This window comes from Schistocerca piceifrons, chromosome 8 (assembly GCF_021461385.2).
Source record: "Schistocerca piceifrons isolate TAMUIC-IGC-003096 chromosome 8, iqSchPice1.1, whole genome shotgun sequence".
NCBI classification, from domain to species: domain Eukaryota; kingdom Metazoa; phylum Arthropoda; class Insecta; order Orthoptera; family Acrididae; genus Schistocerca; species Schistocerca piceifrons.
The window spans coordinates 312,472,729-312,741,572 of NC_060145.1; the positions used below are offsets into that span (position 1 = coordinate 312,472,729).

At 40.7% G+C, this 268,844-nt stretch overlaps 1 protein-coding gene across 1 annotated transcript; it reads left to right on the forward strand.

The window, feature by feature from the left end:
• The first annotated feature begins 55,300 nt into the window (after positions 1-55,300).
• LOC124711790 lies at positions 55,301-225,501 on the forward strand. The gene is made up of 13 exons (XM_047242009.1): positions 55,301-55,473; positions 95,061-95,330; positions 103,188-103,430; positions 127,617-127,819; positions 131,075-131,354; positions 141,232-141,363; positions 155,191-155,456; positions 163,896-164,103; positions 169,037-169,174; positions 196,507-196,653; positions 203,055-203,265; positions 204,690-204,805; positions 224,863-225,501. The coding sequence occupies exons 1-13, from the start codon at positions 55,372-55,374 to the stop codon at positions 225,019-225,021; spliced, it is 2,475 nt and encodes an 824-aa protein (XP_047097965.1). The 5' UTR covers positions 55,301-55,371; the 3' UTR covers positions 225,022-225,501.
• The last annotated feature ends 43,343 nt before the right edge of the window (positions 225,502-268,844 follow it).

Consider the following 268,844-nt stretch of genomic DNA (forward strand, 5'->3'; position numbering starts at 1 on the left):
CAGCTGAAACACTTCATGCTCATAGTTCTTTACAAATTTATTTAAGAAACTTAGCTAAAATATAACGATATAAATATGAAGGAAAGAAAACCTGTAGTGCTCTGAACAATCGTGAAGCAAAAGTTTCAATGTATAGTTTCCTTAAAAGAAATAATACTATAGCAAGTTTCTTTTCATATTTTAACATAAATTTTCATTTTATTTTAGTTAGGCATCAGCATATAAACCTATTTCAATGATCCTTTCAGAATTGTTCTAATAATTTAGCACTTATTAAAAGACATCTTCATTACACCATGAGCTGCAGTAGAGTTGTTTTATTTGCCAAAACCGGTTTTCAGGTTTGTAACTCATAATCAGTGGCATAGTATGCACTTCTACCACAATGACATACTTGTCAGTTAGTGCAACAGGATCTGAAATATGCCTTGTAAGAAAGTACACAGTTTGTTGTATCCATTATTGCTGTCAAATTTTAGACAATTACAATTCTTGATAATGACTGACATAACAAATATGAACGATGACCTTTTTTCGAGAATTGTCACTGCCTCAAATTGACAGTAATAATGTACATGACAAACTGTGTACTGTGTTACAGGACATATTTCAGAGCCTGTCGTATTAACCGACAAGCATGTCATTGTCACAGAAGTGCACAATATGCCACTGATGGTGCGTTATAAATCTAACAACAGGTTTTAGCAAATAAAATAATTCTGGTGCATCTCATGGTGTATCTCTTAATAAATATCTGAAAGCTGCACAGCACCAAGCATTCAAGATATTTATATAATTTAACATTATTTTGGTACTTCAGTCCATATACTTCTATTCATTCATTACAGTGGTCACATATAACTTTGTAATTACTTAATATCAGTCTATGCTCACATTACAGCATGTATCGTTTTATAAAGGATTTTTCCTTTCTCCATAAAAATATTTCTACAGCTCTCACTGTGCATAATGATGTTTGCTCCATTTTAAGTAAAATACTCCATTATTAGTTCAGTTGAATATATCTTTCTGTCCAAAAACGTTGTTCAGAGCGATTCTGTTGTATATAAACTTTCTCACTAACAAATTAATTCTTGAGATTCATTGACATAATGTGTGCATTTAAACGAGCTGAAGGAAGTCGACCTATTATAATAAAGACAACAATTTGTTTACTATCATAAAATAACAATATAGTTCTGGTGTTAATATGAAGTAGTCTTACAATACACAGATGATAAACGGGTATTCATTGGACAAATATATTATACTAGAACTGACATGTGATTACATTTTCATGCAGTTTGGGTGCATACATCCTGAGAAATCAGTACCCAGAACAACCACCTCTGGCCATAATAACGGCCTTGATACACCTGGGCATTGAGTCAAACAGAGTTTGGATGGCGTGTACAGGTACAGCTGCCCATGCAGCTTCAACACGATACCACAGTTCATCATTATTACTGGCGTATTGTGACGAGGCAATTGCTCGGCCACCATTGACGAGACGTTTTCAATTGGTGAGAGATATGGAGGATGTGCTGGCCAGGGCGGCAGTCGAACATTTTCTGTATCCAGAAAGGCCCGTACAGGACCTGCAACATCCGGTCTTGCGTTATCCTGCTGAAATGTAGGGTTTCGCAGGGATCGTAACACATCTGAAATGTAACGTCCACTGTTCAAAATGCCGTCAATGTGAACAAGAGGTGACAGAGACGTGTAACCAATGGCACCCCATACCATCACGCCGGGAGATGCGCCAGTATGGCGATGACGAATACACGCTTCCAATGTCCGTTCACCGCGATGTCGCTAAACACGGATGCGACCATCATGATGCTGTAAACAGAACCTGGATTCATCCGAAAAAATGACGTTTTGCCATTCGTGTACCCAGGTTCGTCGTTGAGTACACCATCGCAGGAGCTCCTGTCTGTGACGCAGCGTCAAGGGTAACCGCAGCCATGGTCTCCGAGCTAATAGTCCATGCTGCTGCAAACGTCGTCGAACTGTTTGTGCAGATGGTTGTCTTCTTGGAAACGTCCCCATCTTTTGACTCAGGGATCGAGATGTGGCTGCACGATCCGTTACAGCCATGCGCATAAGATGCCTGTCATCTCGACTGCTAGTGATGCGAGGCCGTTGGGATCCAGCACGGCATTCCGTATTACCCTCCTGAACCCACCGATTCCATATTCTGCTAACAATCATTGGATCTCGACCAACGCGAGCAGCAATGTCGCGATATGATAAACCGCAATCGCGATAGCTACAATCCGACGTCGGAAATGTGATGGTACGCATTTCTCCTCCTTACACGAGGCACCACAACAACGTTGCACCAGGCAACGCTGTTTGTGTATGAGAAATCGGTTGGAAACTTTCCTCATGTCAGCACGTTGTAGGTGTCGCCACCGGCTCGAACCCTGTGTGAATGCTCTGAAAAGCTAATCATTTGCATATCACAGCATCTTCCTCCTGTCGGTTAAATTTCGCGTCTGTAGCACGTCATCTTCGTGGCGTAGCAATTTTAATGGCCAGTAGTGTAGAATGAGACATTCACTTTGTTTCAGCAGGGCGTGTGCTATATTTAGGATGTATTCTGTTTCACAAGTGTTTCTTTATGATAAAGGTTTGCACTATGTCATTTGAGTCATTAATTATTTATATTAGGACCAGATATGTCTCTTTATATTCAACTGATGCTTTGGAGGGTAAAATATATTCTTGCGTAAATTACATGTGGTACAAGGTATGACTTGGAAACCATTGGCATATACAATAATGAAAGTCATTCTAGGATTCTGGTATCAACAAACTTCCATCAGGAAAATGTCTTCAAGACGATAAGCAGCCGGTTGAAGTGGTGATGATGAAAGAGAGATGGTGATGGTGATGATGATGGCCAAAACAACAGTAATTGTCCCTCTGTGACAGCCAAATATTCTGGAGCCATGGAATCATGAATCATTTCTGGCCTTATGATGTCACCATCGCTCAGTGATCATAATTATCATAATGCAATTCTTATGTGATGTAGGTGACTTCCTGCATGTCAGAGGATTCTAAGACAAACGTTGGCATGGATTAAAATCAAGTGTGATTTGCCTAATGAAGCCACAAACGCCTATTGTTCCTCTACTGGGAATCCAATTAGCGATCGTGATGGCTCCCCAACTGTGTGGCGAACCATGTACACATTACCCTTTAACACTAATAGTGGTACATCACCTTGTCCTCAGCAGCTCTGAGCATGCAAAACTCTAACATGTATGTTTTTGAATGAGGCATGGGTGTCCAAAACCCAGTTGAAACCCTTGGATTGAACGTTAATCATCGAGCTGATCTCTCATATTACTTAATTGCAAGAACTTGTGGAGGTGACAAACATGAGTATCCGTCCATCACACTATCATGCATTCCCTATGACTCTCCACCACCACCAACAACCAGCCCCACCAGAAATCCCACCTCTCACTGCTTGAAAATTATATTCCTGGATGCAACGTAATGTTTTGTTATCTGAATATTATTCTCTGTTTTAGGTAAAGTCTTTTGGTGAATAGATATTGCAAAAAGGATTACCACTACTAGATAACTCAAAAATCCCAATCCTTTAAGTGTTCCACAAGTAGCAAAACAGTTATAAAGCTTGCAGGTTGCTCTCGGACACATTCCCTTTCCTCTTGACATTACTGCACACCAGGAGTCGTTTAAGAGAACTATTTGGGGTCACAAAGTAGAGAACTACAAATACACTTGGAGGTAAGGGATTTCGCAGCTCACATTATTGAAAAACTTGATAACTCATTGAGAAATCGAAAAATTTTCACGGTAAATGATAACAGCCAGACAGTCGCAGGATAAAGATTTATTGAAATCCTTGACCACGGTTTCGGTATACCTAAATTTACCTGCATCAGAAGCAAAAATACACCTGGCTGTTATCATTTACTGTGAAGATATTCAACAGTTGCTGCTTTAGCCATGTTTAAAATTTTGAAATCGAAAAATGGTAAAGCAACAGACTCTGATGGTATGGAAGAAGAACAAATTAAACATTTCTGCGCTAAAACAAAACGCCTTCCTTCCATAAAATTTCCCATGCCAATTTTCACCTATATGATGCACCGACATCCTCTTCGACACTTACATTAGTAGCTCAGTGTCATAATCACAGGCGTCAATGTGTCCTGTGCAATATGGTATTATATCTCATCACATGACACAGAGACGGCGACAGTACAGATCGTTTGTAAGTGCAGCATCACGTGGAGAATACCCAGTTGTTGCTTATCTGTGTGACCAAATTACCACAATTTTTTGGAGTGGTACATACTCATGTGTTGCAGTCTCGTTTGAAATAATTAATCACTGTATATTACACTGCTCAATAATCACATTATGAGAGCCGTTCTCGCGCTTATTGCCACTATTTTCTTGGACAATTCAATTAGAAGAGTTGAAGTTTTACTTGTTCTCTACACCCAGTATCTCCATTTAGCTTAGCTGCTAATTTAATAGTCAGAAAAAAAGCAGAATATCTTCTCACGAAATATCAATCACCAACTTTTTCCTCTGAATGCGAGAAAATTTAGTTGGAGCCGACCTTCATAGGCAGAAACGATCATCATAATAAAATAAGGGAAATCAGAGCTCGCACAGAATGGTACGGGTATTCGTTTTTTCCGCACACTGTTCGAGATTGGTATAACAGAGTGTTATTCTGAAGGTGATTCGATGAACACTGTGGCAGGCACTTAAGTGTGATTTGCAGAGTATCCATGTAAATGTAGCTGTAGAAATACACTCCTGGAAATTGAAATAAGAACACCGTGAATTCATTGTCCCAGGAAGGGGAAACTTTATTGACACATTCCTGGGGTCAGATACATCACATGATCACACTGACAGAACCACAGGCACATAGACACAGGCAACAGAGCATGCACAATGTCGGCACTAGTACAGTGTATATCCACCTTTCGCAGCAATGCAGGCTGCTATTCTCCCATGGAGACGATCGTAGAGATGCTGGATGTAGTCCTGTGGAACGGCTTGCCATGCAATTTCCACCTGGCGCCTCAGTTGGACCAGCGTTCGTGCTGGACGTGCAGACCGCGTGAGACGACGCTTCATCCAGTCCCAAACATGCTCAATGGGGGACAGATCCGGAGATCTTGCTGGCCAGGGTAGTTGACTTACACCTTCTAGAGCACGTTGGGTGGCACGGGATACATGCGGACGTGCATTGTCCTGTTGGAACAGCAAGTTCCCTTGCCGGTCTAGGAATGGTAGAACGATGGGTTCGATGACGGTTTGGATGTACCGTGCACTATTCAGTGTCCCCTCGACGACCACCAGTGGTGTACGGCCAGTGTAGGAGATCGCTCCCCACACCATGATGCCGGGTGTTGGCCCTGTGTGCCTCGGTCGTATGCATTCCTGATTGTGGCGCTCACCTGCACGGCGCCAAACACGCATACGACCATCATTGGCACCAAGGCAGAAGCGACTCTCATCGCTGAAGACGACACGTCTCCATTCGTCCCTCCATTCACGCCTGTCGCGACACCACTGGAGGCGGGCTGCACGATGTTGGGGCGTGAGCGGAAGACGGCGTAACGGTGTGCAGGACTGTAGCCCAGCTTCATGGAGACGGTTGCGAATGGTCCTCGCCGATACCCCAGGAGCAACAGTGTCCCTAATTTGCTGGGAAGTGGCGGTGCGGTCCCCTACGGCACTGCGTAGGATCCTACGGTCTTGGCGTGCATCCGTGCGTCGCTGCGGTCTGGTCCCAGGTCGACGGGCACGTGCACCTTCCGCCGACCACTGGCGACAACATCGATGTACTGTGGAGACCTCACGCCCCACGTGTTGAGCAATTCGGCGGTACGTCCACCCGGCCTCCCGCATGCCCACTATACGCCCTCGCTCAAAGTCCGTCAACTGCACATACGGTTCACGTCCACGCTGTCGCGGTATGCTACCAGTGTTAAAGACTGCGATGGAGCTCCGTATGCCACGGCAAACTGGCTGACACTGACGGCGGCGGTGCACAAATGCTGCGCAGCTAGCGCCATTCGACGGCCAACACCGCGGTTCCTGGTGTGTCCGCTGTGCCGTGCGTGTGATCATTGCTTGTACAGCCCTCTCGCAGTGTCCGGAGCAAGTATGGTGGGTCTGACACACCGGTGTCAATGTGTTCTTTTTTCCATTTCCAGGAGTGTAGATCGAACTTTATCATGTCCTCTTGTTTCATTCTATTGCGAGATTAAATCTTTGTGAGACATGCAACATATTTTTCACGCGTGACTGGGCGACCCTAGAGAGCCTCCATATAGAGACAGAGCTTCCAATGTACGTTAGACCACAGATAATATGCACAGTGCGTCGCTATTTCTCTGCCGGGATTGGCGCGGAAATCTGTCGTTTGTTGACTGTCACAAAGCATGGATTTGACACTCGCATCACAGGGGAAATTCTGGCTTACTATTTAGTGTATGGGTAGAGTAAATTAAGGTCTGACATCATGCAGTGAATTAGTCATTTATTCAGTGTCCCAGAAAAAGTGGGAATCTACTAGGAAAAAACTGACTTTCATCTGAGTTATTTAGCATATCCTGAAACCATTTCAGAGTGTCATGCTTGGATATTCATTGTTGTCGTTAGTAGTGTTTGAGCATAATGTAATATTTTTCGTTCGCAGTATAACACATATATTTTAGATGAGACCTTGTGGGTCCAGTGACTATGTACTTTACCGGAAAATTCCAGAAAATATCCTTCTGTAATGATGTTTGGAAAGGCTAGATAATGAAAGCACAGTGGAGCAATTTTGTAGTTGCTGTTTTATTAGGAATACTCGCATTTTCATACAGTTCGTAATTAAACATAAAAGGCTATGATCCAGGATTTATTAATTGACATTTCAGTTCGACTTAAGCAATTCAAATAAAAGTAAAAAAAATATGATAAAGATAATCTTGAAAGCTACTCACAAAGCCATGTTCGACATTACCACTTATGAATGGAATTTTTATATTCAATACTGCTCTGAAATTTTCGAACTCAGTTTTTTCTTCCTCAGACAAGAAATGTGTAGATATGGCCTGTTAGCCAGGGTTTCTAGGAAAAAAGGTTCCTGTATTTACAGAGGATGTAATATGCAAAAAATGTTCCTATCATCATTGGTCACAGATCTTGTATCTTCAGAGCTGTGGCCTGCATGTTTACAAAGAACGTATCCCACACACTGAGCACTTTGGCGCGAGACAACTGCGGAGACAATGAACGTATTAGACATTTTTGCATCATAACGTTATTGCATTTATATTAAGCACGCACCCAACACAAAGACATGGTGTATTCCACAGCATGCTACAGAATGTGGGTATATTATTTCCATCTGGTGTATCAGTAACGTTCTTGTAGTGAATTTTTTGTTGTAACACAGCGTAATAATACTGTAATTTGTTTCCGATTTCGTTACTGGACGTGCAGCTCTCAATATAAACCTACTATTCAACACAGGAGATGGCAGATGTTCTCTTCTGTTATAGTCAAGCAGATGGAAGCAGGCTACAGGCATGTAACCTGTATGCTGCACAACAACCACAATGGCGTATACCATCTGCAACGATGGTTAGTAGCCTGCTCCAGAGACTTTTGGAAATGAGATCCCATACACTACGAACCTGGAATAGTGGCAGACCTTGAATAACTCTCACACCTGATGTGGAGCAATGGATATTAGAACATATGGAGGACAACCCTGGAACGACTGTCTTAAAGAGTAGCTACTGAGGAAAGTGTTGCTAAGTGTGTTATTTGGACAGTCTTCCACAAACATTCGCTCTATCCCTAACATGTGCAGCAAAGTCAAAGTTCTACTGCCAAACGATTGTAGTTCTGGCACTGGTTTCTCCAAATGTGCGCTCATGATCTGTAGTTCATGGCGAAGGTATTGCTTACTGATGAGGTGAGCTGCAAGGCAGACGTTATTGTTAATTACCATAATATGCACATATGGGCAAATTCCAATCTGCATGTACTATGAGAGAGACCAGAGCAGCACACATTCAGTGTCAAATCTGGACTGGTATCCATGATGACAGATTGCTAGTTTCCTACATTCCACACAACACAGTGAATGGCGCTAGGTATTGTCACTTCCTTCAGAACCAGTTACCTGTGTTGCCAGAGAATGTACCATTACATGAATGACTGAAAATGCTCTACATTCATGATGAGGCACAAGCCCATTTGCAGCTTTGCATGAGATGATATCTAACACGAGATGTTTCAGGGTTCATGGAATGGCCACTGAGGGCCTATACCTGGGTCTGCACGTTCTCCTGACCTTAGCCCCATGGACTTTTGGCTTTGGGACATATAAAGACTTTGGTGTCTATCCCCATGAATGATGTGGATGCACTACAAGAATCCATATTTAATACCTGTTAAGCTATCTGGCCACTACCTGTAATGTTCCAATGATACATGACTCCATGAGACATAGATGGAAGATGACGCTGCAGTGGCTGTCAGTCACATCGAACATTTGTTGAGTGACATGGTGATTGGAGACAGTAGTGGCAGTAGACCATAGCTCCAAAGATATGAGCTTTATAGCCTATGTTTGTTCTTTTGTTGTGTACTGTGTCCTTAGTAAATACTGGAACCTTTTTTTCTGGACGCTGTAGACTGAAATCGTTTGCCAAAATGATTTGTTCAGCAAATGAATATTTATTTACAATAAATACTACAGAGGCATTAAACAAGAAATGCTAAAAACAAGTGCTGACAACTTGCCACAGATCTACTGTGTAATGCACTAAAATACGTCACTCACTTCCTCTTGACTGGGCATTTCAGAAATCAGCAAGGAGGGGAAAATTTTCAACATGAGTTCCCATTGACAAATTTATGTTGAGTGTAGTAGAAATCATGGCCATATGCTCTCTTTGCCACATAACATGAAACTTCAAATTAAAAGCATCAGTGAAGAATTGCATGAATCAACGAACTACGCAGTGTGTAGCTTCTAGGTAGCTTAGAGTTTTGACATACTGTTTTCTTCATTGCCATGCTATGTAGTTATCTAACCACATGGCGGCCTTCATTAACAGTATTGAATTATATGCATTGGCTCATAGACCCACAGTATGAGAAAAAATGCACATGATGAGTGGTTGCTGCTCAACCGACACAGACTATTTTTCGAGGCTGGAAGCACAACACTGTGCGGACGTTGAGAAATCACAAAACTTCAGAGAGCAGCTGACACAATATGTTTGACAATTTCTCTTCGAACCAATGGCTGCAGCAAAACGGAACACAGTTCATTTGGGCAGTGATTGGTTTAGTTGATAGAGAGAATAATGACCACTAACCACTGTAGATATATTAAAAATTTGAATTTATAATTATTTGTGAAATCGATTAAAAATTCTGAAAACTGAATTTGACATTGTATTGTAATAATACTAAGCACCGCATAAAATTTTACTTGTTCATTTTGAATATCTAAAGCATACTGTGGGATAACATTGAAAGGGTACAGTACCGCCCGACACTGAAAATAGGTACAACATACTTCATTAATTCTTGTCAGAACATCACATTTTTTTGGTAAAATAACTCAATTTCAATTAATACAGCGAAGCCGGATACAGTGTGGGAAAGAATGACAATTTATTTATTTAATTGATCACATGTGCACTCCCACAAAGTAAATCCCTACATCCAGTTTGGTGAGATCTGTGAAATGAATGAATGTAAGGTCGTCTGCTAACCGCAGATAGTGAATGTGAATATATGATCATCTTTGAGACGATCCTTTGGCCACCTTTGGTGGGACCAAAGAGATGAAATTTACTTGAGCTTTGAGCACCTGAAATGTGGCTGACCAATACGGTAGCAAGGTGCTCCCCCACTTCAGCAGAGGTGCGAGAGGACCTGAAGAACGGCCATGTTTCAGCACTCTGCCGCTGGATCTTGTGCTGTTAAGACCTGTCTTAGTTGTGCTCCATTAAGACAAAAGAGTGGAGACATCGTATGCATGTGGAATATGTAAGAGTAGTTTGAAATAATAATTTCTCTATTCCAGGAACTTTGTGGGGAGAATTAAATGTCAGGCAGGTAATATTAATGGGATCGTAGTAATCTTCAGAAGTGACCAACGGTCACAATGAAACCACATGTAGCAATAAGTTGAAACACTTCCATGTGCTTAAGTTAAGCTGAATTACTAGCGTGTGTACAATAAGTTGAAATATTTAAGAAATAGCGTGTGTACCATAAGTTGAAATATTTAAGAAATGGCGTGTGCAGGACTTGAAATTAGAGACGAGTACTTCCACGTGGTGAGTACTGTGTGAGTCTCAAACTGTGTATGAGACAAAGGATAAAGAGAAGTACTCGTCCATGGTATCAGTTGAGGAGTCGCGTGTGTGATGAATATGTTCTTAATATTACTTTGCGTGATATGATTCCGTGTGATGCTAGATTCAAACTCTGAGAGAGAAGCAAGGTGAGTCGGCCGTCTATCCAGCAACACCACTTGGCTTGCATTGCACAGGAAGACGTGCATATATCTCCAGAGTTCATAGTAGGAAAGTAGAATTATAAAGTGGGGCAGTGTCGTGTGAAACTGGGATAAATACTAATTGAAGTGGGAAAGCTGAAAGTGATAGTGTTGTGACTATTTATTGTATTGTATTCCATGTTTTAGTGTGGTGTATGTCATGTAATTTGGGTATGTGTGGTCTGCATGGGAGAGTAGCAAGGTAGTTTCAAAAGATTAGTGGGTTATGCTTGTTCCTTCGGTACCTCTCGGTCTGGAAGAAAGTTTCGTGATGATGATTGTGAGAGTCGAAGTGTGAGGTATAATAAAAGATCCACCATCCTATCCAGAAAGTGCACTGTAGCGTTAAATAATTACGAGACCATAAGATAGAGATTCACAAATGTAAAGCCATGCCCACTGGGCGGAATTTCTCATGTGTTATTGTTGTAGGTTATAGAATTTGTGTGTTTAGGTTATAGAATTTATCGGAATAAATAAGATAGTGAAAAGAAAAAGATTGGTGGCCTTTTCCTTCGAATTGTATGTTGTCATGATATCCAGAATTTATAATGTGTGCGCCATTCATATTCAGTGCGATGGCCACGTGTTGATAAAAGCCGTTAAATAAAAAAAAGAAAATGTGGTATTGCCAGTGCGTAGTGAACAGTCAAAGATCTGTAAATTACTGATAGTGAGATGTGCGTTTCCGTTGCGTATTATTCATACAGGAGGATAATTTGTAACTTAATTGTGAGTACGAGAGTTCATGTTACTCGATAAATAAGAATGAATCCACTCGCTTGGCAGACCACTCATCTTGCAGGCCTGACTGCTTGATGCCACAGTATGAGCAAGGCATGTGGGTGCCTCTTATAATTTCGACCCAGCCAGGATTTTGCTGTTAGTGTTTGCTGTTAAGATTTTTTTTGATGGAATATATAGCGCTAAGAAGTAAAATTTTTTTGTTTGCAATTTCTTTCTGGATTGGTGAGGATCTTTTATTTTTTTTATGTAATCGCTTGCTACGTCATCTAAGGTTGGAAGATCGTTGTATAATTTTTTTTTGCGTAATGTCCGTAGTAACTAGGTCGCAGTCGAAAAGTGTAGTCACCATGGAGAATAGTGATTCTGGCGTGAACGTAGCAGTGTGGCAGGAAGTAGCTGTCGACCATGGGTTAATGAGCGAGAATGGTAAACACTCGGAAGGGGCTGAATTGTTCAGCGGACCGCGGCTAGGTGATCCTTTATGCGGCGGGCTTTGTCCACAAACGGGGGCTTTTCCCGACGACGCGGGCGAGCCGGGACTAGGTCAGGTATGCAGTGAAAGTGAAGCTACCCTTGGCGTAGCTACGGTTTCTCAGGCGAACGAGGTGAGCGCACCGAAAGTAGCAAATGACAATGTGCTACTGCAGTTTTTACATAGGATGGATAGAGATAATAAGGAGAGAGATAGGGAGAATAAGGAAAGATTGGAAGCGATAGATAGGGAGACTAAGGAAAGATTGGAGGAAAATAAGGAAAGATTGGAAGCGATGGATAGAGATAATAAGGAAAGATTGGAGGCAATGGATAAGGGAAATAAAGAGGCTATGAGGAATCTACACACAGTTATTGATGAGCGTCTGTCTGCAGTTAATAATCGGTTAGATGAGGGGGAGAAGAATCTGGATGCGGTGAAGCAAGTATGTGATGCCGTGAAAGAAAAAGCCAATAATTTGGAGGTACGAATAAGTGCAATAGAGAGCGATATTATAGAACGTAGGGACATGTTGCCGGATGAACGAATCAAAGAGATAGTGGAGGACTTACTTGAAGATAAACAAGGGGCATTAGACAGCGTGGAAGCTCAAGTCACCCGGCAGGAAGTGGCGCTAAATAAACACAGGGATGAAGTTGCGGAGGTAGTGGTCAGAATGAATACGATTAGCGCAGATGTAGAAAAGATCAGTATAAGAGGCGAAACAGATTCTGACAGTACGCAGCGAGAGGTTTACCCGACCAGGAGGAAATACAATCACTATTACAGTTTAAAGAGGCACAATTAGAAACAAATAGGAAACATAGGGAAGAACTGGCACAGTTGCAATTAGCGTGTAGAAGCGAAGGTGAAACACCACCAGGTAGACTGCAGAGGAAGAGTGAGATAAATTCAAAAAACGAAAATAGGCAGAAAGAGGAAGACGAACTCAGAGAGCTAGAAGAACGGTTGTGTCGGATAAAACAGGTGGCTAACCCAACTGGGTATAGTCCAAGGTCAGAAAACATAAATGCAGAAGAAGAATGTAGGAGGCACTTCGTGTCAGTACAAACGTACACTTGTTTTCCGGATCCTGATAATTACCAACATCCATGCCTGTGGCTGTCTCAATTTCAAGATTCATTACCTTCATCGTGGGGACCGCTTCTCAAAATGAAGTTTGTGTGTAACAATTTGAGGGACGAGGCTAGAGCGAAAATGCAGGAAGCTATTAAAGACTGTAGTAGCTACAAGATATTTTGTGACAAGTTTTTAAATGAATTCTGGTCGAAAAGTATAAGCAGGACCAGGTTAAGCAAAGCATATTGAAGATGCCAAATTGTAACGAAGGTGGTATAAGAGATCCAGTGTCGTGCTATCAGGAAATGCTGAGACGAAATAGGTATTTGGATGTGCCATACGAAACTGGGGAGCTCATTAGGATCTGTATAACGAAGTTGCCAGTGAAATTGCGCAGAGATATAGCGATAGCACGCAGAGGCTTAGACGATTCCGCTTCATTTCAGCACTTGTTACAAGAACTGGGTAATGAGAGCAATATTGTGAACGGCGACACGACTCATAGGTCAGACAGAGTCGAGGATAGGAACGGCAGAAACTATCAGAATGACAGGAGAGCATGGAATCAGAGGAATGACGGAAGTGGAAGATGGCGAGGAAATAGGGGGCAGAATTCATGGGGATATCGACCGGCAAACCGGGAAAATAGAAGATGGGACAGAGATGGAAGAAGAAGGGAAAATGAAAATGATGGGCGAAGAGAGGATAGGCAGTCATTGGGTTCACGACAGGACAATCACTGTCACAATGACGGAGGGACAAGAAGGTGACTACATGATAGGCAGGTACAAACCAGGACTATTAATGATGTAAATATTAGGTATATCGATTACGGAAAACTAAGGGAGAATCTGTTAGAGGAGGTAGGAGATGTGGGGAGTGAAGTCCACCCAATAATTAGCGTAGAAATAAATAATATAATCGTACCTTGTGTCATCGACACAGGCAGTGTAATGAGTATTTTGAGGGAAGATGTGTTTAAGTGTTGTAGTCTTACAAAACCATGGCCAACGTTGCCATTGCAAAGGACAACAGTGAGAGGGGCAGTTACAGGAAAGGGAATTGAGGTGAAGTTACAAGCGCAGGTAGACTTTGTGTGCCAGGCGAAGAGGTTTAGTACAGTGTTCATGATTGTGTCATCTCTAACTGTTGAAGGGATATTAGGCGTTAATTTTTTGAACCAATATAAAGCAGTCGTTAACATGAGAAATGGTTCGATGGAGTTGAAACGAGATTCGGAGGAAATTACATTAAGATTCGACGATTGCTTATATGCTAAAGATAACACACACTTAGTATTATGTCTGGCGGTAAAGTCCGGTAGACAGACACAGAATACGGGGTTCGAACAAGAGAAGAAGGAAATTCATAAATGTTCGGAGGAGGAGATCAGGGAGAAAATCTGGCATTTACGTGGGACCACGGCCTACGGGGAATTGCAGAAAATTTTATACGAGAATAGAAAGGTATTTAAACATGAAATTTTGTGTATAGATTCAAGATCAAGCCTCATAAACAGTTTAGGGCCCAAGTGTACTCGATACCTGTTGTGTACAAAGAAAGAGTGGAAGCTGAGATCGAAAGCATGCTACAACAAGGGATTATCGAACCAGCATCCAGTCCATACAACAGCCCTTTAGTTTGTGTTGAAAAAAAGGATGGGTCAATTAGATTAGTTTTGGACGCAAGAAGGATTAATAAGATAATAGAACCAGAGACAGATCGGCCGCTGACACTTCACGAATTGCTACAAAAGTTCCACGGGATCAGAGTTCTCAGCTCAGTTGATTTGAGAATGAGTTTCTGGCAGGTGGAGTTAGATAGGGGGTGTAGAAAATACACTGCTTTCTTGTGCTACGGGAAATCGTATCAATTCCGGAAACTACCATTTGGGTTAAATGTATCATCCGTGGCATTTATCAGAGCGCTAAATACTGTCGTTCCTAATGAAATAAAAGATAAGGTAACACAGTACGTGGATGGTGTCCTGATAGCCGAAAGAAGCTGGGAAGACCACAATAGAACGTTAAGCGTATTGCTCGGTGCACTGGAGAGACATGGGGTAACCGTGAATTTGGGAAAGTCAGAATTTGGACGAAAAGAAATCGAGTTTCTAGGTCACATTGTGACACCAGAGGGAATAAGACCAAATCTAAACAAACTCGAAGCAATCAGAGATTTTCCGGTGCCGAGAACAAAACGTCAGCTACGAGGTTATTTAGGATTAATCAATTTTTACAGGAGGTTCATTAAGATTGGGGGTGCAACGACACCCAGACTATGTCAGCTGACTGGAAAGAAAACGGTATGGAATTGGGACCCTGTCGTGCAGGAAGAATATGAGGCGTTAAAGAAGGCACTGCTATCGGCACCTCTTCTCGGGCATCCAGACCTAGGGAAAGAGTTTTGTATGGCCACGGACAGTTCCCGTAGTGGACTTGGGGTAACATTGTTCCAAGAGCAACAGCACGGAGGAGAAGTAATACAACAACCGATTGCATTTGCGAGCCGAGTGCTTAGCAAAGCTGAGAGAAATTACACGGTAACTGAGCTTGAAGCTTTGGCAATAGTATGAGGTTTTAGTAAGTTTAGATACTATTTGTATGGGAGGCATACTAAAATATATACTGACCACAAGTCACTACAGTTTCTGATGTCGGCCAAACTTAACTATAGACGACTCGCTAGGTGGGCACTCTATTTACAGGAGTTTCCGTTTTCGGTCATGTATATTCCTGGGCCACACAATATAGTGGCAGATGCGTTGTCAAGGAACCCAGTAGGTCATGGTCAATGCTTTGATGAGGAGGTAAACGAGAACAGATATGACATATTGTATATGCAGGGCGTGCCGTTCGAGAAATACACAGGGGCGGTACTCACAAATATCGCGAAAGAGCAGGATAAAGACGCGTCATGGAGAATGGTGAAGGACAGAGTTAGAGCGAACTTAGATGCCAATATAGCGCGCTTTTATACAATTCAGAACAGGGTCCTTTTCTACCGTAGAAATCCGAACACACAGGACTGGGTGTTGTGTATACCAAATGAAATAGTCAGCAAGTTGATCTGGTACACGCACCTAAGTTACGGGCATTACGGGGCAAACAAATGCTGTAAGAAGTTAAGGGAATCAGTTTATTTCATTAGTATGGAAAGGAGGATCAAGAACGTGCTTGGTAGTTGCAAATTGTGCCAGAAGGCAAAATCGTTAACTATCTCATGCAAAGCACCACTTTTTCCGATAGTGCCAGGTAGATTGAGGGAATTCGGAGCAACAGATTTGTTTGGCCCGCTACCTAAGTCAGTGCAAGGATATAGATATGTTTTAGTAGCAGTGGAATTGTTGTCAAAGTATGTGACTTTTACCGCATTGAAACGTGCGACGGGAAGGACAGTAGCAGCAGCAATCGTTAAAAACTTTTTGCGAGAAGTAGGAACTGTAGAAAAGTTCATAGCTGACAATGGACCACAATATAGATCCAGACAATGGCTAACCACATTGAAGAGAAGAAGGATAAAACCGGTGTTCATATCCCGATACCATGCTGCAAGTAACCCCAGTGAAAGAGTGGTAAAAGAACTGGGAAAGTTGTGTAAGATCTATTGCCATAGGCAACATAGAAGTTGGAGTATTTTTCTCAAAGATTTTCAGGACATCCTCAATGAGCTACCACATGGAGCAACTGGTTTATCACCAATTACGGTACTAAAGAATGAACCACCACCAGATCGAGTCAGGGAGCTGGTAGATTTTCCGCGATCAGGAAAGCAGAGGCACACAGAAATTGTCAAGGTTGCGATAGAGCGTATTAAGAAAGCAGCTAAGGATAGGCAGGAGAAGCAGAAAGGAAAGATCCGTAAGATCGAATTGGCAGTAGGAGACAAGGTTCTAATTAAAACTCATCGATTATCAAAGAAGCACAGATTCCTAACTAGCAAATTCTTTGCTGTGTATAGTGGACCATTCAGAGTGAGGCGGATTGTCCATGAAAATGTTGTACTGATTGAGACGATCAAGGGAAAACAGTCTCGTGGGCTTCATCACATTTCTAACATCAAATTATGGAAAAGTTAAGGATAGATCGAAAGAAGGCAATTTATGGTAGATAGTCAGTGTATTTATTTGTGGTGTGTAACGTTGTGCAGGGTCAAACCGAACATGAGAATTTTCAGGTGGGATGTCATGAAGTATGACGGAATAGACTGGGCGAATGAGTCATGAACAGGAGTCGACAGAGTGGTGTATGTACGTATTTTTTGTCATATGAATAAGGATCAAGCAGAAACGACGTGATGATTAATGAGTGGATAAAGATGGTAGATAGAGAAGCGACGTGATAAATAGTAGTGGATAAAGGTGATATTTAAGGAGAGAAGCGACCTGAAGCAGTGTGATTAATAAAGAGAGATTCGACGTGATGAAACAGTGGCAAATAAAGGTGAGTAGAACTAATAATGTGGAGATGTCTTAGAGGTATGTTACAGAGAGGCCTGCGTATGCTGCAATCGAGATTGATGCGAACGGCGAAGGAAGACCAGGAAATGATGGAGTAATCGACGGATGGAAAGCCGAAATACGAATGAAGAGATGAGGACAACTGCACAACGTGAAGGGACACAAAGGGAGCATGAGATCCAGATGGTGAACGTTGTGGAATACTGATGTAAGATGTAGTATAAGTGTAAATCTAATTCTTACCATAACATTTGCTATATGAAAAAAATAATTTTTGTTGTTGTTGTTGTTGAGGCCTGGTACCAGTATAACTAATCAAAACGGTACCAAGAATGTGTACAGTTATTTTGCAGGATGAATAATTTGTGTATTTTTTGTTCGTAGATGGAATGTCGCAATTCTAAGTTGATATTTAGCAGGATGAATAATCGGTAAAGTGAATGCAGATGTAAGCCGATGGAGAGAGGTGCCAGAGTGAAAGGACGAATTCGGAGGCTGCAAAGCTATCTCCGAAACAGCTTCATGTGTTATGTGGTTGAGTATAAGGGAGCAAAGGTATGGTATGTTGTCGTGAGTGTGGTGGTGTTAAGGTTAGCTGACTTCTAGACCTATTCTGTTAGTGTATTAATTGATTGAATGAGAAGGAAAATGTGATGTCTGGTGAGTGAGAGTCGTAGAGTAGTGTGATCAATGCGCACACTCCTGTAAAGGGGATGCTACCGATCCATAACTAAAACATTATTGTGTTTTATTGTTTGATGTGGTTGAACCTCGATGGCAGGTCAGGACCTGACATGTGGATGGGACATACATGTCCTAGAAATTCTGTTATATATAATAAAATGTAAAATATATAAAGAGATACTAATTTCAGTCTGTCACAAGCACAAGGGTGCATTGTATGTTGTAGATTTAGAGTCATCAGTTTCTAAAATGTTTATTGTGTTAGGATGTTAAAGTAGTTTAATATTTGATAACATGTGGTAGGTAATTGTGAGCTGTGTAGATTATTTATTATTTTTTTGTTAGAACACTTTCAAGAGGTATTAATTTCAGTCTGTCACAAGCACGAAGGTTCACTGTATATTGTAGTTTTAGAATCAACAGGTTCTAATGTTTTCACTGTGATAGTATGATATAATAGTCTACTATTTGATATTGTAATTATGAGCTTTATAGATTGTTTCTTATTCCTTTTTTTTCTTTTGACACTTTCACGTTTTGTATGAGGGACGACAGGTACAATCAATAGCACAAGTGTGGTTTGTATATAGAAAAGAGATAAATGTTGATGTTGTATGTGTAGAAAACTAGGGTGTATGAGTTTATGTTTTTTAGAACAAAGATTCTTTTATTACCAATATATCTAATAGATGATACATGTTATCAATGAGTATTTAAATACTGTAAGAATATCCTTTTGTCTGTAATGTTGCGAGATGCACGGAAGGGTCTGACTGATTGGGTGTCGTAGCGCTGAGGTGCTCATGCAGAACGCGCCCGTACCTGCATAAGAAGGCGGGAGGCCGAGCTGACATCGCCATGGGAGAGGCGACAGAACCGCAGCACTCCCCACTCCACTGCCGGATGGGGTACACTCCACGCGCCCGCTACAGCAGGTCAACGGCCTGGGGCGACACGCACGTACCACTGGCCATTCATAAGTTCTGCCACCCTTACGACTGGGGAAAGTATCCCGCGGAGGCAACAGCGGGTGGTTTCTTCTGCTCAACGGCTCGCGCGGCGGCGCCACGGCAGAATGAACGACGTGCAGCAGAGTCCGGCGAGCATTTTTTACCAGCAACTATTAACTAGTACTGGACTGTGGAGCAGTGAAACAAGATGACTGCTGGTATGTCTCCATAAGGTGGAAAGTGAAGGACTGGTGTTTCCATGTTGTGAGTGGTGGAAAAGATTTTGTCTTTAGCAGACAGGACGATGGCTTTGTTTCATCTTGACCACTGAACGGTGGGATCCATAAGCTTTTGGCAGTGACTTGTTAAGTGTGCTTTGCGAATTGCATGTGGGACGCTTGGTATACTTAAAGAGGACAGTTGTCGTTTGGTGACTAATTATTGTATGAACGCAAGAAACTAAAGTGGGACATTGACATTTGCATTTGTAGTAGGAGACATTTCTTTAATTGGTGCGGGAATAAGTGCTGTTTATTGGAACTTACGACTTTTAATTACACCGTGAACTGAAAGGACAGAACCGTGGGTAATAGTAGTTATAGGGCCATTTCAGGACGACCAGATTCGTGTGGATGGTACTCTGAGAGTGACTATGACATTTGTGTTTAATGTGAGATACAGTTTACTGTTCAGTGCGTGTTCAAAATGCCAATTTGAGTGACCTAAAGACTTTCATCCGGATAACCATGGGAGAGCTTTGACACCGAGACAGTGTTTCTAGGAAACCTGTCAGCAACTTTTTTGACCCCAAGAAAATCACAGAATGAAATGATTCCATGTGACTCGCAAGATAGGGAATAATGTATATGTACTTGTAATTATGTAAATTTTTTTTATATGTTTCATTCCTGAAGGGACAGCAAGTGTAATTGTATTTCATTAACATTTGTGTTTAGAATAGTTAGTGTTTTTTTTTGTTCTGGGTTACCAGTTCACGTAGCATGTTTATTAGAATATTTGGTACAATGATGCATTAATTATTAGCCAGTGGCGTAATACTAACGTAACGGCTCTTGTTGCATTGGTCAGTAAGGTTGTCACAGGGGACAAGAGTTTGCATTGCACAACAAATATCGGAATTAACTGATGCATTTTGATGTCGTGGACAGTAATAATCTTGTTGGTGTGTTGACTGAAGCCACTTATTTGCATTATCACAGTGGTGATATTTCACATTAAAGTGTAACGAAGGCTAGTCGAAATGCAAGTTCTTGTCGTCTAAATGTGTAACAACAGAGAAATGAGCAGTAGAGTAAGATACGAGAGCTACTGGTGGATTCAAGCACTTATTGCTAACTATTTATTGCGTGTATTGGTTAAAGTTGATGGACTGACTAGCTCAGCAGCAGGTATTTGTACTGGTGGACAAGGATAAGGTTAAACTCACAGCCGAGTAGTGGTGGCAATTGCTTAAGTGATGATAGTTAACGAGGTATGACATGATGTCTTAGGTTGACTATATTACATAACCAGTATGTAACTTGTGGTATATTTCATTGTTTTTTCTTCTCAGTTTTATTTCTCTGTAGGTTTGATGTATATTTTAGAGTACTGATATGGAGCCTGACTTCTACGTGTAACTAGTGTACGCAATTTTTTTCTTTTGTTGATTTTGTTTTGTATTTAGACATTGCCGTGTAAAGATTATTACAATGCAATTTATGAATGTCAGATTACTTGTTCTGTGTTTGGACGGTGAGCTATTTAAAATTTCATGAGTACAATTAGTATTTTTTTTATTTGTCATTGAATTAGTGAAGTTTGGATTACTCATAAAAATAACGAAGATCCCAGTAACTAAGAAAATTTTTGTCTCACCATTAATTTTTATTTGTGTGATGTAATGTTTTATTTGGCATTTGGATTGTTGTTTGTTCTAATACAGTTTTCTTAAAAAAAGTGAACGGCCATGTTTCAGCACTCTGCCGCTGGATCTTGTGCTGTTAAGACCTGTCTTAGTTGTGCTCCATTAAGACAAAAGAGTGGAGACATGGTATGCATGTGGAATATTTAAGAGTAGTTTGAAATAATAATTTCTCTATTCCAGGAACTTTTGTGGGGAGAATTAAATGTCAGGCAGGTAATATTAATGGGATCGTAGTAATCTTCAGAAGTGACCAACGGTCACAATGAAACCACATGTAGCAATAAGTTGAAACACTTCCATGTGCTTAAGTTAAGCTGAATTACTAGCGTGTGTACAATAAGTTGAAATATTTAAGAAATAGCGTGTGTACCATAAGTTGAAATATTTAAGAAATGGCGTGTGCAGGACTTGAAATTAGAGACGAGTACTTCCATGTGGTGAGTACTGTGTGAGTCTCAAACTGTGTATGAGACAAAGGATAAAGAGAAGTACTCGTCCATGGTATCAGTTGAGGAGTCGCGTGTGTGATGAATATGTTCTTAATATTACTTTGAGTGATATGATTCCGTGTGATGCTAGATTCAAACTCTGAGAGAGAAGCAAGGTGAGTCGGCCGTCTATCCAGCAACGCCACTTGGCTTGCATTGCACAGGAAGACGTGCATATATCTCCAGAGTTCATAGTAGGAAAGTAGAATTATAAAGTGGGGCAGTGTCGTGTGAAACTGGGATAAATACTAATTGAAGTGGGAAAGCTGAAAGTGATAGTGTTGTGACTATTTATTGTATTGTATTCCATGTTTTAGTGTGGTGTATGTCATGTAATTTGGGTATGTGTGGTCTGCATGGGAGAGTAGCAAGGTAGTTTCAAAAGATTAGTGGGTTATGCTTGTTCCTTCGGTACCGCTCGGTCTGGAAGAAAGTTTCGTGATGATGATTGTGAGAGTCGAAGTGTGAGGTATAATAAAAGATCCACCATCCTATCCAGAAAGTGCACTGTAGCGTTAAATAATTACGAGACTATAAGATAGAGATTCACCAATGTAAAGCCATGCCCACTGGGCGGAATTTCTCATGTGTTATTGTTGTAGGTTATAGAATTTGTGTGTTTAGGTTATAGAATTTATCGGAATAAATAAGATAGTGAAAAGAAAAAGATTGGTGGCCTTTTCCTTCGAATTGTATGTTGTCATGATATCCAGAATTTATAATGTGTGCGCCATTCATATTCAGTGCGATGGCCACGTGTTGATAAAAGCCGTTAAATAAGAAAAAGAAAATGTGGTATTGCCAGTGCGTAGTGAACAGTCAAAGATCTGTAAATTACTGATAGTGAGATGTGCGTTTCCGTTGCGTATTATTCATACAGGAGGATAATTTGTAACTTAATTGTGAGTACGAGAGTTCATGTTACTCGATAAATAAGAATGAATCCACTCGCTTGGCAGACCACTCATCTTGCAGGCCTGACTGCTTGATGCCACAGTATGAGCAAGGCATGTGGGTGCCTCTCAACATAAGAGTGTGTGTTTTACCCTCCTTAAGACAACTAGTCAAGTCTGCTTCTCGCATTCAGCAGGAGATATGAGTTTTAATGCCAGACTGGCACTAAGTTTCATTAATCGAGACACCTTAATTTTAAGAACATTGAACAAAAAATAGTCCCTACTTGTAGACACCGCGTTAATACCCTCTAACAACACCTCTAAACTTGATAATGGCCTGAATTCCGTGGAAAGGAGTCCATATGCTTCTCCTCGTATGCTGTATTCAGCTGAAGCCACTCACTGATGATGAGGTCCCACAGCACTACCAAACTACGGAGCCACACTGATTTGTTGCATTGCCCCATTGTTCGAAACAGTCATAGGTATTCCCCAGAGAATTAAGACAGAGTGATATCGTGAGTCGAACGAGGTGTGTGCTACGGTCACCTAGGAACAAAAACTTGCTTCCCTGTGAACATGGTTGCGGCCATCTTCGTGGATGGAAATGTGGAAGGAAGACCAACACTTGGTTCCCAGAGAATATTTGAATAAACATCATGGTTCATGTTCCCAGTAACCTGAATGAATGTACCCAACTCATGATAAGAAAAACACATCCAAAACATTAGAAAATGAAGTGTGGTGTGCACTTCACCCAACACACACAGTGGGCCAGCCCTGCATTTATTCGAAATGAGGAAAGCTTGCCACACCTCGGACGAGACTACATGATCCAGTTCGTTTTCTGGGTTATTTGGCACATAGCAGCCATGCAGCTTCATGTGCTGCTGTGAGAAATGGTCCTTTGCATGTTACGCGACTTCACATGTGCATTGGATGTAGTTCCTTCACGTTGCTATGATGAACCTGCGTTCACTGACAGAACGAATTACTGCTGGGCAGGAAACTGACCGTTGTTGACAAGGAGTCATAACCATCCCAGAAAGCCACGTACATTACCAAGCCACGTACTGGATTTGAATGGGGTGGAGGGGGAGGGGGACGGGGAGGGCAACCCAGGTTCGCAACCGCATGGCGGATTAACGACGATGAGCAGAATTCCGACCTAAGGGATGTGGGTTTCAGATGTTTGCCACATCCGACTAGGTGAATACCCGCCTGATACCCATGTCCTGCATTAGGTACACGTTTTGCAAACATCACCACACTTTCACATGAATAACACTAGATACAGTCAGATGGGGCACATACTATTCATCGGGCAGTACAGGAAAGATATCCAGCCCCACATCTTACGCCACTAACATTGCCATATCCCTGTTAATATTCCAACCGCTTGAAGGTAGAGGATCAAGGCCAGGAAGAGAACAAGGATGTCAATGAGTCTCACAGGTTTCCAGTGTTAGTTGGGAAGGATTTATTACCAACACTATTCTTACACCGTGTTACATATCTGCGAGAAGTGCATCAGTTATTCTAGGCACAATGGACAATCGCATTGATACACCGACAAATCGGGCAACTTCATTCACGGCGCAGTCGCAGCAACGACCATACGGATAGCCGGTCTTGGTCGTTCTGTCACGTCTCGTGCTTCCCTCTCCACACGTCTTACAACGCTAATCCCGTACATACACGCCACTTCACTCAGATTTCTTACAGCAACGGTTGACCATGAGACGACCGCCTGGTACCTGTTCGATATGAAACACCTATTTTCGGGTCAGTATCAGTTAGCATGTCTGAATTTGAAATTTACTACGAAAATGTTTGTAGTGGAGCGACTCTCCTGTCCACCATCTATCATCCCTGTTATCTAACCCCTAAGTATGCTGAATGTGGTTTCTTTCACAGGTAATAAAACATGCGTATGGTTACACAGGATCTAAATATTTTATTTCCCTGGAGACCATGATGAGTTCGTAACCTTGGGGAAACAATGAACTGACGATCCCTCTGAAGCGATGAAATTCTGTGAAAGGGGAGATTTGAATTCGGTTCAATACTCGCTAGCTGCCTCTTCTGTCAGTGCGCACCTTCAACTTGACTTTGTAATCATTGAAATAAAATCACGTAATGGCCAATTGCAGAATTGCCAACAATGCAAAACGCGGAAGTTTCAATATTAGTGGAGTGTCTGCATTTGACAGTGCCTATAAATTTCGATGAATGTAGCCGACTCTGGTGACGCTTTATAGCCTTATTGAATAATGAACTGTATTCTGAAATTTCGAACATGATACCACCACAGCTATAATATTTACTGGAAACAAACGGAAATTTATGCCAGATGGGCACTTGGCGCTTTACGTGAGCGGTCACCATTTTTTCATGTTGCCATGAGGAAGCAGAGCAGTTACCTACAGGCTGGTACAGATAGGATGGGTAAGAGTCTAAATCCGAGACTTGGCCACTTCTTGAATCTGAACCATCTCATCTTACTTTCTTTCCTTCAACTCCCAATCTGGAATTTAATGTTAACACAAAATTTTTCTGTAGTAGAGAAGACATTGTAAATGATTTCGATGATACAAATCACAATAATATGAAATAAAAAGCAAGCACACTTACTTCGAGCATCCGTCTTCCAGCAGAGGGGCGAACTCAAAACATCCAAAGACAAATAAGAAAATGCAAATTGTTACTGTCATAGTATCTGTACAGCCACCCCACAATCGAAGGAAATCAAAATAATGATGTAAACATATCCTACACACCATCCCATCCATGCTACCCATCTGGCAGCAAGTCGATATCCAGCTCGCCTCATGTCAACGTCCACTACGGGGATCGTCGCCCAATGCCCAGTACACCCCAGCTGTGAGGGTGGTTTACAAAAACACTACGAAAATAATTTCTGAAGACTTGCTGACAGCGAGGAGCTCGCCCAAGTGAGCTATATTTGTCTTCGAGACGTTGCCAATAGTTAAGATCCATCTTGCCATCATCACGGAATAAGTTGTAATTGCACATGGCTTTAAAGTACTTGGGAGCAGAGTCTTCATGATCAGGAAGGACGTAACATCCGAGCATAGGAGAAGCCGGGATTAGTCCTGCAAAATGGAACGTGAAGGTAGCAGATCTTCTGTACTAATATTCATATGTCAGACACCAATCCACGTGTTAAACGGTGTCTATCAGTGTATGGGAGATGGCACTGTGGGCAGAGGGGAGAATCTGTCAGCCTGATAGCGTGCAACCTGTGTCTCGTTGTGTCTTTCCAGTTAACAATATGGTACCACACTGCTTGTATCCGTGTAGGGAGGAAGGGCCACTGCTGTACGCTACAGGCCATATTGTTACCGGGCTTATACACTCAATCACTTAGCAAGTGATGATTCTCAGCCATAAGTGATGAATGTCTCTCGCCTTCAGAGCTCGAGTGGTGGGGAAATTGGGCTACACATATCTATATTTGATTATAAATACCGAGATGTGGGAAAAGAGGGAGTGATGTGAGTGATCGAAACAGGTGGCAGGATGAATGCTGGCATCAGTTCACTAACAGACAGCCAGTAAGTGAATTATGTTGACAGGTCCACAGTTTCTCCATTGTGCACAAAGGTAAGACTGCAGCCCTCATACACACATTAATAATTGCCAGTCCACCGTCGCATGGAGTGAGGTTGAGGGTGTCATAGCGGAATTTAAGAAGGAAACCAGCAGTAACGTAATATTCAAATTCCATGTGCAGTCTGCATGCTGTTGCTGCTGGTAGAGGGAGAACCTGACCATGTGTATCAACTCAGTCGCGACGTGAAGATTTAAGTACCCAGCACAATGTAGTAGAGCCATGTGCCAAAGTAGTTTCTGGCAAACTTCCGTGCGTATCGCCTGCAGTAGTCATCTATAGTTCATGGTAGCTGGGTGACACACGTCCTGTGTAAATGCAATGCCCAAATGTCTGATCACATCCACCTGTAGGAGAGGCGCCATGCATCCCTCCTGGAGGCCCTTTCCAGTATGCATTGCTGCAGTATTGGTTATATTCATGTGACTCCTCGGCACTAACTGATATCACTTGAACCATTCAAGCATGAAGTGCACCTCGTCACCTGATTTGGCGAGCAGTTAAATGTCGTCAGCATTCTTTCTGCTATGGAAGGTGTGGGCCCTCGATGTAGTACCGGAGAATCTGCATTTCAGCTCTCACATGAGCGGTTCCCGTGAGATCACGTAAAAAATTATGGAGAGTGGACGTTTTTGTCAAAACAAATGCCACATTGGCAAAGAACACGCTGTACATTCATTTACTAGTAAATGGAATGATGCTCCGCATAAGAGGCGTAAAACTTAGTCGAGGAAGTTAGGCGGAATGCCCTTTCGGGCCAGATCTGAAGTCACGAACATGTGGTGAACTCTGTCGAAAGCGTGGTCGACGTCAGTTGAGATCATACCAGCTCGAAGGCACCAGGATGAGGGGAGAGCTATGAAATCATTCGCAAGTGGCTGTTTGCACATTGGTCTCTCCTTCCTTTGTCGTTTGGTCTAGTTAAATGATTACTGGAAGGGTCTTCCTTATAAACACCACCAAAAGACAGGTGAAGATCTCATAATCCGAATTTAATACTGTAATCGGATGGTTGTCCTCGATCGTCCAACCTCTTGAACGCTTGTGTATCAGGATGATCAGTCGATCACCGAAGGCTAAAACCGGAAGATGTCAGCTCTTGGTACATGATGATACAACGTGGCATCGTCAGAGTGTGGAAAGTCCGGCAGAATCCGAACAGCAGTCCGTATCTGGCCTGGGCGACTTGTAATGCATACTCTTGTCTATCGTATCCTCAACGCCGTCCTGCGAAATCTCCGCTAAAAGCGACGATCGTGCTGTGTCCTCGAGCGTGAGCGACACGTGCTGCAAAATATGCTTACCATCCTCCTCGTCTACATTTTCCTGCTGGCAAAGTCGTCTATAATGGTCTCAAAGGCGTCCACAACGGCTGCCTATGTTGTTAAAGATGAACAATCCGGCAAAAGGAGGTCCGCGATTAGCTGTCGTTGAGATCGATAGATACCAAATGCGATGTGGCGCATAGATGGGATTTTGCCGCTCGTTCTGTCTTGATGCTGTGACCACACAACGGCTCCTACCGGTTTTCGCAGCGTAAGAGGAAATATTCTGTCTTTAATTCAGTGGCTTCTTTTGGTCTGACAGTGGTTGACATGCGAGTTCATTTAGCACTGTGTAATAAAAGCCCCAGTTATGACGATTGCATGCAGCGACGTCCTTTCCATATTGTATTAGCAACCAACAGAAGGCCGGTTTTGCACATTCCATTCACCATGCCAACATCGAAGGGTATCGTGAAAGACGTCATTCACAGTTCACCCAAGCGCCTGCAACAAACTGAAGGCATTCTGGGTCATGGTGGTGTGCTTCATTCACCACACAGATCCTACAGCTGTCCTTTACGTGTTGTGGCTAGACTGTGACTATGCATGTGAAGGTGCTGTGGTGTCTGAGAAGCCAAGCGGCCATCGTTCACCATCCAACACGCCCAACACAAGATCATAAGAGAGGTAGGTGCTGTCAAGACGCCTGACCGATGTTGATCGCCCATAAGATCCAAACACACACACACACAGACGGCTGGCAAAGTGACTGGTAAAAATATGTGTGTCCAGGGTAGTCACCGATCGGAAGCAGGTCTCGCATTACCATTTGACGTTCTTGCCAAGGTCAAAAACGTGGAACCAGGTCTTCAGAGTGGATTACATATCTGAAATAGACGCCATTGTTACATTGATCGTATCGACCAAGAAAGAGGAGAGCAATTTTCTCTGAGAAAATTTGTGATCTTTCGCGGCACTTAGCGGTTTTTTATGAGTATAAACGTCAATAATACTTACACTTGGCTCCGTGATCGTCAGCCCCCCGGCTGACGGGAGGTAAGTCGCATTCTCGATATGAATAGCGTCATGCACTAGTATCGCCATACCGTTGCCAATCTCATCGTCCAGTACATATGTCACATAACAACAGAAGTCGGGATGGGATGCTAAGTATATTTCTTGCAAAAAACAGAGTCAATATCTGACACACGAAGCATCTCTCGCAGCAGATGGACCTTCGGAACTGTTTCAATCCTATTAGGATTAATTGCAGCAAGACAATAAGCCTGCTATTGAACTATAGGACCAAGTTATTCATTAGGTCGGAAACGACTAATGAGTATCAAGCTGTAGCCAACACAAACGCCTTGGTTGGAACCGTTCTTGAAGTGTCGGCGCCAACGCCGCATGTCCTGCCGGCGCAACTTGCGCGACGTCATCATCCCTCCCCCCATCACGTGCCATTGAAACAGGCCACGGAATGGGAATGGGTGCCCGCATTCCTACAAAAGGGGGAGGGAGGGGGGTGGTACCCTTCTCTCGTATTGATGTCTGATCACTCAGATGCGAGCACATACAAAACTTGCTTAGTCCCTTTCCACTTTCCTTCACTGGAGCCGGCGGTGGCTGTCTCTGTGGGTGCACTGCCCTGGCGGCTTAAGTCATCCTGTGGCTAATTATGAAGTTTGCCCTGTACCTCAGCTTCCAGCACACAGGGGATCGATGCTTTCAGGCGTGCCCTTCTGCGTCAGATGAGGGCAGTGACTCACGACGCTTTGTCACAAAGGCCGCAGTCTGGAAACTCATCATCTGTCGATAGGGACGGCGTTGTTTGTGTCAAGTCCACGACATATGCAACGTGCGTTTCATCTTCCCACCGCATCAGAGGATGCCATGATGGGTTATCACAGAGCGTCCGATGTCATGATGAATTGGTAGCAGTCGTGAGGACGGCAAAGTAAGTCACGGGAAGTAGTGTCGGCTGCAACGGTGGCTCCATATCCACCAGCGGTAATGTGTGATTCGGCACTGGATGCATTCTGATTGGAGGTGCATCTCGTTCCCACATTCAGAACTAGTGTTTAGTTGTCAGTCGTCAGTGACGATGGTACGGTAGCTGCTGATATAGAGATATGACGGAACAAGCCTTTAGGTTCGATTCTGACCTGTCACACTCCATTCATGACATGCTATGTTCGGGATTAAGTCATTCTTTCCACGATATGACTATGAATTATGCCATAGAGATGAAGTGCCGACTCGACGTCTTCTGCTGGGAGTTCAAATGGCAGTTCCAGCAGCCTCACTGTGCAGAGTCCCAAACGAGCATGGTCGATGTCTAGAGTACCTACATTGTCATCAGCGTGGCAGAAACAGAGGCCTTGTTTCGTCTCCCAAATGGTCGGTTTCATTTTGGGTCGTTGATGATCTTTGCATAGACAATACTGCTGACGATGGATAAATGTTTGCCGATGACGTCAACCACCGGGTTTCTTACCTCTTCCCGTAAAAATAGTACTATTTTGAGTGCTTCTGGTCGAGAAAATTCGTTCCAGGATTTAAATTTCAGCGTCGATTTTTTCTACTGGTTACCCTTGCTGACTTATATGCTTAGGCTGGCTCGAGCGAAACGGGTGATTACTGAGTACACAAAATAAGCGCTCACTCTGCGGCGAGGACATAAAAAGCACATCTGAACCTCAGCATCGTCAAAGGCAAAGTGTACCACTTCGGCTATCAGAGCATGTTTCTCAAACAGACTCGAAATTCCGCATGTCCCAGAGCATAGTTTTCATGGTGCGCGCACAATTACGAGATTCAGACACAGAGAGAGACATATTTCGTTTTCTCGTCAAGGCGCCCTGGCCTTCACTTGAAGTACGTCAAGTGTCGTCTGTATTTGACAGTGTCTTTAAAGTTCTATGCAATGATACTTCAAACATAGATGCATGTCCAAAGGAAGAGACTATGCTGACTATTAATGGCTGAACTAAATCATGAAATGTACTTGTAAATTGTGGATACAGTAGCATCACAGGTATATATCTTACTGGAAACAGGTGAACATATATGCCAGCCTGGAACTCGAGCCCAGAGTTCCTGCTTCATGTGAACGATCTCCGTAACCATTCGGCTATTCGAGCATGCTTCACTATTAAACCTAAACTTCCATATGTCGCAGTTTATACTTCCCATATTGTCAGCTCTAATATCTGAGTCTGACACAGGCTTACTTAGTTTTCTCGACAAGGTGCCTTGGCTTTGGCATGAAATACATTAGTTCAGTGTCGGTACTTGAACATGTCTGTAAAGTTTGATGAAGTGTTCCTTCAGGCATGCATGTACGATGGAAGGAACAGACTCTGCTGACAATTTATAGTGGTATAAAATCATGACATGCACTTGCAAATAGGAATGTGGTACTGCCGTAGCTATAAAACTTAGTGAAAAGAAATGTAAACATGTGCCGGGTCTGAATACGAACCTCGATTTCCCACTTTACGCGACAGGTTGAGGTGACCACTCGGGAGAGCTGGAAATCCCAGTTCGAGTTGATCTGTGGTGGTCACTGGACGGCTGACATCGCCGTTTGTTCTCTGTTGGGGAGTGCCTTAGAGCAACACATTCTCTTTGTCTTTCTTTTCTCCTGTCTCTTGAATTTGAATTGAATTTATTGAAAGCTTTCAGGTTTCAAACTCTCAGTCTGCAACCTCGCAGGTAGATCGTATTCCCGTGACGTGTTGGCCCTCTTTCGTCGAAGTGAGAAAGTTTCCTTGTTAAAAATGGTTTTTGTCTTACTTCATGTACGTGCTTAAATGAAGACAAATGCAAATTTCTCGACCTATGCGGCTTTGAAGACGCCGTTATTTCTTGGACACGTTTTGTTGATCGATATTCATCTCTGGGGTTGTCGCCAATTGTTGAGCATAAAAGATGGAGGCTTCAAATTCGAAATCTGTTAGTGATAAATTTCTGGGTACCGTACTGGAACACGAACGACGCTTGCTTACCGTTTCGAAGGGAGTACGAATATTGGATACCTATATTTTGGCAATGGGTATTACACTGAAGAGCCAAATGAACTAAGGAACTGGTGCACCTGCGTAACATCGTGTAGGACCCCCGCGAGCACGCAGAAGAGCCGCAACACAACGTGGCATGGATTCGAGTAATGTCTGAAGTAGTGCTGGAGGGAACTGACTACATGAATCCTGCAGGACTGTCCATAAATCCGTAAGAGTACGAGGGGTTATAGATCTCTTCTGAGCAGCACATTGCAAGGCGTCCTAGATATGCTCAATAACGTTTATGTCTGGAGAATCTGGTGGCCAGAGGAAGTGTTTAAACTCAGAAGAGTGTTCCTGGACCCATTCTGTAGCAATTTTGGACGTATGGGGTGTCACATTGACCTGCTGGAATTGTCAAGTCCGTCGGAATGCACAATGGACATGAATGGATGTAGGTGATCAGACAGGATGCTTATGTACGTATCAGGGGTTCCATATGACTCCATCCCACACCATTACAGAGCCTCCACCAGCTTGAGCAGTTCCCTGCTGACATGCAGGATCCATGGGTTCACGCTGTTGTCTCCATACCCGTAGACGTCCACCCGCTTGATACAATTTGAAACGAGACTCGTCCGACCAGGCAACATATTTCCAGTCATCAACAGTCCAATGTCGGTGTTGACGGGTCTAGGCGAGGCGTAAAGCTTTGTGTCGTACAGTAATCAAGGGTACACGAGTGGGCCTTCGGCCCGAAAGCCCATATCGATGATGTTTCGTTACATGGTTGTTGATGACCCAGCATTGAAATCTGCAGCAATTTGCGGACGTTTGCACTTCTGTCACGCTGAACGTTTCCCTTAAGTAGTAATTTGTCCCGTTCTTGCAGGATCTTTTTCCGGCCGCTGCGATTTCGGAGGTTTGATGTTTTACCGTATTCTACATCTACATCTACATACATACTCCGCAATCCACCATACGGTGCGTGGCGGAGTGTACCTCGTACCACAACTAGCATCTTCTCTCCCTGTTCCACTCCCAAACAGAACGAGGGAAAAATGACTGCCTATATGCCTCTGTACGAGCCCTAATCTCTCTTATGTTATCTTTGTGGTCTTTCCGCGAAATGTAAGTTGGCTGCAGTAAAATTATACTGTAGTCAGCTTCAAATGCTGTTTCTCTAAATCTCCTCAGTAGCGATTCACGAAAAGAACGCCTCCTTTCCTCTAAAGACTCCCACCCGAGTTCCTGAAGCATTTCCGTAACAATCGCGCGATGATCAAACCTACCAGTAACAAATCTAGCAGCCCGCCTCTGAATTGCTTCTATGTCCTCCCTCAATCCGACCTGATAGGGATGCCAAACGCTCGAGCAGTACTCAAGAATAGGTCGTATTAGTGTTTTATAAGCGGTCTCCTTTACAGATGAACCACATCTTCCCAAAATTCTACCAATGAACCGAAGACGACTATCCGCCTTCCCCACAACTGCCATTACATGCTTGTCCCACTTCATATCGCTCTGCCATGTTACGCCCAAATATTTAATCGACGTGACGGTGTCAAGCGCTACACTACTAATTGAGTATTCAAACATTACAGGATTCTTTTTCCTACTCATCTGCATTAATTTACATGTATCTATATTTAGAGTTAGCTGCCATTCTTTACACCAGTCCGAGCGAGGTGGCGCAGTGGTTAGCACACTGGACTCGCATTCGGGAGGACGACGGTTCAATCCCGTCTCCGGCCATCCGGATTTAGGTTTTCCGTGATTTCCCTAAATCGCTTCAGGCAAATGCCGGGATGGTTCCTTTGAAAGGGCACGGCCGAGTTCCTTCCCCATCCTTCCCTCACCTGAGCTTGCGCTCCGTCTCTAATGACCTCGTTGTCGACGGGACGTTAAACACTAATTTCCTCCTCCTCCTCCTCCTTTACACCAGTCACAAATCCTATCAAAGTCACCTTGTATCCTCCTACAGTCACTCAACGACGACACCTTCCCGTACACCACAGCATCATCAGCAAACAGCCGCACAGTGCTATCCACCCTATCCAAAAGATCATTTATGTAGATAGAAAACAACAGCGGACCTACCACACTTCCCTGGGGCACTCCAGATGATACCCTCACCTCCGATGAACACTCACCATCGAGGACAAAGTACTAGGTTCTATTACTTAAGAAGTCTTCGAGCCACTCACATACTTGGGAACCAATCCCATATTCTCGTACCTTAGTTAGGAGTCTGCAGTGGGGCACCGAGTCAAACGCTTTCCGGAAGTCAAGGAATATGGCATACCCTTCATCCATGGTTCGCAAGATATCATGCGAAAAAAGGGCGAGTTGCGTTTCCTGATAGTCACTGTACATTCATGAAATGGTCGCACGGGAAAATCTGCACTTGATCGCTACGTTGGCGATACTATGTCCCGTCGCTGGAGCGCCGACTCTAACACCGCGTTCAAACTCACTTAAATCGTGATAACCTGCCATTGTAGCAGCAGTAACCGATCTAATAACTGCGCGAGGCACTTGTATTATATAGGCGTTGCCGAACGCAGCGTCGTATTGTGCCTGTTTACATATCACTCTATTTGAATAGGCGTGCCTATACCAATTTCTTTGGCGCTTCAGTGTATAAGGGGTGATCAAATAATTCCGTTTGAGGGTCGTTCCATTTGAGCGTTTATGGAATGTAGCGAGATCCCAGTGCAGGTATATAAGCACCAACATATAGGCAAGGGATTGATGTGGCATTCGTGCTTTTTCGAAGTGCGTGCGTTAAATGCAAAACGAGAATTATGGCGACGTTATTACCAAATGCATGCAGACAGAATCAATGTGCCGGAGGTAAAACTAGTAGATATCCTTCGGAGAATGAACAACTTTTCATCCATCGTCCCTTCGTCCCAAGAAGTTCTAGAGTCAGCCATTTGCTGTTCTTCGAGTACCAAGGCTCGTTGCTTAATGGTTTTACGGAAACCGTTGTCTCAATCATTGGGTAACGGTAGGAGTCAACACTAGAGAAATTACGGCGTGCAATTAAGGCGAAACGTTCTGGAAAACTACGGAAAGGAGTGCTGTTGCTTAGTGATAACACGCATCCCAACACAGCAAATATCAAAAGTTAGAATTTACGTCAGCTCAAGTGGGAGACACATGAACACTCGCCCCTTACGATTATCACGCCTCCAGTCTCATAAAAAAGGCCTCGAAAGGTCGAGGATTTCTGTCGGACGAGGATGTGCAGTAGTCAGTTACGGACTTCATCACGCAGCAGTATACGGTGTTTACCAAACGAGTATCCTCATCCCGGTGTGTCGGTGAGATGATTGCATCAATGCTCATGGCGATTTTGACTAATCAGTATACCGATTCTGGGCTGTACAGGCTTTGAAAGGCAACTTTTTGATCGCTTCTTATAATGTTCACCCCTCATTTTTCTTTCCGAACTCTTTTATGAAACCTAATTTCATATGTTGTAGCTTAGTTTTCGATACACTTTGGCCCACAGTTAGACTGCCATCTAGACTGTTTCAGTCATCTCTTCACGCACTCTGCTGCTTACTGTCTTGCCCATGTAACGTTCATAGATTAATTTTCGCAAAGAAGGTCTTTCATCTTGCAGTTGTTTAAGTTTTACGATGCAGCCATTGGTTTACTCCCCTACCATACTTGAAGCAACTAAAACTTTCTGTCATCGAAAGCCATGAGAGACCGCACAGACTTCCTGAATATGGCCCATTGCGAAAACCCACTCGTGGCGGTATCGCCGCGTTTGAGAACTGCAAATAAGATCTTGAAGGTCTTGTCCACACTAACATACATGTGGGTTTTCCAGAATTGATTGCAAATTCCTTGACCCGTCTCTAAAATACATTCGTGTGTGGCCCAGTTGGCGGCAGATTTTTCGAAGTTTTTGGCTAAGAAAGCAGTCTCGTGTGCGTGGAGACACGTCAGCAATTATTTATGAAATTTGGCCGAGATAGTAATGCCTTATTTTTGTGTATTTGTGTGTATAATTTTTTTTCTGTGCAGCCACAGGTCACGGCAAAACTGTTTTATCATGAGAAGTTTCGTGGTAGGTCTACTTTCTTCCCAATTAAGTGAATGTGCTTCGTAGTGTGTGGTCCTAAATGCTGCATGTTTGTGTGTGGTGAATTGGCATAACGAGTTGTCTATTTTTGCTGTTTGTTGATGATTTTAATAGCAATGAAGTTTATGCTTTTGTCGTCCTCATCTTAAACGATGAATATCTTGTTTTTAAGAAATTTTTATTATGTAAGAAACTCTTGCGTCTTGTCTCTTGTGCCGTCGTGCAGTAACAATTTATCATCAAAATACCTCAAGTAATAGGCTGTTTTACAATGGAGCTTGTTTACTTCTTCAAAGATTATTTTCTAAATGACTCAGAAATATATCTGCCAGGAAGGTTGATATACTAGCGCACATAGCAAGACCCTCTTTCTGCTAGTAACATCCCCATTAAAAGTAAGCTAATTATGCAACAATATTACTTGCATAATGTCGGTCACTTCTCATATTTCTTTTTATGTCTTACTCAGCTTTAGAAAAAGATAGTGTTTTCCGTTTTCATTACGTACGTTTCTCCAGATGTGCCTACTATTGTTGGAGTTGGTATATTTTCAATTCTAGCGGTTAGATCTTCCATTAGGAAAATCGATTTTTATTCAAGCTGTTTAAAATCACTCGTAAACGTTTGTAAAAGACCTTGAAGTCAATTTTGCCTTGATGTGGGGCATTAGTTGCTATTATTCTTTGGATTCCTCTTGTACCATTAGTTCTTTCCAGCACAATGCGTTTGTTTGCGTTTCATAGTCCAATATTTTATCTTACTATTTTCTAGGAATGTTCCTGCTTCACTCCTCTGTAGATTACAGTGTAGTCATCTACATATTAAATTCCACATATTTTTTCTTTTTTTCTATAATTTCTGAGGAATCTATTTCCTTTTCTTTCAAATGTTTAGATAATACGACTTCCTTAAGATCAATTCCTCTATTGTACTAATGGCAAATTTTCCAAGCTTCATTAAATCATTCTCTCTGGTTCCTATGTCTTAACCATATAGTATCCCGGTAATCCGTCTTGTTCCCGAGACTAGACTGAATACTGCAAGTACGTTTATTGACTCCCTGAATGGGGTACTGGCCCATCGCAGTAAGACTGGGGAGGGATTGCCATCTCTGCCACAATTCGTAACTACCAATAGTGAGTATGGTACAGCATCTCCTCTGTACCGGATGTTATGGTTACACCGCCAATGCTCAGTCGTCAGAGGCTCGCCTTCTTAGCAGGATGCACCAACACTTTAAAAATTTTCTATGTTGTTTCATGAGTTGATGTATTTTTAAATATTTTAGTTACATCAATAGAAACTTAATTAGCACCTACAGAAATTTCAACATCTGTAATTTTAGTATCATAATCATTTGTGGTCTTTATTGAGAATGACTTAAGTCTATTATTGCTTCAGAATTTGATTCAGTAAGTGTGGAATTATGAAGATATCTGCATTTTGGGATTTAAAGGTAGGATTAATTGGATAATGAGGTATATGGATTTTCGTCTGAACTCTCACATTTGAGTCAGTGGGGTCCATTATAATACATGTTCTTGCTTTTTGTTCTTTCGACAGGAAATTACATTTATCAATCTTCTTCCTGGTTTTCCTCTGGAATTCTACTGTTGGATTTTATTCAAGTGAGTTATGTGGTTTTCAATCTAGGAAGTGAATGTGCAAGTGATATATTCATCCATGATCATAACTGCTCAATAATTACTTACTCATGCCACCACTGTAGCCAAATGGTGAGCTTTGTTACCTTTGAAGCAAAAAAACAGGGTTGGTTTCCAGGTACTCCTCAGGTGTTTTCTGATGTTGGAAGAGGTGTCACGTGATGCCAGACTAGTATCTGGCAATACCAGGATTAGCTACTGAAAACAACGACAGAAGGGATTGGCAATATACTGATCACATGTTACATGAACATAGATTGCTGTTTGTTCTGACCTATAGGCATCATTCGACTAGACAGAACACGCCTTAGGCCTAAACTCTAAGTCTTAGGCCTAACCTCCAAGTAGTGTTTACGTTTTACGTTTCCTTAGTCAGCTGTCGCAATCATGCAATTATTCAGTTTCATGATTACGCTTTGTAGAAGTTTCCTCTCTTGAGAGTCAACTTTATGGTTTCCTTTAGAGTTATGTGTGTCCTTATGAATGATTTTATTTACATTCTTGGTAAGACAATCTATTCAGAGCTATTTACGTCTACTGAGTTAGCTAACTTCTTAGTATGATGAAGTTTTGTAGGTTACTATAGCTTAATCTTGGTCTTACAGTGTGCTTTAGCCACTTCCCGAGTAATACATGTCCTTTTCACTAAAAGATTTTGCTAGACTTTATTATCTTAGTAATTTTTAAGAAATATATCAAATTTAGTTCATTACATGTGTAATATTGTTTTATAACATTAAAACATAGAAGAAGCTTCATCTATAGTCGTCTTGAATTATATTACGAGGTTGGTTTGAAAAGTTCTTGGAACGGAATAGAAAAAAGGTACTTACATCACTGAAACTTTTTTTAATTTTTCAATGTAGTCTCCTTGTAGATTAATACACTTGGTCCAACGGTGTTCCAATGCCTTGGTTCCATCTCGAAAGTGAGTTTCCTCCAGGCCTGCAAAATAGTTGTCAACTCCAGCTATCAAATCTTTGTTTGAAGTGAATCTTCGTCCACCAAGAACAATTTTCAGTTTTGGGAAGAGACTGAAGTCTGACGAAGCCATATCAGGTGAATAAGGTGGATGTAGCAACAATTAATACCTTAGTTTGTGTAATTCTGCCATGGCGACGGCACGCTGTTTTTGATCCATCATCAAGGCTCGCGGCGTCCAGCTTGCAGATAATTTTTTCATTTCTAATTCTTCAATTAAAATGTGTTATACCCTTTCAGATGACATCTGGCAAGCGTGAGGAATTTCACACACTTTCAATTGGCCACTCTGCATGACCATTCTTTGCACTTTTGCAATGATTTCTGGAGTACAGACACACCTTGGCCGACCACTGCGCAGATCATCATCTAAGCTCTCAAGACCAAATTTAAATGCATTTATCTACTTGGCAACACTTGAATATGAAGGAGCAGAGTCTCCAAGAGTATTCTGGTAATCGGAATTAATGTCCTTCACTTTCATACCTGCTCGAATCTCGATTTTTTCCATCTTCGCAAATCACTACGCGGGAACAACAACAAAGCCATGTCACTGCCACAGTTCCCTTCCAAGAGCACTGACGTGGCACGTGTTTACAGGCAACAGTCCAATGAATATCATATGAACAACTCGTTGCGCTAGTGCTGACCTCTAGTGGTGATTCCGAGAACTTTTCAAACCACTCTCGTATATCTGTGAAGTGATTTGAAGTGTACAAACATGAGTGCTTCTTGACTGATGTGATGTGCAATTGTGACATGAATTAATCGAGATTTTCTGGCATTGGCTCTTTTTGCAAGTATTTCACTGTTTTGCATCCCATTTTCCGTCGTTCGATCCACGAACTTCGGAATTTAACACCTAACTTTCTCACAACATGAACGTACATTTTGCGTCACTTCACTCAAGGGCAAACGTAAATGATGTGTTAAGCGATTTCCACCCAAATAATGGACTAACAGGAGCCTAAATATATTGTGTGACTTTTAAAGCAGAAAATTTTCTGTTGCTCAAGGTGTTAATACTTACTTTGAGACGTATTAGTACATCGACAAATGGTATGAAATAAATGATAGGTAAATGTGGGCTAGATTTGGGTCTGAATACCATCTGACATTTGTATGTAAAAATTTAGAACTTGAATAACACAAAATGTTTTAATAATGATTGAAAAAGAATACTGTTTAAGGTCATTGAGATACCACTGCAGGTAAAGAAGAAGCAGGAAGTAAAGTAGGTGAAAAAGTTTTGTGAAGTTACTGTACCATATTTAAAATTAATTGTAATTTACTTTCTAATAAAGTAATATGTAATTCGTGTAACAATGTACTGTGTAATACTTAAAAATCATGAAAGAAATTTGTGGATGTGGAATAGACGAGGAGATGCAGAAGGAATTCTAATAGATAAATAACAGTAAGACATACCTTTCGATACTTTTAGATACTAAAATATTTCCATGGGTAGATGGGGACCATGACCACAGTTTATTGGTTATGAACTGTAGATTAAAACTGAAAAAAACTGTAGACATACAGGATATTAACGAGATGGGACATGAATCAGTTGAAAGATGCAGAGGTTGTTGAGAGATTCAAGGAGAGCATCAGATAACGAATGACTGCAACAGGGGCAAAGAACGCTATAAAAGACGAATTAGTAACCTTGAGAGACGTATTAGTGAAGGCAGAAAATAATCAAATAGACAAAAAGACAAACCCAGTAAAAAACTATGTGTAATACACGAAATATTGAATGTAATTGACGCAATGAGAAAATGTAAAACTGGAGCAAATAAAGCAAGCACACGGAAACTGAGATATCTAACAAAATGAGTTTGGTAGAAAGTGCTAATTAATGTAGATGCAGGATTGGCTTTAAGAGTAATGCAAGGGTCTAGGAGCATGCATAAGTAGGAGAAATACAAATGTGATTAAACACGCTGAGTGCAACGCTGTCTACAAGCTGTACAGAAACAAGACAGCAATCGAAGGACATGAAAGGGAAATAGTGATTGAATAAGGAATGAGGCAGTTTTGTAGCCTATCCCCATACGTTATTCATTCTGTGTGCTGACTAGCCAATTAAAAAAACTAGGAGAAATTTTAAAAAGGAATTTAAGTTTAGGGAGAAGAATAGTTTTGCCAGTGGCATTTTAATTCTGTCACAGACAGTTGAAGACATAGAAGAGCACTTGATGGAATGAATTGTGTCTTGGAAAGAGGTTGGAAGAAGAAAAAAATTCAATTACAGATGGTGGAACATAATCGGTTTAAATCATGTGAGACTGAAGAAGAGCAAATGAGATACTAAAAGAAACAGATGCGTTTTGCAGTTTGGGAAGCAAAATAACTGATTATTGCTGAAGTGTGAGAATTTAATATGAAAACTGGCGATAGCACGAAAAGCAATTCTGAAAAAGATAAAACTGTTAACATGTAATATAGATTTAATTTTTACGAACTATTTTGTGAAACTATTCATCTGGAATAGAAACATGGACGAAAAGCATTTCAAACATGAAAAGAATACAACCATTTGAAATATGGTACTGTTGCACAATTTCAGTAAAGAAGCATGCAGTTGATATGACACATCGTGAGGCATGAAGAAATCAACAAGATAGTAATAGAAGGATGTGTGGGGTGCTAACACTGTAGAGAGATACCACTTTTTGAATACAGTCAGAAGGTTCAAATGGATGTACGTCACAGCAGTTTCTCGCAGATGAGGAGGCTTGCACAGCATAGAATAATATGGAGAGCTGCACCACACCAGTTTTCCGACTAAAGACCACAAAAACGACTACGACGACAATGAACTTTTCTGACTGGCGAAACACTATGACAACACACAATTCATTCTGCTTGTGATCGATCTGACTTTCTATCTTTTTAAACTAATGGTCTGTACGTATGTTAGACAGACTGACTCTGAAATCATCCTGGTCATTATGATGCGTCTGATTTTGTCAAAATTCAGTCCTATGCACCACGTTATATTGACTAATAATTTTCTTTGACTAATAAGTTTGGCATAGTTTTGATCAACACACTAATCATAAACCACAATGAACCACTTAACTAGTTGAAATCCATGTATCATAATTTTCAAAAGAGCAACCAAAAAGGACTGTGTGCGACATGCTTTCTCATAGTATTATTGACTATAACGTGCATATTTGATTGAAGAAACAGCCTACGAATCTGTCCCTGTTGCCTATTCCCATTTAGCTATGGGTCCCACATTGTTATATCAGTTTTGGCAGCGTAATGAAATTAATTTTGTTGCCAGATGCCCTTCCTGTCATCGTTACTCAACCTGGGAAGACACCTGTGTACTCCATCTGTCTGTGTCTAGTGCAGACCTCATATTCAAGTATGCTGACATTTCCGAAGTGTTTGCGTAGCATGTAAATGTGATGAGATGTGGGTACCAGCCCAGTCTTTACATTGCTGGATGTGGAAAACACCTAAAACCCAAATCCCAGCTGCTGACTCACCAGTTCTCGTCATTAATCCGCGAAGCTATCAGAGGCTGACACGTCTCGCTATATCTCAGAAGCTGATGTTTTATTGCTCTCAGCTATCCTGGCAGGTAAAGACTTATTACCAATGTTAATTTTTACGAAATGCTTGGAATTACATTTTACCTATTAACAATGAGAATAAGGTCTTATTCTCTGGTTGTTTTGTACCCTTACGCAAAACAAAAGCAACTTAGGTATCATTTAAAGTGACAATGATTCAGAAAGGTAATTTCACTCAAGACTTGCATTACAGTGTTCCTATGTTGGCACTAAACTGTATGAAAGATGCTGGAACAGCTCTATGAGAGTCGAATGCAAAAAAAACTATAAGCTCTATGAGAGTCGAACGCAAAAAAACTATCAGCAGCCAACGAATAACACCTGAATCACATTTTACCTCATCAGTTTTTTCCTCCGTGTCGCTTTTGTTTATCACCAGGTTTCCTAGTGGCTATCAGCGAGTAAGGCCTGTGCGACGTCTTATATCATTAACCTCTTCCACTGCATCGCTTTCGCTCACCACCAAGTTTTGAAGCCTGCCACCACACAACACCTGAGCCACGTCGTACCTCGTCCGACTCCTTACCTTTATGTCCATCTTCTTCACGCTGCTCCTCATCTGCCACCACTTCCAGCAGCCGGCGTTCACAGGGCGCTATGTCTCCTGTTCCCTCCTGTAGCGGCGGTTGCTCGAAACCCGCACCTGTAAAAGAATAAATGTGCCAGTTGAAGATATGATATTTGCACTACTTAAGAATCACATGTTATAAGCTACGCTTCTAATATTTAGAGTTTTAGGCATCTAAGTATATGCACATCTTATTCGTCTGGTAACCCGAGCAGATACGCAGGATATGCGCGAGATACTTTTTAAACTGATCCGCTATCCTCTGTGTCGCTCTGTCCACTACTACGTTACTTCACAGAGTCATTTGCACAATGTCTTAAACCAATCCGTTTCTGCCACTATGACGCTGACATACCGCTTATACAGGGTGTCCACAATGAGACTCCAACATTTTAATATCCTGTATCTTTCTCATTTCAGATGGTGGACCTGTGAATCCTGAAGGGGCAGACATAGCAACTCAACAAGTTTGTGGTGTGCAAATTTGATACGCCAGGTGGCCGTAGTGGAACTGCAATCAATTGTTTTAACAAAATAGGGGATACGAAGGAGCGTGCACAAGTAGTCTGGTGGTATGCAGAGACAAAATCGGAGACCCAAGTGCAAAGAAACTTTCGTCGAGTTTACAACAAAGTGTCCCCGTCGTTCAAGACTGTAAAGAAGTGGTGCGATCAGTTTCTGGCTACTGGGAGTGTTGCGAAAGGGTATGGTGGTGGTAAGCCTGGGATCAGCGAACATCATGTGGAACAAGTACGGCGGTCATTCGAACAAGTCCACAGAAGTCAGTGCGACAGGCAGCACGAGAACTTCGTATGAGGCGTTCAACAGTGCACAAAGTGCTTCATCAGCGATTACGTTTGTACGCATATAAAGTGCAGGTTGTGCAGGAAATCAAGCCTGATGATCGACCAAAGCGAGAAGAATTTGCATGGGTCATTTTAGATCGCATTGCCGCCGTCGGGACATTTTTATCACGCGTAATGTTTACTGACGAGGCAACCTTTCACGTGTCAGGGGCTGTCAATCGTCACAATGTGCGCGTCTGGGGGTCCGAAAATCCACATGCAACTAGGGAACACATGGGCGACAGTCCGACAGTTAATGTGTGGTGTGGTTTGATGATAACTCGCATTGTTAGGCCGTTTTTCTTTCAGGAGGCGACTATGGATGGAGCCATCTACCTGGATATGTTGGAACAATTTGCCGTGCCACAGATAACAGACCTGCAGCCAAATGTGATGTTTCAACAGGACGGTGTACCACCCCATTGGAGCCTTGATGTCCGAAAATTTTTAAATGACACATTCCCGCAACGATGGACTGGTCGTGGAGGTCCAATTCCTTGTCCGCCACGTTCGCCCGACATAACTCCCCTCGATTTTTTCTTGTGGGGTTATGTGAAAGACCGGGTATACGCTACACCAGTAAAGGACCTACAAGACTTGAAACAGCGCATAAGAATTGTCATCAACTCTGCCACAGAACAGATGCTCCGCAAGACATGGCACGAAATCGATTATAGACTTGATATTCTTCGCGCTACCCGTGGCGCCCATGTTCAAGTGTACTGAGCCGTCAACCTGTGTATGAAAATTTGATGAGCTGCTGTATGATTTCCCTGTATTTGTTCGTCAATAAATTGCGTTTCCTCTCAGCTTTTATGGGTTCAAATGCTGGAGTCTCACTGTGGACACCCTGTATATCACTCTCACTTACTTTTTCTCGCACAGTGCCTGTCATATACTATATCTTCCTCAAACACAAGAACAAAATTTACACAGATACATGACAATTTATTTCTCTTTGAATTATAGATACTTGTGATATAGTTAACTAGATCAGTTCTACCAGAGTGTTAATATCCGTTTTCATGTCAGTCGTCTCATTACAGTATCACATGACAAGTAACTTGGTGCCAATTAGCTCTTTATCTGGTATATCGCTAACGATAGGCCTGTTTTGTAGTTGTCTGATGTCAGTATGCAAATTAATGACCATGTATAGCTGCTACCATTTCGGTTTTAACCATTTAACTCACATTAAACAACGTATGTAATCCATTAACGAAGAAATGAAGGAATAGTGGTATTAGTATTATCCTGAGAATGGACACAGAGAAACAAAGCATTGGAATACACCACAATTACGAACAGCAGCTTCCCTGTCTTGTTCGAAAACTCGTTATTGTCCCTCCTTCAAAATCCTCTAGGTCGTATAGAGACAATGTCCCTCCACAAATTTCGTAATGACATCACTCACTTCCACAACTCAAAAATGTCTATAATACGTCACAATTTGAGCTTGCTGTTCACAATGACACAAAGAAATTCTAAAATCTTCATGATGCACGAAATGTTACATAATTTTCTGCGGTCTAAAATTATTTAGTACCACTAGAATTCATTATACGATAAAGTTGTACTCCTGTCGAGCTGCGGGTACTTACAGTAATATTCTGGCAAACCTGACCAGTCGCCATCCCATGGATTCTCGTTCTTTTCCACAGGATACGTGACTCCATTGGAGCAGTGAGTTGAGCTTAGAAATCCCTCCAGATCATCCCTGGAGTAAGAGTGTATCAGTGGTACAGAGCGACATTCCTCTGGGCCTCCTCCTGTTCACAAACATTAAAATAATATGTCAGATTCAAAACAATAAGCTGTTTATAAGCAAACTTCAGTGGCGTGTGTAAAACCGTAAGATTATATCTAGGACTAGACATATTCTCCTGAAGCACTATTTCTAATGCAAATGCACGCAGAACATTACTCAGACGACAACCCAGACAAAGATGAATGAATGTTAAAGACGACACTCACACTTTCAAGCTGATTATACGCATAGTTTTGAAGCTAGTAAACTTGGAACTAACAACCCAGCAACTGTCATATCTGTGTACAGGCCACTGTAACGTGAATCAAAAAACCGTAATTTTGCCAAACACTGTTACCAAAACTGTAGAAAATGAAAAAAAACACCTCAATTGAATCAAGAGTAGTCGGAAACGCACGAAATAAAGTATGTGAACATGGATAGACAGTCAATAGATGGACCTAAAGAAAGGCAGAGAGGTACAATGTGGGTGTGAAATTCATATGCTACATATATACATTTATGTTCACTCATATTTCTCTGCATGACTTTAGATGCACAACGACGCAATTGCTCACCGAAGACCTCCCTATATGTGTTGCTAATTCATATCCAGTGCAGCTATTCTAATAAACTAACGGTCTTCATGAGCGTTCACGTCCATGTAAATACAAGGTAATATCTTCGTAACAGAACTAACTGAAAATTTCTACCTCTCATTAAATTGTTATCGGCGTTGTTATTTTGCTTCATGAGACGCAAATGTAGATCACTAGCATCTTCCTTTTAGGTGCCACAGACTCACGTAAATGAAGTACAACAACGACATCACATGCAACTAGTGCCAAATAAAAAAAAAGGTGATGAATCGCTGTATGTCTCTGGGATAAGTGTAATATCGTTGGATGATAAGTGAAAAACGTGCGCCGTACTGTGTCTGGACCTGCTAAATGCTAAGCAGCTGCTGGACACCTGCTCTAGCGATGTTGTCTTGCTATTCGTGACAGTATCAAATGTCGTACACACATAACTCGACGTACAGACATAAGTAGCTATTATGCACATAATTCTGAGCTCAAATGGATATTTGGCTTACCTTAGAGTACTTGCTCCAGCAGAAGATGTACTTCTCCAGCGTTCGGAGTCGAAGCGCACTCGGATCGAACGATATCGCATTGGCCATCATGAACCAACTGACAGAGATCGTTTCCTCGGAAATGAACTTATCGATCGTCAACTGTCTTCCACTGTTGCGTGCACTGTGGCATAACGTGGGTGCTATGTGCATCTGATTCAACGAGAACACACGCCATGCGAGTACTGGTTTGGTACCTGCTAGAACAGTGTTCTGATGTGGAACGTTAACAAGAGGTAGTTATTTCACTGAATTGTTGGTGTGATCAGTAATTACGTAATTTTTGAGGATTCGCAGAGTTTTGCTCTTAAGCCAGCACCTGGTTCAGCCACATTACTTTGAAACCGTATTAGAATAAGTGAGAGGTTATAAGACGCTGTATTTTAGTTATATGGAGAAACTTATCCAGCGAATATAGTGATTCGGGATACAAATACAATGGCACTGACCGTCGAGTGCAGTATCGCAATGAAACTTCCTGATTTTATTGTTCGTAATAACTAATTCACATAATTTCCAAAGCTATTTTGACATAGTTGGCTCTTAGATATGAAAAGGAAACCATAGTGATGCTGTGTATATCGAACAGCCTTTAACTCCTAATCGCTATGCAAAACAGAGAAAATATTAAACTACTCGTAATATGCCTGCATCAACTGTTCACCTGTACACTGATGTATGACCCACTAGCATCAAGCGAAAGTACAGACAAATGCTCTAGAAATTATTTAAGGAATCTGCGTAAATAATCCCAAGCTTATCTTACTTCAGATGATAATACAGGTCAAACATAGACTCTCCATTTATTCGTCGAAATGTTTTAATTATTACATTATTAATTAATTATTAGGCTGCAGCTGTCAACATGGAAGACCACCAGTCTCATAAACAGCATCTAGCAGTGAGGGAAATAGTTAGGAGACTAAGTTGGGATGGTTGTCACTCCATGTTCGAGCTGAGAACTGGGAAGACTACTCCCCAGCTAATGAAAAATTCTGCATGAACTTATAGCAGGCACTGACACACTTGAGAATTCTTTGAACCGTATGTTGTATGTGGCACACAGGAGTGTTTATGTCTAAACAACTCAATTTCACGCAAAACCCAGTTGAAAATTAAATAGGAAATATTTCTTCCGAGTCTAATCCAGTGCTTATCTCAAGAGGACAGTATATTTTAAAGTCAGTTGAGGGAATAAGCTGTGGTTGAATGTGGAATTTGGTGATGGGGCGTTTGCGGGAAGGCACGGGTTCTCTGTATCAGCGGACAGACTAACATACATGGAAGATGACACCAGAGAAATTCGAGACTCGTGGCTGAGTTCATGACGGGTCCCGGAGTAAAACAGTTAGTGCGATATAAGGCATGTCAATGAGCCGTTGCGAGCCAGGAGTTGTCTAGCAAAAGTGCCCAGAAAGCAGAATTGCGTCGAACCTGAGACATTTACCCAGTAGCGATTGTTTACGTGATTTATCTTCCGGCTTTATCATGGCGTTGATAGTTTGACAGGATGAACGTTTAGACAATTTAGCTTTTAAAAGGCTGTACCAGTTTGTTGATTCAGTAACGATAACAGTATCATTGTGTTGTAATTAACCTTTGCAGTTAGCGTCCGCCGTTATCCTCACGTCATTATTACCTTTGATAGGATCTTGTATCTATTTCGCGTTTTAACCGAGTGTCATTGGATTAATTAGATAATCCAGTTGGTATCATCAAACGAATCCACTAAATTAGTTTGTAATAAACAGTAATAAAAATTAATTTTCGCGCACATTATAGTCTCGGCAGTTAAGGTAGCACCTACAGCATATTTTAGAATTTGCGCTATCTGTTCAGTGATTCCCATTATCACAAGACAGCTCTAACAGACAAGCTGAGTGACGGTGCCATGGTATGATTTCCGATAAGAAGTGTAGTGGTGAGACAGACAAGGCCACGTGTCTGTGCTTCTACTGCCTGCAGATTGTAACAATAGCATCTATCATAAGTACCTGCATCTTGTTAATCTAGCTGAGAATACCTGGGTAGCCGACGTCTGACATTTGGTGTTATGTTCTCGGATAACAGTACCATATCCCTTCCCAGCTGCAACCTGCGGATGCCTTAGCCATCGGAATAGTGACGTCACAGTTCACTGTGGTCAGACTGTTTAATTGTTGTGACATATGTGGTTGGGGTTCAGCAGCGTGTGTTTGCCATTTACAAACTGGATGAGGCGCTCGGAGCGGCCACCGAGGCATGTACAAGTAGAGTGGAAATCTGACCAGGAAACTTCGTTACGCACAGGACTTCCGTCGTAGCAGGTGTTGTATTAAGAATGGACTCGATTAGGTTTGGACACATGGACAGCTATTAAGTCTTCATACAGTACTCGGTCTGCGAGTTAATTAATATATTTTCCAGTTATTATTGATGAACATCTCTAATAGTGTCTGAGTCATCATCTGGGTCTCCCTGCCTATATCGCAAAGGACATAGCGAGTGTTTTTCTTATGAGGTGATCTAATACTCGGAGTTCCCATTATGTGCCGATTATGAGATCGTGACGGAATTACCGCCTGCGAAGCTCTCATTAAACTCCAATGACTTGTCAGTTTTCGATGAGATCGTCGTCCCTCCATACTTGAATCTGGTATTTGTGGCTGATAAAATACTCTCCCTATGTAATCCAAAGACGGTATTCTTGTAATGCAAATTTTGGGAGATAGCCTGCATAAATTTTATTTCTTCCTTTCTGAAGGAATGAAAAGGGCATGTATGCTTTTTGTGAAATGAGTAATGTATCTAAATGAAGGAAATGTACTATTTGCAAGTATCATTAGCACAGATCTATGGGTGTAAGGTATGAACTTTTAATGCGAAAACCGTCATAAAACTGAAGTACGAACACTAAGTAACGAAGAGGTGCGTGTAGGGGTTTAATAGCAATGACACGAAAAGTAACAAATGTATCAGGGAGCATATTGTACAGGTGTGAAGGATGTACTTAACATGCACACGAACTATGAATTGGGATTGCTGGAGCTAACGTTTAGAGGTGACCTGTATTAAGCAGTGAATTTTAAATGGCTGATAATGATCTGAAGCAATTGTTTGTAATCAACGTAGCAAATATTGCTGAAATCACAATTCGTATCATGTTGAGTGTACGACATCTAGAATCATCAGGCCTTCCTGTTATGTCGAGGAATGTTTGATGTGTTAGGACACAAATCGATTAATCTCACTGACTGACCTGCATGGCTTCATGCTTCAGAGGTTTTCCGCAGCTTTCGAGTGGAAATGTTACTGGGTAAACCAGTTGACTGTCCGATCTAGTCAGCTGATTTTAAATAACTTTATGGTATCATTAATAACGTTATCCTACTATAAGGTAGATTTTATTCTTGTGTTAATTGAACTTGTTGTCCTCATTGACTACCCAGTCATTGGTGATACATCAGTCTTCATTGTCCTCTCTTCGGTTTGTTTCCACCTCAATTGGAGACAACCGACTATCGTGGCTGTTACAGGGTAATAAAAAATCCCGCTGTGAAGATAAGTTGTGTCCGACGCCGTAATTCGCACTTATGTCGGTGTTTGGGGACATGGTGCTGTGGATACCGTCTCAAAGCAGAAACAATCACAACATTCAGAAGAGGGAACGTTCGAGAAGTCTCCCGAGAGGTTAAGGGAGTGTTGTAGAATTATTCGCTGAAACTGGAGCAAAGTATTTCTCTTCACTTTCATATCGTTGCAGAAGAGCTTCCACAGTTATACTAATTCATTTACATTATTTCTTTTGTTTATATCTAAAATAATGATCAAAGTCATTTCAATAAAGATATAAAAATAAAAGAAATTTACTGCATATAACAGGATTCGAAACCACTACCCTCTCCATTAGACCACGCAGCTAGACTAGGTAGCTCATATCTTTTAAAGTTATTGAGCATTACACAAAATTCCGTACTTTTTTCATCAAATATTCGCAAATTATGATCCACCAGGGTGAATGGAGGCAGCTTGCGATACCTGGGTTCTTAACATACATCACTGTATATTTGATTTCAAAAAGTCGATCTCATCGCTGGAGGCCTCTCCTTGTAAGTGAAAAAGTCAGCTCAAATGAAGGAGAATAATACAGTTCTTTATAATGTTATTTGGTGCTTTGGGAAACAAATTAACTGATCAGGTGAACAGGCCCTAAGTATCTTCTTGTGAGAAGTCATGTATCATATTTTATCTATATCAAAAGCTTTTCAGTTATTTAACAAATAACATTTATTTATAAGGTAAAAGAAAAACGAGACTCATAAATTGTAAACAATGTAACCATGCCTGTTGTGCCAAAGATACCTTTGTACAGTTAGTAATGGGTTCTCTCACACATTGTGGCGAAGTGGATTAGTGATGTCGCCACATCAATCCCCTTCTTTTTGAAACAAGGTTCCCTCCACTATATGGGGGAACTTGAACTTGATTTGTCAAGTGTTGCTTCTGTCATGCAGCTGTTACTTTGGTGTCTTCGTTTGGTGCCAAGGGTTCAGCGAAATTGTCTGCAGAAGCAGCTTCCATGTTGGAGTTCGATATTGTGGGATAAATAAGGAGTGCACCCTCATTGGTGTACATGGGTTTCAGCTGCTCTATTTAGACTGTATCTTGTTTGCTGCTCTGTTCAGCTCTGAAATTATGACTTCGTCTTTCGATTGCCTTGTAGGGTTCAAAGTTCGGCAAAACGAGGGCGCACTGTATCATCCCTGAGCCACATGTGGGACGTTTTCTGACAGGACGTTTTCTGACAGGGATAGTAGGCTCAGTGTTCCTCATCTGATTCTAACCTGTTGCACAAACTGTGTACATAGCTCAGGGATAACTGACTGTGTGCGTGCTGACATGATTAATTTTCTTGGATTCCTCAGCTACTCACAGTAGCCCAATTATGTGAGAGAGCATTGTGTGATCTCCTTCACTGTTGTTCTTATTCCGAATAGGACTAGGGGCAGTGCTTGGGACAACGATGTTGAGCTGCATATTAGGTCAGTTTCTAGCATGTGGTGAAACCATTCTACCATTTTGCTGGTAGCTAGATGGTAGCTTGTAATGTGGAGATGGTTGCAGCTGTGCAGTAGTAAAATATAGTTCTCAGATTTCCTCCCCTATCTGTAGTTATGTCTTGTGAAACACCAGACTTGGAGAACCATGCATGCAGTAGCAGCCTCAGGACAGATTCAATAGATATCATTTGTACTGTGATGACTTCTGGAGCCAGTAAAACGACCAATAATCGTGAACAAATAACATTGTTTGTTGAAGTACTGTAATAGCCCTATGATGTCCACATATATGTGCAAAACCTTGCCAGTGGCGTCGGGAAGCGAGACATAGGTACGAAGACATGCCTTGTTATTACTGTCTTATTATGCTGGCATATCAAGCACCCGCATGCCAATGCGCTAGAATCATTTTGCAGTCTCGGCCACAGAACTTTGGTGGAGACTAATTGGGCTGTTCTTCAGATCCCTGGGTGTGCTCGTTATGCAGTGTGTTGTAAACTGCATGAAGAAATTGCTCTGGTATGTAGGGTCGCTGCTTTCCTATCAACATGTCACATCAAATTACGTCCAGCACATTGATGTCTGCCACATATCTGAGCTGCGTTGCCTTTCAGTGCTCTTGTAAGGGACAACACAAGAGGGATCTTCTTGTTGCTTCTATGGTAACTTGCCCCATGAATGGAGTTTAAACTGGCACAGTTCCAAGATAGGCAATCCGTGACGATGTTGTCTTTTCCTACAATATGATGCACACCACTGTGAATGGTGTAATGGACTCCACCTTCCTGCACTGACATGGTGCATGAGGTCTGTTTCGTTGAAAGATAGCTACTAGTGACTTACCGCCATAAAAACTGCAAAGTGTTTGCCATCAATAGATGAGTGGAAATACTTGTTAGATAAGGGAATAACAAGCCACTTGTGGTCAATAGCACTGTGCTGTTACTGCTGTTGAGTCAAGTTCTCAGAGCAAAATGCGAATGACTGCCATTCCCGTCAACGTTTTATTGTGGAGCTGATCCCACTGCTGTTTATCTGGCATCTGTCATTAACGCCAAAGGGGCGCTCAATTCATGGTTGTTTCAGCAGCATCGCCAGAGATAGATGCTCCTTTAGATCATGGAAGCTGCTTTGTCATCTGGAGTCCACAGTATTTTACGATTTCCTATAGTACTTTTGCCAGCAAGCAATGCTGTGAGTGGCTCTTGGATGGCAGCTAGTATAGGAAAGTGATGCTGGTAATAGTTCATCATATCTAGGACAACGTGAAGCATATTGTAAGTTGTGCAAAGGGGCATATGTTGCATTGCTTTGACTCATTAGAGAAGAGGTGACAAGACTGCCGGGAAGGCCAAATATACCAGGAACTTTATGTTTTTCCAATATGCACTTTGTTTCGTTAATAATTATTATACAGTACTCTCGTAGGCAATAGTAAAGCTGCTGCAGGTGTTCAACATGCTGTTCTAATGAAGTAGAGAATACTAGAATCTCATCCATATAGCAAGATGTGAATGGTAATTCTCGAAGCACCTCATGCATGAACGTTGCCAAGTTTGAATGGCATTACCGAGGCCAAATGGCATATAATTGTACTCAGGCAAGCTGAATGGTGTGACCACTACTCTTTCTGTTATGTCAGATGGAACTATGGAAGTTTGGGAAAACGCCTTGGTGCAGCCTATCACTCTGAATATTTTGGCATTGCTAATCACACTGTAAAAATCATTCATGTCAGGTGCAAGGCAGCATCCTGGAATTGTGGATGCATTGAGTGCCTTATAGTCTCTACATACTCTCCAATAATTATCTAATATTCTTAAAAACCATGTAGACTGAGAGGCCCATGGGCTATCAGATCTGGCCACAATACCTGCATTCAGAAGTTAGTCAAACTCTTTTCCTCCAGGGAGCAGCTTCATGGCCTCAATGTAACAGATTGACTCTGTGTCATATGGATGTGCTGGTGACTACTGTGTGAGCATTTTATGGTGTTGGTGAGTGCTGGAAAGTTTTAAAGCAGATTACGAAAAACTGACTCCTCAGGTAGTGCTACGACATTTCCTACAGCACACGAATAATTATGACTCATGGGGCTCTTCTTGTCCGTTGCAGATGTGTGCACCCTGCATGGTCACAGGTACAGAATCATATCAATATACAATGCTTTAGAAGTGCTGGTAATTTTCGTGTGAAAAGCCATAGGACATCACGCTGCAGTGGACCTGATTCAGAAGATGTGGTAGGCAATGTCTTCTGGCTACTGGTACCAATCGTCAGTTGACTAGGTCGGGCAAAAGTGGATTGTTATGTAAAAAGTTTGCTCCAATTATAACAACAGGTATGTCTGCAAGAACAAAGGTCCATGTGGTATGAAAGTTTGAACCCAGGAATTCTGGAGTTGTTGGCCACAGTAAGTACATGTTGCAGTGTTGCTGTCACTGAATCACTGGTTCTTCTCGGATAGACACTCATTTCTAAACCCATGTTAATAAAAAAACTCTTGAACTGATGACTGGCCCTGCAAGATCAATCAGTGTGTTTGCTTAATTGCAGATAGCGTGGCATTTGGATGTTCTGATCCGAGCATCTGTACTGTTGCTGACAGACATCAGCACTCTTTAACTCTGGTCTTCGAAATTATGGGTGGTTGCAGGGCTGGGTGTATTGATGAGCAGAGTTACTGATATTCTTATGGCTCCAGCACCATTGTTGTGGTGAGTTTCGTGGGATGCCATTTTTACGTTTTTTCCAACTGTGACTTTGAAGCTGTTGTTTGTGTGTAGCCGCTTGCACGCTGAGTTTTGCCACTTGTGCCACGAGTTGCTCCGTGGTGTGTTTGGTCGATCCATGTTGCTGGTGTGAAGTATTTATGTATGTTCCAGGATCAGTGACGTCAGTTTACAGAACTAAGCACGTTTTGGGCTCTCTGTCTTGGCTCTTGTTGATTCTTGCACATGAGGAAACTTCACTTAAGCTGTTTGCAATGTTGTCTGCCTTCTTTGCTAAGTATGTTTTACGTTTGTGCTGCAGTGATGGCGCTGATGTTGAATGGAGGTTTATGAAATGTTAATATACATAAGGGTTATTCAGTTAGAGGTTCAGGGCCTGCTAATGTACCAAGAACTTTGAGTAATTGTGGCAGAGTCTTACCACCAATATATTCACCTGCGAAAAATTTTTGTAATCACAGCTCTGGCAACAATTTGTAACACTGTATGAAAGTTTCCATTAGCCCAGCGTAACTTTGTTGTGACACCTTTATTTTATTTTTCTGTCACTCCTAAATCAAGATGCGAAACCATGATATTAAGTCTATCAATTTTTGGGACCTGGCGCTATTAAAATATGTGTTCAGCGTGTGTGCACCAGAGCTGAGGTCACTTCAGCCAGAACACAGGAAGACTACACTGCATGTATGTACTCCAATCATATACATTTTCATCTACCCTTCCGTTTTGCAGTGGATGAATAATTGTGGGTCGTGATCCTAGATCGAGCAGTAAGTATTGTTCCCTCTTGCTTTCAGTTTGGGGTGATTGTGTCGACGAATCCATTCCTCACAATGATTTGTTCACACTGTTACCCTTTATTTCTCTCTCTCAGGGTCATCACTGTGGGAACTCGTATATTATATTTTATCCATATAAAATAACTGTTCAGTTATTTAACAAATAACATTTATTTGTAGACACACAAGGTAAACAGGAACGTGGATATACAACTCTTGTTTGTTCATATGCAACATGCTCCACAAAACCTTTTTGTATGCATTATTGTGTGTAGTGTACTGTTTGTGTTGTCTTATGATAATGAAAGAAGGGAAAGGGGGAAATCTCATGCTGGCACATAGCACCAAAGGGGCCACCAAGCTTAACGTCCCCATCCAACAGACGGTTTGGCGTCAACAGTGTCACTGCACTCACTTTATGAGACAATGCGGAGAGGTTTGGTATTAAAAACAGGTCATTGATGCAAAGCCTGGTGGTTATGAACTTTATGCTGTTACCTCTCCTCCCCTTGCCAACCAAATACTGGCAGTAAAAATTTTCCCACCACCAGGATACGAGGGTTATCCCGGGGTCGAACACCATCATACAAGCGTGAAGCGTGCGTGAGCGATCTCGGGCTTCTCGGCGAAGGAAGCAGGTGACAAAAACCCACTGGTAATAATTAAGCGCCGACTGCGGCAAAGATACGCCTGTATAGTCTGTGATGAGTTCACTCACTTATTGTGACGAAGAGACTTAATGATGTCACCACGTCGTTTATAAAAGGAAAAGCAAACGTATTTAAGCTCGGTTTTTGCTTGAAGTTAACCCAGAATTCGGTTCACATAGTTTTTTTCTTGTAATGTAGCTTGTCACCATCTTCTGTTGATCGATACGAGCGTTAGTCGAACATCTTTCTGTGTTCTTTGATGTACGTCATATTTGGTGTCAATTTTGAATGTGTTTACTGGTCGTTTCATGTTAAGAGGTTTATTGTTTGCGTGAGACGAAAATGGATAAATGTCAACACATGAAGGCATTTGTGTCTAATGCAATTCACTATCTTAGGTTTCAAAATGACGGGAAAATAAGTTTACTTCAAAGACACTTACAGGTAAGGCGATCTGCTTGTCATGAACTGTTATGCCTCTACTCCTATTGTATAGTATTTGAGATATTTGCCAATCTTTGTCGATAACATCACATTCAGGCCTTAGCTGTTGGTAACTCGTATCCTAATTTTTTTGTGTACCTAAGCGAATTTCGCGTTGGGATGATTTTAGCTATGAATGAAAACACCATATTGAACAGGTGTTTACTGGTCGTAAAATGAAGTATCAGCTATTCCGATCTTGTTTATGATCGCAAGAGGGAAAATGGTCTGTAGGGAAGTATTCTCTTCTCGATATAATAGTTGTAGAAGTTTGAAGAAGATTCGTAATCCATCATTAAGTAAAGGCCTACGTTTAATGGAAGCTAAGAAATGATCCAAGTCACAATCAAACTCAGATTGATGGTGTTCGTTGAAAATGCCATCAGGCTCAAACTGTATTGAATTTAGTCAAGAGACGACAACCAGTCTTGAATATATTTGTGAAATAACTGGAATCGATTGAAGTCAGAAAAATGTAATGTGTTGCTTAATGAGCTTCGCCGGATCTGATTATCGTATTGAAATGTAGGCCAAAGTTCAAGAAGCAAGAACGTGTTAGCACTTATTTAACCTTGGTAACAACCAACTTATTGTGGTGATTGACTTCAGAATAATGCAACAGCAAGTAGCGGCTGTGAAGACATAGGTAAAAGAGCAGTTACGATGTGCTGCAGTTGAACTTTACGAAGTTACCATTCTTCATGGTCCAGCATCGCAAAAAATTCTGATTATACATTAACTGTCAACATGTGAGAGCAGCTATATTATACTGACTTTGCTGCGACCAATTCACATATTTCTGTTTGAACATTAGGTCCTATTATAAATGAACTGCCCAACCTCGTGGGCGGTCACCACCAGTGTGTAATTTATGTTAGCTTAACTACCAAGCTACATAAAATGCGATGTAGCTCAAAATGGTCAATTTCAAGAGCTGTTTTACTATCACTGTTACTTTTTGTGCTACCTTGTTATCTCCCAACTTTACCACACCACTAGGTTATCTTAAATGTGTGTATTCCCCACAACAAATCCTTCAGTCTTGCCACAATCGTGCTTAGACTCTACCCTCCATATGTCCCAGTCGCCAGCTAGTGTCATTATCATCACATCATCCGTGCCCCATTGCAAAGTTCTGTCAGTTTAATATATTATTAATAACATTTTCTTGTTCCCTGTTCAAATTGTGGCATCCTTAACTCTTTCTGCAGTCTGTCATCTTAGCAGTCAAAAGGCTGCTACGCATCTTCCTCTCCTTCCCCTACGCTTCCCTCCAATGAACAAACTAAATAAATTATCTCAGCACTGAAGACAATAGAACCCACACACTCGTTTGCTTCTTCACACTGTCTTCTTACGTTGGCTGGCACAGCCACCTCATATTGCACTTACTGGGAAACGATGATTGGCTTTCTGACACTTATTGCATCGTCCTGAGGCATGAGGGAGTGTGTTATAGCATACTTGCAAAGCTTCTAACAAAAAACCTCAAGCCACTCATTACTTCATCAGTTAAAACAATTGTGCCCTTGTTATTTTGTATAAATATTTCTAGTTTTTCCAGTGAGTCCAATTTCTTTCCTTGTTGTAGTGTATGTAATACAGATCTTGAGCCATTTCAGAAAGTGGAGGTCAAGCAATATGGACACGGGTGGTTATTGATCTGTCAAAATTGTTCACTTCAGAAGAATCTTTGTAATCATTACATCTTATTTTAAAACTCATCTCTGCCTGTACTATATATTTAGCTTCAAATGCCATTCTCATGTATTGTGTATGGTTTCATCATTAGGAAGACATTTATTTTATTTATTTATTTATTGTCTTTTTTTGCATAGGCCTCATCAACATTTTCTACATTATAAAAAGATAATTAACTATGTCATCAGTAGCCACACTTCTTTCTACATATCACAATTGCCTCCAGCAGTAACAGCTTCACTGTAACTACCTTCAGGCATACTAAAAATGAGTATATCAGTAGCTCATTAACAACAACATCACTTAAATGAGCAGCAGTATCATAAAAATTATTTTCTTCTCATGAAATTGTAGACCTTTGGTCTGTGTCAACATGCAACTTGGCCACCGTTACTTTAAGTATTTCACATCCATCTACATTTTGTAATAACTGCAAATACTCGCCTACTTTTCCTATGTCACATTTTTATTGTGCTTTCTCCTTTGATTATAATAAAAGTCATGTCAAATCATTCCGTTCGTGCAAAATGTTATCCACAAAGAACATTTCTTCACTTCAGGACTGGCTCTTACCTGTTTTCACATTTCTCATTGTCCATCCTATATTCATAGCCTTAGTCATTCAAACCTAGACCCCCAGTGGGATGACTACTTGCTTCTTCTCTTATATGATTTGCATGGTCCCCCTCTTGTAGCTCGCTGTTGCATTTGTCTGTTGGCATAGTCCATATCAGTTTAGGCAGGCTAGGAGAAAATCTTACCCTCACAGTCTCGGATGTTATTGAATTTAGCATATTTTAAAATGAAGTTCTAAGGAAGGAACATGTATTTTTTTTTTGCTTTCACCAACAAAATTTCTGCTCCGAGATACAGCCCTCCAAAGATGACACTGCGCATACCATTTTTAAGATGTGAATTTTGGAAAAATTTTAAAACAGTTCTAGATTTTTTTATTTGAAAGATAATCACTTTGTGATTACAAAGAAATCCTCCATTTGGACTCATTTGTCAAATTCTTTTACTATAGCATTCCCCCTGCGGGTTTGGGGGTTAGAATAGACCTGTGGTATTCCTGCCTGCCTTAACAGGTGACTAAAAGGAGTCTCACATGTTTTGGCCTTAATGTGATGGTCCCCTGTCGGGTTTGACCTCCATCTTTCTAAATTTTCCTGAAGAGTGAGCCAACTGGGGAAGGGCGCCTTACACGGTGCATTGTGTCTATCGTGCATTGAGGTCTTTAGCCCACTTTCTTGTCATCACATTGCAGTCCTGCTCATTCTCCATCTCTTGGGCAAGGGCACCTTCCTGGGTGCGTTTTCCACCATGCATTATACAATGTCGTGTTTTGCGCAGACAATGACCATGGACTTCTTAGCACCTCATATCCAGCACAGTAGCCAGTCTGTTGTGGTGGGGCCACCATGTACCCTGTTGGTTGTAGCCCCCTGACAACAAAGGCATCACTCTGCTGATACCTGCTCCGTTAACTCACCACGTATGCCATGGAGTAGATGCCCATCTCCCTGGGGCATTGGGATTCCCGGCAATGGCCATTCTGCCAGGTGACCCTTGCTGAGGCTGGGTGGCGCCCGTGGGGAGGGCCCTTGGTCAGAGTGGGTGGCATCAGGGCAGATGACACGCCATGAAGCATAGTACGTCATCTCTTGCTGGTGGTTCGCTGCCAGCAGCCTCTAAGCGTGCAAAGTCTTAACTTCAATGCTGAGAAATATGACCCCAAATCGTCCATCTCCCTGGCCACACCATGGGAGGAATGCCAGGCTAAGGATAGCAGTGAAGCTTATTCGCCCCAGTACCTCGTATGTACGAGAGTTGATGGGGAATATTTCATGTCCATGAAGCTTCAGTTTTCTATGGAACATGTAGAGGACAAGCTTTCGGAAGGTGGAGGGCTTTTCCAAAATGTGCTCTGGGTGAGTCTTGATAAAAACAGCATCCAATGCCCAGTCATGGGCATTACTCGCTTGTGACAAGTTGGGAGATGTTTCTGTTACCATCACACCCCATAAGAGCTTAAATACGGTCCAGGGTATTATATTCCACAGGGACCTTCTTTTGCAATCTGGCGACGTGCTGCGCACCAGTTTAGAGCGGCGAGGTGTTCATTTAATCAGGCGCATCTATGGGGGTCCGAGGGATAATCAGGTAGCCACAGGTGCCTTCATCTTGACCTTCGAGGGTGACACATTGCCTGAGAAGGTCAATTTGATGGTCTACCGCTGTGATGTCAAGCCATATATACCTCCCCTGATGTGATGCTATAAGTGCTGGAAGTTCGGCCTTATGTCTTCCTGCTGTACTTCAAGTGTCGCATGTCATAATTGTGGACGTCCATCTCATCCCAATACTCCATGTTCCCTGCCTCCCATCTGTGTCAACTGCAGAGAGCATCATTCAACTTGCTTGCCAGACTGCAGGATTTTACAGAAAGAGAGGAAAATCCTGTAATAAAAGAGCCTGGACTGACTGACCTACACTGAGGCTAAGAGGAAATTTGAATGCCTACATCCTGTGGCTATGACCTCCTCTTACGCCACTGCTACGAGAACAGTTGTTGCCCCATCAGTTCCTCGCATTCCTGTTGCTGCCTCTAACAACCGTAAGACTACACCCGCCCCCTTGACGGTGGGGGGCACTTCCCTCTTTGTTGCTTCCGCATCTCCTACATCGGGAGCAACGGCCTCCAACCATCGGGGCTATCAGTCCCCACTTCTGAGCCAGAGAAGTGTAAGTCTTCTTTCGCTTCTCTCTCTAGGAAAGGGTCCCTTGCGTCACTCCCTTTCCAGGTTTCTGCTAGTGGGAAAGATGACACCCACCAGTGCCTGAAGAGAGCAAAAGCAGCTGGTCGTAGGGCTTCACACTCATTCTCAGTCATGGGAGCTGAATCAGTGAAGTCCTCCCAGCCAGGGAGACCCAAGGAGCAGTGAGAGAAATCCAAAAAGAAGGTTCCCAAGACCAAGGGAATTGCGGTGGCACCCACACCCCCGCTACCTACAAGCTCTGAGGATGAGGTGGAGATTCTGGCATTCGCTGAGGACCTAGATCTCGCCGGATCCTCAGACACAATGGATATAGACTGCTCGGGCAAAAAGTCAGTGGCAGCAGGTGACCCTGAGGCGTAAACTGCCTCATTGAATGTTCCATGCCTTCCCAGTCTCACGATGACATCATCCTCCAGTGGGCTTGAGGCGGTTGTTTCCACTGTGTGGCTGAGCTATGGCAACCGTTAAGCTTTACGCCTGCTTTCTGCATTGCCCTCCAGGAGACCTGGTTCCCAGCAGTGCGGACCCCTGCCCTCCGCAGCTATAAGTGATACTGCAGGAACCGTAGCAACTATAATCGTTTATGTCCTAAACTCAGTTTGTAGTGAACCTTGTGCCCCTTCAAACACCTCATGAAGCTATGGCTGTCAGAATAAGGACGATGCAGGAAATAACTGTCTGTAATGTATATCTTTCTCCAGATGGTGCAGTGCTCCTGAACATATTGGCTGCACTGACTGATCAACTCCCTAAACCTTTCCTACTTTTGGGAGATTTTAATGCCCATAACGCCTTGTTGGGTGGCACCGTGCTTCCTGGACGAGGCAAAGATGTTGAAACTTTGCTCTCTCAGTTCGACCTCTGCCTCTTAAATACTGGGGCTGCAACACATTTCAGTGTGGCTCATGGTAGTTACTCGGCCATTGATTTATCAGTTTGCAGCCCAAAACTTCTCCCATCTATTCACTGGAGAGCACATGATGACCCGTGTGGTAATAACCACTTCCCCATCTCCTTGTCACTGCCCCAGCATCAGGCCCATGGATGCCAGCCCAGATGGGCCTTAAACAAGGTGGACTAGGAAACTTTCATCTCTACTGTCACCATTGAATCTCCCCCACACAGTAACATTGATGTGATGGTTGAGCAGGTGACTACAGCAATCATTTCTGTGGCAGATAACACGATCCCTCGCTCTTTAGGGTGCCCCTGGTGAAAGGCAGCCCCTTGTTGGTCGCTGGAAGTCCCTGATGCGATTAAGGATCATCGTCGAGCTCTACAGCAGCATCCTTCCCTGGAGCACCTCATAGCCTTTAAACGTCTCTGTGCCTGCGTTCACCAACTTATCAAATGACGGAAACAGGTGTGTTGCTCGAGATATATCTTGAGCCTTGTGTACCATATGTCATCTTCCCAAGTTTGAACAAAGATCAAATGTGTTTTCAGTTACCAGACGCCAACAGGTGTTCCCAGTGTTAAAATAAATGACGTGTTATCTACTGACAAAAACGCGATTGCCGAGCACTTTGCTGAGCACTGAGATTGTGCCTCTGCGTCGGAGAAATACACCGCCCCCCCCCCCCCCCCCTCCCCGCCCATGCCACAGTGAATCCTATAACGCCCCATTTACAGAGTGGGAGCTCCTCAGTGCCCCTGCACATTGCCGTGACGCAGCTCCTGGGCCAGACTGGATCCACTGTCGGATGATTAAGCATCTCTCATCTGACTACAAGCGACATCTCCTCGTCATCTTCAACCGGATCTGGTGCGATGGCGTCTTTCCATCGCAGTGGCAGGAGAGCACCATCATTCTGTTGCTCAAACCTGGTAAAAACCTGCTTGATGTGGATAGCTATTGGCCCATCAGCTTCACTAATGTTCTTTGTAAGCTGCTGAAACGTATAGTGTGTCAGCGGTTGGGTTGGGTCCTGGAGTCACGTGGCCTACTGGCCCCATGTCATGGCAGCTTCCGCCAGGGCCACTCTACCACTGATAATCTTGTGTCCCTAGAGTCTGCCATCTGAACAGCCTTTTCCAGATGCCAACACCTGGTTGCCGTCTTTTTTGATTTACGAAAAGCGTATGACATGACCTGGTGACATCATATCCTTGCCACATTATACGATTTGGGTCTTCAAGGCTTGCTCCTGATTTTTATCCAAAATTTCCTGTCGCTTCATACTTTCCATGTCCAAGTTGGTGCCTCTCATAGTACCCCCCCATATCCAGGAGAATGGGGTCTCGCAGGGCTCTGTATTGAGTGTGTCTGCATTTTTAGTGGCTTTTAATGGTCTAGCAGCAGCTGTAGGTCCGTCTGTCTTACCTTCTCTGTTTGCAGACGACTTGTGCACTTCGTACTGCTCCACCAGTACTGGTGTTGCTGAGTGGCGCCTACAGGGAGCCATCGAAAAGGCGCAGTCATGGACTCTAGCCTTCAGTTTCCAGTTGTCGGCTGCAAAGTCTTGTGTCATTCACTTGTCGGTGTCGTATTGTTCATCCAGAACCAGAACTTTACCTTGATGATGATCCACTCATTGTAGTGGAGACATATCGATTCTTAGGACTGGTTTTCGATGCCCGATTGACTTGGTTTCCTCACCTTCGTCAGCTTAAGCGGAAGTGCTGGCAGCACCTTGATGCCCTCCACTGCCAGAGCAGCACCAATTGGGGTGCAGATCGCTCTAAGCTGCTACATCTCTACAGAGCCCATGTTCAATCCTGCCTTGACTATGGGAGTCTGGTTTATGGTTTGGCGATGCCCTCAGAATTGCATTTCTTTGACCAAGTGCACCACTGTGGCGTTTGACTAGCAACAGGAGCTCTTAGGACGAGTCTGGTGACCAGTATCCTAGTGGAGACCAGAGTCCCTTCATTACAGGTTAGGTGTGCACAACTGCTTGCCAGTTACGTTGCACACATTCGTAATTCTCCTGCACATCCGAATCACCGTCTCCTTTTCCCACCCATGGTGGTTCATCTCCTGCTTCGGCGGCCCACATCAGGGCTTCCAATTGCAGTTTGGTTCCAATCCCTTCTTTTCGAAATGGAGTCCTTGCTTTTACCACCTATACTTGAGGTCCATTCACATATACCTCCATGATGTACACCTAGGCCACAGCTTCGCCTGGACCTTTCACATGGCCATAAGGACTCAGTTCACCCGGCGACTCTCTGCTGCCACTTTCTCTTGATTCTTGACATGTACTGAGGCCACAAAGTGACTTACACCGATGACTCAGTGGCTGATGGTTACATTGGCTTCGCGTATGTCCATGGAGGACATATTGAACAGCATTCCTTGCCCGATGGCTGCAGTGTTTTCAGTGGCGAGCTGTGGTGGCTGTATCTCGTGTTCTTGAGCACATCTGTTCATGCCCTGGAGAATCGTTTCTTCTGTGTACTGACTCCTTGAGCAACCTACAAGCTATCAACAAGTGCTACCCTTGTCATCCTTTGGTAGCTACCATCCAGGAGTCCATATATGTCCTGGAAACGTCCCTGGAACCGTCCAGTCGTCCAGTGGTGTTTGTCTGGACCCCAGGTCACACCGGAATCCCAGGCAAAGAACTTGCCGACAGGCTGCCCAAACAGGCTATGTGGAAACCACTTATGGAAATCGGCTTCTCTGCAACTGATCTTGGTTCAGTACTACGCTGCAAGGTTTTGCGGCGTTGGGAGACAAAATGGCATAACCTCAGCATGCAAAACAAACTGCATGCCATTAAGGAGACTACGAATGTGAGGCCTCTCACAGGGACTCTGTGGTTCTCTGCTGGCTCCACATTGGCCCCGCTTGGGTGACACACTGCTACCTCCTGCTCCATGATGGCTCACCTCACCTCACCTCAGTGTCAGTCCGGCGACAGTGGCCCTTATCTTGGTGAGCGGTCCTTCTTTGGCTGCCGTGTGACAGACTCTTCAGTTATCTGACTCATTGCCATTAATTTTAGCCGACAACGCCTCATCAGCTAATTTAGTTTTACATTTTACACGTGATGGTGGGTTTTATCATTCTATATAAGTTATAGCGCATGTCCTTTGTCCCTTTGTGTTCTCCACTCTAATGCTTTTAGGGTGGATGTTTTGTGGTCGGCCAGCCACGGTCATCTGCTCTCTTGTTTTTACCCCTTCTACCTGTTCCTTGCTTCTCTCTCTGGTTCTCTTTTCCTGTTTTGTCCATAGTAGTTTTGGTTGTCCTGTTGTTCTTCTGGTTCTTCCTTTTTCATGTTACTGTGCTGTAGGTCTCCTTTCTTTTCTTCTTTCCCTTGTGTAATTATTTTACCAGGAACAAGGGACCAATGACCATGCAGTTTGGTCTGCCCTCTACCTTTTTTGAACCAACCCACCAACTATAGCATTTTGAACTTTTTTTTATAATTTATGAAAAAATATTTTTTCAAAATGCCAATCCATAAAATTTTGTTTCCAGTTGATTAGTGTCATATAGTTCTACATTCTCTGAAAAGGAGAGTTTCGACTTCTAGGTTTTATAAACAATTGCCATGCATACAACTTGTTTTATTAGCACATTATTACATAATAGGCTCATAAAAATCAAAACGTAGCCTTACATAATTTTAGTTTTGAAAGATGAGTAAGAGACTCATTTTACAAGCATTTTAAATGGTTCCAGAATGTATGTGAAAGGTCCAAAGACTTAAGAGTTTCAATTTAGACATTTTCTGTGCACTCTGTTTTGTACTGAAATTAGCCAGTCAAAAAATGTGTTCCACTGCTTCAGTATCTTCCTTTGATATAGAGTGATGCCTTCCTGTTGAACCAATAGGACCTGGAGCACTTACGATCTCCAAAAACATTGTGAATGGGAAGTGAGCACTGATAGTGTTGTTGCTGTCCTTCAGCTGGAAACCTATATCCAGCAGCTGGTCCATCATATGGTAGCATAAAGTTCATTACAATTTCGTTTAACTCATAACTGGTGTATATAATCTCTCCAATCCACCAGTCAGTCATATACACACGCCACAAACATCCCCCTTCTCAGGGTGTGAATCTGAATATTATCATGCTGTTTCTGAGATGTTGGCTGAACAAACGAAATTTCTTCTTTCTTGCTCTTTTACAGTGGGTGCAATGTGAGTTCACCCATCACTTTGAGTCCAAAAACGTGTCTTCTGAATTTCTTTCAAAGGAGTAGTTTGTTTGGACCATTCTTCTTTTTTCTGCTCACAGAAATCTTTGATTTCCTCTTTGGACAAAAGAATGAGGGCTGTGGATGTGCAAGATTTCATAACTCTTGTAAAATCCTCAGCATTCTGAATGACAGCCACATTTGGTATTAAAAGACCATGCATTGTAGCGTGGTGCTTCAGCAGGCCTCCTACATGATCACAAGGTCCCTTCCTGTGACCAGTAGCACTGTATACCCAGTCAGTTGCCACAAGCGACGTAATTCAAACAGCTGGTAACAATTTTTAAAATGACTAGGAGCACCATCAGACATGATGATGATCTTCTCTGCCTCTGTTTGCAGTTGAATTTTGCGTACTGCTAGCAAAGCATGTGCTGAGTCACGTCCTGTGTCACCACTTATAACTGCAACACTTGTGGTGTTGTTTTGAAAATATGTCACTGCTGTAAAATTGAAACTTGGTCGTTACTCCAATAATACCCTTGTATTTCTTGTGGGAGAATGACAGACCAGTTCTCAGCAAAATCACAGTGAAGCACTAGACATAGTTCTTCAGCCTGTACACACCCTTTCACTTCTGCAATGTATGTTGTTGCAATTTCTTCAGATGCTGGTGTGTTACTGCTTTCACTGACCATTTACCAAGTTCATCAATGAAACTGTCAAAGGCAACAGTTTTCTTAATTACTTTACCTCCCATGTTGCATATGTAATTTCTGCAGAGTGATCTGCTACATCTTCCATGCAAAGTGTCTTTAAAGACAGTCCTCACTTTACAGGGCAGTCACCACATTCTTGAAACAAAAAAGGTCTCTCACTTTTAGTTACAGACTACTAATGACTTCACACGCCCAACCATGGTGTCGTATGTCACGTGCTCCAATAAGTTCTTCAAAGTTACCACACATAGTTCAAAATTTGCGCAGTACACACACAAACAGACATCTCTAGGTGGGTATGGAACTACTCACTTAGGTTATAGTGCATAAAATTTTGATCTTCCAATATGTGAAGTTGTATAGTCACTCTTATAAATTGCAAAAGTTTCTGTAATATTGCGAGTCGTGTAACTCTTCACTTTCACAACTTTTTGATCTTCAACTGTTACAGTTATAGTGTCTTTTTTGTTGGCATTCTGGCAAGAACAGTCTCATTTATCTTCCAGATAAAATGACTGCACTATTTGAACTTGAGCTGCTTCTACAGGATGACCGTAATAGGGATCTGGCCTTCCAAAGACTCCTTTTACAGACCTCACATTTCTTTGAAAATTTCTCTGGAATAATACTTAAAATTTGCACCATTTCACTGTAGCATGCACAATATTCAACAGCTGAATTGATATTTGTGAAAAGTTCCTGGTAAGAGGTGCAAGAGTGCTTTGGTTCATTTTCTTTTGAAGATGAAATTTCTACTTTGAAGAGTGTGGTCAGTTTTGCTGTAGTGCATTCATCCACAGCTAAGGTAATTTCTCTGCGTTTTCTTGATGCATAGAGCTTATGACTCAACTTCACTGACTACGGTTTCTTAACAGCATTAACACCTACCTCTGTAGCTGACTAATTCAGGCTATTTAATTCTTCCTCTATTGATGCAAAATCTGCGTCATCTGCACTATTGGAGGCTTCACCTTGTTCAGATACTATCATTGTTGTTATTCTGCCAAAATATTTAGGACACAAAGTTGTCACTGGAAACATCTTCACTTTGAAACAGAGTTCTATGCATCAAGACATTTCGAACAGTCCTTTTCACTAAACACACTGCAACTGTGTCAACTGGAAAATTCCTCACGAAAACACAGAACTCACTGGATGGTCACAGATTTCTTAGAAGCCTCTTCAGTAAACGAATTAGCACTGAACAACAACAATACAGAAACCTGCAATGAACAACCACAACAAAGAAACTACAACAAAATGTAAGAAGTATCCACAACAATGATAATGAAAAGAAAAACTGCAACAGAGACAATAGAAAAAAAACATTGTAACAAAGTAATTAGTGAGAAACGACTTCAGTGAAGACATACATTACCCATGAAAGTTTAAAATTAAACCTTTCCAACTTAAAAGTAGAAGCTCTCCTTTACAGAGAATAAAGTACTACATGGGACTAATCAACAGAAAAAATCTAACTTTTCTGGATTGGCATTTTTGAAAAAAATTTTTTTTGTAAATTATAAAAGAATTCAAAAGTCTGCAGTAAAAGAACTTTGACAGATATGTCCAAACAGAGGTTACCATTGTAATCATAAAGCAATTATCTTTCAAATAAAAAAAACCTAACAAAATATCTAGAACTGTTAGAGATACAGCATTTTAAATTTTTTTCTGAAATTTTCATCTTCAAAATGGTGTTCGCTGTGTCATCTTTGGAAGCCTTTGTCTCGGGGCAGGAATTTTTTCGGAGGAAACAAAAAAATACATATTTCTTACCTACTCCTCAGTTTTAACATATGCTAAATTCAGTAACATCCAAGACTATGAAAGTAACCCCCCTGCCTAAAGTTATACAGATTATGCCTGTTGAATTTACTATTTTCCACTTTATTTCCTGGGATCCATTTTCTCATGTTCCTATTAACCCTTCCGTTGAATAAAAGCTTCTGTTTTCAAGCCACCATGCACAGAAGGCGAATCACCCAGCTCACACCAGCTTCAGTCTGCTGCAGAACCAATGACATTATGTGACGCGTGGGGCAGTGCCACATTTTAAACTGCTACTCCCACCTCCTTGCAAGCATCAAGCATCTGTCTGCTTTAATTGTTGCTGTTTATTCTAATATCGACCCCTTCCTTTGTAATGAAATGCCACTGTGTTGATGCATGAGCAAAGACTCTTGTCTTTTCAAATTGTATTTTTTGTCCATTTTCCAGGCAGTGCTCAGCCACAGCCAATTTGTCAAGCTCCCTTTGTTTCATATGTCGTTTGTGCTCTGTACAACACTTTGCAACTGTGCAGACTGTTTGAATTTTGTAGATGCTGCTGCATTTGTGTGGTACACTGTACACACTGGGGACACACAGAACTACTTCATATTTAATAGGCCTCAGCATATCTCATATCTTGGGGACAGCCCAGAACACTGACCTGAGTAAATGTCTCTGCAGTACACGTCCTAACTTGCTACTTGTTTCACCACAGTACGGCAGGAAAGCAGCTGGCTTGGCCTCTACTACCGATTCTCAAGGCGTCCTCCTTCGGTGGCACCTGAAAAGCGTTTGCAATGTCTCCCTTGCTGTAAGCATTCTCTCTGAGCATCCTCGTAAAAAGTGACACAGAGTACTCCTTACGTTGTTTCGTTGTATTATCATTTTCTTGAGTGTCCTAACAAACATTTGGGAATTTACAACATGGTGTTCAGTCTCCCAGTATGGGTGCTAATTAAACAGCAGATGTTTTGCCATCCTGTAGATAGGCGAACTGATCGCACGAACAATGTGCCTAAGAGGAACATTTTCCTGAAAGCCTGGGATGTCTGACAGCACAAGGTTAGGTTAGATTAGATTAGATTTACTTTCATTCCAATTGGTCCGTAGTGAGGAGGTCCTCCAGGATGTGGAACATGTCAGAAAAACAACAATACATGACAAATATTTACAACTAAAACAAATAAGCTAATGTACCATTCCACAGGTCCCAAGGGGAATGATCATCATTTTTTAATGAACACTATATGAAAGAGTCATTTTACAAATGTCTGCTTGTGTCTGTGTATGTGTGGTTGGATATGGGTGTGTGTGCGAGTGTATACCTGTCCTTTTCTCCCCCTAAGGTAAGTCTTTCCGCTCCCGGGATTGGGATGACTCCTTACCCTCTCCCTTAAAACCCACATCCTTTCATCTTTCCCTCTCCTTCCCTCTTTCCTGACGAAGCAACCGTGGGTTGCGAAAGCTTGAATTTTGTGTGTATGTTTGTGTGTCTATCGACCTGCCAGCGCTTTCGTTCGGTAAGTCACCTCATCTTTGTTTTTATATATAATTTTTTCCCATGTGGAATGTTTCCTTCTATTATATATATATATATATATATATATATATATATATATATATATATATATATATATATCAATATAATGGAAGGAAACATTCCACGTGGGAAAAATTATATATAAATACAAAGATGAGGTGACTTACCGAACAAAAACGCTGGCAGGTCGATAGACACACAAACAAACACAAACATACACACAAAATTCAAGCTTTCGCAACAAATTGTTGCCTCATCAGGAAAGAGGGAAGGAGAGGGGAAGACGAAAGGAAGTGGGTTTTAAAGGAGAGGGTAAGGAGTCATTCCAATCCCGGGAGCGGAAAGACTTACCTTAGGGGGAAAAAAGGACAGGTATACACTCGCACACACGCACATATCCATCCACACATACAGACACAAGCAGATATGTCTGCTTGTGTCTGTATGTGTGGATGGATATGTGCGTGTGTGCGAGTGTATACCTGTCCTTTTTTCCCCCTAAGGTAAGTCTTTCCGCTCCCGGGATTGGAATGACTCCTTACCCTCTCCTTTAAAACCCACTTCCTTTCGTCTTCCCCTCTCCTTCCCTCTTTCCTGATGAGGCAACAATTTGTTGCGAAAGCTTGAATTTTGTGTGTATGTTTGTGTTTGTTTGTGTGTCTATCGACCTGCCAGCGTTTTTGTTCGGTAAGTCACCTCATCTTTGTATTTATATATATATATATATATATAGAGGGAAACATTCCACATAAGAAAAATATATCTAAAAACAAAGATGATGAGACTTACCAAACAAAAGCGCTGGCAGGTCGATAGACACACAAACAACACAAACATACACACAAAATTCTAGCTTTCACAACCAACGGCTGCTTTGTCAGGAAAGAGGGAAGGAGAGGGAAAGACGAATGGATGTGGGTTTTAAGGAAGAGGGTAAGGAGTCATTCCAATCCCAGGAGCGGAAAGACTTACCTTAGGGGGGAAAAAAGGACGGGTATACTGTGGTGTCACCGCCAGACACCACACTTGCTAGGTGGTAGCTTTTAAATCGGCCGTGGTCCGCTAGTATACGACGGACCCGCGTGTCACCACTGTCAGTGATGGCAGACCGAGCGCCGTCACACAGCAGGTCTAGAGAGACGTACTAGCACTCGCCCCAGTTATACGGACGACTTAGCTAGCGATGCAACACTGTTGAAGCCTCGCTTATTTGCAGAGAAGATAGTTAGAATAGCCTTCAGCTAAGTCAATGGCTACGACCTAGCAAGGCGCCATCACCAAGTTATATTGAGATGATAATACTGTATCAACAAGACCAATATTCACCAATTGTGGATTAAAGTTAAGTATTCCAGCAGCTACGTACTTTTCTTTATAGCATTCATTACGTATCCTGTTTCAGACCTGACGCCAGCCTGCGTGAGCTTATAGCGTACATTTCGGCTTCCTCAAACAACACGGTGTTGGCACTTCTGCCGACACTTCATATACACTCGCACACACACACATATCCATCCACACATATACAGACACAAGCAGACATATGCAATATGTCACAAAATACACACAAAATTCAAGCTTTCGCAACCAACGGTTGCTTCATCAGGAAAGAGGGAAGGAGAGGGAAAGACGAAAGGATGTGGGTTTTAAGGGAGAGGGTAAGGAGTCATTCCAATCCTGGGAGCGGAAAGACTTACCTTAGGGGGAAAAAAGCAGTTGGTTTTACTGAGAAATTCATCAATGGAGTAGAAGGAGTTGGCCACCAATAAATCTTTTAGGCTTCTCTTAAACTGAATTTCGTTGGTTTAAGCTTTTTATGGCTGCTGACAAGTAATTGAAAATGTGTGTTCCTGAATAATGCACACCTTTTTGTATAAGAGTAAGTCACTTTAAACCCCTGTGAAGATTATTCTTATTTCTAGTACTGATTCCATGAATAGAGCTGTTGGTTTGAAAAAGTGATGTATTTTTGATGACAAATTTCATTAAGGAATAAATATATTGGGAAGCAGTAGTTAGTATCCCTAGTTCCCTAAACAGGCTTCTGCAGGATGTTCTTGAGTTCACACCACATATAACTCTTATTGCACATTTTTGTTCCTGGAAAACTTTAGCTTGGCTTGATGAATTACCCCAAAAAACAATCCCACATGACATTATGGAATGAAAGTAAGCACAGTATGCCAGCTTTTTCATTTTTATATCCCCTATGCCTGACAAAATTCGCATTGCAAACAGAGATTTGTTAAGACGCTTCAGCAGTTCTGTGGTGTGCTCCTCCCAGGTGAATATATTATCGAGCTGTAACTCCAAGAATTTAACACTGTCCACTTCTTCTATCTTCTTGTAATCGTATGTTAGACATATACTCGTGGGACACCCCTTACAAGTTCTGAACTGCATGTAGTGTGTTTTTTCAAAGTTTAGTGACAAAGAATTGGCTAGGAACCAGTGATTAATGTCCACAAATATTTTATTAGCTGATCTTTCTAAGACTACACTTGATTTGCTGTTTATTGCAATGTTTGTATCATCGGCAAACAAAACAAACTTGGCATCTGGGGTAATGTTACTGATGAAAGGTCATTGATATACACAAGAAAAAGTAAGGGTCCCAAAATGGAACCTTGTGGGACCCCACATGTAATTCATTCCCAGTTGGATGATGCCTGATAGCTTGATACATGTCTCTTTCCTAATAACACTGTTTCGTGCCAGAGATACAAGATTTGAACCATTTTGCAGCATTTCCTGTTACACTACAATATTCTAATTTACTTAAAAGGATATTGTGATTTACACAGTCAAATGCCTTTGACAGATCACAAAATATACCAGTTGCCTGCAATTTTTTGTCTAATGAATTACGCACATTTTCACTGTAAGTGTAGGTAGCCTTCTCAATATCAGAGCCTTTTAGAAATCCAAACTGTGACTTTGACAGTATGTTATTTGAGATAAGATGGTTATAAAGCCGACTGTACACTACTTTTTCGAAAATTTTTGAGAATGCTGGCAACAGTGAAATTGGGCGGAAATTTGATGCTATTTCTTTCTCTCCCTTCTTAAACAGTGCCTTAACTTCAGCATATTTCAGCCATTCAGGAAATATTCCACTGATAAACGACTGGTTACACAGATAGCTTAATATGTTACTTGGCTCAGAATCACATTCTTTAATTAACTTTGACTTAAAAAACAAAATTTTATGTATGAAATTTACAATTAACACTCACTTTGGTATGCAAAAATGCATAGCCGTTAATCTTAGTACATTCAGTCAAATTGAGGGATGTTCCACATTAGAACTGTCCATCTGCAGGCAAAAGAATTCAGCAGATAAATTTAGAAATTTTACCAAAAACTTAATACCGCACTATATTAGAAACTTAATGACAAATATAACAGGATGATACTTCAGTGCTGAACATTGAGAGAAACGTAGTGCATTTCTAACATTTAATACAGCAAAATTCACAAACATATCATACATTCATTATAATTTGCACTTCATTGTAAAATCACACATTCATAGAAAACTCTACATTTTTAACAGTATATACACGAGATACCCGAACAGTTTGAATGTATAGAACATTTTACATCCCAGCTTCTTAATCCACTTCCCTATCAATTGTTTGTTGGAAGAGAAAGGGTTTAAAACATGTCCAATCATAACATGCAGAGACCTTTTTAAAACACGAGTGTATGAAAATGTACCACGAAGATTATTCTTTTTGGAGGACTTCAGATCCTTAAAGGAAGAAGAGGTGAGACACTGTAATTAACACTGGAAATCCACTCAAATATTCCTTGGAAGGTACAAATGATACAGTATTTTAAACTGTGAAGTGCAGGAGCTGAAAGTGAAATCCTTGTGAATAGGAATGTGAAGAATGTCAATTTCTTATTGCATTTATCCGATTTCATTTCCTGCACTCATGTATATCACATCCCCAGGTGATATCACGACACACCCCCCATTTTCTTGCTATCGTGGGTACTGGAAAGTACCAAAGCCAAGGCCTACCCCACGATGTGTGTGGGTTGCTACTCTTGCTACCTCATACTACATTTCTTCTTGCTTCTTGACAATTTCGTTTCCTTCTGTGCCTGAAGAGCCAGAGCTTCCTTGTGCTGTATCTTTGATCCCCATCAGCCTCTTAAACTTGGCTGTCATTTTGCCATCTTGGTCTTGGGCAAATGTAGTTCCTTCCCATTTATTGGTAGATGTTTGTGGTGTTGACGAACCTGATTTTGCAGTAGAAGTTGTTGCCTTGTTGCCCCATAAGAGACACCTCTTCTGCATTTGTTCAGCGTAACGTGCAGGATTCATTGCAGCTGGATTGTAATATTTTGGAAATTCTATTCCAGTAGTAGACTTAATGTGTCGAGCCTGCTCTTCTGCTGAACGCTGAAGAAGTTGCTGTGGTGTTACAGGTTGTGCTGTAGGATCATTTGCTGCTTTTATTTCAATTCCAAGATGTTCCAAAATTGTTAGCTTGTTTGGTTTTTTTCATATGGCCGACGATATGTTGGAGAACGTGACCTTCGGTCTCTATCTCTCTCTCTCACGATCTTCACCCCTATGAGACCTAGAGGATGGACTGTGGGACCTCTTTTTATGATCTGCTGATCTTGGCCTTCTCCTGTGTTCTGATGGACTCTGTGATGATCGTTTTCGGTCACCTCTGCTTCTCTGGGAAGGAGATCGCTTCCGGCGCTCTGGACTTCTTGACGATTCTCCCCGCCTGCGACGGTCACGAGATCGTGACCTTGAACGCCTTTTTGCATTTCCACGGGAATGACTCTTAGTCTCCGTCAGAACTATGAGAGTTTCGCCGACGAGTGTTTGGTGAATGGGAATGCTTTTGGGGGTCAGGGCTATGTGAACGCTTCTTGTCTTCTGAACTATGTACATGCTTCTTAGCATCATTTGGATTTTGAAGGCTATTACTGCACCTTTCTGCAGTTATATCAGAGCCAACTTCAGGGTGCCGTGTATCCTTCTCACTTTGCGATGTGGCCGTAACGTCTGATGCTTCATGTGATGTGGCGATAGGAGTTTCAGCAGTAGTTGCTTTAGGGCTCTGGCACTTTCTCTCGTCACCACTGGTGAATGTACGTGAGCTACTGGATGATGGGTGTTTGTCACTATCACTATCACTTTCACTCACTACTTGAGCTGCTAGTGCCACTGCTGCTGCTGCTGCTGCTGCTGCTGCGGCTACCACTGGTGTGGTTGTTGTTGGATTCCTCACTCATATCCATTTGTACGTTATCGTAATTGACATCGTCTTCTTGCTTGTTTTCTCTGTCGGAGCCTCTTCCAATAGTTTCCTTTAAAGGCATTAATTTCTTCACCATTTTGTCTGGTAAACTAGAGTTCCTTAGTAACGTTCCTTTTATTCTGATAGTGGCCTGTGTCAGATCACAACTAAGCTTCTGGTGTGTGTCATCATCTAATAAATGTAGCATCTTTAGGTAGTAGTCTTCATTGTTCAGGTCCGTGGTGGCATTTCCTTTGTTGGCAACCAAGTCCTTGTTCTCATGTAATAAGTGGAAGCCACGTCATTCCTCTGGCTAATATTAGATTTCAGTGGCTTAGCTTTCGCTATATTTTGCTGATAGCTAACGTGACATCCTCAGCTGTGGTGTGCGAGGGATACTAAATGCACTACTTTGCTCCACTAACAATATCAAATATTGCCAGACATCTGGCTGGAGAAAAATTAAGGCCTTCAGTTAGCACTGTTATGGAGCTATCATCCAGTTCTAGGTAGGAGAGAATAACTGTTCTGTGGCCTTATCATAAGGTAAGTGGTCAGATTTGTTACATTGTTTAGATGTCTCGTACAAGCTTACAGCTAGCTGTTGAGAGCTTGGGTGTGTGTGTTTTTTTTAAATGATGCGGCCTGAAAATCAAAGATTTTTTTTTTCCAGGCTCGCTGTCATGAGTGACTGAGGACAATCCTTCCATTACCTATACTTTCTGATGCCTCTGTTCCTTGTTCCCTGAGTCATAGCTTGTGCTGCTTCATATCCTTTCCTTATTCCTCTTGTGTCTTTCATTTCCAGAAATATTTATATTTCTGTGTAAGAATGTGGCATTTGTGATGAGATGTAAAAATAACAATTATGTCGTTCATAATACTTGTATTCACATATCTGCATTACATTGTTTATACATGATGCCAAAGGAACAACAATGCAAAGAAAGTCTGTTGCAGTAGGGATGAAATACGATGCCAGATTACCAACAGAACATCAATACCACTTGCTCTGTTAAACAGTTTTGACTAATAAATAAGATGCATGTGTTGCTCCCTAGCAAGTGATTCAGTTAATACATTGGTAGGCATTTCCTTTTACTGCAAGTACTTAACAACAATCTCACTTCTCTTCACACATTGTCTGATAAACTACAAACATGTTTTGATCTGAAATGCAGCACAGGATTTTGTGAGGGTCTAATAGAACTTTGGTTGTCATGAAAAATTATTATATGATTTTGATGTTCGTTATTTAACAATTCTCCTGTCAGTTGTCTCCTATGCACTGTTTTCTCTGGCTGCAAAATTTAAAGCTGTGTGTTCAGATACATTTCAACATTATTCATTTTCTTGTAGTCCCATAAAATTATATTTTCTGCAACAAAAAATATTGTAGCAACCCAGTTTTTAAATCACCTACAAAATTTTAGTCAACAAAATCAGTTGCAAACATAATCAAAATCCCTTTTGTTAAACACAATGCCATAGTTCATAGTTCTCTTGGGATAACAAACGACTGTTTTTACTACCTTCCAATGCTCACTAGTAAACCTACAATTATGCACCAAACATCCCACATTGGTGTTTGTATGGGAATACATTCAAACATATTACAGTGTTTCACCACATCTGCAGTGTAACTTTCCTACTAAAGTTTCAAATTTTCTTCCTCCCAGTTTCTAGTTATTCACATGCTTGGACAGAACTTTGCTTCTCCGAAATTGCAAAGTACTGGGGTACAACTTATCTTTCATCAACTGTTATTACAAAACACATCAAAATCAACAACTTATAAAGCAACAGTTGTGTGATTTTTACCAGACTTTTTAATGTACATGCAGTTTTCATCAATATTCACAACTGTACCAAGTTCAAAAAGTACACTTTTTGCTGTTTCATCACACTGTGTACCTGATTTTTTTAAACATAAATGGCCTTGAGTACTCTATTGACTTTACTCTCATCACATTTTGATACAAAACAGTCTGATTGCTGTATGAAAATTGTTTCCTACAAGCCCCTATGTAGAAAAGCTGTTTTAATGTCAAGATGATTAATCTTAAGATAAGATTTACAGATAACTTATGAGAGCTGTGAGAGTACTATGTCTCACAAATGGAGAAAAGGTTTCATCATAATATGTATCAAATTTTTGACCAAATCCCTTAGCAACAAATCCAGCATGATAATGTGCTGCATCTTCTGCATTCTGTTTCAACTTAAATACTGATTTTTAACCTATAAATGAAAATAATCAATTTTTGGAAACATTATGTAATTGGATGGATAGAAAATCTACTCGTCAAGCGGTGGCAGGAAAACACACATGTAAAAAAGGTATTATGTATGCAAGCTTTTGGAGCTTGTGTTTCCTTCTTCTGCCAGAAAGATTTCTTTCCTTCACATCCCATCTGGTCTCCCTTGACCTAGGGTTCTGGGTGACTTTTGCGAACTCTACCCCTTTTCCTAAACTTTACCATTCCTTTTCCTTGACCCCTCTTCCCACCCCTTCAACCCTTCTGTCATAAGAAGGAGCCACTGGCCTCAAAAGCTTGCATATGTAATACCTTTCTGTTATGTGTGTTCTCCTGCCGTCACTTGGTTGAGTAGATTTTTTACCTATCCAATCAATTTGTAACATATGATACTTTCACTCTTGGGTGGGTCCACAAGTTCCCAAACACCATTCTTCTGCAAACACTTTAGACTATTTCCTTTTTCATCACCTTTATCCAATCTTCTTTGTCACCCCTTGACATGGCATCCTCCAGGTTCATAGGATCTTTTCCAAAATTGGAAAAATCACATATCAAGTAGGTGACATAATCTGTGTACTCCTTGGGTTTGGGTACACAGGCTGACTTTCTGACTGTTGATTGCCTTCTGGTGAATCAGTATCCATCAACAGATTCTCAGTCTCCTATGTCTACCATTGACTGCGCATCTGGGGCATAGTTCAGATTTTTGTCAATGTTGGCACTTTCACTAACAGTACTGCTGACTCTCATTACTTCCTCTGCCTTGCCCCGTGCAACAGTGTTCTCTTGGCCGGAACACACAGTAATCTTCACTTACAGCTGGTGCCCTGCTATCATTAGTCCTGCACATGTTCATCCTCCAGAATGCAACATTCATGCATTTCACAATTTTCTTGGGGTTCTGTGGATCAGTAACTTTGCAAGCTTTTGGCATTTTATTGTAACCTGCAAAAAATAAATTCCTTAGCCTTAGCATCTAATTTTTTTCTCTTCTATTCTGGTGTTTGAAGGGGGGCTTGGCAGCCAAGCACTTTCAATGGTTCAAAGAAGTTATTTTACCCTTCCACGACTCCTGTGGATTCTTGCCCTAAGCACTCTTTGGGAACACTGTCCTTTATGTATACCGTTTTATTGCATGCCTCTGCCCAATATTGCTTAGGTAGACCAGAATCAAATAATATGCAGTTGCAAACTCACAAATTAGTTTTTTTCCACATCATCATTCTGTTATGGACTGAGGGCACACTTATCTGATGCTCAATCCTATTCTCTCCAAGAGGTGACTCAATTTTGTGCCATTGTCTGATCTAATAGCTTTGATGTTTGCACCCAGACTGTTTTATGCCTACATTTTAAACTCGCAGAAGAATCAAATGCTTGATCTTTACAATTGAGAAAAGAACTGCATGACTCCCTGAAATAATCATCTGCAAGTACATTCATGTTCGTAGTCGTACCATGTGACATTTTCTTTGTAGGGCCACATAAATGCACATGCATCAAGTGGAGCATCTCAGATGCGTGCTCTCCTCCAGTCTTAGTAAATGGAAACCTAGACATTTTACCAAACCCACATGATTTACACTTGTCAGCAGGTTCAGAGTCACACCCTCCAACATTATGCCTCCACTTTATAAACTTGATTTTAAGTCCATTGTCAACTCTTAACATGACAGAGCCTATGACATCATATATCTTCCATATTACCAATTTTACTAACAGCTAGAACATGCTCAGCTGACACAGGTTCAAAGCTTTTAGTTTGTAAATACCATTTACCTTTGTCCAGAACAAAGTAGCCCACTCCTTTTGAACATTGTCTTTCTGTCTTTATCAAAAAGCAGAAATCAACAACAAATTAGTGGCTAAGCCAGAAACAAGATTGAAGATATACAGATGAATTGACAATAATCATTGCTTTACTTTCACTTAGTAATTCAACATTATCAGTACACTAGACAATTTTTTTGTTTGCAGTTTTCACCTCATGTGAGGTGATGCTCTGGAATTAATGGTCTATGCATTCTGGTTCAAATCTGATATACCAAGTGCACAAAACAATGACTTGTCTGCTGACTTGGAATCCTTTGACAGTTCTTGCCACTGAGGAAGCTGAATATCATAAACTGGTTTGTCCATGCTCTACTATTTGTTGGTCACATCCAGAATATGGGTTTTGTAATTCTGAAAATTTCCTTCAAATTTGGGTAATGTGGTGTCCAACAGAGCACCCCAGAGAATATTCACCTATTTTTATTCTTACGAGCAAGCAGGTCTTCCAGGATATCCCAAGCATCCTTTGTCTTTGTTGTATCTTCCATGTGAACTTCACATGTTTATCCACATGCAAAGTACAAGTATTCATACATGTGTATCCTTCTCTGCATTTGCAGCAGCACATGCACACTTGGTATAGTCTCATAATTTTCCACTCATTATAATTAGTTTCATCTCAAACTTCAATATATTGTTATAACCCTTGCTCTTCAGTCTGTCTACCTCTGGAGTGGTGGTTTTCATCAAAACTGAATTTGAAGACTTATGGAAATCAAAATTCTCGGGCCCTAAATGACATAGCTGATTTCTTAAGAAAAGAAAAAAGTTCAAATGCTAATAAGTTTGTCAAAACATATAAAATGTGTCAGAAACAGAAATATCAATCCTTTGCAAAGGCCTCACCTTTTGCACCACTCCCAAATTCAGTCATGCAAGACTTGTTAAAGACCTTCTCTCCTTCTCCCAGTCCATACAGAGGAAACACTTTTTTGCCATCAACTCTACCAATCAGACTCAACCGAAGATGAATGTTGCACCCTGCCTAACTCAGTTGACTCCTCCATCCAACCACTATCCACCCCCACTGCCCCGAAAATAACATCCTGTTAACTTTCCAGAATTTTGTAACCTCGAACCTTGCCTCCTCGTCATTCTCCAAATCCCTCAACGTGCAAACTAACCTTGCATCCGCAGAAAGAATTGCAGTCCACTACCTAAAAACTGATCCCAATCTTATAATCCTACCTGTGGACAAAGGCTTCACCGCTGTTGTTTTGAACTGCAAGAATTACCTGGCAGAAGGACTCTGCCAGCCGTCAGACACATCCACCTACAAATCTTACCACAGTGACCTCAGTCCAGAAATCTAGTAGGATCTCCAGTCATTCCTCGAATCCTTAGGCCCATCCCAGAACCTCTCCCCATAGTCCACGTCTCTGCTCACACCTACCATTCCCCGCACTCAGACCTTCTACGTGCTTCTCAAAGTCCATAAATCCAACCACCCTGGACGCTCCAATGTCACCTGTTACTGTGCCCCAACTGGGAGAATCTCTGGTGACAACCTTAAACCTATTACTCAGAACCTACCCTCCTACATAAAATATATACCAATCATTTCCTCCACTGACACTTATAGTTCCTGTCACTTTACTACACATTGCCTTGCTTGTCACTATTGATGCCACATCCCTTTCACTAATATCCTTAATGCTCATGGCCTTTCTGCTATTGAAAGCTACCTTTCCCATCGCCCGACGGATTACAAACCAACAACCTCCTTCCTAGTCGCCATGACCTACTATATGCTCACTCACAATTACATCTCCTTTGAAGGTATAGCTATGGGCACCCACATGGCACCATCCTATGCCAACCTATTCATGAGCCTTCCTAAACAATCGGAATCCTAAATCCCTCACCCAGTTCTGATTCAGTGATGGCATCGTTGCGATCTAGATCAAGGAAGAGGACACCCTATCCACATTCCTCCAGAACCTCAACAGCTTCTCCCACATTTGCTTCACTTGGTCATACTCAACCCAACAAGCCACCTTCCTAGATGTTGACCTCCACCTCGAAGATGACTATATCAATATCTCTGTTCATATCAAACCTACTAACCACCAGAAACACTTTTACTTCGACAGCTGCCATGCGTTCCATACCACGAAGTCCCTTTCATACAGTCTAGCCACCTGTGGTTCTTGCATCTGCAGTGACAGGCGGTCCCTCTCTAAATATACCGAGTATCTCACTAAAACCTTGACAGACCATAATTATCCTCCCCACTGTGTACAAAAACAAATATCCTGTGCCTTATCTTCCCAGTTTCCCACCACCTCCCAAAGTCTCACGATCTGGCCACAGAGGAGCATTCCCCTTGTAACTCAGTATCACTAGGACTGGAGCAACTGGCTCGTATCCCTGCAATAGACCTAGATGCAAGACCTGTCCCATACCTCCTCCCACCACCACCTACTCCAGTCCAGTCACAAACATCACCTATCCCATCAAAGAAGGCAGGGCTACTTGTGAAACCAGTCATGTGATCTACAAGCTAAGCTGCAACCACTGTGCTGCATTCTATGTGAGGATGACAACCAACAAGCTGTCTGTCCTCATAATGGCCACCGGCAAACTGTGGCCAAGAAATAAGTGGACCACCCTGTTGCTGAGCACGCTGCCTAACATGACATCCATCGCTTCAACCACTGCTTCACAGACTGTGCCATGTGGATCCTCCCCACCAGAATTAGCTTTTCTGAATTGCACGGGTGAGAAGTTTCTCTACAATATATCCCATGTTACTGTAACCCTCCTGGCCTCGACCTTAGTCCGTCATTGTCCTCACCCATCCAGCTGCTTACCTGTTCCTATTCCAGCACTAGACAGCCCTCATTCACCATTGCACCCAGTCTTTTTACTTCTCTCCTTTTCCGCTATCTACCCCCCCCCCCCCCCTTTCCCAACCTTTCCCCTGCCTTCCATCTAACCTCCCAATTGCTACCCTATCCTCTCTCCACCTTGTCCCTGTGTGCTCCCCAGGAGCACTTCACTGTCCTCCACCCCCTATCCTACTATACCTCCCCCTCCCTGCCCCCTCCTTACCCCCACCTAGTTGCCACTCTCATCATGCACTGGTGCTGCTGCTGCTGCTCACAGTGTTGTCAGAGACTGCAGTGTGTGTGTGTGGGGGGGGGGGGGGGGGTTCTATTTTTGACAAAGGCCTTACTGACTGAAAGCTTATTTATGACAGTCATTTTGTTGTGCCTCAGCATCTTCGCTGTACGTGATAGCACCTTTCCTTTTCGTAAATAGCGTCATTCCATGTCAAAGAGACCAATATTAAAAAGTGTCTATACTCGACCATCTCCGTATCTAATGAAATTTGATGTGAAGGTTCTGCATGGTCTGTGATGGTTGTATACCAAATTTCAGTCCAGTATCTTCAGTGGTTGAATTTTTAGCAGCTTTTAAAGAGATGCTACTCATCTTCGCATCACATATGAAGGTGCAAATGTGCCAAGTTTGCTAGACTGTTTTAGAAGTTCTAGAAACATTTGGTCATTTGCTTTGATATACATATACACCTTTTTATACTGAGGCACACCATGGCGAAAATTAGGGATTTAGCAGCACCTAAATATAGATACGTGCCTCTAAAGTGACTAAAAAACTCGTTGTGCTATTCTGAGAGCCAAGGTTTGACCGATTGCCACTTTTCATGTCAACCAATCACACTAAAACTTCAAAGGGTTATTCCTACCTACGATGTCTTTATGTGGATCAAATTTAATTAACACTGGATACCTAGATGAAAAGAAATGCATCTGCAAAGTTGGCCGAAATTTTCTACGTGCAAGTTTTAGTGTATTTTTGGGGAGAAGGACCTAACTGTGTCTTGGTTGATCATTTATTTCTCACCACAGCAGGAAAGAGCATGCTTTAAGCTTTCAGAGCTGTATTGTTTAATTTCTGGATCTTTGTGTTGATAAGGAAGAATGCCTATCAAAAGTAGGGAAAATGGATTATTAAGAATTACAAAAAATTAATAGAATTTGAAGCTGTAAATCAAAATATGTGTAATTTTAGTGCCTTTTAATTGTATAATTGTGATTTAAGGAATAAAACTATGCTAATAAGAATTGTTTTTCCATTATTTTACAGTGTAGAATTTAAATATAATAAAACCTCACAAAATGCTCTTAAGATTATGAAATCATGATGATCATAATGGAATATTATGTCACTTTAGAGTACTCTAACCCTACAGTACATGGTGGTGCATATATGCACTGTCACTCGGTTTCCATCAGCATTATAAAGCAGCAGTAATTATTTAAAGCCCTATCGCCACAGCAGTGTACATTGCTGAATCACCACTTTCAATTGTTGCTTTTATTATTGGCAGTATTTACAGTGTCAGTCTTCTGTACCACTGATCTTTGGTGTTGACATTGTACAATCTTAGTGTTGAGTACTGAGTGTTTGAATAATCAATAATCATGGTTTTAGCTAAAGGTAAGCACTAAAACAATATGTTTTGATACACTAATTTGTATATAAAATATACAAACAAATCTGAGTCTCCTATGCTTCAAACTAGGATATTCATGAGTTTTCAAAATTGCTTGTTATAGGTTAACAAACGATTGTATAAAATGAACCAAGAGACCCTTTCATCCTGCTACTTTGGTGAATCAGATGAAGCTGTTTGTCATAAGTCATCCGCATTGTCTTATGGTAGAAATCAACTACAATCAGTTGATGAAATGTCACCAGTGGACAAAGAGCTTCTACAGTGTAGTTCTGGGCTTTATTTTACTGAAGATGTCCAAATTTGTTCATACCATAATGCTTTGTTGATGACAAAATTCCAATTCCTGCAGAAGACTTGCTGCAGTCCATTTGGTAAAGAAAAAAAATTATCGAGAAGCCTTTAACACCAGTAAACATTGCAGTGTCTGATAGGTTGAAGTTATTGACCAATGAAGTTTTTATACCTGATCAGAAAATTTGTATCAGATGTAGGCATGAAATGGCTGAAAAAGAATCATCCCACTAGGATAAGCAAGAATCACCATAAACTGAAGACATGGATGTTGTTTATGCTTTCTTTATTGCTGATACTTATCACCACTTGAAGAGTCACCATTGAATCTTCATCGGATCAGCAAAAGGAATTCAATGGGATACATAAAGCGCAAAGTTCTGAAAGCGCAAGGTGGCATTACTAAGATAATAAAATTGCCACAGCTGTTGGTGTGATCCAAGCGGATATTGCTCAAATACAAATGGAAGTGTGCCAAAAATGTAAACATATGTACAGCTCATGGTCTTGCGGTAGCGTTCTCGATTCTCGCGCACGGGGTCCCGAGTTCAATTCCCGGCGGGGTTAGGGGTTTTTCTTGCCTCGAGATGACTGGATGTTGTGTCATCTTCATCATTGTCATTCATCCTTATTAAGTTCGGAGAAAGGCAATGGCAAACCACCTCCACTACGACCTTGCCTAGTGCGGCGGTGCGGGTTTCCTGTATCGTTCCCTACGCTCCTCAGAGAATGGGATCTTATCATCATGGACATCTTAATTGAAGAATGTAAGGTTAAGGTTGAAACTTCAAGCAATTGCAGTAAAGTTCAAATTTTGACCCGGGCCCCAAATAGCTGGATGATTGGGGGGGGACTAAAGAATTTGCTGTTTCAACTAAAATGGTGAAGAGGTCTGGGAAACTAAAGATGAAAGATGAGATTTTGGCAACACCTGCAAACCGAAAAAGGAAAAAACTCAATGATGAAGTAAAACAAAATGTTCTCACTTTTGTTGAAGATGACGAGTTTTCTTGTTTGTCCCAGCAAAAAGGATTGTGTTGCAGTAAGAATAAATGGGGAAGAGATTCACAAACAGAAATGCCTACTCCTTTGTAACATGGAAGAAATAGTCATTGCTTATTGTAAGCAATATGGAAATCAACTGTGCTTCTTAAAACTTTGCGAGCTCAGGCCAAAATGGTGTACTATAGTTGGTGCTTCTGGATCACGTTCGATATGTGTAGGCTCTGTGCAATTCACTGAAGTGTCAACTTAATGTTGGCGTCACCAACATATCTCCAATATGACTACAGGGATTTGATGAGAAAAACTCTATGCAGTTTGGAACCAAAATATTGCATGCTGCAACATTGTGAGGAAAGTGCAGGAAAAATGCAACTGGAGCCTTTTCTTGAAGATGCTTTTAAAGACTATGACCCTGAAGAAACAATGGAATACAAGCAATGGGTCCATACTGACAGACACACATTAGTGACATGTCAGAGAACTGTTGAAGATTTCAAGGAGGCACTGATTTTGAAAATTACTGGTTTATGAAACCATCACTTTGTGTCAAAACACCAAAGTTTATACCTTAAGCAACCAACAAAATCTTGCAGAAGATAAATTAATTATATTGATTGATTTTGCTGAGAATTATTCATCTGTTGTTCAAGATGCTGTTCAAGGATTTCATTGGGGGAATAGTCAGGCCACATTACATCCATTTGTTGTCTATTTTGGTGGCAAAGAATGTGAGAGTATTAGAATTTGTATGATTAGCAACTGTCTCCATCATGATAAAACTACCGTCAATGCCTTTTAAATGAAGTTAACAGCATATTTAAAGACAATGACTGAAAATATTAAGAACATTTATTACTTTATGATGGTTCAGCTGTTCAGTATAAGAATTTCAAATATTTCCTTGATTTATGTCTACATGAAAAGAATTTGTCATCAGTGCCGAATGGAAGTCTTTTGGAACAAGCCTCGGTAAATCACTTTGTGGTGGCATAAGGGGAACAGCAAAAAGACTAGCAGTCTGTGCTAGTCTGCAAAAGCCCGTAGATAGCCAAATACTGACTCCATGTGATTTGTTCAAATTCTGAAATGATAGTATTCCAGGGATAAAGTTCTTTTTTAGTACCAAAAGAAGAAATTGAAAAAAATCAGCCTGATAAAGAAACACGGTTTGCCATGGGACATCCAATATCTAGATTAAGAGAAAATCATCAGTTTAAGCCAATTAATTGTAATCAACTGAGAGTAAGCAGAGTTTCCAATGGTGCTACAACATTCACATTTAATGCCTTCGAAGCAGATGAAGAAATGTCAGCAATCTCAATTTCAAGTGTGTGAAGTTTCACGTGAAAACATGTCTTCATCAGCATTAAGCACCATCACGGTTCTGCTCGTTCCTTCCACTGGCCAGCTGCTAAAGACACCTGCTAATTTCCTGAGCAACACATTTTCATGACTTTAGAAGCACCAGCAGCATCATCATCATCAGAGAGACAATACAGTTATCCACTAATTGGACCTTGCCGTTGGTGGGGAGGCTTGCGTGCCTCAGCGATACAGATAGCCGTACTGTAGGTGCAACCACAACGGAGGGGTATCTGTTGAGAGGCCAGACAAACGTGTGGTTCCTGAAGAGGGGCAGCAGCCTTTTCAGTAGTTGCAAGGGCAACAGTTTGGATGATTGATCTGGCCTTATAACACGAACCAAAATGGCCTTGCTGTGCTGGTACTGCGAACGGCTGAAAGCAAGGGGAAACTACAGCCGTAATTTTTCCCGAGGGCATGCAGCTTTACTGTATGATTAAATGATGATGGCGTCCTCTTGGGTAAAATATTCCGTAGGTAAAATAGTCCCCCATTCGGATCTCCGGGCGGGGACTACTCAAGAGGATGTCGTTATCAGGAGAAAGAAAACTGGCGTTCTACGGATCGGAGCGTGGAATATCAGATCCCTTAATTGGACAGGTAGGTTAGAAAATTTAAAAAGGGAAATGGATAGGTTGAAGTTAGATATAGTGGGGATTAGTGAAGTTCGGTGGCAGGAGGAACAAGACTTCTGGTCAGGTGACTACAGGGTTATAAACACAAAATCAAATAGGGGTAATGCAGGAGTAGGTTTAATAATGAATAGGAAAATAGGAATGCGGGTAAGCTACTACAAACAGCATAGTGAACGCATTATTGTGGCCAAGATAGATACGAAGCCCACACCTACTACAACAGTACAAGTTTATATGCCACCTGGCTCTGCAGATGACGAAGAAATTGAAGAAATGTATGATGAAATAAAAGAAATTATTCAGATTGTGAAGGGAGACGAAAATTTAATAGTCATGGGTGACTGGAATTCGAGTGTAGGAAAAGGGAGAGAAGGAAACATAGTAGGTGAATATGGATTGGGGCTAAGAAATGAAAGAGGAAGCCGCCTGGTAGAATTTTGCACAGAGCACAACATAATCATAACTAACACTTGGTTTAAGAATCATGAAAGAAGGCTGTATACATGGAAGAACCCTGGAGATACTAAAAGGTATCAGATAGATTATATAATGGTAAGACAGAGATTTAGGAACCAGGTATTAAATTGTAAGACATTTCCAGGGGCAGATGTGGACTCTGACCACAATCTATTGATTATGACCTGTAGATTAAAACTGAAGAAACTGCAAAAAGGTGGGAATTTAAGGAGATGGGACCTGGATAAACTGAAAGAACCAGAGGTTGTACAGAGTTTCAAGGAGAGCATAAGGGAACAATTGACAGGAATGGGGGAAAGAAATACAGTAGAAGAAGAATGGGTAGCTTTGAGGGATGAAGTAGCGAAGGCAGCAGAGGATCAAGTAGGTAAAAAGACGAGGTCTAGTAGAAAAGTAGAAATCCTTGGGTAGCAGAAGAAATATTGAATTTAATTGATGAAAGGAGAAAATATAAAAATGCAGTAAATGAAGCAGGCAAAAAGGAATACAAACGTCTCAAAAGTGAGATCGACAGGAAGTGCAAAATGGCTAAGCAGGGATGGCTAGAGGACAAATGTAAGGATGTAGAGGCCTATCTCACTAGGGGTAAGATAGATACTGCCTACAGGAAAATTAAAGAGACCTTTGGAGATAAGAGAACGACTTGTATGAATATCAAGAGCTCAGATGGAAACCCAGTTCTAAGAAAAGAAGGGAAAGCAGAAAGGTGGAAGGAGTATATAGAGGGTCTATACAAGGGCGATGTACTTGAGGACAATATTATGGAAATGGAAGAGGATGTAGATGAAGATGAAATGGGAGATATGATACTACGTGAAGAGTTTGACAGAGCACTGAAAGACCTGAGTCGAAACAGGCCCCCGGAGTAGACAACATTCCACTGGAACTACTGACGGCCTTGGGAGAGCCAGTCCTGACAAAACTCTACCATCTGGTGAGCAAGATGTATGAAACAGGCGAAATACCCTCAGACTTCAAGAAGAATATAATAATTCCAATCCCAAAGAAAGCAGGTGTTGACAGATGTGAAAATTACCGAACTATCAGTTTAATAAGTCACAGCTGCAAAATACTAACACGAATTCTTTACAGACGAATGGAAAAACTAGTAGAAGCCAACCTCGGGGAAGATCAGTTTGGATTCCGTAGAAACATTGGAACACATGAGGCAATACTGACCTTACGACTTATCTTAGAAGAAAGATTAAGGAAAGCCAAACCTACGTTTCTAGCATTTGTAGACTTAGAGAAAGCTTTTGACAATGTTGACTGGAATACTCTCTTTCAAATTCTAAAGGTGGCAGGTAAAATACAGGGAGCAAAAGGCTATTTACAATTTGTACAGAAACCAGATGGCAGTTATAAGAGTCGAGGGACATGAAAGGGAAGCAGTGGTCGGGAAGGGAGTAAGACAGGGTTGTACCCTCTCCCCGATGTTGTTCAATCTGTATATTGAGCAAGCAGTAAAGGAAAAAAAAGAAAAATTCGGAGTAGGTATTAAAATTCATGGAGAAGAAATAAAAACTTTGAGGTTCGCCGATGACATTGTAATTCTGTCAGAGACAGCAAAGGACTTGGAAGAGCAGTTGAATGGAATGGACAGTGTCTTGAAAGGAGGATATAAGATGAACATCAACAAAAGCAAAACAAGGATAATGGAATAAGGAAAGCGTTTCTGAAGAAGAGAAATTTGTTAACATCCAGTATTGATTTAAGTGTTAGGAAGTCATTTCTGAAAGTATTTGTATGGAGTGTAGCCATGTATGGAAGTGAAACATGGACGATAAATAGTTTGGACAAGATTAGAATAGAAGCTTTCGAAATGTGGTGCTACAGAAGAATGCTGAAGATTAGATGGGTAGATCACATAACTAATGAGGAAGTATTGAATAGGATTGGGGAGAAGAGAAGTTCGTGGCACAACTTGACCAGAAGAAGGGTTCGGTTGGTAGGACATGTTCTGAGGCATCAAGGGATCACCAATTTAGTATTGGAGGGCAGCGTGGAGGGTAAAAATCGTAGAGGGAGACCAAGAGATGAATACACTAAGCAGATTCAGAAGGATGTAGGTTGCAGTAGGTACTGGGAGATGAAAAAGCTTGCACAGGATAGAGTAGCATGGAGAGCTGCATCAAACCAGTTTCAGACTGAAGACCACAACAACTATATATACTGGAATAAAAAAAATTGATTATGGAACTTAATGAGCTAAACATTTCACTTTTCAATCTTCTCGAAGTGCTAAAATAAAAACTTTGAAACATATTCTTAATCGTCAAAGTGCAAGACCCAGAAATTTAACAATATAGCTTTGGAAGCTTAAAGCACGCTCTTTCCATCTGTGTCAAGAAAAACGGATTGATCAGCACACAGTTGATATATTGTTCCCTAAAAATATGCTAAAATTTGCACGTAGAAAATTTTGGCCAACATTGCTGATGCATATCTTTTCATCTAGGCATCCAGTGTTAATTAAATTTGAGCCATAAATAGACATCACAGGTAGGAATAACACTATGAAGTTTTTGTGCAGTTGGTTCATATGAAAAGTAGCAGTGGTCGGTGAAACATTGGCTCTCAGAAGAGCGTGACAGATTTTTAGCCACTTTAGAGACGTGCATCTATATTTAGGTGCCACTAAATTCCTAATTTTCATCACAGTGTGATTCAGTCTAAAAAGGCATATATGTATGTTAAAGCAAATGACCAAATGTTTTCTAGAACTTTTAAAAAAGCCTATCAAACTCAGCACATTTGTACCTTCGTATGTGATGTGAAGATGAGTAGCATCTCTTTAACAGCCCCTAAAAATTCAACCATTGAAGATACTGGACTTAAATTTGGTATATAACCATCAATGATCCCTTTACACCAAATTTCATTAGATTTGTAGGTGACAGAATAGGGACCCCTGGTCCCCTTGACGTGGAACGACTCAATATTGTTACAGTCCATCCTGTATTTTCCAATGTTTGATTTTATTCGATATCTGGTGTGCACTGGAATCGATGGAGATAGTTTTACAGCAGTGAACCATTATTTTTCTTGGAAGAAACAAGACAAGTTTGGAGAAGTGGATTCATTAGAAACATTGAGCAGCGGAATTGTGTTGATTAAAGCCACCTCTGCTTCAAACACATGAAATACTGGGTGACATACCAGTGACTGTTCTCAACATAAAACTTCAGATATAGTACAGGAAGGTACAGAGTGCAGCAGAACCGACTAAGCAGTTTTAAGAAGCAATAAAAAGTAAATATGGATGTGTAGAGAAAAAATGTTTCTATTTTCTAAGTTAGTAAAATATACCATTTTACATTTACTTAGTTTTGAAAATAATGTCCTCAAGATGGCAGCCATTAGCATCAATACATTGTTCTAGACAATCCTTGAAGTTTTGAGCAGCTCTTGCACACACATCGTGGGGTATGGCATTCACTTCATCAATAATCTGCTCTTTTAACTCTGGTAGGGTGTGAGGGCGACTTTTGAAAACCCTTTCCGTCAGATGTTCCAAAGAAAGTAGTCACAAATGCTCAAATCTGATGACCACGCAGGCCACCTGACATCAGCCCTCAGAGGCAAGGCATCCCGGAATTATTTCTCTCATAACATCAGGTGAAATTCAAGCTGTGTGAGCAGTAGGTCCGTCCTGTTGGAACCACAAGATCCCCGCCCATGTTCTTCAACAATCTCGTCCATTCTGGGTTGCAGCAGAAAATTTTGCATCATTGAAACATAACATGTGGAATTCACTGTCACAGTCACTCCTTCCTCCTCAAAAATGTAAGGGCCTACCACGCCAAATTGTGACAGGGCACACCACATTGTCACTTTAGGAGAATGTTGTGGTCTTTCATGAATAATTCAGGGGTTATTTTCAGCCCAGTAACGAAAGTTTTGCTTATTCACGTACCCACTAAGATGAAAATGTGCCTCTTCACTGCTGAAGAAAGCTGCATTCGTAGGGATCTGAGCAATCATTTGCTCGCATAGATTTTTGACAGTTGGCGTAGTCTGCTGGGCATAATTCTTGAGCGATCATTATTTTGAAAGGGTAGAACTTCAAATCACATTGCAGAACCCTTCTCAAACAGCGGTCTGAAATCCCCAATGCAACAGCATGTCGTAGAGCAGAATGTTGCAGCGATTGTTGAACTGCTGTTCTCACCTGCTGCACATTTTCTGGCATTCTGATGGATCTGCATCGGCCATTTGTATCTATTCTTAGTGTGCTACCAGTTTCCTCCAACTGCCGAACTCAGGACCAAATTGTGTTTGAATTAGAAACGGCATTGTTGTGTGAAATGCTCACTGTCGCCAAAAAGCTCGTTGTGTAGCGATCACCGATCTGTTGTCTTCATAATTAGTGCGAACAGCAAAACCATGATGTGCACCGGTCCAGACCATGTTGGTTACTGAAATGGCGTCAACGACTGAACAAAGGCAGACCAAGTGCAACTGCCTATCCCCACCACAGCCCCAGCGGTAATCGATAGAAACTGCTTAGTCGGTTCTGCCACACCCTGTACCTTTCTCAGAGACATTACACTCCAAACAGGTTATGAGCTATGAGCTAATTTAGAATGGTGAAGTGTACATTTTGTCTGTCACATGCAAAAAAAGTCCAAAAGTTAACTGAATAAATACAGGCACTTACATCTTAGCTTTTGAAGGAAATGTCTTCCCAGAAAAAGTTAAATTTATGGTCTACAGATATGATGTGAAACCCACCAATCCTTACAATAGAGACATCTATCATAATGCTGCATGGCAGACCCAAAATGTGGTAACTGCAGAAGATCACTTCATGAAGGTTGTGTTTGCAAACGATTGTCTTTGCACATAAAGTGTATAACATACCATACTCCATGTTCACCAGCTTGCCCAATATTTAAAAAAGAAAAGAAAATACAAGGATATAAATCAGTTGACCACCTCCCACATACTGAGGCAAGGAAAGAATGTGAACACCACCACCCTCCCCTCTTGTGGTTCCTGCAGAACCATCTTTGGGAACCCCTTTACCCAGTCAACTGGAGAATCATCTCCCTCCTTTGGCATCTACTGGTCACAGGGCTTCCTCTCTTGGTCCCTTTCCCCGGAAATTCACATATTGAGTCCTGATACAAACCAGTGGCTGTAGTAGCCACAGATTGTGGGTCCAAGTGTTTCCAACTCTTCATCTGTTCCTACACTCACAGCAGACAAGCCTCCTGAAGAATGTCGACCACCAAAAATGAAAGAATGTGCTACTCTGGTGACCCCAAAGGCACCACATCCCCCCACGCTCTTAGATTATGAACCAAAGTTTTTTGATGTGGGTCCATCCCTACTGGTGATAGACTGTGATCCTGGAACATGACTGGTCCTCCTGGCCCTTCACACCTAATCAGGACATCCTTATCATGGTGCTCCAATTCAAATTTGATGGTGTGGCATCTGGAAGAGCCTGTACATTAGTTCACACAGATGTCGTTAGTGGCACTACTACATTCAAGTGATGAGTGATATAAGTGCAAATGACCAGTGATCATTATTTGCTACATTTATTTAGCTGCATGCAGGTCACTTATTTGCTTTGAGATATCCACCATAATCCAACAGTGCCCCCCCCCCCCTCCCCTTTTTCTCTTATTTCAGGATATCAATGCATACCACACTCTCTGGGGAAGTAACACTTCCTCTGGGAGGGGCTTTCTGATTGGCCATCTTCTTTCCAGTGTCAGTCTGTGCCTCCTCAATGCCAATACTCCTACCCACTTCAGTGCTGTTCACAGCATCTTTTCAGCTATTGCCCTTACAATATCTTTCTCCAATGTTATCGCTTTGCTACAGTGATTGTTACATGACAATCTTAGTGACAGTGACCACTTTCCAAGTATCCTGTCACTTCCTTGCCACTATCCAAAGGAGCAATTACCATGCTGTGTGCTGTGAAGAGCCAACAGATGTTTAAACTTTAGTTACATAAAAAAAAATAATAAGACTGTTGTGGCACAGCTCTCCTGCTTGTACGTCATGTGCAAGTCTGTTCATCGCTGCCTGACTGCTGCAACCATCCACTTGAACCTGCTTGCTGTAGATGATCCTTGGTCTACTTCTATAATGTTTACCCCCATACTTACCTCCATTTCAGAATTAACTGTTGCTTGATGACTCAAAATGTGTTGTGTTGGCCTTCCATTATTTACTTATAAAAATTTTTAATGTGGCTGGTTCTGATATGTTTTATTTATTAAGACAGAGGGTTTGAAGTAGCATAACCTTTAAAATTTTGGCGCGCATGAGTATGTATCCCGGGTTTTAATGTACCGAATGTCTCGCGCATACCACAAGTGCCCCCTCTCGGTGAAACTGTCTGCCCTAGTGTTTCCACACCCTCTTGCACTAGTTCATAGGCTAAGTACTGATAGTATGCCGTGTTCGCATCGACCATCTCTTCATAAATATGTTGTACTGATGGAGGTGATATTTTAATTTTAACTACTGACGACACCTTTGGCATGATTGTTTTATGCACCTCCACTGCAGGATGTGATTTTAGTAAGTGGCTAAAAGTTTCTGTGCTTGTAATACTTTGGTAATTTTCATGGTATTTGAAGCTATAGTAGTGTTTGTTTCTTCTTTTATTTCAGCTGTGTTGCTAAGTTTTTTGCTAATGAAGGTATCTCCCTATTCAGGTGTAGTTTTGCTTCTGATGAAGGTATATTTAGATATACTGAAACCATGGTCAAGGATTTCAATAAATCTTTATCCTGCAACCGTTTGGCTGTTATCATTTACCATGAATTTTTTACTTACGTTGTGCCTCAGAGCTTCCCCCCTCCACCTCCCCCCCAGTGACTCCTTCTTCAGGCAGAAGGATTGAAGGAGAAGGAAGAGGGGTGAAGGAAAAGGACTAGAGAGGTCTAGGAAAAGGGGTAGATTTCGGGAAAGTCACCCAAAACGGCAGGTCAGGGAAGACTTACCATAAGGGATGAGAAGGAAAGACAGATTGTTGGGGACTGCATCGGACGAGATTTGAGAATCCGAGAGCTTAAAGGTGGAAGACAGGGTAATATGCAGACAGAGATTACTGCTTAAACATCATGCATAGTTAATAAGAGTGAAAAGCTGAGTGCATTGTATGTAACAGAGGTGGGAGGGGGCAGTGAATGGGAAAGACAATGAAAGATGTAGAAAACTAAAACGGAGTGAAACAAAGAGTAGTTACAGTGAAGAAATGCTGAGACGGAAGAAATTAACGTAAATTAAGGCCAGGTGTGTGATGAGAACCAAGTACATGTGCTGGTTCCCACCTGCGGAGTTCTGAGAAACTGGTGTCTGAGGAAAGAATCCAGACGGTGCATGTGGTGAAACAGGCATTGAGGTCACGAATGTCATGTTGTAGAGCATGCTCTGCAACAGGATATTGTGAGTTGCCAGTATACCCCCTCTGCCTATGCCCATTCATCCTCTGTTACGTATGATGCACTTAGCTTTTAACTCTTATTAACTCCTGAATGATGTTTAAGTGGTAATCTCTGTCTGCATATTACCTTGTCTTCCACCTTTAAGCTCTCAGGTTTTCAAATCTCATCCGATGCAGTCCCCAACAGTTTTCCCTTCTCATCACATACGGTAAGTCTTCCAGGACCTGCGGTTCTGGGTGACTTTCTTGAAATCTACCCCTTTTCCTAGACCTCTACTCCTTTTCCTGCACCCCTCTTCCTTTCCCTTTAACCCTTCTACCTGGAGGAGGAGCCACTGGCTCCGAAAGCTTGTCAATTGCAACCGTCTTTTATGCATGTGTCCTCCTAACGCTTGGTGAGTGGATTTTTGTAGCTATCCAAATAAATAATTTTGTAAATAATTGATTGTTTTAATTGTTACACTCTGGTATTCATAAAAGTTGACATTCTACTTAAGTTATTATTTTTGCAGTTGACAGTAGTCGCTCTTCTTATGTGTTTCTTGCTCCATCTTTTAGAAGATGGTCTTATCAGTAATGCTCGTATTAGGAATCTGTAGCATATTGCAGATATACTTTTTGGTTTGGAAAGCAAGAAGTTGCCTAATTTGTGATTTATTGAAATTGTTATTGATGTTATTTTGTTACTGGCTGCTATTTTTTAATGCTGTATTGCTTTAGTTGACATTTGTACCAGTTTTATGTTTTAACTTTACCATAAAATGTAGTTATTGCACTGGAAATTTCTGTATCACTGTCGCTGCTGCAATTATCATGTTACTTTGCAGTTTTGAAAATGCCTTAACATAACTGTTGGAAGGCTAGTTTTTTTACAGAGAGATGTTGCTTATATCTGTCATCTTGTTATAGGTGCTGAGTGTCACAACTGATATCACAGTATTTGAGCCCAACAATGGAATATCAGTAGAGTTTTATACATGTTTGCATGAATTGATGACTAGTTTGGAACCTAGTTGTCCGCTAGTATGGTCAGCTGTTACAGTTCTGCAACAGGCTTGCAAGAACAAATCGGCAAGAACTGCCCTGACAAATACTTTTAAATTTGTTCCTGTTTTAGCCAAGATTTTGGGAAACAATCTTACTCGTGAAAAGAAAGTAAATGTACTGAAGCTGTTGCAGGTATGTATGTTTCAAACAGTATGTGATATAGTACACAAAAGAAAGGGAAATATTGTGTTGTTTGTAAACATAGCCAAAAGTACATGGCTCATGAGGGAATGGGTGAGTTATCAACTACATCCTAGTTTGGTCTACACATGATGTGTGAATTTGTTGATTATTGTATGTTAAAATCTACTAAAACTCTAAAACAAACAATATCGCACTCACACTATGAAAATAGATGATGAATGCTACTAATGACAACAGTGACATTTGCTCACAGAAACAAAATGATGTTGGATCAAAGAACTACTACTATCCACTGCTGCCAGATTTAAGTAACGTAAAAAATGCAAGAGATGATATCACAGTTTGGCAGTTTTACACCTGCTTTTATGGAATAGGATGAATATGGTGACAGATTCGTGCCGTCCATTAAAATTAAATATGCAAGGTGTTATTTCTAGAAAATTTACCCATGTCTCTTTTTTTGCTGCTGCTTGTAAAAGATGTACAAAAAGTGGTGATAACAAGTACAAGAGAGAGACAGTGAGCCATTCGCTACAGATGTGCATGGAGTATCATCTTGGTTGTGTGACTGGTTTCATGATTTCCTCACTGAAACTGATGGAAGGTCATAGAGTAAAACAGAAGTGATATCTGGCTTTCTCCAAGGAAGTGTCTTAGGCACTCTGTTGTTCCTAAAACATCTGAAAATCCAAGATGTAATAGTTACAGTAGTATGAAAAGGATAGATTGCTACTCACCATATAGTGAGGATGTTGATTCACAGACAGGCACAACAAGAAGACTGCTAAGCAAGTAAGCTTTCAGCCAAAAGACCTTCTTGTGAATTAGACAACATACATGTACACATTCATGCAAACACAACTCACACACACGACAACTTTCTCTGGCTCTTGAGGCCAGACTGTGAGCTACAGCATGTGATGGAAACAGCAGTCTGGACGGTGGGCATAAGGAGGCAGGGGGGAGAGGAGAAAGTAAAATGCTGCTTGCGGGAGCATACAGGGACAAGGCAAGGAGAGGGTAGGGCAGCTAGGTACAATCGGAAGGCTAACTGGGGAGGGGGGGGGGGGGGGTGATGCAGAAAAGGAGCGACATAAAAAGACTGTGGGCTGTGGGGTGTGTTGGAATAGGAGGCTGTGTAGTGCTGAGTGTGAAGAGTGAAGGGAAGGATAGGTGGGTGAAGGACAGTGACTAGCAATGACGTTCGGGGCCAGGAGGGTTACGGAAATACGGGATATATTGCAGAGAGACTTCCCAGCTGTGCAATTCAGAAAAACTGGCTTAGTGGAAAGGATCCAGATGGCACAGGCTGTGAAGCAGTCATTGAAATGATGGACGTTGTGTTGGGCAATATGCTCAGCGATTGTTTGGTCCAGCTGTTTCGTGCCCACAGTTTGTTGGTGGTCACTCGTGCGGACAGACTATACGGTGCATAGCAATCTGCCCTTTCCATATTATTGTCATTAATCTATATAAAAGATTTAGGAGACAATCTGTTGTCCTCTGGGGCTGAGCATTTGTTTGCTGTATACGGGCTTGGAAACGCTGGGGTTTGTGCGTTCATGAGCGGGAGGCTGGTAAACACAGCCATTCCTGTCACCGTATGCTGTGGTCATGCTTGAGCGACCAATGTTGGGCATGGTGATGGAATGTTGTGTGTTGCAGAGAATGGGGATCTTCACTTAACTGCCCAAATCGCAAGAATGGTAAACCTCTATAAAGAAAAATCTCAGTCTCGAGGTGTGCTGTACGCTGACGAGCTGCGTGGCTGTTGAGGTGGAACAGTCATTAATGGACAACTACTGTGGAACGTGCTGTGCCTCAGTTGTATAACGCTTACGCGGGCAGAAGTGGCTCTGTCTGGGTGAACCTTATTTCCCCTGGTACTGGCCAGAATGTTTTTGATTGTGAAATGGAAAGAGGGCAGTTTTGACAAAGTTTTCACTTTTTATGTTCAAAAAGGTTTGGAAGTCATCACAGGTGCACTGAAATCTGTTAAACAATTGTGTAATGGCACACTGTTCGTTGAAACTGCTAGTTCCCAAGGTACAAATCTCTGAAAAGCTAAATCCCTTGAAGAATATTCCATAGAGACAGAGCTCCACAACATCGTGGTTGTTGTGTCATGTTTAAATCTGGTAGACTTTCTGAAGGAGGATTTGAAAGATGAGTGGGCTCAATAAGGGGTTGCTGATGTGCAAAATATGTTGAAGAGGGTGCTTGGGGATCTAGTAAAATCTGACTCCTGCATCCCTACCTTCAGTAGCACAAAACTCTCAGAGCATATCAACGCAAGTTTCCTTCATTTAAGTGTATGGCTCTTTCACCAACCCCAAGCACGGTTTTAAATGCCAGCACTTTGGGAACATCACCTTAGGTGGGTGTAAGATTGAAGCCACTTGTGACAAATGTGGCAAGACCGCTGTGACTGAATTGGTTTCTCTTTGCCTCTGAAGTGTGTAAATTGTGCTGGGGATCACCCTGTCTGAAGTAGAGATTGCAATGTCTTCCTTGAAGAAAGGAGGGTACAGGAAGTTAAAACATTGAAACACATCCCGTTTGATGAGGACAATAACATCTCTAAGACCATGCAGCCTCCCACATTCACTACATCTATTGCTTCGGCCCTTAAGAAGCCTATTCCATGCAAATGGAGGTTGCCAGTGTCAGCGTTAGTACATGTGTTCGTCAAGCTGTAATTGTTTCAGAGCCCATAGTCCCCCCCCCACCCCCCCCCCCCTCCTCCTCCTCCTCACCTGATAACAGAGAAAGACAGGTGCCAGCATTGTGAGGTCCCAGTACATCCAAAGGCAGAGTCTTGTAAAAAATGCAACACTGCTTCTGCTGCAGCTGCAGTAATTCTCTCAAAGCCTGTCCAGGCCAAGAAAGCAAATGGGAAGCTTCCACCACAGGCGAAAACAGGCAGAAGACCATCTGACCCTGTTGATGTCATTCAACATGACAGTTCTGCTGCTTCTGCTTCAGAGCGAACCAATGGAATTCAAAGTCATCCCAGGGCAACCATCTTGCTTCAAGGCTGACCTTCCACCCATTGTGGGCTCCCCAACCCAGTGGAAAGACAGAGTGAAAGTGCAACTGCTGTGATAAATGGCTCCCATACTAGAGTGGTCCATAAATAGGTTTGGGACTCTTGTAGAGGAACTGAAACACATCACACAGCCACAACTCCTGTCCTTTTGTTTTATGTGAGTCAAAAGATCACTGTTTATCCCCTGTATTTACCTCTGCAGGATGCGATAGACTTTGAGGCTCTTGTAGGCCTTATTGCACAACCCCCGTGCCTGTTTCTCCTGCTGACTTTTTCAATGCCCATAATGTATTATGGGGCTCAAACTGTGCTTGTTCCAGGGGTCAAGTGTTGGAGAGCCTCAAGATGTCTTAGGAGCCGTGGGTCCTCAACACGGGCAGTCCCACTTGTTTCTTGGCTCCTACTGGGTCATCCTCAGCCATTGACCTCTCTTTCTGCTCTCTAGCCTTTGCAGACTCAGCACAGTGGGAAGCAATTGATGTCTATTATTCCAGTGACCACTTTTCATCATGAAAATGGAGCATTGCTTGAGCAGAAGCTACCAAAATAATTGATCAGTAGAGTTACCTGGCTGCTGTTCAACCAGATGGCTGTGTTTGAACACCACAACAGTGTCCAGGAATGGGTGGACCACATCACATGTGTGGTCCTTCCTGTCACTGACCTGTCGATCCCGAAGTCCTCACGCCATTGTGGTAGGCGAACTGTACCTTATTGGAAAGATGAGTGCCGTTCAGCAATCTGGGAGAGATGTTTGGCCCTCCAACAGTTTAAATGTCATCTGACGGGAGACAACTCCAAAATCTTTAGAGTCTCAAGAACCAAGGCTTGACACCGCATTAAGGAGAGCAAGAAAAGGTCATTGAGCATTCTTGGACTCTATCAATCATTCCACTTGTTCTACAAAAGTATGGGAAGCCATCTGGAGGATCTCCAGTAAACACAGTCACTTACCAATAGTAGCAATATTGAAATGGTAGTGTCTCCAAACAACGCCCAGAGACATCTCACAGATGATGGTAGAGCATTTTGCAGCAACTACAGCCAATGCCAGCCAGGATTCGGTGTTTCCCTGCTGCCGTGCAGCTGCAGAGAGGGGAAGTTGGGCTTCAGATACCACAATTCTGAGTCTTAAAAGTACTCTTTCTCCATGTAGGAGCTTGAATTGGCACTGCCTGTGGCTCATGATACTGCACGCAGTCATGACCAAACCTGGTACTGTATGCACTGACATTTGCCAGCAGATTCAAAGGAAACCTTACATGACTGTCCCACAAGTGGAGAGAGAATTCTGATACCACTCCTCAAACCAGGAAAGGGCTGCACGTGTCTCAGCGGCTACCAGAGCCTTAATGCGCTGTGTAGGGAAGACACAGGAGTCCGTGGCCAACCATCGCCTGATCTGGTTATTAGAGACCAGACAACTCATTAGGCACTCTGTGTTGATTCTGGAGATTTCGGTCCACTGTTGAGAGTCTGAACTTACTAGAGGCAGCTATTCAGCAGGCTCCCCTATGTAAACATCACTGTCTCCGTATATTATTTGATATCAGTAGAGCTTATGACACTACTTAGAGACACAATATTCGTGTGCAACTCCATCAATGGGGCTTTCGTGACCAGCTCCCGATTTCACACAGTCCTTCCTGTTCAAGAGCTTTTCTAAGTTTTGGCTTGGTAACATGCTATCAGATTGTTTTGAAGAGGAGAATGGTGTTCTTCAGGGCAATGTTTTAAATGTTACTCTTCGTTCTGTAGCCATAAACAGTACCACGTCTACGGTAAGGCGTCCTTTACAGTGTGCCTTATTTGTGGATGATTTTGGTGTCCAAACTGTAATGGTTACCTCACCTGAGAGGGAACACGAGTCAGATCCCAGAAGGCACTGAATATCATAAAGTGCCCTAGCCACAGGTCTTGAGTAGCAGACAGGGTGCATCTGTTCCAGTTTTAGAGGGCTTTCTTGCATTCGAGGCTAGACTGGAATGCACTGCGTATGGGTCAGCATGGCCTTCTTACCTTCAGATTATTGACACTATCTACCCTGTGAGTAGCCTAGCCACAGGTGTTTACGGGACTAGTCCCATACTCAGTTTACTCATTTTCTATGCTGACCATCACTCGTCATATGGTGGTAGCTCCAACTTCCCCTGCATAACATACTGCTGCTTGTCTGCCTCTGGAATGCCTTTCCTCCAATCTTTCATGAGCAACAATGCAGTTTGGAATCTGCGTCCAGCATGTGCTGGAGGTATTTGATGTGGAGCATGTACAACCCCAAATCCAGGGTTTCAACTGCCTGTCACCATGGTTCCTGCAGAGGCCCAGAGAAATTTTCAATTTGATGCAGTACAGAAGAGATTACACTTCTGCTTCTGATTTTAATCCAATATTTTCTGACATTTTAAATGAGCACCACAACAATGTAGCTGTCTTTACGGATGGCTCTAAATGGAGGGAGGGAATCCGTTGGTTGCTCTGTTTTTTTCTCGGGTCCTGTCCTCAAGGCCTGACTGTCTCGAGACTTTGACTGATGACCTGGTTGTTTGATCCCCTCTCCCAAACAAACCAGCCAACCAACTTCGAGACTTTACTGTCTTCGATTCGTAGTTATATGCAGTCTTACTGGCACTGGAGCACTTGAGACGTTCTTGGAGTGCTAAATTCCTTGTCTTTTCTGATTTTCTTGAGTGTTCTCCACTCTCTACAATGTATGTACTCACCAGATAAAGTAGTCTGAAATATCCAGCATGCCCTTCTTCAACTACAGTGGCTGTGGAAAGAGGCACCTTTCTTCTGGTTACCAGGTTACATGGGTATGATGGAGAATGAAAGGGCAGATTTGGCAGCCAAGGAGGCATGTCGTGATCCTCAGTTATTTCAGTGCACCAACCCCCTGCGTGCTATAGCCTCGCTATTTAAGTACAGAGCCTTGCGTCAATGGGAGGATGAGTAGCTGGAAGTGACAGACAATAAGATCTATCTAGTAAAGCCCACAACCTGGCTGTGGCGTACCTCCTTCCAGCCACGTCAGTGGGATGAGGTCCTCTACTCGTCTTTGCATAGGACACAGCCCTATGATGCACGGCTTCATGCTCCTGCGTGACAACCCGCCAATGTGTGGTGTTCAGATCACTATGCGCCACATTTTACTAGATTGTGCTTTATTTTGGATCCAGAGGACAGTGACATTCTTGCACTCTATTTTAAGTGACATGATATGGTGAGAGTTTAAAGGATTTGTTATCTGCCCAACCTATTTCCTCAAAATTTAGGTAGATGGTCTTAATGTGTTAACAGGGTGACTGGCTCATCCACATTTTTTGTAAGGTGTCAGCCAGTCACAGCTCCCTCTGCCTCTTTCAGCTCTTTGCTACTTTTACTCCGATGTATAGCCCCTATCACCCTTCTCCATTGTATTAAGGCCTTGAAGATACAGTGATTGTGTGGGTTAATGCAAGTGAGGTGGGAGTGAGTGAGTTAATGCCATTTTATAAGTTTCGTCCTCACTGTGTGCTAGCAATTTGTCATTTTACCCAAATTTCTTTCTCTTAATATAGGTAAGGCTACAGGTAACCTCTATGTTGAGCACCCATGAGCTGCAAACACCCACACACAACAGCCATCTTAGACTATTCGCAGATGATGCTGTCATTTACCATCTAGGAAGTCATCAGAAGATCAAGGCCCATTGCAAAATGATTTAGACAATATGTCTGTGTGGTGCAGAAAGTTGCATTTGACTCCAAACAGTAAAAAATGTGACTTCATCCGCATGAGTGCTAAAAGGAATTGGTTAAATTTCTGTTCCCCAGAAAATCATACAAATCTAAAGGCTGTCATTTCAAGTAAATACATAGGGATTATAATTACAACCAGCTTAAACTGGAACAGACACATAGAAAAATGTCGTGGGGAACTGGGTTTTATTGCCAGAACACTTATGAGATGGAACAGAGCTACTAAAGAGGTTACCTTTATTATATATCTCCATCCTGTTCTGGAGTATTCCTGTCCAATGTGGAATCCTTACAAGATGCGATTGACTGAGGACATCAGAAAAGTTCAGAGAATGACAGCTTGTTTTGTATTATCACGCAACAGGGAAGAATGTGTCATGGAAATGATGTGCGAGTTGGGGATGATAATCATTGAAACAGACATTTTCATTGTAGCTAGATCTTTTCACGAAATTTCAATCAACAATATTTTGTTGACGCCCAACCTATATATAGAGAGATGATCATTATAATAAAATAAGAGAAATTGGAGCTCATGCAGAAAGATTTAAGTGTTCATTTTTGCTGCGCGCTTTAGAGTGTGGGAGGATAGAAAAATAGTCTGAAGGTGGTTTGATAAACCCTCTGCCAAGCACTTAAGTGTGAATTGCAGAGTAGTTATGTAGATGTAGACATGATTTCTAATAATAACACAGCAACAGCTATAATTAGCGTAGTTTAATTACACTAGCATTTTAATGGCGTAAGGTACTAATATTCCGTTATCAGCCCTTATCTAACGCATCCCTATGGTTTGGTACAAGGGTAATAATTGAATGACAGCTGAAATGATCATTTTAGCTAGACTGTGAATTTAAATCAAAACCTTAAGTTGTTTGCAAACTGCAGCATTTGACCCAAGAAAAATTAAACACACACTAGTTCTCTGTAGTATTTCTTGTTACTGCATATATTGTCCATTGATAAAATGCTATGTATAAGGTAATGTGATTGTGTCAACATGGTATTATGTACCAAGGCTATGCAGTAATAATTTGAAATGTCTATATTTTACAGGATGTGACTTATGGAGCAGTAATCCCATGGCAAGAAGCACATTTAACAAAACTAGTGTCAATACTATCGTCATGGATAATAAATGAGAAAAATACAGTTGGTACTCTTTCACTTGGAGTGCTTGTGAACTTATGCTATAAGAATGTCCCAGCCATTTACACACTCCTACGTTGTGTAGATCACAAAAGTTTCCTAAAGACATTGCTTGAACTCAAAACAGAAAATATCTACACAACAGTACAGGTTTGTGATTTCATTCTTTCTCTTTGTACGATATGTTTTACAAAGCTCTTGAATATGATTAGGCAGACCAATTTCATTCCCTGTCACACATGTCGCATATCCTATTTTTATGAGTGTTGTCTGTCACACTCATTCGTATTGTCCTCTAGATTTCAAATTCCAGTACCACTTTGTCTTTTCTTTGTTTCCTTAATGGAAAAGTTTTCCTGATATTCCTCATTTTATGTGACAATGGGCTAATGCACCTCAAACATCATGTTTCTTCTGTGTATATGATTAATTACATAGTTGCAGATTGTCATGATTCGCTTTGTATGCAAGTTATTTTCCAGAATGTTTTATAGTTATTATCCAGATAGTTTTTTCATTTAGGCAACATAAGATAAATAGCTTCAGAATCCTATTTATTTGTGTCACTATACAGGGTGTCCCAGGAGGAATCATCAATATTCAGAGATACGACAAGAACAATCATTTGAAGCAAAACAGTCGAGTAAACATGGTCTCTAAGACGGATACCTTAAGAGTTACAGGCACTTCTTCATCTTTGACACTGTGAAACAAATCTCTTCTACTACAAGCTCTTTGTTTTCCGTGTTTCTAAGGAGATAGTATGGACCAAAGGAGAAAAAATTGTCAATTAAACATGGGCTCTAAAATTCATAACTTTTACTAGACTTTTTTGCTTCAGATGATCATTCCTGTCAAATCCCTGAATGCTGACCATTCCTCCAGGGACACCATGTTATGTACAGCAAAGATACCAAATACTGTTGCATTGTAGCTAGCATTGCTCTCTGTATGCAGACCAATAATTCCCAACTTCCCAACTTGTTAAACAAACTAACTAATAACAAATGCTTTCACTGAACCAGTCATCATTCTTCAGCCAGGTAGATGTTGAGTAACACATCACTTTACTAAAAGTGCTATGTTACACCACAATCTCTATCTCTGAAATATCTTTGTTGCCACTGGACTTCTTGATATTTCGGACTCTTGTCACATTCCATGTCAAACCAACACTCGTTAAATAAAGATTTTACCTCCCCATTTTAAATTTTGCTAAAATTTTGTGTACTCGTAGTGGGTGTTGAGACTAAGAAAAATATCTAATTTCAATTTTTTATGTCAATATGGCTATGTAAAATTTTCAAAAACTAGCCAAAAATTGCTCTACCAGCCTCCCAATAGAGCTAGAGCTATGGAAAAGGTATCATATTTTGCATTATTTTATGTCTTCTTTCCAGTGATATACAACACAACATAGGTTCTAATCAAGATCTCTCTCTCTTTTTTTCCGAAATAAAAACTGAAATTGTGATTTTTTTTTTTTCTATGAAGTACATAATCTGAAAATTTCATATTTCCATAAATACATAGTACTGTTGTAAATTACAAAGCAAAATATGGGATGATGATGGGTTCATTGTTAAAAATAAATTATTCCTGACTTTTTTTTTTTTTTCACTAATAGCCCCATTTTAACCAAACCTATCTTTAACAAGTAGGAATTTAATTAAAATATACAGAAAGGTAACTAAAAGTATCAGAAATATCAAATATCACTTTTTTAAAACAAAATCAATCAAAATGTCATCTTATCAAAACAAAACCAATCAGTATATTATATAATTAAATACATTGATTGCTTACTTTCATTTTATACAATTTCAGCTATTAGCCTGTTAATTGCTTAAACAAAAATATTGAATATAGGACCTATAATAACAAATTTAAATAAGGCTTGAAAAAGTATTGATGTAACAGCTTAGGTCCAAACAGATTAAGCCAAATGTACATTCAATTTCCACAGACTTGAGACTTTGTATGCAGGCTGAACACTGAGAAAGTTGGTAGTTTTCTATGCATGTAGGCTGTGAACAAGCTGAAATAAGCAGTCTGCCTCCGGTCATGCAATCGCTGTCTGTACAATCATTAAGTGATCAGCGATTTTACTGAGAGGAGGTGTTCTCTGTTGTTTCCTTCTGAGTTGGATAATACAACTTCCTTGATTAGTATTCCTATGCCAGTATAAGGCACCATGTTGTTGTTGTTGTTGTTGTTGTTGTTGTCATTGTTGTTGTTGTTGTTGTCGTTGTTGTTGTCTTCAGTCCTGAGACTGGTTTGACGCAGCTCTCCATGCTACTCTATCCTGTGCAAGCTTCTTCATCTCCCAGTACTTACTGCAACCTACATCCTTCTGAATCTGCTTAGTGTATTCATCTCTTGGTCTCCCTCTACGATTTTTACTCTCCACGCTGCCCTCCAATACTAAATTGGTGATCCCTTGATGCCTCAGAATATCTCCTACCAACCGATCCCTTCTTCTAGTCAAGTTGTGCCACAAATTTCTCTTCTCTCCAATTCTATTCAATACCTCCTCATTAGTTATGTGATCTACCCATCTAATCCTTAGCATTCTTCTGTAGCACCACATTTCAAAAGCTCCTATTCTCTTCTTGTCCAAACTATTTATCGTCCATGTTTCACTTCCATACATGGCTGCACTCCATACAAATACATTCAGAAATGACTTCCTGTCACTTAAATCTATACTCGATGTTAACAAATTTCTCTTCTTCAGAAACGCTTTCCTTGCCATTGCCAGTCTACATTTTATATCTTCTCTACTTCGACCATCATCAGTTATTTTGCTCCCCAAATAGCAAAACTCCTTCACTACTTTAAGTGTCTCATTTCCTAATCTAATTCCCTCAGCATCACCCGATTTAATTCGACTACATTCAATTATCCTTGTTTTGCTTTTGTTGATGTTCATCTTATATCCTCCTTTCAAGACACTGTCCATTCTGTTCAACTGCTCTTTCAAGTCCTTTGCTGTCTCTGATAGAATTACAATGTCATCGGCAAACCTCAAAGTTTATATTTCTTCTCCATGGATTTTAATTCCTACTCTGAATTTTTCTTTTGTTTCCTTTACTGCTTGCTCAATATACAGATTGAATAACATCGGGAAGAGGCTACAACCTTGTCTCACTCCCTTCCCAACCACTGCTTCCCTTTCATGCGCCTTGACTCATATAACTGCCATCTGGTTTCTGTACAAATTGTAAATAGCCTTTTGCTCCCTGTATTTTACCCCTGCCACCTTAAGAATTTGCAAGACAGTATTCCAGTCAACATTGTCAAAAGCTTTCTCTAAGTCTACAAATGCTAGAAATGTAGGTTTGCCTTTCCTTAATCTATTTTCTAAGATAAGTTATAGGGTTAGTATTGCCTCACGTGTTCCAAGATTTCTACGGAATCCAAACTGATCTTCCCCGAGGTCCGATTTTACCAGTTTTTCCATTTGTCTGTAAAGAATTCGTGTTAGTATTTTGCAGCTGTGACTTATTAAACTGATAGTTCAGTAATTTTCACATCTGTCAACACCTGCTTTCTTTGGGATTGGAATTATTATATTCTTCTTGAAGTCTGAAGGTATTTCACCTGTCTCATACATCTTGCTCACCAGATGGTAGAGTTTTGTCAGGACTGAATCTCCCAAGGCTGTCAGTAGTTCTAATGGAATGTTGTTTACTCCCGGGGCCTTGTTTCAACTCAGGTCTTTCAGTGCTCTGTCAAACTCTTCATGCATATCGTATCTCCCATTTCATCTTCATCTACATCCTCTTCCATTTCCATAATATTGTCCTCAAGTACATCGCCCGTGTATAGACCCTCTATCTACTCCTTCCACCTTTCTTGTTTCCCTTCTTTGCTTATGACTGGATTTCCATCTGAGCTCTTGATATTCATACAAGTGGTTCTCTTTTCTCCAAATGTCTCTTTAATTTTCCTGTAGGCAGTATCTATCTTACCCCCTAGTGAGATAAGCCTCTACATCCTTAAATTTGTCCTCTAGCCATCCCTCCTTAGCCATTTTGCACTTCCTGTCAATCTCATTTTTGAGATGTTTGTATTCCTTTTTGCCTGCTTCATTTACTGCATTTTTATATTTTCTCCTTTCATCAATTATTCAATATTTCTTCTCTTACCCAAGGATTTCTACTAGCCCTCATCTTTTTACCTACTTGATCCTCTGCTGCCTTCACTACTTCAACCCTCAAAGCTACCCATTCTTCTTCTACTGTACTTCTTTCTCCCATTCTTGTCAATTGTTCGCTTATGCTCTCCCTGAAACTCTGTACAACCTCTGGTTTAGTCAGTTTGTCCAGGTCCCATCTCCTTAAATTCCCACCTTTTTGCAGTTTCTTCAGATTTAATCTACATTTCATAACCAATAGATTGTGATCAGAGTTCACATCTGCCCCTGGAAATGTCTTACAATTTAAAACCTGGTTCCTAAATCTCTGTCTTACCATTATATAATCTATCTGATACCTTCTAGTATCTTCAGGATTCTTCCATGTACACAACCTTCTGTCATGATTCTTGAACCGAGTGTTAGCTATGATTAAGTTATGCTCTGTGCAAAACTCTCCTCTTTCATTTCTTAGCCCCAATCCATATTCACCTACTATGTTTCCTTCTCTCCCTTTTCCTACTCTCGAATTCCAGTCACCCATGAATATTAAATTTTCGTCTCCCTTCACTACCTGAATAATTTCTTTTATCTCATCATACATTTCATCAATTTCTTCATCATCTGCAAAGCTAGGTGGCATATAAACTTGTACTACTGTAGTAGGCGTGGGCTTCGTGTCTATCTTGGCCACAATAATGCATTCAGTATGCTGTTTGTAGTAGCTTACCTGCACTCCCTATTTTTTTATTCATTATTAAACCCACTCCTTCATTACCCCTATTTGATTTTGTATTTATAATCCTGTATTAACCTGACCAAAAGTCTTGTTCCTCCTGCCACCGAACTTCACTAATTCCTACTGTATCTAACTTTAACCAATCCATTTCCCTTTTTAAATTTTCTAATCTACCTGCCCGGTTAAGGGATCTGACATTTCACGCTCCAATCCGTAGAACACCAGTTTTCTTTTTCCTGATAATGACGTCCTCTTGAGTAGTCCCCGCCCGGAGATCCGAATGGGGGACTATTTTACCTCCGGAATATTTTACCCAAGAGGACGCCATCATCATTTAACCATACAGTAAAGCTGCATGCCCTTGGGAAAAAGGCACCATGGTATTAGTATAAAGCAATTATCGCTCCTATATTGAACAACTTTTTATCAGATTTGTTTAGTGGAACTTGGTATTTTTTTGATAGTTCATTTACAAGTAAAACCATAAATCAAAGGAGTGTTTTGAACTGATTTTTTGTTTCAATTTTGTATCAATCAACCAGAGGTTGTACAGAGTTTCAGGGAGAGCATAAGGGAACAATTGACAAGAATGGGGGAAAGAAAGAAGAAGAATGGGTAGCTTTGAGAGATGTAATAGTGAAGGTAGCAGAATATCAAGTAGGTAAAAAGACCAGGGGTAATAGAAATCCTTGTGTAACAGAAGAGATACTGAATTTAATTGATGAAAGGATAAAATAGAAAAATGCAGTAAATGAAGCAGGCTAAAAAGAATACAAATGTCTCAAAAATGAGATCGACAGGAAGTGCAAAATGGCTAAGCAGGGATGGCTAGAGGACAAATGTAAGGATGTAGAGGCTTATCTCACTAGGGGTAAGATAGATACTGCCTACAGGAAAATTAAAGAGACCTTTGGAGAAAAGAGAACGACTTGCATGAATATCAAGAGCTCAGATGGAAATCCAGTCTTAAGCAAAGAAGGGAAAGCAGAAAGATGGAAAGAGTAGATAGAGGGTCTATACAAGGGCGATGTTCTTGAGGACAATATTATAGAAATGGAAGAGAATGTAGATGAAGATGAAATAGGAGATATGATATTGTGTGAAGAGTTTGACAGAGCACTGAAAGACCTGAGTCGAAAAAAGGCCCCGGGAGTAGACAACATCCCATTAGAATTAATGACAGCCTTGGGAGAGCCAGGCCTAACGAAACTCTACCATCTAGTGAGCAAGATGTATGAGACAGCTGAAATACCCTCACACTTCAAGAGGAATAGAATAATTTCAATCCCAAAGAAAGCAGGTATTGACAGATGTGAAAATTACCGAACTATCAGTTTAATAAGCCACGGCTGCAAAATACTAACACGAATTCTTTACAGACAAATGGAAAAACTGGTAGAATCGGACCTCGGGAAAGATCAGTTTGGATTCTGTACAATTGTTCGAACACGTGAGGCAATACTGACCCTATGACTTATCTTAGAAAATAGATTAAGGAAAGGCAAACCTACGTTTCTAGCATTTGTAGACTTAGAGAAAGCTTTTGACAATGTTGACTGGAATACTCTCTTTCAAATTCTGACTGTGGCGGGGGTAAAATACAGGGAGTGAAAGGCTATTTACGATTTGTACAGAAACCAGATGGCAGTTATAGGAGTCGAGGGCCATGAAAGAGAAGCAGTGGTTGGGAAGGGAGTGAGACAGGGTTGTAGCCTGTCCCTGATGTTATTCATTCTGTATATTGAGCAAGCAGTAAAGGAAACAAAAGAAAAATTCGGAGTAGGAATTAAAATGCATGGAGAAAAAATAAAAACTTTGAGGTTTGCTGATGGCATTGTAATTCTGTCAGAGACAGCACAGGACCTGGAAGAGCAGCTGAGCGGAATGGGCAGTGTCTTGAAACGAGGATATAAGATGAACATCAACAAAAGCAAAACGAGGATAATGGAATGTAGTGTAATTAAGTCGGGTGATGCTGAGGGAATTAGATTAGGAAATGATACACTTAAGGTAGTAAAGGAGTTTTGCTATTTGGGGAGCAAAATAACTGATGATGGTCGAAGTAGAGGGGATGTAAAATGTAGACTGGCAATGGCAAGAAATGCGTTTCTGAAAAAGAGAAATTTTTTAACATCGAGTACAGATTTAAGTGTCAGGAAGTCGTATCTGAAAGTATTTGTATGGAGTGTAGCCATGTATGGAAGTGAAACATGGACGATAAATAGTTTGGACAAGAAGAGAATAGAAGCTTTCGAAATGTGGTGCTACAGAAGAATGCTGAAGATTAGATGGGTAGATCGCATAACTAATGAGGAGGTATTGAATAGAATTGGAGAGAAGAGAAATTTGTGGCACAACTTGACTAGAAGAAGGGATCGGTTGGTAGGACATATTCTGAGGCATCAAGGGATCACCAATTTAGTATTGGAGGGCAGCATGGAGGGTAAAAATCATAGAGGGAGACCAAGAGAGGAATACACTAAACAGATTGAGAAGGATGTAAGTTCCAGTAGGTACTGGCAGATGAAGAAGCTTGCACAGGATAGGGTAGCATGGAGAGCTGCATCAAACCAGTATCTGGACTGAAGACCACAACAACAACAACAACAACAACAACAACAACAACATATGGAACCTAGTAAGAAGTGAAATGCTGTAAGTGTGCAGTTTTGTAATCCATTGAAGAAATGAAATCATTTTATTCGTCATCATCATCATCGTCATCATCATCGTCATAAGTCATTGTGCTCATTGCTGAACGTTGTGACCCTATAAACCAAGCGTCTTCATCCCCGACGGTTGCCAGCTTCTCGTAGTGCCTGCTGAAGAGGTAGACCGGAGATCTTCTGGATTTGATCTATCCATGTGCTTGCTGCTCTTCCTCTTGGTCTCATGCCCTTGATCTTTTGTTGGAAGTTTATTTTTTCCATCTCTTACAAGTTGGCCAGAGAACTGGGGGATTTTTCCGGTGACTCGAACAGAAAGGCGTCTGGAGATATCGAGTTGTTAATAATGGACACATTTGTTTTTCTTTTGGTCCATTTTATACGTAGCATCCCAACACTAAAGCTCAAATGCATCAATGTGCTGTGTGTCTCTGGCCTTCAGTGTCCTTGTTTCGCAACCATAAAAGAAGAGAGAAAACACAAGTGTTTCAACTAGCCGGATCTTTGTGCTATTTGTTATTGCTCTGCTTTGCCAGATCGTGGTGAGCTTCTTCATAGCCATTCGCCCTAGTGCGATCCTTCTTCTTGTTTCATCTTCACAACTTCCCATGCTGCAGATGGTTGACCCTAGATAGCTGAAGGAATGCATGAATTCCAGTTCCTTTAATCAACCTGTGAGCTGGATCTATTCTTCTTGATCAATTATCATGAGTTTGGACGTGCTGAGGTTGATGTCTAATCCATATGCTAGACTAATGTCCTTTATTCCTGTTAGTAGCTCAGCAAGTTCATCTTCGCTGTTGGCAAAAAGCACAGTGTCATCAGAAAAATGGAGGTTGTTGATAGTTCTCCCACCAATTGAGATGCTTTGGTCCAACCATCAAGAGCTTTCCTGATGACATGTTCTGCATAGATGTTGTACAGTTGTGGGGATAGGACACAACCCTGTCTCACAGCTTTTGAAACTCTCAAGGAATCAAATGTGCCGCACTTGTCTTTACAACTGCAAAGTGATTATTGTATAGACTTTTGATCAATGCAAGCACCTGCCACAACTTTTCCCAGACAACACAGTCAAAAGCTTTCCTATAGTCAAGGAAGCAGATGAAAACAGGAACACGGAACTCTCATGTTTTTCTGTTATTTGTCTTATGTTGAGGATCTGTTCATGAGCTCCTTTCCATTCAACAAAACCTGCTTCTTCTGTGGGTATGTGAGGCTGGATGTATGGCTTCAAATGTTGGCGCAGGGTGTAGAGCAAAATTTTACTTGCGTGAGATATGAGGGCAATAGTTCAGTATTTGGAGCATTTCCTGATAGACCATTTCTTGATTTCTTGTGTATGGGGATGATGAGAGACTTTGGCCAGTCATCTGGCCGCTCCCCAGTTTCCCATATTCTTTTACACAACGAATGCAGCTCGTCAGTGCCTTTCTGTCCCATTTCTTTGATCATTTCTCCAGATATTCCGTATATACCAGGGGCTTAATAACTCTTGAGATGTTGAATCGCATTCTCTGTTTCACTGTGTAAAATTGTAGCTTTCATGGAAGGTGCTCATCTGCTTGATTGTCTACTGTTGTTAATTCCAGAGTACAGCTTTTCACAGTACTGTTTCCACATTGCAACTACATCTTCCTTGTTTCTGACAAAGTTACCCTTCTCGTCATCTACCACCCACATACAAGGATTAAATTCATTGGTGATGCTGCTGATTTTCTTGAAGAGACCACATACCTGATTGCAATTATGATGCTGTTCTGTTTCATTACAGATGCGATCAATGAAATATGCGTTATCGTTTCTACAATTGTGTTGTATTACTCTGCACAGCTTCTTGTATCTTATCTTGATCCTGGACAGTGTGGTTACCAGTTTTCTTCAGATGGCTTCTCTCTTCAATTAACTATAGTGCGTACTGCGATATCCAGGGATGTTTTGCACTCTGCAATTGTTCTGAAGTTGGAAGTGACGAGGAAACAACATTCTTCATTCTGTCCCATATTTGTACTGCTGGTGTTTCCTTATCAAAACTGATCTTGTGAAGTTTTGGTCTTACATGTTCACCAAATTTTTAAATAGATTCCTTGTTTGTGAGTTTTAGCTGTCTTTCTTCATTCTTCTTGGTAGATTTAAGCTTCATGCGCATTTTCATTGATAGCAGAATGTGATCACTACCACAGTCAGCTCCAGGAAAGGTTTTGCACTCTAAGACTGAAGTCTTCCAATGCCTTCGCACTAGAATGAAGTCAATTTGGTTTCAAAATCTGTCACCAGGTGACATCCAAGTGTACAGTCGTGTTGGGTGATGCTGGAACATTGTGTTACAGATGGACATGTCGTAACTCACACAGAAATCTAGTAAATTCCTGCCTCGTTCATTTCTCTCATAAAGACCATAAAGTCCAATGCCGGATTGTAAATGCGAGTCTTGGGTAGTATCTCCAACTTTAACATTGAAGTCGACTTGGATTATTGTCCGTTTTTGATAGGCATCTTACTAAGGACTTGCTCCAGTTGGTCAAAGAACTTCTCCATCTCCTCATCTGACGCTGTAGCTGTAGGAACATGGATCTGAATTATGTTGAGTCTGCACGGGGAAGCATTCATTTTGATAGAGATGATCCTGTCATTAATTGATTCGTAACCTACTACACAGTTGGCCAGATTTCTGAGAACAACTATCGCAACACTGTTCTTACTTTGGCCACTACTCCCTGAAAAGTACACAGTGTTCCTTCCTTGAGTCATGAAATGGCCACTTCCTCTCCAGTGAGTCTCACTAAGCTGAAGAATATTCGGGCCATGCAGTTCTATTTCTCTTTCTACTATAGCAAGTTTTCCTGTCTGAAATAGCCTACGCACATTTCATGTTGCAATCTTTCTTACAGTGCGCAGGGATAATTTGCACTGTGATGTTGGTCTAGTGACTTCTCTCAATCCACTACTTTTTGCGCACCTTCTTTAAATTTTTAGTTTTAAGCCCCATGTTCAGTATTTTTGTTTTACCAATGAATAGACTGTTAGTTCAAATTGTATAAAATTCAAGTAAGCAATTGACTTAATTTAATTGTAGAATATGCTGATTAGTTTTGTTTTAACACTTTGATGGCCAGCAGCATTTTGGTGAATTTTCATTTTGGCCTTGACTTCTTTCCTTCATATTATTGTAAAAAATTGAAGCTGGTATATACCGTTAAAAAAAAAAATTGGTTTTTATCATGATAAATATGGTGTGGTCAGACATGATGCACGTGGCCAGTTTTAAACTTAAGATGCAACTAGAAGGTTTATGTGGAGACGTGCATAATTCTTGATGCAGACTCATATATCTGAGGAAGACATTATTATTGATAAATAAAAAATTCCAACTAGCTTTTATGTAATTGCTTTATCAAAATAAAAAACTTACATTTTTATACATTTATACATTGCAAAAAAGAAGAAGAAGAAAAGTCCATGTACATGAAATGCTGAGGACAAATTTAACATTTCAATGACACTTCCTTGCTATGTTTGAAAGCATGCTTTCGCTCGCTTGCTTTGGAGAGTTTCTGGTAACAGGTTACAACATCGCCTCACTGCAGTGTCAACCAATTTGTGATTCCCCATTCATTGGTGTCGCAGCCCCGAGTAACTCATTTGCAGTAGCCTTGCGAAAAGCAGTGACATCTATTTTTGTTTTGTAATTTGAACACACAAAGTATGTGCATTTACAACAGTAGTATTGAATAGTAATTCAAAGGCTTCTTTGCAGTTCCACTTCACTCATTTCCTCAAGTGTGAGTGATAGGTTTTCTTTTGATCTGAACGATCAATGAAGGGTTTGGATGCATTGTAATCCACAGTTGCATTTGGTTTCTTCACTTCATCTCTTCTTGTTCTCGCTGCCACAAGCTCAGGTTCGTGTTTGGTTCTCAAAAAAGAGATGTCCCTCTTATTACACCACAGCCCGACAACCATCATTTCCCCCTCCTTCAATGCTTTTGTGATAATAGTTTATGGATTTCTCTTTCTTTTTCATGGAGTGTTCCCACCAGATGAGTTTGTTTTTCTAGAAGAACATATGACAAGTTCATAAAAGTGTAGAAGTCATCTACAAAGAGTGTCTTTTCAGAATTAAAAATTGATTTCATTAACTCCAAAACAGTTGTTGTTACATCCATAGCATTAACTTGTTTTCCATGATACACTGCAACATTCCAAGTACATCCATCTTCAGACATTTTGTATAATTTCAAACAGTTTTACCTGAAGTGAAAGCTTCATGGAGTTTTGTGTTCAGATGATTCACAAGCTTGTTAATTTTGAAAACCTTGTGAAGTTCATCTTTGTTTTTGTTGTTGTAAAAAATACATGCAACAGAGAAATGAATCAAACATGTTTCGAGACATAATAGAAGACACCTGGTTTTTGTAAAGCAGATTCCGGCTCCAATAAACCTCCATTCTTGGGTTATAATCAAGCTCCATCCACAACATAAGTTCCATAAATTTCCTCAAATCATCAATGCTGATATCAATTCATAAATCAGTCCTGATGGTGGTAATAATGTCTAATAATCTATTGTTCAGAGTAACGGTTTGTTTCCTTCACTATGAAATTGCACATTTCTCTCTTATGAAAAAAATTGTAAATATCAATGGGACGAATATTTGCAGGTAGACTGTCCAAAAGTGTGTTGTGTACTGAACAGTTATCAGAAAAAACAAAATTGTTTGCAAAGACCAACACACATCAATTAAACAATCAGAGGAAAACGAAATCTTAAGACAAGTAAGGTTAGGTAAAATCTCACAACAAGAAGTGATAGAGCAATTAGATGAAAAGAAGCAGAAATTACAAGCATTAGCCAAACGACTTAGAAGATACAAAAAAAGTGAAAATAGAAGGAAATAAAACCAAACATTCAACACAAACCAAAAGAAATTTTACCAGACAATAGATAACACACACACATTAAAATAGACAATCTACCAAACATAACAGACATGGAACACTTCTGGAGCAACATATGGTCAAACCCGGTACAACATAACAGGCATGCACGGTGGATACAAGCAGAAACAGAAACATACAAGATGATACCACAAATGCCTGAAGTGATAATTTTGTGACATGAAGTCACCTGAGCAATTAATTCTACTCACAATTGGAAAGCCCCTGGAAATGATAAAATAGCAAATTTCTGGCTAAAGTAGTTCACCTCAACACATTCACATCTAACTAAATTATTTAACAGTTACATTGCAGCACCATACGCATTCCCTGATACACTTACACATGGAATAAGCTATCTGAAACCTAAAGATCAAGCAGACACAGCAAACCCAGCTAAATATCGCCCCATAACATGCTTACCAACAATCTACAAAATATTAACTTCAGTCATTACACAGAAATTAATGACACATACAACACAGAACAAAATTATAAATGAAGAACAAAAAGGCTGTTGCAAAGGAGCACAAGGATGTAAAGAGCAACTGATAATAGATGCAGAGGTGACACATCAAGCTAAAACTAAACAAAGGTCGCCACACTATGCATACATTGATTACCAAAAAGCTTTTGATAGTGTACCTCACTCATGGTTACTACAAATATTGGAAATATACAACGTAGATCCTAAATTGATACAGTTCCTAAACATAGTAATGAAAAATTGGAAAACCACACTTAATATCCAAACAGATTCAAATAATATCACATCACAGCCAATACAGATTAAGCGTGGAATATACCAAAGAGACTCATTAAGTCCTTTCTGGTTCTGTCTTGCTCTGAATCCACTATCCAACATGCTAAATAATACAAATTATGGATATAATATTACTGGAACATACCCACACAAAATCACACATTTGCTATACATGGATGATCTAAAACTACTGACAGCACAAATCAACAACTCAACCAATTACTAAAGATAACAGAAGTATTCAGCAATGATATAAATATGGCTTTTGGAACAGACAAATGTAAGAAAAATGGCATAGTCAAGGGAAAACACACTAAACAAGAAGATTACATATTGGATAACCACAGTGACTGCATATAAGCGATGGAAAAAACAGATTCCTACAAATATCTAGGATACATACAAAAAATAGGAATAGATAATACAAATATTAATGAAGAACTAAAAGGAAATATAGACAAAGACTAACAAAAATACTGAAAACAGAATTGACAGCAAGAAACAAGACAAAAGCTATAAATACTTATGCTATACCAATATTGACCTACTCATTTGGAGTAGTGAAATGGAGTAATACAGACCTAGAAGCACTCAATATACTGACACGATCACAATGCCACAAATATAGAATACATCACATACATTCAGCAACAGAAAGATTCACATTAAGCAGAAAGGGAGGAGGAAGGGGATTTATCAACATAAAAAACCTACATTATGGACAGGTAGACAATTTAAGAAAATTCTTTATAGAATGAGCAGAAACTAGCAAAATACACGAAGCAATCACTCATATAAATACATCAGTTACACCGTTGCAATTTCATAACCACTTCTACAACCCTTTAGATCACAACATCAACAGATACGAAGAAAGTAAACTGGAAAAAGAAAACACTACATGGCAAGCACCCGTATCATCTAACACAGCCACACATCGATCAAGACGCATCAAACACATGGCTAAGAAAAGGCAATACATACAGTGAGACGGAATGATTCATGATTGCAATACAGGACAAACAATAAACATCAGATATTACAGCAAGCATATTATTAAAGATCCCAATACCACAACAGATAAATGCAGACTTTGCAAACAACAAATAGAAACAGTAGATCACAGCACAAGCAGATGTACAATACTAGCAAATACAGAATACCCCAGAAGACATGACAATGTAGCAGAAATAATACATCAACAACTTGCCATACAACATAAACTAATAAAACAACACGTTCCCACATACAAGTATGCACCACAAAATGTACTGGAGAATGATGAATACAAATTATACTGGAACAGAACCATTATAACAGATAAAACAACACCACATAACAGACCTGACATCATACTCACCAATAAAAAGAAGAAATTAACACAACTAATCGAAATATCCATACCCAATACAACAAATATACAAAAGAAAACAGGAGAAAAAATTGAAAAATACATCCAACTGGCTGAGGAAGTCAAGGACATGTGGCATCAGGATAAAGTTGACATTATACCAATTATACTATCAACTACAGGAGTCATACCACACAATATCCACCAGTACATCAATGCAATACAGCTACATCCAAACTTGTATATACAACTACAGAAATCTGTAATTATTGACACTTGTTCAATTACCCGAAAGTTCCTAAATGCAATATAACACATACCATACAGTTAAAAGGAAGTGACGCTTGATCAAGGTCCGCGTCACTTTCCATTTTTAACCACACTTAACGTCTGGAAAATGATTTAAATCCAAATAGAGGTGTTTTGCAGGATATGCTTCCTGCAACCACCCTAGAAGGAAAACAAAGACAGAGGATGAGATGGTCAGATGAAGTTAATCGACACCTCATGTTCTGTTATTACCAAGCAACAAACCTAGGAACCAACACAACTGGATACAGATCACAAGTGTACACAACATTTATTACTAGATACCCGGAATTAAAATTTTTAACAGAACAACGACTAGCTGTTCAGATCCGTGTAATAATAAAAAATAACAGGATACCCCAGTCAGAATTAGAAAACATCAAACAACAAGTACAGCAAATACTGGAACAAAATTATGTGCAATTAGAAGAAGAAGAAAATACAGTAATGGACTCAAACATCCCAGAGAAGACAAACAAAGAACAAAACGTGTCAATTAAACAATCAGAGGAAAACGAAATCTTAAGACAGCCACCAGAACAAGCACAAATAGAACACGAAGTGACACAGATGTTAGATATAGAAGAGAAATTGCAGCTGACATATATAGAATACAAAGACACAAATACAGACATTAGACCATTCTTGTATAGACCACCAAATAACCCACAAGTCGAAACAACAATAACAACTATCAACACAATCATACACAACAAAATAAATGAAAATACAACTATGGAAGAGTTACAACTACTGGTTTATGTAGAAGCACTCACTACACTAAATATACACACTAGGTATAGATCAGAACCAACCAACACACAGAAGAAACCCACAAAACCAGCATGGCAACTCAGGCTACAGATCAGAATAGAAAAACTGAGAAAAGACATCGGACAGCTAACACAATTTATAAGAAATGAAATATCAGACAAAAAACGAAAAAGGTTAGGTAAAGTCTCACAACAAGAAGCAATAGAGCAATTAGATGAAAAGAAGCATAAATTGCAAGCATTGGCCAAACGACTTAGAAGATACAGAAAAAGTGAAAATAGAAGGAAACAAAACCAAACATTCAACACAAACCAAAAGAGATTTTACCAAACTATAGATAACACACACATTAAAATAGACAATCCACCAAACATAACAGACATGGAACACTTCTGGAGCAACATAAGGTCAAACCCGGTACAACATAACAGGCATGCACGGTGGATACAAGCAGAAACAGACTCATACAAGATGATACCACAAATGCCTGAAGTGATAATTTTGCAACGTGAAGTCACCCGAGCAATTAATTCTACGCACAATTGGAAAGCCCCTGGAAATGATAAAATAGCAAATTTCTGGCTAAAGAAGTTCACCTCAACACATTCATATCTAACTAAATTATTTAACATATGTATCTAAAAACAAAGATGATGTGACTTACCAAATGAAAGTGCTGGCAGGTCGACAGACACACAAACAAACACAAACATACACACAAAATTCAAGCTTTCGCAACAAACTGTTGCCTCATCAGGAAAGAGGGAAGGAGAGGGAAAGACGAAAGGATGTGGGTTTTAAGGGAGAGGGTAAGGAGTCATTCCAATCCCGGGAGCGGAAAGACTTACCTTAGTGGGAAAAAAGGACGGGTATACACTCGCACACACACACATATACAGACACAAGCAGACATATTTAAAGACCAAATTATTTAACAGTTACATTGCAGACCCATACACATTCCCTGATACACTTACACATGGAATAAGCTATCTGAAACCTAAATATGGCTTTTGGAACAGACAAATGTAAGAAAAATAGCATAGTCAAGGGAAAACACACTAAACAGGAAGATTACATATTGAATAAACACAGTGACTCCATAGAAGCGATGGAAAAAACAGATGCCTATAAATATCTAGGATACAGACAAAAAATAGGAATAGATAATACGAATATTAAAGAAGAACTAAAAGAAAAATATAGACAAAGACTAACAAAAATACTGAAAACAGAATTGACAGCAAGAAACAAGACAAAAGCTATAAATACTTATGCTATACCAATATTGACCTACTCATTTGGAGTAGTGAAATGGAGTAACACAGACCTAGAAGCACTCAATACACTTACACGTTCACAATGCCACAAATATAGAATGCATCACATACATTCAGCAACAGAAAGATTCACATTAAGCAGAAAGGAAGGAGGAAGGGGATTCATCGACATAAAAAACCTACATTATGGACAGGTAGACAATTTAAGAAAATTCTTTCTAGAACGAACAGAAACTAGCAAAATACACAAAGCAATCACTCATATAAATACATCGGCTACACCACTACAATTTCATAACCACTTCTACAACCCTTTAGATCACAACATCAACAGATACGAAGAAAGTAAACTGGAAAAAGAAAACACTACATGGCAAGCACCCGTATCATCTAACACAGCCACACATCCCCCCCTGCGGGTCCGGGGGTTAGAGTAGGCCCGAGGTCTTCCTGCCTGTCATAAGAGGCGACTAAAGGGAGTCCATCCCCCTCAAGGGGGTAGTTAGCGCCTGCGTCCGGAGACGGACGGTTCCACGACCTATATTTGTGGTCTTTTTGGTTTTTCACTTCTCGTTTCTTCCTTCCTTTGGTTGGTTCCTTTCTTTGTTCTTCTCCATCTCACTGTCTTCCTTACTCTTTCCCTTGCCTTCTTCTCCTTGCCTTCTTCTCCTTGCCTTCTTCTCCTTGCCTTCTTCTCCTTGCCTTCTTCTCCTTGCCTTCTCCTTGCCTTCTTCTCCTTGCCTTCTCTGGTCTCCGCCTCGGTGTTTGAGACAGTCTGTCCTCTCTCTCTTCCTTTTCCTCTTCTTCCTTCCTCCCTGTGCGCGCCTGAAGGCCGACCCACGCATTCGCATGCGTAGCCGGTGGCGGGGTAACGCGTAATTCCCCGCCCTGGGTAGACAAGTAAGGCACGCACGTACCCCCTGGTAAAGGCCAGGCCCAGGGAGGGGTGATTGCCTGAGCTGATACCTTCTGACTATGCCGATTGGTCTCTCCGTCTGTTTCTCGGGAGGTGTGACCTGAGGTGTAAACATTCACCTAAGGCGGGAGTGCCCTCTGAGAGGGTCCCCATAAGGAAGGAGCGCGCTATCGGAGACGCTGGCAATCATGGGGGATTCCTTCGCAATGGATTTCTCTTCTTCTCTCTCGACTTCTGCCCACAAACGGAAACATGACCAGCCCCCAGTGACAAAAGTACTACCGCCTGCCCCACAGTTCCTCGCCGTTTCTCGATCTGAGGACGGAAAGGATTTTTCCTCTGTCAATCCTTTCGTTATCCAGAAGGGCGTAGATGCCATAGCCGGTACTGTTAAGTCTTGTACAAGGTTGCGTAATGGTACCTTGTTACTAGAAACTGAGAGCGCCTTTCAGGCACAGAAACTGCTTCGAGCCACACTCCTGTACACGTTCCCTGTCCGGGTGGAGGCTCACCGAACTTTGAATTCGTCTCGTGGTGTAGTCTATACTAGATCTCTCGACAGATTGACTGACAAGGAGATTCAGTCTTTCCTCGCTGAGCAGGGCGTGACGGCTGTCCATAGGGTCATGAAAAAGGTCAACAATGACCTTGTACCGACCCGGACACTTTTCTTGACCTTTGATAGTGTTGAGCTGCCATCGCGCATCAAAGCGGGCTACGAGGTTATTTCTGTTCGCCCCTATGTCCCGACACCTACGCGCTGCTACCAGTGTCAGCGTTTCAATCACACTCGCCAGTCTTGTTCCAATGCGGCTAAATGTGTCACTTGTGGCAGGGATGCCCATGAGGGTGACTGTCCACCTCCGTCTCCTCGTTGTGTGAACTGTCAGGGTGACCATGCAGCGTCTTCCCGCGACTGTCCCATCTATAAGGAAGAACGCTGTATCCAAGAAATTCGGGTCAAAGAGAAAGTGTCCACCTCGGCTGCTCGCAAGCTATTAGCTAGTAGGAAGCCCACGCTGCTCCCAGCGGGGAAATACAGTACTGTCCTCGTCTCTCCTTGGACTACCAGGGAGGTGGCAACCCAGACATGCGATCTGACCTTCAGCACCAAGGTCGTCCGTTCGGCCAGTGCTAAGATCGCGCGGTCGACGTCTCCTCTTCCTCCCATCACCCCACAGACACCAGCCCCTTCATCAGCTTCTGCTAAGACGAAGACCCAGAAGTCAGATGCATGGGCCTTCAAGAAGGAACCGTCCCGTGCAGACTTCCTACGTACCTCGACCTCCCAGCCATCGACCAGTACTTCCACCAAACGACCTTCCAAGAAGGCTCATAGGAAGCACAGTTCTCCTTCTCCGCCACGGCGCATTTCTTCTCCTGCGCCACCCAGCAGTTGCCACCCCAGGCCGTCATCCGTTTCGCCTGGCCGCACCGCTGGTAGCCGAACATCTGGCCGTTCACCGGCGGAGGAAGCTCCCCCTCCCGGCCATCTTAACAAGATGGCCGATGAACCTATAGAACCAATGGACGATGACTGTCCGCCTACTGATAGCGGCGGCAGTGCTCGCTCGAAGCCAGGCCCTCAGCGGCCTTCGAGGTGACCCCTTCTTTCATCTTCCTTTTCTTCTTACGATGGCACTTATTCACAGGAATATTCGCAGCATTTGCTCCAACCGGGAGGACTTGAAGTTGCTGCTCCGCTTGCACCGTCCGCTCGTCGTAGCCCTCCAGGAAACGAAGCTACGCCCATGCGATCAAATTCCCTTGGCACACTACACCTCTGTGCATTTTGACCTACCCCCTGTGGTAGGTATTCCGGCTCATGGAGGGGTTATGCTGCTGGTCCGGGATGATATTTACTACGATCCCATCACGTTGCACACCGGCCTGCAGGCAGTTGCCATCCGAATTACTCTCCCCCCTTTTACATTTTCCATTTGTACTGTTTACACTTCATCGTCGTCTGCCGTTACCAGGATAGACATGATGCAAATTATTGCTCAGCTACCTGTACCATTTTTGTTAACTGGAGACTTCAATGCCCACCATCCCCTTTGGGGCTCTCCAGCATCCTGCCCGAGGGGCTCCCTGTTAGCAGACCTTTTCAACCAGCTCAATCTTGTCTGCCTCAATACTGGCGCCCCTACTTTTCTTTCGGACACATCTCACACCTATTCCCATTTAGACCTCTCTATATGTACTACCCAACTTGCACGCCGGTTTGAGTGGTATGCACTTTCTGATACATATTCGAGCGACCACTTCCCGTGTGTTATCCATCTCCTGCAGCATACCCCCTCTCCGTGCTCATCTAGTTGGACCATCTCCAAAGCAGACTGGGGGCTCTTCTCTTCCAGGGCGACCTTTCAGGATCAAACCTTCACAAGCTGCGATCGTCAGGTCGCACACCCCATGGAAGTCATTCTCACTGCTGCTGAATATTCCATCCCTCACCCTACTTCTTCTCCACGCCGCGTACCGGTCCCCTGGTGGACCGCAGCATGTAGAGACGCTTTATGTGCTCGTCGACGTGCTTTACGCACCTTTAAACACCACCCTACAGTGGCGAATTGTATCAATTATAAACGATTACGTGCACAGTGTCGTCGTATTATTAAAGAAAGCAAGAAAGCCAGCTGGGCTGCTTTCACAAGCACCTTCAACAGTTTTACTCCTTCTTCTGTTGTCTGGGGTAGCTTGCGCCGGCTATCTGCCACTAAGGTCCACTCACCAGTTTCTGGCTTGACGGTCGCGAATGACGTCCTTGTGGCCCCTGAGGATGTCTCCAATGCCTTCGGCCGCTTTTTTGCAGAGGTTTCGAGCTCCGCTCATTACCACCCTGCCTTCCTCCCCCGCAAACAGGCAGAGGAGGCTAGGCCACCTAACTTCCGCTCCTCGAATTGTGAAAGTTGTAATGCCCCATTCACCATTCGGGAACTCGAAAACGCACTTGGCTGGTCACTGTCCTCCGCTCCAGGGCCTGATTCTATTCATATTCAGATGCTGAAGAACCTTTCTCCTGCGGGTAAAGGTTTTCTTCTTCGTACTTACAATCGCATCTGGATTGAGGGACATGTTCCTGCATGCTGGGGCGAAGGACAAGCACTTGCCTTCCAGTTATCGACCCATCTCGCTTACCAGCTGTGTCTGTAAAGTGATGGAGCGAATGGTTAACTCTCGTTTGGTTTGGCTGCTCGAGTGTCGACGCCTACTTACCAATGTACAATGTGGATTTCGTAGGCGCCGCTCTGCTGTTGACCATTTGGTTACCTTGTCGACCTTCATTATGAATAACTTCTTGCGGAAGCACCCGGCCGCGGCTGTGTTCTTTGATTTGAAGAAGGCTTACGACACCTGTTGGAGGGCGGGCATTCTCCGCACCATGCATACATGGGGCTTCGCGGTCGCCTCCCTCTTTTTATTCGTTCCTTTTTAATGGATCGACTGTTCAGGGTACGTGTGGGTTCTGTCCTGTCAGACACCTTTCGCCAGGAGAATGGGGTGCCACAGGGCTCAGTTTTGAGCGTCGCTCTCTTCGCCATAGCGATCAATCCAATAATGGATTGCCTCCCAGCTGATGTATCAGGCTCCCTTTTCGTGGATGATTTTACCATCTATTGCAGCGCGCAGCGTACATGTTTCCTGGAGCGCTGTCTTCAGCGTTCTCTTGACCGTCTTTACTCCTGGAGTGTCGCCAATGGCTTCCATTTTTCTGCCGAGAAGACGGTCTGTATTAACTTCTGGCGCTACAAAGAGTTTCTCCCACCGTCCTTACGACTCGGTCCCGTTGCTCTCCCATTCGTGGAGACAACAAAATTTTTAGGTCTTACATTTGACAGGAAACTTAGCTGGTCTTCACATGTGTCATATTTGGCTGCCCGTTGTACCCGTTCTCTAAATGTCCTCCGTGTTCTCAGTGGTATGTCGTGGGGAGCGGATCGAACCGTCCTACTTCGTCTATATCGGTCGATCGTCCGCTCCAAGCTGGATTATGGGAGCTTCGTATACTCCTCTGCACGGCCATCCATCTTACGCTGCCTCAACTCCATACAACATCGAGGTTTACGACTTGCAATCGGAGCGTTTTATACTAGTCCCGTCGAGTGTGTTCATGCTGACGCTGGTGAATTGCCACTCACCTACCGGCACGATATATTGCTTTGTCGGTATGCCTGTCGGCTACTGTCAATGGCCGACCACCCGTCTTATCGTTCCTTTTTTGACGACTCTCTCGACCGTCAATACGGGTTGTATGTCTCTGCCCTGCTACCCCCTGGAGTTCGCTTTCGTCGCCTCCTTCAACACCTTAATTTTTAACTCCCTGCAACCTTTAGAGTGGGCGAGAGCCACACGCCACCTTGGCTCCAGGCTCAGGTTCACGTTCACCTTGACCTCAGCTCGCTCCCAAAGAAGGTTACCCCCGGTTCCGTCTACCACTCCCGTTTTGTCGAACTTCGTTCGAAGTTTATTAATATGACCTTCATTTATACAGATGGCTCCAAGACCAATGACAGGGTCGGGTGTTCTTTTATTGTCGGGGCACAAAGTTTCAAATACCGGCTCCATGGCCATTGTTCGTTCTTCACAGCTGAGCTCTTTGCCCCCTACCAGGCTGTTCTTTACATCTGCCGCCACCGACATTCTGCTTATGTCATCTGCTCCGATTCCCTGAGCGCCATCCAGAGCCTCAGTGATCCGTATCCGGTTCACCCTTTCGTGCACCGGATCCAACGCTCTCTTCAGCAGCTGGTGGATGTCGGTTCTCCGGTTAGCTTTATGTGGGTTCCTGGCCATGTCGGTATCCCTGGCAACGAAGCTGCAGATGCCGCTGCCAAGGCTGCGGTCCTCCAGCCTCGGACAACTTCTTGTTGTGTCCCTTCGTCAGATTGTGGCAGGTTCATTTGTCGCCGCATTTTATCGCTGTGGCATGCCGGTTGGGCTGCACTTACAGACAACAAGCTTCGGGCCTTGAAACCTCTTCCCGCGTCTTTGACGTCCTCCTTCCGCCCTTCTCAACGGGAGGAGGTCGTTTTGGCCCGGTTACGAATTGGACACTGCCGGTTCAGCCATCGCCATCTGCTGACGGCTGCACCGGCGCCGTTCTGCCCATGTGGGCAATTGCTGTCGGTCCGCCACATTTTAACGTCCTGTCCGGATTTTAACACACTGCGTTTTGATCTTGGCCTGCCATGTACTCTAGATGCCATTTTAGCGGATCACCCATGAGCAGCTGCTCGCGTTCTTCGTTTTATCAACTTGACAAACCTCTGTAAGGACATTTGATTATGCTGTTTTTTTAATCCTATGCCTGTCAGTCTGTCTTTTATCGTGTTTTCCGTTTCGTTGCTGTTTTAAACTTGTGACTCGCGGTGCATTCCTAATGTAGTCTGGGCGCTAATGACCATTGAAGTTGTGCGCCCTAAAACCACAAAAAAAAAAAAAAAAAAAAAAAAAAAAAAAAACCACAGCCACACATCGATCAAGACGCATCCAACACGTGGCTAAGAAAAGGCAATATATACAGTGAGACGGAATGATTCATGATTGCAATACAGGATCAAACAATAAACACCAGATATTACAGCAGGCATATTATTAAAGATCCCAATACCATAACAGATAAATGCAGACTTTGCAAACAACAAATAGAAACAGTAGACCACATCACAAGTGGATGTACAATACTAGCAAATACAGAATATCCCAGAAGACATGACAATGTAGCAAAAATAATACATCAACAACTTGCCATAAAACATAAACTAATAAAACAACACGTTCCCACATACAAGTATGCACCACAAAATGTACTGGAGAATGATGAATACAAATTATACTGGAACAGAACCATTATAACAGATAAAACAACACCACATAACAAACCTGACATCATACTCACCAATAAAAAGAAGAAATTAACACAACTAATCGAAATATCCCTACCCAATACAACAAATATACAGCAGAAAACAGGAGAAAAAATTGAAAAATACATCCAACTGGCTGAGGAAGTAAAGGACATGTTGCATCAGGATAAAGTTGACATTATACCAATTATACTATCAACTACAGGAGTCATACCACACAATATCCACCAGTACATCAACACAATACAGCTACATCCAAACTTATATAAATAACTACAGAAATCTGTAATTATTGATACGCATTCAATAAACCGAAAGTTCCTAAATACAATGTAACATATACCATACAGTTAAAAGGAAGTCACGCTTGATGAAGGTCCGCGTCACTTTCCATTTTTAAACAGACCTAAGGTCTGAGAAAAATAGAAATAATAATAATAATAAAAATTATTATAATTATTTAAAATTATTATTATTATTATTTTTAATATTATTATTCAACGAATGCTAATAGAACAATGTGTTGTCATGAACTTTTACAGAAATAGTAAAGCTACAAGTTTTATCACTATCTCTTTCCTTATTGGCACAGGTACTGAAGCTGCTAACAGAATGTGACAGTGTATCAGGAGGAATACCTGATGGAGATATACTGTATTTTGTGACAGTGGCATTCATGAGTATAAAAGAAGTTCTCAGAACCAGAGACACATTTCTACTGAGACTGATATTAGATTTCTTCGCTGATGTTAACTCCATTACCCACACACGGCAAGTTCTTCTTTCATATACAAGGTGATTTTATTGGTTTTCTTTGAGTTGTATATTTGGCAATGGCAAAGATTGCATGAATAAATTATCAGTTAATCTTCTTTGTACCTGTCTAAATGAGTATGAAAATAATTTGTTTTATCAGTGAAAATAAAAATATCTACTCACTAAGCTGCAGCAAGAGAAATCATGTATTAAGGTTTAGCAAATGTGCAAGTGTTCAGAGGCTCCTTATTCTATCCCTCCACTTATACCACATACAATGCACGTAGCTTTCCGCTCTTATTAACTCTTGCTCTTGTTTTGTCTCTTTTATGGTAGCTGGATTGAGGACACTAGGTTATTGTTGTACTTAGTTGGTTTGAGGTGATATCCACCTACTAATCAACAATTGCATATTTTATTGTAGTCATCTATAACTAAACTGAAACTATACATTAATGCATCATACAAGTAGATATACATATTTAACCATCATCATCAAATGTAACTTAATATTGATGTCTGTATCTTTGAAAAATTACCAGTAATATAAATCCTTATATCATTGATGGATGTCAGCAACGGAAAATTCAGCTGGTTCAACTTTTCATATAATTTTGTTTGCCGTGTCTGGTATTTAGTTCGTACTAAAATGACATGATTTAACACAGTTTCATCTTCACTGTCTTGACTGCACATTGGGGAATCAACAGCTTTGTTATAAAGGTGATTGGAGTAACATCCATGTCCTAATCAGTTTCTTATAATGGAGCTTGAGTCCCATTTGCTCATTCTGGCTCTGTTAAATGACAGTTTTCTTGACAGTTCGTGTTGAACATGAACAAAAAATCTCCTTATGTTCCTTTGGGTAACTATCCAGTCCCTGCCAAATTTTTCCTGTGCTTGGTGGTGTTTTTTCCATACAAAATAACTAAGGGATATGGAACATGAAGTGTTGAATATGGAAACATGCTGTTTGACGTTATCATGAGAGGTTAAGTTAAATGTAGCTCATCTAATGTGCTTCTGATGATGAATGTGTGATTAAAAGACAGAGAATGTCAGCCAAGTTTGTGTAGTGTAAGGCTGATCTCCTGTATACAAGGTCTGTCTGGAAACTAATCTCCATTAGACTGAAAATAAGATATTGGAATACTTAAAGCAGTTTTTTTATATAAATTCTATACTTTTGCATTACTTCTCTGTATAATTATAATGCAGATTTAAGCATTTATCATACATCATATCAAGTTGACCTGTTCACTCTGCATAAAATTGTGCCATCTGAGATTCTAGCCAGTTTGTGACAGTATCTTGAAATTTTTTCATGTCCATTATGAGGTCAAAATCGCTTGAAGCCAAGACTGGACTGTAGGGCGAATGTTAAAAACGGGGAATTTTGAACTGAAACAACAATTTTTGTGTTTGCTGGGCAGATTGAGGTCAAGCGCATGTTGTGCAGAAACATGACTTTAGTAGTGAAGATGGCATATTGTAATTGGTAGGCAATGAAAACCTTGTCACTCCATCTGTCTGTGAAAATTATATGATTCTAGTTACCAGTAACTCCATTATGAAAGAGGGACATGAAAGTGCATGGATTTCTCTACTCTGTCAATAACTAGGCTTCTGCTATATAGTTACAGAGGTTGAAACATTATATGTATCACTTTATATATAGTTTATAAGAAACTATTTTTATTTCTCCTGTAAAATTTAACAAAATGCAGTCATGGGGTTTTCATAGCCTACCATTGATTGCTTGTTTTGAATGGCTCTTTCCAGTTTTTGTTAATTTCTCACAGTAGGTTTCAAAATAGATTGTCCTTCCACATTCCATAAAATCCGCAAACAGTATTCTCTTAGTATTCCAAAAAATAATGTTCATAACATATTTGGCTGAGAGACTTTGGTGTGCTTTATTTTTGGTTTCTTGGCCAAGGTAGTTGATCTTATACATTGAAGTGCTGTTTCGTTTCTTTGTTACCGTAAGAAACCAATGTTTTGAACAGGTCACAATTATGTTAATGTGCCTTCTCCTTCCACTTCCTAATGAAAAGAAAAATCCAAAGAAAGTCATATGTAGCTTTTTGTAGTTCTCATAAGAGTTTCGGAACACAACAAGCAGAGAACTTGTGGTATCATAATTTTATAATCATGATCTGACCATAAAGACCCTGATAACTCTGTGGAAACTTGTCTGACAGTTGAGATATTGTGAAATGCCTGTTTTCACAATTTTTTGTTAATTTTGTGTACCAGTTCATTGCTGCCTATGGATGGGTTGCCGTTGCTGTCATTATAAAGAACGTTTATCTTTTCACTGTTAAAACACCAACCACTGGTGCACAGTACCACCACTCATCACATTTGCAGACATGTCAGGTATTATGATTTGTCCATAGTTATAATGATTTCTGGACTAAAATTACGGTGGTAAGATAACCCTTGCCAAAATTACGGAATTTGCTATTTAATTTATTTTAGTAGTTTGACATCACCATGTTTTTCGTTGCATCATTTTGTGAACCCAGAAAGTTCAGTTTTTATTGCTGTGAAAATTCCTTTCACTGTGCTTACCAGTTGTACAATGTTTTTAACTGTTTTGTATTTTGAAAAACGTAACTTCGAGATCTAATTTTTAAACAGCGAGTACTCTTTCTTGTCTTTCTTACTAGGGAGTTAAAGGCCTAAATTCTTACTTTCGAAGCATTATAATTAAGCTTCAAATAGAGATTTCTACTGTCAATTTTTTTATAAATATTCCTATGCCCCCCCTCCCTAATTCTCTTGCCCCCATTACTGATAGCTTCTTTTCAAACTTGGCATCTCTGCATTTAGTTCATATTCAGCACAAATTTCACAGTAGTGTCGCTGCTGCTGGGATCTCCCTCTTGCATTGTCATTATCCTTGATGTACTTTCTTTTGGTTATTATTGCATTTCACAGTTATTTACTGATAACTCCTATTAATCAAAGTATGTGCAGATTTGGGCTCATTTATGTACAATCTCCCAAGAATGTGTTCATAGTTGAAATCAAAAGTAATTAAAATTTCACCTGAATTAGTAGCTGAGAGGATTAACAGACCACATTTGTAAACACACTAAATGACACCATACAAAACATATTACCTCTAACTCCTTTCGTTGTGAGCTTCAAAAAGCTGCTGTTGCGATAAATAACTGTTGTAAGCCAAAATTATTCCATCAAAATTTTTGTTTATGATAAGTTTTACCCACAGCTTTACACATTGCATGAAGTAGGAAGAAAACTATAACATGTATACTGTTTCAGCTTTAAGGATGGCGTGGAGAAGCTGTTAGATCAGCACTGCCAATCAGATCCACCTGAAGAGCTTGGCATGCTGCTGGAATTCTTGCAGACTTTAATCTTAATCCGTATAGAAGACCTCATGCCACTGTATAGCCGCATTTTACAGTTGGCGCTGTGCTCTATTCCATGTTCTGCTGTTGCAGCCTCGGCACTCTCACTTGCTCAAGCTATACTCAGTACCAGCACCAATACCTCCGGAGAGAGTGGAAGTTTAATAGGACAATTCAGTGGGAGTCTTTCTGTAAGTTTGATTTCCCCCTGTAAAAAATTGTAGAGTTTTGGAAAAAGGGGCAGATGAAAGCAGCAGTATATCTAGTATGGAGGAAGTTGTCATAAAATCTGTCAGAGAGAGAATGAATATGAATATATGGAAAGAATTGTCACAGAAACTGCTGTATAACAAATAGGTTACCATTCAAACAATGGAAAATCAAGGATGGAATAATGAGAAGCAACACTTCACCATCCAGTACCCATGCCCTGCTATCCTTCTCCCTCACCACCCCAGCCTCCTCCTTACCGCCCTTGGGAAAAAAAAACACCCAGATGGCTTCTCCCATCATGCACTGGTGCTCACAATTTAGCCTTGGCAGTCAGAGACTGTGGTTGTGTGTGTGAGTTCTCTAATTCTGATTAAGGCCTTTCTGACCGAAACCTTGCTTGCTCGACAGTCTTTTTGTATTGCCTATCTGCAACTCAGCATCTCCGCTATATGGTGAGTAGAAATCTATCTTTTTCACAATATTGTCAGGTAAGTTACTAATAACAAATTCATTCACACTGTTTCTGAAATGAAATGATGGAATATGTTGCAGTTTATCGTTAAATCTCATAAAAGTGATACTGCCAACATTAATGTGCTAAGTAAACAATCACAAAACTTTTTACCATATTTGCTTTGGGACGTTGGAGTACATAACAGGAATTAAATTACAAATTGTTGCTTATTTAATTTCTGTAAAATATTCGTCCTACTTTTTCATCATTTTGTTTCAAAGTAACTGCTGTTTGAGTCTTATTTCCAGAATTAACGTTTTTGTTGATGTTCAGTGCAGGTTGTTTAGTGGAGAATAATCTGATTACAGCAGGTTGTATTTGTTGATGAAAACATGATACAGAACTGGGACAAATTGTAAAATACCCACAACACTCTAAAGGTTTTTTACTATGTTATTACAAAAGCTCAGTCTTCACCACCAGCTGACCAGACTCCATATTCACAATAATATATCACTTAATATAAGATTTTTTCATTGACAGAAGTCACTGCTGCTGTTACTCTGTTTTCAGCTCATTTATATCATGAGTTGTACATACCCTCACAAAGATATCAGATGTGGTCATGTCTGAAGATCTTGGATGCCACGAATGTAGGGCAGTGTCTGTGTCCCATGTGCCATATTCAGTGCTGAGGCAGTTTTTCAGTGAGAAATTTTCGTGAATTGTTTAGCCAGTGGGGTGGAGTTCCAACCTGTTGGAATAAGAAATCGTTGCAACCTTTCAGAAAAAAAAGTGTCATCTGCTGTATTTCAGGATAACTCATTTCTGGCACTGTGTTATTCCCAGAAAAGTATGCTTCATAAACAGTTTTGTAGGAAGCGGAGCAGAGCACATCATTTTTTAATAAAAATTAAGAGCATGTACACATTTATTTAAAAATGGTGACCAGTTTCCATGTACTCTAGATCATCATCAAACCATACTTGGTCTCTGCTTGCCACCTTGGAGTGTGGTCTGATGATGGTCTAAAATAGAATGAAACTGATCACCATTTTAATATAAATGTGTATTTGCGATCAAGACTGCCTTTTAACATTTACCAAATATTGTTTGAAGATTGCCACTATTTCCAATGACGATTACAAAAATAATGAAAATACAATCGCATTAGGCAAATATCATTCCTGCTCAATGATTTTCTGAGTGTTCTGGTTCTCCCTATACATGTTATACCTGTTAACTTTAGCACTGACACGAAAATTAATTGTAATAAAAATATGTCTTATATTTTATCTAAGCAAGTATTATTAATGTCAACACATTTCCTTTTGTCATCAAACCCAAAAGCTTGCAAAAATTTTACTCACTGTGCATTTCAGTCCATAGGTCACCTTAACACTTGCCTGTCATATAGGAGATTAAAAGATGTCTGGTTGCATTGTGAGTAGGCTTCTGTGGGCTCTGGTCAAAAGTTAGCAAAATGCTCTTCACTCTTAGATCAGAAGTATGACGTTGAGATGCTCCTTGTCTTTGCACAGATATTCTATCTTTTTATATTGAAAAAATTGTTTTTCACCATTAGCAAAAAAAGAAAATACACCCAAAGCACCAACACTTTTGTACATAACAAGAATTAAAGTACAAAATGTTGTAAATGTAATTGCCATAAAATAGCTGTCATACTTTTACATCATTTTGGGACCACAGTTACTAGCTTACACTACCGTATTTACTCGAATCTAAGCCGCACCTGAAAAATGAGACTCGAAATAAGGAAAAAATTTTTTCCCGAATCTAAGCCGCACCTGAAATTTGAGACTCGAAATTCAAGGGGAGAGAAAAATTATAGGGCGCATCTCCAAATCGAAACAAAGTTGGTCCATTGTAATATGAGACACAATTTAGGTCGAATGAATGACGATACAGCTACAGTAGTTTGGTTCGAGTCGTAAGTTAGTCGTTAAGCTTTACGAGGTAGCCATTGCTATGCGTCAGGCGCTCCGTCCGTATTTATACGGGTACCCTTCCTTTTCCACGTGCTTCGTCTGGTTTGAATTGATAGCTTATTTTTCTTTGATCTGATAAGCGCAGTTTTCTTTATTAAAGGTGTTTACATCATTCTAAGCTGAAAATGCGTTGATGTACTGTGTCATGCATTGTTTGTCACATTCTAATAGTGTGTGTTTACGGCCTGTCGCCGCTCGCGGCATGGCTTGCTTTTGTGCGCGCAACCGCCGCTTTTTTCTCTCTCTCTCTCTCTCTCTCTCTCTCTCTCTCTCTCTCTCTCTCTCTCTCTCTCTCTCTCTCTTTTTTTTTTTTTTTTTTTTTTTTTTTTTTTTTTTTTTTTTTTTTTTTTTTTTTTTTTGAGGAATCGTCTAATTAGCGAAACAATGGCAAGAAACTGCTATTTGTTGTTACTTACACTGCTGCTTTATTTGATAATGATCAACAAGAACCAAATAATAGACTGTGTATGATAGAAGATGTTCTGAACGAGAGTTTAGCGAAAATTTTTCTCCGTTTGAAAATCTTTGCAGGCGCCTCTTTAGTACATTACATTCTACACAGAAATTAGAGTCATCTTAGATTTAAAAATCTAGTCAATTGCTGTGCTTCATTTCTGACTGTATCACTATTAAGCATAAGAATAATACGAATGACATGACATGATATGTATATTCTTCCGCGTTTGCTGTTGTCTCACTCTAGTTTCGTAGTTTATTAGGCAGACCGGATTTAAATGAGAAAGCAGCAAACATGAAACAATACATGGCAAAATGTTTATTTGCGTATTATTCTTATGGTGACGAGAATACTGCATGTGATTCACAATTTATAAAGTTCCTATTATAGCAACCATCTCTTCTCACAGATAGGAAAAAATTCAGAATGAGTTGGCCATATTGACAAACATCCCAAACAGTCTTTCCAGTCGGATTTTCGTAGTACATTGAAATGCTGCTACGTTCGAAGATGAACCATGCGGAAATTGTATTTACTTCGTTGGATAATGTATGAAAATGCAGTGGTCGAAACTCGGGGCGGAGAAAATAGTTCGTCTTCCACCTTTTTTCTTTTTTTTTTTTTTAAATTTATTTACTGACGCTGAGGTTTTGGCGCCAGTATTTATCTTTGTGCCTACAAAGCATGCCTGTGTAGCGCTACATATATTCGACGGCAGAAGTAAGTTGTGGCAGCACCCACCAACTTTTTTCAGAATTTTCGCGGGCTTTGCACTCGATTCTAAGCCGCAGGTGGTTTTTTTGATTACAAAAAACGGAAAAAAAGTGCAGCTTAGATTCGAGTAAATACGGTACTTCAACTGCAGCTCACACAACTCCTTCTGTTGCCAGATGCCACTGTGCTTCAAACTAAAGATCAGCAATGGAAAGACTGGCATCTAGCAGCATTTCTCTGAAACCCTGTCACACCTATTCTATCAACACACATTTCATTCCCATAATACATCATAATATAAAATGTTTTGTAATTGCACCTTAGAGCAATGGTTAATAACATAGCAAAAAAATTTAATGTTTTATATGTGTTTTGCATTCTGTCCCTGTTTAATAGCAGGTGCTTATTAATGAACATAAATTGCTAAAAATTGGATCATCCCTGTTTTGTAGCATGTGCCTACCAATAAATATAAATTGTTAAATTCTTTTTGAAATACGCTATATTTTTGTAATAGTATAATACCCATAACAAGTTACAAGTAATATCAGCTGTCTTTATGTACTTCATAGAAGTTAATAAAAAATCTGAAATCATATTTCAAATAAAATTTTTTAAGAAAAGTTCACACACACACACACACACACACACACACACACACACACACACACACACACACACACACACACTGCATGACAGAAAAAGCAAAACTGAAACAGCAGGGGTTGAGAGGGTTTGTGTCGTTATTTCAGTGATAACAATATTGAATCAAATTCACAGCCCAGTTGTCAGTATGACGTTGCACCACCTCTGGCCTGGATGCGTGCACTGGTAAGAAGGGTGTCAGAAAGCTATCTTTTCCTGAGGCAATCTGACCCACAGCTGTTGTAACTGTTTCTTGATGTCTTGGATACTGGCACTGGGACATAATTGTTGGCTGAGTTGGTTCCACACGTTCTGTCGGGGACAGAACTGGGAGTTTTGTCTGCCCATAGGAGTACCTCAACATTACACAGGCAGTTAATAGAGGTCCATGTCATGTTTGGACAAACAATATCCTGTTGAGAAATTGCACCACAATACTTAGCGTCGGATGTAACACGGGAGGACACAGGATGCCTGACATGTTGTCGTCACATCACAATTCCCTCAATCACACTAGCCGACTCCTGAAGTCATGCCTTCCCTTACATTCCCATGCAGTCCAACAACAGGCCACTGTCACATCCAAAAGTGCTACAAATCTGGATACTGTGCAACTCAACCAGCAAAGTGAATGGAGACCCAGTGTTGAAATTCAGGTGCTGATAATGCTGTCTCGTGTGGGAGTACAGTAATTCCATGCCCCCACAGTGATCACTCAACACCTGGTGCAGTTCCCACCCTTTGTACCAGGTCTGGTAACAATTCTAAACACAAGTAACGCTAATGTACTGGGATAGCTGTTCTACGTGTCACAGTGAATTGCAAATATAATTATTTATACATACCCACTAATGATGTGTACATGTACAAAATTACATTGACATCTGACAGTGTTTGGGGTGCTTGACTTTTTTTGTCAGGCATTGTATATTTAAGCCATTTTCTACTGGATGTAAAACTGACATTTCAAGTGTCAGTTATAATGGATATTTAAATACTTTATGCAAAAAGACAAGAAAACTGAATTTATTCATGTATTGTGTAAGTACAGAAAAAGAACAAGAAAAATGTAGCTTACATTGTGGTTTGGTGAAGCAACATTAAATGATTATGGAAATGGAGCAGAGCATACTAATAATACCAGTTTGTTGGATGTATGCTGCTCTGTTATTGAGAGCTTCATTTAAAAGCACCTCACAATTTCGTAGCTACGTTCAGATGATAGTAAACATGTTCTTATAAGCAGTCCTCATTGCATTCAAGACACACTAGTGATCTCTACATCCCCTGTGTTTCAGCTTTTGCACACACACACACACACACACACACACACACACACACACACACACACACTAGAAAATGTAAGCTTGACCTTGATGCACCATACACTGCAACTATTTTAAAATTTTATTTAATCTAAACTACTTCTTTTAGTTTTTCATAGGTAAAGCATGAAATTTAAAATTTGAATATTTCAAAATATAACTCCTTTTATAGTAAAGCATATCAACAATTTTAATGTAAGATTTCTTACGAAGAAAACACACCCGTTTTCGTACAATAATCCTGGGGAATTTACTTTCATATATATCTGACTTTGGTGATCATTTAACATTGCTTTGCCGCAGAACAGTGTAGGGACAAAAAGGGGCAAAATTTTAGGTGTAAACATTGCCAGTAAATGTATTCTGAGCTCTGCATCCAGATGTCTTCTAAATGTGTTTCATCGAAGTGGAGGAGATGTTGAACAGCAGACAGGCACATATAAAAGGAGACAGTTTTTTTTATTTTTTATTTTTTTTTTAACATCAGATGAACACACAAATTCTCTCTCTCTCTCTCTCTCTCTCTCTCTCTCTCTCACACACACACACACACACACACACACACACACACACACACACACACACACACACACACAGAGTCACAATCACGGCCTCTGTTTCCAACCAATAGCTCAATTCAATACGCATTAGGAATAAGAAATATCTACATACAGACCTAAAATCACTTACCTTGGTCCAAAAACGTGTCAGATATTCAGAAACGCGCATTTGCAGTAAATTGCCTGCAACCATTAAAAACTTGGTTCCAGATAAGGCAAAGTTTAATCATGGTTTCAGACACTTTTGAATAGGCAACTCCTGCTTCATAGACGAAAATCTTAACAGGGACTGTTAGACCAGCTTACGTAAAAATGTCTATTAGATTTCAGTTTTGACAGCACTCTGTCATGACAGTCAAGATTAAGTATGTGTGTGTGATAAATTTATTAAAAAATGCATAACTATTTTTCAAACAATAGAAAATCCAGGACGGAATGTAACAATATTGTGAGAGGGAAAGTTGCTACTCATATAGTGGAGATTCTGGGTCACAGACACAGCAAAAAGATCTTCACACTTAAAGCTTTCAGCCAATGGCCTATGTCAACAATAGACACACATATGCGCGCTCGCGCACATGCACACACAACCAACAACAACAAATGCAACTCGCACACACGACTGCAATCTGAGGCAACTGAAACCACACTGTGAACAGCAGCACCAGTGCATGATGGGAGTGGTGACTGGGTGGGGCAAAGGAGGCGACTGGAGCAGAGAGGGGGAGGGATGGTAGGTAGGGATGGCAGGCAGTGAAGTGCTGCAGGTTGGGTGGCAGGCAAGAGTGGGGTGGGGGAAGTAGTGGAAAAGGAAAGAAATAAATAAAAAATAAAATAAAAAATACTGGGTGTGGTGGTTGAATGACAGTTGTGTAGTGCTGGAGTGGGAGCAGGGAAGGGGCTGGATGGGTGAGGACAACTACTATCGAAGGTTGAGGCCTGGAGGGTTACGGGAACGTAGACTGTATTGCAGGGAAAGTTCCCACCTATGCAGATCATAAAAGCTGGTGTTTGTGGGAAGGATCCACATGGCACAGGCTGTGAAGCAGTCATTGAAATGAAGGATGTCATGTTTGGCAGCGTGTTCGGCAACATGGTGGTCCACTTGTTTCCTGGCCACAGTTTGTCGGTGGCCATTCATGTGAACAGACAGCTTGTTGGGTGTCATGCTTATATAGAATGCACCACAGTGGCTGCAGCTTAGCTTGTAGACCACATACTGGTTTCACAGGTAGCCCTGCCTTTGATGGGACGGGTGACATTAGTGACTGGACTGGACTTGAGTATGTGGTGGTGGGAGGATGTATGGGATGGGCCTTGCATCTAGGTCCATTACAGAGGTATGAGCCATGAGGTAAGGGATTGGGAGCAGGGGTTGTGTAAGGATGGATGAGTATTTTGTGTAAGTTCGGTGGACAGTGCAATACCACTGTGGGAGGGGTGGCAAGGATAAGGGCAGGACATTTCTCATTTCAGGGTACAACTAGAGATAATCAAAACCCTGGTGGAGAAAGTAATTCAGTTGCTGCAGTCCTGGGTGGTACTGAGTTATGAGGGGAATGCTCCTCTGTGGCAGAACGGTGGCTCTTTGGGATGTGGTGGAACACTGGGAAGATAAGACATGGGAGATTTGTTTTTGTACAAGGTTGGGAGGATAATTGTTGTCAGTGAAGGCTTCAGGGAGAGCCTCGGTATATTTAGAGAGGGGCTGCTCGTCACTGCAGATGTGATGACCATGGGTGGCTAGGCTGTACAGAAGGGACTTCTTGGTATGGAATGGGTGGCAGCTGTCGAAGTGGAGGTATTGCTGGTGGTTAGTAGGGTTGATATGAATGGAAGTACTGATGTAGCCATCTTCAAGGTGGAGGTCAACATCTAGGAAGGTGGCTTGTTGGGTTGAGTAGGACCAGGTGAAACAAACGGGGGAGAAGTTGTTGAGATTCTGGAGGAATGTGGATAGCAAAGATGTCATCAGTGAATCTGAACGGGGTGAGAGGTTTAGTATTCTCGGTGTTTAGGAAAGATTCCTCTAGATGGCCCATGAATACGTTGGCATAGGATGGTGCCATGCGGGTGCCCATAGCCGTACCCCGGATTTATCTGTAGGTAATGCCTTCAAAGGAGAAGTAATTGTGGGTGAGGATACAGTTGGTCATGGCGACCAGGAAGGAGGTTATTTGTTTGGAATCCATCAGGTGTTGGGAAAGGTAGTGTTCAATAGCATCAAGGCCATAGACATTAGGGATGTTAGTGTAAAGGGAGGTGGCATCAATAGTGATGAGCAGGGCACCATGTGGTAAAGGGACAGGAACTGTGGAGAGTCGGTGGAGGAAATGGTTGGTATCTTTTATATAGGAGGGTAGGTTCCGGGTAATACGTTGAAGGTGTTGGTCTACAAGAGCAGAGATTCTCTCAGTGGTGGCACAGTAACCAGCCACAATGGGGCATCCTGGTTGGTTAGGTGTATGGACGTAAGAAGCATGTAGAAGGTTGGAGTGCGGGGAGTGGTAGGGGAGAGTAGAGAGATGGACTCCGGGGATAGGTTCTGGGATGGGCCTAAGGATTTGAGTAGTGACTGGAGATCCTGCTGGATTACTGGAATGGGGTCACTGTGCCAAGGTTTGTAGGTGGAAGTATCTGGCAGCTGGCAGAGTCCTTCCGCCGTGTAATCCTTGCAGTTCAGAATGACAGTGGTGGAGCCTTTGCCCGCAGGTAGTATTATAATGTTGGGAACAGTTTTCAGATCAGATGGTGGTCTGCAGTTCTTTCTGCAGATTTAAGGTTGTTCTACATGTTGAGTGATTTTGGGAATGATGGTGAGGCAAGGTTTGAGGTTAAGAAATTCTGGAATGTTAACAGGGGGTGGCTTGGGGGCAGTGGGGGTGGATCACAGTTGGATGGATCACAGTTGGATGGAGGAGTGAACTGAGTTGGACAAGGTTCAGTATTGGTCTTTGGTTGAGTCTGATTGGTAGGGTTGGTGGCAAAAGTGTTTCCACTGTATGGACTGGGAGAAGGAGAGGTGGTGTCAATATTTTTTGGAATAAATATCGCTATTTTATCAACAGCCCTAGTGTGGAGGTTGAGAGATAGAGGTGCAGGGGTGCGGAAGATGATGTAGTGCTGCCTGTGGTAGAGTGGAAGTGTGCAGGGACATGTCATAGATAGGATGATGGGCTGTTAGGTACAGAATCTGGAGAAATGTGGTTTTTTTGTGTGTGTGTGGGGGGGGGGGGGGTAGAGATATGGCTAGGACCATGCAGGTGAGCTGTGGTGACAGAAGGCATGTGTGAGGCTGCAAAAGGACTACAGAAGGGGATAGAAACAGGGGGATGATGGGGACTAGTGAAGGTTGAGGCCAGGGGGGTAACGGATGTTTGCATAGTTTAAGTATATTTTAAGTTGAAGTTGAAATAAAATATTGAAACTTTAGAATAATTCATAAGTGACAAATAAATGATCAGAAACTGATATAAGTGTTTGCTGTGAGTGTAAACAGCATCAAGTTTTGAAATGCATTGTATATTAAGAAAAAAACCATTTTATGACAGAAGGCATATTTTATTTAGTGTGGAATCATCTCCCAGAAAATTCCATTATGAATAAGATAAAATAATTCCTACATGATCACTTTTTGCTTCTTCTGCGCAGGTTTGCTGCATTTCTGATATATTTCTTGCATATTTTACAGACCCTGTTAACAGTTTTTTGTGATGAAAATGGAACACCAGATGTACAACAGCAATTATGTGAACTCATGAGGGATATGTGTGATGTGGCTCAACTAAGAGAAAAACTGCTTCAGGTTCTTGATGTTGAGCTGGTAAGTCAATTATTTAGCAGTCAGAATTTTGTCATGGTCGAATACATGTAGTTGTGGCACTTCAGCTTGTTTTTATTCTGTTTATTCTGCATCATGGCTACAGCATGCCAAATGGGCAGAAAACTGATATGTTGACCGTGGCATCTGGTGAAGATGGATCGTTTAGAGCAATAAATTGTAGGAACAATAAGAAGGCATTTGATAGGTATTTTTAGGTTTTCTAAGGACCATGGAAGGTTACCAGTTTTAAGAAATCTCTTACAAAACAATAGTAAAAAAAAGTCGTGAGAAATTCATTCGCCACATACAGCAGAAAATTGTATTAGTTCTAAGAGAAATAAAACTGCAGCTGTTTGATTAACCATGGTGTGTGATGTGGTCTTCAATCCAAAGACTGGTTTGATGCAGCACTCCATGCTACTCTATACTGTGCAAGCCTCTTCATCTCTGAGTAACTACATCCTTCTGATTCGGCTTACTGTATTTCTCTTGTGGTCTCCCTCTATGATTTTTACCTCCCACACTTCCCTCCAGTACTAAATTAATAATCCCTTGGTGTCTCAGAATGTGTCCTACCAACTGATCCCTTCTCCTAATCAGGTTGTGCCACAAATTTCTTTTCTTCCCAATTCTATTCAGTATCACCTCATTAATGATGTGATCTATCCATCTAATCTTTAGCACTACATTTCAAAAGCTTCTATTCTCTTCTTGTCTAACACTTAAATCAGTATTCGACGTTAAGAAAATTTCTCTTCTTCGGAAATGTTTTTCTTTCCATTGCCAGTTTACATTTTATATACTCTCAGTTTTAACCATCATCAATTATTTTGCTGCTTAAATAGCAAAACCCATCTACTTTAAGTGTTTCATTTCCTAATCTAATTCCCTCAGCATCATCTGATTTAATTCAAATACATTCCATTATTCTTGTTTTGCTTTTGTTGATGTTCACCTTATATCCTCCTTTCAGGACACTGTCCATTCCATTCAACTGCTTTTCAAAGTCTTTTGCTCTCTGACAGAATTACAATGTCATCGGCAAACCTCAAAGTTTTTATTTCTTCTGCCTGAACTTTAATACCTACTCCAAATTTTTCTTTTTGTTTCCTTTACTCCTTAGTCAATACACAGATTTGAACAACATAGGCTACAACCTTGTTTCACTCCCTTCTGTCACTGCTTCCCTTTCATGTCCCTCGACTCTTATAACTGCCATCTGGTTTCTGTACAAATTGTAAATAGCCTTTTGCTCCCTATATTTTACCCCTCCCACTTTCAGAATTTGAAAGAGAGTGTTCCAGTTAACATTGCCAAAAGCTTTCTCTAAGTCAACAAATATTATAAACATAGGTTTGCTTTTCCTTAATCTATCTTTAAGATTAGTAGTTGGGTCAGTATTTCCTCATGTGTTCCTACATTTCTCTGGAGTCCCAACTGATCTTCCCTGAAGTCAGCTTCTACCAGTTTTCCATTCTTTTGTAAAGAATTTGTGTTAGTATTTTGCAACCATGGCTTATTAAGCTGATAGTTTGGTAATTTTCACATCTGTTGGCATCTACTTTCTTTGGAATTGGAAATATTATATTCTTTTTGAAGTCTGAGTATTTCGCATGTCTTACACATTTTGCTCACCAGGTGGAAGAGTTTTGTAATGGCCAGCTCTCCAAAGGCTGTCAGTAGTTCTACTGGAATGTTGTCTACTCCCAGGGCCTTGTTTCGGCTTAGATCTTTCAGTGCTCTGTCAAATTCTTCACACAGTACCATATCTCCCATCTCATCTTCATCTATGACCTCTTCCATTTCCGTAATATTGCCTTCAAGTACATCTGCCCTGTGTAGACCCTCCATACACTCCTCCCACCTTTCTGCTGTTCTTTCTTTGCTTAGGACTGGTTTCCCATCTGTGTTCTTGATAGTCATACAGGTGGCTCTCTTTCTTCCAAATTTTTCTGTAGATGGCAGCTATCTTTACCCTGGTGACATATGCTTTTAAATTCTTACATTTGTCCTCTAGCCACCCCTGCTTAGCCATTTTGCAGTTCCCGTCAATCTCCCTTTCGCTTGCTTCATTAACTGCATTTTTATATTCTCTCCTTTCATCAAATAAATTCAATACCTCTTGTGTTACCCAAGGATTTCTACTACCTCTCATCTTTTTACATACTTGATCCTGTGCTGCCTTCACTTTTATCCCTCAAAGCTACCCATTGTGCTACTACTGTATTCCTTTCCCCTGGTCTTGTTAATTGTTTTACAAGCCGCAACATGTTTGCAAATTGAACAGTGACCCGAAAATAGAATGAATTTCCTTTTCTTCATGTCCATGATCACAATTTTTTGTGTCATCAGACTATTGGTTTTGGTCTGTAATGACGATCTTCAGGGCTGCAGAAAAATATGGAAAAAACACAAATACAACTAGCAGATTCTCTACAGCTTAAAACAATAAAGTAGACCATGATGAAAAGTATTACTGAAATACATGTGCATTTGTGCACTTTAAATATGATGAGACATACTTGTTTTATAAAAACATGTCCTAATGTACTGGAGCCACAGTGCCATCGTCAAAAGCTAAACACAAAATCAGCGCCAGCATTGTTAGACATATATAAATAATGGCACACATGAGAGTCATCTTGTCAGCAGCACTACTGTTCAAAACAAACTGCCATACAGTAGCCACAAACGTTTGTATTGTAAGTTTGCCAGATGTTGTTACTGTAGATGTACATATATTCCTCAATGATGTAAAATAAAGGCAGGTACAATCAGTAAAGTCTGTGATGCACTTATTAAGTGTAAAAGGCAGTACAGTAACAAGGCCATGCTCTTAATTTGTTAGAAGAGTTTGAAATTTATAAAGCAAAAATACAAAAGCCAACAAAAGTGCTTAATTGGCAGAACAATTTCGTGCCTAATGCCTACTTTACTCTGTTTGACAATGTTCTACTTTAATCTCTGAACTCCTCCGTTTTATATATCTTACTCATAGTTTCACCTAGTATCGAGTGCCTTACATATTTTCTTCATTTTCTTATGTTGTGCGCATAACTCTAGTGTTTCCTCGCTCCTTCTCTGTTTATATAATATACTTCATTAATTAGATAATCTTGCTCATGCAGTGCTACGGGGTTTATCATTCTTTCCTTGGAACGGCGTGCCACAGGGTATGAGGGCCCCTCTGGCAGTCACATTCCTCTAGTCACTTCTCACGTATGCAGTGTCCTGGCATTAGAGCCAACAGAGGGTGTGGATTACGTGTGGTAGTCTGTTTTCATTTGGCTTTTTTAGCTATTTCTTTGTAACTTTTATATTATTCTGTGTACTCAGAAAGCTGTTTATTATTTATATCATTATCTAAAATATTGCCGCTTGAGCATGTCAGTTACTGTCTCTTAACTTTTTCCTTTTTAACGTTCTAACTTTTCTCATGTTTTGTTTCATTGCTTTTACATTACTGTAGCACCTTTTACACCTTATAAGCCCATTAGCGACTTTTCTGATCATATCCTCCTCTATTTTAAATCATTGAAGAACATATGTACACCTACAGTAGCAACATTTGGCAAACTTGCAAAACAAACATTTTGTGACTACTGTACAGCAGTTTATTTCGAACAGTAGTGCTGCTGACAAGATGACTCTTCTGTATACCATTATTTATATATGCCTGACATTGCTGGTGCTGATTTTGTGTTTAGCTTTTGACGATGCCACTGTGGCTCCAGACATGAGGACATGTTTTTATAAAACAAGTGTGTCTCATCATATTTAAAGTGCACAAAAGCACATGTATGTCAGTAATACTTTTCATCGTGGTCTACTTTATTGTTTTAAGCTGTAGACCATCTGCTAGTTGTATTTGTGTTTTTCCCATATTTTGCTGCAGCTCTGAAGATTGTCATTATAGACAAAAACACGTAGCCTGATGACAAAAATTTGCGACCATAGACATGAAGTAAAGAAAATTTACTTGTTAATTTGTTCCCTAAACCCTCTGAAACTCTCTACTATCTCTAATTCTTACAGTTCATCCAAGTTCCATTTCCTTACATTCCTACCTTTTTGCAGTTTCTTCAGTTTTTAATCTACAGTTCATAACCAATAAATTGCGGTCAGAGTCCCCATCTGCCCCTGGAAATGTCGTACAATTTAAAATATGGTTCTGAAATATCTGTCTTACCATTATATAATCAATCTAAAACCTTATGGCATTTCCAGGTCTCCTCCTCCTGATCAACCTTCTTTCATTGTTCTTAAACAAGGTGTTGGCTATGATTAAATTATGCTCTGTGCAGGATTCTAACAGGCGACTTCCCCATTCATTCCTTTCCCCCAGTCCATATTCATCTACTATTTTTCCTTCCTTCCTTTTTCTACTGTCCCCCATAACTATTAAATTTTCATCTCCCTTAACCATCTAAATATTTTCTTTTATCTCATCATACATTTCTTCAATCTATTAATCATCTGCAGAGCTAGTTGGCATATAAACTTGTACCGCTATGGTGGGTGTGGACTTTGTATCTATCTCGGCTACAATAATGCTTTCACTATGCTGTTAATAGTAGCTTATCTTGTTCCTATTTTTGTATTGATTATTAAACCTTCTCCTGCGTTATCCCTATTTCATTTTGTATTGATAGTCCTGTATTCACCTGACCAGAAGTATTGTTCCTGTTGCCACTGAACTTCACTAACTCTCACTATATCTAACATTAACCTGTCCATTTTCCCTTTTAAATTTTCTAACGTACCTGCCCAATTAAGGGATCTGACATTTCACACTCCAATCCGTAGAACACCAATTTTGTTTCTCCTGATAACGACATCATCCTGACTCGACCCCACCCAGACGTCCAACTGTGAGACTATTTTACCTCCATGGTACCAAGCCTGTTAGTCAGCTTCTTGAATAGCAAATAATTCTGTAACATATTTATAAAATATACTTCTTTCTCTCTGTATGAAATATTTTGCAAGTTATAGGTGTGATCTTATTTTTGTGGTGCCACCTCCTTCCAGCCACTGAATAAAATGAGTTCTTACTTGTATTTTTCTTTTTGTATTGCATTATTTTATCACTGTGATCACATCTTGCCATGTGTGTCTGTATTCACTTTATGCTCACCTTTTTTGACACTTTGTGTGTGTGTGTGTGTGTGTGTGTGTGTGTGTGTGTGTGTGTGTGTTTTTGTTTGTGCGTGCGTGCGTGAGGGAGGGAGGGGGGGGGGGGGGGGCGCACATGCTCGCACCCAAAAGGTATTTTCAACATATTTTACTCCATGTTAACAGCTTGTTTGCTTTTATTAATCTATTCAGTTACTCCGTGCGCTACATATTTGGTATAGGTTTTGTCCTAGCAATTTAATTTTTGCCGTTGTGTTGTCTGGAGAGTTCTTCAGTTACAGCTTGAACATCCTTGACGTAATATGTGCATTTCAGTGAATAGTAATGTAAAGTAGTCAGTGTATTACAATAAAATTTGCACAAAATTTATACTATTAATTGGAAGTGCCTCATACCACATATAACAAAAGTAAAGATGGAAATCATATTTTTGTTAACCTGTATCCTAATGATTACCAAACACTATTAAATTACAAATGGTATGTCTTCCCTTTTTCATGCGGAATTACATATTAGTGCTTCTTAGACCTGCTTTTTTACCACTGGTGCTATTGTTGTTCCAGCTGGTGAACAGTGACAGCTTTCATAGAAGTGAGTATCGCAATCATGGTTTCACTTTCTCGTCATCAGTTTCCTTTAAACGACTGAACTGATTTTCTGCTTTCATATGTTCTGATTTTTGGAAGCAATTGTCCGTGAAATGTTAATGTACAGTGAAATGTTTCTGCTCACAAGTAAGACAAAAACTATTAGTAAATTTAAATTCATAAATTGCAATCTCCTTGTTAATTTACAGAATTTTGTGCAAAAGAAAAAAAAAAATCAGATGGGAAATAGTTTGTTGCTGTCTTAATATTTAGCTTGTTGAATTGGGGGTGTTTGTGGCTGGTGATTGAGTTGACAAATTAATAATATTCTTTCCTGCAGAAAGCTCTAGGATGACTTTTGAAAAAATGTTGCATTCTTACATACTTAGAAATAAACTTCTCACAACCCAAATTTTTCAGCATTCTTCATTTATTGATTGATTCTTCAGTTCTCACTTTTTCTTTAAACAAATAAGTAACTGAATGTGACAACGCACTCACAGTGGCAGCTGTGATCGCTTATATGATCTTTAACAATCAGAGAGGTGTTTACTTCTTTGTTATGACTTGTGATATAATTACAATTTCATAATCCAAATGGTTTTGCTACAAGAGTAAAGTTAAAATTTTCTTGACATTTTAATTTGCATTGTAATTCTAACAATTTATCAGCAGTTTCCTTTTTTGATGAAATCACACATCCTTCCTCACTTAATCTTTCGCTTCTCTTAATACAGCAGTCTTCCTTACTTACTTCGGCTTGAACATTTGTCCACATAAATTAGAATAATTATTAGTATGAACATTCTTCCAATAACTAACTTTTTCAAAACTAGTGTCTTTTTTGAAAATTACATGAATTATGTAATGTTAACTGTTCAGTGTCTTATTCATCCCTATTATTGATTCATCTGGCCAGTAAATGCATTGGTAGTACAGTGAATTCAAAGAAAAGAAAAATCATAAGCAGATGAATATAATTGAATAGTGCTAATGTAATACCATGATGTAACGTAAATGAAATATACAAATGTATAGTGGTATGTAGTAGTCATTCGTATTGTATTCTTTACTTGGTGAACCTTGGTCTATTACAAATAGCCTATCAAAATAATCTCTCTGTAAGGACTGAAAAGGTTTAAAACATCAAGAAGTTTATCATCATGAGCAACAAGCAAAAATTACTCCAAATTTTTATTTTTTTCTTTGGATTTGAAGCGGAAAGAAATTCATGTCATAGTTGTTTTTTGTATGACAATGGGAAAGCAGACACACTGGGAGAAAATGGATAACAACAAGAGTGTAATTATCATTCAAGCACACTATTATTTTATTGGGAAATTTCAATGCAAAAACTGTAAAGAAGGAAAACTATAGGACAATAGTTGATACACATCCTGCACCCTTATGTTCCAACATAAATGAGGAAAGACTAGTAATTATATGTTAACAACAACATAGACCTAAAATCCACATGCTTTAAGAGAAAACCCAAGAAACTATTGACATGGACGCACCAAACTCAATATGTGGTAAACGACATCTAAACCACAAAGCAATAAGTCGAAAGTCGTCAAAAGAAATAATGAATGTTAAAAGTCCACAAATATTGGGTCAGGCTTGTTAAGCCTGAAACTGACTACAGGTTCCTTCAAACACCTGCCTGTTTTGTGTAAACATGTTTTATGGCAATAGTTGCATTTTATTTTGTACACACCAAATTTGTTATATTTGCCTTCGAGTTAATTGTAATTCAATATGCAAATTAAATGTCTCCAAAATTATGTTCTTTTTTTGCCATATTTGTTGGTATTTGACTTGAATCTAGTGTCGAGCTACACTTAAGTGTGAGTGAATACTCAAGTGTGTGTGTGTGTGTGTGTGTGTGTGTGTGTGTGTGTGTGTGTGTGAAAAAGTTAGTTCACCAGAAAGAACTTGACTGCCAGTGCGTTCACAACTCTTTTGTGAGTATGTACTAGGCTACCAAGAGACCTCAACCTCTGCAGCATTACTTCCCTTTCTGTGCTGCAATCCTGTACTTACATTATCCCTTTCTCCCCTCTACTTTTCCATCGGATGCTCTTTCTGGTGCAGACCCCACTTGGATCTGGTACATGATTTAGAACCTTTGTTTTCCATTTCATTTACGGTGCTCTCTATATCTTTTCATTAACAAATACGTGGTCCCCATTGCTCGGTTCAGTAAGGTAGTTTGCTCAAAACCCAACACGATAGCCATCCCATTGGGGGGGGGGGGGGGGGGGGGGGCGTCGTCAAGTACCTGCTTGGTAGTAGTTCCCTGACCACACAGGAATTGCACTGTTGGGGCCTGAGCTGAAACAGCTCCCCCATGTGTGCTAAGGACTGTGTGCTCATTGTGACTGGTCACAGGAACTTCAAGTAATGGATTACTGGCCAGATAGCAATTGCTGAGACTGGGTGGTACCCATGGGAAGAGCCCCCTTTTGGGAGGGGTGGCAGTATGGTGGATGAGTTGCATAAGGACAAAGCTTCCTCCCACTGGTGGCCATACGGCCAGACAAGTCTCTTCAGTAGGAAAGAACTCGTTCAGTGCAGATAGATACAACCCCAGAATGTTTCCTTCCCTGGCTACACCATGGGAGAAACATAGGGCTGACTGAAAAACAGAGAAATACTCTCTACAATACCTGGTTTGTACAAAGACAGATGGGAAATCTTTTTTGGCCACAAAGCCTTTAGTCTTTGGGTTAGATAGACTTTGCCGAGACTACAGAGGACAAGTTTGGGAAAGTTGCAGTCATCTCCAAAATAAAGAGTGGACCAATTTAGATTAAAACAGCATCCCCTACCCAGTCACAGTAATTTGTTGCTTTTGACAAGCTGGGTGACTGTCACTCCACATAATAGTTTAAACATTGTTCAAGGCGTCATGTTCCATCGTGACCTCTTGCTGTTGGCATGTCGGAATGTACACTTTGCCCATTGTGTCCATAGGGTGCAAAAGGGCAGTTGGGTTGCCACCGGGGCCTTCATCATGGCCTTTGAGGGAAATTTGTTGCCTGAAAAGGTCAGGGTGACAGTATATCAATGTGATGTGAAACTGCATGTTGCCCCATTCCCCACAACCCCTATGTTTCTCCAACCCTATGTGCTGCTTCAGATGTATGAAATTCAGACACATCTCATTGCAATACCAGCACGGTCTGTAAGGGTTTTGGATGACCATTACACAAATATTTGTTGTGCTCTTTGAATCCCAGTTCCTAGCTGACACAGCAACAGGAATGTGCTACCAACCCTTTGCGCCCTACAAGGTGAGACAAACAGGGCTCACTGCCACAGACTGACTTTGCCTATGCAGTGTTTGTGTGTTGATGGCATCACCTCTCAACTGGTGGCAGTAGGTGATCCTGGGACATAACCTGCCACCTTGGTCCCATCAGTCTCTCACAGTATACCAGCAGCACAATCCTCCAGTGGAAGTATAGTGGTTTTTTCCACTACCTCGTTGAGCAGTGGCATACCTTAGGGTCCTCCCCTGCTTTCTGCCCTACCCTTCAGGAAACTTGGTTTCCAGCAACGCGGAACCCTGCCCTTGATGGCTCCTGGGATTATTTTAAGAATCATCCCTATTATAATAGGGTATCAGGTGCACATATGTTCTGGACTCTATATATAGCGAACTTGTGCCTGTTGATACAATTTTTGAGACACTGGCTGCTCAGGTAAGGGTATTTCAGGATTTAACAAGCTGTAATGTTTATCTCCCTCCTGGTGGTGGAGTGCCGCAGAACATATTGTCTACATTGGTTCATCAGCTCCCCCTCCTTTCCTAATCTTGGGCAACTTCAATGACCCTAACCTTTGGTGTGGTGGAACCACTGGCTGCAATAAAGATATTGAAACTCATTGGCAAATCTAGACCTTTCTCTTTTCAATACTGGTGCCTCCACACACTTCATTGTGGCACATGGAACTTATTCAGCTCTTGATCTTCCTATTTGCAGCCCTTGTCTTCTCCCTTCCACCCACTGGAGGGTCCATGATGACTGTGTGGCGGTGACCACTCCCTGATCTTCCTGTCCTACCCTCAGCGCCACTTCCCTGGGCGCCTACCCAGATGGGTTCTCCACAGTACCGACTGGGGTGCTTTCACCTCCACTGTGTTCTGAGCTCCCCACTACATGAAGGCACTGATGCAGCTGTCCAGAGTGAAGCAGCAGCCGCCATTCTATTAGCAGCCAACTTTGTGATCCCCCATTATTCGGGATCCTCACATCAGAAGATAATACCTTGGTGGTCCTCAGAAATCCCTGAGGCCATTGAAGATTGCATCAGACTTTCCAACACTAAATGATATCCATCATTCAAGCACTTCATTGCCTTTAAACAGTTCTGTGCCCGGGCTCACCACTTAATAAAATGACAGCAGCAAGAATATTGGGATTGGTATGTTTCAATGACTGGACCACATACACCTCCTTCACAGGTGTGGATGAAGATCAGACACCTGTATGGATACAAGTCCTCTACAGGTGTACTTGGTATTACCTTGAATGGTACGTCTCCCATCACATACCATGCTCCGGGGACCTAAAACTGCATTCTAGGCAGAGTGGGTCTCCCACCTTACCCCATTTCACTCCCCTCCCACTTTTCCTTGATTTTATCTCTGTCTTATTGTATCTAGCTTCCAATCAGGTTTTGCCAGATTTGCCTTTTGCATACTTCTCTGGGGTTTATTCCTGGTTCGATAAATGTAGGATGAAGGAGGCTCATGACCTCCAACAACTGGCTGAAGAACTTGAGAATCCAAATACTAGTATGTTGCAACAAGGATTACACCAATGGCAAGATACAATCAATACCTTCACTATGCATTGGCAATGGCAATGTCACTGACAATCATGCCACTAAAGCAGAGTTATTAAAGACAGTTCTCCATAATTTTTTGATCAAAGAAAATGCAATAAATATTCCTGAACTCAAATGATGAACAGCTACCAACATAATTTGGAAGCAGGTCTCCACGTTTATCAAGGCACCTAATGTCAGTTACTGAAAGTAAGTCTTCCAGTTTAGGGTCTATACCAGTTAGCTGCCTTTCAGGTCATGCTGATGATTTTAGCTCCTTTTTTAGCAATCATAAATAAGATGCAACAATAAAGTAATGAACAGATTATTTATATGCTTCTGGTGGCAACCCTGCATCTTGTTACCACAGGCATTGTGTGACTGTGATACTTCCCCACCACAAACAAAAGTGGTGTGCACCTACAGCATGTCAGTTAGGAGTAGCCGGTTGAAGAGTGAAGTCCTGTGTTTTCTCCTGGTCACAACAGCATGACCTCGAAATAGTGCACAGTGGTGTACCTTCTCTTTCCGTGTGAAACAGGTGAGCTTCAGCAGGCTTTTGGAACCGTTTTATCAAGGGCACACTTGTTTTGTTGGCACAAAATGTTTTCTGAAGGCAGAATTAGTGTAGAACATGAACACTAGTGGACGACCATCGACAACAGGAACAGATAACAATGCAGGCAAGTTGAGTGAACTTGTGCGAGCTGATTCAAGATTAACACTGAAAATGGTGCAGATGAACTGAACATTTACTAGGAAACAGTGTGCCTGATATTGACTGAGGATCTGGGAATGAGAATACTTTTTGCCGAAATGGTTCCCAAAAATCTCGGAGAGTGACAAAAAGATCAGTGGAGGACTACAGTTGCTGAAGTGTTGGAACAAGTGGAACTGAACCCAGAATTACTGAACTGAGCTGTCACTGGTGATCAAAGTTTGTTTTCAGAGTATGATCCAAAGACAAAATGTCAAAGTTTGGAACGGGGTACAAAGGAGTTGCCAAGACCAAAGAAAGCACACACGTTGAATTCAAAGGCAAAATGCACACATTGTTAACAATTGGTTGGTGCATGACAATAACACAATATCCCATACTGCATTGCCTGTTGGGCAGTTTTGGGGTTGAAGAGCATTGCAGCATTACCACAACCTCCTTATTCACTCGACACAACCCCGTTTGATCTATACAACAAGTTCAGAAAAGATCATTCTTTTGAAACATAACCAGCCCTTTATTTACGTGAACTAATGAGTGCTCTCAACAAGAGATCTCATTTTGATAACATATTAATAGATTTCACCATTGACACCATTCTTCACAAGTGGCTTTCAATCAGACTGCATGCCTATAGGGTGTTGTCTCAGCTGTCCAGCTGGTGATTTCCTGTCAGAAAAGTCACAATTTGTAGTAATTAATGGGAAGACAACTAGTGAAACCAAAGTTATATGTTGGGTTCCCCAAGGAAGGGTTATAGGCCCTCTGCTGTTCCATAATATTGCTACTTGATAGGGATCCATACCAGAGAGGACTGACAGAGGACATCAAAAATGTTAAAGGAACAACAGTATTTGTGTAATCACAAAACGGGGGAGAGTGTATCACGTATGTGATAAGCAAAATGGGATGGCAATCATTGAAACAAAGATGTCCCTCATTGTGGCTAGAACTTTTCATGAAATTACAGGCACCAGCTTTATCCTCCTAATGCCAAAATATGTTGCAGAGACCCACCTACATAGGGAGAAATGACAATTATTATAAAATACAAGAAATTAGAGCTTTCACAGAAAGATTTAAGGATCCATTTTTTCCATGTACTAGTCATGAGAGAAATACTAGTGAAACAGTGTGAAAGTGATTCTCTGAACCCTCTGCCAAATCCTTAAGTGTGAATTGCAGTGTGAAGATGTAAGTGTATATGTAGACAGCATGAAAATCAGAGCCACCAAACAGAAATTTTAAAACACAAGTCTGCGGTAGACAGTAACTTTTTTAATTCATTTGACTACAAACACACTACAAATACCAGGAACGGGACAGCAGCAATGTGCGATAAAATTCTGCATTGCTACTGTCATGGGATTATAAGCACAAAGAGTTTAGTCACCTGAGCTTTTGCTTAGGCTCCTGAAGTCCATGTGAGGAATATTCATAGTTGAATAATTCTTGAAACAGTAGTGGATAAAAATATGATGAGACTGGTTTTGTGAAAAAGGAAATGGCAAGTCTAAAACAGTGTTACTGTTAAAAAAGCTATATATTGTGATTCATTTTTAAAACTGTATGACATTACCCACCAGATATAACCCCGGTTGCCTTATTCGGCAAATTTGCCCCGCAGACATGCCATTTGTTCAGAGTTTCTATGTGCAGTATGCAGCTGTTTTTATAGGTGTCAGTGTTTCATTCTTTCTGTAATATTTCATAAATATAGTTTTTGTGTGATGGTAAAAAGCTTTTGTATCACATCATTAGATTTTATTTTGAGACTGCCTGAATTATAAGAATAATATTCTGCTGTTTCTAATTCTTGAGTGTGTCAATATAGACATAACATAATGACTGTCCTTTGTTTCCAGATTAAAAAGTAGGCATGGTTTTGTGCATTTTCTCTATGCAGCTTCAACTACGTTTTTTACTATGGCTTGAGATCCTTTCTGTATAGAGCTCCCATTAAATATTTTACATTAAGTCTTTATATACTATGCAACAACTCATCCCTTCCAGTCAAGAAGTAAAACCAAAACTGATGCAGGCACCGGACTTTTCGGTGTAGGTAATTTTCGCTCCACGAACGAGATGTTTTATTTCAATTTTCTAACCATAATCTTATCTATTTGTTTTATTTGAAAAATGATTTTCAGCTAATTGGTCAGTTTGGATATGTATTAAATAGCTGTCTAATGTACCAAGATATTTTGAAACTATGATGCACACGTTTAATTATATCAGTGTGAGTTTAATAATAATGTTTATAAATGATACTAGGTCATTGCTGAAGGTTGATGAGTGTTAATGTTGTTTTCTACTTCAGTGTGCAGCATCAGATGTGTGTATGGTAATGACATGCATGAAATAATATTGTATAATATAGTCAGTAATGACTTCTTGCTTCCTACAGTATGTTGTCAGTATTGCCTTATGTCTTCATGGAAGTTCAGTCTTCTTTTTGTGTGTGCTCCAATGCACATAATAATCACACGATTTTAATATTTAGTTCCCTCCTTTTGCTTTGTTTCGTTTTGTCAATTTTTGTTTTTTCAGGTTCAGCAGCAGATTCGTCCCTTAGTCACCCCTGAAGATCGTCCTCACTATTATTATGATGAACGTGTGACAAAAACTGTTCTGTCTGTGCTCGAGCTTACAGTAAGATTGGCACAGTTTGATGGCAGGTGGCTCACAGCTGCTTCGGGTATGCTGGAGCCCACATCTGTACATATGATATTGGCACTGGCTCTTTCCTCTGCATCCGAAGATATTCGTCGGAGAATTTTCAACCTTGTTGCTTCACCTGCATTTACGAGAGACTGGTTGGTGACTGTCTTTATACTTTATGCAGTTGCTTTCTTTTCATTAAATTTTCCTTAAATTTTGATTATTTGTTTCAGTTCTAACTGCAGAAATGAAATTTGTTTGGTTTCTATTTTTACTCCTGCAAAATGAAATTTGTTTGGTTTCTATTTTTACTCCTGCAAAATGAAATTGCTGTATGTTCTTTATCATCGTACTATTTTTAATGTCGTATCAATATACAGCTAAAATGTTGGAAGGTAAGGTACCAAATACAGGGACTACATAAAGTCCTGGAACACTTTCAATTATTTATTGCACAAGAACTAAACATTGTATAGATCTCATACATATTGCATTTTGAAGAGAAACTCTGACAGCATTTTTCAAACAAACATTCGATATGCAAACCGTGAGTGACCCAGCAGACGTCAGTACGGTAATTGAATTCTTGCCGTACGCGTCCCAGCGTGGCATCGTCGACTGTGGCAGTGGCTTCCCGTATTCTCTCCTGGAGCTCGGCCACATCACTTGGTAGAGGCGGTACATACACCAGATCTTTGATGTGTCTCCCCCTCCCCACAGAAAAGTCACACGGAGTGATATCTGGTCATCAGGAAGGCCATTGCCTGAAACAGCTGTCTCCTTCTGTAGCACGGCTGATTCATCGATGCGATCCACGAACTTCGTGTTGAAAATGGGGTAGAGCCCCATCCTGCTGTAAGATGAACAGAGAGTCCGATTGCATTTGTGGCATCAACCATTGCTGCAAAATGTCCAAGTAGGACTATCCAGTGACAGTGCTTTCGACAAAGAAGAGTGGCCCGTAAAGTTTTCGACATGACAGGGCACAAAAAAACTTTTGGGGAATCCTGCTCAAATTCAATGAATTTGTGTGGATCCTTTGTACCCCATATTCAACAATTATGCCTGTTCACTTTGCCATTAGTGTGAAAAGTGGCGTCGTCACTAAAAATTAAGCCATCAACAGTGCCACTCCCATCCTCATTCAATTGTTGCAACTGTGAACAAAACTCAAAACACTCGTCTTTCTCGTCATCGCTGAGCGTCTGCATTAGCTCCAATTTGAATGATTTTGTAGACAGCTTCTGTCGCAGGACTTTCCACACTGTCATTGGAGCCATTTCGAGTTCACAGTATGCATGACACACCGATTTCTTTGGACTCCTTCTGAATGTCTCTCGTACACGCCCCACATTCACTTCACTCACACTGGGACGTCCATTAAGCAACCAGTCATTACGAATTTGTTGTGCCAGTGGTAAATGGTCTTCCTTGTTGGTGTCTTCTTACCATACTTGGTTCTAAACATCCGTTGAACAGCTGTAGCACACTTGTTTTTGTCAAATTCCTACACACAGAAAGCTCGCTTCACACCTGAACTCACCATGTTTGCGACTAGCGCTGACTGTTGGCAAATTACCAAACTACGCTGGTGATGGTATACATGAAAAAAAAAAAACCTTTCAAGGTTTCTCTTCAAGATGACATATTTATGATATCTGTACAATATTTGGTTCTTGTGCAATAAATAATTGAGTGTTCCTGGACTTTATGTACACTCTGTATAAAGAAGGCATGTAACTAGCCATGTTGAGGGGCAATGAGGATTGTGCGTATTCATCATGGAATGGCGATAGCAGCATCTTTGAGAGGGAATACCTGCTCGGATGCAAATATAGAAGTTCTTGCGATCACTGGCCCGCCTTGAAGATCTGCTGAATTGTTAATATTATATAAACATGAACAATCAATGAACAAATAAGCTATGAGAAACAAATGATGTCTTCTTTTGACTTTAATTCTGTAGTTGATCTTGAGCATTGTTGGAAGGTCTCCTTGTAATTTAGCCTAATGTATACCACAAAGAGTGACAATAGCAAGACATATTAAACAAAACATGATAAGAAAGTATATAAGAGGAATAACCTATTTTATATGAAGAATTTCTGTGAAATAGTGTCATTCGCCCAGGAAGCCAGACAAAAGAGTCATTCAATAAAGGAAGGGCGCATGTTAATCTATCCACTAAAAAGCAGTCATTACAAATAATTTTATTACTGATGATGACATGCAATTAAAAGTCACAACATTGTATTCAATAAAATAAATTTTGTTAAGATGAAGAAATGGAAGATCGGTGGCTGATGCCAGTCAGCGACTAATTGCAGTGGATGTCCAATAACTATGAGACATTGCATTGTGAGAGGTAGTTGTGCAACTTCTTCACATCATCATTAAACCTGCGTGGTGAAGTCCACATTATGACCCAATGTGTTGTGTAGCAAGGCAAGGTGAGCTGTACTTACTCAAAAACAGTTTTAATTTCTTCTATTTTTTCTGACTTCTGTGATACTGCATGTTGAGAGAGAATTGAGTTGATTTTAAGTAATTCCCAAAGCATGAGTTGGTAACTGTTATTAATTAGGGAAGTGATGTTCAAGCATTACTATTTAAACTGTATGCCAATACTGACAACTAAAATGGATTAAATGTTAAAGACCGTGCCTGAGGTGTTAAGTTTGAAGAAGTTCTTGCTGAGATGAAAGCTACTGCAGGACAGCTAACTACTGAACTAATTGCCGGATTAGATACAACTGATGGTAACATAGACCAACAAGCCAATAAGTTAGAGGAACATATTGCTGGCTCACACCAGGAAAAGGCTTAATTAAGTAAAAAAGATACAACAATTAAAATCCACTATACTAAATTTAAAAGGAGAGTTATTACCTGAGATAGTTAAGCAATATGATTTGGTTAAGTATGAGATAAATAAACAGTCTAACAAAGTGAGGTGTTCTGTTGGATGTTGTACACCTTAATGCAGTTTTTCATTACCTTTTTATATTTGTGGAAGGCTGTGCCGGACTTCTTCCCTGACTTTGTGGTTGTTAATAAACTCAGTACCATAGTTCTAACTACCTTTATAGAGAAGGTATTAGCAAACCAGATATTGATGTTAAACGTGCGAATCATCGAACTTATCAGTGGTTTCTGTCAACTATAATATTCTAACACAGATTCTCAGCGTAGAATAAAAATTAAAAGAATATTTCATTTGTCTCCTTACATTCACCAAATGAAAATAAATTAACAGTTCTGCACAATATCTGTACTCATACGTATGATACCTTATTTTATAGTTTTCATTCACAAGTATCAATCATTGGTAAAAAGACATAGGGATCAGTCTGGAGTAATATATATCATCATAGAAGTAAATATGGATATAAAACAGATTGAAGAATTTAGGAAAATGTAGATTGCTACTTACTGTAAAAATGACAACATTAAGTTGCAGACAGGCGCAATTGAAAGGTACGTGCATAAAGCTTTCGGCCACAACCTTCATCGGAAAAAGAGAAACGCATACCATATATTCACACAAGCTAGCACACATCAAGCACACATGACCACCAACTCTGGCAGCTTGGATATTTTATAGACTCTGTGGGCAGTGGAACACCACTTTGGGATGGTTGCGAAGGGGTTGTTGATACGTATTTATGGCTGAGCAGCCGGAGTTGGAGGTCGTGTGTGTGTGTGTGTGTGTGTGTGTGTGTGTGTGTGTGTGTGTGTGTGTACTTGCTTGTGTGAATGAATGGTGTGTGTTTCTCTTTTTCTGATAGAGGCTGTGGCTGGAAGCTTTGTGTAAGAGTCTTTTAATTGTGCAAGTCTGCATCTTAACTTGTCATCTTTACCGAAAGTAGCAATCTGTGTTTTACTACACTGTTGATATTCCCACCTGGAGTGTCCATTTTTTTAGACTGAATAATTTATTGAGTAAGAACTGTCAGAAGTACAAAAGCAGTTCTCTGTCACTAGCGTAAGACTAAATTGTCTCAAGAGTTCAGAAATGTAATCTGCAGATTGAGTGAGTGCTTCATGTTTGTTTATTCATTACTGACTCTGGCCATGGACATGAAATATCAGAACATGTAACTACTATGTGGAGATATTCAATGCGATCATTTTGGCAAGAACCAGTAACAAGCAAATTGCGTCTGATAGGCCAGGAGTAATATACTGTAAAGGAGATGACTGGTGGCAGAACTTTACGCTGTATGTTTGGAGATGCGTAACTTGCTGGAATCTTTCATTTGGAGTAAGCTGCAAGTTTCGTTCAAGCTAAAAAGAGTGTGCTGAAAGTTGATACTAATAATCTAGTGGTACTCTGTTGGAAAGGGCAAATACTACAGGAACAACACTTTCTGGTTGAAAATGTTCTGTAAAGATTTACTCATTGAAATAGTTTTACCATGACAGAAATTAGTAGTCACAGATAGAATAAATGACATTCTGGTGAAACAGTGAGTGGTCAAATATAGTAGAGAGGTGAAGGTGTCTCAACAGACCAAAAAAGCTTTGGAAATTATTTACTGTGTCAAAGAGAGAACTCAAGACAAAGATACTGCTAATGAAACCTAAGAAAAAGTATTGAATTTCTTGCTGTAACTATCTTCTTTGCAATGATTCACTGTTGTGACCATTTAGCATTGTTTGCATTTTATATATTGCCAATAATTAGCAAATTTTTATTCCATTCAGTATTATTTGCGACACAATTTATTCTTTATGAGGTACAGCAAAAATCGATATATACAAAGAAACATGATTTAACATTCATTTAAATTTTCTCTAGTGGTAATTGCTGAGTGCTTTGTGGTTCTGAACACTGTCTTTGTGTAAACATGCTGCTATTCATGACATCAGTAATGTCTACAGTCTGAGTGAAACAACTTGGTCTTTTATGTTTGCCACTTCAACTACCAGCTTCCCTTTCTTTAAGACTCTGGCAACAGGAGGCAGGCTGCTAGTCCCAGCAGAACATATTTTTGTATGATTTGGCCAACAACATTTAAATGGGCTGCCAGCAAGGCTTGATACTGGATTAAGTGTGTACTCCACACTTATCGGCAACTGTAAATAAGTTTATGCTTTGTTGTGGAGCGTTCGGAGCAGTGATACGTTTGCATGTGAAATTATCTCTTCTGTCACTCAGTGACCATAATGGCCCCAAAATTGAAGATGTCAGAGAGGAGACTGAAATAATGAATTCAGTAATCTGAAATTGTTTCATTGTGGAAGATCATAATATGGTTTCTCCTTTCAACCATCAAACAAACACTAAAATGTCAGATATTGAGATGAGTTGCAGAGGAGTAGAAAATCAGCTAAACTGCTTGATAGACATTTTGAACAGGTGAGACATTTCTGAGATTGTACAGAGATTATGCAAAAGAACTTGCTCCCCTTCTAGCAGTAGATGATTCGAAAACAATGACGGGCATTGATTGATTGATTGACTGATTGGGAAAATTCTGTTGTGAAGAAGGATCATCAATCCGTTGAATGTAATTATAGGCCTATATTGCTGATGTCACTCTGTTGTAGAATTAGGGATCCTGTTCTGTGCTCACACATATAATATTTCTGTAGAAAAAAAGTTGATTCTGTAGAATCTAACACATAGCCCATAAACAGAGATTTTGAAAAAAAAAACACAGATCAGTCAGTTTGTTCATGAAATCCAGAGCACTGTAGACAAAGGTGCCCACTCTTGGCTTCCAGAAGGCATTCGATAAAGCTCCACACTGCCATTTAGTGGACAGAATGTGAGCTAACCAAGTGTTGGAGCAGATTAGTGACTGAATACAGAACTTTCTGAGAGAGAGGACTCAATACATTATTTTTAAAGGGATGGAATGAACTGACGTAGAGGTAATTTCTGGAGGTGCCCCAAGGGAGTTATAAGGCCGTAATCATTTACAATTTGTGTAAATGATCTGATGGATAATGGTGGAAGCTGAATGAAGTTTTTTGTAGACAATGCTGTTGTCTATTGCGAGAGTGTAGCAAATGTAGAATGACCTGCAGAGTATCGAAGATTAGTGCAGGGACTGACAGTTGACCCTGACTGTAGAAAAATATAACATACTCCACATAAATAGGTGAAGAGATCCATTAATCTTTTATTATGTTATTGGTGAAAAGCCACTGCAAATAATAACTGTAAAATATGCTGGAGGAACCACTCTAAAATGGAATAACTGTATAAAACAAATTGTAGCAAAAGCAGATGCTAGGCTGAGGGTTATTGGAGAAATTTTAAGGATTCATCCATGAAAGAAATGGCTTATGAACACCTGTTTAACTAATTTTTGAGTACTGTTCACCAGTCTGGGACACTTACGAACTCCCATAACAGAAGAGGTAGAGAAGAGCCATTGAAGAATGGCACTTTTGTCACAGAATCGTTTAATAAGTGTGAGAGATGAGGTGTTCAATAAACTCCAATAGCCACTGCTACAAGAGAGGTACTGTGTATCACAGAGAAGGTTACTGTTAAATTCTAAGATGTACATACAAAGAGGCATTGGACAACATATTACTTCCTCTAGCACTGCTGTACAGAGCACCCGTCCTACTCAACATATCGCTGTGACTCCAGATCTCACATTGTTTACCATTGTCCTCAGAAGATAGATTTTTAATGAAAGCTTGAACACTATCTTAATTCCATTTCTCTTGATGATCTACCTTATCCTGACCATATTTAACCTTAGACTGGTGAGGATACAGCCTTGTTGCTCTTCTTGTTGAGTACTTTCCTGGATGGTGAAATGAGTTTGTAAGTACTTATTGCCACTTTCTCTTTATGCTTCTCATAGGTGGATAAATTCTTGGGGCAGGTTCTTGACACCTTATACAGCTATCGCTTCGTGACTAGAACTCCCATAACTGGGTACTTTATGATGTTCATTTTTACATTATTTAGCGTACGCTACAGTTTTGATTCAAAATTTCTACAATTTTTCATGCGGTACAATATGTAACTCCATCAGTACTGGCTGAAAAAGGAGCCTGCGCCTTTTCTCTGCTCTTAATACTGAATTGTAATTCTTCTAAAATTAGTACTCCTTTAACAGTCATACAATGTAACTTTTGAAGTACTGCTTGTTGATTCCTCGTTGCTGATTGGCAGCAAGTGTGGATCAGACTTGCCTTCATTATTCACACATGAGCTAACTTAATTTTTTTTGTAACAATAAGTATTTTGATCATATTGACAGTTCACCACTGGCAATGGAGGGTGAAGCTTTGACAATGCCAGCCACTCATGCTGGTGAAAAATCAGTAAAATCATCAGACGAACGTTGGCCGAATAACCTGAGACAGAAGCAGATAGGCAGTTTGTCATATTGACAGTGTTTGCATGGATAGCTTACTTTCATCCCTAGTAGATTTTGAAGAGAGAGCCATTGTTTATGCAGTTTTAAACTGATGGTATTATGGAGATGTGACAACACATTCTTATTGTAGCCTCATGATGAGAATAATTTGGTGACATTATCAGAATCTCTACTCTGTCTTTATGATGATTTATTCGACTGTGCAATCGGACAAGAACAGATCTGTTAGTTTGGTGACAGGATATTCGTGGACTATGAGTGTCCATAGAACTTGGGTTACTTGGCATACATTGTGTTCGATGCGAACAGCCTCTAGAATGTGCTTGTACACTTCAAATTTGCTTGCAATAAAAATTGATTTTTACCACACCAGAACAAGAAATCTCTGCAAATATAATTACAAGGTCAAACACAGGAACAAGATGGAAATGTTACCTAGTCAACTGCTTTTTCTCTTGTATAGGAAGTGTGTCCTCATGGTCAAATCAAGATGGAACATCAAGTGAGATTGGATCTGCCCGCTGTCTAAATGTATAAATTGGCAGTACTGGGATTTTGTCTCTTGAATGTTAGAAATGGCCAGTTATTATCTGTCTTTGTAATCTTATAGCCAGCCGAAGTGGCCGTGCGGTTCCAGGCGCTGCAGTTTGGAACCGCGAGACCGCTACGGTCGCAGGTTCGAATCCTGCCTCGGACATGGATGTGTGTGATGTCCTTAGGTTAGTTAGGTTTAACTAGTTCTAAGTTCTAGGGGACTAATGGCCTCAGAAGTTAAGTCCCATAGTGCTCAGAGCCATTTGAACCATTTGTAATCTTATAGTTTCCTCATGTGAATTTTCCTTTTGATACAAACGGGTGAATATGACATTCATTTTATAACATAAAAGACCCCCCCCCCCCCCTCTGTAACAAGTAAAACAAACAGCATGCATATAATCAGTGTTACAATTTGACATGAGTTTAAAGTTTTGAGGGATATTTGGATCCATTATTTTGATAAGTGTCATTATTCTTTATCTCCTCTCCATCATCATCCCCCCCCCCCCCCCACCCACCCACCCACCCATCTCCTACCCATTCCACACCTCGTAAGTTTATCCTAAGAGGAGATTGTTTTATTCACAGAAACTTGTTACCTACATTGTGCATTTAGTGTTTAAAACGTTGTAAAATATGTTATATCTATTCTGAATATGCCATTCTATTATAATAATAATAATAATAATAATAATAATTTTACAGTTTGTCACAACTGGCAAAGTCCCTTTGCAGAATCCAACCTGTTACCAGTGGTCTGTCATTGGGAGGTAGTGGTCTGAATGGAGGAGGGGATGTGTATAATATCTCAGCAAACACCTTCTTTAATACCTTGCCTCCATACAATCTTGAAAGGCAGGCACGTTTGGATGATCTTATGAACAAGCTGGAAGCTGCTGCAGCGAGGAAAGAGGTGTAGTACACAAATTCAGCATATTAAGTAGTACTAATTGTGACATATAAAATAAATTTCGGTGAACTATTCAATTTGAGCCCATGTCTAATGGATAAATGAACGAGGAGGAGAAAGGAGGGGAGAAGTGAAGGGGCAGTGAGATCTAGGTCAGTAAGGGACAAGAAGAGCACTTGCTGTCATACAGGTAGGGTTAGAAATGTTTTGCACTTGGGGTGAAAAGGATGGCAGCAGGATAGAATAGAGGAAGAGGAAGAGAGAACAGTGGATAAAGAGTCACAGGCTCATACACCTGTAAATCAGACTAATATGAGGAGTCAGAGCAGAGGAATGACGGGAAGAAGCTGATACTGGTGAGGGAGGAAGGTAGTGGAAATGGGGGTTGTGATGCATGTAGAGAATGAAGTTAAGGCAGTAGTCATCAAACTTTCTTGCTCAAGAGCCAACACTGTCATTGTGGGGCAGCTCCTCAGGCCATGTATGTACCAGTCTTATTATTAATTGGCAAACTACATAAATTAGTATGTTACGAGCCCCAATTACTATGATAAGTTAGCTGCTGGCCCTCAAGTTCTGATTGTTAAAAGTTGGCCCATTCAGAATATGTCGTGTCAAGTTTTCTCTGTTTCAGATTGCTGCCACCCGCATTAACATCAAAGTTGTGACACTTTAATTGCCTGTTGATGTGTTGTTCTGTTAGCATATGACTAACTGATAAACAACAGTAATTGTACTTGTACTTATACTTAAATGCAGTATCAGGCACAATCACAAATATTTACAAATTGTTTTAAATGTAATTTTTCTTCTACTCATTGTGCTGTATTACAAGAGCCTTAATTTAATTTCATATTCCTTGCTGCAAGTACATACCACATTTGGAGAGGACCATCTCTATAATGTGCATTCATGAATCAATATTAAATTGACAAAATTTGTGCCATAGCAGCTGTTCAGTGCAAGTCATACATGCCCATCAGTTGTCAGTTCTGGAAGACAAACAATGAAATATGCTGCCCCCCTCGATCTCCTAATCACTCAGTGGCCCCTGTTGTAAGCAGCCAACTTTGCTTAGCTCACAACTGATTTCACCTGTGCTCAATTAAAATTGAGCACATTTTAGAATATGACTGTCTCGGTAAGTATTTTTATTTGTTACTGAACAGGAAACTAGACTCTTAAGAAGCTCTTATTGTTAGTTGACGTTACTGGATCAGGCGGCTAGTTGCTAGATGCATATTATTATAAAATATGTCTGAGAAACATGGACTGCATGAATACTAGACTCAGGTTGTATGTAGTCAAAGTGTTGTAATTTGACAACCTCTGAGTTAAGGGAATTAAGGGTCTAAATGATAAACCCTATAAATAATTCTGAACTGAGCCAGAGTAAAGTACTGAGGCTTAAGAAGCTGATGAGGGTGGGAATAAGGGTTAGAGACATAGGGAGATTATGTGACCAGAGGATGTTTTAAAAGGACAGTTCTCATCAACTTGGTTCAGAAAAGCTGTTGTTGGGATCAATGATTCTGGTGGCATGGGTTATGAATCACCCATTGATGTAGACTGTGTCGTGATCAGTGAGACAGTGTGTCACTGGGTGATCAAATTATTCCCTGGCCACAGTTTGGCAGCCTCTTTCATAAGGGTTGACAGCTGGTTACTGGTCATGCCCACAAGAAAGTCTGTACAGCAGAGTTGGTAGGCAATGTTCATCAAGTACATTACATGTATGAGAACACTGAAATTCAGAATGTGAACTTTTTGTTGCACTATGAACCAACATTTAGATGATAACTTAGCAAGGGCAAGGAAAATGGAGGTGACTTTTCAATTTATAATTTATATAAATTCAAAACTGTAGTAATACAACACCATCATTAGAATAGAATGCCTTTTGTTAAATACAGCCAAACAGTTGGGTGAAATAGAAAAGAAGCAAAATAATCAGAAATGTCTTGTGACTAAAATATTACAATGGGAACTGAAAATTAAGAAACAGTAGATCATGAAAAAATAGAAGGAAAGCTAGACACAATAAGGAAGAGATGAGATGTATTTTATGGACACCTCAAAAGCTAGGTGATGTGGCTCAAAGAAATTAAAGCAAACCTGAGAGAAATGGAAGTAGCAGAGGAATAAACTGGAGAAAGAGAGAGGTTCTGAGGAAAAGTAAAAAGTCTCAAAGGCTTTCAAGAGCAAACAAAGAAAAAGACAGACGCAGTATGGGCAGAAGAAAGAAAAGAAAGGCGTAGGAAAAGGAAACTGCTGGATAGAAAGAAAGGAGAAAAGAAAGAATACATAAGTTATTTCATGTGGTCCTGAGTAGATCAAACCATTTAAAAGAAATCAGTTGTCACTTAAAAATAGTATTTACAGAAAGATTCATCATTAAACTAAGATTACTCTGTTTTATGCTTGTATTTTTCATATTGACAGTGTAGTTGTGTTACAGTATTTGAATCATTCTTATATCTGGAAAAAAACTATCGAAGAATTCTAGTGTAGAATTGTACTGTACAATGTATGATGTTTGGGCCTTTATCGAAGTAGTGAACGATAAATGATACAGGAGATGGCTAGGGAAGAGTTTAAAAGTAGTTGAGGAGATACTGTTTCAGTTTACGTTTTGGGAATATTAGGGATTAGGTACAGTGGTGTATAGCAGAGCAGTTAGGAATATGTTGTAGTGTGAATACTTAAAATAAGAAAGGGATTGCATAAAGAAAGGGAAATAAGAAAGAGTATCAATAAAACTGAGGTGTGATCAAAAATTAATGTGGCTTGTTACATCCAATTTTTAATTTAAAAAAAAAATTTTAATTTTTTTTAAATTTTTTTTTTTTTTAAATCCTGTTGTTCCTGCTCCTGATGTATGTTTGCATTTTCAGCTGTTTTGAATGTGTAGTTTACTGTTGACAGTTGAAAAGATTGTAATGTTTTCAAACGCTCAGCGAATTTTTACTTTTGAAAAAGGTAGCTCAAAGAATTTGTAATAAATTTTGCTTGAAAAAATGGAAGAAACTACAGCACAACATTTGAAATTTTGACTGTGGCTTTTGCTGAATCTACTATGAGTAAGACAAGAGCTCACAAGTGGTAGAAATATTTCAAAGAGGTTTGAGAAGACATTGAAGATTATGGCCACCGGGGATGCCCTATGACCGCCCTAGACACCCTAGCGCGTCATTTACTGATGACAATGTGGAAGAAGTAAAGAAAATGGTTCTGGAAAATTGCCAAATCACCATTGTAGAGGTTGCTGATGATGTTGGGACATCCGTTGGCTCATGCCAAGCAATTTTTTTTTTGATGTTTCGAGTGTGGAATGTGTAGCAACAAAGTTTGTTCTGAAACTGTTCAAAACCAAACGGGATGTTGTGTAGATGTCGCTCAGGAACTGCTGAATGAAGTCAACAATGATGCAAAACTTCCAAAGAAGGTTAGAACAGGTGACAGAACATGGATATACAGGTATGGTGTCGAAATATGGGTATGACATCGAAACCAAGGCCCAGTCAGCTCAACAGACACTGCCTAAAGAGCCGAGACCGAAAAAAATTCAGCAAATTTTATCACACATGAATGTTCTTCTCACTGTTTTCTACAATTACAATGGGACAGTGCATCGTAGGTTCCTTCCTTATGGTTGTACAGTCAATATACTACCTGAAGTTATGCACCATTTGTGTCAAGCAATCAGAAGAAAACAGAGTTGTGGCAAAACCACTCATGCTAATTGTATCACAATAATGCTGCTGCACACACCTCAATGCTTGTGCATAATTTTTTGGCAAAAGACAAAACTATTATGTGGTTTCAGCCATCATATTCACTGGACCTGGCCCTCTGCAACTTCTTTCTATTCTGCAGGCTGAAGAGAACCATGAAAGGACGTCGTTTTGTCACCATCGATGAGGTAAATCTGAATTGGTGAAGGAGCTTACCACCATAGTGAAAAGTGAGTTCCAGAAAATGCTTTCAAGATTGGAAAAAATGCTGGCACAAGTATATTATATCTGAGGGGGGATTACTTTGAAGGGCACAAAGTTGTTGATCATGGATATATAAAGATTCTTCAAGGGAAAAACAAACTCCCATTATTGTTTGACCACACTTCATATAGTATGGTGAGGCTTTACGAATAATTACTGGAAAGAAAAAGTAACAAACATATTATTGGTATCTACAAGAAAAACTCTGACGCCCATGTGATATCTATACGATTTTGTTGCTCTTCATGATGTGTACATTGGAGTTGGATATAATTGATCTGTCTGAATGGCCCCCATGGCAAAGAAATATGCCAAGACCTGGGATGGGACAGGCAGGGGTGGTCTTTGTCGAGTCATATTTGTTTTCTGATTAATAGTTGCAAGAAAATGTGGGTGGGTGACTCAGTTGGGTTCCTTAAAGATCCTGGAATTTGTTTAGGGATACCCAGAGTGTTGCACACATTTCAGCATCAACTTCTACCTTTGAATTTAATGCTAAACATAATGATCTCCTGAAAACAGATGGGTAGGATAATTTATAAGCCAGAGACAGTCTTGAGGAGATGTTACATCCAACAGAAACCTAACTCCTTAATGCCTGATTAATTGCCGCCAACCCCCCCCCCCCCCCCCTGCCCCCTTTCTCTCTCAAACCAGTCCGTGAATTTGATTATTTAACGTTCTTATTTGTTGGAGTGACACACTGTCCTTTGGTGGCAAGATCAAATGGAAAAGTGAAAAATTACAACAGAGCAAAGAACTGAAGAGTGCCTCAGATTTTGATCACACATAAGCAGAAAACAGGAAAGGCACAACTTTTATTCTTCCATGGCCACACTTTGACATGACACATGTTGGTTGTTGATGTATCACATTATCTACTGTATACTTCCTACTTGTTATCTTATTATAATATTCTAATTTTCTGATGTACTCAGGTTGGCAACATGACAACAGCAGTAATGGAGCTATATGGGCACAAAGTGGCAATGCTTGCACAGTCAGAACGAACCCTCCAAATGAGTCTTACAGCAGCCTCTTCACATTGCACTCAGCTTCAACACCAGGTTATGCAAGTGAGTATAAACAGTTATTGGAAGGGAATGCTAGAAATTAATGCCTCCACTTTTTTTATTTGAAAACTCTTAAAATGTTTTAAATAAAACAAATATTATTAACATTCTCTGTCTTTATTCTTCATGTCTACATAATTGCAGCCATCTGCTGTGAAAGGGCTCTGAATTGTAGCATGTAGCGTGGCAGTCTGTACTGTAACGATGTTGCTGCGTGAGAAACAGCATACTGAAATCAAGTTTCGAATTTGAAGAGTTAGTCCGCACTTCGAGCACCCTCTCCTTCAGCATGAAAATTCCAAACTACACACAAGCTCTACGACATCTGCAACAATTTGACACGTTGAGTTCACTGTTGTCGATCATCCTCCGTACAGTCCCAACTTGGACCCATCCAATTTGCATCTGTTTCCAAAACTTAAAGAAAACTTTGAGGACTTCACTTTGATCATGATGAAGCAGTGTAAGCAGAGGTGAGGTTGTTCCTCTGTCAACAAAGTCAAACCTTCTACAGTGACAGCATCAACAAACTGGAATCTTATTGAGAGAAATGTGTTTGTTACCAGGGTGACTGTTGAGAAATTAATATGTAGATATGAAGAATAAAGAACTTTATTTTAAAGTTTTAAGAGTTCATATAAAAAATTTTGAGGCATTATTTTTCAGCTTGCTCTTGTATGTAGAGCTTCCACAATGAGCTATTTTATTAATAACTTTTTCCCCCTCTTTTGTGATCTTGGTTGAGGTTTCTGTTGTTCTTACACCTCTCCAAATGAGCTGATTTTAAACTAAGTATTGTATGTAGAAATTTATGTAACTAGCATGTGAACATGTGGACTCTTCACTGGAAACCTGCATACTAAGAATCTCGCATTGATAGTGTGCTACTGCTGTATACACATAACTTATTTATTTATTGTTAAAAAAGCATGCAAATTTGTCATTGTGCGAATGAACGTATGACATTTGGTGTCTGACAAACAGCACTCACTTTGCTCCTTACTCTTCCATGTATAAATGATGATAATCTTAACTCAGGATTTTCAGGTACCTATTAAAGCCAATGAAAGTTATATAGGCTACAAGGCTGTCAATTTGTTTGGAAAATCAAAAGTCCTCAGGGAAATTGATTTTATTGAAATATTTCAGGGAAATCAATAATACCCAAGAAAAACCAAAAGACTTGATGTGAATTTGATCCCACTATGCACTCTCACATTAGAGTATGTGAAGACAATGCGCTTTGAGTTGTCACAGTTGTTGTTGCTCAGTGACATCAATCTCCAACCTGAGTAGTGTGAATTAATGTCCATAGGTTCTCAGATTGCCGTGTCTTTTTTCCATTGTTTGACTGCAAGTGTCCTTAGCAAATGAGAATTTTTTAATGTGACTGTGTTTATGAATACCATGGCATTCTGTGTATTTATCTCTGTTAACTTTTGTTAAAACTTAACATAGTGTGAATACTAAAATAAAACAGATTGTATATCTAAGTTAAGTTTTAACTGTGCTACAAAGGCTTACAATTGAACATTATTTAAAGTTTTGTGTATATCTTGTCTCTCTTAGTTGAACTCCAGATAGTTGTTAATAAGAGATGGTAGAACTCAACAAAATTTATGTTCAGTCATAAGCACTAGTGAAATAAAATGTGTTCACATGCGACAAAGAATGGATTGGGGAACTTTTAAACTTTGAGTGGAACAGTGGAGAGTTCACGATGGAATAACAACAATATGAAACAGATAGATCAGTACTCACCACGTAGAGGCGACATTGGGTTACCAACACACACAATGAAAAAACTGCTATACATTTATGCTTTTCGAAAAAAATGTTCTCCTTTCAAAATAGAACACACACACACACACACACACACACACACACACACACACACACGGCTACTGCTTCTGGGCACTGGGGCTGGGCTGCAACTGCATCTGACATGAGCAGTAATCCACTGGGGTTGGTGGTGGGGGTAAGGAGGCAGCATAGGATGGGGAGAGGGAGGGATAGAAGGGTAGGTGTTGGGCAATATGCTGTGCTGCCTGTGGAAGCATGCAGACTGAGGTGGGGACAGGATAGACTGCTAGATGTACTTGAGAAGCTGTTGTGGGGGGATGAAAAGTGGAAAAGAGTGGGACAGAAGGTGTGTGTAGTGCTGGAATGGAAACAAGAAAGGTGATAGACAGGTGGAGGATAGTGATTAATGAAGTTGACGCCAGTGGGGTTACGGGAACGAAGGATATGTTGTAGCAGGGTGTATACGACACGGGACAACTGGGAGATCCAGGAAAAGCCCGGGAATTTTTTCATCCAGGAGAAAACAGGGAAAAACCCGAGAATTTTTTGTTGTTTTAGTTTTCAGACAAATTTTTGTAATTTTGACTGGTAAGAACTGATACTGTAGCAAAGGATATTACTGTATCCCGCAACTGCAGAATAATACTGCAGCATTAAAACATGAACGAGAGAAAAAAAATGAAAATAAAACTTAAATTGCAGAGGGCCACATAAAATGACACAGTGCATGTACAAGCAAAATGTGTCAAAGGCTTTAGGAAGTCTATGCAATGCTTCATAACAACAAATTGCCTCCGTTGAGCGTGATGTCACAACTGTTTACATTAAATTCATTTAAGCAGTTACGAGCGTGCTCATGCACATGCGCAGTCGAGTTGCGTATCAGTAATACCTTCTCCCGCTGTTGGCTACAGAAATGTCGCTGTTGGCTGTGTAAGCACCAGTAGCAGCAACCAGCCATGTGGGGAACCCGGAAAAATTTTACTGGCACGCTCGAGCTGCCTGATTCATGCATGCGCAACAGGCCTGGATCTGGGAGGGGCAAACCGGGCTATCTGAGCCAGGCGGAAAATTTCGGGGGGGGGGGGGGGACTTCATATTCTTGAGGGTAAAAAGAAAACCTTGTTTCACAAAGCACCTAGTATCCAGCGCACATCAGTCTATCGATTATTCATATGATTTTGAAATGCACCCCTGCTGGTTTTTGGACATTTTTGAACACATTCTAAGTTGATTTCTGAATGAATTATAAGTTGATTTTTGAATGCGTGCATAGTGTACGTGAAGTCTCTGCCAGGGGAATTCTCGTTGCATCTAGAAATGAACTTTCCTGCAGACAAAACGGGATGGGGACTATACGAGCTGAGCGGAATAAAGCCGAACCGGTGAATACCAACTGCTGCTTGTTTATGTGGTTGATTCGGTTTGCAAATGTTCAGCGTTGTTATAATTACTAGCGAAAGCCGTAGATTCAGACTACCAGAGTGGAAATAAATGACTAATAGGAATAATAGGTAAGAAAGATCATGTATTATCTTCTTAGTGTATCCAAGAAAGTGAAATTCTGACAGAAAATTTTTGGCCAGATTGCTACACTAGACAGGGCCAGTTGTAGTCCGCAGGTAGCAGCTGCTTAAGTTCCATTTTTGGAGTAGCACGGAAAATGCTTTGTATGAACATGTAATAACGCCTAATCGGAGAATAATTGCTAGATAATTAAACTGGTGATTGTGGCAGGGTTAGTAAAGTTACTGAAGATTGAGTTTTCACAGTGGTAGGAATAGTTACAGAATTAGTGATAAGATTGTTTATTAGAATGAGGAAGGAGAAAAAATGGGGGACACACACAAATTATGGAAGAATATGAGGATTCCAAATTCAGACAAAAATTTCGTTCTACTACTTATCGGTCTCATTCATGAGAAACTGGAGCATATGAATGAAATGTGAAACTATTTAAACCTTTTTGACTGTAGTAGGCCAAAGAGGTATTTCGTATTGGTACTTCGTGAATTATAGTGTCGTACTATAAAAATGGTCATTATTGCCAAAACAGTCTCGCTTATTTGGTGTGTTACATTTGCTGCAATATTAGAAAGGCCTCTTTTGTTTTATCCAGCACACAGTGGCAAAATAGACGTAATCAGATTGAGAAACCACACCAGTCTTGGGTTCTATTTGTATGAACAGCTTTTTCAGTATTAGGCGATGACATTTCGATTTTTCATGTAGCGAAACGTTTGACGAACTTTGATGAGGTAATAGTTCTTTCGCAGAAAGGAAAGCACGCCATGTAAAGCTGTAGCAAGATTAGAGAGAAAAATCACTAGGACCTAAGGATTGAAGTAATGTGTACTGTCTTGCCTGTCTCTTGTCTTGACTGGTTTTAGGTATCCTATATTTAATTTTATGTCACACAGGAAAGCAAGTTATTAGCTAATAGGCAAAAAAGAGTCCAGATTTTCTGACTAGTTCTTGTTCTGCTGGTTACAAATAATCTCATCCAGTATTAATTGCATTAAAAAAAAGGGGGGGGGGTAGGGGTAGGCTGTAAAATCAGCCTACTGGAAGTAGGAGAGGCACTACAGGACATTTTAATTTCCACTGTCCTGAAATAGTTTGATGGCATCTATTACAAAATATACACTTTTGAGTTCTACAGAGTGAAATACTTTGACATGCAATGTAAGAAAGTTCTTTGTAGAGGCGGAGCACGGCACTTCGGCACACTTAAGACCAAACAACATGTCTTACATTTCCTCGAAGATAGTTTTATGTATCGGACTCTTCAGAAAGATGTGTGCTACAAAATGAACTTATTTTTGAAAAGTCTTATTTTTTACATTCTGATGCGCAGAGCAGTCTGAGTTATAGTGGGGTGGGGGCGGTGTAGTCTCCACATGGCCCATGTTTACATTTAGAGATATTTTTTGTTTCCTCTTCATTTACTGCTCTCGCGGAAAATGAAAACAAGACGGATTTCTGTGGCTGGGAGCTATGAAGTGAATTAAAATACATTCACATAATTATGGAAGGCTAAAATACGTTAGTAGTTCCAGATTTTATTTTATTTCCACCTTTCTGACAGTCAAGCATTAATCACATTGCAGAACAATAAAGTTATTTTTGTTGGTTTGCTAAAAAAGTTTGGCTTTTATTAAGCTTTCCTGCTGAGGCAGTAAACTGATTTGAAACGAAGTGTTTAATTCCACACTATTGGCTAGTTTCAACTGTTTGCTGCATTTCAAGTGCACATTTTCATCTTCTAGCACGTATGACATTCTGCCATAATAAAGAACCAAACATTAGATAATACAGTACTGGTACTTGAAGAAAATTTACGTCCCGAAAACCACACCAAAAAGCTTAATATCATGTCGAGGCCTACGTCATTAGAAATCTGGACATAAGAATGTGTGCTTTAAGGCGAACTATGCATTTTATTATGGTTTACAAAATTCCAATGCTCGTGGAGTATCCTCTGATGTCTTGTTTCTTTTATGACATAATGTAAGAAAGACCTTTTAATGTTTTATACGTACGAACATAGGGCTTCCTACGTCTCCATAGTTGCACAAGCGCAGTGACGCCTCTTATCTGGTGCTCTCTGGCAACTGCTGATATGAATCTATTTCTAACAGATTGTGGGAAAATATTGCGAATTGTGGTTCGAAAAGAATTATTTTAAGAGTAAATTTCCTTTTACGCAAGATGAACTATGTGCGGGAATGTACGATGAATTTCTTAAATCACAGAGCGGTTGCTCTCATTTAAAAATTAACACTTTGATGATGAGCCATTTACAAGAATTTCGAGCTCAGAAGGTCAGAGATTTATGTTGGTATTAAAAATTTTACTGGTACCGGTATATTTGTGTGATGTATCTTAAAGTGTAACATGTGCTAAACAGATCAACATTATATGTGAAAGCTTGGCTTCTCTTGTAGCTTATTAATCTTAGAGACAAATATTGTGTGTGAAAGCTTTTCTTTTCTTGTAGCAACACAATTTATATTAACTTAAACCATTAACTCTTCCTGTTGGTGGATTTCAAATTTATACTTTCTTAATACGAAAATATGCAGCGAACATGTTGCTGCACATCAAAGATATTTCCAAAACGTGTTTTTTCCCCTAGAGTTTCGTTTTCTAAAGTGCCGAGAAATTCTACGCTGCTGAGTAAAACCATATCCATTCAAAGGGTTGATATGTTTAACAGTTCAGACAGAAAGTATACTGTCACTAAACACGAAAAAAGTGTATTTTCACCCGGGGGAACATGTATTTTTAATCGGGAGATCTGAGAAAAATCTGGTAACTTCTTTTCCTCGTCCGCGTGTACACCCTGTGTAGAAAGAGTTCTCACTAGTGCAGTAAAAAAAAAAAAAAGAAACCTGTGTTTGGTAGGAAGAATCCATATGGCACAGGCTGTGAAGCACATCGTATTGTGCAGAATGTTCTGCAAGTGGGTGTTAAGCTGTCTCTTGACCACCATTTGTCCATGGCCATTCATCTCATCAGGAAGCTGGTTAGATGTCATGCCCATGTATAAAGTGGCACAGTGACTGCAGTTTGGTATGTAGATCACATAGTTGCTTGCACAGCTCTGCCTTCGATCGAGTAAGAGATTCCCATCACAGGACTGGAGTAAGTGGCAGTGTGAGGAGGTATGGAACAGGTCTTGCATCTTGGCCTATTGCAGGGATATGAGCTGTGAGGCAAGGAGTTGGGTGCAGGGATGGAGTAGGGAGGGACAAGGATAATGTGTAAGTTTTGTGGGATATCTCCTCTATGTGGTGAGTAGCAATCTATCCTTTTCGTATTGTTGTTTTGGTTTAGAGATGTCAAGTTGGAAATCCCAAGGAAATCTTCTGATGGAATTAAATTGACACCTTGACCAAACATCAGACTTGTAAAACATGAATGTAAATAGCCATACTTGTCTGTCTTACTGACTGAAATGAAACCACTCTAAAGTTTGAATCGCATTCAAAACTTGCAAAAAGAAAAAAGAAAAAGAAAATCATTTTAATATACTCAGAAAGTCATGGTAACCTGTGTGTATTTCATGTTGCATTTGACGTACATAATTTTAATCTACATCTATGTCTATACTCTACAAATCACTGTGAAGAACATGGCAGAGGGTACATCTCACTGTACTGGTTATTGGGGCTTTTTTCCCATTCAGTTCAAATGGAACATAGGAAAAATGATAATTTAAACGCCTCTGTGCATGGTGTAATTAATCTAATCTTATCCTCAATATCCCCTTGGAAGCAATATGCAAGAGTTGTGTATTCCTAGAGTCATCATTTGAAGTCACTTTTTAAAACTTTGTTAGCAGACTTTCTCGGGATAGCTTCCATCTATCTTTGAGTTTGTGCCAGTTCCATTCTTTCGACATCTCAGTGATACTCTCGCACAGGTCAAACAAACCAGTGACCATTCAAGCTGCCCTTCTCTCTATATGTTCAATATCCCCGTTAGTCCCAATTGGTACAGGTCCCACACCCTTGAGCAAAATTATAGGATGGGTCACATGAATGATTTGGAAGCAATCTCCCTTGTATATTGTTTGCATTTCTCTAGTGTGCTCCCACTAAACTGATGTCTGCTACCTGTTTTACCCGTGATAGAGCCTTTATGAATGTTCCCCTTCGTGTCTCTACTAAGTGTGACACCCGAGAATTTCTGGGAGTTAACAGGTTCCAACTGTGACGTACTAAGATCATATTTATAGGATACAATGTTTCATTTTAAGAAGTGCACAGTTTTATATTTTTGAACATTTAAAGCAAGCTATCAGTCATTGCACCACTTTGAAATCTTATCAAGGTTAACTGAATTTTTGTTCAGATTGTATTTGTTGCAGATAATTGCATCTGCAAAAAGTCTGAGGTTACAGTTAATATTATCTGCAAGATCATTAATATACAACATGAACAGTAAGGAATCCAATGCTACTTTCCTGAAGTAGACCCGAAGTTATTTCTACATCTGTCACTCTCCAGCCAAAATAATGTGCTGCGTCCTCCCTACAAAGAAATTCTCAATCCATTTACATATTTCGTCTGATACCCCACATGATCGTACTTTCGATGATAGGCTTAAGTGTGGTATTGAGTCAAATACTTTTCAGAAACCGAGAAACACTGCTTCTACCTGACTGCCTTGATGCATGTGAGAAAAGTACGAGTTACGATTCACATGGTCTGTGTTTACGAAATCCACACTGGTTGACATGGAGGAGATCGTTCTGTTCAAGATATTTCATTATGTTGAGCTCAGAATATGTTCTAAGATTCTACAACAAATTGATGTCAAGAATATTGGACACCAGTTTTGGGGGTCACTTCTGCTGCTCTTCTTTAAACAGATGTGAGCTGTGCTTTCTTCCAACTACTTGGGACTGGCTTATGTTCCATGAATCTACTATATTTTATAATTACCAGAGAGGCTAACTCAACCACAAATTGGGTATAGAATCTGGTATGGATTCCATCTGGCCCTGGGGCTTTGTTCAATTTTAGCGATTCATCTGTTCTCAGTGCCACTGACATTGATATATATTTCACACATGTTTTTGGTGGTATAAGAAGTAAGTTAGGACAATACTCCTGTGTTTTAATCATGGGAAGTTCCAAAGAAACACTGCATTCATTTGTTCATCAACCCTCGGGCGAGTACATAAGAGTTTTGATAAAATCTTAATTAAGAATTAGACCTTAAATTTATATTTAGGATACCACACTATCGTAGAACTCTTCTACCTCATCAACACAGTCTGTACATGACTCTCAAAGTGTGTGTATGGTAGTTCTCTCACTGCAAGGGATGGTTTAGTATAAATCCTTAGGCTAGCATACTTGAAACTATTTTGAGACTTACTATAGTGTAGTCTGTCTGTATTACTTCTGTTTCTTTTTCCATAACTGTGGATAGAACTTCTGTAAGCTAAAGTCTCTGGTTGCTGTCTTTATGAGAAGAGCTAGGCTTTAATATAAAGGGAAGATAGTCAATAATGTTTGTTCTTTGAAATGTGGCTGGTGTAACGCTCTGTTTGGAATGCTTGTAATTGTTCTCCACATAAACACTGTTTTGCACCAGAAGAATTGCCCCATATGTTATTTCTACAAGTTAAATGAGAGTGGAAGAAAGCATAATAGGATGACTGAAGCTGTTCATTACTAGGACCTGGATTTTAATTACCTAAAAACAGTGAAATACGCAAGCATTTATGACCTGAAACTTACATAAATATGACCTTAAAAAATAAAATATGACTTAATAGAAGTTTATTTAAAGCATTCTTGTTTGTTTGTTTAATTTTTTATTCACCATAGAGTAATACAAAATTCACTTCTCAAAATATTGTAAGCATAGTTCTTTCTTTCTGTTGGGTTTGTGGCTAATTTGCACCTATTTTTTGAATGCCTGAATGTTTTATTTTCTGAACATAAAGTACAGTGAAAAGATCATCTATTGAAACTGTAAAACAATGTTTTTATTTCTAAATAGTATTTAAAGTGTTTCACATTATTTAATACCGTATGTCAAACTTCAGTATCTGCAAAGTTGCACTGGATCACAAAGTGCATTTTCAGATTTTCCATTGTCAAAGAACTTCGGTTGTCGCTGAGGATAGTTTTGTACCTGGAAAAGCTCCTCTCCACTTCACAAGACGTCACTGGAGCGTATTTGAAGGCAGCCAGGTCACTGAGTTCAGCTTTGTTTCAGGATCTTCAAATGTTGTGTCATTCCCTGAAAGACTGTCACTAATTTTGCACGGTGTAGAATATCCAGGATTCCATTGGAGAACACTTTGCCATTTGGTTTTCACTTTGTCAGCCACATGACTATGACCACGAGCTCGACCCAACTCACTCTGCACATGTTGCACAATACTCAGGGCCTCACATAGCTGCGTGCCAACAGCTTCCAGTCATTTGATGGCTTTTGACATCACTGAAAAATTGATGTTGATGTATACCAAGTTTTGAGACAATGTATCTGTAAAAACTTTCACAATTTTGATAGCACTTGATTCATCACTATCAAGCTCACAGAAAATTGTCTTTATTTGGGTGTAGTTGGTGCAGTAATACTCAGCAGCATTAAGCCAAGAACCGCATTGTATAAGAACAGGTTTAGGTGGGAGGGGCATTGAAGGTGCTTGTTCCTTGAATTTCTGCACTCGTAGTGGAGCCTTCACATAGATTTTCTTGCCGCAGGAAATTAATTTGTCAACATCAAGGTAATTTGATCGCACCTCTCCGGCAACTCTGAGCAACGCATGCGCAAGGCAAGTGGTGTACACCATACTGGGGTAGAGAATCTGAAGCCCTTTGGCCATATATGAAGCACCATCTGTTACAAGCAGCAAAACATTGTCTCTTTTCACACCATCTGGCTCAGTAGCTTCAGAGAGTTGTCAAGCAAAATAGCAATCGTCAAATTGTTTACTCTATCGAGAGCTTTGCACGTTAGTAGGAACGTATCTCTAGGGCCATCAACTTTTAGAACAACACCAACAACAACATTTGCAATATATCGCCCACTAATATCCGTAGTTTCATCTATCAACAGGCAGATCTTTTGCTCAGCAATAGTAATTCTTATTTTGTTGATCACATTATTGTAGCGTACGGATAAATAGTTCTTTGTCAGTGTAGATCATCTGGAACCGGATGTGTTGTGTACTTCTCCAAGAACCGTCTGAAGCGTAGATTCTTCAGCTTTTCCAATGGGATGTTGCACACAAATCCTTGCAGAATGATTGCACAGTTGACTATTGACCTGTCTGTTCAAATAACAGAGTTTGCCTACTGTTATTTTCAGCACTTCATTTCACACAGCTGCTGTGTTTAGCGGTATTACAGTGTTGTTGCACATTAAAACGCTTTTCTGCACTAACTTTAACTTCACACAGTTTACAAAATAATATTTCCCCATCAGTACTATAGAACTTCTCTCCAAATCCTGGAACATATCCTCGCAACTTCACGCTGTCGGAGCACTTTGTTTAGGCATGTTCAACAAGGCAAAGGCTGTATTCAAACTGGTTACTGAGTACACCTGTGCGACTGCAATGATTATTACGGCAGAAGCCGCATTTGTTGGCTCTGAGAGCGTATTGTCGACTGTGCGCAACAATGTTTTATGTTTGCGAAACAACTGTTGTGGTACATCAATTTTCTGCTACAGTCCTGAGAAATAAAGCTGTGTACTAATTTATCTGTTTATCGTTCACAATTGCACATTAAATATAGTCTCGTGAGCAATATATTCGTTTTCTTATTTGTGTGTCCCGTAAGATAAGAGAAAAATGGTATATGCATTTTTGACAGAAGTTGACGGAAATATGACTTACATTAAAAGTTAGCCGTAATATGACCTATTACTAATATTTGTTGAAATATGACTCTATATGCACAACCAAAATACATTTTTCAGCACTAAAAAGCCTAGATTTGTGTATAAATTGTTCTAAAATTCACCCTATAGTTCAGAAAAAAATATGACTTGTCATTAAAATCCGGGCTCTATTCATTACTGACACAGGGTTTTAATTTGCATAATAATTAAATCACATGTGATAATTCTATGCACAATTGGCCTGTGTGTGCTTCTCATTTTAGTTGTAGGTCCAAAAGTATTCCTGGTAGTCTGGCAGATTCACACTCATTTACCATTTAATTTAATTTGTGGAGATAAAATTGTATTATTTCACTCTCGCTTTTATTTAGTATTAGTTCAATTTTTGTAGCCACTGCCTAGAGATACCCAACATTATCATTGTTTGATTTTCACTTCATCTATTTAAGGAATGGTCATTATGACAGTTGAATTATCAGCATATATTACTGTTATGTAGGACAAAGAACTGTGTAGGTCATTCATGTAGATTAGAAACAGAAAAGGTCCCAGGACAGAATCTTGTGGCACTCCTTTAGCAACAGGTAGGGCATTTGATCAACAATTATTTACATTGACAACTATTAGATATCACATGATACAGTGTCAGATGCTTTGCTCAGATCAAGGAGCATAGAACGAACAAAAGAATGGCTTTCAAAACATTCAGAAACATCAGAAACGCAAGATTTTACAGCTTCAGTGGTAGATATACCTAGCCTAAAGCCATACCGCAAAGAAGAGATTAGCTTACTGTTTTCAAAGTAGCTGCAGAGTTGCTCTTTCACACAATGTTCTATGACCTTTGATATCAAATAATGGAAAATTCAAGATGGAATAATGACAACATTGTAAAAAGGATAGATTGTTACTCACTGTATAGTACACTGTATAGTACAGGCACAACAAAAAGACTGCTAAACAAGTAAATTTTTCAGCTAAAAGCCGCATTCTGAATGAGACCCCCCCCCCCCCCCCCGCGCGCGCATACACACACACACACACACACACACACACACACACACACACACACACACACACACACACGTACATTTACACATGTGTCTACGATTGCCATATTCCCAGACCTCTGAAAAGTATTTCCACTTCATTGTTGCAGTGTTCACGTTGAGGCTTCCCGTCAGTTATGAAACAGTCGTGCTCCCATTCGTAGTTGTACATTCCTGTGAGACAGTCAATATAACATGATTAGTTGCCATGTACTTTCGTGAAACTAAGCATCCATTTATAGGGTGGTGAAAAGTCTGTGGTGAACAGAGCGCATACTTCCTTTAAGGCTGAAAAACAACAGGGCACAAGCAGATCAACATGACAGCCAGTAAAGAGAACTTCTGAATGCTAGTTTCAAGGAATGTAGAGAAACTTCATATCTTGTATCACCAGAAAAGAATTGTAGCAGGTGAGAGAAGTTTGCATTAGACAAGTTTACACAGAGAGTCATAAGAAGGAAAATACATGCTTTCTATGTGGAAAGTCAGTTTATAACAATAGCAGCCATATTGGAAAAGTTGAATACTGGGAGGTGGGGGACTTTCATAATATGAGTGAAAAAACCCTTCGATGCATTGTTTGAAAATTGGGCTACAATACAAAAAGTTCAACAAAAAACCTGTGTGGGTGGAAAAAAAAAACAGAATAGCAATAAAAAGACTGTTTCATGCAGAAACACTAATGAGAGTTGATGTAGTGCAAATCATTCCAGAAAGCCTGCATGTTATGAGAAGAAAATGCTTTCTGCATCAGAAAATGTACATGATTATCATGACAAGAGTGGAATATCTGAAAAGGAAGAACCTAAACACTGACCAGTTCTAGAAAAAGGATTAAATTCTGCTTCATTGGGAATGAAGATGGGTTCTTGCAAGATGGTGCTTTATGTTTTATTGCATAAAAATGATGTGCAAATTATAATTCTGAGATGAATGCCAGACACTAAGCAAAGCGGCTTAGGAACATTCTTGACAAAATTACCAGACAGATTTGTATTTGTTTTAGGTCAGGCTGCCTATCACATAATGATAAATCCAATAGCCATCTACAAAATGAAGAAAGTATTCTACCGTTGAATGGGTGGAGAGCAACAATACAGAGCTTCCATCTAATGCCGCATCATATGAGGAACTTACTAGAAGCCCACTGGTACACACATGACCACACTTCAGGTGACAAGAATACTTTTGGAAAGTGGATTCTGCTCAGTGGACAAGGATATAAAACGTCTGTGATGGCCTGTGGTGCACTGCAATTTCAGTGCCATTGGATGTATTTGGGCCTTTGTCAAGGACAAGGTAAAAAAGGAGGACAAGCATTTTAAGACACGATACTTGTGTCGCACCACTGTGGGAAGTGTTCCCCAAAGTTTCTAGAGGAATTCAGTGAGTCATGTACACAAACTTGAAAGTTGTTATGCACACAGAGTTGAGTGACTTGAATAACAAGACCATTGCTGACCGGAGGGAGAGGACTGCAATAGCACCAGTGAGACCTCAGCGAACAAGGAAAGTGATTGAGTTAAGTTTTATTTCATTCATCGTTCTCTCCTGCAAAATTTATTTGAGCTAATCAATTTTTCATTTATATTAAAATGTACAATACATATCATGGTTCATGAATTGAGAGCTGCTTGTATGTCGAGTGTTCACTTGCAATTTCCCATATTGTTGTACATATATTGCAGCTACTAATGCATTTGCTTTGCAAATTCTTAGCTGACAAACATGAGGAGTGTTAATTAGTAATGACATACAATGTAACCAACAAAAGTTCAAGCGTTACACTTGTGCTTTCTGTGCCACTTTAGCTTCAACAGTAAGCTCAAACACATCATCTTGCTTTTGGTGTTATAGCAATGAAACAACTAGTCAGAAAATAACAAAAATCTTCCTGCAAATATAACAAGTTTTTATCTTTAAACTATGCAAAGGAAATTTTTCTCTTAAACACAGTTTGTTGTCTTCTGTCTCTCACCAAAAAATGTTTCAAAAAGCGTTTTCTCTTAAATACTATCACATATGTTGGCTGCATTTCAATTAAAATGTAATCACTAAATAAAAGTAGACATTTCCTGATTCCGGCAAGGTACAGCTCATTGGTGTTTGTCATGCAATGTAACCAGAATATAAGCTCAAAATCAGAAGTCAGTCATTATGAAATGGATAATAGGAGTAGTAGGAGTTTCTTGCACCTACAATACTTCCGTCTGCCTCATCGCATGCTCTTCCTTTTCCACCTGTCCACTACCATTCTCCCTCTGCCACCTGCCTCCTACGCATCCCCCTACCCTCATCTTTTCTTTCTTTGACGATCTCCTCCTCACCACTCTCTCAGTCCATCTCTTCCACCCTCTCTCTTCCACCCCCACCCCCCCCCCCTCTCTCTCTCTCTCTCTCTCTCTCTCTCTCTCTCTCTCTCTCTCTCTCTCTCTCTCTCTCTCTACCACTTACCCCCACAGTACTTCTTCCCAGTAGTATGTGTACCAAAGTTGGCTGAAATTGAGCCAGCAATTCAGGAGGATGTGTAGGACACACACACACACACACACACACACACACACACACACACGTACGTATGCAATATGGTACAGACTCAGTCATGTGATATGATCGTATGTCCCAAAACCTGTTGATAAAATTATTGGCTCACTTCCGTGCTTATCCTTGTGACCTTGTTGAAACACTGAATAGCACAAATAAGAGGGAAACAGCGTTACATACTTCTAAAGCAGCAGTCGGAAACTGGCAGACTGCGGTCCAGTTCTGGATGGTGGGAGGTCAAAAACTGACCTGCCAAAAATGTTTTGAAATTATAAATTACATACTCACACTATTTTTAAAAAAATATTTTTCTGTAGATGACAGTTCATTTGATTTCCACCCTTATAACTTTGTCTAGTTGTGTGTGATTAACTGCTAAGTAGTTAGAATTCTTAACGGTTAGTTGTAAATGTATTAAATGCATAATTGTTTTGCTGTGCAGCACAGGAGAGTCCGGTGAAGAGTGGGGGTGGAAAGGAACAAGCTGTCGCAGCATGTTATGTCGATCCACATAAAAGCTCTGGACACATGAATACCGTATTTACTCGAATCTAAGCCGCACTCGAATCTAAGCCGCACCTGAGAAATGAGATTCGAAATAAAGGAAAAAAAAAATTTTCCGAACCTAAGCCGCACCTGAAATTTGCGACTCGAAATTCAAGGGGAGAGAAAAGATTTAGGCCGCACCTCCAAATCGAAACAAAGTTGGTCCATTGTAATATGAGACACAATTTACGTCGAATGAATGACGATACAGCGACAGTAGTTTGGTTCGAGTCGTAAGCTTAGCAGTTAAACTTTACCAGGTAGCCATTGCTATGCGTCAGGAGCTCCGTCCGTATTTATACGAGTACCCTTCCTTTTTCATGTGCTCTGTCTGGTTTGAATCGATTGCTTATTTTGCTTTGATCTGATAAGTGTTGTTTTCTTTGTTATAGGTGTTCACGTCATCCTAAGCTGAAAATGCATTACTGTACTTTGTCATGCATTGTTTGTCGCATTCTGATAGTGCGTGTTTACGGCCTGTCGCCGCTCGCGGCACGGCTTGCTTTTGTGCGCGCTACCGCCGCTTACAATTAAAAAAAAAAAAAAAGAGAGAGAGGAATCGTCTCATTAGCGAAATAATGGCAAGAGACTGCTATTTGTTGTTACTTACACTGCTGCTTTCTTTGATAATGATCAACAAGAACCAAATAATAGACTGCGTGTGATAGAACATGTTCTGATCGAGAGTTCGGCGAAAATTTTTCTCCGTTTGAAAATCTTTGCGGCCGCTTCTTTAGTACATCAAATTCTGCACAGAAATTAGAGTCATCTTAGATTTAAAAATCTAGTCAGTTGCCGTGCTTCATTTCTGACTGTATCACATTAGGCATAAGAATAATACGAATATAAACATGACACGATACGTATATTCTTCCGCGTTTGCTGTTGTTTCACTCTAGTTTCGTAGTTTATTAGGCAGACAGGATTTACATGAGATAGCAGCAAACGCGAAAGAATACATGGCAAAATGTTTATATTCGATTATTCTTATGGTGAAGAGAATACTGCATGCGATTCACATTTCATCAGGTTCCTATTAGCAACTATCTCTTCTCACTGGTAGGAAAAAATTCAGAACGTAGAGTTGGCCATATTGACAAACATCCTAAACAGTCTTGCCAGTCGGATTTTCGTAGTACATTGAAATTCTGCTACATTCGAAGACGAACAATACGGAATTTGTATTTACTTCGTTGGATAATGTATGAAAATGCAGTGGTCGAAACTCGGGGCGGAGAAAAAAAAGCTCGTCTTCCACCTTTCTCTCTCTCTTTTTTTTTTAATTTATTTACTGACGCAGAGGTTTTGGCGAAAGTATTTATCTTTGTGCCTACAAAGCATACCTGTGTAGCGCTACATATATTTGACAGCAGAAGTTATAGTTGTAGCGGCACCTACCAACATTTTTCAGAACTTCCGCTTGCTTTGCACTCGATTCTAAGCCGCAGGCGGTTTTTTGGATTACAAAAATCGGAAAAAAAGTGCGGCTTAGATTCGAGTAAATACGGTACAACCCAAAAATTTTATTTAATGAACAACGAAATTTTATAAATTGATTTCAGACTCTGGCAACCTCTGAAACTTCAATTAAATCGGAGAAAGCATATACATTTAAACAATATCTTTTTGTGCTCGTAACTCAAACAGTATCTTATATCTATTTTATGAAACTTCAGCCGAGTTCATTCGCCAGCGATGATTGACAATGAAGCACCTCCTTTGCGGTGCAGCTCCTTTGGTGTACAGCAGCAATCACTTTGACACAGAAGTAGCTCCTTTTGCAGTGCATCGGCACTTGCTGTGTGCCGAGAACATATTTTTATAAAGAACGAATCTAAATAAAGTACAAAAATTTTATCGCGACTTCATCAGTAGTTGTTGCGATCTCGTATGGAGGATTTTGTTATTGTCGTGGCTTATAACATTTCTTTGGCATCAACGTGGACCCTAAAAAGTGTAAAGTTGATAGTGAAAATAGGAAGTTTTTGACTTAGTAGACTGAAAAATACTGTTTTACACTGTCTGATAGGCCTGGAGCTCTTCATTTGCCTCATATGCAGCAGAACTGTCACTCTTGTCAGAAGTGCCAATGTAAAGTGACACTATGAAACAACTCATCAGCAGTTCGATAAAAATTTTTCTCTGTGTAGTGAAACTCATCAAGAAAAACTCCGGGCTTATCTAGCTTCTTAAAAAAAGCAGCACGGCCTTCCTAGTTAGTTCTGTGAGCGAGAAAGAAAAAGCTACAGAAGCAAGAAGGCGTGTATGTTGGACACACAGTAAACACCGGAAACCATTTTCAGAACCTGAAATAGTTTTTAAAAAAAAAGTATGTTGGAAGTGACTTTGGCACTTTTTTGAGAGAAAAAGGATGTTGTTGTCACAATTCAAGGTATTCCATTGTTGAGAAGTAGTAATACAAGGATAACCGAAACTTTGGCTGCTAGCAATAAAAGTAGTTTGATCGAACTTCTGCAGAAGGCACCTTCGTGCACCATAGAAGTAGATGAATCGTGCGATGTTGATGAACAACAAATGCCTATTTTTGTATATTCAAAGTAAAGAATTTAGGGAAGAATTGCTAACAGTATTGTAGTTGAAGGGCAAGACTTGAGAAGAACAATTTATTCAAGACTTTTGATGGCTTCATTACAAAATCAAACATTAGTTATGTTAAAATTGGCTCTCTTTCAACTGGAGGAGCACTGGTGGTGATCGGTGAAAAGAGGAGGACTAGTAAAGAGAATCAAAGATAAGAATTCTGGGCTACTATCTTTCAGCACTTTGTGGAAAACTTACTGTGGCTCTGAAAGAAGTAACGAACAGGTTGATAAAGCTGATTAATTTTAGGGGAGGCCTCGTTGTGCTCTTCAGCACAGACAGTTCAAAGATTTGCCTTCAGAGTGCGATTCGGCACATCCTGATGTACTGCATTACAACAGTGTTCATTGGCTAACTAAAGGTCAAGTGATTGAATGTTTTGGGCAAATAAAAGAAGTAGTAACATCCAGATGGCACAGATTATGAAGCAGCCACTGAAATTTTGCATGTTGTGCTCTGCTGAATGTTGTGCCACTGGGCTGTCTGTCTTGTTTTTGGCAATAGTTTGATGGTGGCCATTGATTCTGGTTGACAGCTGCATGGTTGTCATATCTACGAAAAAAAATGTGCAGTGGTTGCAGCAGAAATGGTGCATAACATGGCTGCTTTCACAGGTGGCCCAGTGTCTGATGGGGGAGGATAAGCCTGTGATGGGATGGGAGTAAGAGGTGCTGGGTGGATAGATATGGCAGGTCTTGTGTCTGAGTCTTCCATGAGGGTCAGATGTGTGGGGGACATGGCACAGGAGAGTTGTTTGTGTATTAGGTATGGAAGATATTACCTGTTGGCAAAGGCCTATCTCAGGCCTTCAACATACTGAGCGAGGGAGTTCTCATCTCTGCAGATGTATCTGTCAAGGGTAGCCAGGCTGTATGGGAGGGATTTTTTGGTGTGGAAGGGGTGGCAGCTGTCAAAGTGCAGGTACTGTTGGTGATTGATGGGTTTGATGTGGACTGAGATCTGGATGGAGCCATCTGTGAGGAGGAGATTGACATCTAGGAAGGTGGCACGGCACAATAGGTGTAGTACCAGGTGAAGTGGATGGGGCAGAACGTGTTGAGATTGTGGAGGAAGGATAATAGAGTATCCTGGCCTTGGGTCCAGATTATAAAGATATCATCAATAAACCTGGGAAGCTAGGAACATTTCCTTTAGGTGGCACATGAAGAGGTTGACATAGGAGGGTGCCACGCAGATGCCCATGGTTGTGCCACTAATTTGTTTGTGTACCTTCCTTCCAAAGGTGAAGTAGTTAAGGGTTAGGATGTGGTTGGTTAGGTGTATGAGGAATGAAGTGGTGGGTTTGGAATCTGCAGGGTGTAGGGGGAGAGGTAGTGTTCATTTACGGCAAGGCCATGGGCATGAGGTATGTTGGTGTGTAACAACGTTGCATCTACAGTGACGAGTAGGGACCCAGGAGGTAACAGTGTGGGAATGGTGCAGAGCTGGTGCAGGAAGTGGTTGGTATCTTTTATGTAGGAGGCTAGGTTGAGGACTATTGGTTGCATGTGTTGGTCAACAAGGGCTGAGATTCTTACGGTGGGAGCACTGTAACCAGCAACAATGGAGTGCTCAGGATTTGTTAGGTTTGTGGATTTCAGGCAGCACATAGAAGGTTGCATTGCGGGCTGCTGTTGGAGTGAGCAGGGAAACTTATTCAGGGGAGAGGTTCTAGAAATGGCCTAAGGACTTCAGCAGGAACTGGAAGTTATATTGGACTTCTGGGTTGGGGTCACTTTGGCAGAGCTTGTATGTAGAGGTGTAGGACATCAGGTGGAGGTCCTCTGTCAATTAGTCACTCCAGTTTGTCACAACAGTGGTGGAACTTTTGTCTGCTGGAGCAAGATCAGGTCGGGATCCATTTTTAGGTTGTGCCAGTCAGTCCTTTCTTTTGCTGAATGGTTGCTGTTTTTAGGGAGGGACCTGGGGAAGAATAGTGAGTCCATATTGGAAGTTAGGTACTCCTGGAAGGTGACATAGGGATAGTTAGGTGGAAGTGTGGGAGGGTTGCAGTTGGATGGTGGTACAAATTGGGGCAGGCAGTGTTCGATGTTAGGATTGCATTGGTTTTGGTTGGGGGAGTTGGTGGCAAAGAAGTGTTTCCACTGTAGGGAGCAGGAGAAGAAGAGGAGGTCTTTCAAAAGTCCAACATGGTTAAACCTAGGAATAGGGCTGAATGTGAGGCCTTTGGATGGGACTGAAACTTCTGTAGGTCGGAGGATTTTGGTGGAGAGGTTAACAACATTGTTTTGGTATTGTTTCAGTTCTGGATTGCATGCAGTGCTGGTAGGGGTTTTTGGGAGTATACGCTGGGAGAAGGGTGGGGGTTGGATAGCAGTGCCCCAAGGATTTCAGCAGGCTGGATAACTTGTGGAGATGGTGTTTGAAATGTTCTTCCTAAATTAATATCATGACCATCCAACACCCAGAAGAACATTCGAAACACCTCCTCTGCAAGTTATCCAGCCCGCTGAAATCCTATTCCCACCTTGGGGCACTATTATCCAACCCCACCCTACTCCCAATATTCCTCCTCATCAACCCCTCATAGCACCAGAACCTGCGTAACTGACATTTTAAACTTACCACATCCTCCAAAACCCCCTACCAACAAACCACTAAATTCAGAACCGAAATAATACCAGAGCACTGTTGCTAACCTCTCCACCAAAATCCTCAGCCCCACAGAAGTTTCAGTCCTATCCAAAGGCCTCACATTCAGACCTACTCCCAGGTTTAACTTTGTTGGACTTGTGAAATAACTACTTTCCTTATCTCACTTCCTACAGTGGAAACGCTTCGTTGCCACCAACCCCTCCAACTAAATCCAGTCCAATCCTAACAATGAACATTGCATGTCCCAGTTTGTACCATTCAATTGTGACCCTCCCATACTTCTGCTTAACCTTCCCCTAGCCACCTACCAGGATTTCCTAACTTCCAACCTGGGCATGCTATCCTTCCCTATGTCCTTCCTTAAGAACAACAACCTTTCAGTAGAAGAAAGGTCTCCCGTACAAAACCTAAAAACGGATCCTGACCTGATCAACCTCCTGGCAGACATAGGTTTCACCACTGTTGTGACGAAATGGAGTGAATCCATTTCCTTGCTCACCCCAACAGCAGCCTGTGCTGCCTGAAATCCACAAACCCAACAAATCCCGGGCCCCTTAATTATCACTGGTTGCAGTGCTCCAACTGAAAGAATTTCAGCCCTTGTTGACCAACACACGCAACCAATTGTCCTCAACCTAGCCTCCCACATCAAAGATACCAACCACTTCCTGCACCAGCTCTGCACCATTCCCACACTGTTACCTTCTGGGTCCCTACTCATCACTGTAGATGCAACCTTGTTATACACTGACATACCTCATGCCCATGGCCTTGCCGCAACTGAACACTACCTCTCCCCCTACACCCTGCAGATTCCAAACCCACCACTTCATTCCTCATACACCTTACCAACCACATCCTAACCCTTAACTACTTCACATTTGGAAGGAAGGTATACAAACAAATTAGTGGCATAGCCATGGGCATCTGTGTGGCACCCTCCTATGTCAACCTCTTCATGGGCCACCTAAAGGAAATGTTCCTAGCTTCCCAGGTTTATTGATGATATCTTTATAATCTGGACCCAAGGCCAGGATACTCTATTATCCTTCCTCCACAATCTCAACACGTTCTCCCTCATCCATTTCACCTAGTACTCCACCCATTGTGCCGTGCCACCCTCCTAGATGTCGATCTCCTTCTCACAGATGGCTCCATCTACATCTCAGTCCACATCAAACCCATCAATCACCAACAGTACTTGCACTTTGACAGCTGCCATCCCTTCCACACAAAAAATTCCTTACCATACAGCCTGGCTACCAATGACAGACACATCTGCAGTGATGAGAACTCCCTGACTCAGTATGCTGGAGGCTTCACATAGGCCTTTGCAGACAAACAATATCTTCCATACCTAATTCACAAACAACTCTCCCGTGCCATGTCCCCACACACATCTGAAATGAGGGGCATCCTACTCAAGATACTTCCATCCCCTCGCAAAGCAGTGTTCCACCACCCACCCAACCTTCACAACGTGTTATTCAATCTGTATGTCAGTCCCTCGCCCAGTCCCCTGCCAGGGGGATGATACTCTTGTGGAAGATCCAGATGCAAGACCTGTCATATCCACCCACCCAGCACTTCTTACTCCCATCCCATCACAAGCTTATCCTGCCCCATCAGACACTGGGCCACCTGTGAAAGCAGCCATATTATGTACCAGCTCTGCTGCAACCACTGCACAGTTTTTTACATATATATGACAATCATCCAGCTGTCAACCAGAATCTGTGGCCACCATCAAACTGTTGCCAAAACAAGGCCGACCACCCAGTGGCACAACATTCAGCAGAGTGCGACATGAGAGATTTCAGTGGCTTCTTCATAACCTGTACCATTTGAATCTTCCCCACCACCACCAGCTTTTCTGAGCTGCACAGATGGGAGCTGTCTGTACAGCACATCCTTCACTTCTGTAACCTTCCTGGCCTAAACCTGAGGCAACTCACTTTCCCCCTAGCCCCCATCCACTAGTGTGTGTAAGGGAGGGGGGGGGGGGGGGAGGAGCTGTTGCTTGCATGTGTGCACACCACCAGTTTCCCATCATCCCCACCCAAATATGTGTCAGCTACTTCTGTCCTGCCATCTAACGCGATAATCTGTGATATCGTGCACACAGCTATCTGCCACCTGCCTTCTCTATTTGCACCCTTACTTGCCCATGGATGTGTTTCCCCTCCCTGCCATGAGCCACTAGACACCTCCCCCAAACCCTGTCCCTGCGTCCCACCTCTCTTCATACCCCACCCCACCCCAACCCACGCCACCCTGCACCCCCACCTCACCCCAGTACACTCACCATGGGCCAGGAAAGAACTGGCAGTTCAATGAGCACAATGTAAGGAGACTTGTGTGTGTGTGTGTGTGTGTGTGTGTGTGTGTGTGTGTGTGTGTGTGTGTTGCATTTCCTAATTCGTTATTCTCAACCAGAACTCTCCATGCATTATTATTGCTTGATTTTATATTTTTGAGTGAAAATTAAAATAAAAATAGCACTGAATATAGATATTTTCTTGATTTTTCAGTACAAACAGGCCTATCTGTTGTATTTCATATTTTTGTAAGTGAAAATAAAATAAAACATAGTGAAACATATAATTTTTTTCTGGATTTTTAATACGGATATGCCTATCTATTGTATTTGATATTAGTCTGAGAGTGAAAATTAAAATAAAAAATTAGTAAGGAATATGAAGTTTTTCTTCAGGACATCGATACAGATTCTTAGAAGTATCAGATCCTTCTAAAATTGCTTGCCGATTCCTGTTTTAAAGTAATCTACATTAACAAAATACCAGCAGGTGATTGTAGAACATTTTTATGTTGTTGTTGTGGTCTTCAGTCCTGAGGCTGGTTTGATGCAGCTCTCCATGCTACTCTATCCTGTGAAAGCTTTTTCATCTCCCAGTACTTACTGTAACCTACATCCTTCTGAATCTGCTTAGTGTATTCATCTCTTCGTCTCCCTCTACGATTTTTACCCTCCTCACCAGATGGTAGAGTTTTGTCAGGACTGGCTCTCCCAAGGCCGTCAGTAGTTCTAATGGAATGTTGTCTACTCCCGGGGCCTTGTTTCGACTCAGGTCTTTTGGCGCTCTGTCAACTCTTCACGCAGTATCGTATCTCCCATTTCATCTTCATCTACACTCTCTATATACTCCTTCCACCTTTCTGCTTTCCCTTCTTTGCTTAGAACTGGGTTTCCATCTGAGCTCTTGATATTCATACAAGTGGTTCTCTTTTCTCCAAAGGTCTCTTTAATTTCCCTGTAGGCCGTATCTATCTTACTCCTAGTGAGATAAGCCTCTACATCCTTACATTTGTCCTCTAGTCATCCCTGCTTAGCCATTTTGCGCTTCCTGTCGATCTCATTTTTGCGATATTTGTATTCCTTTTTTCCTCCTTCATTTACTACATTTTAATATTTTCTCCTTTCATCAATTAAATTCAATATTTCTTCTGTTACCCAAGGATTTCTACTAGCCCTACTCTTTTTACCTACTTGATCCTCTGCTGCCTTCAATACTTCATTCCTCAGAGCTACCCATTCTTCTTCTACTTTATTTCTTTCCCCCATTCGTGACAATTGTTCCCTCATGCTCTCCCGGAAACTGTACAACCTCTGGTTTAGTCAGTTTATTCAGGTCCCATCTCCTTAAATTCCCACCTTTTTGCAGCTTCTTCAGTTTTAATCTACAGTTCAAAACCAATAGATTGTGGTCAGAGTCCACATCTGCTCCTGGAAATGTCTTACAGTTTAATACCTGGTTCCTAAATCTCTGTCTTACCATTATATAATCTATCTGATACCTTCTAGTATCTCCAAGGTTCTTCCATGTGTACAACCTTCTTTTTTGATTCTTGAACCGGCTTCCTGTTTCATTTCTTACCCCCAATTCATATTCATCTACTGTTTCCTTCTCTCCCTTTTCCTACTCTCGAATTCCAGTTGCCCATGACTATTAAATTTTTGTCTCCCTTCACTGCCTGAATTATTTCTTTTATCTCGTCATACATTTCATCAATTTCTTCATCTGCAGAGCTAGTAGGCATGGGCTTCGTGTCTATCTTGGCCACAATAATGCATTCACTATGCTGTTTGTAGTAGCTTACCTGCACTCCCTATTTTTTTATTCATTATTAAACCTACTCCTGCATTACCCCTACTTGATTTTGTATTTATAATCCTGTATTCACCTGACCAAAAGTTTTGTTCCTCCTGCCACCGAACTTCACTAATTCCCACTATATCTAACTTTAACCTATCCATTTCCCTTTTTAAATTTTCTAACATACCTGCCCGATTAAGGGATCTGACATTCCACGCTCCGATCTGTAGAACGCCAGTTTTCTTTCTCCTGATAATGACGTCCTCTTGAGTAGTCCCCGCCCGGAGGTCCGAATGGGGGACTATTTCACCTCCGGAATATTTTACCCAAGAGGCCGCCATCATCATTTAACCATACAGTAACGCTGCATGCCCTCGGGAAAAATTACGGCTGTAGTTTCCCCCTTGATTTCAGCCATTCGCAGTACCAGCACAGCAAAGCCGTTTTGGTTAGTGTTACAAGGCCAGCTCAGTCAATCATCCAGACTGTTGCCCGTGCAACTACTGAAAAGGCTGCTGCCCCTCTTCAGGAACCACATGTTTGTCTGGCCTCTCAACAGATACTCCGTTGTGGTTGCACCTACGGTACGGCCACCTGTATCGCTGAGGCACGCAAAGCTCCCCACCAATGGCAAGGTCCGTTGTTCATGGTGGGGCATTTTTATGGATCAAGCCCTTAACATCCCCATTGCTTGGTGTAGCAGTACACTTATACAAATAATGAGTCATGTATGTACTAAATTTGGGTTGAAATTGGTGCAGGCATCCTTCAGTAATGCTTTTATGTCAACCCTCAGCAATTGCGGTACTAGTCCTACTGTCACAGGTTGTTGTCCCCCCCCACCCCCCACCCCACCCCCACCCCCAACCTCCCACAATTGATCCAATTGTAAAGTTTGATGGAAATTGCTTTTGGTATTACAGAAAGGGGCTGATATGCTGGTGTCAGTGTCTTTGCCTCCCCCTGCCTCTTCTCCCACCTCAAGCCTAGCAACCCCAGAGACTATAGATTTGATACTAATATTAGTGGTTATCAACGTCACATGAGCATATTACCCTCACAGTATTTTTATACAAATAATGAGTGATGCGTACACAAAATTTGGTAAAAATTACTCCAGATATTCCTGTGTTAAACTTCTCTCTCCCCGTTTTCCCCCACTACATCCCCATCCCTATGGAATGTAGGTATTGTTTACTCATACAGTGCTTGTTTCCATATTTTAGATTGCGAAGGTTGAAACTTTAATAGTGGCAACTGTTTATTTACAGCTCGTACAAAATAGGTACATGTTTCAAAGTTTTACTGACCTTCAAAGTAGTCACCAGCATTGTGTATAACCCGTTGCCAGTGATGTGAAAGTCGTAGGATACTCTTAGCAGTGTCAGTTGTGTTGACAGTTCGAGCAGTGTGGTCTATTGCCTGATGAATTTGTAGCAGTTCTGAGGTGAATGCCATGAAGTGTTTCCTTCAGTTTAGAAACAGAGTTGAACTTACGACGACTTAAGTCAGGGGAGTGCAGTAGGTGGTATATCACGGGTTTGTCCTGCAAAATGATGGTCAAGTCCTGCTGTTCATTTTTGGAACACAACCTACAACCAGCTTAGAGACAGAAGTGATGACACTTCCTGCGGGATCTGACCATCATTTTGCAGGACAATGCTCAAGCACGTACAGTGCAAGCTGTTACTGATTTGTTTGACTGATGGGGCTGCTAAGTGCTATACCACCTACTGCACTCCCCTGACTTAAGCCCTCGTGAATTCAACTCGATTTCTAAATTGAAGGAAACACTTCACGGCATTCGCTTCAGAACTGCTACAAATTCGTCGGGCAATACTAAACTGTAAATAAATAGCTGCCCAACCCTCGTATATGCGTAGCACATATGACTGATACCAATCCAGTGGTTTAAGAGGAGATGTGGTACATATACACATACATCCATTTTTAAAATGTATATAGATGTAGATTAACTCAATGAAGTTTTTGTGTTGCATATTAAATCTGTTTGAATGTACATTAACGTGGTACCTACCATACTTAAGCCACTATCCTTTCCACAGACCTGACTGTTGTTTAATTGAATGTTAATGTTGCTCAATGGCTTCCTTTGTTAATACGTAATACAATTTTGGAATTAGCCAAATGAGTTGGTCCCCTATGAAACCTATTTATCCTTGTGCCCTTTAGTTGTTGATCCTCATTCAAAATAGATGAATTAAACTGATTTACCATTTGAATGATGATTTCTTACAATAATACTAAAATTACGTTTGGACAGATTGTATGGTGTCAGCAGAACCATTAGTGTTCTCCTGTTATCATAAATATGTCTTACGTATAAAGAAAGAAATAGAATTCACTTGCTATAGATTTTCTTTAGGGCCGCAGAGTTTGTAGTTAGATGTTGTGATCGACTCTGCTTTCACAATCCACATAGCATCTTTCTATGTCTCATTCCAGATACCAAGTAGAAGTGATACATATGAGTAAATTTACCTCTTTTTGTAGACTTTCAAAAACCATGATCAAATTCTTAATTTGTCTTAAAAATGCTATTGGAACTGATGTGAGTAAGCAAGCATAAATGCATTTTACTTAAATAATCTAAATAATGTTATGTTGTCATTTTTTCATTGTGTGTTGCATATATCAAGAATTTTTGTTTTGATTTATATAGGCTCGGGCAGAGGCATCTTGCTTGCACCAACTTCTTTACAGCAGCCAGCAGTGCTGTGAAGGGCTTGAACAAGAAAAGAGGTTACTGGCACAAAAGCTTGAGGAAGAAAAGTCTACTGCTGCATCTGCACATGCTCAACATGTACAGGTTAGTAGATATAGGCTTAGTGATGTTACTGGGCTAGCTCAGTGGTCTAGTGGTTAGCCTCGTAGGTGGCTGCAGGCAAGGAAGCCATGGGCGGATTACTGGTAACCATCTTCATATGTGGATAGGTCTGCTATGGAACTCACTCAGCTTTGTGAGGCCAAATAAGAAGTTGCTCGATTAAATAAGAAATCAAAGTTACTTGTAAGCTGTTAATGTGGCATTACACTGAAAGTCTTGCAGCAGGTTGGATGCCACATGACATTTTGATGACTCTGCTATGTAAGGCTTCTCATTCTCAGCTTTAGATGATCATTAACTTAATCTTTCTCATTTCACATCTTTATCCATTATCTTTCTGTGTTTGTAGGTAGTCCTCAGCATCATTTTCTTTCATGTAAAGAAGTGTTGCCATCATTCAGTTAGAGCTCTAGTTTGGTTTTGCTGATTTGTGTTTGAGCGTCCCTTATCTAATTATGATATATTTTCATATATTGGTGTACATATTCATATGGCACACAAATATCAGAGTCAGTTCATGATTGAATATAAGTACCTCTCACTCTCATGTTGATAAGCACTGGATTCATTCTTCAGTTTTTATTCCACATAATCTATTGACTTACAAATTAAATTTCAGTGATGCTTAATTGCAAGACAATAAGATTATGTACATCAAAAATGAAACTCTCTACAAGAAAATTGAAAAACTTTCAGATACTATGCAAAAAAGGAGAATAAATTTTTATGGTTATTTTCTCAGTATGAATTCTAACAGATTAACCAAACAGATCTTTGACTTTTTATGTAACTTCAAAACGAAACCCAACTGGTTTAAGGAAACTGAGAAGCACCTAGTAGAATTAAAGATTTCAGATTTATCAATCGAACAGCTAAATTAATTCCTAAAGATGAAAACATAAGGTTCCAAGACAAATCTACACAAAAGTCAAACCCTTTATCTCGGAAGAAGAGAGGAAAAGATCAGAAAGAATGAAGAAATACTGGGCCCTAAGAAAAGAACAACGCACAAAGAAATGATTGATCCAGCGTACCCCAAAGAGGGTGAAATGAAGAAGAAGAAGATTCACTGTCAAATAAATCTTTCCTACCTGAAATAAGTGAGATGTAAAACAAGGTGGAAAGATTTTTGTAGGTGGTTAATAAACAAGGAATACTCTTAACTCAGAAATGACTGTAGATAATGTGGTGAGCTAGCCATTCTGACATATGAAAAGTGTGTGGCTTAATAAAACCTGAAGCCCTTTAAAGTTCCAGCTGAGGAAGTTATTGTCTCTCGTGTGATGACCTTTGTGATAGAGCTGTTGCTAAAGTTTATAAGTATAATAAAATGCTTTTGTTGTGCCTTTGTAATTGCTGGTAATGTAAAGTCTTTGGCAGTGGCTTGTCATCTGCTACATGGTAAGTCAAAAGAAACAACTGATGAACAGTGGATTTCACAGTTGACATGTAGAACTGGCAAGTTTATGTGAACACCTCAGCTTATTTAGCTTCACCAGAAGGAGGTTACAAGTAAGTTGAAAAAATGTAACCAAAATCTAACATCCTACTACAGCAAGCAATGAAGCAGAAACCCTCTCCAGTTGCCACATATGCTAACATCGCTAACACTTGATTTAAGAATCATGAAAGCTGGTTGTATATGTGGAAGAAACCTGGGAACACTGGGAGATTTCAGATTCGTTATGTAATGGTAAGACAGACATTTTTGAACCAAATTCTGAAATGTTAAGACATTACCAGGGGCAGTTGTGTACTCTGTCCACAATTTATTGGCTTTGAACTGTAGATTAAAACTGAAGAAATGGCGAAAAAGTAGGCAGTTACGGAGATGGGACCCAGGTAAGTTAAAAGCATGAAAGTTGCGGAGAAAAGACCACATCTAGTAAAAATCTTTAGCTATCAAAATAGACGTGGAATTTAACTGATGAAAGGAGAACATCTAAAAATGCAGCAATTGAAGCAGGTGAAAGGGAATACAAACATCTAAAAAATGAGATTGGCAGTAAATGCAGAATAGCTAAGCAGGAATGGCTAGAGGACAAATGTAAGGATTCAGAAGCATATTTTATGAGGGGAAAGGTAGACAAATTGCCCACAGGATAATTAAAGAAGCCTTTGGAGAAAAGAGAAGCAGCTGTATATCAAGAGCTCAGGTGGAAAACCAGTCCTAAGCAAAGAAGTGAAAGCAGAAAGGTGGAAGGACTATATATAGGGTCTATACAAGGGAGACATACTTGAGGGTAGTATTATGGAAATGGGAGAGGTTGCAGATGGAGATGAGATGGGTGATATGATACTGCGAGAAGAGTTTGACAGAACACTGAAAGACCTAAGTTAAAACAAGATGACAAGACAACTAGATAACACTCCATCACTTACTTTAGTTCAAAAAGGGGTCCACTACTCAGGAACACTCATCTTCAATAATTTGCCAGCAAACATAAAAAATTTAGTTACAAATAAAGATCAGTTTAAAAGGAGCCTGATAGACTTACTAGTGGCCAACTCCTACTCCATTGACAAATTTTTTAATAGAAACAAATGATGTATTGTATATATTCATACTATTAGTATTGTTATTTCAGCTTAAAAGAAGAAGAAGATTGACATGTTCTACACCCACGAGGGTCTCCTCATCACAGATCTATGGAATGAAAAACTAATCTAATCTAATCTAGAACTAATAATAGCCTCGGGAGAGCCAGCCATGAGAATACTATTGTGTCTTGTGTGCAAGATGTACGACACAGGCAAAATACCCTCAGACTTCAAGACTAATATAATAATTTCAGTTCCAAAGACTACATGTGCTGACAGGTGTGAATGTTACTAAAATATCTGTTTAATAAGTTATAGGTGGCAAATACTAACCTGAATTCCTTACAGAAGAATAGAAAAACTGGTAGATGCCAATGTCGAGGAAGATCAGTTTGGATACTGAAGAAATGTAGAAACTTGTGAAGTAATACTACCCAATGTCTCCTCTTAAAAGATAGGTTAAGGAAAAGCAAACTTGTGTATATAACATTTGTAAACTTAGAGAAAGTTTTTGACTGGAATGCACTCTTTGAAATTATGAAGATAGCAGGGGAAAAATACCAGGAGCTAAAGGCTTTTACAACTTGTACAAAAACCAGATGGCAGTTCTAGGAGTCAAGGGACAATGAAGGGAAGCAGTGATTGAGAAGAAAGTGAGATAGGGTTGTAGTCTATTGCCAATGTTATTCAGTCTGAATATTGAGGAAGCAAAAACCAAAGAATAATTTAGTGTAGGAATTAAAGTTCAGAGAGAAGAAATAAAAACTTTGAGGTTTAGCAGTGACATTGTAATTCTGCCAGAGATAGCAAAGGAGCTGGAAGAGCAGTTGAACAGAATAGACAGTATCTTGAAAGGAGGATATAAGATGAATTTCAGCAAAAGCAAAGCAAGGATAATGAAATGTAGTCAAATTAAATTAGATAATGCTAAGGGAATTACATTAGGAAATGACACACTTAAAGTAGTAGATGAGTTTTGCTATTTGAACAGCAAAATAACTGAAAATGGCTCAAGTAGGAAAAAAATGTAGACTGGCAGTGGCAAAAAATGCACTTCTGAACAAGAGAAATTTGATAACATTGAATTTAGATTTAAGTGTTAGGAAGTCTTTTTTTATGGTGTTTGTATGGAGTGTAGCTATGTATAAAAGTGAAACATGGACAATAAACAGTTTAGACAAGAAGAGAATAGAAGCTTTTGAGATGTGGGGCTTCAGAAGAATGCTGTAGATTAGATGGGTAGATCATGTAATTAATGAGTAGTACTGAATAGATTTGAGGAGACAAGAAATTTTTGGCACAACTTGACTAAAAGAAGAAGGGCTCAATTAAAAGGGCACATTCTGAAAAGTCAAGGGATCACCAATTTAGTATTGGAGGAAAATGTGTGGGTTGAGGGGGGGAGGGTTAAAACTCATAGAGGGAGACCAAGTCATGAATACAGTAAGCAGATTCAGAAGGATGTAGGTTGCAGTAGATGGCGAGGCTTGCACAGGATAGAGTAGCTGGAGAGATGCATCTAACCAGTTTTGGACTGAAGACGACGACAACAACAACAGTCTTACTTGAATGATTCATTAATTGAATTGACAGAAAGTTATCTACACACAGTAAATACTTACTTGAAAAGAAATAAGAACATAAAAGATACATGTGAATCTTACAAAACAATGTCATAGAACATCAAACAAGAAAAAGACAGTGCATTTATTAGCTTGGAAGCAACTTAGGCAGTAAATATTTCCAAAAATTTACATTCTGAGTTAAAGCTATGAAGATCAGTGATCCAACCTCAAGAAACCAAAATAAAGAGAGTAGCACAGGGGAAGCCTCGAACAGTAACCATTAATTGTCTCCATAAAGTTTCTAAACAACATAAATTCTTATTTTTTATTATCAGTATCACGGATATGTAGCTTCAGACAACTGCTGCTGTTACATAAATTAAGTCACAACTTAAAAACAGAAAATAAATGAGGAAGACGGAAAGGTAATTTGAAAACATGAAACGTCAACCATAAGATCATTTGATACAGTCTACATTGTGTACTAGTGTTTAAGCTGTATTGATGATCAGTTAAGTACTTTATATACACAGTATGTAAAGAAAAATGGATTTTTTAAATGTAGCCATGTAATCCTAGTGATATACTCCAAATTTATGATTTATCATGTCAGACTTCATGATTAAAAATTAATTTTTGTGTTAAACCTTGGTTCAGTATTTCTTTTTGAAAATTATGTTGTTTTACAATAAGTAAAAGCCATAGCAGAGAATATTTTGCAAAAAGTGAAGTAATGTATAGTGACTTGAGTGGTAATGCAGCATGTAATAGCTGATTAGCAAATGATGATTACCAGGTTGCAGTTAAATACACTTTTATTTATAGCACATAGTTCACAGTGAAGTTCGGTAACAACTGAAAGATCATCCTTCTTCACATAAGAGTAACAGAAACAAAGTCCACTGTAGTAACACCAATCCTGTTCTGAAATTCCATGCTAGGTGGCTGTGGAAGCAATGCTCGTAGTGCAGTGCAGTGTATTGTGTTGTGTTGTGAAGCAAATGCATTGAATTGTATTGTGTTATGACATCACAGCACAGAGATGGCACAGCGGTGTAGATGCGAGCCTCTGGGCTGGTATCTGCGAAGCTCTGACTGATGGGCTGCGAGGTGCAGATGGTTGAGTCACAACTTGAATGGCCAGCAGGCAGAAAGATATCTGTTGTGTTTACAGGCATGTGACCTGCAGATGAAACGTGATCCCTCAATAGCAGCACCGCTGTTGCTAATGTGCCCGCAGATTGTGAGTTTGGCTGGCACCCCTGATGGCACTTATCTGATCGGTATATCAACAGGTTGTTTAGAATTGCTGCAATGTCCACAACACACAGTGCCCTTGTGATGTTTGTAAATAATCTCCAAAGGAGGAATGCAAACAGTCCAAGGATAGGCAAACCTAGAGGACGAGGATGTTGTGCTGGAAGTGCAGTGTAGTTGGTGTACGACCGATATATGATCTGGCAATGCTGCATGAAGTGCAGATGAGTCACAAGTATAGCATGCTTAATTATACCTGGTTAAAATTCTAGTGTTCCTTCAAATTCCTGTTGACATTAGAATACCATATTCTTCGGCCAGCTTGCTCTTAAAACTTGGTTATATTAAATTAATTATTAAGATCCCATTTGACCAATGAGAGAATAAATCACTCCATAATATATGGTCCCAAAGAGAAGTTATGCAGAAGTAGAATGGGTTAACAGTGGATTTTTACTATATTGGGTATATTTTATGGCAAAGCAATCAAGAGAAGTCAGGACAGGCCATGAAATTTTAGGAGTGAGTTATGGATGTGGTCCAATGAGGATGTGGGTCAAATTATAGTTTCATAAAACTCCATTTATGAGTGTGTGAGAAGCTATTAACAAGATTATACTGAGATTAGCTTTTGATGGGATTACATAATATTCCACCGAGCTGTGATGTTTTTAGATTATCAATTACACAAACTGACAAAATAAATGAGTTAATTATGTATTGTCAGATGACTCCATCATGTGATCTAATAATATACCTAGTGACGTTAAATAGCTGGTAGGTATGTCCCATTTATTGAGTTGATTACTTTCCACTTTGGCACACACACACACACACACACACACACACACACACACACACACTACAATTTTTCCTTCCTGCCAGTTAAGCAGCACATCTGGTACTGAGACCTAACATTCACGCTTCTGTCAGTAGCAATAGTATCTATTTTTATTTATCTTTGAGGATGCTTCTTCTTATAGATGTTTAGTCAGACAACTTTGATATCTATTGTTTTAGGACTTTAAAGAGAAGCAGAGAGTGATCTTAGGTTTGACAAACAATGTGGAAGAACTTAAAGCAAAATTGTCAATGAAGGAAAAAGATCTTGAAGCAAGCAAGCAGAAGATTGATGAACAACTTAAGAAAATAAATAATCTTAATAAGGAAATAGCAGACAAGATAGCAGAGATGAAAAATTTGGAAAAGGAGGCAACAGCTAAAAATGCAGGTAGGTTTGAACAAGCTAGTATGTTAGCCATTTCTACCTCTGTTGTGCAGTTAAAATTATTGCTATACCACTTTAATGCTATTCTGTGTGCATGAATAGCTAGCTGTTCCTGCTGATTAAGAAAGTGCGTTAACAAAGGTAGCAATTTTTGAAAAGACAGTAACAGCAAGAAGTTATTTGTGAAGCTAATGAAAAGCTCTCTGATTTCCAGCCGGGTGTCAGTATTATAAAAAAACTGCGACGTTTTAACAGATGACATAGTTATTATCTTCTGGCGAAGTGTTGACATTTTGCGGAGGCTGTCCTACTTATATCTGTGGTGTGCCCACCTCCTCCTGGCTCCGGCAGGCTGGGTACAGAAAGGCTGGCAGGTGGGCTGGAGGTGAAGTCGTGGAGGTGGGGGTAGGTGGCACACAATTCAAATCTGTGTCGGAGCATTCCAGCCATCTTGTAAGGAGAACAGTGGTGGGTGCACCCTTGATGAATTGCCACTAAAACTGGATTCCATGCTGCACCCGGTTGGTATCCTTTGTCTCTATTTGCAAGATTCATGCGAATACGAATCTCGATGGACTCTTTTATGATGCTGTCGTGATAGTCGGGGGCTTGGCAGAGCACCTTGGTGTTTCCGAAGTAAAAAATGTGGTCTTCCTTGAAGCTGCACGTATAAGTAGGATGGCTTCTGCAATATCTTGACACTACTGCAATCCAGCTGGAAACCCAAGAGTTTTCAATCAACTGTATGCACTGGGAAAGTTTACATTCATACGTTGGTGAAGCTACTGGCTTGCTTTTCAGTAGAGTGAGTTTGTTTGCAGTAAAACAGTATTCACAAATTAATAACAGTATGGTGTTTATCTTTCAGATAAGAATGAATAGTAATCATATTTTACAGGATACATAGTGCATTCTGTCAGCACATTTAGGTTACTTTTATGTTTATGCTATTTACAAGTGCAGGACTGTGATTTTGCACTTAAATTTGTGTCTCCTATGCTTTATGTGTGTCCATTTGCTCTTGTATAAGCACTTATGATTTTGTGTTTCATTGCTAGAAAACGGTACATATCTCACAACAAAATATTTGTAGTTAAGAAACAATTATCTGTTTTTATTTTTTTGTTGACGCCATATGGTGCCTTACACAATTAGGAGAAACAAAACAGTAACGCAAAATTCAGGGGCAAAAGATAAGTAATATTTATTCTTATCTGCAAGATAAACTTAACTGAAGTAACAAATGAGGTGAATGGTTGCGAATATTGAGTATATAAAACAATATGTTCATACTTTGCCGGAATATAATTATGAAATATGTCTTCAAATAATTTAAATTAAGTTTATGTTTGTTGTCATTATGATCTTTTAATGTAGAACATTATAATTAGAATGGAGATTGAAGAAAGAAACATTATTATTTTTAGACTATGCACAAACACTCACCAAAATGGAAAATCGGATAGAGAAGAGAGACAGAGTAATTCATGAACTTCAGGGAGAAAATGAAAAGAAGAACAAGAAGATTGAAGCTTTGCAGTTGGTAAGTAGAGTGGTGTGTGTGTGTGTGTGTGTGTGTGTGTGTGTGTGTGTGTGTGTGTGTGTGTCATCCATTAGCAGTGTGGGAGATCTCCTCCTATTGTACATCATGTATGACTTCTTCTATATGCCATTATTATTATACGTTTCTACTGTCAGAACTCCTTACAGCTGTGCCAAATACAAAACATAATGTCATCTTTCACCCCCGCACCCTGCGGGTCTTGTGGTTAGAATAGGCCCAAGGTGTTCCTGCCTGTTGTAAGAGGCGACTAAAAGGAGTCTCACACGTTTCAGCCTTTATGTGATGGTGTCCTGTCAGGTTTGATCTCCATCTTTCTAAATTTTTCTGAACAACGAGTCAATTGGGGAAGGGTGCTTTACATGGTGCGTTGTGTCCCTCTTGCATTGAGACCTTCAGCCCACTTTCTCATCGTCGAATTGCAGTCCCGATCATTCTCCATCTCTTGGGCAAGGACACCTTCCTGGATGCGTTTTCTACTATGCACTATGCAGTGTCACTTTCTCCAGCGACGATGACCATGGACTTCTTAGCACCTCATATCCAGCACAGTAGCCAGTCTGTTGTCATGGGGCTGCCATGTACCCTGTTGGTTGTAGCCCCCTGACAACACGGGCATCGCTCTGCTGATACCTGCACCGTTAACACACCATGTATGCTATGGAGTAGATGCCCATCTCCCTGGGGCATCGGGATTCCCGGCAATGGCCATTCTGCCAGGTGGCCCTTGCTGAGGCTGGGTGGCGCCTGTGGGGAGGGCCCTTGGTCTACATCTACATATATACTCCACTAGCCACCAATTGGTGTGTGGCGGAGGGCACAATTCGCGCCAGTCATATTCCCCCCCTCCCCTCTGTTCCACTCGCGGATCCCGTGAGGGAAAAACGACTGTCTGAACGCCTCAGTACAAGCTCTTATTTCCCTTATCTTTGAATGATGATCATTACGTGATTTGAAAGTTGGTGGTAATAATATATGCTCTACATCTTCGACGAAGATTGGATTTCGGAATTTAGTGAGCAGCCCCTTCTGTTTAGCCCGTCGTCTATCTGCAAGTGTGTCCCACTTCAAACTTTCTATGAGATTTGTAACACTCTCGCGATGGCTAAATGTACCAGTCACGAATCTTGCCGCTCTTCTTTGGACCTTCTCAGTCTCTTGAATCAGACCCAACTGGTAATGGTCTCATACAGACGAACAATACTCTAAGACTGGACGAACTAACGTATTGTAAGCTATTTCCTTTGTTGAAGGACTGCATCGCTTCAGGATTCTACCAACAAACCGCAATCTAGAGTTCGCCTTACTCGTTGCTTGTGTAATCTGATCATTCCATTTGAGATCATTTCGAATAGTCACACCCAGATACTTGGCTGATGTTACTGCTTCCAAAGACTGATCATTTATTTTTTACTCATACATTAATGGAGATTTTACAGTAGGTTACACTTACTAATATTGAGAGATAACTGCCAGTCATTACACCACACATTTATTTTCTGCAAATCCTCATTGATTTGTTCACAACTTTCGTGTGATACTACTTTCCTGTAGACTACGGCATCATCGGCAAACAGCCTAAGGCCGATGTCAATACCATCAACCAGATCGTTTATGTAAATTGTAAAAAGCAGAGGACCTGTTATGGTGCCCTGGGCACTCCTGAAGTTACTCTTGTTTCTGTTGAAGTTACCCCGTTCAGGATGACATACTGCTCCCTGTCTGTTAGAAAATTTTGTATCCAACAGCACGCACTTTCTGTAGCAAGCGACAGTGCGGAACTGAGTCTAGAAAGGTCATTATGTCTGAACACAAAATATGTTCCATGATTCTACAACAAATCGATGTCAGTGAAATTGGCCGGTAATTATGTGCATCCGATTTTCTACCCTTTTTATAGATTGCTATGACCTGGGCCTTCTTCCAGTCCTGTGGAACTTTCCGCCGTCCCAATGGCCTCTTATAGATGACTGATAAGAATGGTGCTATATTTGTAGCATAGTTAACATAAAATCTTACAGGGATACCGTCTGGACCAGATGCTTTTCTGGCGTCTAAGGATCTTAACTGTTTTACAATCCCAGATACACTAAACACTATGTCAGCCATCCTTTCATTTGTTCGATAAGTGAAAGGGGGAATGGTGCTGCAGTCCTCAATCGTAAACGAGTTTTTGAAAGCTAGGTTTGTCATCATCCATTACATTACCTGTACTGTCAGCAAGAGAAGGTATTGAAATATTTGTAGCGTTCATAGATTTTACATACGACCAAAATTTTTTGGGGTTATTTTTAGAATCTGCAGATAAAATATTGCTTTCAAATTCGTTAAAAGAGTGTCTCATTGCCCGTCTCGAGTTGGTTTTCTAACCAATTGCTCAAGGTTGTATGTTGAGAGCACTCCTAGAATAACTTTGCACGAATCTTTGCTTCTGCCCCCTGTGATAAACGTGTAATTTTCCCAGTCAGTGGATGTTAGATTGAAGTCTCCACCTATAACTAATGGATAATTTTTATATTTACTTCCTATGTACTCAAGACTTTCCCTGAAACGTTCTGCGGCATTTGTTGCGGATGCTGGTCGTCTATTAAAACATCCTAATACAATGGTCAATGCTTGTCTGATTGACAGCTTTATCCAGATTATTTCGCAGTCCGATGCAGTATCGATCTCAACTGCATTTAAACAGCTTTTAACTGCAATTAACACACCACCTCCCATAGCATCAGTCCTATCCTTCCTAAAAATTGTCCAACCAGAGTTCAAAATTTCACTGCTTTTTATGTCTGGTTTCAACCGGCTTTCAGTACCTAATACAATATTGGCATTGCTACTCTTTATTTCGGAGATTAACTCGGGGATCTCGCTACAGACACTTCAACAATTTACTAACATGAGATTAAGCATATTTAAATCCTTTGGAATGACCTGTTTAGGCGAACCAACAATTTTTACAGTTGGCACACCCACATCAGTGTCATGAACTGGTAATTTTTCGGGCCAGCGGTTTGTTTCCCATGGGGAGGAACCTAATCTAAAAAAAAACCCATGTGCATGCCACAAGTACTGTGCTACCTATATAGCTGCTTCCTGTGTGTCGTGCACCCCTGATCTATCGAGGGGCGTCCTACAACCTTCCACCCCGTAGTGTAGGTCGAGGAATCTGCAACCATTTTCATCACAGAGTCAACTTAGCCTCTGGTTTAGATTCTCCACTCAACTCCAAACCAGAGGATCCCAGTCCACCCTGGGTACAATGCAGCAGATCGTCAGCTTGGCTTCCACTACTTGAGAGATGGAGGCCGCCTTCACCAATTTGGTCAGCCATCGGAAGGACCCAAGGATTTCCTTGGAACCCCGACGACAGGCATCGTCGGTGCTGACATGCACAACAATCTGCAGCTGGCTGCACCCCACACACTCCATAGCCACCGGAAGAGCCTCTTCCACATCCTGGACAAGGCCCCCCAGCAAGCACACCGAGTGAACGTTGGACTTCTTCCCCGCCCAATTCGCTATGTTCCTGAGGGGCTCCGTGACCTGCCTAACATTGGAGCTCCCATTAACTAACAAACCCCTACCCCCACCTGCCTGTCTGGACCTTGCTGAAGGAGCAGCCACTATCCTTCCTGGCAGAAGGTGCAGTCTGATCCAACTCAACCTCCCAACCCCCCCCCCCCCCCCAACCCCACCCCCACTCCCCAGCATCAGATAGCACACTGAATCTATTAGCAAAGTGCATGGGTTTTGGCAGGAGCCTGCTTCCCCCATGCAGCCTTTGCCTTGAGACCTCAACACAGTATACCACCCACACTGAGGTGAGAGTGGGCCAGCCGGCTCAGTTGAACCTGAGGTCAGCTCAGTGACAGAGAGCTGTGACATCCTCCCCTTCACATCTAGTACAGCAGTGGCTGCCCCCAGGCACACCATCCCCACCGCACCTCAAGGGGGCGCTCTGGAGCGTGTTGACTGTGGCCAACAAAGCTTCCAGCTGCGTTTGGACTTTGGCCAACTCCTCCTGCATCTGCACACAACAGACATAGTCCCTATCCATCTAGCTAATAACTGATTTACTATAAAAAAACTTAAGGAAACCTACTGTCACACGAGGTTAACAGCTACACTCTAGTTGGCAGAAAGGACACTCAATGATGAAAATAAAAATTTATGGTAGAAGCAAGATCTGGTGCTTATTTTCCTGCTAGGGGCTATTTAGTGAATACTAAAAAATAATACAGTAAACTGCTAGGGGCTATCTAGTGAATATTATGAACGAATTAAACAGTAATCTATGGTAAGCTGCACCTACTGATTATCCCTCGTATTTGTAATTTAAACAAGCGTTTACGTACACGCGAAAGTGACCTAATAAAACTATAAAATTGCTACCTTAAATGTACGGAGTCTAAATGACACTAATAAACGAACGTAAACGCTGGGTATTGTACACTGACAGATGCAGGTACAAAACAAAACCTTTAGCTAACAATAAGAGTTCAGAATGTGAAGCACAAATACAAATTCTACTTAATAGGAACCGATGGGCTTACAGCACATGAACACTAAAGCCCACAACAAACTAAGGAATTTAAGCAGATGGCGAGGTGAGTTTTAGCTTTCTGCTAACTAAACCATATGTAATAAGGGCTCAGAAGTTGTATTGTTTCACCAATTTACTCAGATATTGTAGTGCAATTTACCACGTATTATACATTTAACTGTTAATGGTCGCAGGTTGCGCTAGTATACAAGTGAGGTTAGAAATCACTGTCAGTACCACTATTCCTAATAAAACGTATAAAAACTGCTACCGTCAATGTATTGAGGTTAAATGACGATAATAATCACAAATACTAAGTATTGTGCACTGAATTAATTGATAATCCTGCATATTCAACGTCAGTTAAGAATGTAAACAAACGTTTGTGTACACCCGGAACTGTCCTAAATAGAAACTTCACTTATCTTATTCAGATGAAAATAAAACTGAAACCTTTAATTTATCACGTGTATCTGACTCTAATGCACGTAAATACTATAGAATAGACAGCAAAAATGATTAAGTACTAGCTAAATTACTTATCTTGTAACACAGCAAGCGAAAAGCGCTCATAGCCGGTGCCAGGGCTCCGGAGTGGGTGGCATCAGGGCAGACAACGCGCCATGAAGCATAGTACGTCATCCCTTGCTGGTGGTCTGCTGCCAGCAGTCCCTAAGTGGGCAAAGTTTAACTTCAATGCTGAGAGATATGATGGGAGGAACACCAGGCTAAGGATGGCAGTGAAGCTTATTTGCCCCAGTACTTCGTATGTATGAGAGTTGATGGGGAATCTTTCATGTCCATGAAACCTCAGTTATTTGTGGAGCATTTGGAGGACAAGTTTGGGGAGGTGGATCAGTCTTGATAAAAACAGCATCCTCTGCCCAGTCATGGGCATTACTCGCTTGTGGCAAGTTGGGGGATGTTTCTGTTACCATCACACCCCATAAGAGCCTAAATATGGTCCAGGGTATTATATTCCACAGGGACCTTCTTTTACAATCTGACGACGAGCTGTGCACCAATTTAGAGTGCCGAGGTGTTCGTTTCGTCCATCTGAATCCGAGGGATAATCAAGTTGCCAGCGATGCCTTCATCTTGGCCTTCGGTGGTGACACGTTGCTCGAGAACGTCAAGGTGATGATCTACCGATGTGATGTCAAGTCATATATCCCTCCCCCGATGCTGTGCTTTAAGTTCTGGAAGTTCAGCCATATGTCTTCCCACTGTACTTCCAGTGTCACATGTTGAGATTGTGGACGTGCATCACATCCCAATACTCCATGTGTTCCACCTCCCATCCGTGTCAACTGCGGAGAGTATCATTCACCTTGCTTGCCAGACTCAAGAATTTTACAGGAAGAGAGGAAAATCATATAATATAAGACCATTGAACGACTGACCTACACCAAGGCTAAGAGGAAATTTGAGCACATACATCTTGTGGCTATGACCTCCTCTTAAGCCATTGCAACGAGAACAGTTGTTGCCCCATCAGTTCCTCGCATTCCTGTTGCCTCTCAGAACCAGAAGACTACACCTTTCCCATTGACGGTGGGGGACACTTCCCTCTGTTGCTCCCGCGCCACCTACTTAGGGAGCAACACCCTCGCAACCATCAGGGATATCATTCCCCACTTCTGAGCCACAGAAGCATAAGTCTTCTTCAGCTCCTCTCACTAGGAAGGGGTCCCGTAGGTCACTCCCTTCCTAGGTTTCTGCTAGTGGGAAAGATGACACCTGCCAGTGGCTGAAGAGCCCAAAAGTAGCAGGACGTAGGGCTTCACGCTCATCCTCAGTCCTGGAGACTGAATCAGTGAAATCCTCCCAGCCAGGGAAACCTAAGGAGCAGCAAGAGAAATCCAAAAAGAAGGTTCCTTAGACCAAGGGGATTGCGGTGGCACCCACACCACCGCTACCTACAAGCTCTGCTGATGAGGTGGAGATTCAGGTGTCCACTGAGGACCTAGATGTCGCCAGACCCTCAGACACAATGGATACAGACTGCTCAGGCAAAACGTTGGTGGCAGCAGGTGACCTGAGGCGTAAACTGCCTCATTGAATGTTCCATGCCTTCCCAGTCTCACGATGACGTAATCCACCAGTGGAATTGCAGCAGTTTTTCCTACCGCCTGGCTGAGCTACGGCAACTGTTATGCTTTACACCTGCCTTCTGCATTGCCCTCCAGGAAACCTGGTTCCCGGCAGTGCGGACCTCTGTCCTCCACGGCCATAAGGGATACTACAGGAACCGTAGTGACTATAATCGAGTGTCAGGTAGTGTTTACGTTTATGTCCTAAACTCAGTCTGTAGTGAACCTGTGCCCCTGCAAAACCCCTCTTGAAGCTGTGGCTGTCAGAATAACGATGACGCAGGAAATAACTGTCTGCGATGTATATCTTCCTCCAGTACCCCTGAACGTATTGGCTGCACTGATTGATCAGCCCCCTAAATCTTTTCTACATTTGGGGGATTCAAATGCCCATAACCCCTTGTGCGGTGGCACCATGCTTACTGGCCAATGCAAACATGTCGAAACTTTACTGTCTCAGTTCGACCTCTGCCTCTTAAATATTGGGGGCGCCACACATCCCAGTGTGGCTCATGGTAGTTACTAGACCATTGATTTATCAATTTCAAACCCAGAACTTCTCCCACCTATCGACTGGAGAGCACATGACAACCTATGTGGTAGTGATCACTTCCCCATCTTCCTGTCACTGTGCCGGCATCAGGCCCACAGATGCCTGCCCAGATGGTCTTTAAACAAGGTGGACCGGGGAACTTTCACCTCAGCTGTTACCATTGAATCTCCCCCACATGGTAACATTGATGTGATGGTTGAGCAGGTCACAACAATCGTTTTTGTGTCACAAAACATGATCCCGCACTCTTTAGGATTCCCCTGGCGAAAGGCAGTCCCTTGGTGGTCGCCAGAAGTTGCTGAAGCAATTAAGGAGCGTCGGCGAGCTCTACAGCGGCATAAGCAGCACCCTTTCTTGGAGCACCTCATAGCCTTTAAACGGCTCCATACTTGCGTTTGCCAACTTATCAGACAATGCAAGCAGGAATGTTGGGAGAGATATGTCTCGACCATTGGGTGCCATACACCATCTTCCGAAGTCTGGACAAGGATCAAATGTGTTTTCAGGTACCAGACCCCAACTGGTGTTCCCGGTGTTAAAATGAATGACATGTTATCTACCAATGCAAATGCGACTGCCAAGCTCTTTGCTGAGCACTATGCTCGAGCCTCTGTGTTGGAGAATTACCCCCCAACCTTTCGCACCCTCAAACTGTGGCTGGAAGGGAAAGTCCTCTCGTTCACTACATGCCACAGTGAATCATATAACGCCCCATTTACAGAGAGGAAGTTCCTCAATACCCTTGCACATTGCCCAACCCTGTTCCTGTGCCAGATTGGATCCACAGTCAGATGATTAAACATCTCTCATCTGACTACAGGCGAAATCTCCTCGTCATCTTCAACCGGATCTGGTAAGATGGCGTCTTTCCATCACGATGGCAGGAGAGCACCATCATTCTGGTACTCAAACCTGGTAAAAACCTGCTCCGGTCCGTCAGCGTCACCAACGTTCCTTGTAAGCTGCTGGAACGTATGGTGTGTCGGTGGTTGGGTTGGCTCCTGGAGTCACGTGGCCTACTGGCTTCATATCAGGGCGGCTTCTGCCAGGGCCCCTCTACCACTGATAATCTTGTATCCCTCGACTCTGCCATCCGAACAGCCTTTTCGAGATGCCAACACCTGGTTGCCATCTTTATTTTATTTACGAAAAGCGTATGACATGACCTGGTGATATCATATCCTTGGCACATTATACAAGTGGGGTCTCTGAGGCCCACGCCCAATTTTTATCCAAAATTTCCTGTCGCTTCGTACTCTCCCTATCCAAGTTGGTGCCTCTCATAGTTCTCCCCCTCCCCCCCCCCCTCCCATATCCAGAAGAATAGGGTCCTGTAGGGCTCTGTATTGAGTGTCTCTGTATTTTTAGTGGCATTAATGATGTAGCAGCAGCTGTAGGGCCATCCATCTCACCTTCTCTGTATGCAGACGAATTCTGCACATTTCGTACTGCTCCACTTGTACTGGTGCTGCTGAGCGGTGCCTACAGAGAGCCATCCACAAGGTGCAGTCATGAGCTGTAGCCCAAAATTTCCAGTTTTTGGCCTAAAGTCATGTGTTATGCACTTCTGCCGGCATCGTACTGTTCATCCGGAACCAGAACTTTACCTTAATGACGATCCACTCACTGTAGTGGAGACATATCGATTTTTAGGTCTGGTTGTCAATGCCCGATTGACTTGGTTTCCTCACCTTCATCAGCTTAAGTGGAAGTGTTGGCAGCACCTCAATGCCCTCCGCAACCTGAGCAACACCAACTGGGGTGCAGATTGCTCTATTCTGCTGCAGCTCTACAGAGCCCATGTTCAATCCTGCCTTGACTATGGGAATCTGGTTTATGGTTCGACGATGCCCTCAGCATTGCATTTACTCGATCCAGTGCACCACTGTGATGTTCGCCTAGCGACAGGAGCTTTTGGGACGAGTCCGGTAACCAGCGTCCTATTGGAGGTTGGAGTCCCTCCATTGCAGGTTAGGCATGCACAACTGCTCGCCAGTTACATTGCACACATTCGTAGTTCTCTTGCGCATCCAAATCACCGTTTCCTTTTCCCACCCACGGCAGTTCATTTCCCGCATCAGCAGCCCACACCAGGGCTTCCAGTTGCAGTTCGCATCCGATCCCTTCTTTCCGAACTGGAGTCCTTGCCTTTACCAAGTATACTTTAGGTCCATTCACGTACACCTAGGCTGCGGCTTTGCCTGGACCTTTCACATAGCCCTAAGGACTCACTGTTGTGTACATAGTTCCGCGTAGTCAGCACGTACATAACTTTCCCACTAGAGCACGCCCCGCTAAGCACAACAGCGCAGGTGCAGCACTCGTCCGTCTCCGCACTACGAGATGGCGCTGCCATAGAGACGGACCAAATTCTGCTTCCGCCGATCCGCGTATTAATATGTAACGCAGCCAATGAGGATTGCTGCTGACCTAGAACCTTTTCTCCTCGCGGATCATGCTCGCGCAGTGATACATGAACGCGCGAGGTATTATAATGAGTGTACAGACCTCCGATTAGTCAGTCTGTGTTAGTCTGCACCAGTCTGCTGCGTTAGTCTGCACCAGTCTGCTGCGTTAGTCTGCACCAGTCTGCTGCACCAGTCTGCTGCGTTAGTCTGCACCAGTCTGCTGCGTTAGTCTGCACCAGTCTGCTGCGTTAGTCTGCACCAGTCTGCTGCGTTAGTCTGCACCAGTATGCTGCATTAGTCTGCACCAGCCTGCATTTGTCTGTACCAGTCTACGTTTGTCTGTACCAGTCTATAGTCAAGTTTCAGTCTGCGCCTAATAAGATTACCATATTCCTGTACATAGCCATGAAGATAAATGTATAGACACTTTTGTCAAGTATCAGAGATATATGTGAGAACAAGATTAACGTACCAGTACCAAAGGAACTTCAGATTGTCAATTGTAAATAGCATCCAGAACCAAGTTAAGTAATTTTTACGCTTGTTATTATTTTAATAAATGTGAGTGAAAATTAATCAAGTTCTGTTTACAGTTGGTCACCGTCAATCTGCTACTCTAAGCGTGCAAGTGGCATTTGTATCGTCTGACCTAACGGCAGAAGATAAACACGCCATGATAAGACCACGAGACATATTGCTGACACTCGCCTACTTTGTTAGAGCGACAAGTCAAATAATCTGATGGTGTGTGTACTGAAGGTGTTGCAGTACGCACACCACACTCAGTTAACCCCGCAGCTCTCCGCTGCCACTTCCTCTCGATTCTTGACATGTACCAAGCCACGAAGTGGTTTACACCGATGGCTTGATGACTGATAGTTACATTGGCTTTGCTTATGTTCATGGAGGACATATAAAACAACAATCCTTACCAGATGGCTGCAGTGTTTTCACTGCAGAGCTGGCGGCCATATCTCATGCTCTTGAGCACACCCGCTCATGTCCAGGCAAGTCATTTCTCCTGTGTACTGACTCCTTCGGCAGCGTACAAGCTATCGACCAGTGCTACCCTCATCATGCTTTGGTAGTGACCATCCAGGAGTCCATATATGCCCTGGAACAGTCCAATCAGTCAGTGATGTTTGTCTGGACCCCAGATCACGTCGGAATCCCAGGCAACAAACTTGCTGACAGGCTAGCCAAACAGACTACGCAGAAACCGCTTATGGAGATCGGCTTGCAACTGACCCGTGTTCAGTGCTACGTCACAAGGTTTTGCGGCTTTGGAAGATGAAATGGCATAACCTCAGCACGCACAACAAACTGCGTGCCATTAAGGAGACTTCGAATGTGTGGCAGTCCTCCACGTGGACCTCTTGCAGGGACTCTGTGGTTCTTTGCCGGATCTGCATTGGCCACACTTGGGTGACACACGGCTACCTCCTGCGCCATGATGACCCACCTCAGTGTCGGTGTGGCGCCCGGCTGACAGTGGCCCATATCTCGGTGAGCTGCCCTTCTCTGCCTGCCTTTGTGGTGGACACTTCAGTTACCGGACTCGTTGCCATTAATATTAGCTGATAATGCCTCATCTGCTAATTTAGTTTTACATTTTATACGTGACAGTGGGTTCTATCATTCAGTATAAGTTTTAGCACATGTTCTTTGTCCACTCGAACACTAATAGGGTGTATGTTTTGATGTGTCGCAGAGTGGCTGGCTTTTCCTTTTTATACTTGTGGCCAGCCAGCCACGGTCATCTGCTTTCTTGTTTTTACTCCTTCTATCTGTTTCTTGCTTATCTCTGTGGTTCTCTTTTCCTGTTATGTTCGTAGTAGTGTTGGTTGTCCTTCTGTCGTTCTTCTGGTTCTTCCTGTTATTGTGCTCTACATCTCCTTTTTTTCTTCTTTCCTGTGGTTAATTATTTTACCGGGAACAAGGGACTGATGACCTCGCAGTTTGGTAAGATGCCAAGATGATTTCTTCCTGTCACTATTACACAGCTATGCTCCAGAGTCAGTTAACAGGATAGGAGAACGAAGGTTCTACGACATACCAACAAATTAGTTACAAAGTCACACAAATGAATTGAAAGGGTTTACTTATCTTTGTGACTTTGAATAATGAAGTGTGCAACACTGCATGTAATAGAACGCCAACAAAGGCCCTAAGTGCAAATAATTGTAGGTAAACTTCACAGCACATAGCAAATGCAATTTCCAACAATTGGCTGTTCACTTACAAGAGTTCACTAAATGATATTCCCTGTCTAAGTCAGCCCTGGACGGTGATATATAACCAAGTGAAAGAGAGCTGAGTGAGAGCTGCTCTTATATCTTCCGAGTAGGCTTCTGTCCATTGTCGTTCGGTCACAGGCAGATTGTATTCTTCCAGCAATTGGCCAAGGCAAAGTCAATATCTCCATCCTCAGCACCACCTGTGGCACTGGTGGATCTTGCATAAGTGGCAGGTCTCTATGGCACAGACACCAGCTCGCATTTTTGCGCCTGTGGTGCTTTTGCCCTGGCTCTGTCTTGTTCAGATGACACAACACTGTTGTAAATTTCTTTGCAGATACTTTTCTCCTCTGTTGTATGTATAGGTATCATTGTAGTTCTCCAGTATTGTTCCGTGCTCGAAACTTCATTAAAAAGTTGAACTAGTCTTATATGTAATTCTTAAGCACACTGTATTGACAATTCCATTCGTATTCCATCTGTTCCCCCAACTTGCCTCTTTTTACTCTTGCTTAATATCTGTGTAACTTCTGAGTTTACATTATGATGACAAAGCCTTTATCAGTAGTGCAAGCTACTATTTCTGTTACTTCCTTGTAATATAGGAAATCCATAAAAATTTGTTCCAAATCATAAAAGTGATGCCAACTTTCTCAATAATCTGTTTTGTGTATTCTGCCATTTTTCTGCTCCTACAATCTCCTCCCTCCAAACCACCCGTCTCCCCTCCGCAATCTGTCTTATGTATCTGCAAATCCAAATTGAATACTTCAACAAATGATCCAGTAACCTGCCTTTTCTTTCAGTATGGGATTTCCATTGGCTTCTTTCCTTACCTTCCCTTTGTAGCTACAGCCCATATTTTGAGGGTTGGTAGTGTAGACAAAACAAAGAATCTTCCAGTAAACATGAGCACTAGAACACCTTAAGAGTTCATTTTTGCTACTGAAATAAACAAATGAGGACACATTCCTTTGTTACTGTCCCCCGATACAGCATGCAGCAAATATCTGCTAGTATTATTACTGTAAACCTTATTCACAGTTCTGGGTAAGTGCAGCACATACGTTAGTTCTAATGGAGCCCATCTTGTATCGTCATGTTTTTGAAATGCTTTTACACTGTAGTTTTTTGTTTGCACTTACAGCATAATGGAAGCCTACTATTCCACATGGGAAATGGCAGACATGATCTTCTGTTATGGCCTGACGACACTAAGAAATATTTGCTGCATGCTGTATCCATGGACAATGACAAAGGAATGTGTCTTCATTTGTTTAGTGAATTCTGTAGTAGTTTATAATAGCAACGAGTTTGCAGTAGAAGAGATGTGTTTCATGGTAGCATAAATGAACAGGTGCTTATAACTCTTTAAGGCATGCATTTTAGAGCCCATGTTTACTGGACTTTTTTCTTCTTGTTTTGGTCTATACTGGCACCTCTCCAAATATGGAATACTTTCTTGCAGTCTGTATAGCCTCTGTTGTAGCATTAAATTTCAAATACAGGGCGTTTCAAAAAGAAAGAGCAGATTTCAAACATTTATTTCTCAAAAACTACAAATGATAGAAACACAATTCAAACGTTTCTTGTCAGAGAAAGGTTCAAAGTTTTTCAATGGTCCGCGCAGAAGTTCCATGCAAATCCGCAGTGGCGCTGGCGTTTGTTTGTAGGAAAATGGCGACGACACCACAGGAACGATCATTTTGTGTGCTGCAATTTGCAAAGTTAGAGTCCATTGTTGGTGTGCAACGTGCATTCCGCCGTCAATTCAACAAACAGCCGCCTCGTCATAAGCAAATTTATGAGTGGCATCACAGATTCGTAGAAGATGGTTGCATCTGCAAGCGAAAAAGCACGGGTCGTCCACGCACATCGGATGAAAATGTCGAGCGTGTCCGTGCAGCTTACGAAAGGAGCCCTAGAAAATCCACGGCACGGGCAAGTCACGAACTAAACATGTCTAAAACAACGGTATGGCGCGTTCTGAGTAACTGTCTGCACATGAAGCCGTACAAACTGCAGTTATTGCAAGCATTGCGTCCTGACGACCACAACAAAAGGTTCGAATTTTCAACTGCAATTCTACAGGACATGGAAGAGGACAATTTTGCCGAACGATTAATTTTTTCAGATGAATCAACGTTTCACATTTCTGGTAAAGTTAATCGGCATAACGTACGAATTTGGGCGAGTGAAACTCCGAGGGACGTTATTCAACATGAAAGAGACTCACCAAAGGTTAACGTCTTTTGTGCAATTTCGGTAAACAAAGTTTATGGACCTTTCTTTTTCATGGAGAAAACTATCACAGGAACCATTTACCTGGACATGTTAGAAAACTGGCTATTTCCTCAACTTCAGGAAGATTCAAATCACTTCATCTTCATGCAAGATGGCGCCCCACCACACTTCTCTGAACCTGTACGACGGTACCTAAATAACACCATTCCAGGACGGTGGATTGGAAGAGCAGGAGCACAAGATCAGTGTCATCGTCTGTGGCCTCCCAGGTCACCAGACCTTACTCCCTGCGATTTTTATTTGTGGGGGTACATAAAGGACTGTGTTTATGTCCCACCTATGCCCGCTACTCTTCAAGAGGTACGACATCGAATTGTTGCGGCCGTGAATTCGGTAACTAAAGACCAGTTGCGTCGTGTGTGGCAAGAAATGAGATACCGGTTTGATATTTGTCGTGTAACAAATGGTGCTCATATTGAGGTACAGTTTTGATATTTGTTGTGTAACATTTGGTACTCATATTGAGTGAAGGACCGTTGGAATTGTGTTTCTATCATTTGTAGTTTTTGAGAAATAAATGTTTGAAATCTGCTCTTTCTTTTTGAAACGCCCTGTATTTCCAATTTCTTCTCTAGTTTCCTCATGGCACGAGTTTAGCAAGCATAGTTTGACACTTCTTCCTCATCTCCGTGCCAGTAGAAGCTTAATTCCCCCCCACAGAAAGTTTTATTTATCTTTTTCAATCAGCTTCTGATGTCTACCTTGTTTTGTCCATCATGTTTACTCTTTTATTCTAGACTGCTGTCACTATCTTGACTGTATTCTGCAATGCTGGTATCCTAAACCTTTATTATTCTTTCCATTACTCTTACTGATTTTGGTGGTCACCATCCTCAACTCTAGTGCTGTGCAAAGTTGGCTGTCATCTTAATATTTCTTGTAGTGTTTCTTCACATTTATCCTAAAATTAGCACTGACCTTCTGAAAATATTAATTACTTTCTTTGTCCAACAACAGTGGACAGTTACTCTGAAGCCAGTCTTGTCTTTCTTGATTTTGCATTTTTATTGTTTCCACTTAGTTTACCTGGATATTGTTGGTTCATTGCCTGTCTCTGCTATTTGTTGCAATTTTTTTCTGGCTTTTGAACATAGCATCACATCGCATTTTCATTTTTAAAAAATTTTTCTAATTTTTTCAGGACTGTGTAATTATGTGATAAATATCGGGAATTATTGCTGAGCTTGTTAGCTCGAACTTTGATGACCTCCGTATTCTTTGTTATTTTCTTCTTTATTATCTCCAACTCTTCTGCTGACCTACCCTCCACCACTTCCACTTATGTTAGTATATTGGTCACTACCACCAGAAAATTTTAAACTGTCTCATTATTTCTTTATTTATCACTATATTATTTACTGTAGAAACTTTATTTTTAACCTGCTACTATGATCTGAATCTATATCTGCACCTGATTATGTTTTTCATTGCAGTATTTGTACCTAAGCATCTAAATGCTATAGAGTCCTGATGATATCTTCCCATGTCTCATGAGCGATTTTGTCCATGTACACTATCAATCTCTTGTGATTATGGATAATAGTATTCCAGGATGTATATGACCCAGGATTTTGTCCATGTACACTATCAATCTCTTGTGATTATGGATAATAGTATTCCACGATGTATATGACCCAGGATATCTGGGAAAGCGCGGGAATTCTTTCATTTGGGAGAAATCTGGGAAAAAACTTAGAATATTTTATAATTCTGAGAATTTTTCATTGTTTTAGTTTTCAATCAAATTTTTTGTAATGTTGACTGGCAAGAACTGATGCTACTCGAACAAAGAATTTTGCTTTAGCCCACTGCTGCAGAATAAATCTGCAGCAATATACATAAATAAGAGAACAATGCCAAAATAGAACTGTAAGTTCCAAAGATGATGCAATCTTTAAAACAGCGAAACATGTTGCACACGGAAGCATTTGCTGACAGCAAAATGTGCCAAAGAATATGCTGTACTTTGTAACAACAAGTTGCTTTCAGTGAGCATCACATTAAGACTGTTTTCATTTCTAAAAGGTCTCAGGAAAATATTGTGTATGATGCTGTGAGAAGCATTACTTTCCACACAAATATCCTTTTACACAAGATGAATTATGTGTCTTGTGAGACTGCAATGAATTTCTTAAACCAGATCATTTGACTCTCATTCAAACTTAACATTTTGAGAACCAGCCACTTAGAAGCATTTCAGGCCCAGAAGACTGGACATTTATGCCCTTATTTAAAATTTTACTGGTGCATTTATGTGTAATATATCTTAAAGAGTAACATGCTAAGAAATACCAAACTTCAAAGTTAGTTTTCCGTATTTATTTTAGTTCTTTCATATATTACAAATTATGCAGTAATGACATAAAAATGTATAATTATCTTCCAAAAAAAAGTGAGAGATGAGTTCTTGAGCAGTTTGGGAAAATGTCAAAGTGCTTGAAATGACATGTATTCGGCCAGGTAAGCCACAAAATGTTCAATGCACAGCAGTGAAATGTATAATCTTGCTTGTCAGAAATATTCAGCTGCTGTGATTTAAGCTGTGCTCTTAAGATCCTGCTTAACCGCACGCTCAAGAAAAACGGTAAAAAAATTTTGACAGACAATATTATATCTAAAAGCTTTGCCTTTCTTGTAGTTAGAGTATGTGTATATTAATTTCAACCATTAACTTTTCCTATTTGTGTGTTTGTGCTACTTAAGTGATGTTGCTATTGGCTGACTACGTATCATGACTTATGCTTTGAATATCTGCTGTCATAGCCTAGTGGAATCACTTAACCAGAGCCATGATTGGCTGACAGGACTGCATCATATGCTTCGGAAGCTACTTAGGTGTGTTTTGTGCAATTCATATGTATATATTTGTAATACGAAAATATTCAGTGTACATGTTGCTGCACATCAAAGACCTTTCCAGAGCACATTGTTTTTTGCTGGGTTTTGTTTCCTAAAGTGCCAAGAAATTCTACGCTGGTGTATAAAACCTTTACCATTTAAACGATTGATAAGTTTACAGCAGTTAACATGGAAAAAATGTACTTTCACTCTCAGTGTAGTGTATTTTCATGCAGGAAAAAGTGTATTTTTAACAGGTAAATCTCCCCTCCCCCCTTCCTGTACACCCTGTGTTCACAACCTCCAGCTACTTGTTGCTGACGAAAAGGACAGATCACTACTCATGACATACAGGAGGTGCCGAGTCACAGCTAGGCACAGTGAAAAAGAATACTAGAAATGTTCAGCTCTCGGACTATGTCCTTCATCAGAAGTTGAAAACACACACACACACACACACACACACACACACACACACACACACACACACACACACGTGCACATGGCCACTGTCATCTCCTATACCGTTAGTGTTATAAAGGTTATTTCTTATTTGGGTTTAAGGTTTAATTATTTTTTATTATCTTTAAAATAATCAATTTTTGACAATATAGTGTTATTGGAAGGATCAAAAATCTAATTGCCAAAAGGTGGCTGGAGCACACACTTTTTTTTTAAAGTTTCATGTATCGAAGCTTTCAGAGTCAGTGGCTCCTTCTTCTGTCAGGTGGTTTGAAGGGGAAGGAAGAGTAGTGAAGGAAAAGGATTAGAGAGGTTTAGGAAAAGAGGCAGAGTTCAGAAAGTCACCCAGAGCCCCCAGGTCAGGGGAAACTTACTAGACAGGATGAGAAAGAAAGAAAGAAAGACCAATGAAGCTGTATGTAGAGGTATCAGGCAGTTGGCACAGACCTTTACTAACATACCCATGTTGGTCAAGTATCACAGTAGTAAATCCTTCATCTGCTGGAAGGATGATGATGGAGTCCAGCTTTTAGAGAACGCTGAGCCTGGACATCTACAGAGGACAGGTTAGGGTCATATTTTAGAGACCAGAGGAAGGATTGTGGAGCTGTGCTAGATGTGAGGGATTCTTGGAAGGATTTTGAGGTAGTGGTGGTGGATCATGTTGAAATAGTGGTCAGAACTGTTCAAAGCAGGGTTCAATGTCAGGTTTGCTGTTAGAGAGGTTTTAGGATTGGGTTGCAAAGTGTTATTTCCAGTTACATTACATGTGAAGGAAAGTATGTTCTTCGCCAAAGCAGCATGATTAAATGCAGCTTTAGGGCTGAAAGTGAGACACTTAGATAACGCAACTGATTCAGGTGGGAGGAGAGGTTTAAACAAGTGGCTGAGAACACTGTACTTTTCTGATTGGTTCATGTGATTGAGTTGTTATCGGTCTGTGAGGCAGTGGTGAAGGGGATGTTGAGGAGGTTGGCCAAGCTCAATTTGTAGGAGAGGAATGATGGTTGATGGTGTGGCTGTTTAGGTAGCTGCAGAGGGACAGAAAGGGAAACAACCACTGTTCAGGTAGTTTAGGAGAAGGTGGGATAGCTTTGCAAGGTAAATCTGGCATGTTGTTGCAGTTAGCAGTTGGCTTGCTGGATAACACCATCCCAGGAAACATAAGGGGGCAGATAACCGCAGGATTTTGTAGAAGAAAAGTCTTTTGAATTGGAAATTGGCTGATGAGGCATATAGGTCACAAATTAGCCTGGTACGAGCAAGAGATTGCTGTTTTTGAAACAAACCTCGTGTAGAGTACGGTTGCATCCAGAAACCGGGTTGTTCAATGTTAGGCCTTTGGGAGTAACTCTAAGGGACAAGCAGGTTTCAAAAGACAGAATATGGGGCCTTAGTTTTGATAGTGCCATAGCATGTTTTCACAAAGAGCGACTGTAATATGTGATGGGATACATTGCGGTAAGAGAGAATGGTTTGGAGTGTTAGAAATGGTAGGGGTGGAAAAACACAGAAAATGGAAGAAAAGCTAGGAAAAACTCTTACGAAAATCATGAGAACAGAGAATTATTAACAAGAGGTAATGAGTGGGCAAGAATTTCTTACTAAAATGCTGGCCTACGTCATACAAAAAAAGATTGGGAAAAAAAAATCGATAGTCATGAAAAAGACAAACTTTTAAAAATTGGACAAACAGAAAGTTAAAGTCATCAGTGAAAATGTAAACTATTTTTCTTGGTAAATAAGATAGTGTATGAGGCGGCAGTAAAAGTCGATCAAAGAGGTTTGGCAAAAAACAAATGCAAAAAAGCATTAAACTACTGCATATAAACGAGGTAAGTGGTGATTGGGAAAGAAATTAGATGTCAAATTTGCAAATAGATCGGTGTAAGACAGTCGACAGGACCCTGCAGTGTAATGAACTGTAAACAAACTATTATAGTCAAATTTGTAAATAACAATGGGTCCGTCACGTGCATGGAAGTCAGCACTAGAAAAGACGCAGGGCCAAAGTGTTGATTAATCTGCATGGTAAGATAAATAAACGAATGGGTATCACATAAGGTAGAAAGCAGATAAGTTTGACTACCCCTTTTCCTAAACTTTTTCCTTCACCCCCTCTTCCTTCCCCTTCAGCCAGAAGGAGCCATTGTCCCCGAAAGCTTGCATGCATAAAATCTATTTTTATATGTGTGTTCTGCTGTCACTGCTTGCTGAGTGGATTTTTTACCTATCCAATTACATTATAATCCTGTACAATGATATTTGATGTTGGCTTCATTTCAAATCTAAGAATGCCCATTACTCAAAATAAGTAACTCTTGTCACCCCGCTTCTTACCATACTCCCTGATGAATAAGCACAATAATGGCATTAAATGTTGTGGTAAGTTGTTTTTACAACTTTATTTATTTGTTTGGTAAAGAAAGTTTTGAGGATCTTGTCCCAAATTGTGAAATGAAGTAAACAGAATGTGTGATAATGTTGCTGTATGGGTGCTAATAAGTACTTACTATACCATCAACAAAATACTTTTTTATTCAACAAAAAAAAAACTACATCACAAGATTTTAGAAATGTTTGCATTTTCATTATGTGTTGCAGGAATCTCAAAACTTGGAGGAGGTATGCAGGGCACAAGAGAAGACACTCCAGCAGAAGGATGCAGAAATGGAAGTTCTGCAGAGACAGTTAACTGAACTGCAGAGGATAAGGGATATGATATATAATATTTCTGCAGGCAATATGAGACCAGAAGTTTGATTGCCACAAAAAATTCACACTTACTTCTGGGCAGAATTGAAAGAGAAATATGATAAGAAATATCATGCTAATGGGAAATACTTTGTTGTTCTGTTTTTAAAATATTGTATAAGAGCAACAATTATTTTTACTTCATTTTGCCAGTGCTACTTTTGTAGTTATTTTAAAGAGTCAAGATAAGTGTTTATTGCATAGTGTGAAACATAATGTTGTTTCTCTTACTTGCCTTATATGTGTGTGAGCACAATAGGTGTTAAAATATGCCTGTGAGACTATGAATGAATGATACTTCTTGCCACTCTTTGTGCCTTAGGAGAAAAAGTACCTCCACAGATATTTTGATTGGGGTGTCTTTGACTTCAAACATCACTGTCAACAATTTTCCAATTCCTTCTATCCATTGTGTTTGCATGATGTTGAATCCTGAATATTTTGTACAGTTGGTAATAACAGTATTAAAGTGTTATTTATTTTGTATAATTATATTTTTTTGTCTCTCCACATGATTTCAGTGTTTCAGTTAATACCTTGACAATCAAAATACAGGTCTGTAGTATAATAGTTACATATAAAAACTTCTGAGAATAATAGCATTATATAGCAAGGAAGAGGAGTGCCTATTTGTGAAACACTCAAGTGGTAAAGATCAAAGTAGTGCTCATGGTCACACAAACCAAAGAGAAATGTTGACATATCTTCAGGTTTCAGAAATATGCAGTCAGTCACTTTCTAGACATATTGCTCTTAAAAATTTCAGGAAGATAGTCTCATTACTCAGTCCCATCCCTGAACTTTACCTGTAGAAAGACAGTAGTGTTTTAAATACACTGCAGTCAAGAACAGATTTTACTGTTGTGCATTAACCAGTACACCATATCGAATTGTATCATAACATGCTTGTGTACATTCCTATTGCCTACTAAATTTAACAGCTTCTTGACATCAGTGATGTTAAAAATGTGTGTGCTGTGCATAAAAATACAAAAAATGTCACTTCAATTTACAAAATAAAAGTCAGCTGCTGGATTCAAAATGCAGTCAACAAAACCATTGTAGTTGTAGAGATATAAATTTACTACACCAACTGAAGATGGATGAAAGTCTGAAACATAAATTATGAATCCGTATAAAAGTGGCTGGTTGCTGCACCAGTTCGGGTGGCAAGCACCAAACTTGCTCAAATTACTCCTGTAGCAATTCTTACTTCTTTAGTGACTACTCTTTTAGTAAATGTTGGAAAGCTCAATCTTTATTTACTTCTTTAGTTGTAACTAACGCAGTAACGCCTTTTTACCAAAGTAGTATGCCATTTCTGCACGCTGCTGGCACAAGCATTACGTTACTTATCGGAAAATATTGATTGTCAGCAGACATTATTGCATCACGTTTCACATAATTTATGTTAATTGCTATAATTTTAGAAGCTAGAAAGGATTATTAAGTTGCATTATTAAAATTAGAAAATCTAAATGCTGTTGTACTAATTAATGATAAGATCTGTGTATTATGAAAAAGAAACGTGGTATTAATGGATGAATCGATTGTTGACCCCACCATCTACAGCTATCAATGTCCGTTGTTGGTTGGTTTTTTTTATTTATTTATTTTTATTTACACGTCAAGTTGTGTAGGACCGAATTGAGGAGCAAATCGTGTATGAACCCAAAAAAGTCAAGCCATAAGTTTAAGTTAACGCAATCAACAATATAGCATAAGAATCAGCTTAATTTTTCAAGGAAATCCTCAACAGAATAGAAGTAATGACCCTTTGAGGAAACTCTTCAGTGTTGATTCGAAAACTCGTGAATTACTGGTAAGATTTTTGAATTCTTGTGGTACGTTATTGAATATGGATGTACCTGTATACTGCACACCTTTCTGCACAAGAGTTAAAGAAGTCCGATCCAAATGCAGGTTGTATTTCTGCTGAGTATTAACTTAGTGAAAGCTGCTTATTCTTGGGAATAAGCTGTTATTGTTAACGAGAAACAACAGGAAGGATAAGATGGGCAGTTCATGTGGCAAGAATGTAGGAGTCTGGGGTAATAAAGAAGATTCTCTTTGGTAATCCAGAAGGACCAAGAGGATTATGTCAACCTCAAGTAAGATGGCTGGATGGAGTCGAAGAAGACCCACAAAAGCTCGGATTTAGAAACTGGAAGAGGATAGCATGTGACCGTCATGGATGGCAGAAGCTTGTTGGGAAGGCAAAGGTTCATCCTGGACTGCAGCACCACAGAAGAAGACATAATTGTTCCACCAAATTAAATTGCAGCAAATTTCAGAGAACCATGCAAGGCAGGAACCAAGTGAACAGACACACAAATAATACTGACCTTTTCACATGAAGTGCTGTCCAGTCCAAACACACAAATTCTCAGTCAGTGAACAGATGGCCCAATCCACAATTACGGTGACTCCCAAGACCAATAATGGTGACAATTCCTCCAAGTCACACACTACCTCTCTTGGCACACAGGGCTTGTTTTTCAAACAGCTGGCCGCAGTAAGGTAGCATTGTACTCCAGGAGTAAGCTCTTACTAACTCCCAGCAGGCACGGAGGACTTCTTTTTCACACTGTCAGGGCAACAATAAGTCCAGAAAGACTAACTACAATCACACTGCCTATAAAGATGCCAGCAAATCAGACAAATAAGCAAGCCAAAGATTTCACTCAAGCCAGCATGGCTCAATTAGATTTTAGGAACCTTTCCGTAAGTCTACGGCTGGATAATTAGTATATGGTCATTTCCTTTTTTGATTCAGAAGGAGAGACTGATATGAAGACTGAAGTTCAAATTGCCGTTTTGCTAACTTGATTTAAATGTGTATCATTAGTAGCTCACATGCATGGCAAAGGCCATCTGATACAAAGTTTAGAATAGGAAGTAGAGGCTAAGTGTTACAAGAGTAATTCATTAACAACGAGTTAAAACTGAGAACTTAGAGGGTTGTCATGTGAATTTATTACTGTGTTTCATGAAAAATGTGGAGTTACCCAGCAATAAGAATGTAAATTAAAGATAATGAATCCAGGCCCATTTTCTAAACTACCATTCCTCTACTGATCACTCTTAGGGAATCACCTGTAATAGTAATTGCAAAGATCATCAATCAAGGTGTCATTAAACAGTCACAAAGTGTGTCTAACACACTGTTTTGGTAGTGGGGAAATCTGGGGGTGGGGTGCACTTAGTTCTCATTGCTAGAGAACTAAACCAGTTTACAGAAATGAAAAGAGATTGTCCCATTCTGATGAATAATCATATTTGAAGAGGCAAAGTACATAAGCCGTATGGCTCAAATAGGAAGATACTGGCAAGTACATTTACACCCAGACTCTTCCTCTTTGAAGGAAGGTCTTAACAGTTCAGAGTGCTATTCTTTGGACTGAACGTTTCAGTTGACATTTTTATCGGTGTGTTAAATTTAGCTCTTGGGGACAAACTTCCACAAAAACAAATCCTTTATGTAAATGATGTTCCCATAATAAATTGAACTCGGACAGAATGCATTTTGATGTTAAGGGAGATCTTACAGAAGCTAAAAGAAAAAGTAATCACAATAATCTTCCTTTGGAAAGCAGGAAATAAAATTTCTAGAACACATTATACATAACGAGAGAGCTAAACCTGGTCCTCCAACATCGAAACAATTTCTGTGTCCTAGTCTAAAAGCAATTAGTCATTCCTCAGTGGTAGGGTTCTCCCAGAGATACTCATCAAGAACTAATTTGACCAATTCCAAACTACTTCATTTATGAAAACTAAAATCTGTGTGGTGCTGGGGACAGGAGGAAGAAATATTTTTATTAACGTAAAAAGGGATTAATTAAATGCATCTATTTTATTTCATCATAATATCACTTGCTTCAGATCATGGCATTGTTTGTAAAACTTCCAAGGTGAGCTGCGTAATGAGGAACAGTTACACCAAGCAATTGCTTCGCCCAAGCTGTTTTAAATAAGCATAAGAAGCATTATTATGTGACAGAGAAAGAAGCCCTTATGATAGTGCGGGGTTTCCAGCAGTTTTGATGTTTATTAACAGAACTCATCAAGCTTTAACCTTTTTTTTTTATGAACAGCAGGTAATTACACCATACTCATGCTCTTTCTTCAAGAGTTTGAATTTGAAATACAATACATAAAAGGTTCACAAAGCTTTACTTCCAATGCATTGTAATGCTACAAGTGGGAATGAATGATTTGGAAACAACTATGGGACCAGGTGCTAAATATCAATTTTATTTGTTAAATGTTGGTGCACTCAGTAAGAAGGTTAGCAACCTCCAGTCAGCTAAAGTGAGCCAGACATTGAAGGGTGGGAAGGTCTTAAACACTCAACTAGAACAATGGATAATATATGAAGATGTGCTTTATTGGAAAAACTCTAGTTGAGAAAGATTTTGGAAAATTTGCGTACTGGATTCGGTAACCACAAAACTGTTTGGATATATGCTTGAATGGTACAGCGATTTTTTTTTTTTTTTTTTTTTTTAGTACAAAAATGCCTTAAACACCTGATGAAACTTCATTTTAAAAAATATGCTAGAACAGTGAGATTTATGTTAGATGTGCCAAAGGATAAAAGATTTTACCCCACATGCTAAGTACAAACACCGAAAGGGTTGTGGGTCTTATTCGTGGTACATTTACTCAGTCCACAACTGCAGAAAGAAAGTGGAGTTACTTACATATTTGTTTTTATAGTGTATGTGCAAGTGCTGAATTAACCTTCGTTAAGTGAAGCTAATTACACCTTCTTCTACGTGACAATATAATAATACTTTCTCATTAAATACTTTGTCAAAATTTTGTCCAACACTCACTGTGACAGCTGGAACGCCCCTAGTGGGCATTAGAATCCAGACTGACCATGCGTGACTTAGCGCAGACTTAAGGATACATAATAAACTTCGATAATTCTGTGTGCATTTGCTCAAATATATATTTATTTTGCAGACACATGTAATTTCAGTGGTTTGCAAAGTTTGTTAATTTCTTTATTACTGTGATTATTGTAATCAACAGAGCAAGGGGCGGGTTAGAAACTACAACTCAGCAGATGATTGTGAATTTGTGTTCTACAGCAGACCAAACTGTTTGTATGTTTCTGGGTTAACGCATCAGTCCAGTTTTTGAGCAGGTACCTTACTTTATCATTTATGGGAAACAGTGCTGCGAAAGATTTAGTTGAAGGATTTGAGCCAGGTGCACCCTAATCTAAGCTAAATCAGAAAAGGGAAGTTGTACAGACTTATTAACTGCCTTCATGTCAGTAAGGAATTCCTAAGAGGACTAAAAAGCAAACATAAAGTTGAGGGTAATCCAGAGGATCTTATGCTTTTGGACTTAAGGACATGTCGCCCATATACAGTACATGGTGCCTTTCAGACAGTTTTGTTAGCACTGTAGTGAATCTTGTTCAGTCTCTGAGAACTGTGTGTAATTTAGCCAAGGACTTTCCCTCCCACTGAGCTGATTTCATTAATATTACAGACACCTCTGCTTTTCTGCATAAGTTTTGTGCTGTTAAGTTGGTGCAAAATAAAAACTGTGGCAGTCAGTGCTCAGCAAATATTAACAGCTGCTGAAAAGCGCTTGATGACAGTAGAGAGGGTAAAAAAAGGTGCAAAAGGAGGTAAAAGCAAAACACAAGATCTCTATTTGAACTTTTTGAACTCAGAAATTGAACTGCAGGTACAGAACCTAAAAATTTCTAAGTCAGTGTGATGTATCAAAGATATCTTGGCATTCTGGACTGAATGCCTTGCATTTACAATTCACAATAACAGTTACACTGGCCTTGTAAAAAGACACTCGAGACATAGCATTGACACATCTCACTCTCATAAATCCCTTTAGTGGTAATTGTCTGAGTTGCAAAATATTTTAGAAATCAAGGCAGTAAAAGAAATCCCTGAAGAACTTGATGGGGATCATGATTGCAGTGACCATTCCTGGATGATGGTCATGGGGTTTTGAGTGGACATGAAAATTTGGAGAGATTTATCAAGCTTTCTTACATTTACTTCCACACAGTGCCAGCCTTGAAAGAGTTGTCACTAACCACTCTTCTATTCTGGTTGAAAATTTGATGGAAGTCTCTCTCATAGCCCTTCATACCGTTCATGATGTGGTCAGGTTGCTGGGAGTGTTTAGTCTGTACTCATCATGAAGCAGTTAACACACAACCACAACTTTCAAAATGTGCGTAGTAGGTATAATGAAGTAGTAGTAGAGAAAAGGGCAGTTGAGAAGTCCTCAAAAGAAAATGTAAAAAAGAGGAAAAAGGGTAGCAAAAAGCTAATAGCACTACAAAGTAAGTAAACAAAACTCTTGGAAAGTGCTGAGGAAGAAGTTTCTCAGATTGAAGAAGTAGTTGTATGACTAAAAATACCTGCTTGTGACTTCACTTAATGTCTGTGTCCTTGAGAGTAGTCATTTTGTTGATATTTGTTGTGTACACCATTACACTCAACTTGTAATATTAATTGTATGACATATATAACATGTAAAACTTTTACCTGAAAGAAGCACTGGGACTTACGTAAATACTAACATGTGAAGCATACAACTGACAAGGAAGTGTATTACAGCTATCAATGGGGAAGTCAAAGTATGTAGTTGCCAGAAGAGAAAACTATATGTGTAATTTTTATTTATGTGCATGGAACACTGCAATGCGAGAAAATAATGTTTTGGAATGAGATTGCATGTTTCACATTTTCGTAGATGGCGAAACTTACCTCTCCAAAATCACAAAGTAGTTTATTTCCCCTTTATATAATTAGGGTCATGGGCTAAAACACTGCAAGGAATAATGTTCAGGAGCACAGTTAAATTACTTCTCCTTTCACTGTCAGCAAAAATTAGAACTGAACTTGCGCTGCACTCATTTCCTGGTTTCATTTCATAATAACTTCATGAAACTCACTTTTTTTGTTATTGTATGTGATTTTGTTGCATAATTTATTTTCTTGATTTGAAACTTTATATTATATGTACATATCCTTTGGCATTTCTATGTAGAGATTCATATTTACTATTCAGTACATGGGCTATTGTTCTTTCATATCTTTTATTGTGTTCCAAAGGTAGTGTCAATTACAGTATTTTTAAAGAACAATGTTCTTACATAAACAGTTGTGAAAAAGGATAAATTGCTAAATTGCTGCTCACTGTAAACATGACACATTGAGTTGCAGACAGGCATAACAAAAAGACTGTTACACACTGAGCTTTTGGCCAAAGCCTTCTTTAGGAAAGAAAGGAAAACACACACACACACACACACACACACACACACACACACACACACACACACACATTAATACGAGCAGGCACAAGCCAGAGCAGCCGGCGATAGTAATCGTGTGTGTGTGTGCCACCTTGTGGTTAATGTTTGTGTGTTTTCCTTTCCTTCCTGAAGAAGGCTTCAGTCAAAAGCTAGTGTGTAACAGTTTTTTTGTTATGCCTGTCTGGAACACAATGTGTCATAATCATGGTGAGTAGCAATCTATCATTTTCATAATTGTTGATATTACAATCTGGACTTTCCATTGTTTATTCTTAAATCTATAATTTTAGACGTAGTATTCAAGGAAGAGCAGTGATTGATTATTATAACTGACCTTGCAATAATCAAAACCATTATTTATTTGTCTTTTATAAACCCTATATTAATAAAAAAAAGGGTTATTTAGTTATGTTTACGGAATGACAGTGATTATACATTTCCATTAAAAGTGAAAATCATCTGGTGAGGGAGCTACTCAATTTGCAATTCATGTAACATAAAAACAACCAAAATGGTTGGAGCAGGAGTTTTATTAAACTGAACTAAGAGCAGAGAGTTTGTAAATACTGTTCTACAGTTTGTTCCTAATTTCTTCTTGATAGTCTGGTAGGTGTGAATATTATCACTGGAATTATTGAGATGTTACATTAATCACACACTGCTAGATTACTATATTAATTGTTTTGGCAGCTATAACTAAGAGAGCTCAAATTCCTTTTTCTTCTTGGCTTGCTGAATATGACTTCATCAGTGGCACAAAAATTTTCTCAAGTTCCGCATTGTTGGGCGCTCTGGATTCCTATTCTGCATGAAGGCAGCTTGACTTCAGTGGAATTTAATTAAAGTTTTATCTCATGTCTTGTTATCATTGCTTCCTTCTAGCATGCAAGAAATTTTTGAAAATCAAAAAATTATTGAAAATTATTGTTATTGCAACAAAAAGCTGCTCCAGTCAAGTCACTGCTTAGTATAACTGTATATCTGACAAAGATCACTGTCTGTGGATATACGGTGTGTTATTTCATGTCATGAGAGAGGAGAACTCATTAATCTATGAATGGTTCATGTTATGAATGGCTCGTAATTTCTTTTTCTGTATTGAGAATTTTGTTAGAAACTCACATTAATTTGAGAATGTTTTCTGTTTCTTGAGACTGAAAATCCAGTTGTCACTTTCACATCTGTAACAATTCTAGCAACTTGACTGGGGGCACTTGCTCCATCATATCTGTGAATAAAGGCATAGTTTCTGCATAGTACAAGAATGTATAAACTCTGTTCAGAGCCTCTTTCTTCTTTTACATCACAACAACCACCATAGCATTCCTTGATCAGCCAGCATAATACACATCCTGGAAGCTCTGTCTGATGTGCATCGCACCACTTGTTAAGAGCAACAGTGTTAAAAGAGCAGAGGCTATGTTTGATTTATTACACAAGTAATTTATAGCTGTATTTTTCTGCTATGTATTTTTATTATCCATTCAGGGATCCTCAGCATTTGTTGTCTCTATCTTTGTGACCTAGTCATGTTTGCGAATAATTCTTGCCAGTTTTTAGTGATGCAGAACTTTGCCATTGTGCTTAGCCACTGAAGTATCCAGGCATGAATTATGATCAATTCATTGACTGTTCTAATTCTGCCGGTACTTCTTTCCTACTTCTCTAAAGGTTTCCTGGATACCTCGCTGTACAAGTGCCCCTGAAAGAAAGCATCGTGTGTTAGTAAGAGGAGTGCCAATGAAAGGCAGGTTTCCAGGTTTGAGTCTTGGTCCATCCAGCATACAATCTGAAGTTTAAAAACAGTGGGCACTAGACTCTGAAAGAATACTTCTCAACTCAGTTTGATCCATTACTGTGTGGAACTAAAGAATGTATTTATTGGATTTCTTTGTGCATCTGCTCTAATCTCCACATTACCTTGGTCATTCTGAAATGCTACTTGTATATGCTGGAAGACCATGTGTAAACACAGCTTGTTTGAAGACAAAAGTCCCTACTGCATGTTTCAGTTACATTTCTTTCATTACAGTTACACAAAAATTTTAATAATAAAGGTAGATTTAATCAAGCTGTACGCTGCATGAGCAATTGTCTCACAGCTAACATTGCCTTACCACCAATGAAATTTTCTGACATTGGTGTACCCTTTTAAACTGGTAACTTTTAAAGGAAAACAGTCTTTGACAAATTTTATTTGAATACTTATTATACGATTTCCAGTCATCTTCATAATTCATTTCATGGAGTTCAAAAGCAGTTAGCCTCGCTCTGTTTATATAAAATGTGCACTGCATTCACTTGTTACAACAAACAGTCATCTTTAGAAGTTAAAAATGACTCAGCTGTTAACAGCATGGACAGTAAGAAAAAATTGAAGAATTTACTGATGCCAAAAGATCTCTTACCTTTTTCTCAAGGCCACTTCACTGCAATGAAATTAAGGTAACTGAACTGTTACAGTCTTCTTCAAATAACAGTTCTCTAAATTTATCCATTATGATTTTGTAAGAACAACACTGCCTTTCTTCCAAAAATTAGCATTTAAATTCCCTTTGCATTTTCCTGTGTTAATGCAAAATGTGGAGTGGAAGGAAGTCTGTAGGAATCAGAGAACAGATTGCTGGATGTAATTTTAAGTGAACTTAAGAACGTATATGTCGAAATGGGTAAGAATGGAAAAACTGGTACTTAGTCACTGCTATTATGGTTGCTACAGAACTTAAAGAAGTTTCCATTTTGACCCGAGAACAACAAAAATGAAGTGCATTTTCCTGCAAGCTGAAATGCTATAGGTGTGGGCGTATGAGCCACATTAGGAAGCAGTGCCAACAACCTCAGTGGTATGAATGTGGGGTAGTGGGGCAGCAGACATGAGACTGTTTGGGTAAGATGCAGAATGGATAGCATTGGAACAAGTGTCCATTAAAGACTAAAAGGAATTCCTCAACTGTGGTGTTCCTAGTAAAACTGAGTACTGCAAATACATATGCAGATGTGGGATGCTGGTTGTCGGGCATAATAAATGGAACAGAATATAGATTTCTGGTGGACACAGGGACTCGTGTTGGTAGTTAGTCTGGACCTCTTAAGCAGGAAGAGCCCGAAGTCTCCATGATGTAGGTTACACGAAGTAGGAAACAATGATGAAGTGTCATTGGGGTCAACACACATTAGTTTCAGTGTTGGAGCAAGAAATTTTCAGGAGCATACCGAAGTGCTGCCACATGTCTGTAAGGAGTACTGTGCAATCCTGGGCTTGACTTTCTGGATAAACATCACACAAAAACTGGCCTATCACAACGTACTATTGAACTCAGTGGGACATTGTTTCAGCTCACAACTACCACTGCAAGAGTTACATCATCGCAAGGTTCACCAATCATGTGGGTGGTACCAAGTAACAAGATTGCTTTTGTGTAATTAACTGTCATTAGGACACTGTTAATTAAAAGTTACAGACAACTGAATTTAGCACAAAAGTTCACTACATATAGAAACCCATGAGCTAACACTTCTAATTGGAGAAAGTGACATACACCACTTGAAAGTTAAGCATCCTGACTTCCCTGTAAAGTATTTTAAACTACCTAAAACTAATTATCTTCCACAATAATTAAACTTGGAGGTTCTGTACCACTACCTTTTTCATCACAGATTTTTTTCACACTCAATGTTGGATTCTGGCTACATACTTTTGTCGTCTTAATTGTTCTGTATAGTTTGACATACAGTATTCATTGATTAACTTACTAATTTCATATAATTCACTTTGATTTACGATATGACATCTATTCATGTAAATGAAGGGAATCACAATGCAGAAGAAAAATAGCTTCCATATATTTTTGTGTGTTCGTAAATGGTAACATTTTCTGTAATCCGAAATTTTATTGATACTTCATCAAAAACTGTAAATTCAAACTTAGCCATATTTCAAAGCATTACATAGTTTTCAAAACAACAATTTGTTCTTATGCTGGTCTATAACTGTCACCCAAAATAGTCAGTTCGCAGTTTGAAAATGAACAGTTAACATCTCCATTTGAAAACCTCTTGTTGTTTGACCCAAATCACAAATCTGTATACTTTGCACTCAAGAGTACACACTCCTTTCACTGCAAAACTCAATACCTTTTATGTTTAATTACTTACAAGTGATCCTTGTGACCTAATTAATGAACATCCTAACTGAACTGTGATGTGATCAACAGGTACTGAGGACTGTCATTGTTATCAGACAGATATTATTGGATTCAATGATTTGTATATGGAACTGTCTTAAATGAACCACCAAAGTGTATTCATTTTTTACAAATTAATAATGGACTGTGATAAATTTGAACTGGTCATTTTTTGGATAAATGTGAACAGTTAATTTTGTGCCAAAACAGAACAAGTTGCTTCCCACAGTAATTGCTCATGCTGGCCTACAGACTTGTGCTAATTAATTTTCATTGTGAAAAATTGGTCACTATAATTAATAAGTGAACTTCACAAGGAATAAAGTGCATGTTAATGCCAGCTAAATTGTTGGTGTTGTGTACATTTTTGAATGCCACCATTCCATAAGTATGTACTTTCAGCTTCATGATGATATGGAGCAAGTGCTCTACAGAGAAGAGTCTATGAATTACACGGCAGTTCCATCACAATATCTTGAGAAGGTTGACAAAATGGGCTCTGAAATTAAGTGAATTTGATTATGAACTGATGCACAAACCAGGCAAGAAGTGCAGTGATGCCAATAGCTTCAGTAGGATGGTTGGAATCTTGCAAGCACTGGGTAGTGCACTGCTGAGTGATAAGAAGCACAGACTGCTGACACCAACTGCCTAGTGTTTAGGGCCAGCCACAGTTTACAACACATGAAGGCTTATTTTGTAGAACGACGAAGTGCATACCATGTGTGAGGTGTCACAGCAAGTACATGACAATGTTTCAGCGGGTCATGGAGTCGGAGAACAACTGATTGATGGGCAGCCTCATCCATCTATGGCTACTATTACAGCCAGAAGCATCCAAACCGTTTGAAATGGTGAGAATAGTTATTCTAGGGCCATTAAACCAAACACCAGCAGTTAACCATTACATGAACATGGTAAATCATTTTTCACATTTTGTCACACTAGTAGCAATCCCGGATCAACAAGTGACTACAGTGCCTCAGACCATGGTAGGCAACTGGCTGCTGAAGTTTGGCATCCCCAACATGGTAATCACAAACCAAGGCACTAATTTTATGTTTGATCTGGTAAAACAGTTATGCCATTTGCTACACTTTCAAAAGCTTAGGATTAGTCCTTTTTATCCTCCACTGAATGGGAGAACAGAATGCATTCACTGCACGATTGTCAAAATTTTGAGTTGTTAAGTAAACAGACATCACAATGATTCTGTATGTCTAAAGTACACAGTAGTGTTAGGTTCTCACAATACAAGGCAGTATACGGTAGAAAGATGCCTTCACCTTGTGTGGTAGTTTGGGAAAAACAGGGAAACACTAAAGAAATTTGTGAAAATACTAAGGGGTGTGTAGCAGCAACTGAAAAATGGAAACACAAAAGTGCTCAAGGGACAGGAACAAACGGAATGGCTTATTGGTAAGTGACATCAGAAAAGAGTTGGGCAAAGGGTTTTGATGATGAATCCCTATACACCTAAGGGTAAAACATAGACGTTTGTGACTTGATGCCAAGAACTGTATCAAATCATATAGATGATGTCACCTACCAATGTCAAGTTGCAATTGCCATCGAAACTTCCATCGCATTTGTGGGATGCGTTAAGTTATTTAGAGGGGCAAGAGACACTTTGCTGCAGGTACCAGTGTCATCACCAGTATGAGATGTAGAAAGCAGCAGAAAAAGGAAGAGAGCAGAAGATGATGACTGAGGTATACATGAAGTGCCTTATGTGCTCAAATCGCATTGGTAAACAGTTTTATAAAACGGTTTACCAGTTATCTTAGGATGTGTTGGTAGTTTTTCATTATTTTTGTATACTCAGGGTATGTTAAAGAGTTTGCTTTTGCTATTAAATATTGTTGCTTTTTGGGATTTTTTTCTATTATATCGGATACTGTCAAAAAATATGACTGCATTAATAACTTGTGTATGCATACTTTCTGAAAGGGGGAGGGAAAGTGATGTAAATTCCTTTCTCCCAGGGGGCATATACCTCCATAAGCACCCAGAACCCAGAGTAACTACTGTAATTCTGCTGCTCCTACTCTTCTTCAGGTGAGAAGTAGTGGATGCACTCTTAAATCAGCCATTTGAAGCAGGACTGTTGTTTTAGACAAACACATGCTGTAGTTACCAGATGATGTTAGGGTTGATTAGTTGGATGAGGGAAGGAAGTTGGCCTTACCCTTCCGAAGGAACCATTCTACCATTTGCCTGAAGCGATATAGGTAAATCAAAGAAAACCTAAATCATGATAGCCAGATGCAAGTTTGAACTGTCGTCCTCCCAAATGCCAGTCCAGTGCGCTAACCACAGCACCACCTCACTTGGTGATGTTAAGGTTGCCCTTTGATATGTGATAATAGAACTGCAAGGTGAATTTAAAGGTTTGCGATTTCGTAACAAAAAGTATCTCAAGTAGTGGACTTCACACCACAAATGCTGCTGTGGAAGAAAAAGAGATGGTTTAGCTTGTGCGCAGCATGTGTAGTACAACTGTTTCCGCATAAGATGGAAGAAGCTGAATATCAAAGGAACATGCTGCCCCCATACCGTTATTTCCAGAAAGTGAGTGTGCATTGGGTCTACTCAGTATTTTCTTCAAAAGCAGTGACAGTAAATTGTTACTTACAATGAAAACCTCAACTGGACCCACAGCTAGGGAATACCAGGCAGGATTTAGAAAAGGACGTGCTTGTACTGAACAGATACTGAACCTGAAGTCAGTGCTATGACAAGTAAAAATGGCTGTTAAGTAGTATGTCATCATCTTTGTTGATTTCAACAAGGCATATGACTCAGTTGGTAGACCTACTCTCATGAAGATCCTGCAAGAACTAGGGTTGGATGAGAAGACCCACAGACTTACCCAACAGACTTTAAACAACACCAGGTCATGAGTAAAGTTCAGAGGAACCCCCTCAGAAACTTTTGAAATCAAATTGGGAGTAAGACACAGATATGGTCTGTCCCCTCTCTTCTTCAACTGTGCCCTGGAAAAAGTAATAAGAGAGTGGCAGAAGGAGTTATCTTGAGAGGGGATTCCAAATGGTATCTCTTTGGGACATAAGTGCAGTGGGCTCATTGTTGATTGCCTGACATTTGCCGATGACCTAGCACTTCTATCACATTCAATAGAAACTTCAGTGAAACAGCTCAATGTTCTCAGACAGCAAGTGGCAAAGGTTGGGCTTTTTTTTATTAGAGTGCAAAACTGCTACGGTCATTAGCGCCCCGTCTGTGGCTTAGGAAAACGTAAAAAAAAAACAAATTGGAAATCAGCAGCAATGGGAGCAAAACTCAAAAAAGTGGAGAAACTAAAAAACAAGAAGGAAAGCTTAGAAAACCACTATAGAAGGGGGAGGGGGGTTGTTTGTCCCCAAAAAGAGCTTCAAATGACTGACGTCATCTCACTGACACTAATAAACTCGAGAACACTGAGCACATGTCATCTGCTAAAATGGAAGATATATCAGGCGACAGCTGTAGACGGGTGTGTAACACAGTAAAATAGGGGCACTCAAGTAAAAGGTGTCTCACCGTCCACAGCTGAGAGCAATGGGGACAAAGCGGGGCAGGATCGCCACTTAAAAAATGTAGATGGTTAAAAAGACAGTGCCCTACCTGGAGTCTAGTTAAAATTACCTCCACCCGACGACGAGTTCGGGAGGAAGAGGTCCAAGCACAGGGAAGAGCTTTCACATCCCACAATTTATTATTGGGAAGTGTAGACCAATGTGCATGCCATAAAAGAGCAACACGATGACATAAAACACTCTGTAGATCAGCAAAGGGAACCATGCGAACAGCAGGCTGAAGAAGAGAGACTGCAGCCTTGGCCGCTATATCGGCCGCCTCGTTTCCACGGATACCAATGCGCCTGGGATCCAGAGGAACGCCACAGAGACGCCCCCCAAGTGGAGGCAGTCCTGAATCCGGTAGACCAGAGGGTGGACAGGGTAGAGAGCTAGGAGACTGAGAAGAGAGCTGAGCAAATTCGAGATATAATATACTGTACCTGGTGATGGCGACGGATGTATTGGACAGCCTGGAGAGCAGCGTAAAGCTTCGCAGTAAAAACCGAACACTGGTTGGGAAGCCAAAGTCAATTAGGGGTGTTACCAACAATATATGCACTCCCAACACCAAATGATGTTTTTGAGCCGTCAGTGTAAATAAATGTGGCATCCTTCATTTGTGCGCATAGAGCAGCAAATGCTCAACAATAAACGAGAGAGGGGGTACCAACCTCGGGAAAGTGACAAAGGTCATGGAGCAGGCAGGTCCGGGGGCAGAGCCATGGCGGTGCTGTACCCCAAGTTGTCAAGAAACTTTTAGGAAAGTGGAAGGAAAGAGAACATAGTAGTTGATGTAAGCAGACTCCCGGTGGTAGTAGGGCATCCTGCATACCCTAAATCCAAGGAGGCGTCGAAAAAAAGGTCATGGGTCGGATTAGCAGGCATGGAAAACAGATGACTAGTACAGCGACTCAGAAAGACAGCTCGCTGATTGGACGGTGGAGGTTCAGCAGTCTCAGCTTAAAAGCTTTCCACAGGGCTGGTGTAAAAAGCTCCAGACGCTAAACACAATCCACGGTGGTGGACAGAGTTGAGACGCTGAAGAATAGACGGCCGAGCAGAGGAGTAAACTATGATTCCATAGTCCAATTTCGAGCGCACTAAGGCGTAATAGAGGCGGAGAAGGACCACTCGATCCGCTCCCCAGCAGGTACCATTCAGGATACAGACGGTGTTGAGGGATCACAGACAGCGAGCCGAAAGATAGGAAATTTGGGAGGACCAGCACAGTTTTCTGTCAAACATAAGACCCAAGAATTTAGCTATGTCTGCGAACAGTAGGTTGACAGGGCCTAGATGTAGGGAAGGCGGAAGAAACTCTGTACGACGCCAAAAATTGACACAAACGGTCTTACTGGGAGAAAAGCAGAAGCCGGTTTCGATACTCCAAGAGTGGAGGTAATCGAGACATTCTTGAAGACGTCATTCAAGAAGGCTATTCCATTGAGAGCTGTAGTAGATCGCAACATCGTCCACAGAGAGGGAGCCCAAGACATTGGGAAGGAGAGAATCCATAATTGGATTTATGGCAATGGCAAATGGTTGGTTGGTTTGTGGGACTGAAGGGACCAGACTGCTAGAGCCATTGGTCCCTTTTTCCAAAACCTTCAAACACCCACAAAGAATAAAAACGAACAATGGAGACGACACAGGACAAGAAAGACTCAAACAGAGACCAGACAAAAGGAATTATTATCACACAGAGTGTGACAGTGGTTGGCTGACAAGAGAGACAAAAAAGGAAAAGCCAACCACCAAGAAACACACTAAAAAACTCAGTCTAAAATCGTAGTCCAAAGGCCAGACTCAACACAAAATAAAGCCAAACACTTAAATCAAGTGATAAAAGCCCCCTGCACGAATAAAACGCAAAACTAAGCCTGCCATGGCAGTGTCATCTGTTAAAAGTGCAGGGAGTGTATCAGGCAGCACAAACATCTGCCTGAGTGCAGTTAAAAATGGGCAGGCCAACAAAATGTGGACCACCATCAAAGGGGATCTGCAGCGACATAGAGGTGGGTCCTCACGGCATAATAAGTGGCAGTGCGTCATCTGGGTGTGCCAAATGCGTAGCCTGCAGACGACAACAGACTCCTTTCGAGAGACCCGCAAGGAGGAGCGCCACGCACCGGTAGCCTCCTTGATGACCTGAAGTTTGTTTGGTGAAGGCAGGGAGCGCCATTCTTCACCCCAGGTGTGAAGTAACTTCTGCCACAAAATGGATCTGAGGTCATTCTCCAAAAGGCCAATCGATAAGGCCGATGCACCGACAGCCTGTTTGGCCAACATGTCAACACGTTCATTTCCTGGGATGCCGACATGACCCGGTGTCCACGCAAAGACCACGGAACGGCCGCAATGGGCAAGAGTATGGAGGGACTCCTTGATAGCTATCACCAGACGAGAGTGAGGGAAACACTGGTTGATAGCTTGTAAACCACTCAGGGAGTTGCTACAGATAACAAAGGACTCACCTGAGCAGGAGCGGATAGACTCTAGGGCACGAAAGATGGCGACCAGCTCAGCAGTGAAAACGCTGCAGCCAGCCAGCAATGAGTGTTGTTCGCAATGGTCCCCTAGAGTAAGAGCATAACCGACATGACCAGCAACCATCGAACTGTCAGTGTAGACAATGCCAGAGCCCTGATACGTGGCAAGGATGGAAAGAAGTGGCGGCGGAAGGCCTCAGGAGGGACTGAGTCCTTTGGGCCCTGTGCCAATTAGAGCCGAAGGCAAGTGCAGGGCACACACCGCGAGGGTGCAGGCAGAGGGGCCCGGAAAGGAGGTGGAAGAGGGAAAACCCCAAGCCTGACCGGGGCCGACGATCTGGGAGATGGACGACCGACTGAGGGAACAGGAGACGATAATTAGGATGCCCAGGCAAGCTACAAACGTGTGTGGCATAAGCGGCCAGTAAACGTTGGTGCCGTAACCGCAGTGGAGGGACACCTGCTTCCACAAGTATGCTGTTCACAGGGCTGGTCCGGAAAGCTCCAGTGACAAGTCGGATCCCACTGTGAAGGATGGAGTCCAGCACCCACAACACAGAAGGGAATGCTGAACAATAAAGCCAGGCTCCCATAATCCAGACGGGTCTGAATTAATGCCTGGTAGAGCTGTAACAGGGTAGATCGGTTGGCTCCCCATCTGGTGTGGTTCAAGCATCGCAGAGCATTAAGATGCCGCCAACACATCTGTTTAAGCTGCTGAATATGAGGGAGCCAAGTCAACTGGGCATCAAAAACCACACCCAAAAACTAATGTGTCTCCAGCACAGCAAGAGGTTCGCCGTCAAGATAAAGCTGTGGCTCAGGGTGAACAGTGCGTTGCTGGCAGAAATGCATAACGCAGGTCTTGGCAGCCGAAAACTGGAAGCCATGCGCTACAGCCCAAGACTGCGCCATGCGATAGCACCCTGCAGCTGACGTTCAGAAGCTGCAATGCCAATGGAGATACAGTAGAGGCAGAAGTTGTCAGCATACAAGGACGCTGAGACAGACGTTTCCACTGCCACAGCGAGCCCATTAATTGCAATTAAAAACAGGCAGACACTTAAGACAGATCCCTGCGGTACCCCGTTCTCCTGAACTTGGGGGAACTATGGGAGGCCACAACTTGCACGCAGAAGGTACGATACAATAGAAAATTTCGTATGAAAATAGGCAGCGGACCCCGAAGACCCCAACCATGAAGCATAGAGAGGATGTGATGTCACCATGTCGTATCATATGCCTTCCACATGTCAAAAAAGACAGTAACAAGGTGCTGACGGCGGGCAAAGGCCATACAGATGGCAGACTCCAGGCTCACCAGATTATCGACGGCAGAGTGGCCCTTACAGAACCCACTCTGAGACGGAGCCAGAAGGCCCCGAGACTCGAGTACCCAACTCAACCGCCAGCTCACCATGCGTTCGAGCAACTCCAATGGGTTCTTGCCCGGTTTCAAAATGGGGATTACGGTGCTTTCACGCCATTGCAACGGGAACTCACCCCCAACCCAGATACGGCTGTAAAGGTCTAGGAGGCGTCGCCGGCAGTCTGCTGAGAGCTGTTTGAGCATCTGACAGTGGATGATCTGGCCCAGGAGCTGTATCAGGGCAAGCTGCTAGGGCACTTTGGAATTTCCACTCACTGAATGGAACATTGTAGGATTCAGGGTGGCACGTGTGAAATGAAAGGCTCCGACATTCCAACCGCTCTTTAATGGAGCAGAAGGCCAGTGGGTAATTCGCAGAAGCGGAACTCTGAGCAAAATGCTCTGCTAAGCGATTGGCAATTGTGTCGGGGTCAGTACAAACTGCTCCATTCAGTGAAAGCGCAGGGACACTGACAGGAGTCCGATAGCCATAGAGGCACCTAATCTTGGCCCAAACCTGCAATGGAGAGGTACAAAGGCCAATGCTGGAGACATACCGTTCCCAGCAAACCCGCTTGTGTTGGCAAATGAGGCTGCATGCCCACGCACTGAGCCGTTTAAAGGCGATGAGGTGTTCTAATGAGGGATGCTGTTTGTGATGCTGGAGCGCCCTCATGCAATCTTTAATCGCCTCAGCGATCGCAGGTGACCATCAAGGCACAGTCCTCCACCGAGGGGACCCAGAAGAACAGGGAGTGGCGGATTCTGTAGCACTAATGATGCTGGTGGTGACTGAGTGAACCACTGCATCAATGGCTCTATAGTGGCAACGGAGGAGAACAAGTTCCAGTCAGCCTTATTCATAGCCCATCTGCAGGGGCACCTAAAAGAGTGATGCTGTGGCAGTGACAGAAAGTTCGGAAAGTGGTCACTACCGCTCAAGTCATCGTGCACACTCCATTGGATAGACGGTAAGAGGCTAGGGCTGCAGATCGAAAGGTCGATTGCTGAGTACGTGCCATGCGCCACACTGAAATGTGTGAAGGTATCATCATTTAAAGGGGAAAGGTCGAGCTGTGCCAATACATGCTCAATGGTGGCGCCTCGGCCCGTTGCCACTGATCCACCCCACAGAGGGTTATAGGCGTTGAAGTCGCCCAGTAACAGAAAAGGGGGCGGCAATTGGGCTATCAGCGCAGCCAGGACATGCTTTGGGACATCACCATCTGGTGAAAGATACAGACTGCAGACAGTAACAGCATGTGGCATCCTGCACCCGAACAGCGACAGCCTCTAAAGGTGTTTGTAGATGGACAGACTTGCTGTGAGGGGAGTGAAGGATGTAGATGCATACACCTCCAGATATCCTTTCATAAGCTGCCCGGTTCCTATAATAACCCTAATAGCCATGGAGGGCAGGAGTTCGCATTGCCGGAAACCAAGTTTCTTGAAGAGCATTGCAGAAGAAAGGGTGAAGGCTGAGAAGTTGTCGGAGCTCAGCAAGATGGTGGAAGAAACCGCTGCAGTTCCACTGGAGGATGATATTGTCCATGGCTGAGAAAGGCGTTGGATGCTTCTCCGGCTTAGAAGCGGGGACGGATGTCCCCGATGGGTGGGGGGGGGGGGGGGGGGGTTGCTGCCGAGGTAGGTGGTACAGGAGCAACAGGGTGGGTAGTGCCCCCTACGGGCAAGGGGGCATGTGAAGTTGTACGGCTCAGCGATCTGGCTGGAATTCGCTGAACTGGTGGGGCTAGCACGGTTGTTGTAGCAACAGCATATGAAGATGTCATTCTCACAGGATGCAGTCGGTCATATTTCCTCTTAGCCTCAGTATAGGTCAGTCGGTCCAGGGTCTTATATTCCACGATTTTTTGCTCTTTCTGTAAGATCCTGCAGTCTGGCGAGCAATGTGAATGATGCTCTCCACAGTTGACACAGATGGGTGGCGGGGCACATGGAGTATTGGGATGTGATGGGCGTCCGCAATCTCGACATATGAGGCTGGAAGTACAGCGGGAAGACATATGGCCGAACTTCCAGCACTTAAAGCACTGTATCGGGGGAGGGATATAGGGCTTGACATCACATCGGTAGACCATCACCTTGACCTTCTCCGGTAATGTATCACCCTCAAAGGCCAAGATGAAGGCACAGGTAGCAACCTGATTATCCTTCGGACCCCAATGAATGCGCCGGACAAAATGAACACCTCGACGCTCTAAATTGGCTCGCAGCTCGTCATCAGACTGCAAAAGTAGATCCCTATAGAAAATAACACCCTGGACCATATTTAAACTCTTATGGGATGTGATGGTAATGGGAATATCTCCCAACTTGTCACAAGCAAGTAACCGTCGGGACTGGGCAGAGGATGCCATTTTTATCAAGACTGACCCAGAGCGCATTTTGGACAAGCCCTCCACCTCCCCAAACTTGTCCTCTAAATGCTCTACAAAGAACTGAGGCTTTGTGGACATGAATGACTCCCCATCAGCTCTTGTACAAACTAGGAACCGGGGCGAATAACTATCACTGCCATCCTGAGACTTACGCTCCTCCCACGGTGTGGCCAGGGAGGGGAACATTTTGGGATCGTATTTCTGAGTGTTAAATTGAGCCCGAGAACACTTAGAGACTGCTGGCGGCTGGCCACCAGCGAGAGATGATGTACCATGCTTCATTGTGGGTCATCCGCCCTGATACCACCCACCCCGACCAAGGGCCCTCCCCACTGGTGCCACGCAGCCTCAGCAAGGGCCCTGTGGCAGGATGGCCATTGCTGGGAGTCCCGATGCCCCAAGGAGATAGGCATCTACTCCTTGGGATACATGGGGAGTTGACAGCGCATGCATCAGCAGAGTGATCCCTGTGTTGTCAGGGGGTTACAACCAACATGGCACATGGCGGCCCCACCACAACGGACTGGCTACCGTGCTGGATATTAGGTGACAAGTAGTCCATGTTCGTCGTCAGTGCAGAAAGCAGCATTGCACACTGCTTGGCGGAAAATGCACACAGGAACGTATCTATGCCCAAGCAATGAAGAGCAGGCAGGACTGCAATGCAACAATGAATAAGTTGGCGAAAGGTCTCAATGCAAGATGGACACAATCCACCAATTAAGGCGCCCTTCCCCAATCGGCTCACTCTTCGGAAGAATTTTGAGATATGGAGGTCAAACCCAACAGGGGACAATCACATAAAGGCCGATGTGGAAAAGGGGGGGGGGGGGGAGGATGTGGAAAAGGAAGGTATGCAGCCCAGAAAGGAAAGAGGGGCGCACTAATTCGGGTCCCGTGCTCGCCACACATGTATCCACAAGGGTGGATGAAAGTTGAACTTCATGTATCGCTTGAGAAAATGCAGTACATCACAAACATAGGTGAATCTCCTAGTACACTGCATCTAGACCAGGGAGAGATCAAGAAAACCAACAGGTTTAAGTACTTGGGAGATTGGCTGGAACCTAATCTATCCAAAGGAACAGCACTATCAACTCGAGTCAACAAGCTAGAGCTGGCAAACCAGCTGACCAAGAATACTTGCAAAAAAAATTTCTCCCCCATAACACTAAACTGAAGCACTACCAGACAGTCATCCATCCTGAAGCCTTACATGCTCCAGAATGTTTAATACTCATTAGGAAAGGACTTACTGAAAAGCTCGAAATCCAGAAGAGAAAGATAATGAGGAAGATACTGGGGCCAGTCAAGGAAGGGTGACAATTATAAAAGGTGACCCAACCAAAGCTCTACAAGTACTGTGAAAGAATCACAGATGTAGCTAAGAAATGACGTCTAGCATTTTATGGACATGTTTACAGAATGCATCGTGACAGATTGGCGAACCAGCTTCTCTGTTACTGGCAAAAGAGGAAGACCAAGTCACCATGGCTGATGAAAGTGGAGAAAAATCTTCAGGAACTGGGAATAGCAGCAGGAAACTTGACGGGTCGGACGATGCTCAGGAAGAAGCTTACACAAAAGAGGTTCCAGGACAGACTACCAAGAAAGAAGACTGGTGCCCCATGGACACAGGAGAGGAAGGAACAATACAGCCAAAAGATGCATAACTACTGGGCAAACATCAAAGACCACTCCAAATGCAATAGTTGAATGTCGTGGTCCTTAGTTGGCCTATAAGAAGAAGAAAGCCGAAGGGCATAGTGAGGTTGGAATTGTGGGATAGCAGAACGTTAATCAGTGATACAATCTGTGGCACAGTAGGCACAACATTCCGTCTCCCAGCTACTGTCAGAGGAACAAGTATCATAAATCTGACACAACACACATTGTTACGGTATGTTGGTACGAGGGCTATCCATAAAGTACATTACGTTTTGGAATTAAAAATAAATAAAGTATTGGAAATTTTTTTTATTATATAAAGATGAAAGCCACACTTAAATACTACTTTTCTACATAGTTGCCATTTAAATTAAGGCACTTATTGTAGCGATGGACGAGCTTGGAGATTCCTTCGTCATAAAATTCGGCCGCCTGCGCCTTCAACCACGTGGTTACCTCTTCTTGAAGCTGTGCGTCGTCATCAAAACTCTGCATAGCCAACCACTTCTTCATTGCTGGGAATAAGTGGAAGTCCCTTGGTGCCAGGTCGGGACTGTACAGCGGATGAGGAAACAACTCCCACTTAAAAGATTCGAGGACTTCACGAGTGGCATTTGCCGTGTGGGCCCGGGCGTTGTCGTGAATCAGCAAGATCTTTGAGCCCAACTTTCCCCTGTGCTTGTTTTGTATTGCTCTTCTGAGGTTGTGCAGAGTTTGGCAATACCTTTGAGAGTTAATTGTAGTGCTTCTTTCCAGGAAATCCACAAAAATCACACCTTTTCTGTCCCAAAAGACAGTCGCCATCACCTTCCTTGCCGACATTGTCTGCATGCATTTCTTGGGTTTTTGGGGTGAATTTGTGTGCCCCCACTGCATTGACTGCAATTTTGTCTCGCAGTTCACATGCTTAACCCATGTTTCATCACCAGTAACGATGCGATCGAGTAATGAGGCGCCATCTTTCTCGTAAGCGTCCAAAAACGTTAACGCTGCAGCCATTCGCTGATTTTTGTGAATCTCTCTCAAGATTTTTGGTGTCCATCTTGCACAAAACTTGTGGTAACCAAGCTTTTCAGTAATGATTTTGTGCAACAAACTTCGTGAAATTTGTGGAAAACTCATAGAGAGTTCCGTTATTGTGAAATTACAGTTTTCACGGACTGCGGCATCGACTTTTTCGACAAGTTCAGCGCTCACTATGCTGGGTCTTCCACTTCGCTCTTCGTCGTGAACGTTAATTCGGCCATTTTTAAATTTTATGACCCATTGCCACACTCCACCTTCAGTGATTATGTTGTCCCCATACACTTCACTTCACAAAGCTGCCGATAGATTTCTATTGGTGTACAGTTTTTTGCAGTCAGAAACCTTATTACAGCACGCACTTCACACTTCACGCCATTTTCAATTAACTCTGACATTTCAAACTGTCACAGTAACTCAACGAAGCACGGCACGAACCTCTCACTAGCACGGCAGGATGCCGACTGAGCGCTGGAATGCCATGACACCAAGTTAGCCGCACTAGCCCCGCCCCTAACGGACACAAACGAAAACGTAATGTACTTTGTGGTTAGCCCTCGTAATTATCACTTAGTGACTGTATAATCACAACTGAATAAAACACAATTTTTGTACCATATGAGTTTCACCTTTATTCTTTGCAAGGCATCTTCAGGGGCCTGGAAAATGTACACTCTTTTTATACTATTTAGTTTATATTTAAAATGTTATATAGAAGTATAGGGTATAAAAAGTTCTGGCACTTTTGGCTTTTCTATGACTTAGTAATAATTTAAAGTTCTACTTACAGTTTTCGTGGATGTTGACCAACATGTTGTGTTCTAGTTCCTTTGTTATAGCTACTCTCCTTCTGATAACTGCCATTTGCAATTTCGTTTCCACACTTAACAGCGCTGGGACTTGAACACACATTCTCTCTCTCTGCTTGTGTGTGTGTGTGTGTGTGTGTGTGTGTGTGTGTGTGTGTGTGTGTGTGTGAGAGAGAGAGAGAGAGAGAGAGAGAGAGAGAGAGAGAGAGAGAGCACATACTATGTTGTAATGTGGCTACATGTGCAAATGGAATGTTTTACATCTTATCATTTGTTTTATTAAGTTTAGTAGATAGTCTGTATTGTTGCATTTCTTTTATTAAGTTTATTTAGTAGAGAGCCTGTAGTGATGTGTTTCTGGTTGTTTATCACGTATTTTCTCAACAATGGCTTCCTGAATGGGGTACGTTTCCTGCTTAGAAAAAATACTTGTATGTTCCTTGAGAATGCGAATTCAGTGGTCTGAATGGAGAAAAAAATGTTTTCGGATTAAGGGCATCACCGATGAGCCATGTGGGTCAGGTGGCAGTAGAGATAGGAAGAAGTGATGAGCTCTTTGTATAATTGTTGATTTGTGTGTGTGTGTGTGTGGGGGGGGGGGGGGGGGGGGGTATGGGCGCGTGCATGCCTCAAGACTTTTCAAGAGATGCATCCAACAAAATCTGAAGCAGATTTTTTGTAGAAGAGGGAGGTGTTGAACCATGAAATAATGTATTTGGTGCTGCCAAATAAAACTTCAGGCACCTTCCTTGGCAATGCAAGGATAGGGAAGTGTGTCAAGCCATAACAGCGGAGTCACAGTATTACAGGTTCACCACAAGACGATTACCTCATGCCACAACCGAGCTGGGTAGCCCAAAGTGCCAAACTAAGGACACAGCAAAACAACATAGCAGCTACAACTTCAATGGCCTGATTTCACGATCTCCCAGTTGCACCATTGTTATTAGTTGGGGTGAAGAAACCAATATTGTAGCATAACAAGAACAGGCGAGTCTCAAAAATACTGCTCATTTTTTGGAGGTCTGTAGAAGACCAGCCTGAAAGAGGGACCTATGTCGGTCCACAATCTGTTTCTCTAGCTATCTGCACACCACTATGGCCAAATCTGGGGACTCAGATGCTGTTCGCTGCAGTGCCTCCATCCATGCTGAGTCTGATGGGAAGGATATAGGCAGCTGTGAACAGCAGGCCACTTGGGGTACCCATTATAAATGCTGCCGCCGTCCACCCTGGGAGTCTCTGATTCCCATCATGGGCCACAAAGTCTCGGCTGCCCACCTCCTGCTCCTATGGGTGGATTCCACTGCAACTGGCCACTCTGCTGTTGAGAGGCTGCAGTGTGACTCAGCACTCATTGCATTGCATGCACAGCTCCCAGTGGTTGCATAGCTGACATTCATATCAGTCTTGTTACCTCAGCAGCCTTATGCTGAACCTGCCATCACAACAGCATCCAGACAAGTCACACACTGGTATCAGCATTTTCCTGGTAGGGCACACATTACTCCTGCTTTGCTGCTGTGTGCAACTGCATCATCTACGTATTGTTGAACAACAAATGTTTGGTTCTTTCATACTATTTTACTAGTGCCTAATGGGTGTTAAGACACGTACCTAGTGTAACGCCACTTCCTTTGGACACAAAGATGAAAATATAAAAATAGTACCCAAAACCCAATACAATCCCCAAACCCAAGATCCAAATTTCATAAAAAAAAAAAAAAAAGAAAACAAAGTCCCACTGTGATAGCATCACTTGAATAGTAGCAAGTATACTGAAGAGAAACAATGTAAAAAGAAATAGAAAAGAAATCCAGTATAAAGAAAATTAGTATTTTTGCAAAAGAAAGTAAAACAGAATCCCTTTTGTATCAAATTAAAGTAAAAGTAGATCGCAAAGTAGTGTACTTATAGATCACGGAGTAGGACAAGTGACCTCAAAGAATACTCACATACTCCTTGCGAGTACTCTCTGAGGACACTGCGAAATACAGAAGATAAAGTTATAAATTGTTAATGTGCTTCTAACACTTGGTTGATCATGTTGTAACTTAACATGTGCTCTTGTACGTAGGCGATACGAGATTATTTTTACATTTTGGAGATTTGCAATCTGTTAAAAAGCATTAAGCTTGAAATAGGTAGATCAGCAACTTTGAGTATATCATTACGTAAAGTCAAGATAGGAAAAGAACCAAAATTGTCTTAAATTGATTATTATCAATGGAAGACTGAACTTTGTCCCAAAGTGATAGACTGTTAGTAATTTAACGAAAAAGGAATTGAATATTAGTATCGAATCATGGGAAAATACTTAGATTTCGTTAAGGCAACTGGTGAAAATTGGATCTTCTTGCAAACTCGTTGACTGAAATTTACGTAACTAATTTCACCCAGCTTAGGGAAGGGTTCCTGCTTTAAGACAATGATACGATGTGCTTAGACTATAATGAACCAGCATAATGTGAATTTACCGTGCTTGACATTTATTTCAAACCAAATAATGTTTAGTGCTTACGAAACATTTTACCAGTGCAATGATACAGATTAATAACAGAGCGCTGCATATAAATATATATTCTTTGTCGCTTTAAAAAAGCTATCGTACTGACGCAGACTATTTAGCTTACGTAAACTGAAAATTTTAGTGGAGGAACTATTGTTGTATATAGACTGTAACCATGATTAGAGCAATAATAGCAGTTTATAGGCATCTACATGTAGCTGTGCTCGTACACGTCTGGGAGCAAATGGTTATTTGAGCTGGCTGGTAGAATTAATATGCACTCGGCGTGAATATAGTGCAGCAGGGCAGACTTCTTTTGTAACGTTCCTCATCAGACAGTATACAGACATTCTACCGCTAGCTGGTCGGAGCACAAACTTCATCAACGAACATTTTCAATAGAAGGAGCAGTTACAAAGAAAAGCAGCCCAACATGGGGGCCAATTCTATTGAAAACCTAGGACACCATGCTTAGGACACAAGTTACAAAACTAGTGCTCTTAAAGCAGGGCCAGATTTCATTAGGAATTCAAGTAGGCGCCACCACACACACACACACACACACACACACACACACACACACACACACACACACACACACACACCTACCCAGAGCTTCGAGTCGATGCCGAGGGACGCAGTGCTGACAGAGCTACAATGGCACGCCGACTTCGACAACATGGAGGCCATCTACTGCTGAGAGTGACGACTTCTGATGCTGTGAAGACTGGGGGGGTGCTGTCGCTGCCAAAGCTGACTGCGCATCCACCGCCTCAACTCAACAAAACAATAGTAAGTAATAAACTGAACAAATCAGGTTAGTGAGTTCTAGTTAAATTTTCTTCATCGTGGTCGAACACCGAAATCCTTTTACCATTATTTGTGTATATGTAGAACATTGTGTGTACAACCAGAAAGACAACTTCATACTGTGTGTGCAGAGAGATTTATTAAATTGTTAATTGGTATAACACTTAAAAATGTCAAAGAGGACAAGAAAGGGTAAATTAGAATACGAAAAAGATGAATCTGCAATCAGAGAAGAATCAGTAAAGGAAATAATAAACTGTAGAGAACATTCTTTCTCTTGACACAGATAATGAGCCAGGAGAAAGAATGGATGATCCAAAAGTGTTCGCAACTTCCGAAGATGAGATAGAAAAAATTCCGGATGTCGTGGAGGCTCAAGTGACAGTAATTAATGATCAAAGAGAAACCTCTGGGTTGACGAATGTTTCTTCCATGCAACACTTTGATATGAGCGTGTTGTTCAATTTTATGTCCCATATGGAAGAACGTAATTCACGTCAAGCAGAATACGATACGGGATTTAGACTTTAAATGGTGAAATGTCATAAAGAAGGAGAATAATGTCTGGCACAGAAAGAGTCAGAAAGAGAGGAATATTTTAGAAAGAGGGAAGAGGAAAATAGGAAATTTAAACAGGAAATGTTAGAATTACAGAAGGCTTGTGATCTTAGATATAGTCAGAAAATTGAAAAAGTACAGACTGAGATCAATGACATCTCTGGCACTGTACAAACACTAGAAGAAAATTTTGCTGTAGTAAAATCAACTCAAAATGCTGTAGTTCAGCAGGTTTCGGAATTGTCTGACAAAATGAATCAACTGGAGTTAAACACTAAACAAAATTTGATTTGTTTCTACTTGATGAATCTAATCAATGGGAAAAGGAAATGTCTGTATGGATAGCTTAAAATCAAAGGAGATAAAGAAGCAGGTAAACGACACTGTTGAACTTAAACTCAACTAGTGAGACAAAACTAAACATAGCCAATACAGAAGACATTGAACAACTGAAAGAGGAATTTTGCGTGATTAAAAACATAGTAAACAGCAAAATACCTAAGGATACGGAGAATTCAAGTCGATTTGGCTGCATTCCGAATGATTGCATCAAGGATCATAACCAAGATGTAGGGGAATTTTCTGTTAGAAATCAACATCGTGACACTAGTCTAGAGAAGAAAAGACATCATGAGTACAGAACTGTTGGAATTGATAGTGATGAACACTCTTTATCTGAGTCTGAACCATTCACTCAGAATACTTTTTTGTCATCCATTGAAATTGAAAACAGCATATTTAAAAGTAGACAGTTTCCAGTATTCTCATCCGAAAAGAACACAACCCACCCCAAAATTTTCATTAACAGTTTCAAACGAATATTTCCAAAGGTATGGACCGAGTATGATAAAATTCAATTTATAGTTTCAAAGATTGTTAGCGAGGCATCGCTCTGGGCGAGTGAAGTTAGTGAAACGTGTAGGACATGTCATGAGTTTTAGAAATTATTTTTTGCTAAGTACTGGTCCACGAGCAAACAAGCGCATTTACGAAAGTAGCTGTACAATCCCGAGTTTTATAACACGAAGAAAAGAACCTTATGGTCTTACTTTGAAAAGTACATTAATAAAACTCGATATTAGACCGAACCTATATCCCACCGCAAAGTTATTCAGATCCAAAAAACCAGGCTTCCGATTAACCTTTGTGAAATGCTTGTTCATGTCCCCAACAATGATTCTGAGCAATTTCGGCCCACGATTGATTCGATAGATATCATTCAAGAGAATTTCTGTCAGTTAAACGGCAGAAATGTGCGTTACAACAACGGCAACAGACATAATAATAGTTATAACCACTCTCCGTCTAACGGCAGCAATCATCGGCAATCAAATAACAGAGATTCACAAAGTAGACAGAACCTAAATTACAACAATCAAAACAACAGAAATGCATACAACCAGGAACGGCTTCACCGGATGTAAATAAGACACATTTTGGCAAGGCTAATGTTCAAAATCGAAAGAGAAAATTCAATGGCACAAGTCAATATTCTAACCTGGAACAAAACAATCCACAGAATCGAAATCAGTCATATCAGTGGGTTCCAACAAATTCTCATTGGAACCACCAGATGAACCAAACCAATATAACGAACTTTCCGCGTCAAAACACTTCTGCAGTGATTCCATTAGGAAACGGTGCAGCTGATGTTCGGAATACAATGTATAACCCACAGAGTCACAATGTCCATGTCATGGATATAGTAGAGGAGCCACGTCATGAACCAAATAATGCAACAAACTAGGACCAGCCAGTCCTAGACTTCTGGGAGTGGCTGGTGGGCTTAAGGGAGGTCAACGTAATCAATCTGTGTGTTTACTAAGGTACAATTCTGTTGTGGAAATTATAGACGAATTACTGAATGAGGCAACTTCACACCAATCTGAATCCAAAGAATATGTGCAAGCTGTAATAGCTGGAGATATAAATGGTATGCCTGTACACATCCTTATAGACACAGGAGCTACCACTAATGTGATGTCGTTTGACCTGTTTAAACGTATTAGTAAAATAGAAAAAGTACTTACTTTGCCTGTAATAGGGTGTACTGTTTCCGGAGCTTTCGGCACAGGTATTCAGCCCATTAAAGCTCAAGTGCTGGTGGAATTAATCATACAGGAGGAAAAACTTAAGGGAACCTACCTGGTAGTCAAGAATTTATCCATACCGTGCATTTGGGGGTGGGACTATTTAGCCGAAAACCGGGCAGTCATTGACTTACAGAAAGGGGTATGTGTTTTAAATACAATCAATGGGATTGTTGGATTGTCTTTGTTAAGGGAAACAAGGATTCTCGACAAATACTGTCAGTATCTGCCGTTGTTATGTAATTATAATAATGTAATGTCAACCGACATGATTAGTTTGCCGTTAGTCAATTCCAATTCATATCTCTTGTAAGTTATCAAAGACAAAATAACCGAGTCTGAATATTTGTCAAGTGTACAGAGACAGGAACTGTCAAATTTACTAACTGAATACGGACCAGTTTTTGGCAACAATCCTGGTGTCATCAAAGGGTTTAAGTATAAGATGCATGTGCAGCCTCATGAAACCTATTGCAAAACAACTTACTCGATACCCTGGTCTAAACAAGAATCGTTAAGACTAGAAATACAGAGAATGTTGGAATGGGACATAACAGAACCGTTGAACTCTGTCATGCTGTTCAGTCTCAGTATTAGTGGTGGAGTTTTTATTTCCGCATTAGACATGGTTTTAGGCCTGGACTTGTAAAACGATTTCTAAGTCCAAATCTGGAAAAGAAAGAATTAAATTTCTCAGGCATATTATCTCTCCCTTGGGTATTACACCTAACCCTAAAAAGATGGAAGGTATAAGTGATTGTCCGTACCCGTGTACTCGTAAACAACTGAAGTCTTCCGCGGTTTAGCGTCTTTCTTCAGGAAATTCCTGCCTGATCAGATGCTAAACCAGGATTGTTTACTTAAACTGTTGAGAAAGAACATTTCATGGGATTGGACAGCTGAATGTCGCTAAGCATTTGACAGAATACGAAACGCTTTGCTGAATGCACAGATATTACACCACCCGGAAATAAGCAATTTTACGTAGCCACAGATGCTTCAGACACCGGTCTGCGAGCAACACTTTTTCTAATGGATATTCCAGATGACATGAGTACTATCAAAATTGCCAGTCGCACCCTCACAAACTGTGATAGAGTTTATATCACTATGGAATCAGAAGTATTGGCTTTGGTTTGGTCATTAAAGAAATTTAGGTATTTTGTATATGGAAAACCAATAACAGTGTATTGCAACCACCAAGCTGTCACTTTTTTGATGACGTTTAGATTGTTGCATGCACAGCCAACCAGATAGGCATTACTGTTGCAGGAATATTCGTTGGAAATACGACTTATTCGTGGCAAGGATAATGTTACTGCTGATGCACTCTCTAGGTTACCACGTGGTATTGTTGGAACAAATGCCGTAGTAAATAAAAGTGACACTTTTCGAGTAATGTTGATACAGAACTCTTTGTTTGAAAAGGACACTGAATTTGTGTGCAAAAACATTACTAAACTTCAGGAAAAAGGTTCTAAATGGAAAATTATCAGACAGTCACTAATAGGAAACAACAGTAGCTGTCATAACACGAAATATTGCCGGCACGACAATATTTTGCTCTACAAAAACAGTGACTTTTTCCGACAGTGGAAGTTTTGCATGCCCTTAGATTATTTGTAAATTTCTGTGGCATACACATATCTCTTGGGGACATGCAAGTGGGTATACATGCGTTAAACTCATAACGGCATACGCACATTATCCAAATTTGAAACATTGCACAAAGCATTTTAAAAACTTGTGTAATTTTCCAAAAAGCTAAACCGATCAATTACTCAACGAAAACAGAATTGCAACCTATTGTAGTCGACAAAGTTCTTGATCCAGTTTCGTATGACATAATGGATCCTTCACCAGCATTAAAGGGTAATTTTAAATATGTGCTTGCACTTTACGATCTGTTTAGGAAAAATGTAAAAGTGTATCCATTAAAATCAGTAAGGTAAAGCCGATGTTGAAGATTCTTCCAGAGAAATACATAGTTCAAGTGGGAAAACTAGAGCCTTGTTCACAGACAATGCTTCGTACTTTTCGTATAGATCTTGGAAAAAGTGTCTGCGCGAAAGAGGCATTTGTCACACTTAGATTTCTCATTTCAACCCAAAAAGTAGTCCAATTGTGCGCATTTTCAGAGAATTAAATCGATTCATGAGAATGTACGTGTCCAGTCAGCACTATCGCTGGATAGAGTTTCTGCAGAAATTTGAGGAAGTGTATAATCAATCGCCTCATTCATCTACCGGTTTTACTCCTTACTACACTCACGCTCATATATTAAGGATAATTGCAGAATGTGGTCCCACACAACGTGCCACTACACAAAACTGGTGCTAATAGCGTAGACACATAGGGAACACACGACACAGATCTGTAAGTCCACAGTATTGGTGATAAGTTGAGAAAACCATCCCAAAACACATATGCTACACAACGCCACTGTTTCCTGCGCATGTACCCCGACATCAATGTGGGATATGATCACCATGAACACATACACAGACCGCACAACGGGTTGGCATACTCTGGATCAGGTGGTCGAGCAGCTATGGGGTATACCCTCCCATTCTTGCATCAGTGCCTGTCTGAGTTCCTGAAGTGGCGTAGGGGTTTGAAGATGTGCAGCGATATGTCGACCGAGAGCATCCCAGATGTGCTCAAAGCGGTTTAGGTCTGGAAAACAGGTAGGCCACTCCACTTGCCTAATATCTTCTGTTTCAAGGTACTCCTCCACAATAGCAGCTCGGTGGGGCCATGGGTTATCATCCATCAGGAGGAAAGTGGGACCCACTGCACCCCTGAAAAGGCGGACTTACTGGTGCAAAATGACGTCCCAATACACCTGACCTTTTACAGTTCCTCTGTCAAAAACATGCAGGGACGTACGTGCACCAATCATAATCCCACCCCACACCATCAAACAACCTCCACACAGGCCCGTTCAAGGACATTAAAGGGTTGGTATCTGGTTCCTGGTTCACACCGGATGGTAACTCAGCGAGAATCACTGTTCAGACTATACCTGAACTCGTCCATGAAGATAACCTGGCTGGGACCACTGTTCCAATGACCATGTACTGTGTTCTTGACACCAGGCTATACGGGCTCTCCTGTGATCAGGGGTCAGTGGAATGCACCTTGCAGGTCTCCAGACGAATAAACCATGTCTGTTCAGTCGTCTGTAGACTGTGTGTCTGGAGACACTGTTCCAGTGGCTGCAGTACAGTCCCAAGCAAGGCTACCTGCAGTACTCCATAGCTGTCTGCGGGCACTGACGGTGAGATATCGGTCTTCTTGTGGTGTTGTACACTGTGGACGTCCCGTACTGTAGTGCCCAAACACGTTGCCTGGCTGTTGGAATCTTTGAGATCACACGTTGTGGCACACGGAGGGCCCAAGCTATAACCTGCTGTGTTTGACCAGCCTCCAGTCGCCCTAGTATTCTACCCCTCATAACGTCATCAATATGTGTTCTTTGAGCCATTTTCAACACATAGTCACCATTAGCACGTATGAAAACATCCGAACACTTACTTGCTGCACCGTACTCTGACATGCACCAACACACCTCTGCATATGTGGACTGCTGCCAGCACCAACATACAATGACCGCAGGTCAAATGCACCGCATGGTTATACCCTGAGGTGACTTAAACCAGCAAACCACCCATCAGAGCATTGTTTCACCATGTATCAGCATTATCTTTAATTTATGAGCATGAGTGTATATCTTGTCTGGTATTAGTCAAATGAACAAATGGAATGAAAACCTACCAAAATTTCATTAACCCATTACCTGCAGATAAATCTGTCCTATTTAACCAAGTTCGTGCTGCGCTTCAGCATCACACAAACTTGAGAAAAACTTATTACCATAAACATCTAATTAGACCTGTTACTTACAAAGTTGGAGAACATATCCTATTACGATCTCATACTAAATCCTCCACCATAAAGAAGTTAAATAAGAAATGGCAATTAAAATATGAAGGTCCATGCAAAATAGTTAGAATACCGCATCCCGGAAGCTACATTTTATCGAATTGCAACAAAGGAAAGAACGAGAATCTACAGTCACCAGGATTTAAAACGATTTTGGCAGTAGATTTAAGCTTTATTTAAAAGGAGAAGAAATATTTATAATTTTAATTTATTATTTTGTCCTGTGAACTGAACTGACGATGTGTAAGTAAGTAATTTTATCTGGGGACTTGTCTGTCGGAGAGAAACTACGGTGAAGAAGATCTTCAGTAATACTGATGGATAATATAGCCTATTCTGAAAACCTTTGAATATACTATTGAGAATCTAATGATAGACTATGAACCTACCACCTGAGAATATTATACATTGTTGTTGTGCACCTATAGCAGAGAATTCCTGTGCTTAACAACATTGTGAAAAGAAGAGAAGCAAGAAACTTGAGCTCGATTGTATAGAGACTTCACAATTTGTGGAATAAGACATACTTAAACTGTTTTCATTTTCTGTACTTTAATTACAGATTTGATTACTTAGCGTAAGGGAAAGAATTTAAGTCATAGTTGCATTCTGCAACAAGAATGAGGGCTAGAATATTTTCAACAGTTAAAATTGATTTCAATTTGAATATTTGCTATTAGGGTAAGTATTTAAAGGTTATATTTTGTACTTAGAATAAGTAAAGTGAAGTACTTTCCTTTTTCTGAGCCAGAATGGCATTAACTTTGCATTTTCAATTAAGTGTTAAAAAATAATTTCGTATGAGCACGATGTGCTGGTTCAGAACTTTAAGGCTATTATGCAAGTTTAAGTATCTCACACAATACTATGAAACTATTTAAGCAATAAAAGAGTTGTTTCATGTAAAGGCAACTGAACTTTAACAGTGTTAAACTTGAGTGAAAAGTGTTTCGTGTGATTTTGTGTGATGAAATAGAGTTAGGCAAACTTCTAGATACAAGTCACTAGGAATAATTACTTTCTCTTGAACTTGGTAAAAGACAAGTCAAGATGATGTACTGTTACAAGAATTCTAGTACGAACTTACAAACCTGAAAAGCTGAACCAAAGTATCCATCGATACACTTACATGAGCAAACCACATAAATGCTGCCAACAATGGAATAATGAGTATTTGTATTGTTTTGTAATTGGGTATGTTAATAATATTGTTACTTTACATCACTGCATGACAGTGAAGTTAGCAGCTTTCTGGTGGACCACAAATGTCATCACGTCTCACCAACCACAAGCTATGAAGAAGGCAAAACCGATGGGGGGGGGGGGGGGGGGCGTACACATTAGTGGCCGTCCACAGAAGAAGATCGCTGTTACCTGACGGTGGCAGTACCAGCGGATGAGCAGATCGGAGACTTCAAGCAGCCTGTCTACCTACAACTGCAGTCGCTGTTCGTCAAGAAGATGATATCGCTATGGAAGACCTTGAGCTGTCTGTCATTACCCGCAGATACTATTCTTCAAGAAGATGCCATCGCCATCAAGAAAGATGTTGAGTAGCTTAACTTCATACTCAACTAACATTCCCCAAAAAGATGTCGTCATTGGAGAAGAAGCTGAACAGAATACCAATAAATATGATGACAGTTCCTCAAGAAGATGATCCATCTTGCAGAAACAGATGAATAATTAGCAAAATAATGCAATAATCTGACAAAGATAACCACTAGTTTCATGACCTACGTCAAGATCAAGAACGATGCAACCAGGACGCGACTCCCCCACATCGAAGAAACCATTGATGTAACCACCAACAGAAGATGAAGTAGATGCAGCTGCTTGACTAAGAAAACAAGCAGATGACATAAGAAAATCACGACATCTGAAGCAGCCCCAGATAGAAAAACTTAGGGCAACAGTTGACAACAATGCTCAAAGCTTCTATGTCTGGTCGGCAACTATTCAAGATGGGAAAGTTGAAAACTTACCAACGTCTACTGCTCTACCAGTTAGCAAGCAGCAACAAACAAGATACTTCGCCACTCGCCAACAAGTAGGCGGCAGATGAACCAACATCAGCCTGATACAGCTACCAGCCTGTTCAAGAAGAGGAGAAGATTGCACGTCGCATGGGGTTCCTGTTGCCTAGTCATCCGAGAGGCAGCAGACTGTGATCCCAGCCTGCACAGTCTGCTCCATCTCTCATGCGAGTAAAATGAACTGATGGGGAGCTGAGCGGTGATTGCAGACAGTAATACAGGATGTACTGTCTGCTTACTCTTCGAGTGTCACACAAGAGAGAAGACAACGAAACTGATTACTGTACACACTTTGTAACAGCATTATTATGTGTAGTCTAATTAATTTAATAATGAAATTTTTAGACATGGCAAATAACATAGGACATTCAAAAAATTACTTAATCATAGTTGGAATTATTCAAGACCTGAATTACTTAGTTGGCACTTTCCTTAAGCCCAAATTACTTTAGCATTGAGATAATTAAGGAATGAGATTTTAAACAGGCAAAATTCTTAGGCATTCATAACATTAATTGTGAAATACCTAAGTAACTACTCCTAGAAAATTTGAAATTTTTAAACGGGCAATACTGTTAGGCCCATAGGCTAAAACTCTTGACAAATACCAATGTATTTTTAGCAATGTATCTATATCGTAATACGGAGGTAACTCACAAAGTCCAATCATCAACGCACCCCACAATAAAAAGAGGATTGCGCTGATAATCATCCAGGGGGATGATGACGCAAAGATGAAAATATAAAAATAGTACCCAAAACCCAATACAAGCCCCAAACCCAAGAGCCAAATTTCATAAAAAAAAAAAAAAAGAAAACTAAGTCCCACTGTGATAGCATCACTTGAATAGTAGCAAGTATACTGAAGAGAAACAATGTAAAAAGAAATCTAGTATAAAGTAACTTAGTATTTTTGCAAAAGAAAGTAAAATAGAATTCCTTTTGTACCAAATTAAAGTAAAAGTAGATCGCAAAGTAGAACAAGTGACCTCAAAGAATACTCCTTGTGAGTACTCATTGAGGACACCATGAAATACAGAAGATAAACTTATACGTTGTTAATGTGCTTCTAACACTTGCTTGATCGTGTCATAACTTAAGATTGTTTTTACATTCTGGAGATTTGCGATCCGCTAAAAATCATTAAGCTTTGAATAGGTAGATCAGCAGCTTTGAGTATATCATTATGTAAAGTCAAGATAGGAATAGAACCAAAACTGTCTTAAATTGATTATTATCAATGGAAGACTGAACTTTGTCCCAAAGTGATAGACTGTTAGTAATTTAACGAAAAAGGAAATGAATATTAGTATCGAAATCTGTGAAAATACTTAGATTTCATTAAAGCAACTCGTGAAATCTGGATCTTGTTGCAAACTCTTTGACTGAAATTTATGTAACTAATTCCACCCAGCTTAGGGAAAGGTTACTGCTTTAAGACACTAATAGGATGTGCTTAGACTATAATAAACCAGCATAACGTGAATTTACCATGTTTGACATTTATTTCAAACCAAATAATATTTAGTGCTTATGAAATATTTTATCAGTGCAACAATACAGTATTAATAACAGAGTGCTGCACACACACACACACACACACACACACACACACACACACACACACACACACTTTGTCGCTTTAAAAAGTTACATACTGATGCAGACTATTTAGCTTATGTAAACTGAAAACTTTAGTGGAGAAACTATTGATGTATATAGACTGTAGCCACGATTAGTGCAATAATAGCGGTTTGTACGCATCTACGTGTAGCTGTACTTGTACACGTCGGGGAGCATATGGTTATTTGAGCTGGCTGGTAGAATTAATATGCACTCGGCGTGAATATAGTGCAGCAGGGCAGACTTCTTTTGTAACGATCCTCATCAGACATTCTACCACTAGCTGGTCGGAGGACGAACTATAAACTAACATTTTCAATAGAAGAAGCAGTTACACTAGTCACCGAGCCGCTATTAACCCACATCCTGGGGTGGTGGTCCATTGCATCTTGACCTCAACTTTCCCCTAACTGAAACCCAACATAACATCCAATGCCACGAGCAGTAATGTACACATTTAATAAAAACTGAAAAGAGCTGCTGTTGAATACACCATGCAGAAATATGGTCCACAGTGTTATGGATCTTCCTCTAATCATGGAAAATATCAGTTTCTTGCAGATGAGAGGATGCTGTCAACCCTATCTGATAAATTGTTTACATATACTAAGAATATTAAAATGGTATTATACTTCCTTGTAACACATCTAACGTTACCTTAGCTTCTGTTGAACATTCACCATCCAGTATGCCATCAGTCAAAAATTCCATGTAGCTGATAACATTTTTGTTATATTCTTTAACAGGTTACAGTGTCAACCATTTATTAGAAAGATAGAAACCACTTGTCCGCGTGTGCATTTCATAATCATACAGGGGTTCACATGAGTAGTCTTTCCTGGACCCGCTCTGGTTCTTAAGCTTCTATCCCTCTAACAATGTCGTGATGTTTGAGCTCAAAATATGCCCTAGGATCCTTCAACAGAATGCCATTAAGGATACTAATCTGTATGTCTCAATACACATGGACTAGAAAAGGAGCTATTTACAGAATGTATTTGATGTAACATGTAACAGGTATTTGCTTAAGGCCTGGAACCTTGTTTGCTTTGAATACTTCCAGTTGTAATTCAGTACTAGGAGTTTGTTGCACAGATTAATCAGATTTTATCCAGATCAGAATAGATGATTACTTTTCAAGTAACTGATTGATGTCATGAGTCTCAGCACAAAATCCTGAACATTTCTACAGATATGAGACGCTTTCCAAGGAGGTAACTACTGATAAATAATATCCAGATAGTAGTTATGAAAAGTTGCATAAGATGTGTTCTTCATAAACAACAATCATATAACCTAAGCACAGACTGAGGAACAGAATGACAAAGGCTGAAAAGAATTTTGCTAAAATTAATAACGAAGCAAGCCAATAAAATTCAACATCAGACATTATAGACTCCCAGGTAATTTTTGACTGTCCTCCGCTACTTATCGATTCAACAATCAAAGAAGGAAGATTCACCTGTGCTAACTATGATACTTTTCAAAATAAACATTCGGCACTGGGCTAATCTAATATCGGTAGATGAGTGCATAAAAATGTTCTGTCTCTATACAAGTGAATGCTCTGTTATGCAACACAGGAGTGGGTTTGAAAGGGAGATTGGAGTTAAACATGCTATAGAGATCTTCATTATCACAGGATGGAGAAGGAAATAGCTGTTACACTGTTTACAGGACTCAACCTATGATTCATCTTTCTGAGAAACAACAGATAGAAGCAGATGCAAGCTTTGAGCCAATCCATGTGCCTTAGTTTATGTTCAAACTGGAACAGCAGGGTAGCAATATGACCGGAAAACGTGAAAATACTCAAGGAAACTGATTTTATCTCACATACAATGAAACAACCTCTCCTTCCCACAATAAATAAAACTTTTAGTGTCAAGACTGATATCAGATACATACACAATAACAGAAATTTTAGTGACAGTACTAAATTAAACAGTAAAATTGTATAAAAAATTCAATTCGGAAAACTGATAAATCCACTCATCTAATAGAAACACACATAAGTGGGAATGAGAATAAATGCTCTCATTTCAGGTCATAACTGTCACCAAATAATACTGGTCGACCTGTCTGTCTTTGTGGCTTTAGCACTTTTTCTTTTTATACAATTACATTGTTTCCTTTCATACTTTTCACTAAAAGTGAAGAATCCTGGAGATACTAGAAGGTTTCAGATAGATTATGTAATGGTAAGACAGAGATTTATGAACCAGGTTTTAAATTGTAAGACATTTCCAGGGGCAGATGTGGACTCTGACCACAATCTACTGGTTATGGACTGTAGATTAAAACTGAATAAACTGCAAGGAGGTGAGAATTTAAGGAGATGGGACCTGGATAAACTGACTGAACCAGAGGTTGTACAGAGTTTCAGGGAGAGCATAAGCGAACAATTGACAGGAATGGGGGAAAGAAATACAGTAGAAGAAGAATGGGTAGCTTTGAGGGATGAAGTAGCAGAGGATCAAGTAGGTAAAAAGACGAGGGCTAGTAGAAATCCTTGGGTAACAGAAGAAATATTGAATTTAATTGATGAAAGGAGAAAATATAAAAATGCAGTAAATGAAGCAGGCAAAAAGGCATACAAACGTCTCAAAAATGAGATCGACAGGAAGTGCAAAATGGTTAAGCAGGGATGGCTAGAGGACAAATTTAAGGATGTAGAGGCTTATCTTACTAGGGGTAAGATAGATACTGCTTACAGGAGAATTAAAGAGACCTTTGGAGAAAAGAGAATCACTTGCATGAATATCAAGAGCTCAGATGGAAACCCAGTTCTAAGCAAAGAAGGAAAAGCAGAAAGGTGGAAGGAGTATATAGAGGGTGTATACAAAGGCGATGTACTTGAGGACAATATTATGGAAACGGAAGAGGATGTAGATGAAGATGAAGTGGGAGATATGGTACTGCGTGAAGAGTTTGACAGAGCACTGAAACACATGAGTCGAAACAACGCCCTGAGAGTAGACAACATTCCATTAGAACTACTAACAGCCTTGGGAGAGCCAGTCCGGACAAAACTCTACCATCTGGTGAGCAAGATGTTTGAGACAGGTGAAATAGCCTCAGACTTTAAGAACAATATAATAATTCCAATCTCAAAGAAAGCAGGTGTTGACAGATGTGAAAATTACCGAACTATCAGTTTAATAAGTCACAGCTGCAAAATACTAATGCAAATTCTTTACAGACGAATGGAAAAACTGGTAGAAGCCGACCTCGGGGAAGATCAGTTTGGATTCCGTAGAAATATTGGAACACGTGAGGCAATACTAACCCTACGACTTATCTTAGAAGAAAGATTAAGGAAAGGCAAACCTACATTTCTAGCACTTGTAGACTTAGAGAAAGCGTTTGACAATGTTGACTGGAATACTCTCTTTCAAATTCTGAAGGTGACAGGGGTAAAATACAGGGAGCGAAAGGCTATTTACAATTTGTACAGAAAACAGATGGCAGTTATGAGTAGAGGGGCATGAAAGGGAAGCAGTGGTTGGGAAGGGAGTGAGACAGGGTTGTAGCCTCTCACCGATGTTATTCAATCTGTATATTGAGCAAGCAATAAAGGAAACAAAAGAAAAATTCGGAGTAGGAATTAAAATCCATGGAGAAGAAATAAAAACTTTGAGGTTCGCTGATGACATTGTAATTCTGTCAGAGACAGCAAAGGACCTGCAAGAGCAGCTAAACGGAATGGACAGTGTCTTGAAAGGAGGATATAAGATGAACATCAACAACAGCAAAACGAGGATAATGGAATGTAGTCGAATTAAGTCGGGTGATGCTGAGGGAATTAGATTAGGAAATGATACACTTAAAATAGTAAAGGAGTTTTGCTATTTGGGGAGCAAAATAACTGATGATGGTCAAAGTAGAGGGGATATAAAATGTAGACTGGCAATGGCAAGGAAAGCATTTCTGAAGAAGAGAAATTTGTTAACAGCGAATATAGATTTAAGTGTCAGGAAGTCGTTTCTGAAAGTATTTGTATGGAGTGTAGCCATGTATGCAAGTGAAACATAGAAGCTTTCGAAATGTGGTGCTACAGAAGAATGCTGAAGATTAGATGGGTAGATCACATAACTAATGAGGAGGTATTGAATAGAATTGGGGAGAAGAGGAGTTTGTGGCACAACTTGACTAGAAGAACGGATTGGTTGGTAGGACATGTTCTGAGGCATCAAGAGATCACCAATTTAGCATTGGAGGGCAGCGTGGGTGGTAAAAATTGTAGAGGGAGACCAAGAGATGAATACACTAAGCAGATTCAGAAGGATGTAGGTTGCAGTAGGTACTGGGAGATGATGAAGCATGCACAGGATAGAGTAGCATGGAGAGCTGCATCAAACCAGTCTCAGGACTGAAGACCACAACAACAACAACAACAACAACACTAAAAGTGCAATCTCTAAGTATGAATTATTTCAAGATTTTTTCAGTCTGCTCTTTGCTTTTCTACTAGAAATTTTATTTACTTTGGAATGGTTCTTTGGTGTGTGTGTGTGTGTGTGTGTGTGTGTGTGTGTGTGTTCTGATTACTATGAGAATTAAATAATCATTATAGTGTTTTTATGGCATTTAGTGATATGCTTTCAGACACATGATTAATTATAGTGTGATGACTGGGATTATGTGGGTATTCTTCTGAACTAACTTTGAGTGAAGTTTAACATAGCCTGAGTAACTAGTTTCAGTGGTTTACAATGAAACATTTTGAATTTTCTGCAATAATTGTGTTACAAAGACTGAGTATTATTTTTTGAACAAATTTTAAAAAATCATCAATTTTTTAACTTTCTAGTTGAACTCTTAATACTCACTGATAAATGGGAGGGGGGAGAGGTGCTCTCCCTCAGTAAGCAAAACTTGCTCTCACAATCACGGAATAAAACCACCACCTTGAGCAGTATTATCCATAAAAAGCACATTTGGCTTTGAACTCTGGTCTGTTTCTGACAGTTTTTATCAGCCAGACTGTTGACTACTCACTTACTAATCTCTGCATTAAAAATTTGAGTCAAATTGCCCAGCATAGCTTATTGATTGGTTCATACAACTCTATCAGAAAGAATCTTTCACATTTTGAAACTTCCTGGCAGATTAAAACTGTGTACCAGATAATGACTCGGACCAAGAGCCTTACCTTTTGCAAGCAATGCTCTTATCTACTGAGATATTTAGAGCATTGGTTACAGAAGGCATTGTTCCAGGTTCAAGTCTCATCTGGTGCACAATTTTAAACTGTCAGAAACTATACACTCACATCATCTTGTCGCATGTGCCCTGGCTTGTCACAACTGAATGGAAGAAGGAAAAAATAAAATCTTTGTAGAATTATGGATAAGTTATTAAACATAATGGAAAATCTTTCTTATGATTATCTTTGCCTTGTCTGTATAATCTACATTGTAACAT

Coding starts and splice junctions, on each gene's coding strand:
- LOC124711790 (XM_047242009.1), top strand. CDS start 55,372: ATGGATAAATGTCAACACATGAAGGCATTTGTGTCTAATGCAATTCAC. Junction 164,104..169,036: donor CTGCTGCAGCGAGGAAAGAG/GTGTAGTACACA, acceptor TGATGTACTCAG/GTTGGCAACATGACAACAGC. Junction 203,266..204,689: donor GGCAACAGCTAAAAATGCAG/GTAGGTTTGAAC, acceptor TATTATTTTTAG/ACTATGCACAAACACTCACC.